The following is a 288,358-nucleotide window of genomic DNA, read 5'->3' on the forward strand; positions in this document are numbered from 1 at the left end:
GTTGATAAATACTATCCCATTTCTGTCTTTCTCTTTCCACTTAAAACATTGTATTATGCTTAAAATATATACCTGTAGTGTTCCCTTATTAAAATTCTAAAAGAAAAAGCAGATTTCTTTTTTATTTGTTTAAGGAAAATGGTGCAGTAGGCATTCACTAGCTGCTTCTGTAGCGTCGATCATCTCTCTTTCTCATTTCTATGGTGAAGTTCTCCTTCCCCTCTTTTCTTCTTGCCCTTTTACAGAGCATCCAGGTGGGATGAACCCACCATCAATTCTATGGGTGGGCTCTGATTGGCATAAGCCAAACAACATGTCCTATTACTTTGGCCACAATGATTGGTTGGGCTAAGGTTGGTGCTTCAGGCATGAACCAATCAGTGCCTGGCATTCAAATCACCACCATGACTGGTTCAGACTCAAATAGCAACTGGAGATGGTAAGAGGTGAGGCTCCCTCTCCTCCTGGTTGGGAAAGAGGAAGTACATAACCCCAATAGCTGCCCGCAGCTATCAGGAGGCGCGTGGAACGTGACAGCAGTATGGGTAAGTGGAGTCAGCGTTGTCACCAAACCACACCTAATTTCTGCCTCTCTTCTGGACTCTTCAGTTATGTGAGTCATAAATACTCTTTATTATATTTGTATAAGTCATTTTGAATTGGAGTTTGTTATACTTTCACTCCAAAGTGTGTTATCTGATTACAAATAATTTCTTGTATTTTAGGCATGTACATCCTAAATATTGAAGTAGGTTTAAAAAAACAAACTCACAAGAAACTTTAAAAAATCTAAATTATCCAGAGGGCTTCAAATATCCAGAGAACATTTGCAAACAAATTTGGATCTCTGACTTATGTGCAAAATAATAATATAATAAAATAATAAAGGAAAATAAAATACCCATAGCCCGGGTGATTTGTTTGCTTCACATCTGAAGACAATCAAGATTGTGAGTTGGTAGTTTGGAGCCAGATGTAACAGATGCTCAATTGGCCCACAGCGTGCTGGTTTCAGATTGTCGTGTACAGTTGTCTTGGATTTTGTTGCTAAAAACACTGCTGTTTTTGCCAAACAATACTGTTTTGGGAGTTTGCCACCACAAACAGAGAGTTTGCTGTGATGAAGATTTGTTCTTTTTGTGGGACCGCAGAATACCATTAGATTATAATAATGTGAGAGGGAAGACATCAGCCTGCCTGTGTTCAGTATATCACATGCTACTAACTAGATTTAAAAGCACAGTTTTATTCTCAATAGCTAGCAACCAAGAGTGAAGATAATAGTGATGTGATTGGGCTTTTAAAATGCATGGGAAGTTGTATTCTCTTGGAGTCTGTATGCGTCCAAGGACATTCCTTCCATAGCCAATTTAATGTTCTGTGGGATCTTAGCCTATGCCGGAGAGAAGGCCAAAGCTAATCGAGAATCGTTGGGATGTAGCACAACAAAGCTCAGCTTTTACCCAGCTGGGGAGACAGGGTCTGCCGAGGAGTTAGCTCTCTAAGGAAGACATCCCATTATGTTTTCAGCTTCTTTATTCGCTTTGTTGGCCCAAACCTGGCAGCTTTCCGCTCTGTTCCTAGAACAAAATATTAAGGAAATAGAAGTCACTTTGGGAGACCAAGGCGGGCAGATCACCTGAGGTCAGGAGCTCGAGACCAGCCTGACCAACATGGTGAAACTCCGTCTCTACTAAAAATACAAAATAATAATAATAATAATTAGCTGGGCATGGTGGCAGGCGTCTATAGTCTGAGCCGAGATTGTGCCACTGCACTCCAACCTGGGCAACACAGCGAGACTCCGTCAAAAAAAAAAAACTAAAAATAAGTTGGCCTGAGAGTGGTAAAAATAAATAAAAAACAGAAATGGATAGAAGTTTTTTTTTCCATTTTTATTTCTTTTAACATTAACTACTGTATCTGACATTTGGGACATGGATAGACATAAATCATACATTTATTCCGTTAGGAATAAAATACATCTGGAACTCTATTAAAACTAATGAGGATGAAACTCACATTGACTGTGAGTATAAAAGCATCATAGGCAAGCACAGCCCAGGCTCTAGAGAGACTGTGCTCCCGAAGTCAGCTTTTATGGGTTGTATGGAACTTGGAGCACATCTCCTGATGTGAACAAGCACGGATGGTCACAAAGTCAGCCTGCTTGTTCAGAATGGTTTCAGTAGCAAAACAGTAAAACCCAAAGCCCAAACAGTGCATCAAGGTTGCTTCTGGGGGGAAATGGTTTGGACTTCACACTTGCTTGCTGTTCGTCCCGGCTGCACTGAGCTTGGGAGTTCCTTGGCAGTTCCCCAGGAGCTTACTTAGAGCAGTGTTGGGGAGGCTGTTGATGAGTGGAAACAGACAAGGATTCAGGTGTGGAGGGAACTAGCACCAAGGGGGATGGGAGTGTGAGCCAGTCAGGGGATGAGAAAGTCTGTGGCTCCTAACAGCATACGTTGTAAGGTCTCCGCTTGTGACTCATCTCCCTTTTAAAGATTCTTACCTTCAAGGGCAACATCAAAGAGGCAGACCTTGCCTCAGGTCGCTTCGTTGGCAAAGGAAGTGATGGAGTATGTATTCAACTCAAAGAATTGCAAAGGATGTCCAATGAATGTGAGCTTGGACTCTTTTGACACAGTGAGCTTTAGAATTCTGATTCTGGGGACGACCACAGAGTTTTGTGTAGTGGAATAATCCCACTTCTTATCAAAATATGAGCAGAATGTTTTATTTTTTATACATCTTAAGTTCCTTTTTTTTTTTTTTTGAGACAGAGTCTCGCTCTGTCACTCAGGTTGGAGTGCAATGGCTCTATCTCAGCTCACTGCAACCATTGCTTCCCAGACTCAAGCGATTCTCCTCCCTCAGCCTCCTGAGTAGCTGGGATTACAGTCATGCACCCAGCTAATTTTTGTATTTTTAGAAGACACGGGGTTTCCCCATGTTGGCCAGGCTGGTCTTGAACTCCTGACCTCAGGTGATCTGCCCGCCTTGGCGTCCCAAAGTACTGGGATTACAGGCATCAGCCACCGCGCCCAGCCCCTAAATTCAATTTCTATTTTACGAAGTACACCTTAATTTTTTTTATGAAAATCATAAGTACACTTCTGTATAATTTGAGTATGTCAGCAAAACACATTTAGAATGAAATCAATTATATAAACATTTTTTTCTTGAGAGAGAGTACCTACCTTTTGATTAGCTCTTCAAAATGTTGATATCCCCAGAAAAGCCAAGATTCACTGTTCTACAAAGACTGAGAGTATAGGTGCATTTATAGTTAGAGAGTGATGGATGGTTTTTCAGAAGAGCCAGAGATTTTTCAGCAGCATCCATAATGATGATTTTGGGACATACTCATTTGAAAGTACTAATGTCTCAATTTGTTTTAAGATGACAAAAGCAAAATTTAAATATGATACTTGTGAGGTTTCAATTGCATGATCTTGCAGTTTATTAAGGGGAATGTGGTTATAAATACATAATCATATTATAGGTATTAAAAGGTATATGAACATGTAAGTTATCAGAGCTGATAATAATTCCTGATTATTATTATTATTATTATTATTATTATTATTATTATTATTTGAGACAGAGTCTTACTCTCTCACCCAGGCTGGAGTGCAGTGGCACGATCTTGGCTCACCACCACCTCTGCCTCCCAGGTTCGAGCCATTCTCCTACCTCAGCCTCCTGAGTAGCTGGGATAACAGGTGCGCACCACCACGCCCAGCTAATTTTTTGATTTTTAATAGAGACAGAGTTTTGTCATGTTGGCCAGGCTGGTCTTGAACTCCTGACCTCAAATGATCTACCTGCCTTGGCCTCCCAAAGTGCTGGGATTACAGGCATGAGCCACTATGCCCGGCCGTGATTATTAAATGATTGTTTCTTGCTATGAGACTATGTCCAAGTGTTGTTAATGAAAAAGTATGGTGTGTGAGCTCTTTGAGACTGGGAGCTCTACCTTCCTTGTTCTTTGAATTTCCCTAAAGACCTACTGTCTTGGCCTCCATTTTTTTTTATATCTGCCATAATCTATTCCATAGTCAGGTAGCATAAGTGCTTACTGTGGGTCTGGTTCTCTTGCTTGCTTTTTGTCTTCTTCCTGCCTCCACATAATCATTATCTTACTGACTCTCGTCAGGTGTTTTTCCCTTTGTCAATATCCTCTGCTACTCCTCTAAATTCTCCTCTGATTTTTTTTTTCTGATATTCTGTTGTAATCTTTGCTCAGTTAACCAGCTCTGCCTTGTCAAAGGCCTCCTTAAATTCCCCCACGCTCCAATGTCTTTGCTTGGCGAGAAAGACCAAGAGCATGAGCATTCAACAAGGATCCCCTGAACATGCTGTGGTTGGTGTCAGGCAATATGCTGGGTGCTGGGAATGAGACGCACAGTCTCTACCCTCCAGGAGTTAAAATCCAGGCAGGTTAAACAGTCTGGCAGGATCTCCCAGGACCTTCTGTCACTTAGCAAGGAAGGAAAAGGGCTGTTGAAAATGAATAGTTTGGGTGCCACTCATTCTGCTGTATTTATCCCGTGATGTCCCTGGCGTTTGCATGGGTGCTAAATAAGCTGTTTCTCAGTCTTGTGTTACAGAAGAAGAACAAAACTACACAGTTGGTGACCATTTTACAAATAAATTCATTTTTAAAAGTCAGTCATCCTGAGAATATTCCAATTTCCCCCACCACTCCAAAAAAGCCCCAATCCTTTCCAACCACTTGAGGATGCAGTAATCCTTTTTTTTTCATTTTTTTACTGTATTTTTAAAATTTTTAACTTTTATATTTAGTTCAGGGGTACAGGTGCATGTTCGTTACATAGGTAACCTTGTGTCATGGGGATTTGTCATACATATTATTTCACCACCGAGGCATTAAGCCTAGTACCTGTTAGTTTTTTTTTATCCTCTCCCTCCCATCCTCCAACAGGCCCCAGCATGTGTTCCCCTCTGTGTCCACGTGTTCTCATCATTTAGCTCCCACTTATTAGTGAGAACATGTATTTGTTTCTCTGTTCCTGCTTTAGTTTGCTAAGGATAACAGCTCTGCAAAAGACATGATCTCATTGCTTTTTATGGCTACATAGTATTCCATAATGTCTATCCGAAGTGCCACATTTTCTTTATCCAGTCTGTCATTGACGGGTATTTAGGTGGATTCCACGTCTTTGCTATTGTGAATAGCACTGCAATGAACATATGCATGCATGTGTTTTTATAATGGAATGATTTCTGTTCCTTTGGGTATATACCCAGTAATGGGTTATGCATCAATACTTTGAGGAAGATTGCTTTGGACTTTATTTAATCCATCAGTCAGTCAACAAATGCTTACTGAGCACAGGTTGTTAGGTGCCAGGCACTGAGGACACAGCAGAGCCCAGGACAGATCCCGTGCCCTGAAGAATTTCCGGGTGTACAGTACATCACTGTGCCGTGATGTACTGTGGAGACAGCAGATGGGGGATCTATTCCATCACTACCTGCCTCATTTCTTTTATGCCTGGTCTAATTTCCTTCAAGTCAGATAAGTACTATAAATAGCTGGTTTGGTTTGCTCAGCAGAACCAAACTTGAGCTCCTGATTTCAAAGCCCCTGGGATGTGGTGAGGTCCCTTCAAGTGGCTCCCTCAGTTGCCGGACAATGACCTGTCTGCGGTTGCTGCTGATTTCACTGACTGTGTGGGATCACTTTTCAATAGACAGCTGTAACCTTAACCACACCGCATTGAGTCACAACAATATCTTTTTTGCCAAATTCTTCAAGAGGGGCTGTCTCCCACTCATGTGTACTCCTGTGAAACTCATAAAGGTGGATATGATTCATCATATTGCTAAGGCTTTTTCCAGAAATATCTGCATTCAATTTCTGTGAAAACAAAGGAAGCAAGCTTTCTCCTTCAAAAACATGGGATACAGGATTCAAAGCACTTAAAGGCAAACATCCCATCAGAATGAGGTTTTAACCATGTGAGATTCCATACTTCCCTTCACCCTATACAATCTCTACTTTGCTCCAATGCTTTGAGATCTGACACATGTTCCTCTATTCTCATTCAGGCCCCTAGACTAACATACCCTGGAGATGACAAAGGCTTTCTACAAATGACACTATTGGTCTTTCCAGTTCTTACCAACACAAGGAATGAATACCATTCTGGCCAGAGTAGTGCTCCTATAGATTGGGGGCCCATCTGCACTCAGTTCTTTTAGCCATCCCTCTGGAGCCCAGATGAAGGATGACACACCTGTTGCTGAGTCCCAGTGCCTGTTGGTTACTCTCCAGTGCTTGGAGTGGTATTCTGGGCTGACGAGGGCACCCACTCAGTGCCAAGACTGATTGTTTGGTCAACAGATGTCTGGGCCACCAAGATACCCTCACAGGGAGTCCTTTGGTCCCAAAACTTTGTGATGTTGTAGCTCTGGATAGCAGATAGATTGCTTAGGTGTGGCGACCCTGCCTTGAAATAAGAAGGCAGTCATGGGAAGTGGAGAGTGCAGAGGAGAGGATGGGGAGTGTGTTAGGCAATTGTTACATTGTTATAAAGAAATACCTGAGGCTGGGTAATTGATAAGGGAGGTTTATTTGGGTCATGGTTCTTCAGGGTGTACAGGAGGCAAGGTGTTGGCATCTGCTTCTGGTGAGGGCCTCAGGAACCTTCCAATCATGGTGGAAGGTGACAGGGAGCAGGTACATCACATGGTGAGAACGGAAGCAAGAGAAAGAGAAGGAGAGAGCCTCAGACTCTTCTAAACAAACAGATCTCAGGTGAATTGGGCAAGAACTCACTTACCACTAAGAGGGGATGGTGCCAAGCCATTCATGAGGGATTCACCCCCATGGTCCAATCACCTCCCAGCAGGCCCCACCTCCAACAAGGGGAATAATATTTCACCATGTGATTTGGAGGGTACAAACATCTAAACCATGACAGGGAGAGAGAGTGGCCCTAGGTATCAACCAAGGAGGCCACAGCCCAGGTACTTGGCCTGCGTCATGGCACTGCACCCGCTGACCACTGGGCCTATTTAAAACATTAAATGTGATCCAAAGAGGCTTTTGGTGGCCTTGTATCTGTCATGACATTTCAGCATGCTGCCATCTAGTGGACGTGTCCGTGGACTGACTGACTAGTCAGAGGAATTTGGACCCCTGGATCATCTTCTTCTCTATCAAATTGAGCAGTCAACACTGGGAACTTTGAAGTGAAATGTGATCTCCTTACTGGAAATTGTAGTAAAAGAAGGAAGTGGAGACAACAATGGACTATCTACGATCCAGTCTTCCACCCAAGCTCCCTAGGAAGATACTTTCATGGGTGGGATGTAGGTGGCTGGCACGTGATGTTAACAATCCCCTTGTGCTTGGCTTGATTGCTGCTGGAATATCAGTTTTTCCTTGCTTTCCCTATAGGGAAATCTGCTAAAGAAGTTGAGTCTCTTCATCAACATGTTCCCTGCAGTGGGTACTATTTCAAAGGGCTCAGTTTTCTCATGGTGTCCACTTCGCCTCCTCCTGTCCCTCCACTCCCATTGCGATCAGAGCAGAACCTCACTTTCACTGGCATCTCTTCTTGTTCAGTTAGAAAGTCTTTATGAGCCAGTGGCCTGTTTATTAAAATCCAGTCAGAAGAGTAGTGATCCAAATCCTATTGATCCCACCTCATTTAACTTAGTGAATTAAATACTTAGGAATACAGGGTGTATCTGGCTAGGTCAAGGTGACCAGAACAAGGTTATCTATGATTGATTATATATTTTAAAATATTATCAATATCTAAGCTTAAACATATTCACTGTGACTCAATTCTCTTCCAACAGAAATATTAATAATCCAAATAATATTCTTTGTGAAATAACCTGAATACAGACTAACATTTTTCCTTCTCTCCTGTTGTACCTCCTAAAGTGAAATGATCTTGAACAGAAGTGGAAGTCATTGCCCACTAGTCCTATGGCGAGGGTACATTTATCTCCCATTAATCTCTGTTTCACAACTGCCACCATGTCTATGAAGTTGGCCTTCTGCCTCCACAGATGTCCTAAGCCTAAAACACTTCCACAGATGACTTGGCTTCAGCTTCATGGACCACATAATATCAGAAATCAGCCATCATTTTGCCTCTCAATTTTGGAAAGCATTGTTCTACAGTGAAGGCTTACTTACATCCTTGGCTGTGCCTCAGAATCACTTGAGTTTTAAAAATGTACATGTGCCATAATTTGACACCTGAATATTCTGATTCTGTAGACTTAGGATGAGATCAATTGTCTGTAGTCTTAACTCCAGTGATTCGTTGTCAGAACAAACAGCCGACTGTTCTAGACCTTCCAAGTCTTGTTCCACATGTTCACTGCCTGTTGTGTATAGACCATTAGCCATATGGAATGGATCAATTCATACTCAAATGGTAACTCCAGAATAGCACCTCTTACTAAAAAAAAGACAAATGCTCTATGTATTCCCAACAGAATTCAGTTGTGATGACACACCATAGTTCACTGGCCAGAACACTCCCTTTGGAATCCATTACTCTTCCACTTCTACTGGTCCTCCACCACCTCTGGCACCACTGTTACCCCAACAGCTGGTCAATATTAAGCTGTCGTCATATACATATAAGGAATTCAGTAACTAGTGCTGGGCCCTGGGAGACTGGGGGGAGATTTGTGAGTCTGGGCTTGATTCCAGATACAACACACATTTTGCCCAAGCCAGCTGCTGGAAGACCAAAACTTCTGACTCTCCAAGGAAACAACAGATGCTATATTCCAGGTCTTTACACCCCAAGCATTCTACTCATGCTCATCCAAGACTCCAGACTCCCTTCTCTACCTTGAACCCTTATGTACATGTTTGAAGAGGTTCTGGGAACATAGTGGCATTAAAATCAGCCACTGGGTCAAACAGCTAGGCGAAGAAACCCTTCTCCCACCTCAGAAATGTCCTGGGGCACATTAGGGCCTGCTCTGCATAAGCCTGGGGGAAGCAAAATCCCTCTCCTGTTGGTGGAAGGTGGTGTCTAAATTCAGTGAGCCCCTTGTATAATTCATCCTACTAAAACCCAAGGGTGCAATTATCTTTAATAAAAGCTACTCACTGCAGCCATATTCTTTGACTTGGAGAATGTTCCCAGTCTCTGTGCCCACCCCCTGGTTCAAATCTTTTCACTTAACCGTGGTTTCCTTGGCTTCCAGCTGGTGGCCTCCCTCGCATCTGTATTTTCTCTCTCTCCCCGCAATCCTAGCCTGGGATTGCATTCCTGATCGGCCGTCCTACTGGGTTCTGATTTAAAGATGCTGCTTCCTGGGTCTCCAGTGGTCAAGTGACTTTTTCCCTTAACATCCTTTCCAGCCTCCTGGAGTAGAACATCATGGCTCAGGCCTAGTACCCATACTCCAATTTTTTGAGTAGGTTGGGGGGCTAGCCCCAAGGACTCAGTAAGAAAAATTAATACCCCTTCCTGAATGTAGGGAAGGAAATGCAGAAGAACACTTAATCCCCGTGGGAGTCTTCCCTCCAATTCCCCAAGCTGTGACCACCAGTCCTGAGGTCTTTCTTAATTGCTGCATCATTTTAACTTACGATTTTTCATCTTCTTTCATCTGACCAGATTGTTAGCTCTCTGATGGCAACAATGTGCTACCTAAACTTTGTTTCTTCGTAGTATCTGGTGTAATCTTTTACTTCAAATAGGGGATCAAATAAATATCAATACATATAGATGCTATGAAATAGGCAAACACATATCACTAGTGCCTTCTCTACACAAAGATAGAGGTAAATGTGATGGGTTCAGGGGTTTCTGTGATTTTAGGTAAGATGTGCTGGTTGGGTATCAGAGGCTTCTAGAGGGAGTCAGTGACAGGGAGGGACTGCTCAGCCTCACAGGAGGGGGAGTGTATTAGTCTGTTTTCACACTGCTGATAAAGACATACCTGAGACTGGGTAATTTAGAGAAAAAGAGGTTTAATGGACTTACAGTTCCACATGGCTAGGAGGTCTCACAATCATGGCAGAAGGCAAAACACACATCTTACATGGCAGAAAGCAAGAGAGGGAATGAGAACCGAGTGAAAGGGGTTTCCCCTTATAAAACCATCAGATCTCATGAGACTTGTTTACTACCATGAGAACAATATGGGGAAAACTGCCCCTATGGTTCCATTATCTCCCAGCGGGTCCCTCCCGTGTGGGAATTATGGGAGCTACGATTCAAGATGAGACTTGAGTGGGGTCACAGCTAAAGGATATCAGAGAGAGCATCTGACAAATGCAGTGGAAGGATTTCTTGAGAATGACTGAGTTCATATCCCAAATGAGAACCATACGCAATTTCCTATAGATTTTTCCAGATCTCCCCCTCAAAGCAATAAGGGGCATCTGCTGGATGGCTGTAATCATGTTCAGTTCTTCCTCATTCGTTAACCTGTGAGGGCATTCACCAGAGTGGGCTCAGACTCTTGCGTGTAATCTTTTTCCAGGCCCTGGGGTTTGTTCTGCACCAGCTGTGCTGTGACATCTTTTATTTACCCCCATCAAAGTCCACAGGACTAAGCACAGAAAGGAACTGGTCTTTTCTGATGTAATTGCTTTTACCACAGCCTATAAGTCATGAATCTTTACCTGTTGATTTTTAGGAAAAGATTTTTTTCCCAATGTGTTATGCAAAATGCTGGCTATATTCTCTTCAAATGAACGTTATGCAAAATGCTGGCTATATTCTCTTCAAATGAACGTTATACAAAATGCTGGCTATATTCTCTTCAAATGAACGTTGCCTCTTTCTGTCTTTCTCTACCTGTATGAACTTCTGCTTGGGTTCTCTTTGCAAGCTTTATTCTCTGTGGCCAAGAAGGATCTCTTTGCCCAGTGAACATATTGTGTGCAGTTGTTTCACACAGCTCTGGTGGGTGCAGCTGCTGCTTGCTTGCAGTCTGAATTGAAAATGGATTTTCCTCTATGCTGCTGTGACACTCCCTGTGGCCGGGAATGAAACAGTTCGAAGTATTCTCATCATCCACTCACTTGGGCTATGTGGCAGGCCTGGAGGAGGCGTGGTTAACAGGAGGATGAAGAGAAGGAGAGTTGCTGCTGCTGTTTGTAATTAGAGACTAAGGTTGTTTGATGATGAGGGTAAAGAGTACATAAGAAATATCTCTACAACCCATAATCAATTCAATGTGATCAAAACAATAAATATACATACAATAAATATACATACAATAAATATAATGTAATCACTGCAGAGCCAGTAATCATTTCTGAAGACAGGGTAGCAGGTGTGAGAGGACGTAGGAGGAGGTAGAGGGCAGGAAAGTTGGTGAGGAACTCAATGGGGCAGCTGGGTCTTATGGCGACATAATGTAACAGAAAGGAAATACCTGAGAATGAAAGGAATGAGAGAGGAAAGGTTAAGTACCTGGAACCTCAAAAGGATCTTTTATTTTTTTGAGATAAGGTCTCACTCTGTCACCCAGGCTTGAGTGCAGTGGTATGTTCATGGCTCACTACAGCCTCAACCTCCTGGGCTCAAGCAATCCTCCCACCTTAGCCTCCGAGTAGCTGGGACTACAATGATGCAACACCATGCCCCGCTAATTTTTTTTTTTTTTTTTTAGTAGAGATGGGGTCCTGCTATATGGCCCAGGCTGGTCTCAAACTCATGGGCTCAAGTGATCCTCCTGATTTGACCTCCCAATAGTGCTAGACTTTCAGGCATGAGCCACCATGCCTGGCTAACCTTCAAAAGAACCTTGCCACCACTGCCAACACTCAGAAACTCTGAAAAGTTGGAAGCTGGCTCTGAGTTAATGAGCTGAGTTTGTAAGTCTTTTTGACAAGAGATCAACTGCTATGCTCGCGGACTCGTGCGTTGCTCCGTCTTGGTTTCTTGACTTTGGCCTGAGCCCCAGCCCGTCCCTGTGGGTACAGGTTTTATGGACTGATCGATCCATGTGACTGCTTATTTTCCTTCATACTTTCTACCACCATTTCATGGAGAACTCTGCTTGCTGCCAGCCTGTATGTATCTTCAGGGACTTGTGTGACTTACTTTCTCCTGCAGTGCTATTATCAGAAGATTGTATCTTCTTTAGGTGATTTTTCCATATCAGGCAGCTCTATAAAAATGATAACAGTGGGTGTAAAGTAAGTTTTGCATGAAATCTTAAAAAATATTCTACCTAGTGGCATTATTTTTCATTTGCATTTGGAGGGGACTGAAGGCTGAGTGAGTGAGTGAGAAAAAGGGACACCTTGGGAGATGCGTTTTTGGCAATAGAAGAGGAGGCTTTTCTGGTGTGTGGCTTGGCTTTTTTTTTTTTCCTTTTCTTTTTTTTGAGACAGAGTCTCATTCTGTCGCCCAGGCTGGAGTGCAGAGGTGCCATCCCAGCTCACCTCAACCTCCGCCTCCCGGGTTCAAGCAATTCACCTGCTTTAGCCTCCCGAGTAGCTGGGATTATAGGCGTGCACCACCATGCCCTGCTAACTTTTATATTTTTAGTAGAGACAAGGTTTCACCATGTTGGCCGGGCTGGTCTCAAACTCCTGACCTCAAGTGTTCTGCCTGCCTTGGCCTCCCAAAGTGCTGGGATTACAGGCGTGAGCCACTGTGCTCCCCCTTGTTTTGTTTTGTTTTGTTTTGTTTTGGAAAGCAATAAAGCCCAAAGCTCAATTTGTTTTTGGTTTGCTGCAGTTGCTGAAAAGAAACACTTTGTCTCCAGCAAAGACAGAAAGGAGGACTTTATATAGCAGTAATGTGATCACAGATATTTGATGTGGCCTCCATAATGAGGCCAACAGTGAGAAGCAAAGACAGTTCTCTAGAGGAGGTCAAGGCAATAACAGGTAAATGAACGCTGTGCTAGATTCAAAAGATGGGATTTTGGTCTGGTGAGGTGGCTCATGCCACTAATCCCAGTACTTTTGGAGGATGAGGCAGGTAAAGTGCTTGAGCCCAGGAGTTTGAGAGCAGCCTGAGCAACATGGCAAAATCCCATCTCTACAAAAAATACTAAAATTAGCAGAGCACGGTGGTGCCTGCCTGTGGCCCCAGCTACTCAGGAGGCTGAGGCAGGAGGATCACCTAAGCCCCATACTGCCGTGGGCTGTGATTGTGCTACTGTACTCCAGCCTGGGCAACAGAGTGAGACCGTATCTCAAAAGAAAAAAAAGTGGGATTTTGAATACATCTGGAATTATGGCTGAGTTGTCTCTTGTAATATAGGTGAGCCATTGAAATCAGAGGTCCTGGATTCTGAATAGGGCTGAGTTACATCTGTTCTCATGAAGTTCTGGACAGCAGCTGCTTGTGTGTGTGTGTGTGTAGCTTAGCTCTAAGACAGAGCTAGGTTATGAGAGCCTGTCTTATATTTTTTTCTTTTGGTGTTGAAAAATAAATAGTTTTGTGTGTGTGTGTTTTGTTTGTTGTTTGTTTTTGTTTTTTTTTTTTTTTGAGATGGAGTTTCGGTCTTGTTGTCCAGGCTGGAGTGCAGTGGCGCGATCTCGGCTCACTGCAAGCTCCACTTCCCGGGTTCAAGCGATTCTCCTGCCTTAGCCTCCAGAGTTGCTGGGATTACAGGTGGGCACCACCACGCCCAGCTAATTTTGTATTTTTAGTAGAGACAGGGTTTCGCCATGTTGGTCAGGCTGGTCTCGAACTCCTGACCTCAGGTGATCCGCCCGCCTCAGCCTCCCTAAGTGCTGGGATTACAGGCGTGAGCCACAGCGCCCAGGCCAATACATTATTTCTTTTCACAACTGAGACATTCTGGGGCTCATGTGGAAGCATTCAAAAATACAGTCACTGGAAAGACTTTAGTCAAGCCACTAACAGCTTGCTGGCAGAAAATAAGGAATTGAGAGATGATCTCAGTGGTACTGTGAACGTCTGTGTGAACTGAGAAGGTTTTCCTAGTCACAGGACAAGGCTGCCTGCCCTTCAGTTTGTCCTCCCCACCACTTCTATCCTGCACACAGCTGGCAGCTCTCATGAGCTGTGTCCTGAAAGAATAACCAAACATCCTTTGTTCCTCACCAAAGTTCTTCGGTAACTCCCCTTCTTCCCCGACTCCTCCCAATTCAATGTGTATATTTAAATCAAGAACGGTTCATATTGTAAGAAACTGAAATACATAAAAACTTTAAAACTCTCAATTTAAGTATAAATTGCATCTGTCGTTACGCTGCCACCTTGCTACCGTAATGACATAATCTTGGCAGCCAATGGACAAATTTGAAACACGTCAGTAAGTCTTTGAAGTTGTGACATCACACATGTAATTGTACTGAACGGAACAGGTTCATGGAGAGTCTCCCATTTTTACTGACAGCACCAAAAACATATGCTAATACAGTGGTGCGAGTCGCCATTCATTAAACCACTTATATTGTATTTCCAATGATAATTGTGAAGGCATGAAAGTGCAAAACATACGCCCAGGGAGAACTTCTGGAGTGCTGGCAAATTAAGACCCTGTCATGTCTTGAGGGGCAGAAGATTTTATCGTATTCGCTGTTTTGCTAATATAATAGCTAATTATGCTAATATAATATAATATATATAATATATAATAATAGTCAATATTTGGGAAGATTTTCTACATGTTAATAGTTGCAAAACTGTATTCCTTTTTTTTTTTTTCTGAGATAGTGTTTTGTTCTTGTTGCCCAGGCTGGAGTGCAATGGTGCGATCTCGGCTCACTGCAACCTCTGCCTCCTTGGTTCAAGTGATTCTTCTGCCTCAGCCTCCCCAGTAGCTGGGATTACAGGCGTGTGCCATTGTGCCTGGCTAATTTTGTATTTTTTGTAGAGACAGGGTTTCTCCATATTGGTCAGGCTGGTCTCGAACTCTCGACCTCAGGTGATCTGCCTGTCTCGGCCTCCCAAAGTGCTGGGATTACGGGTGTGAGCCACTGTGCCCAGCCTAGAACTATTGTTTTCAGGGGAAGGGGATGTGGGGGTATTAGTCCGTTCTCACACTGCTGTAAAGAAATACCCAATACTGGGTATTTGGAATACCCCTGGCCGTATTCCATTTTTTAAGGTGCAGTTGAGAGAAATATATTTTTATTATCAGAAAATCAACACAAATATTTATGGAAATATTAGAATATACAACTAAGCATAAAAAATAAGAGAAATTGGCCAGATGTGGTGGCTCACTCCTGTAATCCCAGCACTTTGGGAGGCTGAGGCGGGTGGATCATGAGGCCAGGAGACCGAAACACGGTGAAACCCTGTCTCTACTAAAAATACAAAAAATTCGCCAGGCGTGGTGGCACGCGCCTGTAGTCCCAGATACTGGGTAGGCTGAGGTAGGAGAATCGCTTGAATCCTGGAGGCGGAGGTTGTAGTGAGCTGAGGTTGCGCCACTGCACTCCAGCCTGGGTGACAGAGCGAGACTGTCTCCAAAAAAAAAAAAAAAAAAAAAAAAATCAATAACTCTTCTTTCCCGGAATTAAATACTATTAAAGCCTTGGTGCACATTTTGCCAGGTCCTTGGCTGGGTATGTGTGTTGTAGAGTGACCGACTGTGGCAGTGGCAGTTTGCATGGCACTGAGGAATGTCCTGGGTTACTGGGCTTTCAAATCTAAAACTGGACAATGTTGGGTAAACTGGGAGAACTGGGTCATATAGATAGACTCATGTGCACACACAGATTTACCTACACCATAGTAAGTGAAATTATTTTATTGAGGACCCAAGGGCAGGGCCAAACAACACTAAGCTTTTTCTATGTTTCTATGCATTATTAGTATTCTCAGTTTTCAGGAGGGAAACCAGCTGCACTCATACCTGTAATCCCAGGACTTTGGGAGGCCAAGTCTTCAATTGCTTGAGGCCAGGAGTCGGAGACTAGCTTGGGTAACGTAGTGAGACCCAGTATCTACAAAGAATGATCTGGGTGTGGTGGTACACACCTGTAGTCACAGTTACTCAGGAGGCTGAGGCAGGAGGATCACTTGAGCCCAGCAGTTTGTGGCTGCAGTGAGCCATGATTGCACCACTGCATTCCAGCCTGCGTGACAGAGCAAGACCTTGTCTCTTAAGGAAAAATAAAAAAGGAGGGAAGTCAAGGCTTAGAATGGTGTTTTTATTTTTTAAAAAAAATTATTTATTTATTTTGAGAGAGAGTCTCACTCTGTCACCCATGCTGGAGTACAGTGTCCTGATCTCGGCTCACTGCAACTTCTGCCTCCCAGGTTCAAGAGATTCTCCTGCCTCAGCCTCCCAAGTAGCTGGAATTACAGGTGCCCACTACCATCCCTGGCTAATTTTTGTATTTTTAGTAGAGATGGGTTTTCACCCTGTGTTGGCCAGGCTGGTCTTGAACTCCTGGCTTCAGGTGATCCACCCACATCGGCCTCCCAAAGTGTTGGGATTACAGGCATGAGCCACTGCACCTGGCCAGAATGGTGTTTTTAAATTAGTGAATGTCCTGTTAAAATGTTAGGTCTATTTTCCTGTTGGAGTAGAGTAGTGATGTAAACTCTTAGACACATACACGCATGTTTCTTCCTAGTTTGTCATTTAAAAAAAATGTTAGTTGGGGTTTTCTGTATACAGACATTATATCATTTATGTGTTAGTGGTATCATTTTCCTATTTTTTTTTTGAGACAGAGTCTCACTCTGTTGCCCCACGCTGGAGTGCAGTGGCGCAATCTCGGCTCACTGCAGCCTCCGACTCCTGGGTTCAAGTGATTTTCCTGCCTCAGCCTCCTGAGTAGCTGGGACTACAGGTGCATACCACCATGCCCAGCTAATTTGTCTTCCATATTTTTGGTAGAGACAGGGTTTCACCATGTTGGCAAGGATGGGTTCGATCTCCTGACCTCGTGGTCCGCCCACCTTGGCCTCCCAAAGTGCTGGGATTGCAGGCGTGATATCATTTTCCTATTTTATGCGATGCTTTAGAAAGTCTTTTTCCCTCCTAAGGCCATATAAAAAGTCACTTGTAACTTTTTACCAGAATTCTTAGGGTATCACATGCATTTGGGATATACTTTAGTATAAGATACAAGGTAGGAATGTAAGTTTTTTTCTCATATGGATACAGGTTGACAAATAATCCATCCTTTTGTCTTCGATTTAAAATTCACATATTTAACACACACAGACACAGACATGTGTATAGACATGTCCACATACATGAACACATTTCTATACCTTCTATTCTACTCCGTCAGTCTATTTCAGAACCTGTATCACACTATGCTAATTATTATAGCTCGAGGATAAGGACAGGATGGGAAGAAGTATTACTTGGCCAGGCGCAATGGCTCACACCTGTAATCCCAGTACTTTGGGAGGCTGAGGCGGGCAGATCACCTGAGGTCAGGAGTTCAAGACCAGCTTGGCCAACATGGCAAAACCCTTTCCCTACTAAAAATACAAAAATTAGCTGGGCATGCTGGCAGACATCTGCAATTCCAGCTACTCAGGAGGCTGAGGCAGGGAGAATTGCTTGAACCCAGAAGGTGGAGGTTGCACTAAGCCCATATCATGCCACTGCACTGCAGCCTGGGCAACAGAGTGAAACTGCATCTCAAATAAATAAATAAATAAAAATTTTAAAAGGTATTACTTAACCTTAACCCTAGGAAATATGAAAGTAAAGATGAACCTGTAGGTAACAATTTAGCCATGAAAGATTTCCTCCAACTCATCCCTACCTTATGTGTCTGGGGATGTTCCATGGGGGAAACAGTCTGTGTTTCAAAGTCACGTGTTGATGATTTGCAGTTCCCATAGAGACAGGCCTTGGAGACCTACAGTAAGATTTAACCTTGTAAAGCTCATAATTGCTGTAACAGACAAGTTTTAGCCTTTTGTCTGTTTTATTGCTACATAGCACCACACAGGGATGGAACAGTGTTCTTTCATGTCAAAGGTTTGGAACTCTTCTGTTTTTTCCCTTAGATTCCTTCTCTTTTCTGGCTACACAAGAACGTTTGAAGGGATAATGAGGACAGTGATACCAGAACTGCAGAAAGCAAGTTGCTGCAATTTTAAGAGTATCGCAAAATCTGAGATTCTGGTCCTATTCTCGAGTGGCTCAGTGGAGTATTCCGAGTATTCTTTTTTCATCTTTAGTTTTCCTTTTCATCCTTAACTATGGTATCAACAATTATTACAGATAGAAATGAAAATATCAGTGATGCTGCTTACTTGTAGCCATAGATGATTTCCTTGTTTAGTGGTGCTCATAAGAGCCTAAAGCTGTGTTCTTTCTATTTGCTCAGTAAATGTAATTGAAGCTATTTCATGTTTTTTTTTTTGAAGGCGCTGAGCAAGGAGACAAGTGATTTCTCATTTTGCTATAATTTCTTAGTGATAGCAAATTGATGTCTTATCAAAAACATGCCTTGCTTGTTTGCAGTTTGATTTGGCTATTGAAGTAATAATAGCAGTTTGAAAAGTTTATCAGGTTTTGATAAACATGACAGTTGTTTTGTGTTCAAGTCTTTGAGAGTGGGTAGAGTTTTTTGTTTTGTTTTTTTCGCTTAGATATAGTGATGTAGTCTACAAGCAAAGGCATCTGAAAATAGCCTAAAAGACAAACAGCTGCGATTCAGGCTTTGTTGGAGCTTATAATCCAACACCACGCATCCTAAAAAACTTAAATGAGTTCGTAAAGACTGCATTAAGCAAATGAGGTTTAAAAGTCAAATATCAGTGAAAGATATAAAATATATATCAGTTTGGGCAGTCAGTGCACAATAATAAAAAGAGGCAGGAACTTCCCTAATAAAATAGTGGAATGTGCCATTTATTCTAAAAGTGTGTGGCAAAACTGTGATAGGAGACGTTCCAGCAGCCTCTGTTGCTCACTTTTCCATTTCTTTTTCGTGTCCACCTTCAAACATTTGGAAATTTCTTCTATTTGCACAGTCAGTAATTCATTCAACAAAGAATGTTCAAGTTCCTGGAGTGTGCCAGATACTAGGTGCTGGGGACACAGCAGCGGGTAGATCATAGCCTCTGCCCTCATAAGAATTACATTCTAGGGAGGAGAGACAAACAATAAAATAATGAACCATTCAAGGCAGAAAATGCCAAATAGTAAAAAGTGCCGTGGAGGAAAATAATACAAGGTAAAGGGGATGGCACATGCCTGGCCAGTATTTGTGGGTGGCAGTGGGTCGGGGGGAAGGGGGGCATGCTGTTGCTATTTTATTGAAAGTAGACAAGAAGGCATTGTGTAAAGAGCTGGAGAAAACGAGGGTGTTACTCACATAGGTGTCCTGAGGAGGAACATTTCAGACAGAAAGACCAAGAAGCATAGAGGCCATGCCTGGTGAATTCCTGGAGGAGCAAGTTGGGGATGTGAGTGGGGTTCAGGCAGAGCTGGGAGGGTAGGGAAGGCTGGTAGGAACGATCTGAGATGGGACTGCACAGTTGTGGATGCTTTTTGGCCATGAAAGGATGTTGTTGGTTTTTCTCTGAATGAGAAGGGAAGTCTTTGGGGGATGTTGAGTGGGGACATGACCTTGGCTTAAACTTTAATGCGATCAATGGGCTCCATTATTGAGCATAGACCCTAGGTACTCAAAGGAGTGTGGGGTACAGGGGTCTCATTAAAAAGCTACTGCAATAGATGAGGAAGAGGAGAGGGCTGGATGGTGGAGATGGGGAGAAGTGATTAGCATCTCCATGCACTTTGAAGACACAGCCAAAAGTATTTGCTGATGGACTGGATGAGGGATGAGAGAGAAGGGGAATGAAGATGGTGCCATGGTTTGTGGCTAGGCAACTGGAAGAGTGGAGTTGAGCTAACAAATAATAGCAACCATCCTTATCTCACTGACAGCTCTAGCTTTGGTTCCGGGTGTCTTTCCTTTTGTCTTAGGCCCTACTTCTCTGCTCATCTCACTTTTTTAAAACATTATAGCAGTTTTAGGTTCATAGCAAAATTGAGCAGAAAGCACAAAGAGTTCCCATATACCCTTTGTCCCCACCCACATATAACCTCCCCTACTAATGGACATCCCCCAGCAGGGTGGCACATGTATTACAACTGATGAACCTTCCCTGATACATCATTGTCCCCCAAAGTCCAGAGTTGACATTAGGGTTCACTCTGTGCTGTGCATTCTATGGATTTGGACAAATGTATTATGACACATATATATTACTGTAGCATCATACAGAATAATTTTACTTCCCTAAAAATCATCTGTGTACCTAGTCATCCTTCCCCCCAAACCTATCTCCTGGCAACCACTGATCTTTTTCATTTATACATAGTTTTGTCTTTTCAAGAATGTAAATTTCCTCCACATATTTTCACGGCTTGATACTTAATTTATTTTTAGCAGTGAATAATCGTCTGTACGTACCAGAGTTCATTTATCCATTGTCTGTATATACCAGAGTTCATTTATCCATTTACTCACTGAAAGACATCTTGGTTGCTTCCAAGTTTTGCCAATTATAAATTAAGCATAAACAAACATCCTCGTGCGGGTTTTTGTGTAGACCTAAGTTTTCAAATCATTTGGGTAAATACTAAGAAGCACGATTGTTGGAGTGTATAATAAGAGTATGTTTAGTTCTGTAAAAAACTACCAAACTGTCTTCCAAAGGGGTTGTACCATTTTGCATACCCACCAGCTATGCATGAGAGTTCCTGTTTGCTCCACAGCCTTGTCAGCATTTGATGTCAATGTTTTGGACTTGGTCCATTCTACTAGGTATATATTGGTATCTTGTTGTTAATTGATTTCAGTTTCAAGACTTTCAGTTTGCCAAGGCTTCCTTTTAAAAATTAATTGGCGCTTTCCAAGCCCTTGTCCTTCTGGATCAGTAAGGTCTTTGAAATATCCTCAGTTATTTTAAAGTCTCAGATTAAACAAACCAACAAACAAGGCCCTGCAATGGGCGCTGCTAGTGGATGAAGTCATCTGAGACTCAGTGCCTGTATTACACAGCTTCAGTCCACCTTGGCCTCTCCCTGCTCTGGTCATTGGTCTCTGTGGATGGCCCTATGTCTCTCCTTCCTCCTGCTAATTTCTAAAGAAGAATACCCACCTTTCCATGACTTGTTGTTCCTGTTCTATGCTTAGCCTATTAGTGTGTATGAACATTTGAACCATCACATTTAGGCTGATAAGTTTCCAATTTACATCTGCAATTCTAACCTTTCATCTAACTTTTATCCCTGTATTTCTAGGTACCTGGAGAATCCCCCCATCTTGAAAATCTTGCTCTTCTTTCTCTTGCTGTCTCTCCAATCCTGCATGTTTTTTTTTCTGTCCCTCAGTGCCTCTCACTTTCTGTCTCTTTCTCTCTCTTTAGGCTCTGTAGGTACCAGCCTTGTAAGATTACCCTCTTTTCCTCACCTCCCACCTTAAGCCCATCAGCAAGTCCTGTTAGCTCTTCTATGAAAGTTTATCTACCAGTTGGACGGTGCTCAGCTCCTGTGCTGCCAGCACATAATCCAGGCCAACAGCTCTTACTGAAGTCCTGCAGTAGCATTCTAACTTACTTCTTGGGTCCACTTTTGGTGCTTTATATTACATCCCCCACAGAGCAGTCAGAGTGACCTTTTAAATCAGATCCTAACACTTTCGTGTTTCATGTTCTCCCGTGGCGCCCCTAACTATGAGAATGAAATCCAAACTTCTCACCGTGGCCTAAAACTCTGATATCAACAGACCTCTGCCTGCCATCCCCAAACTAGTCTCCTACCTTGTCTCCTTCATTTCCAACTTTCTTTTTTTTGAGTTGATAATTTGCCCTATTAATAAAACAGGGTCAAATTTAATAAACTATAATGTAAAGATGGGAACAAATGATAGTTTTCCTTATTGTTTTTACTTGAACGTGAATAACTCTTGAGCCTCCATTCTCATAGATGCTAGAAAGACAGTTACATTTGACAAGTAAAGATAATGGTCTTTTTCTCTTTAACATAGTTCCTTCCAGATACATTGATTCAATTAATAAACTTCAAATTCCCTATCAGGGTCTTTCCTCCCACTCATCCTTCCCACAGTGTCACCTGAATGAAAAGAGAAGTTCATGAATTTCTGGGGAGCTGAGAAGCTCTCTCCTTCCTGGTCACTTTGCACCCTGCACAGGGACCTGCTGAAGTGTGTCAGGTCTTGTGTGGCATCCTCCTGGTGCCTTCTGGGGGAATGCTGTCCTCCTGAACTCTGAGATGTCTTTGGGCTGACCCCAGACCTCCTCAGGCCATTGGTACCCTCAGCACTTTGATTTGAGAGTCTGTTGAGGGAAGCAGGGTAGTTAAACAAGCAGTGAGTACACAGCCTAAGAAATGCTATAATGCAGGAAGTACTCAGTGTCAAGAAGCACCATTTGTATGAAAATAAAAACTTTATTTCCAACTTTCAAACTTGCAAACCTAGTTCGCAGCCTAGAGCCTTTCTCCTTGCTGTTTTTTCTACCTGGAATGCCTCCCCGTGAGATGCTTCCTTAGTGAGTTCATTCATATCATCCCCGTCTTGGGCTTTCCCTGACCTCCCCAGGTCATGCAGTTACCACCTCCCCATCAGTCCCATTCACTGTCGTATTTCCAACTTTTATTTTCTTGATAGCATTTATATGTTATTATCAGAAATTATTTTGTTTACTTAGATGGTTGCAGTGTGCCTCTCTCCGGTGGAACATGAACTGCCTGAAGGCAGAAACCTTGTCTTGTTTGCCACTGGACCCTAGAGCTTAGAATTGTGTCTGGCACAGTGTTAGCTAAAAAAAATCTGTTGAATGAAGAACTATATTTGAAACTGAATCTGCCCCTCAAATAACTTATCCTCCTACTCCTTCTGATTCCAGATGATTTTTTTTCTCTAATTCCATTTTCAACCCCTGAAATAAAAAAGTTGAAATCATCTTTATGTCCTCCTTCTCTTTGTACCCCATATCTGATGAAACCCTCAAACCCCATCCTGTTGATTTTTCTTTACTGTGCTTTTCATCTTCCTTCTTCCCTTCCCTAGTCCGGGGCCTCATCATTAATTTATTTTTCCATCTTTGGTCTTTCTTTTCCTAACAATCTGATGAGTGATGCCAGACTGATGTTTCTAAACACTTGTGTTCAAAATTTTTTTTTTCTTTTTTTGAGATGGAGTTTCGCTCTTGTTGCCCAGGCTGGAGTGCAATGGCATGATCTCCGCTCACCACAACCTCTGCCTCCCAGGTTCAAGCAATTTTCCTGCCTCAGCCTCCCTAGTATCTGGGATTACAGGCATGTGCCACCACTCCCGGCTAATTTTGTATTTTTAGTAGAGGTGGGGTTTCTCCACGTTGGTCAGGCTGGTCTCCAACTCCTGACCTCAGGTGATCATCCACCCACCTTGGCCTCCCAGAGTGCTGGGATTACAGGCATCAGCCCCTGTGCCCGGTCTTGTTTTCAAATTTTATGCCCAAATAGCATCCAGTCCTTTTAGGAATTGGAAGCATGTGCAAAAATATCACTCGCTACAGCTGATGTAAAGATGCAGCATCAGGATTTGAATGTGATTAGCTATTAGGGTCACAAATCAACTGTGAGGCATTATGCACATATTTTGTGGTTGTAACAAGTATCCTTGAATTTCTTCCAGAAACCACCAATTTAAACTGGAACTAGTAGATGATGTGTCCCTGGTTACCTGGTGGTATTTAATTCTGATACAATGATTGCATGAGATCATATTAAATCTTTACAGAAGAAATTTTGAGGGTGAAACCTGGTTTCATTGTCTGTTGTACTGGAGACTCATTATATCGACTCTTTTTTTTTATACTTTAAGTTTTAGGGTACATGTGCACAACGTGCAGGTTAGTTACATATGTGTACATATGCCATGTTGGTGTGCTGCACCCAGTAACTCATCATTTAACATTAGGTATATCGCCAAATTCTATCCCTCCCCCTCCCCCCACCCCACAACAGGCCCCAGTGTGTGATGTTCTCCTTCCTGTGTCCATGTGTTCTCATTGTTCAGTTCCCACCTATGAGTGAGAACATGCGGTGTTTGGTTTTTTGTCCTTGCGATAGTTTGCTGAGAATGATGGTTTCCAGCTTCATCCATGTGCCTGCAAAGGACATGAACTCATCATTTTTTATGGCTGCATAGTATTCCATGGTGTATATCTGCCACATTTCCTTAATCCAGTCTATCATTGTTGGACACTTGGGTTGGTTCCAAGTCTTTGCTATTGTGAATAGTGCCGCTATAAACATACGTGTGCATGTGCCTTTATAGCAACATGATTTATAATCCTTTGGGTATATACCCAGTAATGGGATGGCTGGGTCAAATGCTATTTCTAGTTCTAGATCCCTGAGGAATCGCCACACTGACTTAAATTGCCAGTTTCAGTGAGTGAGACGGAAGTTTGATTTTCTAACTTAGGGAATGGTAAAAACGCCCAGCATCACTGGCTTGCTTTAAGTGTCCTTTTGACCACACAGTTTCCTTTTTGCTATGTATTTGCTCTCCAAACAACCTGTAATTTGGTCTTACTGCCCCTCACCCACTGTGAAGATCTGTCACGTGCACACAGATGCTACTGAGTTTTGATCTTGGCATATTTACTTTTACTTTCTTTCCTTTTCTTCTTCTTTTTCTTTTTTCTTTTCTTTTTCTTTTTTTTGAGACAGAGTCTCACTGTGTCGCCCAGGCTGGAGTGCAGTGGTGCGATCTCAGCTCACTGCAAGCTCCGCCTCCCGGGTTCACGCCATTCTCCTGCCTCAGCCTCCCAAGTAGCTGGGACTACAGGTGCCCGCCACTACACCCGGCTGATTTTTTGTATTTTTAGTAGAGATGGGGTTTCACCGTGGTCTCGATCTCCTGACCTCGTGATCCGCCAGCCTTGGCCTCCCAAAAGTGCTGGGATTACAGACGTGAGCCACGGCGCCCGGCCTTTTTCTTTCTTTTCTTACTTTTCTTTTCCTCCCTCCCTCCATCCCTCCATTCCTTTTTTCCCTCCCTCCCTCCCTCCATTTCCTCCCTCCCTCCCTTCTTTCTTCCTCTCTTTTCTTTCTCTTTCTCTCTTCTCTCTTCCTTCTCTTCTCCTTTTCCTTTCTTCTTTCTTCTTATTTCTTTTCTTTTCGTTCCCTTTCCCTTTCCCTTCCCTTTCCCTTTCTTTTCTTCAGAGTGTTGCTGTCGCCCAGACTGTGTCACGATCTTAGTTCACTGCAGCCTCCGCCTCCCAGGTTCAAGCGATTCTCCTACCTCAGCCTCCTGAGTAGCTGGGACTACAGGTGCACACCACCACACCTGGCTAATTTTTGTATTTTTGGTAGAGATGGCGTTTCACCATGTTGGCCAGGCTGGTCTCAAACTCCTGGCCTCAAGAGATCTGCCTGCCTTGGCCCCCCAAAGTGCTGGAATTACAGGTGTGAGACAACATGCCCAGCCCAGATTTTGGCATATTTTCTAAGAAAAATCAAGAAATTGATATTATCTTTTACAAATCTGGCTTTTGCAAAGTTGTCTCTGTGAAAGGATCTCCTGAATTAGTTCACAGTCAGGTAAAGAGATAAGTTTGAGATTTTGGATACTGAATCTGTCTTTGGTGCAGACGCTCCCCGAGACAGCCTGTGTGTGACTTTGGCGGCTCCTAATGACCTGTACTCCCTGGTGCTCATGTCCTGGCATCGTCACCTCCCTCACTGACTCTGAGCTTGGCCATGCGTCTAACCTTGGTCAACGGAACATCAGCCAACGTCTAACCTCGGCCAACGGAACATCAGCCATGCGTCCAACCTTGGCCAACGGAACAAGTGAAGGTACGCTTGGCTGTTATATTTTGGGACTTGTCCTCTTGGATCGCTCCCTTCTAGAATCCAGCTTCTGTGCTGTGGGGAAGTCCATGTGAAGAAGAATTGAGAACCCTGGATGCAACCCCAGCTGAACTCCCAGTCAGCAGCCAGGGCCAGCTGTCAGCTGTGCAAACAAGGCCATCTGGAACTTTCTACCATCAAAGGGACCCAGCCTTGACAAAGACTTCTCCATTCTCAAAATATCATTGATGTTTATACCATAATTTCAATTATAGTATAACCAATAATGATAACAGGCATAATAGCAAATCTGAATACAGCATTTGCTATACCTCAAGCACACAGATAACTTGTTGATTGTGTGATTGAAACTCTGGTGGTAAAAATATTAAGTTGAATTTTTTTTTCTTGATCACTGACTTAAACCATACTTTATCAAATTTCCTTTACCCATCTTTTGACCAGTTCTTCACAGGAGTAATTCATTCAACACGTTCTTATTGAATTCTCACTGTGTGTTAAACACGGTTTATACAGTAGTGAACAAAACAAGCAAATATCCTTGCTTTCACTAAGTCTACATCCTGGTGGAAAATACAGATAATAAAGAGTGGATGAGTTAGCTTGGAATTAGTTATATACTGGAAATATTCTTTGTGGTGTTTTTGTTGTTGTTGTTGTTTGTTTTTTGAGATGGAGTCTCCCTCTGTCACCCAGGCTGGAGTGCAGTGGTGCGATCTCTGCTCACTGCAAACCCTGCCTCCCAGGTTCAAGCGATTCTCCTGCCTCAGGCTCCCAAGCAGTTGGGATTACAGGCACCCGCCATCATGCCTGGCTAATTTATACATATATACACATACACATACATATATATATGTATGTGTATGTATATATATATACACACATACATATATATATACACATACATACATATATATATATATAAATTTTTTTTTCAGTAGAGTCAGGTTTCACTATGTTGGCCAGGCTGGTCTCGAACTCCTGACCTCAAGTATTCCACCCACCTTGGCATCCCAAAGTGCTGGGGTTACAGGCATGAGTCACTGCACCTGGCCGGAAATATTCTTTGACTTAGAGAATGGTGAAAATACCCAGCATTATAGCTTGCTGTAAATGTCCTTTTGACAATGCAGAGCTTCCTTTCTTCTGATGCTTTCCCCATCAAACAATCGGTAATTTAGTTTCTTATTGAGCCTAACCCACCATGAGGACCGGCCACATGCACATAGATGGTGCAACCTAAATAAAGCAACGAGTTTACACTACGTGGCCTTTGTAGGCTAGCTGCAGCTCTCATCGTATCACCTTCAAGGTCGCGAAGAAAGCCCTCCTTGGGATGTGCTGGTCTGATGGCAGAGGGAAAACAGAGGTGATAAAGCCATAGGATGGCTTTGTAGCTTCCGCTTAGAGGGCAGCATGCATCATTTCCTTTTGCATTTCATTGGCCAAAGCAGGTCATATGAACACTCCTGATTGGACTGGGAAACAGTTAAAAGCATGAATGTATATTCCACCACAGTTAGCAAAACATGCCAGATGTAGATAAGGGTTAAGTAGAGGAAAAAAAAGAAAAGAAAAGAAGAAGGAAATGGAGACCTGGAGAGAAGAAGTTCAAGTTTAAATCGCATGGCCAGGGTGGACTTCTTTGGAAGGAGACATTTAAGCAATCTAAAGGAGGTAAAGGGAGGAACCTTGGAATATCTGAATGGAGAGTTTCAATAGACGGGTGTGGTGGTGGGCGCTTGTAATCCCAGCTACTCGGGAGGCAGAGCCATGAGAATCACTTGAACCCAGGAGACAGAGTTTGCAGTAAGCCAATATCTCACCACTGCCCACTAGCCTGGGTGACAGAACAAGACTCTGTCTCAAAAAAAAAAAAAAAAAGAAAAAAACCTGAAAAGTCTCAAGAAGAGGGAATGTAAGTGCAAAGGCCCTGAGGCAGCATGTGTGGTGAATTGAAGAACAGCAGAGAGGCCAGTTGTAGCTGGAACATATGAATATCTTTGTGGGGTAGTTACTGGAAATGGAATCAGAGAAGAAATGAGGGTGGGTGAAGATCATGTATCAGACAAGCACAGGAGGGTTTTGAACAGGGGAGTGACACAATCTGACTTGCGTGTAATATGATAATTCTGTCTGCTGTGTTATAAATAGACATAGCAGGGCAAGGTGGGAAGCCAGAATGTAAGTGGGGGAGGCTTTGTATAGTCATTCGGGTGATAGCTAAGGTGGCTGTAGCAGAATGGAAGCAGTGTGATGGTGAGAAGCAGATGGATTGTGGATATCCTTTGAAGGTAGAACTGAGAGCCTCTTTTGGTGGTTTGTGGGATGGAGAGAGAGATTAAAGAGGATGCTAAGGTTTCCTAACTTTCCACTCATTTAACAGTTATTAAAATCAATTTAATCTAAAGCATCAGTTTCAAATTCAGTGTCAACCTCAGCTTCCCCCATATCCCATCCTGCCTGGGTTAGTACCGGCCTGAATGGGGAATTTGGTTGCTTGGATTGAGGGTGAGGGAAGTGCTTGGGGGCGGGTCCAGGAAACCACCTCTCACACTCATCGTTGATCTTCCAAGGTGCCGGGACAAGGAGGGAGGAGAGGGAAGGCGATGCACCCTTCTTTCTGGGACCAGAAAGTCTTGTAGTCCTCTCTTGTGGGGTGGCCTCTTCTTTTCTGGCTAACACTGAGCCACCATTGGTGTTGTTTGTTCAGTGGGTTCCCAACCAAAATGCTGCTCTCTCAAGTGGGTACTCGGGCAGGTTCTCTTTTTTTTTTTTTTTTTTTTTTTTTTGAGACGAAGTCTCGCTCTTTTGCCCAGGCCGAACTGCAGTGGCGCTATCCCGGCTCACTGCAAGCTCCGCCTCCCGAGTTCACGCCATTTTCCTGCCTCAGCCTCCCAAGTAGCTGGGACTACAGGCGCCCGACACCGCGCTCGGCTAATTTTTTGTATTTTTAGTAGAGATGAGGTTTCACCGTGTTAGCCAGGATGGTCTCGATCTTCTGACCTCGTGATCTGCCTGCCTCGGCCTCCCAAAGTGCTGGGATTACAGGCGTGAGCCACCGCGCCCGGCCCCGGGCAGGTTCTTTAGGACGTGCTGAGGGGCCTCCCTTCTGCACAGGTTTTCGGTAGGTGAAATCCTAGATTCCTGGTTGGCTGCTGTCCCAGCTGGACCACCTGGAGATGAGTCAAGCATGGCTCCCTTCCCTGGGGCCCTAGAAAGTAGAAATGCAGGCTGCCCTACTGCCCTGCCATGCCTTCTCCAGTTCTCTTCCTTCCTGTTCAGCAGGGCATACCCCCTTATCTGCCGTCTAAGAAGGTCTCTTATTCTTGCAAACACCCACTGTCTCAAAAAGTGTTTCTTCTGATACATCCCTCACTTAGTTTCAGGGAAGGGAGGCAACCCACTGGCTCCCAAACCCAGGATGCGGAAGGAGGGTGTGGTCTGTCACCACGAATATTACACTTGGACAAAGGTGACAACCCAAGAAAGGCCCTCTCTCCTCCCGCTCTTCCCTGTCCCATTTTCTTACACAAAGAAAGCGGGGTAGGACCCTGGGTCGTGAACTAAGTAGAGCTGAACCAGAAAAACCAATTAGGAATTTTTTTTTTTTTGAGACAATCTAGCTCTGTCACCCAGGCTGGAGTGCAGTGGCACGATCTTGGCTCACTGCAATCTCCACGTCCCAGGTTCAAGTGAATCGATCTTGGCTCACTGCAATCTCCACCTCCCAGGTTCAAGTGATTCTCCTGCCTCAGCCTCCTGAGTGGCTGGGATTACAGGCATGCACCACCATGCCCAGCTAATTTTTATAGTTTTAGTAGAGATGGGGTTTCACTATGTTGCCCAGGTTGGTCTCAAACTCCTGACCTCAAGCCATCTGCCCACCTTGGCCTCCAAAAGTGCTGGGATTCCAGGTGTAAGCCACTGCACCCTGTCCCAATTAGAATATTGCACATACAGGTGGCAGGGAACTCACTGCAGAAGGAAAAGTATAATCTCCTCTGTGCTTTGCCATGAAGACCATGGACTCTCTACTCATTGGTCTCTCCTTGCACTGCGCTCAATGACAAGTAGGTCCAGTGTGCTACTTACTAGTATGGAACCTGGGGCCTTTACTTCTGGGTTTCACTGTCTCATCTGTGTGGTGAGGATGCAGCATGAGCTCTACCAGGCACTCTCAGCCTCCCTTTCTAGACAGCCCCCTCCTCCCTGCTGTTTGGAAATTCCCCCATCTCCAATTCCACCTCTTTGGGGCTGTCTGGTTTTGGCTCCTAACTACACTTGATCTTGCCTGTCCTGGTTATGATACTGTTTCTTCTTAAAAATATTCAACTAGGTGTTTGCATTTGGCCTTCTCCCTCTTCCTTTCCTGCCAATCCTCACCTCCTTTCCCCCGTGTCCTCCCGAGACATCTGGGTACCAGCTGGGCTCATGCTCACCTCCAGTCCTCCATGGAAGTCATTCATGGGCCCCGCATCATCCTGCTCCACTGTGATCAAACCCCTCTGCAGCCAAACCAAAGTCTCAAGGTTTGGCTCGCTATTAGGAGAGAGACAGCACCCTTTCACCTAAAGCAGTCTTTCCTATCTCATTGCCAGAGGTTTTGACCCAATCTTGCGACCAACCCTGAGAATCTCATCAATGAAGATTCATTTCAGTCACCCAATATTGTCATTTTTGGATGTATGGGAGCTGGAGTCAGTTGCATCATAGTATGTTACTTTCATTCCATGACTTCTCCTATCTAGGGTTATTCCAGCTGTGACATTTACCCAGGACAGAAAAACTCATATCCCCAGAGTTCGATAGAAAAATCAGTTCCTGAAAATTTCCTTCTCCAGTGAATGAAGATTGTAATGGATAACAAATGGGTGTTAATATTACATAACCATTCAACACAACACTATTGAGTCCCAATTTTGTTTCATAAAGTGTTACTAGAACTACAGATGTAAAACGATCTGGTTGCTGCATCTGAAAGCCTCCAAACTTATTGCAGTGCTTGTTGACATTGTGAGACCACAGACCCATTTTTTAGAAATATGCTGGAAACTGTTGCCCTCTTTGCCCCATTCCCTAAAATGTTGGATTGTTGGAGAGCTTGAATATTTTGTTTTGGAACCGGTCCAAGGCTGCGTGGCTAGGACCTCTGTCTGTCAGGGATCCACTCTGACCTCAGAGTCGTCCACTATGCTAACTTCTTAGCCCTAGGCTCTTGCAAAGAAATGTTGTATATTTCAATTAGGATTTCAGGACTCTGCCAGCTAGGAAAAGATATTATCAACTTTCTTGAAATTGTAAAAATAAGTGGATTAAAAAGGCGTGACAGTAAGTAAATAAGACTATATAGGAAATGCAGTAAATAAAAATAAACACTATTACGTTGTTTTGTTTTTTCCAGAGCAGTGCGATTTTTAATGGGACATATTTCTCTTATTAAATGTTACCATGAGTATAGATGTATTTATAGACAAAATGTTTTAATTCCACAAGGCAGCTGGAAATCGCTCACATTTGCTTTTTGATTCAAAATATTGGTTTATAATTAGTCAGTTGATTTAATATGTAACATTAGTGTGAACAAGAAATGCAATTGACAGGGAGGAAAGAATTACTGTGTATATAAGTATATAACCAATGTGTTGATAGAATGAGTTGGTGTTCTTCAGTATAGATGTTGAGTATTAACTCTGGTTCACAACATAGTGAAAAAATATTTGTACTTTTGGTTTTATAATGAGATCAAAATTCCTTCATAGCAGATCTTTTTCATGCTTAGGAAATTAAGTTATATAACCAGACATAAGTACTATGTTACATGTCAGTCAGCCATGTATGCATTTTTCTTCTGTTAAATTGATTCTGATTTTCCATAGATTGAGCTGGTGTAAATTTTGTGTGCAGTTGGAAGTGTCTCCTAGGTACACGTGGTAACATCATGTCTTCCCCTTTCCATCTGCTTCATGGGGAAGATGCCGGCAGAGAGAACAAACGTTTGTTGACCAGCTAATATGAGCTAGAATGATTTATGCTTAATATCTTATTTAGTATGTACAGCCATGTTCAATTCTTGTGAATGAATGAAGATAAATATTATTTTCAACTCCATTCTATTTATGGAAGTGTTCAGTGAATCGCCCAAATTCATACTAGGAAGGAAGTGGTGAGATGTGAGTCTCACCTCTGGTCTGGTCTTCATCGCTTCGTGTCTTGCAAAGTTGCCTGATAGTTGAAGGTATAGGTGATGTTGACTGTCCTCATGGCTTGGCACCACACTATGGTTCACAGGAACTCAGGGGGCAGAGTACAGGGGCTGTCCAGGTGGCCTCGCGTCTTAGCACTGCCATGTTCTGATTGTGTGGTTATGGACATTAGTTCATTTTCTGCACTTCAGGTGCCCCACTTACAAAACAGGGACACTCTTGCTATAGGTTTGTGGAAAGGCCACGGAGCAAACCTAGTCACTGACTCAAAGGCACTGTAAGAAATGGTATCTATACTCATAACTTAAAGACTGAGAAAGTAATACTTGACAAACTGGGGGAGCTCATGCAGATGTTTATTACAATGTGACTTTTTTTTATTGCCTTTTTTGTTTTTATGTTTCGTGTTTTTCTGTTTCTTTGACTGTCTCATCCTCATCGATTTATGCTTCCTGCCCATCAGGCATCTCTTTATCACAGTCTGCTCTCAGTGATTGTGTAAGGGGACACTTTTAAGAGTTGTCTTCCTGAAACCACCTCTTGACCCCACAATTCTTTTAAATGTGCATATAATTTTTTTTTTTGAGACAGGGTCGTGCTCTGTTGCCCAGGCTGGAGTGCAGTGGTGTAATTGTGGCTCACTGCAGCCATGATTACCCTAAATCCATGCCCTCACTTTTCCTTGCTAAATGGCCACTGAGGTCCCCACTTCACTTGTTCACTAATCAGAAACAGGCACCTCAGTGGCAGTTCAGTGGAAACCCTGATAAAGAATAAATTCAGTGAATGATGTGCAACTTTCTACACTGAAAACTAGAAAGCATTGCTAAGGGACAAAGCAGTAAATAAATGGAGTAATATACCACACTCAGAGATTGGAAGACTCAATATCACAGAGTCAGTTCTGTCCAAATTGAGATTTAAATTCAATGAAATCCTAATTAGAATCTCATTAGAGTTTTTTTTTTTTTTGGTAGATTTGATGATATGATTCTTCAATTTATATAGACAGTGAAAGGGACTGAAAGTAGCCAAGATAATCTTGAAGTAGAAAAACAAATTTGGAGGAATTAATGTGTCAGATTTCAAGATTTTGTATAGCTGCAGTAATTAAATGTGGGGTGTGTACAAGGAGAGATAAACCAGTGGAACAAAATGGTTCAGGAACAGACTCGCAAACACACCTGAGTTTTAACAAGGGCTCCAGTATAATGAAATAGAAGGCTAGTCTTGTTGATAAATATTGTTGATCAGTATTTATTTGAAAATAATGAGCCTTAGACTTGGCTTATTTCATACACAGAAATTTAATTTAAAATGAATAAGAGAGCTAATGTGAAAAGTAAAAGCATAAGCTTCTAAAAATTAGGATAATTTGTGACTTTGCAGTAGTCAAAGATTTCTTTAAAAAGATACATAAAAATACTATTCATAAAAAGATACATAAAAATACTATTCATATGATAAATAGGACATTATTGAGAATTTGTTCATTAAAATATGACATTAAGAGAGTAAAAAGGCAATACAGAGACCAGAAAAATATATCTCCATTATATATATATGAAACAAAGGGCTTATATTCAGAATATATAAAGAACTCCTACTAATCAAAAAGAAAAAGGCCACCAAATGTAAAAATGGGCAAAAGACTCGAATTAGTATTTCACAAAAAAAAGAGATCCATAATGATCTGTAAGCATTGAAATGGCACTTAATTATCCAGCAAGGAAATGCAAATTAAAACTACAATGAGATTTTTTTTTTTTTTTTTTTTGAGAGAGTCTCACTCTGTTGCCCAGGCTGGAGGCTCACTGCAAGCTCCGCCTCCCGAGTTCATGCCATTCTCCTGCCTCAGCCTCCCAAGTAGTTGGGACTACAGGCAACAGGGTTTCATCATGTTAGCCAGGATGGTCTGGATCTCCTGACCTCGTGATCGGCCCACCTTGGCTTCCCACAGTGCTGGGATTACAGGCGTGAGCCACCACGCCTGGCCACTACAATGAGATATTACCACACCTTCAGCCAAATCGGCTAAAATTAAAAGGAGTAACAGTACAAAGTGTTGCTGACAATGTGGAAAAACAGGAACTCTCATATTGCTGATGGGAGCATAACTTGATGCAATCTTTTTCGCAAATTTATTTAGCCATATCAGCTGAAGTTGAATACATCTATAGCTCCCTTAGGACTCAACAATTTCACCCCTGAGTTTGTAATCAACAGAAATGAATGCTACATTCACCAAAAGTCATATATTACAAATGTTCAGGGCTATTTTCTTTATAATAATCCCAAACTGGAAATGATAAATATCCATCAACATATCCCAAATAGTACTACAAATTCATACAATGAATAACTACATATTAATAAGAAATAATGCATCTGATGCATGCAAAAGGTTGGAGAATTTCACAGATACAATTTTAAGCCAAAAAGAAAAAAGAAAAAAACCTCATACAAAAGACTATGTGTGTTATTCTAATTATATGGAAGTCAGGAACCGGCAACATTGACCTATGACGATGGCAATCAGAATAATGTTACTTTTTCAGGTGGTATTGACTAGGAGAGGGAAGGAAATATTCCCTATATATCGACAGTGGTTATGTAATATGTAATTGTCCATTGTATGAATTCATATTCCTAGGTATGGGGGTTTTTTGATGCTACTAAAAATGGTTAAATTTTTTTTCTCATTGCGTGTTTCATGTCTATAAAAATAGTTTTTGTATATTGACTTTATATCCAGCAACTGGCTGAATCTACTTATGAATTCAAAGCATTCGTGTATGTATATCTATGAATCATGTTTTCTATGAATGATGACACATTAACATCTTTCCAATCGTTTGATATTTTATTTCTTTTAATTGCCTTATTGCACTGGCCAGAACTTCCACAGGACAATGCTGTACAGAAGAGGTGAATGGACATAGTTGTCATAATCCTGAACCTGGGGGAGAAAGCACTTAATATTTCACCATTAAGAATGTGTTTTTTTCTAAACACTCCTTATCATATTAAAAAAGCTCCCTTCTAGTCTAAGTTTACTGAGATTTTAAAAAATCATAAGTTTTATTTATTTTTATTTTTAATTTTATTATTATACTCTGTTTTAGGGTACATGTGCACAATGTGCAGGTTAGTTACATATGTATACATGTGCCATGCTGGTGTGCTGCACCCATTAACTCGTCATTTAGCATTAGGTATATCTCCTCATGCTATCCCTTCCCCCTCCCCCCACCCCACAACAGTCCCCAGAGTGTGATGTTCCCCTTCCTGTATCCCTGTGTTCTCATTGTTCAATTCCCACCTATGAGTGAGAATATGCAGTGTTTGGTTTTTTGTTCTTGTGATAGTTTACTGAGAATGATGATTTCCAATTTCATCCATGTCCCTACAAAGGACATGAACTCATCATTTTTTATGGCTGCATAGTATTCCATGGTGTATATGTGCCACATTTTCTTAATCCAGTCTATCATTGTTGGACATTTGGGTTGGTTCTAAGTCTTTGCTATTGTGAATAGTGCCACAATAAACACACGTGTGCATGTGTCTTTATAGCAGCATGATTTATGGTCCTTTGGGTATTTTAGATCAACATCCTTGATGAACATTGATGCAAAAATCCTCAATAAAATACTGGCAAAACGAATCCAGCAGCACATCAAAAAGCTTATCCACCATGATCAAGTGGGCTTCATCCCTGGGATGCAAGGCTGGTTCAATATACGCAAATCAATAAATGTAATCCAGCATATAAACAGAACCAAAGACAAAAACCCACATGATTATCTCAATAGATGCAGAAAAGGCCTTTGACAAAATTCAACAACCCTTCATGCTAAAAACTCTCAATAAATTAGGTATTGATGGGACGTATCTCAAAATAATCAGAGCTATCTATGACAAACCCACAGCCAATATCATACTGAATGGGCAAAAACGGGAAGCATTCCCTTTGAAAACTGGCACAAGACAGGGATGCCCTCTCTCACCACTCCTATTCAACATAGTATTGGAAGTTCTGGCCAGGGCAATTAGGCAGGAGAAGGAAATAAAGGGTATTCAATTAGGAAAAGAGGAAGTCAAATTGTCCCTGTTTGCAGATGACATGATTGTATAGCTAGAAAACCCCATTGTCTCAGCCCCAAATCTCCTTAAGCTGATAAGCAACTTCAGCAAAGTCTCAGGATACAAAATCAGTGTACAAAAATCACAAGCATTATACACCAATAACAGACAAACAGAGAGCCAAATCATGAGTGAACTCCCATTCACAATTGCTTCAAAGAGAATAAAATACCTAGGAATCCAACTTACAAGGGATGTGAAGGACCTCTTCAAGGAGAACTACAAACCACTGCTCAATGAAATAAAAGAGGATACAAACAAATGGAAGAACATTCCATGCTCATGGGTAGGAAGAATCAATATGGTGAAAATGGCCATACTGCCCAAGGTAATTAATAGATTCAATGCCATCCCTATCAAGCTACAAATGATTTTCTTCACAGAATTGGAAAAAACTGCTTTAAAGTTCATATGGAACCAAAAAAGAGCCCGCATCGCCAAGTCAATCCTAAGCCAAAAGAATAAAGCTGGAGGCATCACGCTACCTGACTTCAAACTATACTACAAGGCTACAGTAACCAAAACAGCATGGTACTGGTACCAAAACAGAGATATAGATCAATGGAACAGAACAGAGCCCTCAGAAATAACGCCGCATATCTACAACTATCTGATCTTTGACAAACCTGAGAAAAATAAGCAATGGGGAAAGGATTCCCTATTTAATAAATGGTGCTGGGAAAAGTGGCTAGCCATATGTAGAAAGCTGAAACTGGATCCCTTCCTTACACCTTATACAAAAATTAATTTAAGATGGATTAAAGACTTAAACATTAGACCTAAAACCGTAAAAACCCTAGAAGAAAACCTAGGCATTACCATTCAGGACATAGGCATGGGCAAGGACTTCATGTCTAAAACACCAAAAGCAATGGCAACAAAAGCCAAAATGGACAAATGGGATCTAATTAAACTAAAGAGCTTCTGCACAGCAAAAGAAACTACCATCAGAGTGAACAGGCAACCTACAAAATGGGAGAAAATTTTTGCAACCTACTCATCTGATAAAGGGCTAATATCCAGAATCTACAATGAACTCAAACAAATTTATAAGAAAAAAACAACCCCATCAAAAAGTGGGTGAAGGACATGAGCCGACACTTCTCAAAAGAAGACATTTATGCAGCCAAAAAAACACATGAAAAAATGCTCTCCATCACTGGCCATCAGAGAAATGCAAATCAAAACCACAATGAGATACCATCTCACACGAGTTAGAATGGCAATCATTAAAAAGTCAGGAAACAACAGGTGCTGGAGAGGATGTGGAGAAATAGGAATACTTTTACACTGTTGGTGGGACTGTAAAGTAGTTCAACCATTGAAGTCAGTGTGGCGATTCCTCAGGGATCTAGAACTAGAAATACCATTTGACCCAGCCATCCCATTACTGGGTAAAAATCGTAAGTTTTAAATTATATATCAAATGCTTTTTCTGCCATGTTGAATCATGACTTTTCTCCTTCTGTTAATGTGAAAAATGCTTATTCTTAATATTAAACCAACTTATCGCTCTGCCAAAATCCCCACTTAGTCATGATGTGTTATATACACACACATACATGTATACATACTTTATTGATGTTTCTTATTTGTATAGGATTTTTGTTCCCATTATCATGGGAAATACTTGTCTATAATTTTTCTTTCTTTTAATGTCTTTAAAGTATGATATCAGGGTCACTGGATTCATAACAGGAATTCTGAAGTTATTCCTTCTATTTCCTGGAAGCATTTAAAATTGCTATTATTTTTTCTTTAAGTGTTTGAAAGCATTTGCTAGTGAAGCCATCCAGGCCAGGGAGTTTTCTTTAAGGAAAGTTTTTGAATTATTGATTAAATTTCTTTAAGACATACAGAATTTCTTGTGTCAGTTCTGCTTCTGCTGTTGTGTTTTTCAAATTGTCTGTTTGATCTAAATTTTTAAGTTTAATTTAGCATAAAATAGCTCACAATCTCCTCCAATTATTTTAATATCCAGATAATGTTTCCCGTTTTGTTCCTGATGCTAATGCTCTCATTTTTTCTTGATCAATCTTGTTAGATTTATCAATTTTATTGATTTTTTCCAGAGGCTTAAATTTTGGATTTGCTGAGTTTTTTCCATTATATATCTATTTTCTATTTCATTGGTTTCCCCGTTTATCTTTTATTCTCACAATTAAGTGGTTTTTTAATATATTCAGAGTTGTACAACCCTCACTGTAATCTAATTTTAGAACATTGCATCACCCCAAAAAGAAATTCCATTCACATTAGCAGTCACTCCTCAATCCTGTTAACCTACTCTGTCCCCCCTCCAGCTCCTGGTGCCTGAAATCCACTATGTTTGCCTATTCTGGACAGTCACATGAATGGAATCAGGCATACAGCCTTTGTGACTGGCTTCTTCCATGTAGCATAATGTTTTCAAGGGTCTTCTACATTGTAGTCTGTGTCAGTAATTCATCCTTTTAAAATGCCAAATAAGGTTCCATTGTATATATATATGGATGTTCTTTGACTTACTATGGGGTCATGTCCTGATAAATCCATCATTAGTCAAAAACATCGTAAGTCAAAAATGCATTTAATACCCTGATAAACCCATTGTAAGAGTTGAAAAATTGCTAAGTTGAATAATTGTTAAGTCGGAGACCATCTATACTATATTTGTTTATCCCTCTATTAGCTGATCAACAGGTTGTTTCCACTTTGTGGTTATTATGAAATAATACAGGTATGAACATTCACAAAAAGTTTCATGTGAATATGTTTTCATCATTTCTTTTGGTGATATACCTGGGAGTTGGGATTAGTGAGGCATGTGCCATCTCTGTATTTTTTTGAGCAGCTACAATACTCTTATCTGACGTGTCTTCACCATTTTACATCCTCACCAGCAATGTATGAGGGTTCCAATTTCTCCCCATCTTCACCAACACTTGCTTTTGCAGATCTTTTTTATTTTAGCCATCCTAATGACTATGATGTGATATCTTATGGTTTTCACTGGTATTTTTCTAAGGATCAATTGGTGTTTCTCTAAGGACCAATCTTCTTTGGGGGAAATGTCTCTTCAAATCATTTGTCCATTTAAAAGTTTTTGTTGTTGTTGTTATCAGTTTTTTATATATACTGTATTCAAATCCCTTAATATAATTTGCAAATATTTTCCCCACTCTATGGGTTGTCATGTCACTTTGAGGGTGTCCTTTGACACACACAAGTTTTTAATTTTAAGTCCAATTTATCTTTGTTGTCATTTGTGTTTTGTATCTTATCTAAGAAACCATTGCCTAACCCAAGATCATGATCAACTCCTTTGTTTTCTTCTAGGGATTTTATAGTTTCAGCTTTTATAATTAGATATATAATCAATCATTTTAAGTTACTTTTTGCAAATGGTGTGAGGTAGGGATCCAAATTCATTCTTTTGTATATGGATATTCTTTTAGGATTTACTTCCTCTTATTTTGGGTTTGTTATTGAGATAAAAGCTTAGGTTCCCAATTTTCAAATGTTTTACTTTTCTAATATATCATATTTAATGCTATATATTTCCTTTATTTTTGCTATGTCATATTTTCATTAACACTCAGTAGAAAGTATGTTCTAATTCCCATTGCAATTTCTCTTTGACCCTTTGGTAATTCATTAGTGTGTCACTTAATTTCCAATCTTTTGAGATTTTCTAGACTTACTTTATTGCCAGCATATAATCTAGTTTGGTAAGCAGCCCAAGTGCATGTGGAAAGGAAATGTTCCCATGGCTATTTAAATGTAGTGTTCTACAGCAATGATATCAAGCTAAGGTCCAGTCATGCTTGCCACGTGAGTAGAGACAGCTTCAGAAAATTCTAGCCCCTGGCTGCTGACTGAAGCAGACAAGCCATGCATCCCCACCTTGCCCCGTTTAGATTCCTGAGCAAAGAATTTGTACATTTAATCAAATGGTTGTTTTATGCCATGAAGTTTTGGGATGATTTGTTGTGTAACAATGGTAAGAGGACCATTCTATTTCATAGGCTTGATGTTTATGAGACAATCTACGATTTTGTGTAATCCTTTTGGAATTTGGGATTATTAAACCAGAGTTTTGAGAAACTAATTCTAGCATTATATATTTTATACAGATTTGGAAGTAGCCTAGACCAAAATATTGACATTTGAAAGCTGTAAGTTTAATAAGTAGTATCATACTCCTGAACAGAATGTCACCAAAAGTTATACACAAAATCTCATGCCTTTCCCTATGCTTAATTATATTGTAATTGTGTGTGTGTACGAAAGAAAACAAAACCCAAACAGAAATTCACACAGGAACTATACTATTGAAGGTAATGTTCAGTTCTGAAATGTGTAAGAGGATACTACATAATTATCTGCTTTACACGTGGCTTTACACGTGGAGGAAAAAAAGTATTAATGGCTATGTGATTTTAAATTGCTGGGCCACAAACCTATCAGAATACAGCAGATCTCTCTCTCAAGTAAACGGGCTTCTGCATCTTTGCTCACTGGTCTAGAAAGCTGCCATGTGGGTTCTCATGCTTCTGGCTGGCTGAGTTAGCAGAGCTCTTAGGTTAGCATAAGGCCTGGTCTCTTATTCGAGGTCCTGTATGACTTAGCCATTTGTAGTACTCTGTGCTCTCAGGGTTATTGGGTAGAAACATTTAGAAGTACGTATTTGTTTATTTTGAGCCACCAATGTAAAAAATGCAAGGGTACAGTTAAAGAAAAAGGTGTTTATTTAGGCCATCAACTAGGATCATAATAAATAACGTAATATACTAATGTAATAACAGATCTTCTCATGCATTTATCGTGTTTATAAATATAGAAGAAAGCTGGCTTACAGGGCTGTTGGGACAAATTTGGAAAAGTGTATTTGGCAATTACACAGTAAAAGTTAACAGTGTTGACTATCAGATTCTCTTTTCTGTCAGTTTTTAGAATACATCCCCTATACATCTGTGAATAAATGGTAATGGTCTCTTAGAGTTTCTACTTTTTGTGAACATGCCAGAGTTAAGTAAATTGTCAAAGGATCCAGGTTGACAATGTGTTATTTGTCAATATTTCTAATGAAAAACAGATCTTAGAAAAATGAACTCTTCTGCATTTCATTGTAGAGGCTGATATATTACAAGCCGGAATCATTCAAACAATAAAAAAAGTGCCTCAATGAAATAAAACCCAAAAGTAGTTTATCAATAGTAACTGTGATACTTAATATACAAATGCTGTAGTATTGCGTTTGTAATTTGGTAAGTAAATGACCAAGTATCTGAATGCAAAAGTGATGAACTTTGATGAAAGCTTAATTTTGCTAGTAAATTTCACACGAAGGGGTAAAATAGGATAATCTTTAACATAAAGCTTTAGGACAAATAATTTAAACATATCATAAACACTGAAAATGTGTTTTTAATTGTTATTTACAGTTAATCAGTGATACCAGTGTTTAGCTTAATCCAGCCAATTGCCAGTCTTGACTCCTTCTTTCAACATCTGTTATTAAGATCTTCCTTATAAATACTTAGACAAATTAATTTAGTGAAGGAGAGCGATCTGTGGTCCAGAGTAACTCAATGTATGGCCATTTGGTTTGCAGACAGCGTTTAATAGGAGTGTCATCTGTCTGTAGCATGGGATCTTCAAAACCCATCACAACTGCAGTCCCTTCTACGTACATGACCTGTTGAACAAAATAAAGCCACCAAGGTCAAGCAACAGTCTTAGCAAATTCTTATGTGGAATGAAAACAATTTTTAGAGGCTAGCAAATAAGGTATTACATAGTTTCAGATGAAACTTGACATGTAATTTTATTTTGCTAGAAATGAGAAGGAATATCTGCTTACTGATTAATGTGAAAGTAAATTTGTAAACGATATTTAATTGCTAGCTGGCCAGGTGATTTTTAAAAAATTCAAGATCATGTGAATCCTAAAACACATAGATTGTTTCTAAGAAAAAAAACATTCTTCAACGGATCTATACCATCGGAAAGAAATGCTTAATTATCATATTTACATATAATTTATACAGGTCCTACTGCTTTAATACTGAGGTTCTCAGATGCTCATGCTGCCTAATGAAACGGAGAGCTATAAAAGGAATATAGCTATTATGTTCTGAGGAACATGTGTCTCCTTCTAATTTAAGTATTGAATTTCTAGAGCTGAAACCAATTTGAATGTTTGTCAACAAAACTTGCTATTATGGTATTAAATATTCCTGAAATGCAATTCATGAGTGCATTCTGTACAGCATGAAAAATCATGGAGAAAAAAATTAAAAAGGATGTCAGGACAGAAAGAAAAGTAAAAGAGACGTTGAAAGATCAAACTAACCAGATACTGTATATGCAGTGGCAGTGATCACAGAAATATATACTGGCAGGTGAATAGCAAGAAAAATTTTATTCTGATTAATTTACAATGAAACATACTTAAAAAGTATTTTGGACATATCAACAAAAACCCTAACTCATTACCAAGGGCTCACTGTGGACATTAAGGCACTCCTTGGTGGTTAATTTCTTTTTTGTACCAAGAGAAATTCTGATGCTGTATAATTTAAAAGAAACAGATACAGACGACTGTCTTCTTCCAAAGTGTATAAAATTATTTTTACACATTCACTGGCTGATACACATGAGTGTAATTATGTTCTTCCAAAATAAAAGCCATAAGCTATTTAAGGAGCCAAAAGAAACAACTTTATTATCCTTAAATGGTAGTTGCCTCTAAAACACATTAAATATAGGAATAGAATATATTACTAGATCAGATAATCTTGTGTCATGAATCTACTCATTCCTAAGAAAGTGCTAAAGATACATTGTAACGTGAAATACATTTTTTGGCATCTTTATTTTAGTTAATATATTAGTTTCTAGTGTTGATGAAATAAATTGACATTGAAACTACAACTCGGGCTTTTCAGTCCCCAAAGCAAAACTGCCTTCTCTGAAAAGTTATACACAAAGAATATAATTCAAGTTATTAAGTTAAATACAATCGGCCCTATTTTTCACAAAGAACTTCATGTACTCATGTCATTAGAGCAGAAGTGCTTGGGCAAGGTGCCATGACCCACCTCCATGGCCTCAATCAGGCTCGGATGCCTGGCGGCTCAGACTCCATCTCACTTTGCCAGCATTCTCCTTTTGTCTGTTTCCTTTCTAACAGGACCTTGCTATGCAGCTTATAATTTTAGCTCCTGATTAACTTCAAAACATATTTCTGTGACTTAATGACATCCATACTTTGCTTTATAGCTGCTGTATATTACTGTCATTTTAACAGTTCATCCTATTTGTTTTCTAATCTTTTTGTTGGTGTGTCAGAAGCTTGTCACAAACATGATTTGAAAACTTATACTACATACAGGTAGAGTGGCCAAGCAGACCAAGGACAGGATTGGGAATCAGGAACTCAGTTCCAATCCCTGTTCTGCCAATGACTTGCTGTGTGACCCTGGGTGAGTCACTTGATCTCCCCGTCTCAGATGCCTCATCTGTAAAATATGGATAATATTTGACCTATCTTGCAGGGATTGTGTAGGTGAATAATTAGTGATTATAAAGTACCTCCTATTACAAAGCTGTGCAAACATCAAACTCTAGATGAAGCACTCATTCGCACATTAGAAAACAACATCCAAGTTTGCATATATATATACATGCAAAGAATATACATTGTCAAGAAAATTTGGATGCTGTATATATATATCTTTGGACCTGACAAAAACATCTAATTTATATTTTGTTATAAAGATAGCAGTAAATTTTAGTCTTTTAGATTTGGTCTAATTAAAATTATGTACTTAATTTACACTGTTTTCTGTAACCTTCCACAATTTAGATACATGAAGTCAGCATGGGCAGATCAAATTAAAAAGGAATGTTAGACCTTATTCCTTTAATATTAGCTATAACTAATACATATATATTATATATATATATATATACTATAACTAGTATGTACTGTAACTCATACTTGAATAAATGCAAAGATAATAGACACACAAAAAGGGGAAATCAATGCAGCCGAACTCTAGCTTTACGCCAGGTTGAGTACACCTGGCAGTGAATCACCTATGTGCTTTGTCAACGGTTAGCAAAGGAAAGCTGCAAAGCATCATGGGTAGGAGCATGGTCTCTGAGCTGGACTAAGTTTCACTCCCAGCTCTGTCATTTCCTGGCTGCTTGACCTGTAAAATGGAGATATACAGACAACACTTCCTTCATAAGGTGCTGTGAAACTTAAGCAAAGTACTTAATACAATTTCGGGTAAATGCTCAATATATGCTGACTATGAAGGTTATTTATTTAAAAATATTTTTTCCAGTAAAAAGTCTCACTGTTACCTCTTTCTTCCTTTAAATGGATAAGTAACAACTTTCACTGGACTAACTACGATGTTGATTTAGAAACACGCTACACTGCCAAGGGTAACGATCTGTATGGGGGTGTATTTAGTCATGGTGAAACTACTGCTCTGAAGTCCAATGTCAGTTTCCAATGCAGACTAACATATACTGGTCAAATCCAAAGATGGCTGATTCTAAAATGTGTCCTCATAGTAAAGAGACTCCTGGAATAATCTTAGGTAGCAATTGTACGGGAATCGAACATTGTTACATACTCACATAATTATTTCATCAACCCAGTTGAACACCGACGACTACGTGAATTATCATACCTTTTCATTATAATTTGACTGCTTCAATCCATTGTAGTGGTAGACAGTAAAAGATTCTGGACCACTGGAGCCCTATTATAAATAAAGGACTATTAACACTTTAAATTATATTTATATCAGGCAATTTCTAATCAACTGAAAGTAAAATGCATGTTTCTCAAATCCTTATCCTTTGACTGGGGACTCATTTGACAAAAGAAGGAACTTAGGTTTATGGAGTTGTAACTACCAGAAAGCCCTGAAGTTGAAAGTGTTGCCTCTGAAGAAGATGCTGGAAAGTAGGGAAGGTTGATTTCCATTATAAGCTCTTCAGAACTAACTTATTTTTTTTTTAATTATGTGCATGTATCACTATAACTTTTTTCAAAAGACAAGCTTCTAAAACATTTGCTAAAGTATATCTCCTTTTCTATGTAAATAATTTGTTCCTCTCAATGAATTGAGAAAAGCAGTAGCATCACTTTTACTCAGACTAAATACACTTCCAGTATGTACCAATACTTCCAATTTGGCCCACGATGTTTAATTAGTGGTTTCTTTTCCAAAAAATATCCAATATTTGAATATTGTCAACCATTAATTAGTGAAAAGAGCACTGTGAGAAATGAAAACATACTTATAATGCTTAAGGCGATTTCAGTAATATTCAATAAAGAAAGGATATCCTATATATCACTAACAGAGTAAGCTTGTAGAAAAATGGGTCATGTTATTCCCACTATCTTAACCTTGCTTTTCAATTAGCTAAAGATCACGTTCAACCCTCTTAACCTGGCGTTCAAGGCCATTACAGGCCTGGCTCCCAGTGATTTCCCTCAGGGCCCCTGGCTGAGTCTGCCTGGATAGATCCCCCTTGTCTTCCTGGCCATATCCGATGGATACAAACAGGCACATGGCCCTCCTTAGAATTTTTTCCAACTGGAATTAAGGGAAGACAGCTGCTGGCAACTGGAGCTTCAGCTCCTACAGAAAGATAGGCTGTGAGAATGTAGCCACTTTAGAGACAGGGGATGGGAGGTGGAGACCTCCCAGTGCTGTTCAAGGACTCCAGGAGCACTTTCCCGGTGCTTGCTTCTTCAATTCACCTGAGCTACTCCTTCCCCTTCATGTATTTTCCCCCTCACTTATGCCAATTTAGGCTGAGGTTCTGTGACCTGCAATCATGAGTCTTAAAATCATACAGGGCTTAATCTACCTTTTTAGTCTTATCTCCAACTACTCACCTTTCTGAATTCTGTTTTGGACAAGCATGACTCATTTCATCATGAAAAGATCTTTTGTTGGCCTTTTGCACATTCATGATTTTTTTTTACTCTTCTCTAAAATGCCCTCCTCTCCTTCCTTTTTCCAGACCTGGTTTAAATCTTACTTTTTCTGTAAAGTTTTTCCTGGACACACTAGTTAGTTTTTTACTACACTGGAACTTAACCTTTATCATAACAATTGTCTAAATAATTTGAGAAGGAATCATATAGTACTACTTTGTATCATCTCTTCTATTATTTTGAAAGACTGTTTAATTTTTCATGTCTTACATTCCCAACTAAAGCCTAAAATTGTTTTGTATCCCACTCAAAATGCCTTACAGAAAATAGAAAAATCAATTTGATCGTTTCCTTAATTACAGGAGTCATTGCAATTAGTTACATAATTTGACTCTTGGCTATCAGAGTTAAATTATTTGAACTTAAATAACCATTTTCCTGTAACTGAATATAATTTATATTCCCTATTTCCAGTAATTAACTGGCATAAAATACAGAAATACCAACAAAAAGTAGTGTAGCCCACTGGTAAAGTGCATAGACTCTGTGGTTAGACAGACTATATTGGATTTCTGAATCAGCTACTAAAATACCTAGTGTATGACCTTAAACAATTGTCTTAAGTTCTCTAATCTTCAATTTCCTCATTGTCAAAAAATTCCTGAATCAGCTACTAAGATACCTAGTGTATGACCTTCAACAATCGTCTTAAGTTCTCTAATCCTCAATTTCCTCATTGTCAAAATGGGGAAGATAATAGTATGGTGTTTGGAAGGCACACAGTGCCTGATGGAGAGTATGTGCTTGGGAAAGGGGAGCTGCTTCTGCTATTCTTATTTAAACGAATGGTCTTGAAAAGCTTATAAATATTACCACTTTTTTCTTCCTGCATCAGCCTCTACATCATAGCAAATAAGTGTTCTTCCACAGGACCTACTTGAAGCATTGTAAAGATTACCGAAGTTAAATATTTTCCTGGCTGTCCTTGTCACTCCAGTTTTGCAACTTCATTTATTTGTGGCTGATTAAATAAATGTTTACTGGGCCTCGTGAGGTGGCTCATACCTGTAATCCCAGCACTTTGGAAGGCCAGGACGGGTGGAACACCTGAGGTTAGGAGTTTGAGACCAGCCTGACCAACAAGGTGAAACCCCATCTCTACTAAGGATACAAAAATTAGCCAGGCCACCATATGTAGTCCCAGCTACACAGGAGGCTGAGGCAGGAGAATTGCTTGGACCAGGGAGGCGGAGGTTACAGTGAGCTGAGATCGTGCCACTGCACTCCAGCCTGGGTAAAGGAGCGAAACTCCATCTTAAATAAATAAATAGTTTACGGAATGATCACTATATTCATCTGTTAGGGACAAGGCAGTATGTGACTAATTGCCAAAAGGAGTGTTGAGTCACTATGCATTTTGTGGCTACAGGGGAAAGGGGACATCAGTGGTATGTAGGGCATGATCGGAAAAGATCTATGACACCGAGGGCGTCTGAGCTGCTATAGGATGGGAACAGATGGGAATAGGTGGGACTGTGACAGGTCTTCCTCTAAAGCAGCTGTTCTCTAACTTGGGCCTCCAGATCACTTGCAGGGCTTGTTAGACCACATTGCTGCACCCACCCTTAAAGTCTCTGCTTCAGGGAGAAACCTGAGAATTAGCATTTCTAACAAGCTCTTGGAGATCATACTGAGAACTCACTGCTCTAAAGGTAACCAAGAGCAGGATCACATGCTCGTGGGAGGCAAACAGCATGAACTATACAGACAATGAGACAAACCAGGCCCAGGTGGAGAGTGTCTTCAGAATAGCAGGCAACAAGTAAACAGTGAGAGAGGAACACAGAGGCAACAAACAGTACAACCAAATGGAAATGTCTGTTACAGGCGAAAGAGAAGGGACTAGAACCCTCTTTTTACCTAAAAAATTACTACAAGTAACTGTCTCACTTTACATTTCTCACTTTTCAAAATCTTCCCCAAATTAAATTAAAAACAGGAATATTCTTTTTATTATAACTAAGAATCAACATTTCTATCAAAAGTTCCGATAGCAGCCTTGAAATATAATTAAAATTAATACTGTCTCAAAGTTTAAGATGGTATAATGTATTATTAATCCAGATATCCAGTCAGAATGTGAACAAAGAGGATATCACACTGAAGGGTCTAATGTCGGACAATAAAATCTAATTTTTCATGAAGGCTTTAAGACCAAAGTTTTAAGAAGTCCAGTAGTCTACATTGTCTACATTGTGATATCCTCAGTTACTTTTTGAATCTTACCTCTTTCTTAACAATTTTATCTTGAGTTTAACAATCTTTTTTAACAATTACATTCTGAATTTTAGTAATTATATTTTGAAATTTTCCCTCTTGCTTTTAAATTTTTTCTATTTGTCAATATGTCTCTCTAATAATAGCGGTAAAATAGAAATTGGAATGTCTATTGCAACAATGAACTTCAGTGCAAACTATACTGATATCTGATAAAATGACCATGATATCTGTTATCTAGTTAAGTAATTTGATTTAGTGGTAAAATGCTTCACTTAGAGAACAAAGACAGAAAGATGGGTATTGGATATAGAACTGGCTTGCCAATGATGCAGATACAACTCAAAAACATTCAGGTTGGCCCAGATGCCTCTGCTATTCCAGGTAACTGAGCTCCTATCAAAGCCCAGTGGAAGACATGTCCCAATGGGAAACGGCCCAGACCCACTTAGGTTTTAATTCTCCAGGAGCTTAGCTTCACTAGCTAGGGGCTTCTACTACCCACAGCCACCTTGACCTCTTCTCACAGTATTTAACAGCTTCCTGAGAGAAGAAAAGTGGGGGTGGGAGTGGAGAAAGAGAATCTTTCTCTTTTTACTCCTCAAACTTCCGAACTGTTCTCTCCGTATCATTATGTGTATAGACTGGTGTCTGCGTCATCTTCTGCTGCCCTCCCCATCAAGGCACTGCGTTACCGTATTCGAACACACATTCCCTCTGTCTGGGAAGGTTTCCATGTAACGGTGTTTTCTCAGTCTCATATCTGCGCATTAGGACATTGTACAGAAAGAGAAAATGCTGCAAACAATCACAGGTAATCATCCCAACAGAATAACAATGAATATATTTCCTCAACTATGTTACCTGATCAGGAAAAAATTCTTGAAGAAATGGGCCCAATAATATGATTCCTAATCCTTCTGGATCTAATTTATTCTTCATGAGATTTATACTACGGGGAGAAAGAAGAAAAACAGTGGATACCAGAGGAAAAAAAAAAGCTGCTTTTCTTTCATGATTAAATTACTGGTACTACAACACATTCGGCTGCCAAAAACACTAAGAGCTGTTCTTTTTAGAACCTTAATGACAAATACACAGGAATGACATCTAATTTGCCAAACTTGGTTATTTTTAAACTAGAGTAATCTGTTACTATTTAAAATTTAAATTGTGATGACTTTGGAATATTGTTCCTTATTAGGTAAAGTAATTTAAAAACCAAGGTTTATAAACTCAAGCTTGTAACTTCCCAAAGGCAAATTCTCTTTGCTTCATAGGTATGCCTGAATTTAACAAATGAGGCATTTAACTAACAAAATGTTTTTCTTTTTCTCCTTGGGCTTAAAATACAGGGTCAAAAGGCAGTGGTACATCAGATAATAGAAAACATCTCTTAAAAAGCTTACTTTTAAAAACTAAATGAGATAGCAGCTTAAAATTCATAGACAATGTAATTTGAAGGTTAAAGAGCTACATTAATTCTCAAAGAGCTAATGCGTCATGAATGACAGTGACTGATATATACTGTATTGGTCCAGCAGCAGCCTAAAGTGCATACCAGCCCTTACAATGCAGGTGTACCAAGGCTGGTGACAGGTGGTGTTATGTGTGACTAGAAAGAAGGAAGAAGAAGGCAGAAGAAGGCAGACTGCAGTTTAATGGGTTTAAAAATGAAAATAGTCTTCAGAAAAGTTTTATTTTCCTTGCTATCTCAAACTATAAAGGCCAAGTTAAATCTACCTTACTACACAACATGCAAAGTGTTGTGTTTGGGGATTTCAGGTGGTTCTAGTCAACCACCTTCCTCAGGGGCAACTTCTCTCCTTTCAGTTTGCCTCTTCGGTCTGGGTCAGTTACCAGGTGTGCCTTTCACAAAAGGAGTTAAAGCTATTCTTGTGAGGGTAAGCTATGTTTTAAGGTTTATGAAAGCTGCATCTGCGCTGACATAGCCATCTCTCCCGGAAACACCTGGGTCAGGCTGCCTCACAGACCTCCTACCTGACGTCTAGTATTGGCCCTGTGAGATACTTTTGTGGGCCTGTGGCTATCATTCTTGTATAGTATACTGTACAAAGGATATGGCATTTTAATGAGTCTGAGTAAGGCCGGGAAGTTATGATGAAACAAATGAAGGCAGGGTCATTTGTGTTTAATTCATTTAATCCTTAGGATGGCCCAGTTATTTCATGGGCCATTCTGTATTACAGTTGTAAATAGGCCAAAGTAGAGTGAATACTTCAGTCCAATCTTTCAACTACTTCAAGAAAAACAACCTGATTGAATCAATTGTACTAACTTCATGATTCAAGGTACGTTTTCCATCTGATAAAACAAGGAAAATTAGGTAGATGATATATAGCTATGGAAGAATTTGGAAAAAAAAAAACTTTCTTCTTTCTCTTCCTTGTCTTAGGCTGGTCAGTAACAAAAATTACTTGAGTTAATTCTCTTTTGTAAATTAGAGCAGTGTAAACAACATGGTCTCTACTTGGAAATAAAGTTAGAAGAAGTATAGTAATTACTATCATACCATTTGTTGGACTAGTTCAACACTCTGAATTTCTCTTTAAATTGAAAACAATTATTCATTTATTAATATTTCTAACTATTGAGAATGGATGAAATCACAGCTCTGAGTAGTAAGCTTGAGACACATTAATTCAGATGTGGCTAGTTTATGTGTATTGCATACTTTCAAAGAAAGTATGACTGAACTCATCTAAAAACGGAACAAGACCAAATTCTAAAAACGGTGTCTACCAATGTTTCCTGTTGCTTTTGCTGAACTCTTTCATTATGTTTGATAAGCTCAAGTTTTTGCATTCTTAGAAAAACTTGCAGAAGGAAAAACTATGCTGAAAAAAGGAGTAAAGGTCCTATCTTAACTTTTATTCCCATATTTGATCAATACATGTATCCACTTAAGAAGAGTTATTTTTTCATGGATAATAACTAAAGATCTTAATCTACAGAGGAAGTTGTAGATGTAACAATGCATAAAACATAACAGTGAGAATGAAGACAATGACAGGATCCTAAGAAAATACTGAAAAACGATATGCCATAATATATTGCAGCCATCCCTAAAAGTTTCAGGTCAGTTAATTTAATCATTTAGAAATGTTAGATATCTTTGATCATCTTTATTTAAGAGGGAAAGTCAGAGGCCTGCTGGTTATTTAAGCAGGGCAACTAGCACCATCTACACAGAACCGTCATTACTTTACTGAAGATACTAATGTCACATAAAATTTTAAGACGTGGGGAAGTGTTTGCAGAGAAACTTTTTAAAGTTTATAGAAAGACACTTTTAGCATTTTTTAAAAAGCAGGACAGTAATTGCTGGGTGGGAAAGGAAACTCAATTTAAGTATGTCAAGTCTGCTATAATATTGGATTAGTTCGATTTCTTAATCTTTGCCTTACATAGATTGCTATGCTTCATATATGCAGATATAGATTTTTAAAAAGGCAAAAAATGTACAATATGTCTTAAACTTAATCGAATCTTTTTGAGTTGGCTAAATAACACTTCCTATTTAGCTTACTATTCAGGATCTGAAACAAGGTCCAATGCTTTCATCACATCTTCCAGAAGTGAATCGGGTATGAATCCATTATCTAGGGGGGAAAAAATCAGAAACAACTTGAAATAAGAATTTACTTCAAGAAATGCTATTAATGCTGATCAGGTTCCAGGAAAAAAAAATCGCATAAAAAATACAAAGAGTTAACATACTATTCCTTAAGTTTATTTTAGGCATAGTGCCTATTGCTATTAGAGACCCTCTTCTATTTGTTTTCTTGGAAACATCGGCAAATACTTAAAAATATTTTTTAACTTGAGAACTCCGACGAAAGCTTAAAGTCAAATTACTTGATCTTTAAACAGTGTTACAGCGTTAAGTGGGTAAAATATTTTTCTACTTAAAATCTTAGGTTTATCTTTCAATAAACAAAGTAAACCTTTACATTTGCATTTAACAATTCAATTAAAATAATTCTTTACCAACAAATTCCCTTTGTCACAATGTTATTTAGTTTCTTGAAGGAATGTCAGTGATCCACTGATACTTAGACAACTGACAGATTAACAGCAAAGGTATTCTAAAACAGACTTGGTGATTTAAATGAAAGCTGTAGGTTTAAAAAAAACAGCCCTGAAATGAAGAGTCAAACTAATGCTGATGATGACTACTTTATGGAAAATGGTCCAAACTCTGATGATGCAACAGACCATGACACACACAAAGTCCTTGTGGGGTAGTTTGAAATGAGAGTGGTTTTAAACAAAAGTTGTTTATTCCTTAAATGTACAGTGCCCAATTTTCCCTATCCATTTACTCATTCCTGAAGATTGTCTCAGCTTTAAATCAGCTTCCAATGTCCTTCAGGGATTAGATGATTAAAAAAAAAATCTTGCCATGGAGAACAAGATGTCCAAAAGCCCTGCTCCTATAATCAAACTACAGAATAAAGTGTGCAGTTGCTCTTTCAGGGTGTGGAATTGTACACTATCTCTATCAGAAAGGAATGAAGTTATGATTGTAGAAAGGTCTTTTCTATTCTTAAACCTCTTTTCTATTCTTAAACCTCATAAGGAGCTGTTTACCCATTTGAAGACAGATTGGCCTTGACTAAAAGGTTATGAGTCATCTAGAATAATTAAAAATGTGCAATTTTTTAAGTGAAGGGTTTAGAGTAATTCCAGTTTGTTAAGTTACCAATAATTTGAGGTACTGAGAATAAAGACGACCTTGGTTGAAGGCACTTGTGAAAACATTCAAGCTCTGGCTCTGTGGGCTTAGCTTTGATGAGTCTGATCACTGATTTTGCTTAAGTTAAGTCATAGCTAAAGGCTCAGCGTCTCCGAATGTGAAACAGGCTTTATGTGGCCACCAACAGACAGGAACAATTAGGTTTCTGTGTTTATAGGCTATATCCATTTGATATTACAGGTGGAGTCTCCCTCATCCAAAATGCCTGGGTCTAGAAATGTTTTAGATTTCAAATTTTTTCTGGTTTATGAATATTTGCAAATATATAATGGCTGAACATCCCTGATCTGGTCCAAAATCTGAAATGCTCCACGGTGTCATATTGGCACTCAAAATTTTGGAGGATCAACCTTTCGGGTGAGGGATGCTCAGTCTGTACACCGTTTTTCAGGAGCACTGACAGCATGTACTTTGTCATGGCTGGCAGCCTTTCCGCAGAAACCATAACCTGCAACTCAGTTCCCACCCCAACCAAGAGCTAATTGGCAAATGACAACAAAAACAACAATGTGACCTTCTTAACAACATGCTTATATATGATTAACCTCAAGCTTAAACATTTTTAAGGTAGCTATGAGATTTACAACTCATAAGCACAGATATTCTGAAGTGTAACCATAACTGTACCCGGTCAGTAACTCTACATTTTGTACATTTAGTATTTTAAAACTAAAGATGTAATAGAATTTTCTCAATAATTCAAAACTTTTAATATACTCAAGATTAGAAGAGATTTCAAAATTATTTTCCTTTGTAGAAGACTTACTTTGACATGTTAACCATACCTACAAAAAATTCCTTAGAAAAAGGCCAGAATCATTAAGTGTAAAAACAGATGAAACCTAGGTCATCTGACATTTCACCAACTGACTCCCTAGAGAATAAGGAAACAGAGGCACAAAGATGAAAAGACAACCTCAAAGTCAACAGCAAAGGAAATCTCAGAGAATACCATTTGATTAGTCAAGCAGATCTATGAAGAACTAAAAGAAAAAAATAGAACTTGCATACACTGGTAAATTAACTACATAGATATCAACACAAAAGAATGGGGACTATGAGGCAGGGCAAGCAAAAGAGGGCAGAGCAGCCAGGATGGGAAACGGCTAGCATGTACATACTGTAATGCTGTTGGATTGTGGCTGAAAGGAGGAAAAAAGCTGTTGGTTTAAAATTTTAAAAGATTTTTACCAGTTGAATATCCAGATTGCTAAAAGTGTCAAGTCCTTAGAGATTGTGGGGAGGAATAACTCAATGCAAAGGAGCGCTGATGAAGGACAGTGAAAGTGAGGCATGTAATTTCCTGGATAAGATAACTATTTCATAACTGGGAGGAAACCTGAGTTGGGCTTTCAAAGGAAATATAAAACAATCAGGATTTCTGTCCTGAAAGATTAAGAAATAAACAGGAGAGCCTAGCAGGTCTCAATTTTAACAGAGATACTAGCTAAACTGGACACTGCAGGAAGAGAAGCCAAATGTTGGATACTCAAAACTAACAGAGAAGCTGGAAAAAGGTTTCTCAGAGTTGTGCAACAAACAGCTTATAAGGAAACTGTGAAGCCCACTGTACTTGAGACTAACATTTTCCATACACTGTGGGAGAGGGAGACTACAGTTTCTTGGGAATTAAAAAAAAAATAGAATTTAATAAAGCCTTAGTATTTATTAAATTGTAGGTCTATATTCCTATTGAAAAAGCAAGTGACCTTTTCCCCAAGGCCAAGTCACACACCAGAGCTGAGCTTTTCCAGACCTCTTTGGCATTACTTCTGGCTCCCCAGTGGGCAATGAGTTCTGGAGGGCAGGGAGTCCAGATCCCCAGGGCCTAGCACAGTGGTTGACTCATAGCTGCTCGTTAACATTTGTTACTTTTAATGATACAAGCTCATAAATAAGTAGCTCATTTATAGCTTGTACTGCAAATTCACTTTTATTATGGGATGGAAAAGGTACAAAATATGGTGGCACTATACAGAAAACTGTTAGCTGGGGATGCCTGACAGAAACAGTGCTAACAGTGACGGGAGGCCACAGCAAGGGCACAGGGAGGAGCATTTATTTAAAAGGAACAGAAAAGACAAGGCAATTCTAGAGAATGCCTAGGGAGTGGTGTATATTAAGCTCTACCTACAATAGTCCAATTATTCTTAAAGATTAAAAAAATGCAGTACACTGAAATCAGACAAAATATGGCTGTCAACATATTTTAGCAACTTAACAAAACAAACAGCTTCAGATTTAAAAGAAATGGTGTTGCTTCCTGACATATAATTGTACAAGGGGGAGGGGATAAAGGAGAAAGAAGAAAACAAAATTCATTATGTATAATGTGAAAACCTGTGATTAGCAGTTCAGACACTACCTATGTAGACCTTGATGTCTTTGGAGGTTATGGAATAAGCTCTGTGCCACACATTTTTTAAAAAAACAACACCATGGTTAATGTATTGAGTGCTGACTAATCATATAAAGTTACTCTTAAGTCCATTTTACAGATGAAAAACTGAGGTAGGAACTCGTCCAACATCACACAGCTAGTGAGGCGTAACGGATGGAGCCATTTTCCTGGTATCCAGAGGCACTAGAGAATTGTTGTTGTCCAGTATCTTTGATCATATTAATATATCTTTATCAATCATTTTACAATAATTCCTATAAAACATGTACCTGAATACGAAGCACATATCCAAACATTTTCTTCCACAAAAAAGACACACAAAAATAAACACTGTGGACTTTCTCCAAAGCTCATGTGGAACACTTTGAATAGACCTGATAACTGCTTCTCTTTAAGCTGAGTAAGTGTGCTAGTCTCCCCTTTCTGAATCTGAGATTAAACTGAGCCAATTATCTAGAGGTGATACATCAAGGTCCCACAGAAAGTACAATTTTGTTACTATTCAAATGAGAAATTAACAGTTAAAAACTATATTTTTGACCTTGTTTTATAAGTATGCTTGATATCAAAATAAGTACTGGGCTCCTAAGATCCTCAAGATTCTGAAATGGGCAGAAATTGCTCAACTAGAAGCGAGAATATCAAATCCTTACTCCATTAAATTAACAGTTCAAAGTAAACTTAAATTTAGAAAGGTTAAAAAGTACCTTTTTATGACTTTAGCCTTTCAAGAAAGATACTGGTAGTAGAGAGAAGGGGAAAGATTGCTGAAACACTTAAAATCTAGTCTTGGTTCTCACATTTAGGTATGTGGCTCTGGAGAAGTGACTCAAACCATCAAAAGGTTGTTCTCCAAAGAACAAAAACAAGGATGATGATCCCTGCCTATCTCCTAGGTTTGTGGCAAGGTTTTAATGAGGTCATGGAGGTAAAGTGCTTCAGAAATCGTAACATTCCACGCAAATGCCACACATCATTCTTAGATAGATCCCCAATTTCATACCAGGTTTATGCTCCAAACGATCAGTACTAAATCACTTGTTTACACTATGGAAGATGTGGTCTCATAGAGGCAATGCTATAAATGGTGACTGGCCTGTACACGCCTATTTAATTAGGAATATACCCACAGCACAGTGTTAACAGCGTGACTGCAAATCCACCTACCTGTCAGAGAGCTGGGTTTATCAACCAGGGGTGGGAGCTAAAAGTGAGATAAAGATATAAAAATACTCCTGGGTACCTTCAGTGTCCTTCTAGGTCAGTTATTCTAAAAGCATTCTGAGGAGGGTGACACAGGATAACTGTCCCTATACCAGCCTCTGCTAAATGGAAACTGTATGTAAATGCTTGTAAGAACTTTCTGCATACTAAGTGTTCTGAGAACGCATGATTTGCTTACATCCTGAAACAAAAGCATATCATTTGGGGAAAGAAAATTAAATTAGCAGATTAGTTTGTAAGTGAAAAGAAAAAAAACTGAAAAATTAATCTACTTTTAATCCTTCTTAGAGCTGACTATACACATAGCTAAACCACGAACAGTGTGATATTTAGATGAAAAGTGGATTTTATCTTCTTCCTAAGTCATATATAGAGGCATACTTTCTAAGCTATCTGAATAAGTTTTGCTTGCTTTAATAATTCAGTTTATAGTCATGATAAGCTGTCACATGTAACTCTGTAGATTAAAAGCATTTAGTAATTTTCTTTGTCTAAAAGAAATACAACAAATTTTCATATGCATCTCTCACAACTCAATTCTGAAAAATTGCACTGATTATAAATTATGTTTTAGTATTGGTAATATGAGAAATTCTCATTTTCCTTGGTACACTGTAAAAGAAAATAAATAGTACAAGCCTGCTACCTCATTAGTGATTACTAAAAGCAAACAAAGCTACTACTTATGACAACTGTCTCCTACTTTAACAACCTTAATTTCAGTATCTTTGCAGCATTGATGAAATTTTTTCAGCCTTACAACATCAGCCTTCTAAAGTTTAGGGCTCCTATGTCTGCTCTGAAGGCATTTTTTCATGCCTTTATTCTTTAATAGTTATTATCTCCTAAGATTTTCTGATCCTTTCCTTTTATGTTTCTTTTCTCAAGAAAGTCATTCACTCCGTTTCAACTGTGGTTCCAAAATCTTCACTAGTAAAACAAAACACAACACAACACATAACGATTACATGAAAGCCATGTGTTTGGTTTTGGAATGTTCATAGTTATACTGGGTTAAGAATATGACTATTACCTTGGACAACTGCTTGTACCACTGGGCAAGGTGCTTTCCACATTATTCATTTAATATTCATAACGCCTCTAAGAACTAGTTACAGTTGTTCTAAGACTGATACCTAAGAAAACAGTAGACCTAAAAGTAACTAGCCTAAAGTTATCTGCTAGTAAGTGGTAAGAGAAGATATATTCTTAGAATTTGCATGACATGGATTTTCAGAGAGGAAAAGAGCAGATCACTAAGTGTACAAAGTTTCAAGACAGAAGAAAGTAAAGATAACTGAATCCATTCAGATATCTACAAGGACTTCACGGATACAGCAACTTCCATTTCTACACGGTACTTCGTAAGGGAACTCTGAAGTATGACAACTTAGTTTTGAAGTTATACTTGAAAGGTCAGTGAGTTAGCTATAATAAAGTCTTAACCGTTACCTAAATATGTAAACACAAAAGTGATCAAAACAACCTCAGTGACAATGACTCAGTAGACATTTTAATGATATATATGTGAACTTCTAAAAACTATACTTTGTTAGGTAGAATAGCTAAGCATAGGCTCCAAAGTGAATGATTCAGATGATCTTCCTCTGCTTCTTTATCCTGGGAGGTCAATTATACAGAAATATCCTGGAAGATCTGTTTATTTAATATTCGTTTGGATAAGTAAAGAAGAAAATGATTTACTTTTCAAACAGTTTGTTCAAAAGGTGGTATTTTTCCCTGTTTGGGGTCAAGATTAATCAGAGGGGTCAACTACACCTTCAGTACTCCAAGAAACACAGAAACCCAACTCAACAAGGACTTGTGTGCTATTTCATTTGTTCCCATTTTCACTACTTTCCTTTTAAAATGTTCAAGAAACACAACTTACATTTCATTAAATAATCCAATATATCTTTTGAATAAAATCAGGTCGCTATCAATGTATTTCAAACATATGAAGACATAAAACACAGAGATGATGTTAAAATCTTTTACCTTCTGGGTCGTAGGTTTGAAAAACTCTTCTGGCTTGTTCTGAAGGAGCTTCAGGGGCAACTAAAGCCATATCCTGAAAAGATAAGAAGCATGTTGTCAACCAGCTACAGTATTATGACATTAAAAAGAAAACAGATACTAGGGTAGGCAGACATAATGACATTGGAGTCAGAAGACTTTGAGTTACATTTGTATCATAGATGTGTAACGAGATAGGTCATAAACTCTCCAGGCCATTTATTTTACGTCTGAAAAGTGGCAATAAAAGCTTAACCACAGAAAAGTGTTGTGAATAATACATGTGGAGTTTTACATAAATACTTAAAACACTGGGGAAAAACGTCTAATACAGGTAGTTACTATAAAAATGTAGCATGAAAAAAAAAAACAAAAAACAAAACAAACACAAAAACAAAACCCAAACCATTTTTTCCACATTTTTTTGTTCAGGTAAGAAGAAATAAAATATACTCCAGTTTTCAAATATTCGAAAATAAAATCCAGAGATTTATTATAGCAAATAATGATACAATGAGATAGCAATGCATTAAAAATTTTAATTTAGTAACCTAGTCAAAGCTCAATCAACTTCTACATGTCCAGAATTTTAATTTTTCTGAACTCAAAGGAAACACCCTAGAGGACAGAAATTTCTTTCCCCCATAAAACAAATTCTCTACCATGACTAATTTATCACAGAAAACATTTATCAGGATTCTAAGCACAAAAATTGTGTTCTCTTTGATTCTTTACATTTACCCCACATATCTAAGCCATTATGAAATTCTACTTGACACACATGAATCTAAAATGTAGGCTCCTGTTGTTTACCTCTGGTTAGCTTTTACCTATAATTGTCTTTGCCTATAATGGTGTTTACTCAGACAAACGTCATCAGAGGGTAAGTTTCCAAGTATCCCTTCCTACTACCTTGAATCCTTTTTATGGGGTACAAATGTTAACATCTAAACTGCTGTTCCCCTGTGAACACAATTTTTGCAAGAAATGTACTTCTTAACTGTTGTTCTAATATCTCACCTTTACTCTGTTCACAGGTGAAGAAACTAAGAATCAGAGGAGTTCTAACTGAGCCATGAGGACTCGATTCCTGAAAACCTTATTTATAAAAAACAGGAATGGGAACTAAAACAAGGCAACCTGTGCAAGCCCTTACAAGTTTTTCATGTATTACAGTAAAAGGTAAAGCAACTTAAAAACCACTTGACATTTTTTAACATTTGTAAAATTTTGTAATGCACAGTTGTCTCTCATTTACCATCCCTTGCTAGAAACTTCTTAGGCTCACCCTTCACTGCATTTCCAACATTATTTTGCTGATAATGTATACGCCCAAGTGACATGTTTTCATTTGGCTTAACTTTCAATGCCTTTTTGATTTTATGATCTAGTCCTTTATTGCTGGACCCTTGAATTGTATCTAGTCTTCTGCTATTACAAAAAATGCTGAATCAAATAAACCTGAACATGTAACATCATAAACGTGCAGTTATATTTGCACAGCAGGTCACCAGAGTGGGATGGCTGGGTCAAAGAAAGGTTTATTTAACCTGAACAGTATTTCTTAAAACCCTCTTTCCTTTTTCTGATACATTACCAATACAGCCTTAGCTCTATAATTAACTCTTATGCCAAAGCTAGGACTGCAGTGTTGGCTCTCAGATTTAGGGAGCAATTGCTGACATGTGGGTTATTATTATTCCTCAGTTCCCTTTATCACTCCCAAACCTTAGTTGCAGATTTCTACATTTATTCTAGTATAAGCTTTAGCTCCCTTAACTATTTCTAACACATTTTTCTTTTTCAATTGTCTCCGTTAGACTGTTGAAATTTATAGATGAACACCATAACCTTTGAAATTCTGGCTGAGAAGGTACATGGTTACAGATTCAAATTTTATGCAGAGGGGAACTTACAGGGGCACAAAATCAGGATACAGTTATTCTTTCTATTCGCCATCTGTTACATTCTCAACCTTTTTTTGCGGTCACCAATGAATGAGGAAAAGTTCTGAAATGAGTTTTAAGATACTGCTGGTAATTTCTAAGTATTATTTAAAACTATGATCTAAACAGAAGAAAAGGGAGTATCAGGTTACTTTTTTCTGGGTTAAATCTTTTTGGGGGAAAGGTAGTAGAAATGTAACTGAAGCGTTACTTCAATATTGCTACAAAGTAAAGTTTGGGAAATTATCGCTGTTTACATAGTAGAGGGAAGCAAGTAGAATTCCAGATTTTAGCCATAGAAGGTTTAGATCAGATTCTCTGGCATTAAGGAGCTGACAGTTCAGGAGTGTAAAAAGAATTTAAAGTAAACTACCTGATGCCTTGTCTCTAAGTGCCAAGTGTTTTTTTTTTTTTTTTAAATACTCTGCTAGTGGTTGGGCACGGTGTGTCACGCCTGTAATCCCAGGACTTTGGGAGGCCAAGGTGGGCAGATAACGAGGTCAGGACTTAGTTAGAGACCAGACTGGCCAACATGGTGAAACCCCATCTCTACTACAAATACAAAAAATAGCTGGGTGTGGTGGCAGGCTCCTGTTAACCCAGCTACTTGGGAGGCTGAGGCAGGAAAATCATTTGAACCTGTGAGGCGGAGGTTGCAGTGAACCAAGATCATGCCATTGCACTCCAGCCTGGGCAACAGGGCAAGACTCTGTCTCAAAAACAAACAAACAAACAAAAAACCACTATGCCAACGTAGAAAGAAATTAAAGTAAACCTTAATGAAAAGTATACCACACATCTCTTTCTTGCCTGTGGTTCTGAACAGGCTATACAAGCTCACCTGCTATAGAAAGAGCATTTGGAACTTAGGCAAAAATCTCGGTGGACTCTAGTTAACATGTGTTCATTTAGAGCAGGGTTTGGCAAGCATTTTTCTGTAATGGGCCACAGAGTAAATTTTTATAGTAAATTTTTATGTTTTGCAGGGCATATGGTCTTAGCAGCAAAACACATGGCCATGGCTATGTTCCAATAAAACTTTACTGAAGCAGGTGGTGACTTTATTTGGCCTGAGGGCCATTTGCTGACCTATGATTTAGATAATATATTACATATTTTTTCCCCCAAATGCTCTAACATTTATTTATTTTTTTTAGATGGAATCTTGCTCTGTTGCCCAGGCTGGAGTGCAGTGGTGTGATCTTGCCTCACTGCAACCTCCACCTCCCAGGTTCAAGCAAATCTCTGCCCCAGCCTCCCTAGTAGCTGGGATTACAGGCATCCACCACCATGCCCGGCTAATTTTTGTATTTTTAGTAGAGACCGGGTTTCACTATCTTGGCCAGGCTGGTCTTGAACTCCTGACCTCATGATCCACCCACCTCAGGTTCCTAAAGTGCTGGGATTACAGGCTTGAGCCACTGCAACCAGCCTTTAACATTTATTAAACATGCCAACTTTTTGATATATGGGGGGAGTAAAGACATCTTAATCACTTTTACAGATTTTACAAAGAATATATTTTGGCTATTAGCAGAAATAGAAAAGAGGGCACAGAATTCTAGCTAGAAGGAACGGAATCAGGAAAGGCAGGGAGATGTGACTTCATAGCACACAGGGAAACTGAAAAAGGTGAACAGGACTGAGAACTGTGACAGAAAAGGAGGACTTAGGAAGGGAAATGAGCTTTGACAGAAGAATGAATTTGATTTTCGAACTTTTAGAGTTTGGAGGTAATGGTTAAACATCCAAGTAGAATACATGGAGTTATCTTAATACTTGGCACACTACGAACACTCACTGTTAGCTAACTGCGAGCTTCTCGTGAGCTATTAGAAATAGAATATTAGTGTTAGACTGAGGTTACGGCTGGGGAACTTGCAAGGGAAAATATTGAAAACTTATGGAAGCAGATTCCTTCAAAGAACTAAGAAGCGAGTACAGTTGATCCTCAAACAACATGGATATGAACTGCATGGGTCCACTTATATGTGAATTTTTTCTCAATAAATATATTGGAAATTTTTCTTGGAAGAAATTTTTCTTGGAAATTTGTGACAATTTGAAAAACTCGCAAACTGTGCAGCCTAGAGATATTTTCAAAAGTTAAGAAAAAATTAAGTATGCCATGCATGCATAAAATATATGTAGATACTAGTCTATTTTTTCTACTACCATGAAATGCCACAAATCTATTATAAAAAGTTAAAATGTATCAAAACAGGGGCATACGGACTGTACCTGGCACCACTCACAGTCAAGAGATGTAAACGAATGTAAAGATGCAGTATCAGATCACAACAGCATAAAATTAACTTTAGTGCATACTGTACTACTGGAATAATTTCATCACCATCTCCTGATGCTATTGTGGTGAGCTTGTGTTGTATCTGCTCAGAGCACAAGTATGGCGCTAATCATCTCCGCATGTGCAGCCCATCACTCCAGTGAGTTCCACATCACAGTAAAAAGTGATCTTAAGCAGTTCTCACATACTTTTCATCATGTTTAGTGCAATACTGTAACTCTTGAAAAAAAACCATGGAACCCATATGAAGTGCCACTAGTGATGCCGGAAGTTCTCCCAAGAAACCAAAGTCAGGACGTAAGAAAAAGTGGAATTGCTTGATATGCACCATGGATTGAGGTCTGCTGCTGTGGTTGCTCACTATGTCAAGATAAATGAATCCAGCATAAATATCGTAAAGAAAGAAAAGGAAATTCCTGAAGCCATTGCTGCAGCCATACAAACCTTCCGCTTTTTGCAAAATACCTCCTTGTACAAAAAATGCAACTTGTATGTAAGTGCAGGGTTGCTATAGGAAAGGCACACCTTTAGATTCTAATATGATTTAAGAAAAAGTGCAGTCATTATACAAGCTAAAGCAAAACAAAAGTAAAGGAGCTAAAGGTGGAGAACTTAATGCCAGCAAAGGATGGTTTGATAATTTTAGAAACTGGTTTGGCTTTAAAAATATCAAGGTAACAGGAGAAGCAGCTTCTGCTAACAAAGAGGCAGCAGTTAAGTTCTCAGAAACCATTAAGAAAATCTTTGAGAAGAAAGAATATCTGCCTGAACAGGTTTTTAATGTGGACAAAGGTGTCCTATTCCGGCATGGGGGGGAAATGCCATAAAGGACATTTATAAGTAAGGAAGAGAAGGAAGCACTAGGATTTAAGACAGAAAGGAAAAGGCTACTGTTTTATGCACATGCAGTCAGGGTGATGACCAGGACTGCCCTTATTTATAAAACTGCTAAACCCAAGCTTTGAAGGGAAAAGATAACACCAGCTGCCAATCTTTTGGCTGTATAAGAAAGAAGGCCTGGAAGAGAATGCTTTCTCTGGATCAGTTCTATCAATGCTGTGTACCTGAAGTTACCTAGTACCCTGCCAGTAAGAGACCACCTTTTAAAGTTCTTTTGATATTGGACAATGTCCCTGGCCACCCAGAATCCCATGAGCTCACCACCAAAGGCACCAAAGTAGTTAACTGCCCTCAAACACAACATCACTAATACAGCCTCTAGATTAGGAGGTCATAAGGACCCTTGAGGCTCATTACACACAGTAGTCTGCAGAAAAGATGATATGGTTATTGCTATTAAAGAGAACCGCAACAGCAAGAACAACATGGAAGTCTGGTAGGATTACAGTACTGAAGAGGCCATCACTGTTACAGAAAAAGCTAATCCATCTGGCCCAAAACATATTCCTGCTAGAGAACACTGTGTCCAGATATTGTGCATGAGTTCATAGGATTTACAGAGCCAATCAGAGTAAAGGGTTTCAAGATAAAGATCTTGGAGAAATTCAAGAGCTAACAGATACCACATCAGAAGAAATAACAGAAGATGGCTTGATAGAGATGAGTGCTTCTGAACCAGTGCTGGACAATGAGGAAGATGACGTAGAAGAAGCAGGGCCAGAATACAAACTGACATTCATTATAATTTTAACATATTCTTTTCTCCGGCTTACGAGATTACAGTATATAATACATATAAAATACAAAATATGTGTTAATCTACTGTTGGTTACGGTAAGGCTTCCAGCCAACAACTGGCTACTAGTAGTTAAATTTTTGAGGGAGTCAAAAGTTGTATGTGGATTTTTGACTATGCAGGGGGTTAGCACCCCAACTCCCATGTTACTCAAGGGTCAATTATGTTTTCAAAAACGAACTGCATTAGTCTGTTTTCACACTGCTATAAAGATACTACCTGAGGTGGGGTAATTTATAAATAAAAGGTTTAACTGACTCATAGATCTACATAGCTGGGGAGGCTTCAGGAAACTTATAATCATGCCAGACAGCGAAGGAGAAGCAAGCACCTTCTTCACAAGGCAGCAGGGGAGAGAGCATGCAGGGGAAGCACCAGACATATATCAAACAACCAGATCTCCTGAGAACTCACTATCAGAAGAACAGCATGGGGGAAACAGCCCCCATGACTCAATCGCCTCCCACCAGGTCCCTCCTTACTATGCGAGATGAGATCTGGGTAGGGACAAAGCCAAATCATATCAGGAATTAAGGCAACTTATTGGCTGAAGTTAAGTGTAAAACAAGTAACTCAAAACCCTGTATGTGGGGAAATGATAACAAACCCATTTGTTAGCTATTTAAACAGAAACTCTTTCTTTCCTCCCAACATACAACCCAGTGATACTGGTTAGGCTCCAAATAACAAAACCACCAACTGTAACTGTCATTACTAATACAACAAACTGTGTCTTGAACAATAAAAAAAAAAAAATCATGTTTTGCTCTTTTGGTCTCAGTCATATACTACTAACAGCTAATTTGGTCAACTCTTTAGGCAATAACTCTTAATCACACCACTTAAAAAAGATGTGTTTACACTAGAGGATGAAAAAAGAGAATAAAAAGAGAAAAAACCCAAGAGATTATTGTAAATTCAAATGGAAACATTCCAGAAGTTTTCTTCCACAAATCAAAACCAGTACATAGTCTTCTAAAGTGATTACTGGCTTGCTTATTTTGACTGTTTACAATGCTTTTTGGATCACTGTAGAAAATGATCTTTTATTTAAACCTTGTTTAAATTTATGTAATGTTTAAATGTTCAGAGATGTAATCAGAAAGTTATGAAACCACCTTCTATTCCCATTAAAGTGTTTCATGTTGCAGTTCTTTTAACTCTGTAATTTTAATTCAAATTATAAACACTAATTTTTGCCGATTTATTTAACTTAAACACTTGCAAACAGGGTTCCTAGTATAAAGATCTGTAGACTAATCCATGTAGCAAACTTAATATTAATATATCAATATACTGCATATTTGCATAGCAAGTTTGAAGAGCAAGTATAGAATTACATTCAATTGAGAGAGTTTTACAATCAAGACAAAACACTTCAGAGGTATAACTGCCGTATTTTTCTTATTGTACATAAAATGGTTTAGTTAGAAGGAATGTAATGACTTTATAAATGTGAAGAGGAGGATTCTACCCTCAGATTTTCCATTTCCAAAATTTAATATAGCAACAGCTTTTAGGTTCCATATGTAGTATATTTTCTCTATCTAACTATACATAAAACCATAATTTCTTAAACATTTGGCAGGCTTAATAGATGGTAGAGAAAAACCCAGTCTGTGCACTTAAGGTCGCAGTCTAATAGAACAGAGAAAAACATGCTACTCTATCTTTACTTCCAAGAATCTTATTAAATTTATCCTAAGAAAATTATCTTCCAAGATGAAGTTCTAACAAATGTACACTAATCCTACACTCCCCCACCACACACACAAAAAACCCCACGAATGATAATTAAGTAAAGGGATTCCAAGGTCAGCAAATACACTTGCATTTTCTTTTCTTCATCCCTAGTTGTAATACTTAGGAGAAAATTTCAACATGTACTGCATTTGGAACTCTTTTAGGTACCCTCAGTAGGAAGAGATCCTACACATGAGACTCAACGATTACATACTGTTTTAGTTAGCAATTTAAGCTCTGATTTACCATCAAAATTATTTTTATTGTAAAAGCAGTTCTTTACATTAGTCTGATATAATCACATGATTTTATCAGAGGAATTTATATTCAACCAATTTACTGGTCAACAGGGATTGCAAAACAATATAGCTTTTAAAATTATCTAGCCTCACTCAGCTTAAATGCAGAGGGTTGGCGGGGGGGCGGGGGATGGAAGTAGGTGGACCAAGCTGTTAATGGGACTATCTAATAGCCTACAATCATGAAACAGATATCTCCTTTTCACGTAGCTCTGTATTATCAGTGTAACTATTCACTATTCACCATAAACCTTTTAAAATGTTGTAACATTAGCCATCCTTCTAAACACCTACTGAAATATAAGGCCTGTGTACAGTGGGTTGGCTGGGGATAAGTAATTCATTACTGAAAAGGTCTTTAAAGTTTTTCTCATTAAGCCTTTCATCGTTATGAAGAGCAATCTGCTGTCACGATTCATCAAAGAACCTCCAAGAGCATCGTCATCTAACTTCAAGAATGACTGCACATATATAAATGACATTTTAGCTTGCAGACAACATATTATAGTGTTTAAAGTCCCTCCAATAAATAAATAAAAGGTAAATGCTGTATAATTTACCTTTAAGCAAAATTTTACTTTATAATGTTTCACCTTTAGTCTTTGCTTACTATCTGTATTTATGAACAAATAATTTGGGAAATAGATTTTAAGTCAATTACATCATCTCAAAACACAGAACGTCATTAGTGGCAGCAAGATTAACAGAATTCAGTTAATCCCAATACCTGAAAGCAGGAAGGATGGTGGTCTTTTCTCTTATTCTTCCATTATTTTCCAAATAACGTGTAAAGCCCAGGTCACCTCCACAGTAGCCCACTGCTGTGAGGCACCAATCTGTGTCGTATGGGCAGAGAAATCAGGGTAGGAAACACAGCAGACAGCCCTCTGACGTTCTTCCTCTAGAAACACAGACTCTAAATGCACAAGTGGAAATAACGCAGTGGGAGAAGAAGTTTCCAACAGATGTCATCTACTCTTGTGCCATAATTATTAAAATCATTAATGAGTGAGCTGCTGACTCTCCAAATTATCGTAATCGACCAACTAACTTTAACAAATCCGTCAAGCTTTTCTTGAAGTTAGACGACGTTCTTGGAGGTTCTTTGATTATTCATGACAGCAGATTGCTCTTCATAATGATGAAAGGCTTAAAGAATAAACTTTAAAGACCTTTTCAGTAATGAATTACTTATCCCCAGCCAACTCACTGTACACAGGCCTTATAATTCAGTAGGTGTTTAGAAGGATAGTTAATGTTACATTTTAAAAGGTTTCTGGTGAACAGAGAATAGTTATACTGGTAATACAGATAGAGGTACCTGAAAAAATAAAGTTCCTCTTTATTTCAAAGTTAGGACTCTTTGTATCACTGGAATTAAACTGTTCAATCACCTAGTGATACAAGGTAATCGATGGTGGTAGATAATATTATTGTTCCCAATTAGTTGCTGCTTCCTCCTTCTAAGAGGATTATTTGTCACTGTCTGTTGCTAAGTGACCTGAAGTACTTTTCTCTGAAATGGGCCTACTTCCTTGCCTCATTGACATCAGATTCAGCCAGAGAAATACAACTGGGAGTGACATTATGCTAGCTCCTAGCAGAAACTTTAAGTGCCACTATCTGGTTTGGCCAGAAGTCTTGTTCTTTTCCCTCTCTTATGAGAACTGCACATTCCAGGCAGAAGCTACTCCTTCAGCCCAGATCTTAAAATAAAAGAGACACGTGGAGCACACCTGCAGCCAACATGTAAGTTATGAGGGCGGTAAGCTTTGGGCTGGGTGTGTTGGGGAGAGAGGTATGGTGGCTGTGGTGTGCTCCAGTACAGCCAAAAAGAGGGTACATTGCTTTTAGAGACGTTAAAACATTCTCAAATTCCTTTTTGCCATCACCACGTGCAGACAAATCTGAACAATGTCAGTAGTCACACACTCCTCCTACCCACAGGATGGGCTGTTCTCATCGCCCCCTTCTTGAGTACCACTGTGTACAGGACTGAAATGTCAGGGTTGTTGGTTACTGCAGCAAGCTGGCAAAGGGGATTAAAACCTAATATTCTGGCTGGGGCTGTATGTTGCTTGTGCCACATGTACTCTATTTGATCTTCCTATTGAGAGCAGTCTATATTTTCCTCTTGTGTCTTCCCTCATGCTATCCAGTAACTCTGACCTTAACAATGTAAGCTGCACATGGAGGAATCTCCACATACGCAGACTTCATGTTTCCTATGAAAATTAATGCTTAAGAAGATTACTGAAACTGTGTCTACTCAATACCAATAATTTAATCTTGGGAGGCTTGGATTAGTATGAACAAAAAGTGAGGGCCCCCAACCAATCCTACCTCGTTTTCTACAATTTTAAACAAGGTTTGCATGATTACAAATTAGTCACAGTACTCACATTTATAATTTAAAATTTTATCACAGCTGTGCAGAGAAGCTTTGACTGTTGATTCAGAAGGCTGCTCTACTTCCATGAATTTGCTTTACATTCATGCCACGGATATTCCTGTTTAGCTTTCCATATCAAGACAGACTTTCATATAGTAAGGACAATTTGTAAATAAATGTGATTATTCAAGCTGGTCCTACAGCTGATCGTCAACCTTTGGTTTCATCTTAATATCCTAGCACAACTAGTATGGTTTAGCTATCATCTACCAATTACTATTCCCCAAACACAGTATTAACTTTCCCATTATAACACTACATCTATACAGCTTTCACTTCATATCAGTCTCAAAGTTACCATGTCCTTTCATTCAAGTATAATCTTTTCTACACCTACTTCTTCCCTCTTCCAGGGTCTACTCTACTCTAGCAGAATGAGTTGTTTTCTTAAGGGAGGGAAGTAGTTAAATGCATAGCTCAGAAGTCAGAAGACTGGAGTTTAAATCCTGCCTTGGTACTCACTAGTATCTAACTTTGGAGATGTCATTTTTCTCACTGGCCCCAGACTGTAACATGCAGATGAAAACGGCACGCAGCTCACAGGGTTGGTTTGAGGATTAAATGAGGAATGCTCCTGAGATGATTAATTAGCATACTGCCTAACATACAGACAACATTCAGTAAACACTCACAGTAAACTATTACCATGTATTATTAATCCTTACGTTCCAACAGTACTTACCACAATACTGAATGTGTGTGACAGTAGGTAGTGTGGGAAATCAGTTAGTGCCACAAGAAGGAAGGAAGTTGGAAGAAAGAACAGGAGCAACAAGAGAGTAGGAGAATCAGCGGACACAATACGAATGGTGGAAGGTTGGACCAGGAATGCTGAGCAAGACTTTGATAAGCGTATTCTGGGCAGAGGATAACATAAGCAAAGCATGTGCAAACACACACAATAATCCCCCAAATTAAACTTAGTAAGACTTAGTGGCGGTCATCTATTAACCATACAAGACCTTTTTTTGTACTCTGCTATCAACTCTACTGGCTATGATTTTTTTCTATCAATTCTGAACAGATAGCTAGGGGTGTGGGCTTAATGATACTGACTCTTAATTAAAACTCATAGGCTTCATTCCTAACAGAATACTTCTAGGCCCTTCCATCAGTATTTTATCTTTAGACAATTATTTGGATACTATTGTAAGAGAAAAAGAAAAATTCAGTGGAAAAGAGAGACTTCTTCCAGGAAGGCTGACATCACTGATGACTGAGAAGTAATAAGTAAAAGAAAAAGAAAATTCAGGGAAATCACAAAAACCAGAATATACAAATACAGCTGCATAAGGCAAAGAGTACATAAGGGTAACTGATGTTCACTTGGCTTAAGGAGGCAAGAACATTTATATTTTGAAAGATTTCTGGTCAAAATAATTAAAAATGAAAAGCTTTAGTATTATTGTGGTACAAGTCATTGGCATAATCCTAGATGGCTGATGGGGGACAGCCCCAAATTGTGCTAAGCAGGTAGGAAAGAGTTTGTGATTAAAAATTTACATACTTGTAATAATTCAAATCACTGAGAATAATTAAGCTGTCCAGATGTCTACCCAGACTTTCCAAGTAGTTCAGATAAGAGATTAACTTCAGGATCCTTTAAGTTGTTATTTTAAGGTCTTAAAAGTCACAGAAGTTATGATTAAACTACAAGAACAAATAATTAGCATTTTCCCTATTTCCTTTCTGTATTAGATGAGGCACGAAATCTCAATATATGCACAAACTCCAGAATTTACTTAAGATAAAAGGATGAGGTAACTAAACTGCAATAAAACACAAAATGCCAACTGTGAATTTTCTTGGAAGAGTAAACGTATAAAGCACCACTTTACAGCTTTTCCTTAACACCGTTTTATTACATGCAGAGAAATGTCGATGTAGAACTGTCCAGTTTTTAAACACCTAAGAGAGAAAGGCTCTAACAGTTCACCGCAGTGTTTTTCCTGTTACACCAAGGAGTAATAAAAGCAGCTTGTGCTGTAGAAATAATTCTCCCTACATTCCCAGTAACAGATCCCACTGGAAGAACAATGTCAGCTCACACAGCAACAGTTAAATAATTTTTTCCTCCTTAGCATTAAATTCAGTTTCTTTATATGAACAGTTCTGTCATGGATATTCACGTGTTCATGCCTGACAAGAAAACTGCTTTTATCAAAGGAAAGGTCAAAGGTGAGGTTCCGCACACACATAGAGCCCCTTTATAACCATAAAAGAGAACAAAAAAGTGATGTAAAACTCATCTCCCCAACTTCAATGAAGAGTTTAAATGGAGTACCAAGCAAATTAGCCACTGATCTTCTGAAGATGAAACTAGATGCTATAGGCAGGGTCCAACTATTTTTATACTGGATCAACAGCTGTCACTCCACATTGAGATTCAAATGCACAGTAAAAACAAAAAAGGCATTTATTATGTCTTCCATTTTATACATTCTAAATTCTAGTAATATTTAAAGTAGATTTTCAGATTTAAAGTGCCCATTTTGAATTTGCATTGAAAATTAATTTCCTAATTAGTTCCCAATTCGAGGGAAATTAAGAAAGTGACCCAAATAAATTATTCTTAAAACCCAAGTATAAAAATAAAAGATGAAGAATCAATGAGGAAAACGATGGTTAGGGAGAAAATAGAGGACAAATGCCCTAATGTTTGAACACTTAAATAATTATGGATTATTATGAAAGACCTGACTCCTAACATATTTGACATATTACAAAACAAATGTTACACAGCCTTCATCTAATAAGAGCTAGTTTTTTCTTCTGAAATTAAGGAAAAACAATTCAAAAAGTTTAAGTTCTGTATTCCTTAAGCGTCTACTTTTCAAAATACATTTCTTTTTACCTGTGCAGTAGGTTCGCATGTTTTCAAGTAACCTCAATGAAAGTGCCATGATACGATTTCTGAAGACCCATGCCTACAGGGCACATTCTGTCTCCATGTACAGACCTTTGTTCTGCCACAGCTCAGATGACCTGCTTGGAAAGTTCTCCATCGTACTTAATAGGAATTAAGTTTCCCTCTTTGAAGAGGTCCATTTACGTACTGCATTTCACCTCACCCGTATCCTCTTATTAGAAGTTCTGTGGGAACCCTGCTGCTTGATGACTCTGCAGTTCCTATAAGGTTCCTGAAGTTAGATTCTGTGATATTCTCCCTCAGTAGTAACTACAAAAATCTCATTTACATAGGGTGGCTTAGATGCATTTCTCACAACCAGACTCCTTAGGATACTATGTCAAGGAGTACAATAACAGTTTTGTTGTTTGACAGAGACAGAGGGTTAGTAGGAAAAGATGACTCTTTCTATATCAGACAGAAAATATGATTTATAAAACATGGTGGTTTAAATTTAAAAACTTAAAATTATATTTCTTCATGAAAGAAATGTTATAAATGATCAACCTGAACATTTTTACAACCTCTTCATAAAATTATTAAATTTATTTTTAATGATGATTCTCAAGTAAAACTGACTTGTGAAAAATCTCTTTTAATCCTACAAAATGTGTTGGATGATTATAGGTCAGGAAGAGGGCACCAGTACAATTAAAAAGGTAAATTCTGGGTCACTGGATATATCAAATATAAAGTGATAAGTTCATTAAGTAAATACTTTGGCACTGAAAATTAAAATCATGAACCTATACTAGTGCCCTTTAAAAAAATTATATTTAATTACTTTAAGTCCTAAAAGTAAATTGTTCATTTCAAAAACAAAAACAGATAGTTAAGAGGTTATTTCACTGGACAGAAGCAATTTTCTTAACCATCCTCAAATCATGAAAGTAAATTTTGAACATGTTACAGCATATAGGTAGTTTCACAAAGCTTATTTGTAAATACTCATGACAGCTGTTTCTATTCAATAATACGGGTGGTTTGAATTGGTCAGGTAGGATAGCAAAAGCTAGTTTTTCTATTTGCCCTCCATGTAAGATAGAGATCTATTGAATTCTGATGATCCAAGACTATTCAGCCATCTTAAGCACACCTCCCGACCCCCAACTTATCAAGTAATAACATGGTCATCTCACAATTTTTTTAAGATGGATCTACAGTGTGTTCTATAATGTATTTGGTCAACAAAAAGTCATTGAGCACCTACACTATGCCTGGCACTGCTCTAGGACCTGGCAAACAGTAGGTGACAAAACACAAAAATCCTGCCATCACAGAGCTTACTACAGAGAGAGACAGATAATATAGAAAACAAGTAAATATACAGGACGAATCTAGTACCCAGAATATATTAAAAAACTCTTATAACTCAATAACAAAAAGACAAACAACCCAATTAAAAAACAGGCGAAGGACCTGAACAGACGTTTATCCAAAGAACGTCTAGAAGTGGACAACAATCACATAAAAAGATGCTCATTAGTCATTAGGGAAATGCAAATCAAAATTACAATTACCACTTAACACCCACTAGGATGATTATAATAATAATTTTAATGATCCAGTATTGGCAAAGATGTGGAAAAATTCAGTTTTCAAACTCTGCCAATTATTTTGATAATGCAAATGAACACGGGCCACAAGCTTCGACTTCTAAAGGAAAGCAGGTTAGGAATAAGGGTAGAGAAGAAAAGAAAAAACAACTCAATAAGAAAATCAAGTCAAATTTAAATAAACATAATTCACAATAAAACCGAAGTTGAAATGTCAAAGATTTTTTTTCTGAGAAAGAAAAATGCTATAATTTTAAAACTTAGCCAATATACTATACTACTTTCATCATATTTAATCGCTGAGACCTTAGTTCATCCTGTATATAAATATACCAAAATATATTTTTTGAAAAATTTACTTACAAAATTTAGAAAAAGGAGCCAAAGCCATCAACCACTTGCCATCACAGTATTTTCAGTGCTAGTCATGAGACTATGTATAGATTAATATTTCTGAAAATTTTGGAAGTGATATTCACTTCTAACACAACACAAACACAAATTATTCCAAAACTGCAATGTATTTAAAGCAGTGGTATATGTATTTGAATGTCACTGATTAACAATACTTTTAAATCATGAAAAATGAATAGAACTCAAAACTGCTACTATTTAAGAAAATGTCAATTTGTGCTTCATCTTACCTATAATATAGTTAACATTACTCATAATTTTTGCCCAAAGCCACTAATTTGCTTCAGGAAAAAAAATAACATATGTGCACTTTCTCCTTATTACTAGGGTCTAATACATGAAGCTTTCATTCCTACAAAAATTTAATTACATGTGTACAGAACATATAAAACTAGTATTTATAACCTAAAACTTCAGAATAAAACTTTCTAATTAGATGCTTAATTCAGTTTTCCATGTACATTTGCAATAATGCTTAATTTTTCATTTTTTAAATTTTTTTATTATTTTTATTTTTTTTGAGATGGAGTCTTGCTCCTTCACCCAGGTTGGAGTGAAGTGGCACAATCTCAGCTCACTGCAACCTCCGTCCCCTGGGTTCAAGTGATTCTCCTGCCTCAGCCTCCTGAGTAGCTGGGATTACAGGTGCCCAGCACCACGCCTGGGTAATTTTTGTATTCTTAGTAGAGATGGGTTTTGCCATGTTGGCCAGGCTGGTCTCGAACTCCTGACCTCACGTGATTCACCTGCCTCGGCCTCCCAAAGTGTTAGGATTACAGGCATGAGCCCCTGCGCCCGGCCAATTCTTGATTTATTCTATAAATTTCAATGTTCTATAATTTCTGGGAAATAGTATAATTATCCCTTCTCAATTATTCATGTGTTAAATATTACTCACAACATCTTTTACTTTATTAATTCACTTAACACATTATCTTTTTACCCCATACAGAAGGTTAAATTCAATACAGCTTCTGATATTTTACTCTATCTTAGCTATCACATTTCTGCCTTCCTACCCATGCAATATTAGAAAAGTTTTTAATTCCTCTATGGACTGGTTCCTTTGGCATAAAGAATAGATGTGGGTCAAAGGATTCTGACAGCTCTCACTAGTGCTAAATTTAAATTTAAAAACTAAGCAGTTTCTACGTGGTGCATCAGTCTACATAACAGATTGTCTCCCATCACTGCTCTTTGGAGGGAAATACAAGAAGAAAGTCATGTCAGAGAAGCTACAGCATAGCTCTCCACATGCCTGTCTGAGAGGTACCTCTTATTTCCCCAATCCCACTTATTACGTGATGTGCATACAGTGAACAAATTGCTTTAATAACAAGCAGTTACATTCAACAACAGCAAAGCTGCTAAGTACACATTTTCTAAAGCTCTAAGATCTAATCATTAGCCACACCTATCTTATTAGACATTTCTACCCCTCCGCTGCCAATCCAATCCATCACCCAGTCCTGTCATTCTACCTCAGGAGTAAATCTCTGAAATCCATGCACTTTTTTCCTCTCTACCTCACTACTCTGGACCAAATTGTACTCTTTGCTTACCTGAAATAGAACTAGAGAAGTCTTTTTTACCTATTCCCTGGGTTATCCTTCAATATATCCATTCTCCACAATTAGCTAGAGTTATCTTTTACAAATGTGAATTTAATCCTGTTCCCTTCCTTCCCACCTCCCCCAAAACTACTCCCACTACCAATTTTTAACAAGTCTAGTTGTCCTAACTCTTAGTATCAAAGAGTAACATGGCCTGCTATTCTTCCAGCTTCATCTTACACCTTGTCCCCCTAATTCTCAGTGCTCCCTCCAGCCCTTGTCTTTCAGTTTGTTCTCACCCAAGTTCATCTGTCTGTCTGTCCTTCTTTCTTCAGGCATGAATTTGCTCTATTTGTCATGTAGAGAATGCTCTTTCCCCTCTCTTCCTCTGGTTTAATCTGATACCTCAGGTTCTCATTTTAGGCATCAATTTTTTAAGTAAACATCCCAATTTTCCAAAACTACAATAAATTCTTACAGCATTATGGACCTGTGCTTTGTCAGCACTCATCACACTTGTAAATTTATGTGATTATTTATATATCCTTGAGTAACTCAAGGAGAATGTCCGCCTCCATTAAGAACAGACCCATATCTATTTTTGCTCACCACTGTATTCACAACACCTGGCATAATGCCAGGCACATACTATAATCCAGTAAAAAGCTCATAAATGAGTATATGAATGAATGAAGAAACCTGCAACTATTACCACCTTCACCGCATAAGGCACACAAAGAATTCCACTGTTCTTCACAGGCATTTCACAACGCCAAATTACAGACTGCCTTAAAAATTATGCAAATAAAATATACTTTTTTACTTAATTGTAACCAGAACAAAGAAGTCAGCACATGAAATACACCAACAAACATATCAGTTTTATAAAAAAAGACATAAATATTTACAAGGAACTGCTGGGGAAAAATTAAAACAATGTTGTTTCAGGCCACTGAATGTATAATAAAGCAAACTCACCAAAACTCAAAAAAAAAAAAAAAAGAAAAAGAAAAAAGAAAAACCCACAGCCAAAACTGCTTGCTCAAATGCAGAAATGTTAAAGAAGGAATGGCCGAATAATGATTCTTGTTATAATTTTAAGAAGAGCGAAATTTCCAGTATTTTTTATGTGGTGAAGACTATATGAACATCAGTTTATATTTAACAAATCTAAAACAGGACTCAATAAATGTGATCAAGTATTATTGTTCTTATTTACCATTTAGGTGAACTTCCAGCTTTGTTTTACTTTTATTTCAAGGGGAAAAAACAACTCTTCACTGGGAACTCCTCTTAAAGGTAACATCTCAAACAATCCAAATTTGACTACTCTAAGAAAGTATCTATAGATACTACACAATGAAGCATCACAATGAGTCGTGTAAAATATTCTTAGGGGATATAAACGTCACTGGAACCCAAATGCGGGAAATTTGTACAAAAGTTTTATTCATTCAACTAATAATTCCCCCCACCCCTAGTGTGCCAGACTATATACTAGATCCTGAGACTACACAGGTAAGTCTCAAAACAGTAACAATTAGTATAAAATTCAAGAGTTCTACACCCACATGGCAGGAGTTTTTGTGTTTTTCTCTTAACTCCATGTCTCTAATTCAACACGTTATTGCACATGACAGGGATCTATGAATAAAAAGGTGGGCGAGAGACAGCCCCTGCCCTAGACAAAGTTCACTGGCTGCCATGGGACACGCAGAAAACAGTATGGGAATTAGAAACTGTGTGCTGTTTGACACATGCGACAGCACAATGGGCGAGTGCTATGGGAACCACAAAAGTATCAGGACAGGTAGGAAGAGTGTACTCATAAAAAGAAGGGCCTATTTCACTCTTGGGAACTCCCTCAACATCACTAACTTTTTCAGATAATGTCCTCAGACTCACAGCTCATTCGACACTGTTCCTTGTATTATACCTTCTGTGAAATCTCTCCTACTGTTCTGACAACAAAATCATTTCTTAAACATCAATTATAAAATTTAAGATTTAAAATATTGTCATCTTTTATATTCAACACTTTTAGTTTCATATAATTAGTTTTCCTTAAAGAATAAGGTTGCAGACAAACATGATTAAAAATTGGTTTGAAAATACATTTTTGTGTGTAAGTCAGAATTAATTTTCTTTTATGGTAATTTATAAAATGAAATCCTCACTCAGGAATTAGTAATTGTCAGTTTTTGTAGTTCACATTGTGCTTTTTAACTTCCTCTCTCTACTTCAGGAAGGAAATAAATAGCAAAAGCTTTCAAACTAAATGCAATGTATCAGTAACTCTGTACTTTTAGCATTTAATTTTAAAGCTTTCCGTGCTTGAGAAAAGGCAATTATGTATCTTGCTCTATAACCCCTATCTGGACTTTTGCCAACACAATAAAAGTAAATACAGTAAGACATAATTACATTCACGAAACTTAGCATTGTCAATTCAGACTAGAGTATAATTTATACCACTTGTACTTTCTACAGAAACAAATAATAAACTTTCATTGACTATACATGCTCAAAAAGCTCAAGGAGTAATCAGGAAAGCACATCACAATGAAGAAACCTCTAAAATACAATTCTGTATCTTCCTACGAACATTCAGCAACCTATCAAGTTACCTATGATCCCAGAGATGTTTAACGTATGTTTCTTGAATACTAAAAATGATGATGATGATGATGATGACGATGACCACAGCTAAAATTTACTCAGCATTTAATTTGTACTAGGCACTGCTAAATACTTTGTATTTAAGCCTGACAACAATTCTAAAAGCTAGGTACTATTATGAATCCCTATTTTAAAGACACAGGAAAGGGGGCTGAGAGATGTTAAGAAGTGGCAAGGCTGGGATTAAAACCAAAGTCGTCTGAGGCCAAAGCTCTTAACCACTCAATTGTGGAAAAACATGATATACAGATTATAGTTGAGATTTAAAAATAGCTTTGTTATAAGAATTTTGAAATAGAAATATTCAGATATGGCGGGGCACAGTGGCTCACGCCTGTGATCCCAACACTTTGGGAGGCAGAGGTGGGCAGATCACTTGAGGTTAGGAGTTTGAGACCAGCCTGGCCAACATGGCGAAACTGTCTCTACTAAAAACACAATTAGCTGGGTGTGGTGGCATGCACCTGTAGTCCCAGCTACTCGGGAGGCTGAAGTGGGAGAATCGCTTGAACCCAGGAGACGTAGGTTGCAGTGAGGCGAGACTGTGACATTACACTCTAGCCTGGGCAACACAGTGAGACTCCATCTCAAAAAAAAAAAAAAAAAAAATGAAAAAGAAAAAAAATAAAAAAGACAAGAAAAGAAATATTCAGATATATTTCAGCTATTTCAATATTGTAATCAGGTATATATTAAAATTGTGGGAAGTATTCCATCTTAAAAGAGCATTTGACTTTAATACCATTGAATTATTAATAGATTTTAAAATTTTTTCAAAGGAGATGCTGTAATTAAAACATTTTATATCATGTATCATCTAAGTTAAATAAATCTTTTATCCTACTTACAAAAAAAGCAATCTAAAACTTTAAAATTCAATTGTTTTCTCTATAACACAAGTGATTTCTGAAAAAAATCAAAAGCTAAAGCTCTAAAGAAAGAAGAAGAAATTATAACTAAATCATGATAGATTTTGATTAAAAGATTCCAGATTTAGAGCACGAAAACAGTATGTTCTTCAGTATTAGTTTTTGAGATTTTTGAACAATTCATTTGTTGTGGGAATAGACTGAAGTTTGCACAAAGATCCAAACCAAATATGAACTTATAATACTTGTTTGCCTGATGTCATAACTTAAAAAAAAATCCTGCTATAAGCATACCTTGGCAAAAAATACGGTGAGGTGAGTCTCACTGCCAACAATCCAAATAGGGAATTTTGGAGATTTCAAGTAAGAACCAACCTAGAACAAATGTAGCAAAATAAAACAAATAAACAAATTAAAAATTTATACTGCCTCTTATTTGCCCATAAATATCTGAAGCATAAAGTGTCCAATTTGTATTTAACTGAAATAATGTATTGTGCCCGAGCACTTCACCCATAGAGATCAAATGCTGAATGTAAAAATGAGTGTTAGAAGACTGTCAGTACTGAGCTTATATTGTGCTTTGACATTAAAACAACAACAATATAGATTTAACACAGCTGGAGATAACTATTTAGCCCTAAGAGTCATTCTCAGGTTTTGCTAAAGTTCCTAGATAAAATGACCACTTCTTAGAATTTCAGCATGAAACCTCAAACCCTAAAACTATAAACTTGACGATAATAACTTTATAAGGAAAATAATTATAGTTTATCAAATGAGTAGATTTATGAATAATCAAAGGGAAAGAACATCTTTGCTCCCAAATAATCAAGAAAAATTACAATTTAAACCATTTAAGTATGTAAGTGTCCTGTTATTTGACTCTTCATGATAGAAGGTAGGTTCAAAGTTTCACAGTATGAACAGTCTCTTTAAAATGTATAAAAAGCTGTATTTGTACTCTGCTCTCAAGGTTACATAATCTGTGAACATTACTATACCAAAAACTTGAGAACACGATTGTGTGTGTGTGACTGAGAAAAAAAAAGTTTAATACTAAACAAACAGAATAGACTTATGAAACCCAACACGTTCACACCACTCAATTCCACTCTCATATGAAGACAGAAACTTTAACTTAAAAATGACGAATCTTAGCAATACAATTTGCTGCATTTTCCTTTTTCTTACAGACTGCCTATAATTGGGGAATTCCAAGTGGCTGTTTGTGGCAGTCAGGCCAAAAATTCTTTCCTAATCAGCCAGCAGCCCCTGCTTCAACCACCACCCTGGCCCTGTGGAATTTATTCTTATCACTAGGAGGGAAGTGGAAAATAGGTACTCTTTTGTATCCATGGACAGAGAAACTAGTATTTTTGTCCTATGATGGGAGGGATGAGTTAGATGTGCTAATGTGGCAATGTTGAGCCAGTAAAGTAGGAAGGATGGTTTGGGAACAGCAGAGAAGAATAAAAGAAAAGGAACAAAGAAAGAGGGAAAGATAAAATCACAGTTCCAGAGTGGACGAGGATTTTAGAGGTGAGCTGTGCAAGTCCTTCAATTTATACATAAGGAACCAGAGAAATACACAGGATCTGTGCCTGGTCTCATCTCAGGCAACTAAATAGTACAGAGCTAGAATTAGGACTTAAGTTTTCTGACTTCTATCTACTCTGATGGATTTCCATCACATCACATGGTGCCTCGTGTGGTGAAGAGATTAGATATTAACCTTTCTTTCAGAAAAAGTGTGTATTTAAATTAAGGTAGAAGTAAAAAAAAAAAACAAACAAACAAAGGATAAGATCAAAGAATAAATGAATGCTAAACTCATGAAATGTTTTGTAATAGTAAAAATATATTGAATGCATAAATAAGTGTCATCACTTTGGACAACAGTTTGACACTTCCTCAGAAAGTTAAAAATAGAATTACTGTATGACCAGTAATTTCACTCCTGGGTATATACAAAGAGAAATAAAAACATGTACACAAAAAATTTGTACATCAATGTTTACAGCAGCCCTAGTCATAACAGCTAAAGTAGAAACAACCCAACTGATGAACAGATAAAATTGGTTTAACATACAAAAGAATATTATTTGCTCATAAAAAGGAATGAAATACTAACACATGTAAAAAACAGAGATGAACAATGAAAACACCATGCTAAGTGAAAGGAGCCAGAAACGAAAGGCTATATACTACATGATTCCATTGGTATGAAATGTACAAAAGAGGTAAATCCACAGAGGCAGAAACAAGAGTAGTGGTTTCCAGGGGCTGAGTGGGAGGAGCATGGGACTGCTAATGGGTTTAGAGCTCCTTTTGTGGGTAAGGAAAACATTTTGGAATTAGATTGGGGTAATGGTTGCATTGCATCGTGAATATATTAAAAAGCCCTGAATTGTATGCTTTAAAATGGTGAATCTCCTGGTATGTGAGTTATAAATCTATCTTTTTTAAAAAAGTAGAGTCAAAAGTAGCCATAGCCACCTTATTCTTTGTTGGGTTTGTACGTGTGTGTTGAGAGGGAGAGTGCAGGAGGGAGAAAGAGATTATTTCATCACCTTAATTGTATTAATGCATGTATAATCAAAATGATATTGCAAAATGTTAATTTCATCTTTAAAGGGAAATCTGCTACACTTATCAAAGCACGGGGAAATGTTCAGACTTACAAAATTAACACAAGCTCAATGACTTCCTTAATGCCATTCCTCCAAGCATCTCATAGAAAGTAAATGTAAAATATACACAGAATTTGAGAAGTTAGAGAGAGATGAACACTGTAGCGTAATATAGTTTTTCAAAAAATGCTGTCTTGACTCACTTTTGAGGCCCTGGCTAGAGGCCAGTCATTCCCTTGCAAAAGATAGCTAATTAAGTTCTTATTCCAGCCACTACCATTATAGGTCTCCCACACTCCAGGGATCACCCTAATCACCCTGGAGTCAGGTACCAGACAGACTACTAGGGATAACCCAAGAGCCCCCCAGAGTTATCCAAATTAGCCAATCCACAGGGGAGCTCAGGCAATCTAGCTGACCCCATCCTACTTCAGGTACATCAGCTGCTCCTAATGGCTCCAGCTTGCTGTACCCCAGTCCCCAGATGCAATCCTGCATGTGGCCCTGCCTGGCTTCCCTCCCTCATTTGCAGTTGGAAGGAACAGAGTTTTGCCTTTCACCTATCCAAGTGTTAGTGTGTTTTGTTGTGCCATTAGCAGAAGCCTTAAATCTCATTTAAAACCATAGTTAACTGCTAAAACACTACAGCAATATGTAAACAGAAGAATACACAGCAGCGATTGACTTCCCACTAAGATCTTGAGGGGAAAAACGTTCTTCTGTTCTACCTAAAAATTAAAGCAAAGTAAAGCCTACATCTAGAAAACCAAACAATTCTGGTGAATACGTCCATTCATTCATTCAACAAATATTTCTGAGCACCTGGCACTTAATATGTACCTAGCAATGTCCCAGTTTCCAGAGTCTATATTCCATTAGGGAAGACAATAGAAAAGCAAATTCAAGATTTAAAAAGAAAAGTAAACAAAAAGTGTCATTAATTATTCCTATTAAATATTGTGGAAAAGAATATCTGAGGGAGTGGTCAAGAAAAAAGTCTCTGAGGTACGATCTGCAGTCCAGCCTGAAGGGGACAGTGAGCCATCCATCTCAAGAGCTGGACAACTCCAGGCAGAGAGGACAGCAAGCACTGGAGAGGGCTCGGCGTGTCTGGGAAAGTGAGAGGACCAGTGTGGCTGGAGCACAGCAGTAGAGAAAGCAACGCAACTGCAAAGACCACCAGGGTCTTAAGGGATACACAGGAAATATTTCCAAATATAAAATCTCCACCCCCTAGCCTCATACAAGACGCAGGCATGCGTGCACATCCCACTTGCCCCACCCCCCGCCTCCATGCTTAACTTTCTTTAGGATCTACGAATGTGTGTGTATATGTGTTAGGGGGAAGGGGACACACTTTGATTCTCTAGTTGCCAGGCTGTTTCAGAATAGCTTTAGTTTACACAATTAAAGTCACCGAAGATAAAAGTCACTGAAAATACTGTTTAACCATATGATCACTACTAAAGGAGTAAGGGCAGGACAAATCCAATTTGATTATCATATGCATATCACCCAGTGTTCAAGTGAAACATGAAAAAGGAACGCTGTCTGACGAAAAAGAGGATCAACCATGATTATCGTTATTACATATAATTATCACCATCTGAACCCCTGCTATGGAACCCTGTTCTAAAATAGAAAAGGAAGGTCAGGTGCCTTAGGCTCATGCCTGTAATCCCAGCACTTAGGGATGGAAGCCAAGGTAGGAGAATAACTTGAGGTCAAGAGTTTGAGACCAGCCTGGGCAACATAGCAAGACCCTGTCTCTATTTAAAAAAATTTTTTTAATGAAAAAGAAAACTAGATCTACTTCTTTCTCCCAAATCATGACATCTTACGAAGTGCAAGTCAATAATGGTTTAAATTCCATTTAAAACTATTTACAATACCCATTTCAGGTTGTTTCAGATTGTGTAGGAGGAGAATGAAATAAACAGCAATAAATGAGAGTTCCATGGCAGTTCCTAACCCTAGTGCATGTGTCAAAGAGTTTAATGTTGTAAAATGCTTGAAATTTTTTTCAGTGTGAAATCATTTTTCAGATGGAATAGATAAAAGTCAGAATTTCAGGCATCTGGCAATTCTTTCTCTTTGCCTAATAAAGTATTACCAGTTGTTTTAGTGAAGCATATTCTTCGTTAGGTAATAAAGAAACAGTGCTTTCTTCATCCTCATTTTGCCAAAAATAAATTCATATTCAATAATAGATGTCTGTGGCTTTTTTGAATTATTTTGTACTGGGTTCTGCCCCTCCTCCGACAAAAATAACAACAGACCTAGCATAGGAAACTCAGCATAATCAGCTGGCTTAACCACACTTAATAACCCTGCTGGTTTAGGGTGGGGGATAGGAAGGAAGAAGAGAGCGGTACTGAACCATAGTGCTGTGCTCAAATGTGCTGTCAGAGGAACAAAACAGTATCCACAATAGTGGACATCTAAACAAAAAACATTCAAAGTACCTTAAAAATCAATTTACCTTACAGTATCTTAAAGCTTCCATTAGTGTTAAAAATCCTACTGCTGCTTGTTCATGTATACCAAGAAGTTCTGCAAAAAACAACAACAACAACAAAAAACGAAAACTTAGCATTGTAGTAGTGTGTATAAATTTGAAACGTACTTATATGTATATATATTTATACTACACCAAAACTTTTAACTTTTACCCAAAACTATACTTTAAAACTTAGCATGTAATCATTACAGTACTGCTCATTATAAAATACCATTAGATCAGGTTTGTGGTGGGTAAATGTGATGCTTTAGATGTATATTAAATGTATTTATAAAACTTGATATTCAATGTTAACTTTTTAAATGAGAGAATTTACTCCCTGAAATCCATGCCATTGTTGACAAAAATACAAGAAGAAAAAGAGACTCAATACCTATGTAAAAGGGCTAACTTGAATTGACTTTGATTTTGAAAAACAAATGGATATGCTAATCACTGGTAAAATTTATCATTAGGTAGCAGTGACTCCACTTGCCTAATACTTAAAACATGGACATTTAATGCCATCCCTCTTTCCTATAAACACAGGCTGTGTGCTTCAGACTGGGGAAATAAAGAAGAATAGAAAATGATCTCTGCCTTAGAAAGGCTATGACTTTACCAAAGACGACAGATGAAAAAAACATATGTGGTCTCTCTGTACACACACACACACGGAGTGGTATGAGAGTATCTGCCTACAGTGTTAGGGAAGGCTTATAAAAGTGATAACAGGGAGTTGAATCTTGAAGCGTATTACAGTTCTCCAGGCCAAAAAGAGGATGACAAGAAAATTCAAAGCAGAAGAAACAACAAACAGGTATGAAAAATCGATGCATTTAAGGAATGAAGAATTTGGCAAAGTTTCCTTAAATGTTTCTGGTCTGGGGGGACATGATAAATAGTGATTAACACAAAGAATTAAGAAGTAAGTTCTGGACTCGTGTGAAGAGGTAACATGAGTTTGGTTTTAGCTAAGCTGGGATTGAGGTACCTTTACGTGCTCTAGCTAGAGAGGGATAAATAGCCGGAAGTAAGGCTCAGGAATACAGGAGAGAAACGTCAGGGTTGGAGATAAAGATTTGGGAATCATCAGCATAGAGATGAGAGTTAAAGTTATGGAAGTGGGTAAGTCAGAACAGACACAACGCAGGGAATAAAAATGTGATAATAATAAAGTCTTTTCATAAACGATACCCTTCAGCTAACATACATTAATATAATAATATATTTGGGTCCATAATATATCTAAAAAGCATTTCTTTCTGGGTAAAAATTATGTTCACTGTAAACATAATGCATATATAATTTTGCATCCTTTTTACCATCTGGTCATGTTTTGTCCATTTTTCCATTAGGATATATTTTCTTATCAATGAATGTAGTAAGAATATTAACTCTGTTATTTTTGTGGCCAACATTTTACTGTGTAGCCTTAACTACAACATCTAGATGGTGTAAGGCAAGAGCTGACAGTTTAACTTTCTGGATTGGTAAATCCAAAATTAATAGAAGGTGCATATACATACAGTTTATACTTTGTCACTAGCTTCTTACAGGCACAGATCAGGTAGAGCAATGGTTCTTCAATTGTGGTTTAGGATTCCTCAGGGACCACAAGACCCTCTTAGAGACTACGTGAGATCAACATGATTTTCATAATATGATGTTAATTACCTTTTTACACTTACTCTCTCATAAGCACAGAGTTTTACAGAGGTTGATCTGTTATATTGTATCAGACTAAATTTATAAGCATATATGAAGATCCGGCTGTCTACTAATAAGCCAAGCATTAAAGGGATTTGCAAAAATTTAAAACAACGTCACTCTCCTTAATTTTTGTTAAGTTTATTAAAAATGTTATTTATGTTAATATTAATGAGTATATTTTGTTTTTTTCTAAATTATGTTTTATTTCTACAAATTTAGGAGGTAAAAGTGAAATTTCTTTAAACACATATACTACATAATGATCAAGCCAGGGTATGAAGAGTATCCACTGCTCAAGTACAATGCAATTTTCTTAAGCATAGTGATCTTACTCTGCTATCAAATATTGAATTTACTCCATGTTACAGTATGTTTGTACTCTAACCCACTCCCCTCATGCTTCTCCCACCGCCTGCCACTGACCCTTCCCAGTCTCTGTTATCTATCATTCCACTCTCTACCTCCATGTGATCAAATTTGTTTAGATCCCACATATAAGTAAGAGCGTGTGATTTTGTCTTTTTCTTCCTGGCTTATTTCACTTAAGATTATGACCTCCAGTTCCATTCACGTATACTGCAAATAACAGGATTTCATTCTTTGTTATTGTTTATAGAATTCCAGTTTCTTTATCCATTGACCTGTTGATGGACACTTAGGTTGATTCCCTAGCTTTGCTACTGTGAATGGTGCTGCAATTAGCATGCACGTGCAGGTATCCCTTTGATATACTGATTTCTTTGTCTTTGGGTAGATACTGAGTAGTGGGATTGCTGGATCTGGTAATCCTATTTTTAGTTTTTTGAGAAATCTCCATACTGTTTTCCATAGTGGCTGTACAAGTTTATATTCCCACCAACAGCATATAGGAGTTCTCTTTTCTCTATCTTCGCCACACTTTTGTTGTTTTTTAACAGCCATTCTGACTGGGGTAAGATGACATCTCATTGTGGTTTTGATTTGTAGTTCTCTCATGATCAGTGATGTTGAACATTTTTTCATATACCTGTTATTTTAAAGTGAATTAATACGTATTTAAAAATTTCTCAATCTTTAACATGAAAAACATTGATTATTTGCTTTGGGATCATCCGTAAGAGTGTAAAGGGCATGAGATTAAAAGGTTTTAGAATCTTCAGGTTAAAGCAAAACAAGGGAGAGGAGAAGAACAGCCCAAATAGGTATAAATGGATACTTCATATCTTCGCAAACTTTTCTCTCCCTTTCCTTCTTAAATGTAAGCAACACTAAATGTTTTCATGTAAAAAAGAATACATACATTGGGAAACAGTTTCACAATTTAATTTCTAAAATCAGTTACCACCACCTAGTGTTACAATTAGATACTACATCATCTATTTCCCTGGACTTTTAAACAAATGTCTAATAATAATATCATGTTACTAAATACAGCAAACTAGTTGTTCATAATTCTTGGGTAATGAACTATTTAGATTTGATCAGTAAACACATGCTTAGACATCTAGTCTGGATGGTAATTATTTTAAAAATGTATTATGCCTGTTTTCTTAAACAGAATATATACTTAACATTTTTACCTTCTTATGATAGTTTCAAGAGCATCACACTAGGAAAATTTACTTTTATGCCAAGTTGTAATACAGTGAGGATTTAATATTCTCACATGTTACGATTTATAGAATTTATTTGTAGGAGACTTTCTCAATAAGCCTTGAAAGTGTCTATTTTCAAGTATTCCTAATCTGAAAATCTGAAATCCGAAATGTTCCAAGATCTGAAGCATTCTGAGAGCCAACATGACTCTCAAAGGAAATGTTCATTACAGCATTTTGGATTTCAGATTTTCAGATTAGGGATGCTAAACTGGTGAGGAAAAATGCAAATATTTCCAAATCTGAAAAAAATCGAAATCTTAAATGCTTCTGGTCCCAAGCATGTACTCTACATTTGCAAAAAAATTCAAATTACTTTGTGATTATATTCTTGTTTTCTTTGCCAGAATTAATTTACTATCTTTTATTATCAGAGACGGTGTCTTGCCTTCTTGCCCAGGTTGGTTTCAAACTCCTGGCCTTAAGTGATCCTCCCGCTTTGGCCTCCCAAACTGCTGAGATTAAAAGGCACAAGCCAATACACCCAGCCTAACTGATTATCTTATATAAAAGAGAATGAAACAAACCATCAAAACTCATTCAGTTTCTGACTGCATTTTTAGGAGTTCCACATATTAAGTGGAATATAACCAGACAAGCACCAGAGAAACATGACTATTTTTTGGCCTAACTATAATATCCGTTTCTGTTTATTTTATAATTGACAAATTAAAGTTGTATATATTTACCGTGTACAACATGTTTTGAAATATGTATACACTGTAGAATGGCTAAACTGAGCTAATTAACATATGCATTATTCTGTGTATGAGTCCATCATCTTTCAATTAGCTATGCATTTGACTGGCTGTAATACTGATTTCTTTTTATAAAAACAAAACAAAAACCCACAAAAAACCAAGAAACTTCTGGGTTTCTGAATTACAAGAGTTGACTCTTCTATCCCTATCCCATAAAGAAAATTATAAAATAAAAATAATCATCAAATAAGCATACAAAAATAAATAAACAATATGGACAAAAATAATGTACAAATACTGAAGAATTCCTTTAAGATAAAAAAGAGACCATGACAAAATTAATCTACAGAAAATCAAAATCAAAGAAAACTTTAGCTCAACATACATGGAATAGTACGAAATGAAGATGGATGGCAGGTAGAGAGGAGAAAGACCACAAAAGGATCTGAGAACCTTAGAAGGAGTTTGGATTTTATTTTAAGTGCGTAGGGAAGCCAGCCATCGAATGGTTTTAAGGGAGAGAGAAACATGATCTCACTGAGTTTGAAAAATATCACACTAGCCCCTGTGAAAGAGTGGGCAAGAATGCATTTAATTTGATTAGTTCTACTGCAGCTTATTTCTGTTCTATTGGAGAAGCAAAAGATGGTTTCAAAAACTGGGGTAGAATCAAGTATATGGATTCAGGACCATATAATCTATATAAAACACTGAATATTTTTCACTAAAGAATGTACAAAACAATCTAGTTGGGAAGATAATATGTAAAGATATAATTTCCTCAAAATAACCTACAAATATAATGTAACCAATCCAAATCTTCAAAGATTTCTTAAAACTGGAACTTGAAGAGCTGGGAGGAAAGTTCAACTGGAATAGATAATGTAGAAAAGACTATGACAATTTTGTAAAAGTATAACATCAGGAAACATGCTAATGAATATCAAAGTATATTATAAAACTATGTAATTGTGAAGTTTTGCATAAGAAGTCACAAAAAGATCAGTGGAATAGAATAAAAACATGTAAATATGGAAAAATGTGTTCAACAAAAAACGTATTTCCTATCTGTGGAGAACTGACTGGAATTAGGACATTAGATAATTCTTTGAGAAAAAGTCAAAAGGCAGATCCCAAACTCATACCATTCATAAATACAAAATCCAGATAGACTAAAGAGCCAAACATTAAAAAACAAAAAGCCCACAAAAGCATTTTTGGAAAATACTAGAGAATATTATCTTGGGGTGGAGCCGGGCATGATGGTGCACGTCTGTAGTCTCAGCTACTTGAGAGACTGAGGCAAGAGGACCACTGGAGCCCATTTAGAGGCTGCAGTGAGCTATGACTGCACTACTGCACTATGGCCTGGGTGACAGAGCGAGACCCCGTCTCTAAAAAATGAAAATAAAAAATCTGGGGGTGGGAGACACATAAAATTGATATAACAGGAGTAAAAAAAAAAAAAAAAAAAAAAGCCCAAATAGAAGCCATCTAAAAAAAAGACCAAATGATTTAACCTCATAAATATGAAAGCCAGCCAGGCGCGGTAGCTCACGCCTGTAATCTCAGCACTTTGGAAGGCCGAGGTTGACGGATCACCTGAGGTTGGGAGTTCGAGACCAGCCTGGCTAACATGGTAAAATCCCGTCTCTACTAAAGATACAAAATTAGCTGGGCATGGTGGCATATACCTATAATCCCAGCTACTCGGGAGGCTGAGGCAGGAGAATTGCTTGAACCCGGGTTAGGCAGAGGTTGCAGTGAGCCAGGATCGTGCCACTGCACTCCAGCCTGGGTGACAGAGTGAGACTCCGTCTCAATAAATAAATAAATAAATAAATAAATAAATAAAAGCCTTGGATATAAAAAAATATATCATTAACAAAGTTAACAAGAAAGAGAAGGCTGGGTGACAATATTTGCAACACAGGTCAAACAGAGGAAGAACTAAGAGAATTTATAAAGAGCTCCTAGAAACTGAACAAAAGAAAATAACTCCTCCTCCCCAAAAGCCAAAAAGATGGGAAGAGGTAATTCACAGAAGAAGAATACTCAAAACTCACAAACACGTGAAGAGATGATCAAGCTCAGGCTCAATGAGCACCAGAGAAATGTGAATTAAAACAGCCTATCACTTGTCAACAAACTGACAAAATGTTAAAGATGGACAATTCTAAGTGTCAGGCAGGATGCAGAAAAATACGAACTCTCCTACACACTTCAAAGAATAAGTTTATACTTTTACCAGTTGATAAAGCAAATTTTAGAAGGACATTTGGCATTATCTATCAAAATTTAACAGATGTTCCTCAAGAAGTTAAACCTTATGAGTTACCGTATGACCCAGGATTTCAACTCCTTGGTCTATGGCAAAGAAACACTAAAATATACATCTCATAAAAACTTGTACATGAATGTACCTCACAGCATTACTCATAATGGCCAAGTGGAAACACTCCACATGTTGGCGAACAAATGAATGTGGTATATTTGTGCAATGGTATGTTATTCATCAATAAAGAGGAGTGAAGTACTGGTACATGCTAAAACATGGTCACCTTGAAAATATTATACTAAGTGAAATCAATCAGTCACCAAAGACCGGATAGCGTATGAGTCTATTTCTATGAAACATCTCAAACAGGTAAATCTATAGAGAGAAAGTAGATGAGCGGATGCTAGGGCTGGCGTGGAAGGAAGTATAAGGAGGACAGGCTTTCTTTTTAAGATGACAAAATTTTTTAAAATTGATTGTGGTGATGGCTAAACAACTCTGAGAAAATATTTAAAATACTGAATTGTCCATTTTAAATGGGTGACATGCATACGTGAGTATCTCAATAAAGCTATAAGTAAAAAAAAAAAAAATTAACAGATGCCTAAAATTTTAATACACTTTCTACTTTTAGAAATCTAACCTGTAGGTATACTTATATAAGGAAAGACGTATATACAAAACATGTTTACTACAGCAGTTTCTTATAGCTAAAAATGGAAACAATCTAACTGTTTACCATAAGGAAACTCAAGGCAAAAAACAGACTAGGAAAAAAATACGTTTACTAACATGAGACATACATTCATTCAGCATTTACTGGACTTGTTTCCTGCTCTGACAACATAGTAGGAGGCAGGCAATATAGAAAGAAAAATTACAATTAAATAGTTACTCGTTGAAAATCCTTAGGTAAGCTGCTTTACCTCTCTAGGCTTCAGTTTCCTTCTTCATAACATATGGAGTAATACTTGCCTTGAAGGGTTGTTGTAAAGATTAAGATCCTATTTCCAAAATGCCTACACTGGCCCACAGAAAAAATTCAGTTTCCCTCAAAAGCCTAGGCACCTCGTTTACAGAAGCAAGAACATGTACACAAAGAACTATGATGCGAGGTGTAATAGAATGAAGCCGACTGAGGTAAAGCACCATAGATGATCAGAGGGAGGAGAAAACTTTTCCTGCTGTCGGGGTTAAGTGGAGAGACATTAAATGGGAGTTAACATTTTAATGGGGCCAGATGGAATGAGCAGGATGACATTTTGGGGAAAGTACCATTGTTTTTAACGACCGGGAGGCAGAGCCGTCTGAATAGAACAGTGGTTCTTAACCCTGACTACACAATATCACTTGCTTAAAAATATATGAATGCCCAGATTCCAGCTGACAACAATTCCATTACAATCTCTAGGTGGTGTGGCCTTGGCATATGATTTTAAATTTCTCCTAGTTAATCGTGATGTGCAGCCAAGTTTGAGAACCAGTGGATTAAAGCACTGGATTTGTGAAGGAGACTAGTAAAAGATTATAAACATAGGGTTGAGTACGAACACAGAGGCTCTTGAATGCTAAGAAGCTGAAACTTTAGTTGGCAAGCATTAGCAAGAGAGTCATTGAAGGCACTGAGCAGAGAAATAACCTAACAGGACGTGTAAAATAAAATCATTAACTTGTCAGTTTGCAGAATATACTGGAGTGGAATGACAGACAGAAAGCTATAGCATGATAGTCTAGACAGGTGAGAGTAATGAGACCACAACAGACTTGGCAAAGGAAGAAAAAAGGGAGCAGCTAGCATTTCTGTGCTTGCGCTAGGCAGCATATATGAATATGTGTATTTTTAACCTCAATGCACAGGTAAGAAAACCGAGGCTCAGATAATTTAGCAGTTTGCCCACCGTCAAACAGCAGAGGCATAAACTAACTGGTGCCATCGCCACACCCGAGGCCTCTGCTTGTTCCACCATGGCACAGTGTCCTGCGGTACCACTTGGCCTCTGTGAGACAAATTTCGAGAATGGAGAATCTCGAAGACTCAGCAACTCATTAGATACATGACAGTAAGGTACAAATAACTAGCAGGTTTTCAAATAAAGCTTGTTGAATAAAGTAACATCAGAAAACATTATGGCAAGCTGCATAACCAATGTCTGCCCTCAAGTGTTTCAATTTTCTATAAAGGGCAGTTACAACTACTGATGATTTTAAATTTCTCCCAGTTAATTGTGATGTGCAGACAAGTTTGAGAACCAGTTGTTGATAAGAGTGCTCATTATGCAGCAGTGGCAAACATGTATTGAACAGTGCTCAAGGACTTGATGAATATCTCTTTTTTGCCATTTTCTCACCTCATTCTAACTATCCTGTGATAATCATTCCCGTTGGAGGATGAGAAAGAGGCACTGAGTGAAGCATCTTGTTTAATTCCACACAGTTTAATAAATGGCGCAACTGAGATTCCAACCACAGTAGTCTAATTCCACACAGCTAACATACTTAATGATACACTGCCTCTTACACTACATGTTAGTCTTGAGTGCTGTAATACATATGTGAGATGGCATGGGAGTTCATCTTCTTTAAATTCCACAGTACACCTGAGAGGCAGATATCTGCCCCATTCATAGAGAAGAAGCTGAGATTGAGATTTTAATCCAAAGATTTCTGTCCGTGGTACAGAGTTAGTAAATGAGCCATGCAGTGTGCCACCTTCAGGGAGAATGAGGGGTAGGAAAAAGGCTACGATTTTCGCAGGTAGTGAGGTCTTTGCTTTAGAAGAACAAATGACACAGATTTCAGATCATAGAGAGTAAATATTTTAGCGATGCGGGCAAGGAAATTCTGCTGGTGAAAGGATGGAGAGAAAGAGGTTTGTGGCCTGGTCGTTACACATCACGATTTTTGTTTTAGGCAGTAGAAGCCACCTAAATTTTGTGTAGACCAGGGAAGAGAATCACATTTAATAGCAGAGACCGTAAATGGAATCAACAGTAACTCTGGAAAGATATATAGTTCTTCTAAAACAGGAAAAAAGAATATGCTGAAAAAAGACAACTTGAGATTCTAAAGTCAGCTGAGAGTGAGTGGGCAGAGGTAAAGTTAGAGACAGATAAAGAGGAGAAGGGATTTGAATTCACTGCCTCAAGCAGTGGTAGATAAAGGAGTTATGAGGAGTAGAAAAAAGGGTTACAATGTGCAGTCAGCAGTAAGAGTTTAAATGAGTTTAAGTAGGATTAATTTAGAGTACGCCCAACCAATGAAACTTGTAATGAGGTTTCTTTTCTAGCAATAATCAGCCTGGCAGTGGGAGGGAAAATGTGTACTATGTGTTATCCAGGAAAAACCAAGAAGGTTCAGTGAAATATAAATGGGGTATTTTTCTCATTTTTAAGTTTGATGACTGAACATTCGCTTCAAACAAACATTCCAAAATGCAAGAAATATACCCAATTTTCTTTTCCAAGTTAGCTATTTCAAAGTTATTGCTTAGTTTTGGCTTTTAAACTATACAGAAAAAAGGTCCACAGCAAGATGACAGCCTTGAAAAGCACTATTTCAAGGAACAAAAACGACATATGTGTACATCTCAAGAACCGAAACTGATAATTGACTAATATATTCTGTACAGGAAGTAACGACTTCACGTCAAGAGCTGCCTAAGGAGCCTCCTTTTCTTTTTTTTTTTTTTTTTTTTGAGATGGAGTCTCGCTCTATTGCTCAGGCTGGAGTGCCGTGGCATGATCTCAGCTCACTGCAACCTCCGCCTCCCGGGTTCAAGCAATTCTCCTGCCTCAGCTTCCTGAGTAGCTGGGACTACAGGCATGCATCACCACATCTGGTTAATTTTTGTATTTCTAGTAGAGACGGGGTTTCACTGTGTTGGCCAGGCTGGTCTCGAACTCCTCACCTCAGGTGATCCATCCACCTCGGCCTCCCAAAGTGCTGGGACTACAGGCATGAGCCACCGTGCCCGGACATGGAGCCTCCTATTCTTGAAACCTCATTCTGACTGTTAGTCCTGCCAATGAAAGTTATCTCATCTCAGTCTACGAGAGGTTGGGTGAGGAAGAGCCTAGGGAGGCAGAAGAGTATTCTGGTTTGGGGACTAGGGTAAGCTATCGAGAATCCGGAGAACGCGTAGAAAGATGAACCACACTGATGAGTACCAAGTGTGAGAGAGAGTGATGCGCTAAAGACAGTGTGGGAAGGGTCAGGCCAGAGCACACAGTAAGAAGTATCAAGGACAGAGGGCCAAGTGGGATGAGGCACCTCAACCCAAGTTCAGCAAGAACCTATTGCTTCCCTAATCATATGAGATAAGATACCTGGGGGTCCAGAAACAACTGGAAGAAGAAGAAAGACGGGAGTGTACAGAAGCCATCACAGGTGACAGAGAAACAGAGAGACCAAAAAACCCTGTATATTACCCAAGAGACACTGAAATGAGATTTTTTTTTTCATTGACAGGATTAAATGCTTTCAGCTATGAATCAGATTAAGGGTTGAAGAATAGGATGATCTCAATTAAAGAGAGCTGAGCAAGATAATTTGTAGTTTTTTGTTCACGAATTTCACTGTTTAAACTCTGACCTTTACTAGAAATCACCAAAACTTGGCTCTCATTCTAACCTCACCACTAAGTAAATAATTTTGCATATGAATTAAATAAGAAGTGAACTTAGTTCTTAAATTTTTTAAACAGTAAAACGGGTTGTACTGTGGTGCTTTTTAATTCTGAAGTTTTAATTTTACTGATTTTTTCCTTAATATTATGCCCTTTCATGTTTCTGTTAATTAACTACACATTTCTGAATTTGAGAAAAATTCAAATGGAAGATCATGAATCACTTCAATGGGAGCAAAAAGTGGTAACTATTATTTTCTCAATTATATTTGCTCTGTTTGACTGTGAGCTCTGGGAACCCTGGAGCTTCGTGTCCTATGCTACGTACTTCAGAGAGGCACACTGTGGTTACTTAATGTAAGTTAAATGAATAAATAAATGAATTCAGACTGACCCAGTAATAAAGTGAAGGGAATTTTATTCAGTTATGTATCAGCTCTCCTTAACGGAATGGATTGGCCAAAATGGGATCCATTTCAATGTGCCTGACAACATACGAAGCCACAGGAAAGAAATAATTGAGACCAGAAATGGAAGTGGTAGTGGAAGAGTTGGTAATTTAAAAGTCTCAGTATTAAATTTGCTCGGTGTTTTAAAGTACGCACATTAAAAGTAATATAGGCAAAAACCCAAAGTAAGTATTTCACACCACCAGGCTTTGTAATGCTCCATTTTAAGCAAAGAGTGCAGTAATATCTCTGAATAAATATGCACTGTGTTTATACATATTAAGAGTCATAAATCCCAGTTTTATACCACAGAAAATGAAAGGCCTGAGAAGTAACTTCACTAAAGTCATACATTTGGGATTTGAACCCAAGATTGCCTGGCTCCAAGATTAATGGTCTTAACATTATGGTGCCTTGAAAACTGTAAAGGATTCTTCTATTAGAAAACACTTAACCTCTAGGTAATGTAGAGCCATTAAATAGACGAATAATAATCAGCTGTATTCCAATGAAATATTATTCATCAAAGAGAGCAACATAACAAGGAATATACTTACTCATTCCTGAGCACTCTCTATCACCATCCCATACATTAGAAACAGCATGTCCCGTCAGCAGGAGATTAATTAAACTTTGGCTATTAATAAATATTAAAAAGCAATTAAATATGAATATAGTTGCCAAATCAAATAATTCCTACAGCAAAGTATAAAGTAATGACTTTTCACATTAAATTATGTAAGAATTTACAAAGTTAGGGAAAACCTTACATTTTCAATTTTATATATTCGGCCTTGCTAAATGTATCACCAAATATATCAGCACAGTGGTATTTATTGTTCTACATATTCACATACATTTAACAACTTTATCTAAGATATATTTAAATGGATAAAAAATGACAGACTAATAAGTTACTTAATATTTACAATCTTTAAAAATGAATATATAATTATTAATATTTTGTCTTTGATGAAAGATACATGAACTTTCATCTTTCAGGCAGAAAGGTCTAAAAAGAAGGACTCACGTATTAGAGTAGGTTAACTATCACTGTTTCATTGAGTTTTGGTAAAAATAGCCATAAAAAGCTTGAGGAGGGTGGTCCGAGAGGAAAATGGGGAATGTTTTTCTCCCAAGCAGAGAAGCACTTACAAAGATATACTTATTTCTAAGTCAAAATGAATAAATTTTCTCATTTAAAAAAATTACAAATGGATTTGTTAAAATACCTCCCCACTGTTATCTTAAAACAAAATATTTGCCCCAATAAATGCATACATAAAATGAAATTAACATTTCATACATCAAGCAAACAATGCATAATACAAAGAAGTGCTCAAATCCATACATGTTGTACTGTCAACACTACTGACAAACAAAATTACTTGACTCAGTCATGTTTTATCTGAAGTCAAGTTTCTAAAAACTGGAGTTCACATGAGGAGACAAGAGATTTTAGTTAATTACCTGCCATGTCCATATACAGGATCTATCAAGGGTTCACTTGCATCTTCAATTTCGTTTTTTATGTTTTCAATGCCCTAAAGAAACAGAATTCATTGACTTATTTTAAAAAACTAAAATGAAAATTATGACTGTTTAAAAACTGACTAGTTTACACTATAAACTAATACAATTATTTAAGTAACTTTTCTACCACAAGTAACTCAGATTTGAAATGGGGGTGCATTTGAGATAACTTTAAAAAATAGTTCCTCAAATATCTTTTATTTTCTTTCATGGGCTCTATATAAACAACACTCATGGGTGAAATATGTACCGTTGGTTAAAAGGGCAAGGAGAGAGAATTAACTTTTAATAGGAGAAAGGAGAAATTATTTAATAGTTAAATGAATTATTTAAAAGTTAAATGAATATGAGCCTGTTAAGGCAACTGATTTTTTTAGATCATGTAAAAACTTATTGCAGTAAATACATACACACATGAATATCGATAGAGATATAACATTAAATAATTTGCGTTTTAATTATTTAACTGGTACATAAAATGGAAGGTTTACTTCTGATTGTACTTTCTCACAAATGTTGGTCATTCAAATGTATACTGACAAAATGCAAATTAGGAGGGCAGGAAGTGCCTTCTTTTCTTAAAAACCAATTTCCTGATACTTTTTAAACCTTCAGAAGGGCACTCAACTCCCAAAAGTTCTACATACTGGATAAGTACAAGAAGACCTACTTATTGTAACCTCATCAATTCCAGAAGGACAAAGATAAACTGCTATTCATTGTTCTATTCACTTAACTTTAGCCATTGTTTCTATCATATTAGAGGTCATTTCTAAGAATTAAATAGATGATTAATTAACAACCAAGATTTTTAAAGAATGACTAAATCCCGCAGGGGGAAACAAAGAAGCATGAGCTCTTGCATATGCCATCCTCCTAAACAATACAAATCAGGCTATGATAATGTCAAGATGAATACTATCAACAAGTGACACAATCACTACTGAGGAAGGGGATACCATTTTAAAGACCAGGTCAAGGAAGGACAACTTGCATGATAATTTATTGGCTGTAAAGAAGAAGAAACAGAGGAGGTATCAAACGTTTTGAGCATAAGAAAGTTGGAGAATACTGAACAGTCAAGAAGAGCTTATAAGAAACCAGTCATCTTAGATACCACCATCACAGCTACTCCGAACATCTACACAACTAAGCACTTTGGGTTCTCTTATTTATTTACATTTAATATTCCAAATAGGTATTTATTTACATTTCTAAATATACTCCTTTTGTTTTCCATTCCATGACCTGTCCTAGTTTAGGCTGCTCTTATTTCAATACCCAATTTTCTAGTTTTCCTGACTCTAGTCTTATATTACAAACACCAACTCCATCCATCACAACTCCTATCCCAATTTAAGATATCTTTTATCAACAAAAAGATCTTGTCACTCCCTTGTTCAAACTTTTTACTGTGTTCCAATTCTGAGCAGATGAAACCTACTCTTTGTACAGTGTACATAGAAAGGTCTTCATATTCTAAGTCTTTTCTTACATATGTGCCCAGTCTCATCTTCCACAGTTGCCTCTCTGGTGTCTTATGCTACAGTAAGGCTCAACTACTTAGAGCTCCCCAAACCTGCATTATACCCTCAATCCCTTACACTTTTATACTTGCAGTGCCCACTGCTGGAAAAAATGTCCTCCAGCTTTCCCATATAGAAAACTTGCCCTCATGCATCAAGGTCCTATCTCTGTCAGATGGTCCCTACTAGAAACAGTATGCCCTTGATTCCATCTAATAGGTTCAGACAGAAGACCAAACGCCAAAACACACTGCCATAATGGAATTATTAATGTGCCATTTTTTTACAATGCTAAATAGATACCATTAAAAATGCATCCCATATTATTAATACAGACATAGTCCCTAGCATAGAGTCAATCAACGCTCAAAAAACATTTGTCAAATAAAAGAAGTTTGATTTCAGACATGATAGATCTAATAGCATAGTCAACTGAGACTAACACGTTACTAGAGCTATGAGACTGGTATTTGGGGAAAAAGAGTAGGACTAGAAGGGGACATATTGGAACTATTAAATAGCTATATAAAGGTAACCTGAGCAAATGAAATATCCATAAAAGGCATACTGGATCCAGGGAAGAAAATTTCTGGACTATAAAAATTTAGAGGAGGAGAGAAAAGAGCAGGAGGTAACAGATAAAGAAGGAAACAAAGCTATCAAAGAAAACAAAACAAAATAAGAATCGTGAGACATTATAGAAAGAAAACTCACACAGTGATTTTTCAAAAAAAAAATCAAGAAATGGAATCAAGGTCAAAAACAGCTTCCAGAAGGGGTTAAGGGGTCAAGTGCTACACGGAAGGATCAAAGGAAACACAATTTGGAAGAAAGGACAGCATTTCACAACCAGAACATTATTGATAATCTCTGTAGTCCAAAAGAGCAGAGGTGAAACTGCTTAAGCAACGAGTGAGTGCTGAGGAAACAGAAATTAACTCATTTTCAACGTAAAAGATTTTTATTCTAAGAATTTAAAAACACCATCAGGAATAAAATTACTCATCACTGCAGGAAAAACAGCACTGAACAACATTAATCAAAGGCAGAAAAATCATCTTCTTGAACACACCTTTGTCAGTAATACAGAATACAGAAAAAGCAATACTCCAAATTTATTTCCCCACATTGAATACTGGTCCAAGACAGCATCTTTTAATTCTGGTAAACTTCTGAACGATCTTTTTCTGGGGGAAAAAAAGAATTAAGTATTGGTATCATGATGAGATTAACTACATTCATAAAAGGGAAAATTTTTAAATTTTCTTATACATTAAAACATATACATACAAACAGGAAAGTTTTGGGACGTTTCTAAATTTTTCATTACAAATTTAGCCACTAAAACCAAAAGCTATTTCTGACAACTATCACTATATATGATATTTATCATTAAGAAAGAACACCTACTTGGCAGGGAACCTCTTCATCTCTTAGGTGAACTGTCTGGCATCAGTAAATTCTTCAATAATATACAGTTATTTAAAGAATAGAGTGGCCTTCTTGTAAGAGGGGGTAAACACAAAGAAAACTTCACTTTTTAAATCCTAGAAATTACTTAACAAATATCTTAATGCCAAAGATAACTTACACATTTGCGGCTTCTTTTAAAAGAAATTAATGTTACATTTTAAACCAAATGCCACCCATAATTCTATCAACAGCCATCTTTACCTTTTACTTTGTAATAAAAAGTTTAAATGCTCTAACAAAAATATCGGTATTCTTAATAAAAGGTATAGAAAACAGATACTGGCAAATAAATAATTCTAATATTTATCCTACTAGAAATCTTCATATTTGTTTAGGTCACAGAAACATTAAGCTAAAATGATTTTTTTTCATTGTAATGATGAAAAAGCTTTTTAATGTTTTTGAAAAGCGTATCTGGGTAGTTAATTAAGGACTCAGCATAGTTTATACATTTACAAACTATTTTAATTTAAAGGCAAATTAATCCTGAAGCAATGGATTTAAAATTTATGTTTAAGTAGCGCATTTCTATGTAAAACTAAGAACCTTTCCACAGTATGAACAGACTTAAAGTGGCAATGTGTCCACAGAGTAAGTATTTTAAATGTTCCAATGTTACTTACTGAATTAATGCATGAAATCGCTCAAAGCCAAGCTCTTCGACAGCCAAGGCAGCTATACATAAAAGACACTTTTCAGCACTACACATGGCAAATAAATGACACAAGATACACACAGCAGGCTGTAAATACTTTCAAGCAATCAAAACTTTCCCTATTTCCTTACTCCCTTAAAATTCTCAGTTTATTTTCAACTTCATTATAACATGAATTTATATTTCAACATCTTTATTATGAATATAACTAAAATCGATATAATACTGAGAATATAGAAGGGTGATTAAATAACATTTCAGTTCAGCTATGCTACGGCAGTTATAAAGTATGAAAAATTACTGATAATCAGTGCCTCACATATCATAATGTGTCCTGCACTTTTAAATAATCTTTCAGATTATATAAATCCAAGTAATATCATCAGAGCTAACCTTCCTTTTTATAATATAAAATCTTTAGGTTTAAGGCTTAATTATTAAACAAACATGTATAAAAAGGCATAACACTTTCAAACTACACAGGTTCAATGACAGCTTTAAGTTTGTTTCCTCATTTATTTGTATAACTGTTAAAAAGTTTTCAGTAACTTATTTAGATTATGTTTATTAATCAAAGGAAATAGAAGAAAGCATTTTAATCAGAGGTAATGTTTATTGAGCACTTTACTAAGTGCCAGGCCCTTTTCTAAATGCCCTACATGTCTTACCTCATTTAATCCTCATATAAACCCTCTTAGCTCCATTTTACAGAAGAGGAACCTGAGGCACACAGAAAAATCCTCTCAAGAGTACATAGGATTAAACAGCAGAGATGAGACTTGAGCACAGATAGTCTTGGCTCCAGGGAGTTATTTATCACAATGAATAACTTCACATATATTTCATAAAGCAAATCTTACTACTATCAAATATAAATTCTCACTGGTGAGTTAAGAAAATTGATTCATTATGAAGTCAAAATTTTAGATTTTTATTTACAATTTAAAATGTCACATTATGCTAGCTTTCCAAAGCCTAGTTGTGAGTGTTTCATATTTCGTTTTAAAATCTTTAGCAGTCCAAATGTATTAAGTTATTTCTTGGTTTATGTGGGAAACAAACTGAAATTGAACCTGAGTATTCACTACTGCGAACAACTGTGCATTACCAACAAGCCAAAACTATACACACCACATAAGCCAATGAAATTAATGTTTGTAGAGAAAGTAATATTAACAAGAGGGGAAAACACTTTACATTAAAACTTTCAGAAAATGAAAATTCTACCTAATCTTTTCCAAATTATACTGCTTGTTCTGCAACATTAGATTATCTAAATAGTTTTACTGGGTATACTACAAGAGTAGACATAAAGATAATAATTTAGAGAAAAGAGGCAAGCAAAATAAAAAGCTTAGCAGGCAGGGATGGTGAAAAAATATAAAACACAAGAAAAAGAACAAAGCTGGGAATAAAGGAAAGAACAGGTAAAATAGATTGTTACACGGAATAAAAATTGTAATATAAATACAGTTCATTTGTCACTAAGGTAAATTCTCAAATTTTCAGTTAACAAAGTATTTCAAATGTATACATTATTTAAAAAATTTAAAATATGGTTTACTTCATGGCAACTTTTAAAATGAGATACAAAGTAAACTGGAAAAATTACTAAAATGTTTTCTGGAGGGTAATTCAATATAATATGCCCATCTAAATTAGTTACTGAAGTACCAAAGGGAATGCATTATAAGGCCCTTTAACCTATAGCAACGTGACGTATCACCACAGAACTGCATAGCATATTTCATAGTATGCACTCAGTATACTGTTAAGATACTAATGGAAAATGTTATATAAAAAGATCTTACTATTTTCTCACATCAATATACAGACTGGCTTTAAGCACAAAATCTTTAAAATACCTTTTCAAAAGATCAACAATTCCTCTTTCAAAATTTTAATATCCTAAATGAACCTATTAAGTGTGCTAACACCCACACAGTAAAACCTGGAGAATATGTTAAAACCAATCTTAGTGACACTTTGGACTAGCATCCTTGTGACTGTTTTCCACTTGTTGTCTTCAAATGTCATTATAAACTCTAAAATATGTTAAGTTCTTTTTGAAAGGCCATATTTCAAAGGCTTCAAAAGGAAGCATCATATAGCTGTTCAAATGTTCAAAATTATTCCTTGCAAATGTTACTACTATTAGAATTTGCCAGGCTTAAGGCATTTTAACTGCAGAGGTAGGAGAAAAAAGACACTGACAACACAGAGGCATTTTAGTCCAGGGAGGCAACAGCACCTTATAGATAATACTATATGGAAAGCAAAATGTGTATCCCATACAATTGAAGTGTACTTTCAGGTACGTAATCTCTTTACGAAAACTTTCCACAAAGATGATAGTTAATGTGATGCTCTGTGGGTAGAATAAGTCACTTATTTAACATAAGCACTTGGGACTACCAATTATAAAAAACCATCAACTAGCAAGATTATTCCTGAAAAGCAAATCAGAAAAGCAACTCTTAACTAGCTTCCGTACCACTAGCTGTCTCCATTTCACACTGGCAGCTTTCGGGTCAATTACATAACAATTTTCAAAAGTTAAAAACCACAGAATATATAATTTTTATGAATAATGAGAATAGCTATTATTTAACGTAAACAGCTATTATTTAACTTATCTTCAAGGTATGAAAAACTTAAGGCATAATTAAAATTGCCTTAAAATAATCTATATGTATAAAAATATCCAAATAATTCGGAAAGAAAAGAAACAGCTTGCAATGAGGAGAAATGTCCCCATCTTTGCTCTGGGAAGCAAGTAAAGATAACTTTATGAAATCTTCTGATGTCCAAAAAAATCCGTTTTTGCAATACCAAAGCAAAACATTAAGGCATCTGAAACTGAAGCATATCATTATTTCTAAATAAGAGTTCTAAAGCTCAAAAGAGATTATTATCAAGCAGAAGTTAACCAGAACATTTTTAAAAGTTTAAGAGATGCATTTTTTTTTGCAAAAATGTAGTATCTTCTAAGTAGTTAAAATAAATGATATGGAAATAAAAAATAGTGAGGCTCAGTAATTAAGCTTAAGCTGGAAAAGAATACATGTTATGAAAATTTTAAGTAATTTTTTCTTCAAAATATTCAATAGATTCATTAAAACAAAGGAACAAGAAAAAAACTTCAGGAAATAAAAATATATCTTACAAGAATGTTCCACTTGGCAACTAGACTCTGCAGGACTCCCAGAAATACTAGCAGTTTCCTCAGTTGTCTTTCCTCTTAACCATGAAACCAAGCAGTATGATCCAGAGTGGTCACAACAAGCACTTTCTAAAATATCACACAAGGTATGACAAAGGAGTTCCTTCTGCTCTTCCTCTAAAAATAACCAAAGCATAAGTTATAATGGTTTCCTCTGGAAAAAAAAAAATTCTGTCATGAATAACAATAGTAAGAATGGGTTAATGATGAAAATCAAGCATTTTAAAAATGGGGGAAAAATCTCTAAATAGATTTTAAATTATGTCTTAGAAAAACAATGTGTTTGTGGATTAAAATATCACCACTTTAAATAAAGCCATCCAAATAACACCACCAAGTAGAAAAAGAATACTGAAAAATGCAGAACTAAACATTATGAAAGATCATAATGTGACACTGATCATCACTTTCTTAAAACTTTAGCAACTGCAGCATTTAAGCCAAGAGGTTTCCTCTACTGAAGAACTGAGCACAATGTAAAGGCCTGTTGAAACCTCTATTTTTTTTCCCTCACATCTGAATTAATCTAACGTCTATGATCACCCCGTCCCAAAGGGATAAGAATAATGAGATGAGAGACCGTCAGCACATATGTTACCAAAGTCCATTACATCAGCAGAAGCCAGTGGTTAGAATACAGATTTGAGCATTAGAATTTTATAGAAAATGGCGCAAATGCTCAGACCATCTCTTTATGAACCTTAGCCACACTCTTTTCAAGCAGTATTACTCTCAAGAAGTAGTATTACTTTCTGAAACTTTCAAAAATTTTATGATACAAGGAGGTTTCTGTCTCTCCTAATGGATTAACAGTTCTTTAACTGCAGGAACTATGCTGTTCACTTTCTAATCACCACAGTATTTATGACACTTATGACAATGCTTTACAAATGTTTTATCAAAGTGAATATAGTGAATATAGTATAAGAAATAGTATAAATTTTATTAAAAGTTCATTTCAAAAATAGTATCTCAAATAGTTTCTTCTCTACTAAAATTTGTTTTGTATTTCACCTATTAATTTAAAACTTATGGAAGTGATCCCTTAACTCTTAAATTCAAAATCATTAGTAGATTCTATAGTCATGGTTTGGAATGTAAGCTGTTACATCCTTAGATACAAAACTGGGATTGTAATGTGTCCTAACTTCTTCCAGAATTTACTGTGAGGTTCACAGGAAATTGTGTAAGTGAAGGAAAGATCTTTGTAAACTGTCACGTGGAATGCAAATTCTTGTTATTATAAGGTGGCACCACACATCTCTCTGGGTACAGAAGCTCATGTTACAGAAGCTATGACAGCTTCATTTGCAATTTCATCCAAAATTATTTGCAGTATTTGCATTGTGTAAGGCATTATACTAAAACATGCAGGAATATAATGATAATTCTGAGGTCTTGCCCACAGCTAAATAAGACTACAAAAAAAAAAAAAAAAAAAAGACTGTTCTTTATGGCATGCTGCCACCTAACAGTTCTAGGAAATGCACCGTGTTTTACCAAGAGGCCAAACGTTTTTCCCTTAGTTATACCATCATGTCTTATAACCCCTGGTTAGAAAGCCAAATTTGGAAATATGGAGTCACTGTTCATGAAACTTTCTAAAACATTTTAAAAGGAAACCTCAGGAAAAAAAATTCCCACTGATACTTGACTTTCTCAGATAATTTTAGATCATCTCTATTAAAACAGAGGAGGAAGCAAAAGTTTTAAAAGACAGCTATCATACCTGAACAATCCCGCCAAGAAGACTTCTCCGAAGAAAACAGGAGCTTCTTCAAAAGAAATGCCTTTACACAATTAAAGCAATAATTAGTGAAATGCATTATAACCATACATCATATCATTCTTCAATTTTAAAGTGGGAAAAAATAATGTGTACTCCCTTTCTAATCTTTTGACTAGTTCTGTAAAGATGTCAAATGGGTTCCCCTCACATTTGACAGGAACTGTGCAGTTATTTATTCAGAGTATACTGCTATAAACTTGATTCTAGATTCATAAAATTCTTCTTCTTCCACAATACATATTTTCTGACAAGTAGAAGAACTAACTCACATAACAGAATAACTGAAAAGCACACAAACTTACTGCTCTATTCACAAAGTGAAAGCCCTGTAGAACACGAACAAGTCTACATTTCATTTAGATTCCTTCAGGTAAAAGAAATCTAAATATAAAAGTGGTTCTGTTCCCTTAGTCTTCATCTGTGACACAAGATTAACACTATTAGAGTCATCACTTTATTATCAGGAGCTCAAGTTTAACTCAAAAAGGTACAAGATTCAGAAGAAAAGACAAATGGATTTCTAAACTTCCCCTTAAGCGAGTCAACGATGTTACATTGGTTATTTGATAAAAAGCTGCACAGTGAAGTGTCTACTTCTCAAAGTGTAGTTCAACGGTAGCTATATCCCAGTCACCTGACTTGTTTAAATTGCAGTTTCTTGGGCTCCACCTATTCTCTCTGAATCTCTAGAGGGCAGGTCCAAGAAAAAACAGGTTACAATGACGACTTTTCCTCACCTGTGTTTGAAAGTATTAGTGTACAGATTAGGAAGACTGCTTTTTATCAGGCAAACTTAGGTTTGAATCCTGGCTCCACTATTACTAACTAAAAATAACTGTACAAACTTTAAAAGTTTGCAGCGAAGATTATATGAGAAAATCTATGTAATGCACTTAGCACAGTACCTGGCACCAATAAACAATTCAAGGTGTTACAACAAAAAACTAAGTCATATTCCATTTACATAGGCATAAAGTCTACAAATATGCTAATCAAGCGCTTCTGATTTTTCCGCAAAAGGGCAACAACCATCAAGTAGAAAAGTATAACTACATCACAACATTTGAGAAGTGAGATGGGGATATTCATTATTTCACAGCCAATATAACTACTGTTAGCATTTTGACATGCTTCCTTCCCATCTTTTTTAATATCTAGTTTTAATTTTATTACAAGTGAAAAATCATAATGGGTATATGAATGTATTTTCTGTTTTTCTACAGAATTCGTAAGCATAATTCTTAATCACTACTTGTCTATCAAGCTATTTATCAAAGTTTACTTATTATTTAAATTACATTATTGTGCATTAGGTTGCTTGCAATTTTTTTGCTACTTTAACATATAAGCTCCTTTTTAAATACAACTTTTTCCATATTAAATATTTCTTTAGAAAAGATTCACAGAAACACAACTATTACATCAGAATCTGCACTGTCATGGTTCCAATTATAATTTAAAATTCCTACCCACAAATTTGTACTATATAGCAGTATATGAGTGTGCCAGCATCTTCCCACCCTTACATGCACTGGCAATTGTAATTTTATTTTTAAAGATGACAAAAAGTAAGAAATAGAACCTAGTTACAGTTTTATTTTTACTTTCCTGGCTTCCTAGTGAGGGTGAGCATCCTGATTATTTGGCTGTAAAGCATCATTCCACCTGTTATGACTGCACATCTATGCCCATTTCACCCCTGAATCTTAGTGTTTTTCTAATTAACTTCTCCAAGTTATTTATATAAGAAAGACAATATCCCTTTATTGCTAATATTTACTGCAAATATTTCTTAGTTTGGAAGTCTCTGTTTCTCTTAGAGTGTTGATGATACATTAAGTTTCTTATTGTTAAATATTATTCCAAGGATACATTTGATATATGGTACAAAATTATCTAAACTTATCTTCCCTTCAAAGTGCTAACAAGTCATATTGATGGGATTTATGGAAGTTTATTTTATTTCACCACTGATCTTAGTTCCTTCTTTATTCCTGGTGTGACAAATTCCTGGTAAATTGTGACAGGTAATGAGGTCTATGATTGTATTATGTATTTGGTTCCATTATTTTGCCTATTCTTCTTACACAGTATCATGATCTAATTTTTATACTCTAAAAAAGTTTTAATATATGTACTTGCTCACTTCTGGTCTCCTTAATAACTTAGTTTTGACTCTTACACTGAAATATTAATACAAACAAAATTCTTTACAAAGTTTACGTGACTCTTTTTTTTCCTTTTTAGAAACAGGGTCTCCCTCTATTGCCCAGGTTGGAGGGCAGTGGCATGATCATAGCTCACTGCAGCCCTGAACTCCTGAGCTCAAAGACCCTCCCCTTCTAGCCTCCCGAGTAGCTAGGACTACAGGTGTGCACTACCATGTCCAGCTAATTTTTTCAATTTTTTTTTTTTTTTAGAGCAGGGGTCTCACTCTGTTGCCCAGCCTGGTTTTGAACTCCTGGCCTTAGGCAATCCTCTTCCCTCAGCCTCCCAAAGTGCTGGGCTTACAGGTGTGAGCCACCGTGCCTGGCCTATGTGATTTTTTTTTTTTTTTTTTTTTTTTTTTGAGACAGAGTTTCACTCTTTCACCCGAGCTAGAGTGCAGTGGCGTGATCTCGGCTCACTGCAACCTCCACCTTCTGGTTTCAAGTGATTCTCCTGCATCAGTTTCCCGAGTAGCTGGGATTACAGGCGCCTGCCACTACACCCAGCTAATTTTTGTATTTTTAGTAGAGACGAGGTTTCACCACATTGGCCAGGCTGGTCTCCAACACCTGACCTCAGGTGATCTACCTGCCTCGGCCTCCCAAAGTGCTGGGATTACAGGCATGAGCCACCACGCCTGGCCGTGATTCTTAAACTTAATTACTACCTCAAAGGTATAGAAAAGTAGGTTCAGGATTTTGAATATAACCATCATTGCATAACACCCACTTGCAAAAATAACTACCACTACTGAAATATACTGTACTTTATAAAACAGGAAACTCCTGTGGTATACCCTCCATTTAACTATATTCATGCACTTGCAACAAAAACCTTGCTATTACTGACCAAGAGGGGCAGTATTTATATAATCTAATTTACATATGGACATAACAAGGAATCTTCAAATTGAGGTAACATTCCTACTAGCAACCAAAAGTTGTTTCAGTTACTCAGTACAACAGCTATAATTACTAATTTGTAGTTAAATCTCATTCTTCACATTCCATAATTCCAAGGCAAGATTCAGACATTCAAATTTTTCCTCATTTTAAAAAAATTCTCCTAATGCAAAAAAAAGTCAACTTAAAAAAATAAATGATCTATAAAAGATATTTTGGAATCAACCATAATTTTTCTTCCTCTACAGAAATATATTTTTAATAATGTAAGTATTATTATGCTCTATATAGAGCATAAGTTCTGAGAAACAAATTTACTTTGTAGCCAACAGTTTAGGAATGCATTTTTTTTTTTTTTTTGAGACAAAGTCTCGCTCTGTCGCCCAGGCTGGAGTACAGTGGCGCAATCTCGGCTCACTGCAACATCCACCTCCCAGGTTCACGCCATTCTCCTGTCTCAGCCTCCCAAGTAGCTGGGACTACAGGTGCCCACCACCACGCCCGGCTAGTTTTTTGTATTTTTAGTAGAGACGGGGTTTCACCATGTTAGCCAGGATGGCCTCCATCTCCTGACCATGTGATCCACCCACCTTGGCCTCCCAAAGTGGTAGGATTACAGGTGCGAGCCACCGTGCCTGGCCAGAATGCATTCTTAATACCCAATGAATAATAAATGCCACATTAAATATATATATTTTCAAAACACGATGGTTAAAACATAAACAATAAATTAGCTGTAATTTTTATAACAGTTCTTTTATAACACTTCCAAAGTAACACTGTCATTCACAGACATCATCAGTATTACAGTAAACTGAGAATTCAATTCTTGGTTTTAACAATTTAACAGTTTATAGCGAATCAGCCTTTGAAATTCAAACAATGTAACATACCAAGATTCCAAATCAAATAAAGACATTCCGATAAATCCTATGTTTTGTGCAAAGAAAAAACATTTTTGGTTTTTGAAATTGTTTGAAATCAGTTGTTACGAATTTTATTCAGAAAAGCCAAAGCTATAGCATAAAATAGTATAAGCTGCCAACTTTTTTCAAATTTGAAAAAGTTATAAGCCAGAAAAATATGAAATCACCTTCAGCTTTAGGAAAGTAACTTTTACAGACTGAAATAATGAAAATAGTACAATTACAGTGATTGTACCTATCTAGTGTATAACATGTTATTACTTAATAGGATCTCTGTGTTAAAGAAGTCAAGAAACTTCCTAATTTTCTGAAAGTCAGGGAACGCCTATTATTTTTCCTTGAAAATAAAGATTGTCAAAAGGCTACTATTGCACAACTCATCGATATGGTGAATTCATTTTTATTTTGGATATTTATTGTAATTTACATGAGCAAAAGTTAAGAGTTAATTGATTATGTCTCATAATTACTATATGGAGTACAGACATTAGAAAACGACAAGTATGAAACGTTTCAAAATGTCCCTCTAAGGAGTTGGTAAAGGAGTCTATGTTACCTGAACAGGTGCAATAACAGCACAGGGGCCACCTTCAAACTGTTCTAATGCAGATCCCTCTGATTCACTAAACACAAACCCTAAAAATGAAAGCAAGTAGGAAAGATTAAAAATATAATTCAAGTAGCAGCTAAAAGAATCTTTCATGTACTTTGCTTTGAGAATGATCACTTATCACAACAGCAAAATATCTTCAAATCATGAGGTGTGGATCAAGGAACCTTTTGAAAAAAAAATCTATAGAACCTATCCACCCCCACTCCCAAATGCACGTAAGAGTACATATACTCACACAATTTTGCACCCAGGAACTCCTCTAGGAGGATAAAGTATGGACTTTAGTAAAATGACACTGAATCTGACTTTTCATCTAAGGAGGACTAGATAGTCTACTAAATTCAAACAATTTTTAGAACTCTTTAAATACCATATCATTCTATCATTTCAAACTTTCTGTCACATTCTATAAGCTAATCATTACATGGCATTGGCCGGGCACAGTGGCTCACGCCTGTAATCCCAGCACTTTGGGAGGCAGAGGCGGGCGGATCACGAGGTCAGGAGATCGAGACCATCCTGGCTAACATGATGAAACCCCGTCTCTACTAAAAATACAAAAAATTAGCCAGGTGTGGTGGTGGGCAACTGTAGTCCCAGCTACTCGGGAGGCTGAGGCCGAAGAATGGCGTGAACCTAGCAGGCGGAGCTTGCACTGAGCTGAGATTGTGCCACTGCACTCCAGCTTGGGCCACAGAGCTAGACTTCATCTCAAAAAAAAAAAAAAAAAAAAAAAAAAAAAGAAAGAAAAATTAAATGGCATTGTAGACAGTACATGTGTTTATATTGGCTTTACCTTAATTTAAATATTACCCAACCAGCATTGACTGATAGCAGCTAGCGGAAGTTCTTCAGATGGCCCTGGGTCAGAAGTTAGGAGAACCCAGTGACCATCTGGATAACCCTGTGAAGATCATTTCACCTGCTTGGGCCTCAGTGTTCTCATTAAAATAATCAATCCCAATTCCAAAATGCTAAGAACCTATAAATTCCATTAATTGTTACTATTCAGACATTCAGCCAAACCAGTTCAGGTTAATGAACATCTGATATTATGCCAATCATCTAGGATATATGCCTGGATGACACAGTCTCTGGTCTGGAGGAGCCACTAGTGCAGGTGAAGAGAGACATACAAACAGATAATTACTAAAATAAAGGAATAAACTAATGTTATAAGAGAAGAATGCAGAGTATTGTGGATACAGAAAGGCATGCTCTATACTATCATAACAGATAACTTCCAGGCTCATCTTGAACAGGAATTTGCCAGAGAGGCAAAGGTGAATGAATGGAATTCAGCTAAAGAAAATACCTTAATTAAAGCAAAAAGGTTTTCCAAGAGGACAGAATGTTTATAAATCAGAGAAAATTTAACACAGCTAAAGGGTAGTACGGGGGTAGGATGGAGGTGCCAGCAAATGGGCGGCAGGAAAGATGACAAGTGGTTAATATTGCAAAGGGCCAAAGAACCAGGACTTAACCAGCAGAGATCTTTCAGTAAAACAGTAATATCATCTTACTGGTTTTTTTTTTTTTTCTTTTTCCTTTTTTAAAGGAAGAGAAGCAGGAAGAAGTTGTTTCAACATCCCTATAGAGATGATGCTGACGTAATGAAAGCAACATTACCGTGGAGAAGAGAAACTACATTCAAATAATATTTCTGAGGTAAAAATAAGATTTATTTACTATGTGTTAAGTGGGGCAAAGGCTTGGTACAAAAGAAATTAGAGCTGTTTCTGAAGTTTCTAGTTTGAGACACCAGGTGAGAGCAATGGAGAGGGTGCCAGAGAGGGTGCCATTCCATCCCATCTCCTCTCTTTATCTTCAATCTCTTCCAGGAAGCATATAAACATTTATCTAACATATTAAAATAAAACAAAACAAAACCTTAAGATTCCACCAAAAACTCCAATCAGCACTCCATCACTCTTGTCCTCCCAAAGTCCAGCTAGTCATCTATATATGCCCTGTTTCAATTTTCTTACCACACAATTTACTTAACCCTCACTAATCTGGTTTTCAACCCATGAGTGAATGTTGCGGGAAGTTAGGGACCCTGAATGGAGGGACCTGCTGAAGCTGTGACAGAAGAATATAAATCGTGAAGATTTCATGGACATTTATCAGTTCCCCAAATTAATACTTTTATAATTTCTTACGCCTGTCTTTACTGCAATCTCTGAACATAAACTGTGAAGATTTCATGGACATTTATCACTTCCCCAATCAATACTCTTATAATTTCCTATGCCTGTCTTTAATCTCTTAATCCCGTCATCTTCGTAAGCTGAGCATGTATGTCGCCTCAGGATCCTGTGATGATTGTGTTATCTGCATAAATTGCTTGTAGAGCATGTGTGTTTGAACAATATGAAATTTGGGCACCCAAAAGCAACAGGATGGCTGCAGTGTTCAGGGAACAAGGGAGATGATCATTAGGTCTGACTGTCTGGGAGCTGGGCAGAACAGAGTCATATTTCTCTTCTTGCAAAAGCAAATAGAAGAAATATTGCTGAATTCTTTTTCTCAGCAAGGAACAGCCCTGAGAAAGAGAATGCATTCTCAGGGGGGAGGTCTCTAAAATGGCCGCTCGGGGAGTGTCTTATACAGTTGTAGATAAGGGACGAAATAAGCCCTGGTCTCCTGTAGCGCCCCCAGGCTTATTAGGATTAGGAAATTCCTGCCTAGTAAATTTTAGTCAGACCGGTTGTCTGCTCTCAAACCCTGTCTCCTGATAAGATGTTATCAATGACAATGCCGGCCCAGTACAACATGAAACTTCATCAGCAATTCTAATTTTGCCCTGGTCCTGTGATCTCACTCTGCCCCCATTTGCCTTGTGATATTTTATTGCCCTTAAAGCATGTGATCTCAGCTAATAAAAACTTGCTGGTTTTGCGGCTCAGGGGGCATCATGGAACCTGCTGACATGTGATGTCTCCCCCCGACACCCAGCTTTAAAACTTCTCTCTTTTGTACTCTGTCCCTTTATTTCTCAGACCAGCCAACACTTAGGGAAAATAGAAAAGAACCTACGTTGAAATATTGGGTGCTGGTTCCCCCGATAAGTGAACCAAACTCATTCTCACCCAAGTTCATCAGTCATCAGTACAGGCTAGTTCCCAAATCTTATCTTATTTAACCTTCCAAAGAATCAATCTGAAATGCTGACCACAAACCTGCGAAACTTTTGTCCCTTGGCTTTTTGTTCCAAGTTTTGCTTTTCTAGTTCTTCTGTCTCCATGATCACTGCTTTTAAGTGCTAATGTTCCCCAGGTCTTGGTTTTAGGATCTATGCTCCTTTCATTCTATATATTTTTCCTGAGTAATCTCATCTACTCCCAGACAGTCCATTCCTTGTTATAACCATGTAATTCCCAAATATAGCCCAGATTAGGACTCCAGACATAGACAGAGTCTAAGTCCCTTAACATGGTCCTGTATTATCTGGCTCCTGCCTGCATCTCCCTCTTCACCCTTTGCCATTCTCCCTTTTAGATTCTGGGCACATTTTCTTTCAGGTCCTGAGATATTTCATTTTCTCTATGTCTCTTACCCCTTGTAAATGTTTCTTCTGCTTGATACACCTGCTAACCATTTCTCTGGAAAACTCAAACTTACCTATAGGTTTCACCCTAAGATAAGGCCTGCCTGCTTCAAGGCTTCAAAACGTATCTTTAACGTGTCCATTTCCATCCCATCTCCAGTCCACCCTATAGTTCAAACCGCTATAATCTTTGACCTTAAATACTGTTGAGTTTCCAACCACGTCTCCCTATTCCTTCCTCCCTCCTGTCCAGTCCCCAACTATTCACCACACAGTTGCCAGAAAGTATTTTAGAAATGGAAATCAGATTTTGACACAGCCTGCTTAAAACATTTCAGTGGCTTCTCATTGCAATTAAAATAAAACCCAAACTCCTTTCTGTGGTCTAGAAGACACTGTATGATCTATCAATCCAGCTGACTCTGTTTACACTTACAATCATTATCTACTGTGACCTTAGGTCCTCAGAACATCCCAGAGACTTTACCTGTAGCCTCAATGCTCACTGTTCTCTCTACATAAAAATGCTCTTTCCGCTACTCTCCATATAGATAAATCCTTATTTTTCAGGTCTCAGTTTAGGTGTTAATTCCTCATAGGGATATTTCCTTACAAACCTATCTAAGTAGTCTCTCCTGTCATCCCCTAGCACAACCAGTACTTACCATAATCTGTAGTTATTGTTTGTTTACTTCTTAATCATCTGCCTTGCCTGACCGGTGTTGTATCTGTGTTACTGGTCATTGTTTTCCCACAGTATGTTTACAACATACTGTGGCTATTGCTCAATTAATGCTTGTTGATGTTTTGGCATGGAAGATAATGGCAGTGTTTGTTTCTAGGAATACCAAGTTCAGTCTCAAAAATGTGAGATAACCATTTGGCAACTTTTAGAAATCGGAGATGTAAGTGTGTAGTTCAGGGCAGGACTTAGGATTAGAGGCAGCAATTTCAATCATCTTAAACATGTCAGTTAAAGTGAATGAGAACTTGTAAAACAAAAATAATGAAGTTGGGAACTTTAAAAAGTGAGCAGAGGCTGAGTCAGCAAAGGAGACTGATAAACATTAGAAGGATAAGAGAAAAGCACATTAACTGAGCTCCTAGAAAGGAAAAATCAGAAGCAAAGAGTAGTCAACTATTACAAATGCTGCTGAATAAAGATATAAATTAAAATACTAGATTAATCATGTCATTGGGAATACTAAAAATATAAATTTACAGCACTAGGGAGAGTAGCCAAATTTTAAAAGGTTGAAGTGTAATTCGGATTAGAAAGAGAAATAGTAAAAGCAAACTACAGTTGGCCGTTCATATCCATAGGTTTGGCGACCACAGATTCAACCAAACACAAATGGAAAATATTTGAGGGTGGGAAAAAAACGATGGTTGGGTCTGTACTAAACATGTACAGACTTTCTTTTTCATATCATTCCCTAAACAATACAATGTAACAACTATTTGCATAGCATTTACAGTGTATTAGGTATTGTAAGTAATCTAGAGATTATTTAAAGTGTAGGGGAAGTCGTGTGTAGGTTATATGCAAATACTGCAGAGCGTCTATGGATTTTGGTATCTGCAGGGGGATCCTTGAACCCACTACCCCTCGAACACCAACAGACAACTATATTTAAGTTTGGCAGAAGGGAAAAAGGAATGATAGTTTGAAGGGTAGTTGGATCAAGAATTATTAATTTTGTAGACTGAAGGGTGTGAATTAGAAAAGGGAAAGAGTGATTATATGGAAAAGAGGAAGTTTAAGGTCTCCAAGTCCTGAAAAAGAGCTGAGAGAGACTTTTAAAGGTGGTCCACCGATAACCCTGGAAATCCTAGAGACCTTTCAGGGGGCCCACTGGAAGTTACAATTATTTACATGATAAAACTAAGATATGATTTGCCCCTTTCGCTGTGTTGACATTCACAGTGATGGTACAAAAGCTATGGTGTAATACATTGCTGGTTCCTTAGCATACATCGAGACAGTAACATCAAGCTGTCCTAGTGGTCACTGTCCTAAAAAACACCCCCATACCCTCACACAACTACAGAGCCAATTTAAGAACATACTTACTGCTGCAGTCAAAATTACTAATTTTATTGTATCTTGATCTTGAATACAATGTCTTTTTAAAAATATATTCTGCGGAACAAAATGGAAGCTACCCATAAAGCACTTATGCTACATACTGGGTATGATGGTCAAAAGTTATCTCAAGGAAAAGTATATGTGTAATTTTTTTAACTGCAAGCTGAACCAGCTACTTTTTTTTTTTTAATGGAGTGCTGCTTTTACCTAGTATAACTACCAATAAGCTACAGTTATTCAGACTTGAGTATCTGGCTGACATTTTCTCAAAAATAAGTGAGCTTGACATTTCAAGGAAAATAGCCAGTGATAAAATTTCGAGCATTCAAGCAGTAACTTGGAACACTTGTGTCCACTACTGTGACTCTGACAGCTTCTCAATGCTTACAGATTGTTCCGATGACATCACTGGTAACAGAAACAAACGTGACTTCTGGTATGGTATAATGACATACACTAACACTTGGAAGATTGTCATAAACCAGTAGACTGATAATCTCCAAATCACTGATGTATACTGTTATAAATTAATGCAGAGGTAAGAGATCTATTAAAACTGCAAGACAGACCAATGGATTTCAATTTAACAGAGGATGAAAAGTTACATGATTTGGTTTTAGATTTCGTATTGCAACTAATCTCTACAATACTCTGATGTGTCAAGTTTTGGTGTGGTATTAAAGAAGATTATGTGTAATTATCTGAAAAGGCTACTACCATACTTCTCATGCCTTTTCCAATTGCATATGTGAGGCCAGATTTTCTGCATCCACTTCAACCAAAATAATATATTGCCACAGACTGGAGAAGCCAGTGTAGGAATCCAGCTGTCTTCTAATATGATAAACATTAAAGAGATTAGCAAAAATGTAAAACAATGCCAAGAGTCTCACTAAGTTTTAAATTTTTTGAGTTGAAGTCCTCAATCATTTTTAACACTGTAATGGGGACCTGAGTTCCAAAAACTTGAGAGCCACTGGCCTAGGAGAAGAAGTAAATTTTAGAAGGCTTTTAAGTTAAACATATGAGGAAAAATGAAAAAGTGAACAGGTGTTATATTGAGAGTGAGAGGAATGAGAAGGGTACAGAATTGAGGAAAGTGTTAATTCCAAAAAACATAAGGAAAGAACTAAGAGAAGCACTGAGGGCTCAGCTAAGATTTAACTACATTTGTATTGGTGCTGGACACAATTTTCTCCAGCAATACACAGCAGCCTGGGAGATCAAAAATAGGACAAATGGAGAACTGGAATAGAGAAGATACATGTAACAAATTTAATAAGAAAGTGACAACTAAGGTTTCTGGTTATGTTAAAACAACCAAATTTAAGGTCCAACCTAGGAACAAGAGATGAAATCTTCACTGTTTGGCCAGCTCTTCTACTGAGAATAAGGAAAGGGACCCTAGTGTTGTACCCAAGTGCAGAGGCAAAATTAAGATCTGCTAAACTTTTCGTGTATGAAATTAAAGTGTGAATTAGTAATGGATCTTGCCTTCCTTAAAAATTTAAATCATGTAACTCAATTATCCACAGGTGGGGCTTTCAGTTGGAAATGCGTTACAGTGAGTTGCTTTTGTACTTTTAATATTAAAAGCCCATGGAGTGAATTCTAAGCAGTTATGCTTCATGCCAAATTCTGTTTAATTCCAGTATACATGTTTGAGTGTGTTAACTGATAACGGACAAAGGCTAGTAGAGCCAAAATGAAATAAAGTCAGCTAAATGAAAATTAAGTATTCTATCCTAAAACAGGACTATGCTGAGTAGACTTCTCTTTTCATAATAAGGTTTTACTTAAGTTTGAATTTCTCAGGACACAGCATTACTTTTCTTCTCAAGAGTTCTCATACTCAAATTATTTCCTAGTTTTAAAAGGACTTAACTTACCATAAATGGCCGTTTTTCCTGATTACGTCTGAAATTACCCATCTTAAAACACCTAATCCTACGTAGACAATTTTGTATCACATTACACAGTACTACAGATCACAGAAAAATCTTTCTCATTTTCACATTTTATAGCTCAGAACCAGGGTAAACCTGAGCCATGAACCTCATCGCAATTTTTCAATCTCTTGTTTTCATATTACTTACTATACATATACACATTTTGCACACCATTTTGACAACTATACCTTCTACAATTCTAGCCTTCCATGTAAACAAGGCTATAGAAAGACTTAGTTTGACATCCTGGCTGAGTCAAATATCTCAATTGGACTTCACATCTAAAAAAATGAGGATAACTACATTTGTTCTTTCCTATCTTTCAGGGTTGTTGCAAAGATTAGGTAAGATTTTCATAAGCTGTAAAATATAGTACAAATATAAGATATTATCACAGATACTTTCAAGTATTTGAATAATAAAACAAATTATATATTCAAAGTACCAAGGAATTAATTTTGTCATATATGCTTACCAATTACGAATTAAGAAATATTGGTTGTTAGGCAAATTATAATTTAGGTATGTTGAAGAAAGGAAAAATATATATAAGAGAATGTTAAAAACTTCCAAAAACAACAAAAAAACTTTTAAACGATGTGATCCACAGTATTAGCTTCACTTTGGAAGAAAAATTAATGATGTTGGTGTGTCATTTTATTACTTTGATAAAATAGTAAATCACATTAAAATAAATACCCAAACACGCCTTTAAACCTTAAATTAACCCAACTGTATTAACTCCTAATATATTTTATATTTATATTTTAATGGATCCCTCAATTTTCCTAAGTTATTTGTTAAATATCTTTTTTTCATATTACGTAACAAAAATTGTGCTACACTGAAAGCCCAAAGCTCTAATTTCAATCAACTACACCTACACGCCCCTCTTCCCCTGGGGAAAAAGAAAAAAAAAACCCACCCACTGTACTGCTACAAATAGCAAAAATAAATCTCTCTCTGACTAGTCTTTAGGAGAAACAATAAAATAACTGGAAGAAGGAAAATAATTGGAAGAAGGAAAAATGGCTATAAGAGTTTACACTCTCCCTCAGGCGTCAGCAAACTACAACCCTCATCTGCTTTCATGTTTTAGAATGCAGCCACACCCATACTAACCATGGCTGCTTTTGCTGCAATACCATTAATGAGCTGAGAGGCAATAAAAAGGCCACTCACCCTTTAAAGAAGTTTGCCAAACACTGAGCTAAGCAATCAATATTGAAAAGAAAATAAATTCCAAATAAGTCAAAATGTTTTTATTTATACAAGAAATACTACTTCTGTTAGGTCTAGCTGATTCTTATTTTGGTTCTGTTTGGTTGTGGTCACTCTGTCCGCTTCTTACCATCTCCACTACCACTACTCTGGTCCAAGATAGCATCTTTTCTCCCCTGGACTGCTGCCATTGTCTCTTATCTGATCTTGCTGTCCCAATCCACTACAGTCTATCCTCAAACACAGCAGGCAGATCAGTCCTTTAAAAACTTGTCAAGTAGTATCTCTCCTTTGCTTCAAACCTTCGAAGGACCCCTATTTCATGTATAAGATGAGTGAAAGTCCTTCTAATGGCCTAGAAAGCTTTATATGATTTGGGCCATTTCATTTCTTATATCATCTTTTATTACTCTCCTTTTCCTTTATTCCCCCTCCTGCCACACTAACTTCCTTCTTGTTCCTTAAACAGACCAAGTGTATTTTCTGTGAAGTTTTTTATAACTACCATTTGTTCTGCCTGGAGCACTCTTTCTTCCGACTTCTGCATGACTAGCTGAGTGACTCCAAGTGTTTGCTCAAATCTCATCTTAAAATGAGGCCTGACCAGGACACCCCACCCAGAACTCTGTATTTCCTCATCTTCAAACTATTTATTGTACATGTGTAATTTATGCTACGTTATATTTACTGTTTGTCTTCCCTCCCACCCTACTGACTCTCAACTGTAAGAGCTTGGAATACTGGTGTAGTTTGTGGGAAGGGGGGAGGATAAATAGTGTTAATGAGCTAAGGAAGTGAAAATTATATGCTATTCTTTAAAAAGTACTATAGGCAATTGAGCAGGAGGAAAGCAGAGAGAAGAATAAATTTTCACGTTAAAATAAAACCCTGCCAACTTTAAGCCCTTAAATTACATGGCTTATTGCCTTTAAAATTAAAACTGCCCAAAAAAAGAAGAAGAAAAAAAACACCCCGCATTTTTTAAAACGAACAGGGATTTGTAGAAGAGAATTATCTAAAAATGTCAAGCCAATTAAAAACAACTATGTGCCACTCCTGCAGCTTATTGTTTTAACAACCATATCAAAAGAATTTAACTTGATCAATCAATATAATTTTATAGATGAAATATCTCTAGACATAATTGTATAAATATTCATGCCAAACATCTTACATCTGTATCTTGCTTCCAGAAAACTAATGAGACTGCAGTTGTCAACTGAAGACACGATCACAGACTATGAAATAAAGCCAGAGTTGATGTCACATTAGTAATGCAGCAAAGCAGTGTCTTGTGCCTGTTCCCACAATCCCAAAGGACTGCCACAGCAATATTTAGCAATGGCCTCAAAGAACAAACAAATGAATACAACAGTTAACATATCAAAACCAGTAACAGGACCCCTCTGATTCAGAGGCGATAACTTCAAAAATATATGTTTGGTTGCCTTAAAATCTTAATCAGTGTAAGGCCTTGAAGAGCTACATATCCAAAATATAACTAACTGCACCCTGTAAACGAAAAAAAGAAAGAAATCCTTTATTTTGAAATGGTACTGATGGAACTAATCCTGTTAAAGAATTTCTGCATGATTAAAGGTGGCAGAGCGTTCTAATAAGTCATTATAAAGTTCTATTTAGAATAATGATTAGCCATCAAATAAACAACTTATTGTAATTGTCAGGAAAAAGCCAAAGAGTGAATTTGGCATAGTCTACAATTAAACACTTTTTAAAATAATATAAAAACAGCTACCATATACTGAGTGTTCACTATACGTCAGATAGTGTGCTAAGCACCTAAATTATTTACATGGCCTCTAATCCTCACAATAACTCTGTAAGGTCTATTATCTGTACTTTACAGAGAAGGAAACTGAGGCTTAAATAAGCTAAATCACATGAACCTGAACCAAGTACATCTATTCCAGACTGTGCTCTTAACCATTACTAGAACTGCCACCCTGAATCTTCCTTGTATTTGCATTACAGTATAAATATAAACAGGGCTGAATATTATCTTATTCTACTTTGTAAAATGTTTAATAAATGTTAACTGATTACAATGGAAGTAAATTTTTTCTTAGTCTTTCACAGTATTTTAGAGCTGCTTACTATTAGAATAAGTAAGTCAAAGTGGGAAGTGTTAAAATAAAATCTCCCTCTAAGAAGCCCAAGATTAGGTAACTGACATAATTGAATGTGAAAAAAAAGAGCCCAAGTCATTACATGTAGGGTTTGGGAACTCAAAGGAAGATAATGAAAACAGAGGTATATTAGGAATCGAGAGACCTGGAATCCACTCCCAGTTCTATCGATTTGTGCAACTTTGGCCCAGTCATTTACCTTTACAACTAATTTTTTTCGCCTGCAAAGCAACAGTGAGGGACTAAATATCCCAACTTAACAATACATCGTAATTGTAATTTTACCAGCTCTTAAAACAAACATGTGGGAGGGAGGGAGAGATTACGTAAATCCTGAATTTTTGTTACAAAATACACGTTTTGAAATAGGGGTTTATATTTACTATGCCAAAATTCCGCCCAATCTATTTCGGGAACAGGTGTTCCCTAAATAGATGTTTTAATAATAATAGTGTTTTACATACATAAATTATTGATCCTTCTGACTCAAGGTTATGTTTTAACCTCATCATCATCTTTCCTAAGTCACCTTTAGGAATGTGTCAGTTGTTTGCCTATCCAAACTTAAGAATTAGGGATAGTTACTAGTATAAAGCGCCCAGCCTGTTACAGTGCAAGAATTCAATAAATGCTTATTTTATTTCATTATTATTTGTACTAAGACTCTTCATGTAAGTAAAAGTCCTGTCTGGGTTACAAGCATACCGGCCGAGGAAGTACTATGATCCATATTCCTTTTTTAACCGTGACAGATAATAAACCATATAAAAAACGGGGATACTTTGGGCCAAGAGTACACTTTTTAGCAAATAACAGTGTTTATACACAGACTACCACGCCTAACCACATAATGACAATACAAACAAAAAACTGCTTTTTGGAATTAGCCACTTGGACTTTCCCTTGGACGTCCCTCCTTCTCACCAAAAATAGACCAACCACCACCAATAGACAGCTCTGTTAGGGGGTAAAGATGCGGAAGGCCACAGCACCCCTTGAGAAAGTGACACCGGGGCACGGGGCGCATCTTCCGTGTCACGCCCTGCAACCCAGCAAGGGGCCACCCTCTCCTCCTCCCCAGCCGAAGGGCAGCCCGGAGGATGGAAAGAGCGCTGCGGGTATTTAGTGGCAGCTGTAACCATTCTCCTACTCAAACTCTCCCCACCAAGGCAAGGCAGGGCGTGTCTAGAAAGTCCAGCTTCAGCGCTGAGCACGGCGACTGGGGCAGAGAGCGGGGCACGCGAGGGGCTGGAGCGAGAGGCGTCACAGGCGGACTCTCGCAGGGCAAAAGAAGCAGCGGCTGCAAGTGTGAGAGCCCCGCCAGGGTACCTTGCGTCCAGCGGCAGAAAATGGTGTCCGAGAGACCGGGGCTGCTCTTGGTGCCCCACACCAGCTCCATCAGCTCTTTAGTCAGTTCGGACATGATGAGGAACCGGCGGGCGGATCTTCGCTTTGCGGACTCCTGCCCCGGAACATGGGGAAGGGGCAACTCCGGAAACAGCAGCTGCGGGACGGCGGCGGCAAACGAATTGGAAGGTGAGGCAGGAAAGAAGAAGGGGCTGAGAGCCACTTGCAGAGACCAAGCCTGTCAAGCCAGGTTGGGGCAGCAGCGAGTTTTCCGTACCGGAAGTGCTGGTGCCACTTCCGACTCCTCTTTAACTCCCGCCCCTTAAGGCTGAGGGCCCGGAAGTCCCCTCCCCGGAAGTGAAATTGGAGGCGGAAACAGGCACGGAAAGCGGTGGAAGTAGCTTCTGACCTTTCTGAACTGTCTGGGACCCTTTGGTGGGGTGGTAGTTTTTGTATTGGGAAGGGGCGTCGGCGTGTTTCTAAACTCCAGGAATACCTTCTTCCTCTACGCACTGCTCTGGGCTAAGCTGGAGGCTCTGAGGCCCAGGCACTAGGAATTAGAACATATGCCCATTGCTTGTATTTTTCAATATTAATTTTGCAAAACTAGAACTATAAGGCAATAGTTGAGTCACAGTGCGGTAACATCCGTGCCTTTGTAGGGCGCTTCTCATAAGCTGGAGGCTGTCCGCCTCTGTACTTCAATAAATCAAAGTCAGACCAACTATTACCTAAAAACATGGCAAAGAATGTGGCATAATGTGCATTAGAAATGCTTCCACCAGCTGCAACGCAGAATTACAAGGTATTTGTAGGGAAACAAATTCAGAGCAACCTGTTTGTAAATGTTACAGCATTTTCATCTCCAGTTTTTGACACTGCAGAGTGTGTGGGCAACACCTGGACTAAAGTTTAGGTTTTACTCATTAACTAGCAGTTAAATTGAGTTCATGTGAAAACTTATGTTTGTGCTGCTTAAAAAAAGAGGGCTTGTATTGCCCGAGCTTTGAATTTAAAACGAAAGGGCAAAATCTGATTTAAAAAAAAATACATGCTTTTATTTTGGTTCTGTAAGGTTTCTGTACTCCTTGGAAACCATATTACTTTGGGATGCAGTAATGCAATAGTTAAGAGGCCAAGCTGTGGGTCATACTGGCCCATATTCCTACCTTTTGCACTTACTAGCAAGTTACCTACTATCTACCTAGGCTTTTTTCTTTCTAAAAGGGAGATTGCATACATTTCATATATTGTAAGGAATAAATGGAAAAAGTAACACATACAAAGGATTTGGTGTACTTCCTAGCACATGGAAGGCATTTATGCAACAGTGGGTATTTTTTTTACCTCAAGAAGCCATTTTGTGGGAATTTGATGCAACAGTAGTTCTGACTTTTTTACCCATAAATTCTAGCCAGTTGTATTTTAGTATAATACGTTATGTTCTCTAATTTCAAAAACATGCAGTTTCATTGTAGAATACCCTTGCATTTGGCTAATTAAAATTAACCCTTAATTTAAAATCTTTTAGATTGCAAATAAGGTTTTGTTAATTTATGCTTTATTACTAGCTATTTTTTCCTATTTATACGTTATTTCTAATTTTATTTTAATTAATTTAATTTTATTTCTTCAGTACCCTTTACTGTAATTACAGGGACTTGCCCAAAGTGCCTGTAGTAGAGCCATAGCATTCCTTTTGATCTTTATTCCCTTTAGAATATCCCTTGCCTTGTTTTTGCAAATCAAATCTTACCTATCCTTCATGTCAGAGTGTGCATGCCAAACTTTCTCCAGTCATTACAATTGAAAGTAATAATTATAATTTCTGAGGCTTCATAGTACCTTATGTGTAACTTGCTTATGACAATTCCTATCATCATTGTATTTGCAAAGAGTTATTTGCTTTTCTCTTGGGATATAAATTTATGGAAGCAAAGAGCTGCCTATTCATAATTCTAGCATGGGGCCTTGAACATCACTGGATCTCAATAATTACGATTCCAAGGAACAAAACTTGCCTTTACTGGAAATAAAGAATTCATTATCTCTCAGCAAGTGAGAGATCGGGGAAGTAGTACTGACTGCTCCAGTTAAATATCTAATATTCGCATGCTGATTACAATTTACGTAATTCTTCCACTTCCTGAAAGACACAGAAGGGTCTATGTACATAGAGCTCATAACTGGCAGACTTCTAAGTTCAGAAGTGTTTCCACATTTGACTTTCTCCATTAATGTATGTAAATATTAATGGTGTAGTGTATATAACACTACATTTGTTTCCTTTACATTAATATAGATAGTAGTTATAAGTTTGATTACTTTGTTATGAAAAAACAAAAAATTGTACTTTCAAACTGTATTTTTTTAAACGAGAAATTTTTTGATCTATGATTTTTCTTAGTTTCCAGCTACAGTGATGCTGGCAAAATCCTGGATAGACATTTATATGAATGTCCTTTCCACTTCCACATTATATTTTTTTTTTTTTTTGAGATGGAGTTTCGCTCTTTTGCCCAGGCTGGAGTGCAGTGTCACCATCTTGGCTCACTGCAACCTCCACCTTCCAGTTTCAAGTGATTCTCCTGCCTCAGCCTCCTGAGTAGCTGGGATTACAGGCACCCGCCACCATGCCCGGCTAATTTTTGTATTTTTAGTGAGATGGGGTTTCACCATGTTGGCCAAGCTGGTCTTCGACTCCTGACCTCAGGTGATCCACCCACCTCAGCCTCCCAAAGTGCTGGGATTACAGGCGTGAGCCACCACATCTGGCCCACATTATAATTTTTATGTGTAATCTTTTAAATTTTTTAATTAGCAGGACATATCTTTAACAAGGAATATTTTACTTTTAAATTATTGGCTTAATTATTCATTAGGTATAACATTTAAATAGAAATTAATATTCATCAAAATTGTTCTTATTCAGTAATTATCTATAAATAAATATTTAAGTGAATCACGTTTTGCATCTATACCTGGTGCTGGATGAAAATGCCTTTCTCTTGTTATAATGACTTGGAAAATTATGTAAATGTTCTTTCATGTATTTATAACACTTCATATTTTAGCATATTGTTTTTCTCAGGACTGTCTATGGTTTCGATTAAACTTGTATCACTGAGGTGTATATAGGTTGCATTAATAATCTTTCACTTCCTATTTATATGTAAGTTTTATTAATAATACTTCTGTTTCTTTCAAATTCAAGTCAGGGTGCTTCCATAAAACTGGGCTGAGATTTCCATTATAATGAATTCTTTTTATCCATCTTTACTACTTCAGGCAACAAAATTAATTACTCAGCATTAAACTCTAACTCTGTTTAATTATTTTCCTGTCTTTCCTCAAACTTTTTTGCCAGATAAAAGCACAACAACTTTATTGCCTAGTTCCTAGCAACTAACATGAAAAGTACAATTCTCCAGTTGGAAACCCTGGACTCCTAATTTAGTGTATTTACATTACTCCTTACCTAGAAGAAATCAAATATTTCAAAAACTCACCCTGTCATAAGATTAATAACATTTAGGTGGGTCATTAAAACAATCCCATACTCATTTATTACTAAAACTTTTTCATTTGTATGTCCTCTGCCTTCCAATAGCAGCATAAATCTACCAAAGCAAATGAAACTACTTCCTTCTGCATCATCCTAACCTTATCTCAGCAGGATAATACTTGTCCAGCTGAGCAAACAAGTCCCTTTCAGACTCACCAACATCATATTCAAGGGTGGCATAGTGTAGCACTCCCCATTGCATCTCCTACTGACATTAATACATGGTGGTAAAGGGGAAGTGTCATTAAATGCTGGGTTAAATAAATTTAAACAGGTCATTCACTGCAACTCTCCAGGAGTGGGGATTGTGTTTAATGTTAACAGACACATTTGAATCATTTCATTCACTGAACTTCTTATATAATTTATGTTCTGCAAAATACTGTTAGGGAATCAGGGGTCTAATGAAATCGTCTCTTGAAATGGAATTAGAAAATCTGAATGTTAGTCCCCATATGGGCAGTAAGTGTGATGTTGGGTGAATCATTTAACTAGCCGTACCTTGCTTTCTTCATCTGTAAAATAAGAGAACTAAATATAGGTTACTTCTTAAGGTCATATTCACTGCAGGTCCTGTACACTTCTATGATTCTAAAAAGTGGCTGTCTTTAACTTGAAATGTATGGGGATAATGGGGAGAAAAAGAATATCGGAAACGTGTATGGAATAGAGAAATAATTATGGCATTATTCTTTAAGACATAGAATAAAAGAGGTCATTTGCCATTTTAGCACTTGTGCTAACATTATGAAATGAGAAGATAAAATTCCAACTTGTACATTAACACAAGACTAGCTATATAAAGTAACCATATAATATTTACACACTTGGATGTGTCATAGGCACCTCAAACTTAATATGTGCCAAATTAAACATGACTCTTCCCACAAACCCTGCTTTACTCTCAATGTTTCATATATCAGTGAATGGTGCCATGATCTACAAAAAGCTCATTCCTTAATGTTCTTGATTGTGATAGAATGAATAAATACTCTCTTTCAGGCTCAGTTACCACATTCATAAAATGATCTTATTAATAATTGTATCATACAGCGATTGTGATATTTAATAGGGAACATTAGGCACGAAAGAATTACAAGCATTGAAAAATACTATTCTTATGTTAGTTTTATTAATGATTTAGGCAAAACATTATAAAGGAGCAAAGATGGTGTATGAATTATTTCTGCATTGAACTGGGGAAAACCAGAGAAGTTTGACCTGGATAAAATCTTGACTAGAGAAAAAAGGGAGGATGTGCATTTTATGCTTAAAATACTCTCGTGGCAGAATCTTAGCATTTGTGTTAGTAAAGAGAGATGAGTCAGGAATATCGGGTTATGGAGGGTGTAATGGACAGAATTCTGTCCCTCCAAAATCCATATATTGAAGCCCTAACCCCTGATTAAACTGGGTTTGGAGATAGAGCCTTTAAGAAGGTAGTTAAGATGAAATGAAGTCCTAAGAGTGGATTCTAATCCAATAGGACTGATTTCCTTCAAAGAGAGGAGAAAGAGACACCAGTGCATGATGTCTCCCTCTATACCAAAAAGGCCATGTAATGACACAGTGAGAAGGTTGCCGTCTACAAGCCCGGAAGGGAGGCCTCGCAAGAAACCAAACCTCTCAACACCTTGATTTTGGACCTCTAGACTCTGGAACTGCGAGAAAATAAATTTACGCTGTTTAAGCCATCCAGTCTGTGCTATTTTGTTATGGCAGCGCAAGCAAACTAATACAGTCTCTTAAAAATGTTAAATGTTAAATACAGGCATGCCTCAGAGATATTGCCGATTGAGTTTCAGATCATCACAATAAAGTGAATATTGCAATAAAGCCAGTCACACAAATGTTGTGGTTTCCTAGTGCATATAAAAGTTATATTTACACTACACCATAGTCTATTAAATGTGCAATAGCATTATGTCTAATAAAGACAATGGACATATATACTGTAATTTAAAAAATACTCAACTGCTAAAAAATGCTGATGACCATTTGAGCCTTCAGCAAGTTGCAGTCTTTTTACTTGTGGAGGGTCTTGCCTCCATGTTGGTGGCTGCTGATTGATCAGGTTGGTGGATGCTGAAGATTGGGGTCGTTGTGAAAATTTCTTAAAATAAGACAGTTTGTTGTATTGATTGACTTTTCCTTTTACAAAAGATTTCTCTGTGGCATGAGATAATATTTTATCCACAGTAGAACTTCTTACAAAATTGGAGTCAATCCTCTCCAACCCAGCTGCTGCTTTATCAACTAAGTTTATGGAATATTCTAAATCCTTTATTGTCATTTTCAACAGTGTTCATAGCATCTTCACCAGGAGTAGATTCCATCTTAAGAAACCACTTTCTTTGCTCATCCATAAGAAGCAACTCCTTATCCATTAAAATTTGATTGTGACATTATAGCAATTCAGTCATACCTTCAGCCTCCACTTCTAATTCCCATTTTCTTGCTATTGCCACCACATCTGCAGTTACTTTCTCCACTGAAGTCTTGATCCCTTCAAAGTCATCTATGAAAGTTAGAATCAATTTCTTCCAAACTCCTGTTCCTGTTGATACGTTGATATCCTTCCATGAATCACAAATGTTCTTAATGCTAGCCTTCAAGGTGGCAACTAGTGACCATGCCTCTTGATGGGCATGTCCTTGGGTAGTTCCTTTCCACATTGAAAAGACCCCAACTGCCTGACCAACTGGATATTGTGAAAGTAATGGGATGTGATTTTCAAAGGCATTGCAATTTCTGCCTGGTTTCGTGGCTCTGTTTCTTTGGGGGAAGCCAGCTGCCATGTTGTGAGGGTACTCAAGTTGTCTATGGACAGGCACACATAAAGAGAAATTCAGGCTAGATGTTCCCATCCCCAGTCTCTAAGATCCCACTTGGTTATTATTAGGACCTTCACCAAGACAAAGAAAATTCAGCTTTTTCTGAAATTCTCCTACTCTCAAAAAATAAATTCTGCCTTGGCCTTCAGCTTTGTTTGTTTCTGCCACTGCAGGAAGTAAGTTTTGTTTGGTTTTGCGTGTTTGTTTTAAATGCTGCCAGGGACCATTTTTGACTCTCATATTTCATCTTAGGTTGCTGATTAATAAATACAAGCCTGTCATTTTCTTTCCTTATCATTTCAATGGCACTTAAAAAGCAGACAGTCTTTGCAATTCAATATCAGTCAGTGATTAGCCATGGATTGTCCCTGTGGCTCTAGTTTGGTCAAGGATAATTACTCCTTGTAGAAAGAGACAGTTAAAAACTTTGAACTGCCAAGAATTTACAGTAGCTGGGGGATGGATATACCGACTGGTTCAATGAAAGGAATCTAGGTGGAATCTATGCATACCAAAAATCAAAAAGTCTGTAGCAACAACATACTTAATGAAGAAAAATTTCCGTTTTAGAATGGCAACAATATAAGACATCCTACAACCATCACTTCTATTCAATATAATAAAGGAAGGCAAAAAGAATACATAAAAAGACTAATAGAAATAAAGCTTCATGATTCATAGCCTGTCTCAGGTTCAATTCTGTACTTAGCATTTTTCTGGACTTCTATAGCACACCCTGCCCTTAATCCTTAAGACCTTTCTCTAGTACTGTTACTTTTGTGCATGTTTGTGACTCCCTCACAGCACTGATCAAATCCCCTCTGGATGAATTGAGACTCCAATAAAAACATATCAAATCCAGCAGCTTAACTTTTGCCAATATGGCAAAAATTCATGAGGGATACGTTCCAAAACCCCCAGTGGATGCCTGAAACTGCAGACAATACTTCATCCTAAAAATACTATGATTTTTCATATACATACATACGTATGATAAACCTTAACTTATAAATCAGGTATAGTAAGAGAAGAACAAAAATAACTAATAATAAAATAGAACAATTATAACGATCTACTGTAGTAAAAGTTATATAAATGTGGTCTCTTTCTTTCTCTCTCCCAAAATATCTTATTGTATTATATGCAACCTTCTTGACCATGGGTAACAAATTGGAAAGAGAGACTGTGGCTAAGGCAGGGGATTATGGTACAATATTGAACTCTTCTTCCATAGTCTGGAAGAAGAATGACAATTTCTTTTGGGGAAAGCTCAGAAACTGAATGGATTTGGATGCCCAGAAAAGAACGTCTGGCAGTTTTGAACTAAGTCAGTGATAGTAAAACAAAATTGATTCTATGAGTTGAAACTGCTTTTAATTTTATCCCAGTCTCTCTCCCAATTTTCTTGGTTCTCTTAGAAGCTGTCCAGATTTGCTTGGCTAAAAACTGATATTGGAATGTTGCATAGAAAACCCGGGTAGGAAAAGGCATATGATCATTAACAAACTCCCTGGTTCAATTCATGTCATGATCAGCAGCATGGCGTCTGTCCAGGCAGAAGGTCATGCTTGTTGAAGAATGAATGACGTCTGCCCCTGGGCATTGTGTTGAACATTCTGCGGCTTTGGGAAGCAGCCTTAGGCGGGATTGGAGCCTAGATGGACAGACAGAGGTCTTTTGCACCTTCAAAAGCAAACAACAGTAGAGCCCCCAAGGCTGCTTCTACATTCTTTGGTTTTTATTTTTGAAATGTGTTATTAAAAATGTCAAACATATGAAAAAATGGAGAGAAAGGTATAATAAACACCTGTCACACCTAGATTTAATAATTAAATCATTTGTTTCATCTATTTTTGGTAAATTTTAAAATAACTGATTACAGATGTGATAACAATTTTTCCCTAGTTATTCCAGAATGCGTCTCTGAAAATTAAAACATTCCCACACAACCACATTATCACATCCAAGAAAATTAATAATTTCCTAAAGTAATTTATTATCACTCTTTATCTGCATGTCTCCATTAAGTTTTACAACGCCTTTTAGAGCTAGTTTTGACAGGTCACGATTTGATCAATGACAACATATGGCATTTCTCTAAAGAATATTTTAACGTAGAACATTCCTCTTCCCCTGTTTTTTCATGACATTAATTTGTTGAAGAGATGGTATCAATTTTCCTTTAGAACGTTTGATTCTGATTGTTTCCTTGTCTGATTGTTTCCTTGTAGGAATGTTTGATTTGTACCTTGCTTAGGTTTTGGAATTTCGCGTAAATCGGAAGTTTAGATGGAAAGATTTGATTCGATTTAATTTGAGTACATTAATTAGATGGCAAAACACTTCTTTGCAAGAATATCTTAAGAATAATGTTATGTTTTTTCTTACTGCATCACACCAAAAGCTGGTCATCTAATTACTAGTGTTGCTAACATTGATTATTCATGTAAGGTGTCGCCCTGCAAGTAACCTGTGGGCTCTACCTTAGCTCTGTGTCATTTCAATTCTCTGTTAGCCTTTTATTTAATGGTTTAGCAGCCACTAAAAATTCTTGCTTGAATCAATTATTCCATTGAGAGTTGCAAAATAATCACCTTCTGTTTTTTGGTGGTTGTTTTTCTCACTCCTTGAGTTGGATGATTGGTTCATTATTTTTCAACCTTCCTACTGCATTCTAATATAACATTTAGTGCTATAAAATTACAATCTAAGTCTCATACAAATTTTGATATATACTACTTTTATAATTACCATTCATTTCAAATGTTTTATGATTCCCATTTTTTTCCTTAACCCATTTGTTATTTACAAGTAGATTTTAAACCTTCAGACGTCTCTTAGAGTTATCTGTTTATTATTGTTTTAATTTAATTATGTTTTGTTCAGAGGACAATTGTTTTTATAATCCTGATACTTTGGTATTTGGTGAAAGTTACTTTTAGGCTTAGTTTATGGTCAACTTTTTTAAAAATTTCATGCATAATTGAGAAGAATTATCAGCTCTCTGATTTTTTGGTAGAGGATTTTATGTATTACTAACAGTTTAAGAAATTAGTTAATTGTTTTATCCATCCACAGCCTTAAAAAATGTTTAAATCTAGTTAATCACTTAGGAGATTGTTAAATCTCCCACTGTTGAGGTGGATTTGTCAATACTTTTCTTGCTGTTGTATCGAGCACTGCTTTAGATATTGCTATATTATATATCTGATATTCACACATTTAGAGTTGTTATATCTATCTAACAAATAATTCATTTAATCTGTAAGATCATATTAGAAGAAAGGCAGTGTCCAATATTTACTTCACCTTTGTGTAATCTCTATAATTAGTCTTCATATGTGTTATGTTTTTATAGTCAAGGTTTGTTCAGGTTTACTGTCCTAGTTGTCACTTTCTTTGCTTACCTTTCTTTCTTTTTGGATTTTTTTTCCCATTTCATAAAGCATATAGTTTTTGAATTCTTGTAATGATAAATTTTATTGTCATTAAACATTGATTTGATTTGTAAAGAAGGTGCTTATTTTTGTCATTTTTGTCATTCTTTTTTTTTTTTTTTTTTTTTGGAGACAGTGACTCACTCTGTAGCCCAGGCTGGAGTGCAGTGGCACCACCTTGGCTAACAGGAGCCTTGTACTCCCAGGCTCAAATGATCCTCCCACCTCAACCTCCAGTGTAGCTGGAACTACAGGCACATACCACCATGCCTGGCTAATTTTTTGGAGGTCTGGGATTACAGGCGTGTACCCCCACCCCTGACCTGTTCTGTCATTATTCTTATGTGATAATTTAGGTGGGATAAAATTCCAAGGTCTAAATTCTTACTAGACATGTGACTTTGAGAATGTTGCTTTACCTAACTCTTCCTCAGTTTTTTCACCAGTGAAATGAAAATTAAGGGTATGCTCACCACCGGGCTTGCGCCTGTGGTCCTAGCTACTCAGGAGGCAAAGGTGGAGGGTGGATTTTATGTATTTTATTTTTATTTAACAGACATTTGCATGGCATTTACTATGAGCCAGCCCTGTTTAAGAGTTACAAATGTTAACTCATTTAACTAACATAAGGTAGGTACAGTTTTCTTTATTTTTAGGGATGAGACTTTGTCTCTATTATGATTATTAAATTGAAAATAAAATAAACTGTTTTTGGAAATATGCTGGTCTAGATAAATAACCAGTAAACACATTTAAAATTACTTGTATAACATGGCAAACATACTCTCAAAAACTTATACTTGCAAGAAAGTAACAGATATCCCCATAAGCAAAATCTGAAGAAGAACCCAGAAAATCAGAGAAATAAACCAAAGAACTCACTATTTCTCAGCTGTCCTGGAAGAAAGTGTATATGTTTCGTGGGGTGGGAGTTGGTTTCAAAGTTGTTTGGTTTTAAGGGCTAAAGCCAGAAGATAGTGAGTTGAACTTGTGTGATTTCACTAATTGAAACTGAGCCAGTCAAATTGCTGTACCATTAGTGAAAGTGTGGAATAGGAAAAAATAATCCTCATCTCTAATAAATTAAAAATAAAATACATGAAATAAATGAATATATTGTGAGTTGCTTTCTCGCATGCCTTAAAGATAGCTTTCTACAGTTGTCTGCCATGTATTGTTACTTTTGAAAGGTCGGTGGTTTATCTAATTGTCATTCCTTTTTAGGAAACCTGTCTTGTTTCTCTGTTTGCATTTGGGATTGCTTCCTCATCTTTAAGTTTCTGCTGTTCCACTGGATTATCTAGGTATTTCACTTCTATTTATCCTGCTTGGGAGTGTTATACATTGTTATTTGGGGAATTTGTGTCTTTCATCAGTTTGCAGAACATTTCAACCATTTCATTTTTAATATTTTCTCTCCATCATTTCATTTCTTGTTCATCTATGGAAATCTGAATAGACATACATTGGGCTTAGTTCTTCCATCTTCCATGGCTCAATTTCTCTTTCCCATTTTCCATTTCTTTCTCTCTGGAGCATTATATATCTGCAATAAAGTCTTCCATGTATTAATTCTCTGCTTAGCTCTGTCTTATCTGTTTTGTCCAACCTATTGGGTTTTTAATTTCAATAACATATTTTTATTTATACAAGTTCCATTTCATTGTTTCCCAGATTTGTCTGAACTTTTATGATAGTATTTACTAATTCACTTATAATAAAATATTTTCATTTTAGTTTTCTGATTTATGAGTTATGAACCCATGTTCAATGGAGGTTTTTTTTGTTTTTGTTTTTGTTTTTTGTTTTTTGTTTTTTTTTGCAAGAATCCTATCTGGTTATATGGTCTAAAGAGAGTACGTGTCCCCTAAAGGGTTTTGAATGTGGTTCATCCAGGTAATTCCAGTGATATTATGCATGATGCAACCACAGGCCAATTTTATGTTGCTTTCTCAGCTGAAACATTCCTGGACCACATAGAAAATGGACTGAAGAACTTGAGCCCATGCCAGGAACTCCATTATCAAAAATTCTCAGAACTGACATTTTACTTATCCATCTAGATCCCAGGTCAAGATTACAAGCATCCATGTTTTTTTCCTGGGCTGGCAGATATTTCTTTTTTCTATTCCACACTTGCACTAATGGTACAGCCATTTGAATGGCTCAGTTTCAACTGGTGACATCACTAGTCAAGTTCAAGTTATTATATTTTGTCTTGAGCCCTTCAAACCAAACAACTTTGAAACCAGTTGCCGCCACTCAAAATACATATTCTTTCCTCCAGGACAGCTGAAAAATATTAAGTTCGTTGGTTTGTTGCTCTTATTTTCTGGGTTCTTCCTCTGGTTTTTCCTATGGGGTATCCCTTACTTTCTTGCAAGTATAAGGTGGGTTTTTTTTGTTTTTGCATGAGTGTTTTTTATTTTATTTTTCATAATTTTTATTATATTTTAAGTTCTAGGGTACATGGGCACAACATGCAGGTTTGTTACATAGGTATACATACATGTGCCATGTTGGTTTGCTGCACCTATCAACTCGTCATTTACATCAGGTATTTCTCCTAATGCTATCCCTACCCCAGCACCCCACCCCCCGACAGGCCCGACAGGCCTGACAGGCCCTGGTGTGTGATGTTCCCTGCCCTGTGTCCATGTGTTCTCATTCATTGTTCAACTCCCAATTATGAGTGAGAACACGCAGTGTTTGGTTTTCTGTCCTTGTGATAGTTTGCTGAGAATGATGGTTTCCAGCTTCATCAATATCCCTGAAAAGGACATGAACTTTTGCATCCTTTTTTATGGCTGCATAGTATTCCATGGTGTATATGTGCCAAATTTACTTAATCCAGTCTATCATTGGTGGACATTTGGGTTGGTTCCAAGTCTTTGTTATTGTTAATAGTGCCGCAATAGACATATGTGTGCAAGTGTCTTTATGGTAGCATGATATATAATGCTTTGGGTATATGCCCAGTAATGGGATCGCTGGGTCAAATGGTATTTCTAGTTCTAGATCCTTAAGGAATTGCCACACTGTCTTCCATGATGGTTGAACTAATTTACACTCCCACCAACAGTGTAAAAGCGTTCCTATTTCTCCACATCCTCTCCAGCATCTCTTGTTTCCTGACTTTTTCATGATCGTCATTCTAACTGGCATGAGATAGTATCTCATTATGATTTTGATTTGCATTTCTCCGATGATCATTGATGATGAACATTTTTTCATAAGTCTGTTGGCTGCGTAAATGTCTTCTTTTGAGAAGTTTCTGTTCATATCCTTTGCCCACTTTTTAATGGGGTTGTTTGTTTTTTTTCTTGTAAATTTGTTTAAGTTCTCTGTAGATTCTGGATATTAGCCCTTTGTCAGTGGGGTAGATTGCAAAAATTTTCTCCCATTCTGTAGGTTTCCTGTTCACTCTGATGATAGTTTCTTTTGCTGGGCAGAAGCTCTAGTTTAATTAGATCCCATTTGTCTATTTTGGCTTTTGTTGCCATTGCTTTTGGTGTTTCAGTCATGAAGTCTTTGCCCATGCCTGTGTCCTGAATGGTATTGCCTAGGTTTTCTTCTAGGATTTTTATGGTTTTAGGTCTTAAATTTAAGTCTTTAATCCATCTAGAGTAATTTCTGTGTAAGGTGTAAGGAAGGGATCCAGTTTTAGCTTTCTACATATGGCTAGCCAGTTTTTCCAGCACTATTTATTAAATAGGGAATCCTTTCCCCGTTGCTTGTTTTTGTCAGGTTTGTCAAAAATCAGATGGTGGTAGATGTGTGATGTTACTTCTGAGGTCTCTGTTCTGTTCCATTGGTCTATATCTCTGTTTTCGTACCAGTACCATGCTGTTTTGTTTACTGTAGCCTTGTAGCATAGTTTGAAGTGAGGTAGCACGATTCCTCCAGCTTTGTTCTTTTTGCTTAGGATTGTCTTGGCTATGCGGGCTCTTTTTTGGTTCCATATGAACTTTAAAGTAGTTTTTTCAATTCTGTGAAGAAAGTCAGTGGTAGCTTGATGGGGATGGCATTGAATCTATAAATTACCTTGGGCAGTATGGCCATTTTCATGATATTGATTCTTCCTATCCATGAGCATGGAATGTTCTTCCATTTGTTTGTGTCCTCTTTTATTTCGATGAGCAGTGGTTTGTAGTTCTCCTTGAAGAGGTCCTTCACATCCCTTGTAAATTGGATTCCTAGGTATTTTATTCTCTTTGTAGTAATTGTGAATGGGAGTTCACTCATGATTTGGCTCTCTGTCTGTTATTGGTGTATAGGAATGCTTGTGATTTTTGCACATTGATTTTTGTATCCTGAGGCTTTCCTGAAGTTGCTTATCAGCTTAAGGAGATTGTGGGCTAAGACGATGGGGTTTTCTAATTATACAATCATGTTATCTGCAAACAGAGACAATTTAACTTCCTCTTTTCCTAATTGAAAATCCTTTATTTCTTTCTCTTGGCTGACTACCCTGGCCAGAACTTCCAACACTATGTTGAATAGGAGTGGTGAGAGAGGGCATCCCTGTCTTGTGCCAGTTTTCAAAGGGAATGCTTCCTGTTTTTGCCCATTCAGTATGATATTGGCTGCCGGTTTGTCATAATTAGCTCTTATTATTTTGAGATACATTCCATCAATATGTAGTTTATTGAGAGTTTTTAGCATGAAGAGCTGTTGAATTGTGTCAAAGGCCTTTTCTGCATCTATCGAGATAATCATGTGGTTTTTGTGATTGGTTCTGTTTATGTGATGGATTACATTTATTGATTTGCATATGTTGAACCAGCCTTGCATCCCAGGGATGAAGCCCACTTGATCATGGTGGATAAGGTTTTTGATGTGCTGCTGGATTCGGTTTGCCAGTATTTTATTGAGGATTTTTGCATCAATGTTCATCAGAGATATTGCCCTAAAATTCTCTCTTTTTTTGTTGTGTCGCTGCCAGGCTTTGGTATCGGGATGATGCTGGCCTCATAAAATGAGTTAGGGAGGATTCCCTCTTTTTCTATTGATTGGAATAGTTGCAGAAGGAATGGTACCAGCTCCTCTTTGTACCTTTGGTAGATTTCGGCTGTGAATCCATCTGGTCCTGGACTTTTTTAGGTTGGTAGGCTATTATTGCCTCCATTTCAGAATCTGTTACTGGTCTATTCATAGATTCAAATTCTTCCTGGTTTAGTCTTGGCAGGGTGTATGTGTCCAGGAGCTTATCTATTTCTTCTAGATTTTCTAGTTTATTTGTGTAGAGGTGTTTATACTATTCTCTGAAGGTAGTTTGTATTTCTGTGGGATCAGTGGTGATATCCCTTTTATCATTTTTTATTGCATCTATTTGATTCTTCTCTCATTTCTTCTTTATTAGTCTTGCTACCAATCTGTCTATTTTGTAGATCTTTTCAAAAAACCAGCTGCTGGATTCAATGATTTTTTGAAGGGTTTTTTGTGTCTCTATCTCCTTCAGTTCTGCTCTGATCTTAGTTATTTCTTGCCTTCTGCTAGCTTTTGAATTTGTTTGCTCTTGCTTCTCTAGTTCTTTTCATTGTGATGTTAGAGTGTCAATTTTAGATCTTTCCTGCTTTCTCTTGTGGGCATTTAGTGCTATAAATTTCCCTCTACACACTGCTTTAAATGTATCGCAGAGATTCTGGTACATTGTGTCTTTGTTCTCATTGGTTTCAAAGACCATCTTTATTTCTGCCTTCATTTCGTTATGTACCCAGTAGTCATTCAGGAGCAGGTTATTCAGTTTCCACGTAGCTGTACGGTTTTGAGTGACTTTCTTAATCCTGACTTCTAATTTGATTGCACTGTGGTCTGAGAGATAGTTTGTTGTGATTTCTGTTCTTTTGCATTTGCTGGGGAGTGTTTTACTTCCAATTATGTGGTTAATTTTAGAATAAGTGTGATGTGGTGCTGAGCAGAATGTATATTCTGTTGATTTGGGGTGGAGAGTTCTGTAGATGTCTATTAGGTCTGCTTGGTCCAGAGCTGAGTTCAAGTCCTGGATATCCTTGTTAACCTTCTGTCTTGTTAATCTGTCTAATATTGACAGTGGAGTGTTAAAGTCTCCCATTATTATTGTGTGGGAGTCTAAGTCTCTTTGTAGGTCTCTAAGGTCTCTTTTTATGAATCTGGGTGCTCCTATATTGGGTGCATATAGATTTAGGATAGTCAGCTCTTCTTGTTGAATTGATCCCTTTACTATCACATAATGGCCTTCTTTGTCTCTTTTGATCCTTGTTGGTTTAAAGTCTGTTTTATCAGAGACTAGGATTACAACCCCTGCTTTTTTCACTTTCCATTTTCTTGATAGATCTTCCTCCATCCCTTTATTTGGAGCCTACATGTGTATTTGCACACGAGATGGGTCTCCTGAATACAGCACACTGATGGTTCTTGACTCTTTATCCGATTTGCCAGTCTGTGTCTTTTAATTGGGGCATTTAGCCCATTTACATTTAAGATTAATATTGTTATGTGTGAATTTGATCCTGTCATTATGATCTTAGAAGGTTATTTTGCCCATTAATTGATGCAGTTTCTTCATAGTGTCGATGGTCTTTACAATTTGGCATGTTTTTGCAGTGGCTGATACTGGTTGTTCCTTTTCACGTTTAGTGCTTCCTTCAGGAGCTCTTGTAAGGCAGGCCTGGTGGTGACAAAATCTCTCCTCATTTGCTAGTCTGTAAAGGATTTTATTTCTCCTTCACTTATGAAGCTTAATTTGGCTGGATATGAAATTCTGTGTTGAAAATTCTTTTCTTTAAGAATGTTGAATATTGACCCCCACTCTCTTCTGCCTTGTAGGGTTTCTGCTGAGAGATCTGCTGTTAGTCTGATGGGCTTCCCTTTGTGGGTAACCTGACCTTTCTCTCTGGCTGCCCTTAACATTTTTTCCTTCATTTCAACCTTGGTGAATCTGACAATTGTGTCTTGGGGTGGCTCTTCTCAAGGAGTATCTTTGTGGGGTTCTCTGTGTTTCCTGAATTTGTATATTGGCCTGCTTTGCTAATTTGGGGAAGTTTTCCTGGGTAATATCCTTTAGAGTGTTTTCTAACTTGGATCCATTCTCCCCGTCACTTGCAGGAACACCAGTCAAATGTAGATTTGGTCTTTTCACATAGTCCCATGTTTCTTGGAGGCTTTGTTTGTTTCTTTTCACTCTTTTTTCTCTAATCTTGTCTTCTCACTTTATTTCATTAATTTGATCTTCCTTCAGTGATATCCTTTCTTCCACTTGATCAAATCAGCTACTGAAGCTTTTGCATATGTCACGAAGTTCTCATGCCGTGTTTTTCAGCTCCATCAGGTCATTTAAGGTCTTCTCTACACTGTTTATTCTAGTTAGCCATTCATCTAACCTTTTTTCAAGGTTTTTAGCTTCTTTGCAATGGCTTAGAACATGCTTCTTTAGCTCAGAGAAGTTTGTTATTACCAACCTTCTGAAGCCTACTTCTGTCAACTCGTTAAACTCATTCTCTGTCCAGTTTTGTTCCTTTGATGGTGAGGAGCTGCAATCCTTTGGAGGAGGCACTCTGGTTTTTGGAATTTTCAGCTTTTCTGCTCCGCTTTCTCCCCATCTTGGTGGTTTTATCTACCTTTGGTCTTTGATGTTGGTGACCTACAGATGGGGTTTTGGTGTGGATGTGGTTTTTATGGATGATGATACTATTCCTTTCTGTTTGTTAGTTTTCCTTCTAACAGTCAGGCCCCTCAGCTGCAGGTCTGTTGGAGTTTGCTGGAGGTCCACTCCAGACCCCGTTTGCCTGGGTATCACCAGCGGAGGCTGCAGAACAGCAAATATTGCTGCCTGATGTTTCCTCTAGAAGCTTCATCCCAGAGGGGCACCCTCCTGTAGGAGGTGTCTGTCAGCCCCTACTGGGAGGTGTCTCCCAGTCAGGCTACATGGGGGGTCAGGGACCCACTTGAGGAGCCAGTCTGTCCGTTCTCAGAGCTCAAACACGGTGCTGGGAGAACCACTGCTGTCTTCAGAGCTGTCAGACAGGACATTTAGGTCTGCCAAAGCTGTCTGCTGCCTTTTGTTCTGATATGCCCTGCCCACAGAGGTGGAATCTACAGCAAGGTAGTAGGCCTTGCAGAGCTGCGGTGGGCTCCATCCAGTTCGAGCTTCCTGGCCTCCTTGTTTACACTGTGAGCACAAAACCGCCTACTCAAGCCTCAGCAATGGCGGATGCCCCTCCCCCCACCAAGCTGCAGCGTTGCAGGTCGATCTCAGACTGCTGCGCTAGCAGTGAACCAGACTCTGTGGCCCTGGGACCTGCTGAGCCACGCACGGGAGGGAATTTCCTGGTCTGCCAGTTGCAAAGACTGTGGGAAAAGCATAGTATTTGGGCAGGAGTGTACCATTCCTCCAGGTACAGACCGTTACAGCTTCCCTTGTCTAGGAAAGGGAAATCCCCTGACCCCTTGAACTCCCTGGGTGAGGTAACACCCCGCCCTGCTTCAGCTCCCCCTCCATGGGCTGCACCCACTGTCCAACCTGTCCCTGTGAGATGAACCAAGTACCTCAGTTGGAAATGCAGAAATCACCTATCTTCTGCGTCGATCTTGCTGGGAACTGCAGACCGGAGCTGTTCCTATTCAGCCGTCTTGGAAGCCTCTGACACAGTTTTTTTTCTTTTTTTTTTTTTTTGAGAGTATGTTTGCTATGTTATAAGAGTAACTTTTAAATGTGTTTACTGGTTATTTATCCAGTCCAGCGTGTTTCCAAAAAGTGAGTTTAGTTTTCCCAAAATGTGTTCTGCAGAACACTCATATTCAATCCAGTGTAACTATGTGTTGGAAGAAAAAACTTAATGTTAGAAAAACTTTTTCTCTAAAACTTACATTTAAATATATGTAAGAAAACTAATCTTAATTATACATTTTCTTATGTTCATGCAATGATTAGCACTTAAGGAAATGCTGTGCCATTCTACAGAATGCCAGAATGTCAAAGTAGCAATTGATATAACCACATCAAATGTGAGTTAGCCATCTCACTGATATATTATCTGTTCAATGGTCAATGACCTATGTTCTATCCCTTGATTTAAAATTCCAGTAAACATTTGATATTGTGTTGCAGTCTTAGGATTCAATTCTGCCATTCCATCAACAGGTGGTGCCATTGTATTATAATTTGAATGTTGTGAAAGAAAAATATTTTGTCGTTACTTGCACTGATAAGCATCTCAGCTTTTTTAGAGCTGCTTTTGCACCCTGAGAAACTTTGACTTTAGGGTTTTAAAAAATGTTATATGGTTAAAGTTATATTGCAGAGCAAAACTGCCTGAATTCTTCTCATGTATATTAAGTCTAGAAATTGCACACTATATGTCTGCTATTTTGTCTACAAAGTCATGAAAAACCGAAAATAATATTCATAATAGGTAGTTATAGATTCTGATATATAGAGAATATCTGCTTTAATATTTTTGTTCCTGAAAATTCTCATCTTATTTTCATTTTATAAATTTAAAAAACTACTGGGTATTAGTAAAAAAAAAATTCACGTTTTTTGCAATACCAAGGAAAGCAAGTCAAGATTTGTGTTTTTTTCTTTACATATACCATTAAATATAACATGGGACATGGGTCACAGCTCTGCCAAAAGATCTCTTTGTAGCTATGTGTTGCCAGAAACAACACTGTGGAGATCCCTTTCGAGTTGTGGCAAGTCATGTGGACAGCTTGAGATGGGTAACCTCATATGCCCTGTCATAAAGAGAAGAAAGAAAGGATGACATCAGACTCTACCCCATTCTTTGTTCTGCCTGCAATTCACTGTTGTAAACTGGCAAAGCTTTTTCCTCAAGGGTAGTTGTCAAAGTCACAGCATGATCACAGGAGGTGGTAATAGGAAGTTGGCATGAGCCACTGACAGAGAAATTAGTTTGAGACTTCTTGTGATTCTCCTCAGGGATTTCAGCAACAGCCAGCTCTTCTAAGCTAATTAGTCCTACATTGTTGTAATGGATGATCAGAAAAAACAGTAATTGAAAATGATACAGTTCTTTAGTAATGCTAAAACTGTAAACAACAGAAATATCAAGAAATGAAACAAACATTTAGAACCATTTGGATAAATTGGATGAATAGGTTAGCAGATGAAAAATTCAGTTTCAAAGTAGACAAAATAAGATTTATTTGGGAGCAGACATCCAAGTTAGGGGCTATATATTAAATGATGCAATTATCAATACACTGAACATATTCTTTCTTTTATTAATAGACTGGGAAATATTCTTAAAATCATTTTCCTTTGGTTTAAGTTTGAATGTGTAGTTTTCATTTACACAGCATATATCTGTGGTTCACAGACACATTCTGAAATTTATTCTTGAGTTTATTCTCATTCATTCTTATTATGCAACTCTGTCACAATCCCCATTTCACAATTAAGATACATTTTCAAAAGTTACTCTGAAAGTAAGAGTTGGAGCCCAGACTTAAAAGCTGGATCTCTCTAAATTATGTTCTCTTTTTTATTCCACAATGGAGACTGAACAGATGAAATTTTAACTCTAACTATAGTTGCTCTGTTGTAGAGTAAGTGAATAAGTTTAGAGGACAAATACAGTGTATAGAATAGTACAAATGTTACTTTTATTTGTTTATTCCTTTTAGACATGGGAGTCTTACTAGGTTGCCCACGCTGAAGTGCAGTGGCTATCCACAGGCGTGATCATGCCGCACTACAGCCTTGAATTGCTGGGCTCGTGATCCTCATGCTTCAGCCTCCTGAGAAGCTGGGACTATAGGCACATGCCACTGCATCTGGCTACAAATATATGTATTTGTATTTGTACATATATATTTGTAAAATATATATATTTATATTTGTACAAATATATGTTTGCATATATATTTTAATATATATAATAAAAATATATATATATTTTGAGACAGAGTCTCGCTCTGTCACCAGGCTGCAGTGCAGTGGCACGATCTCAGCTCACTGCAACCTCTACCTCCCAGATTCAAGTGATTCTCCTGCCTCAGCCTCCCGAGTAGCTAGGACTACAGGCATGCACCACCATGCCCAGCTAATTTTTGTATTTTTAGTAGAGACGGGGTTTCACCATGTTGGCCAGGATGGTCTTGATCTCTTGACCTCGTTATCCGCCTACCTCAGGCTCCCAAAGTGCTGGGATTACAGGCGTGAGCCACCGCCCCCCGCCAAGTGTTGTTTTTATTAAATTGTGATAATAGATATTTTCCCCCTATCCTTTCCATGAATTGTGTTGCCATATGGTTCTATCTTCAATAAGGTTTAAATTGTGCATGCAGGACCTCTTTGACTTTCAGATCTGGCATTTTTTTTTTTCTAATTGGGGTAGTAAGTGAAGAGCGGAAAATATACTTTTGCCTGGCACAAAAGAGAATGAGGGCAGATCCAAGACTTATTTTGTTATTATTCAATTCCCATCTGCCATTACACTCTCTTAAAGTTTGTTTGCAGTTTCTTATCCATTCTGTGAGAGATAACAGAGTACACTTTTGCCCTTTTTCCTTTATGTCAGGGAAGTGAACAGTGATTTTTTTAATGAGGATGAACTTTTAATTTTGAGACTTTATATTTCTTGATAGCAGTAAGCATGCTTTTTATTCGTTAAAAATTATAGCTCTTAATTGTTTTTACAGAAATTTTATGCAAAGTGGTCATATATTATATTGCATCATATTCTTTAACTTAGAACTGATAAAAATGAGAGTTTGATTTATCCTTGTTGAAGTTCCTAGAAAACAGACTTGGAGCTGCAAGAACACAACACACTTCCCCTGGAAAATACTCAAAGAAGTAAATCTCTGGACATTGTTTACAGCCCTAGTAGGATACAAGAAGAAATGTTCCTTATTTAGAAAAAGAATCATAAAGCTAGGAAATATTAGCTAAAATGTCAATAAGTAGGGAAGAAAAGAGAGAGGGATGGTAGAAAAATGCAGATCTCCATAAATGTGGCTGTGATAGCTTGGGCTGCCATGGAAAATACCACTGAAGGAGTGGCTTAAACAACAGACCTTCATTTTCTCACAGTTATAGAAGCTGGAAGTCCAAGGTTAAGGTGTAATCAGGGTTCGTTTTTGTGAGGCCTCTCTTCTTAGCTAATAGGCGGCTGCCTTCTCTCTGTGTGGTCACACAGCCTTTCCTCTGTGCAAGCTTGGAGAGCACACTCGCTCTCCCTTCTTCTTCTTGGAATGTCACCAGTTCTATGGGAGGTCCCATTCTTATGACTACTTAACCTTCATTACCCCCTTAAAGGCACTATCTGTAAATATAGTCACACTGGGGAGTTAGAGCCTCATCATATGCATTTGGGGGGTGACACAGCTCTGCCCACGACAATGACCTTAACACTAGGATAGTTGTTTTGCAGAATGTCACTCGATCTGAGTTTGTTTCATGTTTCCTCATGAGGAGATCTAGGTTATGGATTCTGGGTGGGAGTCTCTCACAGGGGATATTGTGCTCTCACTGCATTCTCTCATGTGATTTTAATTTGTCCAATGGTGTTTACTTTGATCACCTGAGTGACAAAAGTGGTGACTCTCAAGACTTCTCTATTATAAAGTTTCTTGATGTGTTGCTAAATAACAGTTAGTAAGCATGGTTTTAGCTTGGAAAAACTGATACACCTCTTAACAGAAGTAGAGATGCCAGAAAATCCATGAGAGATTGTGGAGAAAGGGGTGTTCAAGGACTTGAAAATGCTATAATGAGTCTACTGTACCTAACCAGAAAACCCACCAGCTGACTGTCCTCAGGAGGGTCTAGAAAATACTACATTTGCCCAATTGATAAGAAATGCCCTGGTGAGGTGAAGGGGCACCAGCATTTTGAGAACCTCAGGAAAGTCTGTCTTCTGTAGGTTGGGGCTGAAGGTAGCTGATGGTGTTGCAGAACCGAGCATTTTAGTAGCAACGAGGGTACTAGATCCCAGGAAAGCAGAGGCCAGGAGGCAGCCTTTAAGAATCAGAAGAAAGATGAACATAATTACTATAACAGGTAGCAAGACTGGAATTTCATTCAGGGGAAACTGATCTGCAGGGAACTTGGGAGATGACATGGTTCTCCTAAGGGCAAGAGTGCTGAGCCGTTGTCACAGGTTGGGTTTTCTAGAAAGAGGCTGGTGTTTAGGAAGCAGGTTGTTCACTCAGGTATGTCCTTGGGATTGAAACTCATGAAACTGAGGGAAAGAAAGTGGCATTAAGCCGAGGGAAATGAACTTCATACAAGCCTGGCTGACCCGCAGGGTAAGCTGTGAAACTCACATAGTTTTTTAGCAGTGTTCCAAGTTGGGTTGGGATGGCCAGGCCTTATTGTCCCACACTGATCAATGAATAGATGTTGGCCACCTTGGGAAGGGGCAGGTATTAGTCAGGATTCTGCAGAGGAACAGAACTAATGGGACAGACATCTGAATCTCCATCTCGCTCCAGAGATTTATTATAAGGTATAGGCTCATATGACTGTAGAGGCTTATGGAGGCTGATTCTGGAGGCGGATGTGATTCTACCACCTGCAAGCTGGAGATCCAGGAAAGCTGGTTCTCTAGATTCCACTCCAAGACTGAAGGCCTGAGAAGCAGGAGTGCTGAGTGCAGGGGAAGATCAATGTCCAGGCTCCAGCAATCAGATAAGGAGGGAATTCAAACTTTCTTCCCTTTTTTTGTTTTATTCAGGTCCTCGATGGATTGGATGATGCCCATTCACATTGGGGAGGGCATCTTTTTTACTCAGTCTACTTTGTCAAATGCTAATCCCTTTTAGAAACATCCTCCTAGACATACCTAGAAAGGATGTGTCACCAGATATCTGGGCATCTCCTGGCCCAGGCAGGTTGAACCATAAAATGAACCATCATGGGGTATAATGTTGGGTAAGGCAGCTCTCTGCCACTGACAGATCCCAAAAGGTTCGTCAACTGAAGCATATCTGACAATAACATCCCTAAAAACTGGAGCCATGAGCCCTTAATTTACTGGGGACCTGGGTGATGTATTAGAGTGTTCACTACAGTCTACCTCTTGTGTCTACTTTGTCACATGCTTTCTAGGAACTGCTCTTCCAGCTGGTGTGTCTGTGGGATACCAGGAAGAGGAAGGTTAGTGGGACCAACTGCAGAGCTCACTGTTGAATATATATTTCTAGTGTGCACAGGCTAAGTCTTGCAGATCCTTTTGAAGTATAGTTTCCTTTCTTTCCTTATCAGGCCCAGCACATTCTTGACTGGCTTAAGTTAGGACTTCACCTGGCTTATAGGCCTAGAGAGGCCAGGAAAGGACTTAAAAGCAGATCTCAGGTGGGGCACATTTCAACTTGCAAGGGAAAGATTTCTAGCATTGTCTTCAGGCAAGGTGGAGCATGCTAGCTTTTAACACAAAGAATGGGCATTTGTGCAGGCTCCAAGGAGTCAAAGACATCTAGGAATTCAAGATTTGGGGAGAGCATCAAACCAGATACCCCCTTCCTGTGTGTCAGGACTCTCTCCCACTCTCTCTCCCTGTCTCTCTCTCCTTTTTTCTTTCCCTTCCCTTCCTTTTCTTTTTTCTTTTCTTTTTCTTTCTTTCTTTCCCTCTCTCTCTCCCTTTCTGACTTTCTTCCTTTCCTCCCCTCCCTCCCTTCTTCTCGTCCTCCCTCCCTCCCTTCCTCCCTTCCTTCCTCCCTTCCTCCATTCCTCCCTTCCTCCCTTCCTCCCTTCCTTTTTTTTTTTTTTTTTTTTGAGATGGAGTCTTGCTCTTGTCACTGAGGCTGTAGTGCAGTGGCACGATCCCGGCTCACTGCAACCTCCACTTCCCGGGTTCAAGCGATTCTCCTGCTTCAGCCACCTGAGTAGCTGGGATTACAGGCATGGGCCATCATATACAGCTAATTTTTGTATTTTTGGTAGGAAAACGGTTTCCCCATATTGGCCTGGCTGGTCTCAAACTCCTGGGCTCAAGTGATCTGCCTGCCTCAGCCTCCCAAAGCGCTGGGATTACAGGCATGAGCCACAGTGCCTGGCCAGGATCTATTCTTTCTAAACCAAACCCTGACCTCAGAATAGTGGATCTGTCTTTGATTTTAGTTTAACTCTCCCTGGAGCTCAGTCACCTCCACAATTCATACCTGGACATGGCCCTCAGTTCTCACTGCCCTCCCAATGAGAGGTATATGACAAAGAACACCATCTGGCTTTCAGACATAGTTTTCCATTAATAAGTCTCAGATTTTTGTTACTTATTTCCAGAGTTTAACACAGTTGAACCCTACTCATCCAATTTTCTTGACCTTGTAGCTGTGATTCCCTCCATCTTTCTCAAATCTCTGATATACCAGCTAGTGCACCCCTGTACTACTGATCTGCCATCCCGGTTTACCACCAGCGAAAGTTTCTGGGAGCACCTGTGTTCTGCCTAACCCTACGGATGTGGTCCTTACTGCAGCCAGTGGCAGGTGCTATCTTCAAAACCCCATCTTATCTCCTGCTTTCACAGAATACTTCTGGGATCAACTGTCGCAGGCTCTAGGGCAGAATTTAGGGTGCACTTGGAGTCAATACCTGTGGAAGGCAGGTTATGGAAGCAGGATTGGGCGGAGGGAAATCCAGCTCTGTGGCAGACCCAACACCAGTCTTGGCTGACTGCAGGGGAGCCCTGGAGCTGAAATGGCCCTTTAGTATTATCTTGAGTTGAGTGGGGATGCTAGCCCGTTATATTCCTGCACCAAGCAGTCACTGGATGTGGGCCATTCTGGGAAGGAGCATGACCTTAGCTGACAGTGTCTCCACAGCTGGATGATACGTAAGGATGCTGGCAGTTCAAAGGTGTCTTCAGAGAGCATCCCAGCATCTGGGACCTCAAGCCTTTCATAGAAGGGACATCTGAGTGGTGCATCACAGTGTCCAAAGAAGCTGTCAATAAAGGCCTTGCTTGCTGTATGCAGTCAAAAGACATAAAGAGTGGATGAACGGGCCGGGTGTGGTGGCTCACGCCTGTAATCCCAGCACTTTGAGAGGCTGAGGTGGGTGGATCATTAGGTCAAGAGATCGAGACCATCCTGGCCAACATGGTGAAACCCCATCTGTACTAAAAATACAAAAATTAGCTGGGCATGGTGGCACGCACCTGGAATCCCAGCTACTTGGGAGGCTGAGGCAGGAGAATCACTGGAACTCAGAAAGTGGAGGTTGCAGTGAGCTGAGATCATGCCACTGCACTCCAGCAGGGGCGACAGAGTGAGACTCCATCTCAAAAAAAAAAAAAAAGCATGGATGAGCAGAGGCTGAGGTGGGTGCTTCAACAGAAAATGATGAGATCCTCTGGTAGTTTGTAAGTGTGATGATTGAGTATTCACATGCATGCATGTGTGAGATGTGTCACTCCCAAACCTTATTGCAACATGGGCACATTACCCATCTCACATGGAAAAAGCAAACAGGTCAGGTACAGTGGCTCATGTGTGTAAACCCAGCACTTTGGGAAACCAAGGCACGAGGATTGCTTGAGGCCAGGAGTTCGAGCCCACCCTAGGAAACACAGTGATACCCTGTCTCTACTAAAAACAAAAAAAATTAGCCAGGCACGGTGGTAAATGTCTGTAGCCCCAGCTACTCGGGAGGCTGAGGCAGGAGGATTGCTTGAGTCCAGGAGTTCAAGGCTGCAGTGAGCTATGATGGCACCACTGCACTCCAGCCTGGGTGACAGAGAAAGATCCTGTATCAAAAAAAAAAAAAAAAAAAATTAGCCCTTGTCCAGTACCCAGGCTTGAGCTTTCTCACTCTGAACTCATCGACTGAAGAAGAGAGCTAGAGTCTTCACAGAAAAGAACTCTGCAACTCCACAGCACGTGTATGAAATAGTGATTGTCTTAATCCTTCAGCAAAGACACCTAGAGCCATTTATTTGGATAAATGTACACTGGAGAAAGGACAAGACCCAGCTATCTTGCAAGCTGTTGGATACAGATCCAAGATGGAACTGATATCCAAAGACCCTAAGTAGTATCATTCCCCCACAGAGCCCCCATCCCACGCCCCAGACACGTGTATACAGGGGAAAGGAAATCGATGAAGTCCTGGCCCAGGTCTGTTTCACTCTGAGTCCACTGGGTTCACTTAAATTACAGTCAATGTATTTATCAAGTTACTGTGCTTTAAATCTTTAACTCTTGCTATTTGTTTCCTGTTAGTCCTATATTTGTTTTTTCCCTCCCTCTTTTTCCTGCCTTCTTTTGGAACAAATGAGTATTTTTCAGAATTCCATTTTATCTCCTTTGTTGGCTTTATCTTTTAGTGGCTGTTCTAGGTTTGCTATGTATCTATTTTATTTTATTTTATTTTAGATGGAATCTTACTCTGTCGCCCAGGCTGGAGTGCAGTGGCCCAATCTTGGCTCACTGCAACCTCTGCCTCCCAGGTTCAAGAGATTGTCCTGCCTCAGGCTCCTGAGTAACTGGGATTACAGGCACCCGCCACCACGCCCAGCTAAATTTTATATTTTTAGTAGAGATGGGGTTTCGTCATGTTGGCCAGGCTGGTTTCGAACTCCTGACCTCAGGTGATCCACCCACCTCAGCCTCCCAAAGTGCTGGGATTACAGGCATGAGCCACTACGCCTGGCCGGTTTACTATATGTCTTTAATAAATTACCATCTACTTTCACCACTTCATACAGAGTATACAAATCTCACAATGTTGTACCTATATTTCATCTTTGCTGTTCTTTGGGCTATTATTGCCAGTCCTTTTACTTTTACGTATGTGATAAACCCTGCAACCTTTAATAAGCGTGGGTGGTGGGCACCTCAGTCCCAGTTCCCTTAAGTAGGTGCAAGGCCTTGTTTCCTGCTCCCTAGAAGTTTCACAAAACACATGATCCATAAATTTCAGCTTCAACTACCACTCAGGTTTCAGCTTTCTAAACACCTTATTTTTTTTCCTAAGAATTTTTCTTATACTTGGATGCTTGGCTCTTCATTTAAAGAGGCTTGTTTTATCTATCTATCTACCTTTCTTTCTTTCTTTCTCTCTCTGTCTCTCTCTTTCTTTTTTTTTTTTTTTTTTTTTTTTTTGATGGAGTTTCGCTCTTGTTGCCCAGCCTGGATTGCAATGGCGCAATCTCGGCTTACAGCAATCTCTGCCTCCCAGGTTCAAGGGATTCTCCTGCCTCAGCCTCCTGAGCAGCTGGGATTACAGGCATATGCCACCACACCTGGCCAATTATTATTATTATTATTTTTATTTTTAGTAGAGATGGGGTTTCTGCATGTTGGTCAGGCTGGTCTGAAACTCCCGACCTCAGGTGATCCACCCACCTAGGCTTCCCAAAGTGCTGGGATTACAGGTGTATTTCATTCCTGGGTAGTTTGGGAGAATTTTTCAGGATATATGGTCCTCTGTATTTCTGGAAATACACTGTGACTAATATAACAACAAAAAATGTTGATTTTACAGTTACATACATACATGTTGCTATGGTTTGGATGTTTCATCCTTCTAAACCTCATGTTGAAATTTACCCCGAATGTTGGAGGTGGGGGTGATGGGAGGAGTTTGGGTCATGAGGGAGGATCCCTGGTGAATAGATTAGTGGCCTTCCTTTGCAGTTAGTGAGTGCTCACTTTATTAGCTCCCGAGAGAGCTGGTTGTTAAAAAGCTCCTGGCACTTCCCCACTTTCCCTTTTGCTTCTTCTGTTGCCGTGTGATCTCTGCACATACCAGCTCCCATCACCTTCTGCCATGAGTAGAGTCAGCCTGAGGCCCTCACCACATGCAGAAGTCCAATCCTGGACTTTCCAACCATCAGAACCATGAGCCAAATAAACCTTTTTTTCCTTGTAAATTACCCAGTCTCAAATATTCTGTTATAGCAACATGAAGCAGATTAGGACACATGTATAAATATTATAAACTTTGCATTTTATATTGAGGATGTACATTCTCTTAAGCGGTGCCTTCGAACATTTCTCATAATCAATGGTGTATTCGGCCACAAATATATTTCTCAGTAAATGTGTAAAGTGTGCAGAACACATTCTTTAATCACAAAGGCATCATATTGAAATTAATAACAAAAGATCAATAATAAAAATTAACTACTTAGAAACATGTATTTTCCTGTATAACTTCTGGACCAAAGTAAAACTATTAACTTTATAAAATATGAGAAATTCATGACCTCATTGTTTATTATTTAGCAACAAGTCATAGATATAAGTTAACTAAAGTACCGTTCAATAAAACCTAATAAAGGAACATTAAAATATACCAAAGAGCTATAGGAGAAAGGTATAGGAGAAATAGAGAAAAAAGGAGAAAATAATAAACCAAAAGCAGTGAAGAGAAAAGTTTATTTTTGAAACAACACATAAAGCATATGAGAGGAACTCTGATTAATAATCATAGAAGAAATGCGAAGATTACGTTAGAGGAGTGGTCTCTCAAACATATTAAACTCAGGAATGTATGAGCAAGGCCTGTGAAATGTTCTAGACACACAAACTGTGCTATCTTCCTTAGTTAAGTTGTTTTGCTTGAAGTAAAAAACCAACCAAAAACTTCTAAGCTTAAAGAACTAAGGCACTTCATTGGTTCATTTCACTGCATCCTTTAAAGATACATCATGAAGGGCCGGGCGCGGTGGCTCACGCCTGTAATCCCAGCACTTTGGGAGGCCGAGGCGGGTGGATCATGAGGTCAGGAGATCGAGACCATCCTGGCTAACAAGGTGAAACCCCGTCTCTACTAAAAATACAAAAAATTAGCCGGGCGCGGTGGCAGGCGCCTGTAGTCCCAGCTACTCGGGAGGCTGAGGCAGGAGAATGGCGTGAACCCGGGAAGCGGAGCTTGCAGTGAGCCGAGATTGCGCCACTGCAGTCCGCAGTCCGACCTGGGCGACAGAGCGAGACTCCGTCTCAAAAAAAGAAAAAAAAAAAAAAAAAAAAAAAGATACATCATGAAGAATTTACTGTGAAATCACACGATGCCAAGCATTAAATTTTTAAAACATGAGGGGGAATAAATGAAAAAATTGGGGAGGGACCTCCTCTTTTGGCTTTGGAGCCCTCTCTGACCCCCTGTCTCTGTACAGGGAAGCTTCTTCCTTCTGCCTTCTCTTGTCTTTCTTGCCTATTAAACTCTCTGCTCCTTAAAATCACACACACACAAAAATTGTGAAGAATATGGTCATTTTTGAAGCTGGGACCAAATGATGGATTCATTGTATTTCAGTTTACTGTATTCCCCTATTTTTGTATTCAGTTTACTTGTATTCCCCTACTTTTCCATATGTTTGAAAATTTCCATAATAAAAAAAGTTTTAAAAACCCCCACAAAACCACATGGTTAAGAACAGAGAGAGGGGTAGTTACTATCACCAGAGAAAGGGTGAATAATAGAACAGACCTCCTCTGCACAGTTAACTGTTATTAGACAGTAATAGGAAATTACATTTTGAATTCTTTTTCTATAGCTAGTGTATTCATACTATAAGTACTTGAAAAAGATGTAGAAAAATAAAAATGATAAATAAGTAATACTTAAGAATTTAAATCTTAAGGTTTTCAAAGAGGAATTAAAACATATAATGCCATCATAACAAAATTAAATTTTTTCTAGGATTTTAAGGATGGTGCAATATCAGAAAATCTATTAATATAATTTATCTCATCAATAGGTCAAAGGAGAAAAAATTAGCTCTAGAGATGCTGAAGCGGCATTTGCAAAGTCAGCTTCCAATCTGCACAGAACCTCCCAGGAAGCTGTGAACAGCAAGTTACTTTGGTAGCATAAACAGTGTGCTTCAGAATCCAATTGCCGAACATCGACTTAACAGAAAAACACTACAAGTTTTTCCAATGAAATTTGGAATAAGACATAGGATGCCTACTATCTATGTTGCTTTTTTCTTTTTTGGAAATTCTAGTCAATGTAATGAGACAAAGAAAAAGGAGGAAGGAAGAAGAAAGGAAAAACAGTTTTAAATAATAGAACAGAGATGATCATATGATTCCCTTCCTGGAAAAACTAAGAGAACCAATTGACTGGTTATGTAATCTTGGAATGCAAGAGGAATTTCTAAGTGTATTCTCAGAGGCAGAAATGTAGAAGGTTAAGATTGCCATATGATAAATTAAGAAAAATTTAAAACAAAATGGTCGTAAATCCACCAGACAGAAAAATGAAAGTTAAATAACAAACTAGGGAAATATATGTGTAGCACATATGCTAAAAAAGGACTAAGATTTATATTTAAAATGTCTTTTAATATATTTAAAATATTAAAAAGTTGTCAGTATTCTTCATCTTTCATCTCCTCTCTAATTCCATGATCCCGGTCTATCTCAGAACTCCTTACTTTTAATATATTTAAAAGATCTCTTACAAATCAAGGACACAAAACCATATACCTTTATAAAAATGAGTTAAGATTGGGAGGCCGAGGCGGGCTGATTACAAGGTCAGGAGTTTGAGACCAGCCTGGCCAACATGGTGAAACCCCATCTGTACGAAAGATACAAAAAATTAGCTGGGTGTGGTGGCGTGCACGTGTAATTCCAGCTACTTGGGAGGCTGAGTCAGGAGAATCTCTTAAACTCGGAAGGTGGAGGTTGCAGTGACCCGAGATTGCACCACTGCACTCCAGCCTGGGTGACAGGGTGAGACTCCATCTAAAAAAAAAAAAAAAGAAAAAAAAGAATTAAGAATAGAATGTAAAAGTATAATTAACAAAGAAAGAAAATGACCTACATGTGAATAAATATTGTACTGCTCTAGTGATCAAAGGGGTGTACCTTAAAACAGGATGTGTGTCTCACCTCCTATTGAACTAGTAAATACTTACAGCTATTTTTGATGAATTGTTACATATTTTTAAGATAATTTGTCAACATGTCTCAAAAGTCTTAAAAGAAATATTCACTCTTTGATCCAGTACGTATGCTACTATAAATTTGTCCTAAGGAAATTATCAATTAAGTATGCAGATGTATGTGTAAAGATTGTTAATTAAAGCAAAACATGCACAAAACAGGGATTAGTTAAATAAGTTATGGGGCATTTTTCAATGCAAAATTATGCAGTAATTGATGTAGAAGAGGTAAATCTATATTTATTAATATGAAAAAGGTTCTTATGATATTACTGAATGAGAAAAGACAGGTTACCAAACATCTGTGTGTGTGTTTGTGTGTGTGTGTGTGTGTGTGTGTGTGGTTGCAAAAAAAAAAAAAACATGCTAACCTGAATAGTCAAAACAAAGAAAAAAAGGAATTTATTTTAACAAAACAAAGAGATCTCAAGGATCCCAAGGCTACTTCTTATGAGAAATGTCCCAAGAAAAGTCTCACCCACGTATTAAAAAGTTGTCAGTATTCTTCATCTTTCATTTCTCTCTCTGTTTAATTCCATGATCCATGTGGTGGGTTATGTCTATCCCAGAACTCCCAACTTTATGTATTACAGTCCAGCTATATCTAGACACTGCTTGGCATTCTGTAAATTCCAGCTTCAAATTCCTAGAGAGACTTGGACCAAGAATATACACATATATGATGTCTATCCTTAGTGTATGAAATATGGCCAAGGAAATAGATTATGTCATTTCAAGTGTTGCTGCCAGGAATAGGTTTGGGGATTTGATGCTGTTACTGGAAAAAAAGGGAATGCGTAGAGCTGGGCACAAATCCAACAGGTGTCATGAAAATATGGAAATATATTCATTTCAGTTGAATCACCTATGGGTCTTCATTCAATAATTAGAAGTATGACATCTTCCCAAAATTTGAAAAGCAATTTAAATGTAAATGGCATACATTTCTTAAACTTTCTTCTGTTCTCTCATTCTCTGTCTGCCTCTCTCTCTGTCACCTCTACTCAAAGCATTACTGGGTCTTTCCAGATCACCTAAAGTGTCACACCACAGTCTTTACTGGACTGGTCTTTTCTCTTTTCCTTCCACATTCCAGATCTATTTTGTTATGCTATGTTCTTTTCTCTGTAGCTTATTCAAGCCAACCTTGCTTCCTCTTGTATCTCCCCATCCCCTACAACCTCATTCTGGACAGTAAACAACCAAGGCACTCTGCTGTCAGCCATGGGATTCCCAGCCAGCACAGAACTGACGATGCTGTTTTTTTTTCCTTATCACATATAATTCACTTACATGTATGGAAAAAAGGCTGAAAGATATAAAGTCTTAATATCATTTATTACCAGAAGGTGAAATTATGGATGATTTTTAAAGGTATTATATTTTCTCATTTTTTATTAGTTGTAAATAAAGAAGTAAAGATGCATGATATGGAAAATAAACATATAGTTACTTTTCTTGTGCCAAAGATTCTCATTGATATTGCTAACCTATTTTTATCTTAGCACTTTTATCCCAAGCATATTAAAGCCTCCAAGTCAAATACTTCATTTTCTATAATGCCCTAGCAAAACACTTTACGTATAGTACTAATACCTTTTTCAAATGAACAACTAAATACACAAAGTAAAATTAATTTTGTAGTTTTAACAACAATCAAAACAGAAAAATCTATAAAATCATGTAACCAAGGCTAATATTTTTTCAAATCACAAAAAGACCTAGTGTAGCCATTATACCAAATTGCCTCCTACCAAGAAGTAACTGCATCATTTTGCAACATGTTGACAAAAATTAATATCCTTTGCTCAGCAGGAGTTGAATAAATATTTAACAAAATTCATTAAGTTATTATATAATGATCTATTCTATACTTTGCACTACATATGTACACTATGTATATATGCACACTATAATAGTATACACTGATATACTATATGTAGTGTATTTGTATATATAGTTAGTATATGTATATAGTATATGTGTATACTCTTTATAGTATATATGTATATACTGTAGTACTGTACATACTATAGTACATGTATATTATATATACACATATGTGTATACTACAGAGATAGTATATACGATACATATATACTATATATATGTGTATGTATACTACATATAGTGTATATAGATAGTATACATATATGTGTATATTCTATATTATATATGGCATATGTATATATATGTATGCTATAGTATATAGTGCTATATGTGTATATGTGTACAGTACACTATGTATGTGTACTATATATAATACATATACATATACGGTACACATACACATATAGTACATATACATACATAGTATATATGTACTATAGTATGTACAGTACTATAGTGATGTAATGTCCTGAGCTAGAAGGTATCTACTTACAGTGGAGTTTTGTTGTTACTTATTGCTAAGAGCCAACTTTCTTATTTTGTTTTAGCCTTTACTTTCAATCAACTTAATCTTGTGAGAAACCCTGCAGGACTTGAGACTTGAGAATTTCCCACTGTGGGAACATATACACCATGGAATACCATGCAGCCAGAAAAACAATAAAATCATGTCCTTTGCAGCACCATGGATGCAGCATTATCCTAAGTGAATTAATGCAGGAGTGGAAAACCTAGTAACACATATTTTCACTTATAAGTGGGAGCCAGACATTGAGTACATATGAACATAAAAATGGGAATAATAGACACTGGGGACTATAAGAGTGGGGAGAGGGAGAAGCAAGGTTTGAAAAACTACCTGGCTGGGGGCAGTGGCTCATGCCTGTATTCCCAGTACTTCGGGAGGCCGAGGTGGGCGGATCACTTGAGGTCAGGAGTTCGAGACCAACCTGGCCAACATAGTGAAATCCCTTCTCCACTAAAAATACAAAAATTAGTTGGGCATGGTGGCGGGTGCCTGTATTCCTAGCTACTCCGGAGGCTAAGGCAGGAGAATTGCTTGAACTCAGGAGGCGGAGGTTGTAGTGAGCTGAGACCGCATCACTGCACCCAAGCCTGGGCAACAGAGTGAGACTCTGTCTCAAAAAAAAAAAAAAAAAAAGGAAAGAAAGGAAACCTATCTATTAGGTATTCAGTACTATGCTTACTTCCTGGGTGATGGGATAATTCATACCTCAAACCTCAGCATCACACAATATATGCCCATGTAACAAATTTGCACATGTACCCCCTGAATCTAAACTAAAAGTTGAAAAAAAAAAAGAATTACCCACTGTGGTATTTGCATGTCATTGTCCCTGGCAGCTGTCCTTCCCCACCTTGCCTTCACTTGAATTTATCCAATGACTATTTCTCTTCACTTCTCTTGATGAAACCAAGCTGCCCAAGTAATGACTGCTAAGATGCAAGAATAATTTGTGCTTGCTGACTTTGGTGATGCTCTTTTGCCAGAATCTTATGAAACATTCCACTCTCCTCTCCAAGAAGGAGCACTTCTTGGGAAACTTCTCCTACCAGACATTGATGAATAGAGGATTAGGTTGATAGTGCTGTGGTAGATTTTTCTTCCAAAATATGAATAATGATTAATAATATTAGGGGAATAAAGTTAAAACAGAACATTGTTACAAAGTTTGTCAATGCAGCAAGGATGCTGATTTCAGGGGGTGAGTGTTAGAATAGTAGAGTATGGTTCAGTGTGGCAATTATATTGTTATTTTCAATATGTCTATACCTCATGCAAAATGTAAGGCTACATACTTACCAGCAAAAAATCACTCACAACCTATCTCCCACAGCTGTTGGTAGCAACCATGGCACCTATCTACCAATCAGCAGAACTCCGGTCAAAAGACAGGTGTTCTAGTCTGCCCCGAACGTTCATGCATTTGGACCCTGTTAATAGACTAAATGAATTGAATATTATTTTCAAAGCCTATTATTTAATTTTCCAAAGGTACAGAAAGCATCTATTTGTTAATTATCCAAAATATCCATATCTTAAGTGATATTGAAATGAAGACTTAAGTATCCTTATATATATTGAGAAAAATGATCTAATTACTGTGTTTTTGTAAGATAAGGAGAGGCTGACTTTTCCACCTGTGAAATTTCACAAGGCTCTTTTCCTATAGAATTTTGCCTGCCCTGCTTTATAGATGCCAACCGACTGGGAATTATTCTTGAAATTGTACAAGACATCCCTTAAATTATAGAAAATTTATTGTCTACTATTATATCAGAGAATAACATATTCTTAGTACTATTCAATGGAATTTAGGTTTTTAGGAAATTTTGCTAACCCTGAGAATGGCAAAATAATAGATTCTTCTGTAACTCTACAAGGCCACAGGAATAGGTGCTGTGACTATGAACTCACATCATACAACTGGACTCTTCATTGAGTCAGAGTTATAGAAAATGAAAGGTAATTAACTGAAATATTTCAATTTGTCTAATATTTTCTTAACGTTTCTGCTTTGAGGGCTACAGAAGAAATGGAAAGTCTTTGTCTCGGAGGATTTGTAGTTCATAAAGGGATGTGTTGGGGGAGTTAGAATATGGTGAACTGTGTTGTTTTGATAATGGTGATTAAAAGGACAATTGAATAAATAACTTGAATATGAAGAAGAATGGGCTAAAGGCTCTAAATACGGTTGATTCCTTACAGGAAGAAGTTATAACATCCGGTTGTGTTGCAGGACAGGTGAGCCCCCAAAATGGGGCTTAGCTCAAGTTTTTGGCCTTGCTCAGGAAGGAATTCAAGAGTGAGCCGGTGGTAGAAGAAAACAGCTTTATTGAGGCATCAGCGGTGTTCCAGTTCCGTGACTGCCCCTGTGGAGCAGGGCTGCCCCATAGGCAACGTGCAGAGAGTAGCAGCTTAGGGGCAGTTTGGCAGTCATGTTAATACCCACTTCATGCTAATGAAAAGGTGTGTTGTTCAGGAAATAGCTAGAAAATAGGCAGTAACTTTTGGGTGTTGCCATGGTGATGGTAAACTGTCATGGCGCTGGTAGGTGTGTCTTATGGAAAGGTGTTTTTTGTGCCTCTTCCAGGTTTTGGCCAGTCTTCAATCTGTTCCAGAGTCAAGCCCCACCTACCTTCTACCTCAGCTGGGAAGATCAGTAAAGCTTCCATGGTTGCAATGCATGGGTGGGGGGTTGATATTTGAAGGTTTCCCAGGATATAAACTCCCCACACCCTATGGTTAAAATAGAATTTGACAAGGCGCTTCATTCGACATTGTATTTCCCATGCAGAGTATCCTGCCTGAACATGGTAGGTGTTAAGAAGCATTTTTTTTAATTGAATAAAAATTCTTTTTGAGGAATTTAGATATTTCAGAAGTTAATTTATAGAAGCCCTAAAACTTCCCATTACCTTATCGTGGTATGGATTTTTAAAATATTTAGGGGAGATGACATTATGTTCCTTTAAATATTACTATTTTGATTTTTGAGCCTTCCTGTTTAAAAATGTTGACCTGTCTTCTTGGTAGTCAGGAATCTTGAAAGCTCAGGCTTCTCCATTTCATTACCTCATAGATTTTGCCAGAAAATGCTACTCTACGAGGAAAGTAGCAGAGCTGAAACTTCAAATAGAATCTCATGAGTCATACACATGTCTGCTAACAGGAGGGAGAACAGGATGGACTCATGAGTAGGGACAGTCATGCAAAGGGAGTTACTTGATTTTTTTTCTTCTCCTCTTAATCAGGAAATAGTCGTTCCTGCTCCGCATTTATTATTTTTTTAAACAATATATTCCTCTGACAAGAAGTTAATGATGAGTCACTTCTAGGAGGCAGAAATTTGATTTTCTAAATACTTAGTTCTTTGTAGTTAGCAGAGATCCAACAGTGACATTTAAAAATTATTCTGTTTCTGTAACTTGGACACTCTTTAAACTAAGAGGACTATGTATGTGGAATGGTGTACACCTACGTGATAATTCATGTCAACCATGCACTTACTACAAAATCTCAAATGCTTCCCTACATAAATCAGTTCTGAGACCCAAGAAGCCAACTCATTAAAATTTACTTGAGATTCCTGTAACCTTTTCTCAGGAAGCAACAGCAGGTAAAAAATGTGCAGCTTTTTAAAAAACAAATGTGTGCAAAACTTCAATTCTAGTCTATAAAAAAATCTTTTTTTTTGTGGGTAGTTGAAAAGCCTGGCAGAGGGTGGGTGGGAAAGTCATGAAAGTTTGGAAGGATGACATAGTAGATTATGGTGAATTAGAAATTTGTCACAGAATATCGATGGAAGAGATGCCGGGTTGAGTCAGATTTTCTCAGTGCCGAGATGATGGTTGAGTTAACAAATTAGGTTCCTTTGAAAATTGCACTAATATTTTTGGCCACTAGGTCGTTAGAATTTGCTTCTCCCCAAACAGTAAGGATAATAGTGAGTCAGTCTGCATATGCTGAAGCTGGTATTATACTATTTATTGCTAGTGACATTGTCAATGTCTGGATGGCTGCTGTTTGCAGGAATCTCATGCCATTCCCTTGCTTGATAACTACCAAGGGCTCTGTATCAACTACAGAATACAACCAAATCCCTTAGCATGATGTGCAAGGCCCTCTACCATCTGATATGCTGCTTAGATTTTAGTATCTCGTGCTAGTACCCATCTGGGTCCCATGTCAAGTTTCAGACACATCTCTTATATCTTCAAGAGTTCTCCATTCTTGCACTCACCACAGTAAAGACATATTTATAAGTCAATCTCCTTGGGGGCAGGGACTATGGTTTATTAATCTTTGTAGTAATCGCATCTGGTACATGGAGTGCTATAGATGTTTGTTAAATTAATAAGTATATGTTCTATCTTCTTCTCTCTTTTTTTTTTTTTTTTTGAGACGAAGTTTCACTCTTGTTGCCCAGGCTGGAGTGCAATGGTATGATCCCGGCTCACCACAACTTCTGCCTCCCAGGTTCAAGCAATTCTTCTGCCTCAACCTCCCAAGTAGCTGGGATTACAGGCATGTGCCACCATGCCCGGCTAATTTATGTATTTTTGGTAGAGACGTGGTTTCTCCATGTTGGTCAGGCTGGTCTCGAACTCCTGATCTCAGGTGATCCGCCCGCCTCAGCCTCCGAAAGTGCTGGGATTACAGGTGTGAGCCACTGCACCTGGCCATGTTCTATCTTCTTTTAATATATAGCATAACTACCAACTAAGTAACACACTTGGCATGCAGTAGGCAGAATTCTAGAGAAGACCCCAATAGTCCTTACCTTTGTGTAATTCTATTCCATTTGAGTGCCGTGGAAAATATGCATATGATGAGATACCACTCCCATGATTATAAATTCTATTATATTATACGGCAAAAAGGGAGAAAATCTAATTACATGAACCCCTTTAAAAGCCAAGTTTTAATGGACTGGTGAAACGAATCAGGGATCCAAAGCTTGGAAAGGGATTTGATGCATCTTTGCTGGTTTCAAAGATGGATGGGACCACTCCCAGCTCCTAGAGGCCAAGGAATGCAGGTGGCCTCTAGGAGCTGAGAGTGGCTTCCAGCTGATAGCCAGCAAGGAAACGGGGACCTCCACTTCTGCCAACAATCTGGATGAGTTTAGACGTGGATTCTTCCATATACTCCAAATAATAGACCAACCGGCTGATACCGTGGTTTCGGTACTGGGAGACCCTATGAAAAGAATCCAGCCATGAATGAGTCAGGTCATCCTAGAGTTCTTACTTACCTACCTGGCTGTGATATAACAAATTAATATTGCTTAAAGCCACAACGTTTGTAGCAATTTGCTTTGTAGCAATGAACAACTGGTATACCTAGTGTGCAACTTCATCAGATAAATTGTGTGTGTGTGATGTGTGTGTGTGTATATATATATTCTGCTGTTTTTGTTTCATTAATAGATAATAGGTGCTCTCAAATCAAATTGATGCTTGCTAATTAAATCAGAGTACTTAGTCTAAGGTGGTTTGTTCATTTCAAACAATGTAGCGAACTGTTATTGGGTATCTGCCATGTCTCATGTACTATGCTGTGTCCTGGCTGAAATTCAATCCTGAATATAATATACACAAAATAGCTTGATGTTCTGGATCACAATGGCTGAGACATAATTGCAGACACAAACCTTATGTCAAAGAAGTGAATATAATAGTCTTAGAGTTTGAATATTTAGGGGTTTTCTGCTATAACAAGTAAATTTACTTTCTAATAAATATTCCAATTTTATGTTTGGTTCTTTGTCAAATATACCTGACATTTTTGGATAATATCCTTTTTCTCTTATGTATTTTTAGGTACTTTGCCCCAGAAGAATGTTTGCTAACTTGTATTTAGCTTTTCTAGTGCTTTAGTGTTGGTGTCGTCAGGTTAATTTGTCAGTCATATGGCTAGAAATTAAATTCTTTAGGTTGTTTGGAATTGCTAAAGTAACTATATGGTATGTAAGGCATTCTTCTATTGAAGTAATACATATACCTTAAAGAATTGTACTTTTGCAGCCTGAAAACATAAACAAATTCAAAATGCTGATGTAAAACCTCCTTAATGCCCTTAAACCAGAGATGGTAGACAGCAGTATAATGATGATTGTCCATGATTATGGTCAATTTTTCAAGTATTTATCCAGAGTTTTACATATGAAACAAAAGCTCAACATCTCTGATCATTAGAGAAATGCAAATCAAACCACAGTGAAATACCATCTCATGCCAGTCAGAATTCCTATTATTAAAAAGTCAAAACTAACAGATGCGGGTGAGGTTGTAGAGAAAAAGGAACACTTTTACACTGTTGGTGGGAGTGCAAATTAGTTCAACCATTATGGAAGACAGTGTGACAATTCCTCAAAGACCTGGAGGTAGAAATATCATTTGACCCAGGAATCCCATTACTGGGTATATAATACCCTAAGCAATATAAATCATTCTATTATGAAGATACATGCCCATGCATGTTCACTGCGGCACTATTCACAATAGCAAAGACATGGAATCAACCTAAATACCCATCAATGATAGACTGGATAAAGAAAATATGGTACATATACATCATGGAATACTATGCAGCCATAAAAAGGAATGAGATCATGTCCTTTGCAGGGACATGGATGGAGCTAGAAGCCATTATCCTCAGCAAACTAATGTAGGGATAGAAAAACAAACACCACATATTCTCACTGATAAGTGGGAGTTGAACCATGAGAACACATGGACATATGGCAGGGAACAACACACACTGGGGCCTGCTGCAGTGTGGAGGGGGGAAGAGCATTAGGAAGAATAGCTAATGGATGCTGGACTTAATACCTAGGTGATGGGATAATCTATGCAGCAAACCACCATGGCACATGTTTACCTTTGTAACAAACCTGCACATCATGCACATGTAACCCCAAACTCAAAAGGTGAAGAAAAAAAGAAGAAAAACAGTTTTAGTGTATGCTGAATTATGACAGATCCCATTGCACATACAGAAGACTAAAATAAAGTATCTGAACATGGTAGCTGAGGAGCCAAGCACTACTTTAATATATACAGAGCTGGCCACAGAGTAGGCTAGCCAGGCAACTGCTGTGTCTCAGTCTGGAGGGCATGCCAAATATCAGTAGAAAAATAACAAGACCGAGAAGATCCTATAAACAAATCATTTCTGAGAGTATGCACTATGTGTGTCTGGAATGAATGTTTTCAAGTAGCTTCTTGAGGGTGAGGAAGAGGGTGGTGAGACCCTTAGAGATACGCCATACTGTAGGGCTTGTGTTTTAGGGAGTGAAGTAGGAAGGTCTTCGAAACAGTAGGGTAGTGACTGTGCTCTGTGGTCCCTGCCCTATGTGCTTCCTCATACCCCATGAATCTCTTCTGGATTAACATGTAACTAACATGAATTAGAAAGGTACCAAATTATTAACCTTCCAGGGGGTCCTACACATGTATTGGCTCAGAAATTGACAAGAAAACAGTAAATACAACATGACATAGAGGAGCAAGTCTAAAACATAATGAATATGAAGGATTTAGAGAGTTAAGACATGGTAGGTGGTAGCTGCACAGTACAGTAGATGTGGAGACTTGAGGTAGACCCTGAAAAGAGAGGAGAAGTTACATTTTCCTGTAGGGGTGATTTTTTTTTTTCAGGGAGACCCATGGCAGAGCGGGGAACAATGAGGAGGAACCCTCGCTGGAATCCAGGCTTTGGACAGGAATGTGAGCAGGTGAGTCAAGACCAGCTGGCGGAGAGATTAAATTCCTGCCAGAGAGAGATTTCAGAGTTGATCTAACAGACAATAGGGAGTGATTTGCTTTTGTTAAACAGGTGGTGCTGATTAATTGAGGGTACCCAGGAGTCAATCAGCAAGTTAGCAGCTGAAGAAGTTTAGTGTACTGAAGAGTATTTCCTTTGGAGAAATGCTCCCAAAGTGGTCCAATAAGAACCACTCGGGGCCAATTGTTTCAACTGAAGATTGCTAAGCCGCTCTTGCAGTGCTCATTTCCATGGGTTTGGGATGAAAGCAGTATTTCTACAGGCTCACAGAGTAAGTCTTATTTACACATAGTTCTTTTATAGGTAGTTAGAAAATGTATTTTATAACAGACTTAGTGTTTGCCATCTGGGGACTTTTGGTCAGATTAGACAGAAAAGAACCCTAATCTTGGTGAGGAAAGCAAGAACTTGAGTGAGCTTCATTTGAACAATCTAACATTTTCCATTTAATGGCTTTAAAGGAATCCCCCAACTTTTGGAGTGTTTTGTATTATTAATTCGTTTCTGAATTGCAGTATTTATAAAAAGACTTGTGCAGCTTAAAATAAGACATTCCACAAAACTGCCAATATTACTAAATGGTTTCTAATGAAATATCCAGTCTGTCCAACCACTGTATTTTGGTATCAACGGAGGATTTTTCTCCTTTTGACCAGTAGAGGGGGCTATAACTCTTGATATAAATAGCTGTTTTTCCTAGACAGAAATTACATCACCGAGCCGTACTGTTGAACTATTGTACCCTTGAATTTACAATTAATATACTAGAACTATAATGTGGTGCATATTTTTTTTTTTTTTTTTGAGACGGAGTCTCGCTCTGTCGCCCAGGCCGGACTGCGGACTGCAGTGGCGCAATCTCGGCTCACTGCAAGCTCCGCTTCCCGGGTTCACGCCATTCTCCTGCCTCAGCCTCCCGAGTAGCTGGGACTACAGGCGCCCGGCATATTTTTCATACTTTATCACTTTAGACTTACCTACATTATTTATGGTACCGCTTGTTTTATATCTCCCAGTATAAACTTCTTTGCCAGCCCAAATGGACCACAATTATGAGGATAAATGTGGCTCTTTTCTTGAGTCCAACATTACTTCTGCCTTCCCCCTTTTCTGGAACTCCAGTGGTTACCATTTGTCTGAATATAACTTGCTTGCTTGAAACCCAGTTCAGAAACAACTCTTTAATAAATCCTTCTCTTATCTTCCACTTCTCAATTTGCATAGCATGATTAAACTACTATTTTATTGATGATGATTGATTGATTGATTGAAAGGGAGTCTCACTCTGTCACCCAGGATGGAGTGCAGTAGCGCAATCTCGGCTCACTGCAACCTCCGCCTCCCGGGTTCAAGCAATTCTCCTGCCTCAGCCTCCAGAGTAGTTGGGATTACAGGCATGAGCCACCACGCTCAGCTAATTTTTGTATTTTTAGTAGAGATAGCGTTTCACCACGTTGGCCAGGCTGGTCTCGAACTCCTGACTTCAAGTAATCTGCTCACCTGGGCCTCCCAAAGTGCTGGGATTACAGGTGTGAGCCACCACGCCTAGCTTAAGCTCCTATTTTCTAGTGCTTAATACAACTGTTTATTTTATCTTTATTAAATACATCATGATTTTTATTATTCTTCTATTAGATCATAACTAAATTTCCAGAAAAAATATGAAATGCCCTGTTAAGTTTGAATTTCAGATGAACTAAATTTTTTTTGCTGTTGTTGTTTGTTTGTTTGAGACAGTCTTGCTCTGTTGCCCAGACTGGAGTGCAGTGGCACAATCTTGGCTCCTTGCAAGCTCCACCTCCCGGGTTCATGCCACTAAATGTTTTTTAGTATAACTAAATCCCATAAAATATTTGAAACATGCTGACACTAAAAAGAATTTATCTAGAATTCACATTAACCAAAAATTTAATATTTTTATTTGCTAAACCTGGCAACCTTAATTATAAACACTTTGATTGTTGAGTCTTTGTCTTGTTCACATTCATGACGACAGAGCATAGTGTCAATTTATAGTAGTTGCTCAATAAATGAAAGGGTCAAGATGTAATATGTGGCCAAGTGATTGTAGACTGAGAATGAGCATTATTACTTTGAATAACTGCTTTTAAATGATCTGCACTAGTATTACATTAATGTGTTCACAGTGAATTATTATTCATTCTAAAAAAGAAATAGTTGTAAGGAAAAACTTTGTGCTAAGTAGAAATTTAAGGATTTAAAAATAAAAATTGGAGGGAACATTTGAAAGATATTTAAGTGTCTTAAAATATCTCTTTGAGTTGTTAAGAAACATGATGTGATTAAGAAAAGTCTCCTGCCAAATGAATCCCTTACGAGAAAAAAATGTATGATTTTAAAAGATGCATTATGTGTTGAATCAAGACATAAATTATAAAGAGATGGTACCAGTACTATTCATTGTTTAGAATAATGAGCTTGTTCCCATACTTGGACTTGAAATGGAAAGAAAAAGTGCTGTACAGGTGCTATACAATCAGGGGTAGTACCCTGATTGAATAAATGTATTTTGTATACTTAATCTAAAATATTTATAAGTCTAGCTACCTTAAACCAAATCTTGGGCATCTCTCCACAAGTCGCTGAGGCATTGGGAAAGATTTAGAAAAGAACAAACATTTATAATTAACCTCTATCAACAGGTAAATTCTGCACAGTCTGTAAAACCTTCCTCTGACAGTTAGAAGTCTTATGTTGGGTGATCTTATGACCAAGTTCCATTATAGTCAGCATGACAAGACATTGGTATGTAGAGAGATGAAATTATACTGACATAGCCAATTTAAAAGAATAGCAGTCTAAAGCAGAGGATACACACACATTTGCACACACATACACATCTGTGTGCACATGCACACACACCAGGATAATCACAGGCGACTGAAAGTTGAAAGCAATTTGAATCTCATTAGCAACAAGGAAATACAATTTATAACAGCGAGATACAATTCTTCACCTATTTGCTAAAATAAAAAAAAAGCTACTACTCAATACTGGCAGCACATCACACACTGTTGGTGGGAGTAAAAATTGGTATACTCCTTCTAGAAAGTATCTTGGTTTTTTATATATATATATATATATGTATTACAGACGTTAAAAACTTCATATACTTTACCTAGTAAGAGGCTTTTTATAAATTCTCAGGAAGGAAACATACAGAAACTCATATAAAGGAATATGTGCAGATAATCTCATTACATTTGGAGGAAGGAGGGGATATTCATCGTTCTTGGTGGCAAGCTAGAGCAGCTCCCTTTGCTGGTCCGCTTCTTGGGGGACAGGCACTATTGGCCCAAGATTTGCTTTATCACATAGGACCAACCTTTTATTTCTGGCCCTGCTATTGTCTCTTGTTGAGACCTCTCTCCCCCCGCCACCACCCTAATCCCCAGCTCTCTGCACAGAAGGCCTTATGACGTCCTAGTGTTTTGCAAAAGAGTAGAGTTGGAGGCCTTGCTCTGCTGTTATTCCTGAGGCCTGGAAAGACAGGCCTGTTTACATCCACCCCTTTTCCAGGTACATTTCTGGAATTTGTCATTTTCATGTAAATATTTAAATGTTTAATGAAAACAAGTGGCTGTATAGTTGGCTATTAATATTTATTAAATAATATTTCCTTAATGATTTGAAGTGCTACCTTTAACTTATAATGAGATCACCATTTGGGGAACATTTTCTACTCTCAATTTGTTCCACTGATGCTTCTGTATATTCCCTCCATGGGCTTTTAAATTTTGTAAATATGTAAGGGTAACTTTTCATATCATTCTACTTCTTGTGTTGGGTTTGTATCTAACTCTAGAATGAGTCAATGGGTTCAAGGTCAAATGATCCCATTGTTCACATGGCCTTATCTGCTGTGAAGAAAAGGAGTCACAAAAAGTCTGGGATTAAGTTCCTTTTCTCTGTGTTCCATAGCAGCCTCACTGCTTTGCTTTATTGAATCTTCCTATTATCTCTACACTAGATTGTGTCTTAAGGCCAGGACATACCCATCCCTGATTCCTCTGTGCCTGGCTTAGAACTGGTACCTTGTCCAAGCTTCTGATTGTACAGATGTCTTACTCAGTCTAGGCTGCTATAACAGAATGCAATCGAGATAGATGTGAGCTTTCAAGATTAAGAACTACATCTCCATCTATTTTGTTTGTTTTGTTTGTTTTTGAGTCTGGGTCTCTCTCTGTCACCCAGGCTGGAGTGCAATGGTGCAATCTTCGGCTCACTGCAACCTCTGCCCCCTGGGTTCAAGCAATTCTCCTGCCTCAGCCTCCCAAGTAGCTGGGATTACAGGCTCCTGCCACCATGCCCAGCTAGTTTCTGTATTTTTAGTAGAGATGGGGTTTCACCATATTGGCCAGGCTGGTCTCTTGGTCAGGCTGGTCCTGAACTCTTGACCTCGTGATCCGCCCACCTTGGCCTCCCAAAGTGCTGGGATTACACGCGTGAGCCACCGCACCCAGCCCATTTCCATCTATTAATATATTCATCTCTGCAGTGAATCTGGAGAAGCACAAAGGGCTGTGGAAAAAGTAGACATTGGGACAGATTTTCCCAGTGATCAGGACTGCTTGCCGATGCTTCTGATTATCCTTCCTCTGTTAGTGTGTTGGTCTAAGGAAGGCTGTAATTAAAGCTGTAGGCTTTCAAGTTAGAATTAGTTTTTCTATAATTATATTTTGTTCTCTGGGAACGAGGTCCACTCCGTCCCTTGCCAGCCATATCATGTATGTGTTATCTAACTTACAGACATTCAAATTTGAAATGCATTTTCAAGAACAATTGTTACAGTGACCGATCTTCCAATTGAAACAAAATTTGGGACAATGAATCCTATATTCAATTGACTTTTAGGATTCAATATCTTTTCCCTGTGGCCTCCTGTTTTCTAAAAGTAAATCTTCAAAACAGTATTCTGCAATTTCATAGACCTTTTGGTATTGCAACCACTTTCAGTATGCTTCCAATATATTTAATTAATTCTTTCTACTTTATTACAATAGAATAATATATTTCTGCATTATTCCTTATGGTCATTAAAAATTTAAAATATCAGGTATCTGGTTCTTATCTGTTCAAAATGAATCCAGATGTTCACGTACTGCCCGGGTGCCAGATTTTTTTTTCCATCATAGGCTTAACTTTGGAGAATAAATTTGGAACAATTCTGTGGGGACTGTTGGTCACAGATGGCTGAGTAATCATAAATCCTTGGGTGGAGATAGAGTCCTTCTGGATTGCAGCGCTGAAACTGATTTTCATAATTTAAAATACTCAACCCTGCATCATCCACGTAAACAAAAGGTGTCTCTTGTTTAAGTGTTTCTTTTTTAAAAAAGTGACATGTAATTAGCTTCTAACACCTTAATTTCATGTTTACTCTTAACTTTATTTTTTGGCTTCTCTTCCAGAAATTTGTTCCTACCCTCCAGGTATAAAAGGGTTCAGTTTCTTTCAGTTAAAAAGAAAAAATCCCTCTTCTTGCTGGAAACTTTTGCTTGTATCTTGAGCTGAGTTATAACACACTTTCTCTTCTCATCACCCTTGTCACACAGCATTATAATAATCGGTGCATATATGTGAGCTCCTTCAAGGCAGAGATTGTCTCTTATCAATAGCTGCAACTCCATCGCTTAGCAGAGCGTCTGGTATGTAACAGGTGCTAAGTGAAAAATGAAGGATGGTCTCTTAAGTCAGAGGTTATATTGCAACATGTTGATTGTCCAGTAAAGGATAAAGTAAGGCTTTAGTAAGTTCTTTAGTCATTTTACTTAAAAATGTTTTAACTATTTATTTTACAAGCAGAAGGAAAGTTATACATTCTTGATTTGCAGAAGAATTTAACATGATTTCTAAGCGCTATTTATTACGTTTAAGAGTTTAAAACATTTTTTTCCTGAGGCTGTTAACTTCATCAATCAAGCCCAAGTAGAATCTGGTGGCACGCTCAAGTTAGGATAATTCGTGAGGGGGCAGAGGTGTTTTGTAAGGGGACTACGTAAAAGGGGTAGCACGGGAGCCGAGAGAAATTCCGAGATAGTACAGTGCCTTGGGGCTAATATACCAGGTGTGGCCAACCTTAGGACCAAAAGGAAGAGTTGAGATAATGGTATTGGAAATTGAAAGGAGAAAATGGTGTGTTTTGAGAACTGTGCCCTTCTGTGGAGGGACATGACCAGCCTGAGGCAACCAACTATGCTTTCCTCTCTCCCTTTGATGATCTGCTGGGACTCTCTGTTTGCTAACCCAAAAGCAAGCCTGAGGAAAGGAGCACCTATTGCTATGGGCCTTAGGGGTTGACCTCCCAAGCAAGAAACAAGATGGCAGAGGATGGAGAGTCTATGTGAAGGGGAATGGCAGATCTGGGGCACAGTTATGACAGTTTATTATACTGAAAGTATTTTTTCTGTGGAATAGCCATCCTGCTGAAAGAAAGGCACAAAACCAGAAAACAAATGCTCAATGTAGTAGGGTCTGCCTGATTTTTTTTTTTTTTTTTTTTTTTTTTGAGTGCATTTAAAGCAATCCTGGCCTTCAGGAACTGCACTGGGTGGCAAGATATGATAAGCCCAAGAAAGCCTTCGATTATATAATATTAGCCCAAATGTGAGTGAATTGTGTACCATCGATGGCACTGCCTGTGGCCTCAGGTTCACCCTCATATAGAGTTCAAGACCACATTTGCACTAATGAGATAGTTCATCCCATAAGAGAATGCATTTCTCAATGCCCTAAAATGCTTTCCTTTTGCATCAGTCTTTTTTTTTTAATAATGTAGAGAGATTTCTCCAGCTGGATTCACTCTGTGTTGCCTGCAAAATGCAATTTGTTTTCTAAATGCTATATTATCTTCGTCCACCACCTTCAATTTACATTTTAGTAAATGGTACTTTAGTTCTCTGAAAATTCTCTTTATGCTCTATATTGGACTTAAGTAGATGCCAATTTTCACATATCTGGCTAAAAAGAATATTGATGTCTACATAAATTTGAGAATAGAAGACTTTATACGTATTGATTTTACCACACCACAGATATGAAGCATATATTTGATACTTACCTGAAACAGGCATGCTGATATAGCAAAGAAATGCCTTTAAAAATATGTATGCATGGAACAGAAAACTTTTCTTTTCTGACAAACAGGCCAAAGACCTTCAAACAGGAAAGCCAGCCCATTTAGGCAGTAGACTGTTCGCTGAAACCATAGTTTGAAAATCACTAGGCCATGTATAAAAATAGTAGAGTCAAATTGCTACATTATCACAAACATGATGTCTCATAATTGGACAATAAACATCTAAATCTGAAAAATCTAAAGCCCTTTGGAAAGGATTAATTTAGTATAGCCAGCAAGTTAATTGACTTTTTTTTTTTTTCTTTTTCTTTAGAGTTGGGGTCTTGCTTTGTCACTCAGGCTGAGAGCAGTGGCATGATCATAGCTCACTGCAGCCTGGAATTCCTGGGCTCAAATGATCCTCCTGCCTCAACCTCCCAAGGAACTGGGACTACAGATGCACACTACCAGGCCTAATTTTTTTTTTTTTTTTTTTGAGAAATGGGCCCTCACAATGTTACCCAGGCTAATCTTGAACTCCTGACCTCAAGGGATCCTCCTACCTCTGCCTCAAAAAGAGGTAGGATTATAGGCCTTAGCCAACACACCCAGCCTTAATGAACATGTTTTAAGTAAAACTTCCTGCAGTGAGAAGGCACTGTCCCAAAAGCTACTGAGTAGCTTTTGACAGTGTTGGGCTACATTTTATTACAGATAGGACTGACTAGTTTTCATTAAAAATCAACTCATTTAGGTAACAGCACACTTTGACTCAATACATCAATATTTCTGCATGTTTTTTTAAAATAAACAGAATGCCTAACTTAACTAGTTATGAAAACATAAAAATATCTAAGATGAAACTTTTGCAAGGAGAACAAGGTTCAGAATCAACACAGTCCTGACTGAACTGACTGCATTTAGAGAAAAGACAGCATGGTACAATAAGACTCATTTAGAAAGAGGAAATCTGAGATTGAACTTGCTATATTTTTCCATTGAATTGGAGGTGATAGTTCACAGCTTAGGCTGGGGAACCTGACCACCTGCATCTGAATCCCAGCTCAACTCTTTCAGGAGTCACAGGAACTGGAGAAAATTATTTAGCTTTCTTTTTTTTTTTTTTGAGATGGAGTCTTGCTCTGTCCCCAGGCTGGAGTACAGTGGCATGATCTCGGCTCACTGCAACCTGTGCCTCCTGGGTTCAAGCAATTCTCCTGCCTCAGCCTCCCGAGTAGCTGGGACTACAGGTGCGTGCCACCATGCCCGGCTAATTTTTGTATTTTTAGTAGAGATGGGGTTTCACCATGTTGGCCAGACTGGTCTCAAACTCCTGATCTCAAGTGATCTGCCCACCTCAGCATCCCAAAGTGCTGGGATTACAGGAGTGAGCCACCGCACCCAGCCTATTTAGCCCTTCTGTGCTTCAGTTGTCTTATTTGTAAAATAGAGATTCTCATTTAACTACCAAATAGGATTGCAGTGGGCCTTAAAATTACTGTATGTAAAATTCTTTTAATAGTGCTTGGAGTATAGTACTGTTAAGTATTAGTTATCATTAATTATTAAATTGAGTACCACTTTATTGACTGACTTAAGTGACTTTGTGTAGGTTACCTAGTTTCAGTATATTTCAATTTAATTGACATCAAAATACGCTAATGGGTGCCTCACCTAATTCTGAACGTTTTTTGTGACTATATATTTACTCAGCAAACATTTACTGAGCCTCTACTCCATGCCAGGCAATGTGATAAATATTGGGAAAAACATATTGAGTAAGAAAGACAGACTCCCCATTATCATGAAGCTACAGTCAAACAGGCAATGTTGACTCTCTGGTGTGTAGAGCTCATGGTGATATAATTGGGTCTGAGAGTTGAATGACACCCAATCTCCTATCTTATGAATGATTCCAGCTACAAAACCATCTTTGTAAATCTTGTATCTCTCCAAATTGTCAAGGATGTCCTGTCTTATTCTTCAAGTTCTAGTGAGCCCCTCAAAGTTTAAAACTCTTGGTCAATAATCCTGAATTGTATCCAGAGAATAAGAGACACCATAGACACAGCACCTAGAGAAGAGGGTGGGCAACGTGATATTCCACATGTCAATCCTGCCTTCTGCATCCCTGTCTGTGGCCATCGGTGATGACATGAAGCTTACAGTCAAGCAGCTTCGCTGTACCACCATCACCATGACTGTGCCCTACCAAGGCCTTGTTGGGGTCCTCCCTTCAGTGCTCAGAAACGGGACTTGAAGACAGAAGCTCTCCAGGTCCTTGCCTCACTTCTCATTTTTCTTAGGATCCTTCCTAAGTCAATTAATTAAAGGCTATTTTTAATAAATGGAAATGCATTTTGCTTGATTGATTCATTCATTCTTATTTTGGAATCTGTGTCTGTTAACATCACTGGAGCTCCTCTGGGTTTCAATATGTTGTGTAACATTTCTGCTCATGTTCCTTCATGTTTTCATGCCTCCTTTGGTGCTTAGCTATTGTTTAGTTTGTGCCAGTTGTTGCAATTGCAGAATTGTTTATAGAAATAATTCCAGGCCTAGGATGATATCTTCCCTCCTGAGAGGGCTTTACATGTGCCTTTTCCAGGCCTCTGAGAGCTGTAGCAGCCTGGGATCATCTCAAACCAATTTCAGAGACTGCAGTGCTCTGAAGCTGGACTGCGTGCCCTAGGAGGGCCTGTCGGCTTCTGGGTCACGGTTACTTTGGGGATGCCAAACTTTGGGTTTCCATCCTAAAGCAAGCCCCTCCTCCCCAATGTGGGGGAGGGTCCCTACTTAATCCCCATTAACTTTATCCTATTTGCCTGTTACAGTTCTTCTATCCCTCCACTTCTCAGCCATTCTCTCTGCAATCAGTGTCACTTCTACTGGAGAAGTGGCCTCAAAACAAAGGAGGAGGAGGAGGAAGGGGGAAGAAAAGAAGAAATGGAAAAGAAAAGGTATATGAAACAAATTTTGATTATTGAGGGAGTACAGGCTATTTAAAAAATAATAGTGCCAGGGAACCTGGATCAGAAAAAACTGCAAAAAGATTTGTGAATAAAAGTGACAGTTTGGGGTCTGTCTTGAAGCTCATTAAAAAATACTAAAAATCCTTCTCCTCTGTAACAAACTCATTGACCAAACTGTACAGAAAACATGTCTCCAATTTGCAGATGACTGTACTATGAGTTAACTAGGAATTCCTTTGTAAACATTATAATGATGATAAAATGAACTGAGGAGAGGGGATGGGAAGGAAACAAGGGAATAGGGTGGGATGGAAGACTGGGGAATTTTTGGTGACATTGAGACTTTGCTATGGTCTGAATAAGTCCCTTCAACATTCATTTATTCCTAATTACCCTTATGGTGATATTAAGAAGTGGAGCCTTTGGGAGCTGGTAAAATCATGAAGCCTCTACCCTAATGAGTGGGATTAGTGCCTTCATTAAAGGGGTTGAAAAAGATGACTTTGCCCCCTTTCCGCATGTGATAACACAGTGTTTGTCCCTTCCACTGTGGGAGGATGTGGTAAGAAGTGCCATCTTTGAAGCAGACAGACCAACCCTCCCCAGAGACTCAATCTGTTGGACCCTTGATCTTGGACTTTGCAGCCTCTAAACTGTGAGATATAAACTTCTATTATTTGTAAATTACCTCATTTGTAGAAGTTTTTTTAAAAAAATAGCATCAAAGACAATTGCAAACCCAGGTTTTCAGACCCAGAACCTGTGAAGCAACCAGTGTTCTGATTTCTATCACTAAAGATTAACTGTAACTGTTCTAGAACTTATCATAAATGAAATCATAAACTATCTATTCTTTTGTGTCCTCCCCTTTTGCTCATAATGTTTTTGATATTCATCCATGTTGTTGCATATTTCAGTTCATTTTTTTCATTGCTGAATAATATTCAATGATACTAATATACCATAGTTTGTTTCCCCATTCGCCTTTGATAGGTTGTTTCTAGATTTTGGTTATTATGAATAAGGCTGCTCTGATTATTATTATTTTTGTGGTTAAATTTCTAGGAGTAAAATTGCTGGAATATGGGTGGCCAAATGTTTAACTTTATATAAAATTACCAAAGTGATTGTTCCATTTTACACTACCACTGACAATGCATGATCATTCCAATTGTTTTTATCTTCACGTAGAGTGTTGCCAGTCTTTTACATTTTAGCCATTCTGCTGAGTGTGTAGCAGTATCTCGTTGTTTTTTAATTTGTGTTTCCCCAGTTAATCATGATTTTGAGAGCCTTCCGTTTGCTTATTGGCTTTTGGTATAACACTTTTTTGTGTGAAGTGTCTGTTCAAGTCTTGTGCCCGTTTAAAAAATTTGGGTTGTTCGTTTCTTTATTTTTGATTTGAAGGAGTTCTTTAGATGTTCTGGGTATGCGTTCTTTTCCAGATACGTGCATTGAGAGTCAAGTCAAGCACTTCCAGTCAAGGACTTCTCCATTAATTTGTTTTCTTTTCTTTTCCTTTCTCTTTTTCTTTCTTTTTTTTTTCTTTGAAACAGAGTCTCGCTCTGTCTCCCAGGCTGGAGTGCAGTGGTGCGATCTCAGCTCACTGTAGCCTCTGTCTCTTGGATTCATGCCATTCTCCTGCCTCAGCCTCCCGAGTAGCTGGGACTACAGGTGCCTGCCACCACGCCTGGCTAATTTTTTTTTTTGTATTTTTAGTAGAGATGGGGCTTCACCGTGTTACTCAGGATGGCCTTGATCTCCTGACCTCGTGATCCGCCCGCCTCAGCCTCCCAAAGTGCTGGGTGAGCCACCGTGCCTGGCCTCCATTTAATTTCTTAATGGCGTCTTGACAAACAGACATTTTTATTTTTAATGAGGTCTAAATTATCTTTTTGATGGTTAATACTTGTTATTTTCTAAATCTTTGCCCATCCTTGATTGTGAATACATTTTCTTCTGGTAGATTTTTATATTTTTAGATTTATGCCTATAATTCCACTCAAATTAATTTTTGTATATGGAGTGATGGTTATTCTATTCATAGCATGATTTTTTGAAAAGACTTTATTTCCCCCATTGAAATGACATGTGCTCTTGTAGAAAATCAAATGATCCCAAATGCATGGAGATATCTGGTGTATCTATTCTGATTCATCAACCTATTTATCTATTCTTAAGGCAATGTGCAGTCTAGATTAATACCAGTAACTAATTAATACCAGTAACTCTTCTGAAATAAAATAGTTGTTTTTGTCAGGTTTCTCCAAAAAAATCAGAACACAGATATATATTTATTATGAGAATTGGCTCACTAAGTTATAGAGGCTGAGAAGTCCCATTATCCACCATCTGCAAGTTGGAGAGCAAGGAAAGCTCGTGGTATAATTCAGCCTGAGTCCAAGGGCTCAAGAACAAGGAATACCAATGTCAGACATCAGGAGGAGACGGATGTCCCAGCTCAAACAGAGGAAGTTAATTCACCCTTTCTCTGATTTTTTGCTTCTTTAGGTCCTCAACAGATTGAATGATGCTCCCCTGAATTGGTGAGGGTGATCTTCTATACTCAGTGTACTGATTCAAATGCTAATCTCTTTCAGAGACACCTTTGTGTACACACTCAGAAATAATGTTTTACTTATTATCTGGGCACCCCTTAGCCCACTCAAGTTGACAGGTAAAATTAATCATCACAGTAGGGTAATTCCTCCACCTTTGTTTTACTACATTCAGAATATCTTGACTATTCTAGGTGAGATGGTTGGCTGTGTTCCCACCCAAATGTCACCTTGAATTGTAGCTCTCACAATTCCCTCGTGTTGTGGGAGGGATGTGAGGTAATTGAATCATGGGAGTGGGTCCTTCCCGTGCTAGTCTCATGATAGTGAGTAAGTCTCATGAGATTTGATGGTTTTATAAAGGGGAGTTTCCCTGCGGAAGTTCTCCTCTTGTTTGCCACTCTGTGAGATGTGTCTTTCACCTTCTGCCATGATTGTTAGGCCTCCCCAGCCATGTGGAACTGTGGGTCCATTAAACCTCTTTCTTTTGCAAATTGCCCAGTCTTGGGTATGTCTTTCTCAGCAGTGTGAAAACGGACTAATATACTTGGTTCTTTGCACTTCAATATAAATTGTAAAATCAGCTTGTTAATTTCTTCAAAAAATCATGCGGGAATTTTTATTGGAATTACACTGAATCCAAAGATCAACTAGGGCAGAATAGGTGTCTAAATAGCATACACATACAATAAACTTGGCCTATCTTTCTATTATTTAGATCTTTCATTTCTATCACAAATAGAAAAATGTATATTCACATACAAAAGAATGAAGTTGAACCCTTCAGCAATAGTTTTCTAACAACATTGTTTGTAGAAATCTGTCACAGAGATCTGGCATATCTTTTGTTAGATTAATTACTAGGTATTTACTTTTTTAAATGCTATTGTAAATGGTATTCTATTTTTATGTTTCATTTTCCATTTATTTATTGTTCTTATATAGAGATGCAATTGATTCCATATATTGATTTGGCATCCTGAATCCTTGCTGAATTCTCTTTTTTTTTTTTTTTTTTTTTAATTGTACTTTAAGTTTTAGGGTACATGTGCACATTGTGCAGGTTATTTACATATGTATACATGTGCCATGCTGGTGCACTGCACCCACTAACGTGTCATCTAGCATTAGGTATATCTCCCAATGCTATCCCTCCCCCCTCCCCCGACCCCACCACAGTCCCCAGAGTGTGATATTCCCCTTCTTGTGTCCATGTGATCTCATTGTTCAATTCCCACCTATGAGTGAGAATATGCAGTGTTTGGTTTTTTGTTCTTGCGATAGTTTACTGAGAATGATGGTTTCCAATTTCATCCATGTCCCTACAAAGGACATGAACTCATCATTTTTTATGGCTGCATAGTATTCCATGGTGTATATGTGCCACATTTTCTTAATCCAGTCTATCATTGTTGGACATTTGGGTTGGTTCCAAGTCTTTGCTATTGTGAATAATGCCGCAATAAACATACGTGTGCATGTGTCTTTATAGCAGCATGATTTATAGTCATTTGGGTATATACCCAGTAATGGGATGGCTGGGTCAAATGGTATTTCTAGTTCTAGATCCCTGAGGAATCGCCACACTGACTTCCACAATGGTTGAACTAGTTTACAGTCCCACCAACAGTGTAAAAGTGTTCCTATTTCTCCACATCCTCTCCAGCACCTGTTGTTTCCTGACTTTTTAATGATTGCCATTCTAACTGGTGTGAGATGATATCTCATAGTGGTTTTGATTTGCATTTCTCTGATGGCCAGTGATGATGAGCATTTTTTCATGTGTTTTTTGGCTGCATAAATGTCTTCTTTTGAGAAGTGTCTGTTCATGTCCTTCGCCCACTTTTTGATGGGGTTGTTTGTTTTTTTCTTGTAAATGTGTTTGAGTTCATTGTAGATTCTGGATATTAGCCCTTTGTCAGATGAGTAGGTTGCGAAAATTTTCTCCCATGTTGTAGGTTGCCTGTTCACTCTGATGGTAGTTTCTTTTGCTGTGCAGAAGCTCTTTAGTTTAATTAGATCCCATTTGTCAATTTTGGCTTTTGTTGCCATTGCTTTTGGTGTTTTGGACATGAAGTCCTTGCCCACGCCTATGTCCTGAATGGTAATGCCTAGGTTTTCTTCTAGGGTTTTTATGGTTTTAGGTCTAACATGTAAGTCTTTAATCCATCTTGAATTGATTTTTGTATAAGGTGTAAGGAAGGGATCCAGTTTCAGCTTTCTACATATGGCTAGCCAGTTTTCCCAGCACCATTTATTAAATAGGGAATCCTTTCCCCATTGCTTGTTTTTGTCAGGTTTGTCAAAGATCAGATAGTTGTAGATATGCGGCATTATTTCTGAGGGCTCCGTTATGTTCCATTGATCTATATCTCTGTTTTGGTACCAGTACCATGCTGTTTTGGTTACTGTAGCCTTGTAGTATAGTTTGAAGTCAGGTAGTGTGATGCCTCCAGCTTTGTTCTTTTGGCTTAGGATTGACTTGGCGATGCGGGCTCTTTTTTGGTTCCATATGAACTTTAAAGTAGTTTTTTCCAATTCTGTGAAGAAAGTCATTGGTAGCTTGATGGGGATGGCATTGAATCTGTAAATTACCTTGGGCAGTATGGCCATTTTCACGATATTGATTCTTCCTACCCATGAGCATGGAATGTTCTTCCATTTGTTTGTGTCCTCTTTTATTTCCTTGAGCAGTGGTTTGTAGTTCTCCTTGAAGAGGTCCTTCACATCCCTTGTAAGTTGGATTCCTAGGTATTTTATTCTCTTTGAAGCAATTGTGAATGGGAGTTCACTCATGATTTGGCTCTCTGTTTGTCTGTTGTTGGTGTATAAGAATGCTTGTGATTTTTGTACATTGATTTTGTATCCTGAGACTTTGCTGAAGTTGCTTATCAGCTTAAGGAGATTTTGGGCTGAGACGATGGGGTTTTCTAGATAAACAATCATGTCGTCTGCAAACAGGGACAATTTGACTTCCTCTTTTCCTAATTGAATACCCTTTATTTCCTTCTCCTGCCTGATTGCCCTGGCCAGAACTTCCAACACTATGTTGAATAGGAGCGGTGAGAGAGGGCATCCCTGTCTTGTGCCAGTTTTCAAAGGGAATGCTTCCAGTTTTTGCCCATTCAGTATGATATTGGCTGTGGGTTTGTCATAGATAGCTCTGATTATTTTGAGATACGTCCCATCAATACCTAATTTATTGAGAGTTTTTAGCATGAAGGGTTGTTGAATTTTGTCAAAGGCTTTTTCTGCATCTATTGAGATAATCATGTGGTTTTTGTCTTTGGCTCTGTTTATATGCTGGATTACATTTATTGATTTGCGTATATTGAACCAGCCTTGCATCCCAGGGATGAAGCCCACTTGATCATGGTGGATAAGCTTTTTGATGTGCTGCTGGATTCGGTTTGCCAGTATTTTATTGAGGATTTTTGCATCAATGTTCATCAAGGATATTGGTCTAAAATTCTCTTTTTTGGTTGTGTCTCTGCCCGGCTTTGGTATCAGAATGATGCTGGCCTCATAAAATGAGTTAGGGAGGATTCCCTCTTTTTCTATTGATTGGAATAGTTTCAGAAGGAATGGTACCAGTTCCTCCTTGTACCTCTGGTAGAATTCGGCTGTGAATCCATCTGGTCCTGGACTCTTTTTGGTTGGTAAACTATTGATTATTGCCACAATTTCAGAGCCTGTTATTGGTCTATTCAGAGATTCAACTTCTTCCTGGTTTAGTCTTGGGAGAGTGTATGTGTCGAGGAATGTATCCATTTCTTCTAGATTTTCTAGTTTATTTGCATAGAGGTGTTTGTAGTATTCTCTGATGGTAGTTTGTATTTCTGTGGGATCGGTGGTGATATCCCCTTTATCATTTTTTATTGTGTCTATTTGATTCTTCTCTCTTTTTTTCTTTATTAGTCTTGCTAGCGGTCTATCAATTTTGTTGATCCTTTCAAAAAACCAGCTCCTGGATTCATTGATTTTTTGAAGGGTTTTTTGTGTCTCTATTTCCTTCAGTTCTGCTCTGATTTTAGTTATTTGTTGCCTTCTGCTAGCTTTTGAATGTGTTTGCTCTTGCTTTTCTAGTTCTTTTAATTGTGATGTTAGGGTGTCAATTTTGGATCTTTCCTGCTTTCTCTTGTAGGCATTTAGTGCTATAAATTTCCCTCTACACACTGCTTTGAATGCGTCCCAGAGATTCTGGTATGTGGTGTCTTTGTTCTCGTTGGTTTCAAAGAACATCTTTATTTCTGCCTTCATTTCGTTATGTACCCAGTAGTCATTCAGGAGCAGGTTGTTCAGTTTCCATGTAGTTGAGCGGCTTTGAGTGAGATTCTTAATCCTGAGTTCTAGTTTGATTGCACTGTGGTCTGAGAGATAGTTTGTTATAATTTCTGTTCTTTTACATTTGCTGAGGAGAGCTTTACTTCCAAGTATGTGGTCAATTTTGGAATAGGTGTGGTGTGGTGCTGAAAAAAATGTATATTCTGTTGATTTGGGGTGGAGAGTTCTGTAGATGTCTATTAGGTCCGCTTGGTGCAGAGCTGAGTTCAATTCCTGGGTATCCTTGTTGACTTTCTGTCTCGTTGATCTGTCTAATGTTGACAGTGGGGTGTTAAAGTCTCCCATTATTAATGTGTGGGAGTCTAAGTCTCTTTGTAGGTCACTCAGGACTTGCTTTATGAATCTGAGTGCTCTTGTATTGGGTGCATAAATATTTAGGATAGTTAGCTCCTCTTGTTGAATTGATCCCTTTACCATTATGTAATGGCCTTCTTTGTCTCTTTTGATCTTTGTTGGTTTAAACTCTGTTTTATCAGAGACTAGGATTGCAACCCCTGCCTTTTTTTGTTTTCCATTGGCTTGGTAGATCTTCCTCCATCCTTTTATTTTGAGCCTATGTGTGTCTCTGCACGTGAGATGGGTTTCCTGAATACAGCACACTGATGGGTCTTGATTCTTTATCCAACTTGCCAGTCTGTGTCTTTTAATTGCAGAATTTAGTCCATTTATATTTAAAGTTAATATTGTTATGTGTGAATTTGATCCTGTCATTATGATGTTAGCTGGTGATTTTGCTCGTTAGTTGATGCAGTTTCTTCCTAGTCTCGATGGTCTTTACATTTTGGCATGATTTTGCAGTGGCTGGTACCGGTTGTTCCTTTCCATGTTTAGCGCTTCCTTCAGGAGCTCTTTTAGGGCAGGCCTGGTGGTGACAAAATCTCTCAGCATTTGCTTGTCTGTAAAGTATTTTATTTCTCCTTCACTTATGAAGCTTAGTTTGGCTGGATATGAAATTCTGGGTTGAAAATTTTTTTCTTTAAGAATGTTGAATATTGGCCCCCACTCTCCTGGCTTGTAGGGTTTCTGCTGAGAGATCCGCTGTTAGTCTGATGGGCTTTCCTTTGAGGGTAACCCGACCTTTCTCTCTGGCTGCCCTTAACATTTTTTCCTTCATTTCAACTTTGGTGAATCTGACAATTATGTGTCTTGGAGTTGCTCTTCTTGAGGAGTATCTTTGTGGCGTTCTCTGTATTTCCTGAATCTGAACGTTGGCCTGCTTTGCTAGATTGGGGAAGTTCTCCTGGATAATATCCTGCAGAGTGTTTTCCAACTTGGTTCCATTCTCCACATCACTTTCAGGTACACCAATCAGACGTAGATTTGGTCTTTTCACATAGTCCCATATTTCTTGGAGGCTTTGCTCATTTCTTTTTATTCTTTTTTCTCTAAACTTCCCTTCTCGCTTCATTTCATTCATTTCATCTTCCATTGCTGATACCCTTTCTTCCAGTTGATCGCATTGGCTCCTGAGGCTTCTGCATTCTTCACGTAGTTCTCGAGCCTTGGTTTTCAGCTCCATCAGCTCCTTTAAGCACTTCTCTGTATTGGTTATTCTAGTTATACATTCTTCTAAATTTTTTTCAAAGTTTTCAACTTCTTTGCCTTTGGTTTGAATGTCCTCCCGTAGCTCAGAGTAATTTGATCGTCTGAAGCCTTCTTCTCTCAGCTCGTCAAAATCATTCTCCATCCAGCTTTGTTCCGTTGCTGGTGAGGAACTGCGTTCCTTTGGAGGAGGAGAGGCGCTCTGCGTTTTAGAGTTTCCAGTTTTTCTGTTCTGTTTTTTCCCCATCTTTGTGGTTTTATCTACTTTTGGTCTTTGATGATGGTGATGTACAGATGGGTTTTCGGTGTAGATGTCCTTTCTGGTTGTTAGTTTTCCTTCTAACAGACAGGACTCTCAGCTGCAGGTCTGTTGGAATACCCTGCCGTGTGAGGTGTCAGTGTGCCCCTGCTGGGGGGTGCCTCCCAGTTAGGCTGCTCGGGGGTCAGGGGTCAGGGACCCACTTGAGGAGGCAGTCTGCCCCTTCTCAGATCTCCAGCTGCGTGCTGGGAGAACCACTGCTCTCTTCAAAGCTGTCAGACAGGGACACTTAAGTCTGCAGAGGTTACTGCTGTCTTTTTGTTTGTCTGTGCCCTGCCCCCAGAGGTGGAGCCTACAGAGGCAGGCAGGCCTCCTTGAGCTATGGTGGGCTCCACCCAGTTCGAGCTTCCCAGCTGCTTTGTTTACCTAAGCAAGCCTGGGCAATGGCGGGCGCCCCTCCCCCAGCCTCGTTGCCGCCTTGCAGTTTGATCTCAGACTGCTGTGCTAGCAATCAGCGAGATTCCGTGGGCGTAGGACCCTCTGAGCCAGGTGTGGGATATAGTCTTGTGGTGCGCCGTTTTTTAAGCCGGTCTGAAAAGCGCAATATTCGGGTGGGAGTGACCCGATTTTCTAGGTGCGTCCGTCACCCCTTTCTTTGACTCGGAAAGGGAACTCCCTGACCCCTTGCGCTTCCCAGGTGAGGCAATGCCTCGCCCTGTTTCGGCTTGCGCACGGTGCGCGCACACACTGCCTGCGCCCACTGTCTGGCGCTCCCTAGTGAGATGAACCCAGTACCTCAGATGGAAATGCAGAAATCACCCGTCTTCTGCGTCGCTCACGCTGGGAGCTGTAGACCGGAGCTGTTCCTATTCGGCCATCTTGGCTCGGGAAGTGTCGCTGAATTCTCTTATGTACATAATCATGTTTTCTGCTAATAGTGACAATTTCATTCTTTACTTTCCAATAATTATGAAATTTAAAAATATTTATTTTGTTGTTCTTACTGCTTTGGCTAGAACGTTTACTACATTGTTGTACAACATGGTGAAAATTGATAGTCTCGCTTTTTTCCTGATTGTAAGGGGCAGGGCTTGATATTGAACTATTGGTATAATTGCAGCAGCAGAAATTTTTTTAATCAATGAGGAGTGCTGACTTTTGTCAAATACTTTACTACATCTTTTGAGGTAATTACATAATTTTTCTCATTCATTTTGTTAATATGTTGAATTACATTGATTGATATTTGAATGTTAAGCCAGCCTTACACTTTGGGGATCAGGGGAGGAAAACTCCACCTAGTAATGATGTATTTATTATTCTTTTGATATATTCCTGGGTTTAAATTGCAGTATCTTATTGATTTTTGTGTCTATGATCATGTGGGTTATTTGTCTGTAATAATATTTTTGAAATGTTTAATTAGTTTTTTAAAAAAACCATGTGGCTTCATGAAATCAGTAGAGAAGATTTTTTTGCCTCCTCTATTTCTTGAGACAATTTGTATATAATTTTTATTATTTCATATTACTTATTTGCCCAATTTTAAATTGGGATTTTTTGTTGTCGTTTTTGAGTTTTAGAAGTTTTCTATATAGCCTGGATTTTAATCCCTTATCAGAATCAGATATGTAATTTGGAAATCTTTTCTCCCAATCTGTGTGTTGTCTACTTACTATGTTGATAGTGTCTTTTGATGTATGTTAAAAAATTCACGAAGTCCAATTTTTCTATTTTTTTTCTTTTGTTGCCTATACTATGATGTCACATTCAAATCATTGCCAAACTCAATCTCATAAAGCTTTCCCTGTGGTTTTTTCTAAGAGTTACATAGTTTTAGGCCTCACATTTAGGTACTTGATTTATTTTGAGTTAATTTTTTAATATAATGTTAGGTAAGGGTTCAACTTTGTTCTTTTGCATGTGGATATACATTTTTTTTCCAGGGCCATTTGTTGAAAAGACTGATTATATATTAGGGATTGTTTCTGGGCTCTCTAATCTATTCCATTGCTCTATATGTCTGTCTTTATGCCAGTAATACACTATTTTGTTACTGCAGTTTTATAGCAAATTTTGAAATCCGGAAGTGTGAGTCCTCTAGCTTTGTTCTTTTCTCAAGATTGCTTTGGCTATTCTGCAGCCCTTGAGATTCTATATGAATTTTAGGATAAGGTTTTCTTTTTCTGCAAAAAGTAGGAATTTTGATTGGATTGTGTTGAATCTGTAAATCACTTTGGATAGAATTAACATATTAAAAATATTAATTATTTCAATCCATGAACATGGGATACGTTTTCCATTTACTTATCTTTTAAAATTTCTTTCCGCAGGATTTTGTGGTTTTCACTGTATATGTCTTTTACTTCCTTTGTTAGTCCCTAAGTATTTTGATCTTTTTGATGCTATTGTAAATAAAATTTTTTTTTATAATTTTTTTCATATTGTTAAAATGTTAGTACCTAGAAATACAGCTGATTTTTTGTGCATTAATTTCTGCTACTTTGCTGAATTCATTTATTAGTTCTGTCAGGTTTTTTCGTAGAATCTTCAGAGTTTTCTACATACAAACTTATATTGAGAGATAATTTTATATCTTCTTTTCAAATTTAGATGCATTTATTTATTTTTCTTGCTTCGTTGCTCTGGGTAGAACTTCCAGTACAATATTGAATAGAGGTGGTTAAAGCTGGCATTCTTACCTTCTTTCTGATCTTAAGGAAAAGCTTTTGGTGTTTCACCGTGAAGTAAAATGTTCATTGTGGTTTTTTCTTATATGGCTTTTATTATGTTGAGGTAGTTTTCTTCTATTACTAGTTTGTTAAGTGTTTTCATTATGAAAGAGTGTTGAATATTGTCAAGTACTTTTTCTACATCAATTGACATGATCGTTTTTTTCTTCATTCTTGAATGTGGTGCATTGCATTGATTGATTTTCTTATATTTAACTCTTCTTGTATCCCAGGAATAAATGATATTTGGTCATGGTGTAAAATTATTTTAACATGCTGCCTAATTCAGTTTGCCAGTATTTTGTTAAGGATTTTTGCATCGATGTTTACAAAGGATATTGGCCTGTAATTCTCTTTGTCTGGCTTTAGTATCAGAGTAATGTTGGCCTCACATAAAGAGTTAGAAAATGTTCTCGCCTTTTCAACTTTTTGGAAAAGTTTGAGAAAAATTTGTGTTCTTTAAATGTTCAGAAGGATTCACCAGCAAATCCACTGTGTCCAGGGCATCTCTTTGTCAGGAGATTTTTTATTACTGATCTAATCTCCTTACTAGTTATAGGTCTATTCAGATTTTTTATTTATTCCTAATTTTGTCTTGGTAGGTTTTGTGTTTCTAGGAGTTTGTCCATTTCATCTAGGATATACAATTTGTTGGCATACAATTATTTAGAGTGTTCTCTTATAATCCTTATTCTTTCTTAGAATTGGTGATATCTCCAATTTCATTTCTTATTTAATAATTTGAGTCTTCTCTATTTTTTTTGATTAGTCTAACTAAAAGTTTGTCAATTTTGTTGATCCTTTTAAAGAAACAACTTTTGGATTTGTTGATTTTCTCCAGTGCTTTTTAATTTTCTATTTTATTTACCTCTGCTCTAATTTTCATTATTTCTCTCCTGCTAGCCTTGGGTTTAGTTTGCTCTTCCTTTCCTAGTTTCTCAAGTTATAAATTTAGGTTGTTGATTTGAGGCCTTTCTTGTTTTTTAATAAAAGTGTTTATAAATTTAACCATTGACACTCCTTCTACTGTGTTCCATAAGTTGTGCTATACAATATCTAAGGATTTTCTAATTTCCCTTTGAATTAGTTTCTTTTGTTGATCCATTGGTTAAGAGCATACTGTTTAATTTTGAGAAATCTGTAAATTTTCCAGTTTCACTTGTTGATTTCTAACTTCATTCCATTGTGGTCAAAGAGAGTATTTTGTGTTATATGTATTTAAAAAAATATACTGAGAGTTAATTCTTAGCCTGACACATGCTCTATTTTGGAAAATGTCTCATGCACTTGGGAAGAATATATAGAGAGTTCTCTATATATCTGTTAGATCTAGGTTTTGTTGTTGTTGCTGTTAAGTCCTCTATTATTTTACTTATTTTTTTTCTGGTTGTTCTATTAATTATTGAGGGTAGGGTATTGGAATCTTCACCTACTATTATAGAACTGCCTACTCTTCTCCTCAATTTTGTCAGTTCTTGGTTCACATATTTAGATAGTCTGTCATTAGCTGCATATATGTTTTTGATTGTTATATCTTCTTGCTGTCTTGACCCTTTTATTGATATATAGCGTCCTTTTTGGCTTTTGTAGTCTGTTTTGATGTAAGGTCTATTTTGTCTGATTTTCCTATGGCCACCCCTGTTCTCTCTTGGTCATTATTTGCATGAAATAGCTTCTTTCATCCTTTGATTTGCAATCTTTTTATGTTTTTTGATCTGAAATAAGTTTCTTATAGACAACATAGAGTTGGATCTTGTGTTAAAATCGATTCTGCCAATACCTGTTAGTTGGGGAATTTAATCCATTTATATTTAAAGTAATTATTGATAAGAAGATACTTTTTATTTTGCTATTTGTCTACATGCCTTATAGCAATTTTGTCCCTCATTTTCTGCATTACTCTCTTTTATGTTCAGCTGATTTTTTATAGTGAAATGTTTAAATTCCTTTCTTATTTTCTTTGTATGTGTTCTATAGCTTTCCTTTGCTGGTACCATGGAAATTACATTTAATATCCTAAAGTTATAGCATGCTAATATGAATTTATATCTGTTTAACTTCAATAATAGACAAAATGCTGCTCCTTTAACAGCTCCATCCTCACCTGTTTCAGTTATTGAGGTAAAAAATTACATATTTATTTATTGTGTGCTAAAAAACATAAATAATTCTTTTTAGTGCATTAGCCTCTTAAATTATTTAGAAAACCAGATATAGAATTAAAAACCAAAGTTACAATAATTCTAGCTTTTAGAATAATAATTACTTTCTAATGTAATAGACTCATATCATGTAGGAAAAAAGTGCAATTACATAGCATTGTTATAACACTTCTAGCTTTTATAATTGCTCATGTATTTACCTTTATGGAGAGATTGTTTTCTTCATTTGGCTTTGAGTTACTGTCCAATGTATCTTTTCCTGCAGGACATCCTTTAGCATTTCTTGTAGGTCAGTTCTAGTGGTAGTGAACTTCTTCATGTTTTGTCTATCTGAAAACCTCTTAATTTTTCTCTCACTTTCTAATAATGCTTTTGCTAGATGTTTGATTCTTGTTTGACAGGCTTTTTATTTAGCACTTTGAATATATTGGATCACTGCCTTGTGGTTCTCCATAATTTCTTTTTAAAATTTTTAAAAAAAAATTATTTTGAGACAGAGTCTTGCTCTGTCACCCAGGCTGGAGTGCAGTGGTGTGATCTTGGCTCACTACAACCTCCACCTCCTGGGTTCAAGCGATTCTCATGCCTCGGCCACCCAAGTAGCTGGGATTACAGGTGTGGGCCACAATGTCCAGCTAATTTTTGTATTTTTAGTAGAGAGGGGGTTTTGCCATGTTGGCCAGGCTGGTCTCAAACTCCTGGCCTCAAGCGATCTGCCTGTTTCGGCCTCCCGAAGTGCTGTGATTACAGGTGTGAGCCACCACCCCCGGTCCTGGTCTCCATAATTTCTGATGAAAAATTTGCTGATAATTTCATTGAGGATCCCTTGTATGTGACAAATTGCATTTTCTCTTGGTGTTTTCATGATTTTCCCTTTGGCTTTCAAAATTTTGATTCTAATGTGTTTTGAGGTGGGTCTCCTTGAGTTCATCTTACTTGGAGTTTGTGGAGCTTCTTGCAGGTTTATGTCTTTCATCAGATGTGACAGGTTTTCAACCATTATTTCTTTAAATGCTCTGCCTTTTTCCTTCTCTTTTCTACTTGTGGGACCCCCGCAGTCTGTATGTTGGTCCTCTTGATAGTGTCCCGTAGGCACACGTCTTTTAAGCTGTGCTTACTTTTCTTCAATCTTTTTTTCCCCATCCCTTACATTTGATAATTCCCATTGCTCTATTGTCAAGTACATTGATTCTTTATTCTGGCTACTCACATCTGTTTTTGAATGCTTCCAGTGCATTTTTCATTTTAGTTATTGTACTTTTCAGCTCAATAATTTCCTTTTGTTTTTTCTTAGTTTTTAAATCTCTTTATTGATATTTTTATTTTGTTCATACATTGTTTTCTTGACTTTCTCCACATGCTCTTTTAGTTTTTTGAGCATATTTAAGAGTTATTTTAAAGTCTTTGTCTAGTAGATCTGCTACCAGGTCTTTTAAGGACAGTTTCTGTTAATTTACTTTTTTTCCTTTGAATGGGTCATACTTTCCTGTTTCTTGGTATGCTTTGTGTTTTTTTGTTGTTGCTGTTGAAAACTGTGCGTTTGAATGTAATAATCTGGTAACTCTGGCAATCAGATACTCCACCTTCCCTAGGGTTTGCTATTTTTTTTAATTATTGTAGGCTGTCTCTGTGCCATGGATAAATAAGCCTGAGGCATAAACTTAAGGGTCTTCTCAAGTCTTTCTGAGCCTGCACCTTTCCATGGGCATGTGTGTTCACTTTTTAATTTTCCCCATATATGACATTGTGTTTGAATGTTCTGATTTTTTATGTCTGGCTCTCCAAAGGGAAAAACAAAAATAATAAAGGTAGGGAGGATGGGTACTATCCCTTTAAGTCACCCAGCAGTCACTTCATCCAGAGGGGAAGGAGCCTGCAACAATATATGAAGGAGCAAACCCAATGGCCACCGCCTCTTTGTATCTCTGTGATTAGAAACACCAATTAGTAAGGAAACTACAGATCCCCAATACTCAGAGGACAAGGTCCCTTTTTGCACACTCTGGCTCCCACAGGCTGTGTACAAAGACTATTATTCATGTATCAAGCACTATTTTAAATGCTTTGTATGTACTAACTTATTTAATCTTCACAGAGAACGCAGAAGACAGATGCTGCTTGTTATACAGGAGACAGAGGGAAAACTGTTAGAATTTGCTATTTGTTTTGGATACTCTTTATCAAGGCAAGAAAATTTCTTTCTGTTATAAATGGGTGATGATTCTTTCAGAAATTTTGTGGCATCCATATAGATGGTTATACTAATATGGTAAGTTACATGGAGGTCTCCTTGCATTTCTGAAGCAAACCCTATTTAATATTGGTATGTTAGTTGCTTATTTTTACCTTTATTCATTTGCATATTTTAGATACTTGTATAGTTTTTTAAGGTGTACACTTTTGAACAAAATTACACTAACATCAATGAGTAAGTAGGGTGATGACTCTAATACTTTTATTATCTTTGCATAATATGTCTTAAATTTTGATAAATTTTTTTACTTTGGCTTATCAAGCTCCAGATGATACATAAATTAATGTATTAATAGGTTACTTAACAGATTACCCTGTACCTCTTATGAAAAGCACCACTATTAAAAAATTAATTAATTAAAGCACTTTGCATAGTGCCTTAAATTTTGATTTTTTTTTTAACTTTGTCTTATCAAGCTCCGGATGATACACACATTAACATATTATTAGGTTACTTAACAGATTACCTTGTACCTCTTATGAAAAACACCACTATTAAAACTTTGACCTTCTGCTGTAATTCAACATAACTTTAGGATATATTTTACCCCTTCCATCAAGCTTCTTGGACTTACAATGGGAACAGGACACTTTCTACTACAATATTTGCCCTTTGAAGACAAATACCATGTTCCTTTCATTCTTTGTATTCTCCAGCTCCTGGTATAGTATTTGATGAATAGTCAAAGCTTATTAAACATTTTTTGAATAGATGTAGTTACTGTGACTTGGGCGAGAAGACAGATTTGAGTTCTCATTATTGACTATATCTTACACTGAGTGTTTCTATACTCCTTTTTATCTTCCCTTTTGATGACAACTAAACCCAGAAGGGAGGCAGAATTCTTACTGTAAAAAATTAGACTCGTGAAAACATGGTTATGAAACCACTGCCTTCCTGTTGCAATGTTGGTACCAGTGATGCTTACTCCTAATTCTCTATCTTTGGACTAGAGTAAGAAATAAAGGGTAATTCATTGGAGATGCTGCCATCGGACACATCACCCAGCGGACTTCTTTGGGTGGCCTTTATTAAGGCAGATTTTTTCAATGTCAAGTCATAAAAAATAAGCATGTGGTCTTACTATTAGTTTCCTCTGAGATCCAGTCTCTTTATTTATGACAAAAATATGTTACTAGTATTTTTTGATCCAGAGTTTCTGTAGTCTATAAATTTAAATCTGATCTTGAATATAATATATGCCTCCTGTAGACAGAAAAATATTCCTATTCACACTGGTACAGTTACTTCAGATTATGATTTTCAGTGTCGTATTTTTTTAAATAAAATGTTTTAATTTTCTTTCATCTGAGCACTGCAAGCTTTATTTTTAGGACTGAAGATTTAATTCCAACAGGATATGTTTAGAATTCTCTTGTACTGGCTTTCTGAAAACATTGTGTTTCATCTTATTATGAAAAGTGTAAACAGGTTATAGCTCAGAAACAGGTGCTGAAAGGCTCAGCTCTTGAACTTCATAGAGATGTCTTCCAGCTGAGCACAGCAGACTGTTCACATGTGATTTCAAATAACATTAAATTAGGATCCCACATCTTTCCATCATTTTTCTCTCTTTGTTTGTTAACTGGCAGTACACAGTGTAAGCTTCATTCATATGTTAAATAAAAAATCATCCCTTCCCAATTCTGTCAACACATTTCCACAGGAAACCACATATCTAATAAGCAAAGGAAGTCTTCTAAATGAAATTTTCACAAATACAGTGTCAACCGAGATTTAGTACGAGTGCACCTTTAAAAAAATCTAACAACGTTTACTGAGCATCTACTATCTGTCGTGTATTTCTTCAAGAATACAACTGTAAATATGACAGGTGAGATCCTACCTGTCATAGGGATTACATTCTGGAGGAGGAAGATGGAAAACCAACCAACCAGCCAGCCAGCCAACCAACCAAGCAACCAACCAACCAAAGTCTTTCCAGTTAATGATAATTGTCATGGAGAAAATACAATGTGAGCTATACAGTGGGATAGGGATTTGAGCATGGGAACACATGGCAAAGTTGGACGGAGGACATTTTGATTTTTCTTGAACCCTTGTTAAAAGGTTAAAAAGGGCTCTAAAGCATTTAAAGAAACTACTGATGTTACAACATCTCACCAATAAGAAGTTAATATGCATTCCTAAAAACATATTACCACATAGACAAAATAACTATCATATTTAAAAAATCTATAATTCCTTTGTGTAATCTAATAGCTGATCCATATTTAAATCTCTTCCAATTATTCTCCAAATGTCCTTCACAGTTCATTTGTGCAAACACTGTTGAATCCAGGGTCCTATACTGCAAGTGATTGTCACGTCCCTTATGCCTCTTTTGGTCAAAAGCAATTCATAACACAGGGACTTGACCAATTGTCTTGTTGAATAGTCTACCTTTTGGACCTTGTCTCATTTCTTCCTCATGATGTCATTTAACTTACAACTCAATACCTTGCGTTTTCTGTAACTTGAAACTTAGTTTCAAAGTCTTGATTAGATTCTAGTTAAACATTTTTAGATAGAATACATCATAAGTGATGCGTATTTCATACTGTATTATATCTATAAATACATATTAGTCATACTGCCATCATTGAAACTCAAAATTGACCATCATATTAGAGTGATGATAACCTTGTCCCTTCATTGTACATTAGAATTTCCCTTTACAACCAGAAAATAGCCTGTGTGGTACACTTTGGCATCATATATGCATCCAGTTCCCAAATATTGACATAATGATCTTAAAATCAATTTGTAATCATTGTCTGAATATAAAATTTCACTAGACATTGCAAAATAATTATATTTTTCCTAATTTTTCCTTCCTTTTATGGGTTATTTTAGCTGGCAGACTTCTATAGTTTTCCCTCGTGAACTGGCGTTATTTGGTTACTTGGAAAAACAATTCCTATTGGAAAGACAAAGATACAAGCATTTAGTTTTATCCTTTGATTTCTAACTTTCAAAGAAAGAAATTAGTAGCCAGCAAAAAGGGCGAAATGCATTTTTTTCTGATTGTTTTCCTTTTTTGATTATTAGGGATTCATAGATTTTTATTAATTCAATATTGAATGTTCAACAATCCTATCATTAACCTATTTTTTTAATAATCAAACTGTAAAAATTTTGACCAGTGGAAGACTCTTCAACCTGGCCCTTGGTAATTTTGATGTGTGTTCCTTGAGGCATCGATTAGGAAAAGTTTTCCTGAAAAGGACACAAAATCACATCTCTAAAATTAAAAAGTTGGTAAAATTGACTCTACTAAGTCAAACAAACTCTTGCCTTTCCAAAGACACTGTTAACATAATGAAAAAAGCACTTATAAAATAGTCCTAGGGTCAGTAAACTACTTTGGCAGTCACAATTCCATCCCACTGGATGTTTTTATAAATAAATACAGCTTTACTGGAACACAGATAAATCCATTCATGTAGGATCGTCTACAGTTGCTTTTGTGCTGCAACAGGAGACTTGAACGCTCTTGAGAAAAGCCTTGTGTCCTGTAAGGCCTGAAATATTTACTGTCTGGCTTTTTGCCAAAAAAGTTTGCTGACTTGGGGTTGGGACCATAACATTTAAAAGTTTATGAAATGTGATTTTTTTTTTTGATGTTGTTTCATGGGTTTATCTTGTTTTTTCCAACAAAACTATTAGCTTCTGTTAAGAGAAGGAATATCAATATCTTTCACAATGCCTTGCGTAGTACAGATTTTTAAAAAAAATCTCACTTTGCGAGGCCGAGGTGAGCGGATCACGAGGTCAGGAGATCGAGACCATCCTGGCTAACACAGTGAAACCCCGTCTCTACTAAAAATACAAAAAAATTAGCAGGGCATGGTGGCGGGCGCCTGTAGTCCCAGCTACTCGGGAGGCTGAGGCAGGAGAATGGCGTGAATCTGGGAGGCAGAGCTTGCAGTGAGCCGAGATTGCACCACTGCACTCCAGCCTGGGTGACAGAACAAGACTCCATCTCAAAACAAAAATCTGTTAAGTTCAGGAGTACACGGGCAGGGTAGGTAAACTTGTGTTATAGTTTGTTGTACAGATTATTTCGTCACACAGGTATTAAGCATAGTGCCCATTAGTTCTTTTTCCTGATCCTCTCCCTCTTCCCACCCTCCAGTCTCCAAAAGGCCCCAGCATGTGTTGTTTCCCTCTATGTGTCCATGTGTTCTCATAATTTAGCTCCCACTTATAAATTAGAACATGCAGTATTTGATTTTCTCTTCCTGTGTTAGTTTGCTAAAGATAATGGCCTCCAACTTCATCCATCTGACTGCAAAGGACATGATCTCATTCTTTGTTATGGCTGCATAGTATTCCATGGTATACGTGTGTAATGCCACATTTTCTTTATCTAGTCTACCATTGATAGGCATTTAGGTTGATTCCATGTCTTTGCCGTTGTGAATAGTACTACAATAAACATACGTATGCATGTGTCTTTATGACAGAAAGATGTATATTCCTTTAGGTTATAGTGATGGGATTGCTGGGTCGAATGATATTTCTGTTTTTAGGTCTTTGAGGAGTTGCCACACGATCTTCTACAATGGTTGGACTAATTTACACTCCCATCAACAGTGTATAAGTATTTATTTTTCTCTGCAACATCGCCAGCATCTGTTATTTTTTGACTTTTTGATAATAGCTATTCTGACTAGTGTGAGATGGTACATCATTGTGGTTTCGATTTGCATTTCTTTAATGATCAATGATGTTGAGCTTTTTAAAAATATAATCGTTGGCTACATGTATGTCTCCTTTCGAAAGTTGTTTAAAACAGATACTTGATTGATTTATCTATGGATATCTATAGGTATCCATAGAAAAATCAATCAAGTATCTGTTTTAGACACTTTTATCTGTGGATGCCTTCTGTGAAGTATACCTTCATAGAAGTTTTTTTTAAATAAAGACTACTAACTCAAAATAATGAAGTATTGGATACAGGTGTATATTTAGTGCATTTGAATGATATATAAATGTACAAGCAATATGTATTGTGAGCGTAGACATTCTGTATCCTTCATGTTACATTACAGAGACAACCTTACATTTCTACCTAACCATTAATGTGCCTTATAGAAGAGAATAATTTCTTTCACCAATTCACTGAAATAATGCAGTGTTACTTGTAACACAACTACATAATGAGTTGACTTTGATCTTTGGAATAAACTTTCTGTACTGGAAAGTCTCTAATTTTTCAGGGATAATATAAAGGTCAACATCTGTGTTTCTCAAGTTTTTCTCTGACTGACAGAGAGAGATCCACTTTAAGCAACCCATTTTACTTTCCCTATGTGCTGCACTCCCACTGGGTTTATATGTACTACTAATTTCACTAGAATTCAGTGCAAGGAAGAGCTGTCCTTCTTTGTCATGGGTTGACTGGGAGAGCTTGGTTTTATCTCTATGGGCTTTTCTGTGTCTAGTGGCTTTTGATTCTTGTCAGCTTCCTTGGCAGAAATGAGAGCCAATCATGTGTCAAAGGACATTATTTTCACATCTTAGCTATTGTGAACACAACTGCAATAAACTTGGGAGTGCTAATATTCTTTCATGATCCTGATTTCATTTTCTTGGGTAAATATTTAGAGGTGAGATTGCTGGATCATAAAATATTTCTATTTTTAATTTCTTAAGGGCCTTCCATACTGTTTTCCATAGCTACTGTACCATTGTGCATTCCCACCAACAGTGAACAAGGGTTCCAGTTTTTTCCACATCCTTGCCAATACTTGTATCTTTTGGGATTTTTCTGATAATACCATCTTGTACACTTAAAAATTTAAGAGGGTACCTCTCATGTCAAATGTTTTTACCTCAATAAAATGAGTATTTTTTTAAGTGACAGCAAAGATGGCTATCTATCACTGTGGTTAGTATTTATTTTGCACGTGCATTATAATTAATATCTGGCTCTGTGCAAATTAAAACTCAGCTTCAGATTCTGGAACAGTGAAACCTATATGGGAGTAAAATCTTAAATAAATACAATTTCTGTGCAATGAGCAAATTATTTCTTGTACTATTGTTCATAAATAATGGAACACTGTGAAATGAATACTCAAAGAAATATAGATCTATTAAAATAATGCACCATTTGCCTAAGTTTATGCTGTTAGCAAGATTTACTGTAACTGTAAATTATTTCAAAATTGACTGCAGTGTTTCATAAATTTACAGTGTGGATAATTTGGCAAGCAGCCCACTAACAAAGCAAAGTAGAAGAACTAGTTTCATCTACTTTTCCTAAGTTAGAATTATAGACCAGTTAGTTTTGCTATGTTAAAGACTTTTGTAGACATTCTGTTTTACACATATTAAAATTTCCTTAAAATTATAGCTCAGTGCTATTCACATCTGTGTGCACTTGTATGTGCAAGTGTAAAAGTGCTTAGATTACAATAAAGTTCTTAGATTACAAAGAGGTTTTATTTTCCTTTTTATTTCTAAACTGTTGGTTTATAAGTCTTAAACCTTGGAAACTCAAAGTAGATCATGGTTTTTCTGCCCTGGGACTATGGCTACTGGGTTAGTTTCATTTTGATGAAATCTGTCATTGATAAAAGAGAGTTCAAGCTTCTCTAAACCAATTAAAATGTTTTTGCCTCAGGAGGTAAATAAAAGCACATGATAGAACTAAAACAGAGTGGAGAGTGGTAATCAGTATAGTAGTTCAGTATTGAACAATATTGAACACCGTAACAATAACACCTAATAAATCATTCTGAAAGGTACACTGGATATATATATTTTTTCAAGGACAAATAAAGTATACCCATGAGGATCAAAAGGATGCCCGTGTTATTTTTATGGTCTATTTTGAAAAGTATTGATTATTTCTTCTAAGGTAAACTTTAAATTCCCTTAAGATATAAAACAGTCCTCAAAATATTAAAACTTGTCATATTATATTTAGGTATATTATGAATTAAGATGTATATTGATTTAGAGATGTATGTAAGTCTCTTTGGAATCCTACTTAAATAATTTTAGAGCGTTTAATGTTTAAAAATTTTTTTGCACTGCTTTTATCACAAGACTTTTTAGTGTTTAACGCAAAGCCTTGCTAATGTTAATTTTACTTTTAGATTATATTTTTCATTTAGTTTCAGACAACAGAACTGTTAAAAAAATTTTTTTTAATAAAATTAACAAATGTTCTGCTTCTGCCTTTTTTTAACTGTTTTTTTTTTTTTTTTTTTTTTTTTTTGGTGAGAATTTTCCAGTCATCAATGGTCTAATGATCATGTCACAATTAGAAGCTGATGAATTTGAGTGAGGATATGATCACAGTGATTTTAAAGAAACACGTTTGGTGCATTGGCTCATTTATTCATCCATCCGCCCATTAATCCATCCATCCATTAATCCACCTGCTCATTAATCCATCCACCCGCTCGCTCATCCATCCACCCACCCATTCATCCATCAGCCATCCAATATTTTTGAGATCTGCTGTGTCAGACATGTTTATTTTCCTGGCGAATGACTTTGAGAACAGAAAACCCTGAAGCCCACCATAATTTTGGAAGTACGAAAACACATAGTACAGGTGTTAATTTATTTTGTATTTGAGGGGCAGCATACCTAGAGAACAAATATCTTCTGTAACCAGAGACAGCGCTGTTAGTTAAAGGAAACTTCTTAAAACCTCGGTAGTGGCTTTAATAGATTTTAATACATGTTTAAACAGTGTTAAGCATTTGATACAGAACACAGCTCTGTAACTTGATTTAGTCATACAACTGCACTGAAACTAGAAATAATGTCTTTTTCAGATATATTAGGTCTAATAATGATTGTGAAAGTCTTGAACGTTAAGTTGATATCATAAGCGTATGAGAATGATGATTTCCTTGGTGGGTATTATGCTTCTTACTATTATTCTTAGAGATGGGGGTCTTACTATGTTGCCCAGGCTGGAGTGCAGTGGCTATTCACAGGCATGATCACAGCACACTGCAGCCTTGAGCTCCTGTGTTCAAGATATCCTTTCACTTCAGCCTCCAGAGTAGCTGGGACTACAGGTGCACATCACTATGCCTGGCTTATTATCACTCTTTTTATCCTTGCTAATATAAGTGGAAAAATTTTTACTGCACTCCCTATTAAATTCTTTTAAATTTATGACGTTAATCTTTACAGTATACTTAGTTGTCACTTGTCTTTCTACTTCAGTAAGTAGTGTATTTGCGTTCTAATATTTGTCCACTTTTGTATTTGGATGTGTCTTTTTTAAAAAACTGATTCATAAGAGCTCATTGTATATTAAAGAAACTCTTTGTCATTTATATGGTAAATATGTTCAATCTGTTCATTGTAATTTCACATATACATTAGAATAATTTCTTATATGGTCAAACTTATGGCTATTTTATATATTCATCTTTTAATTGCTGTTTTTGGTGTTGTTTTTGGAAAATGTTTTTCCATATTTTACAAATATCCATGCATATTTTATCCTTGTAAATTTCAATCTTTACATTTAATTTGTGAATTTCCTGGAAACAATGCCAGTGTGTTTGCAAGATGAAAGCACACTTTAAAAAAATCATTTGGTCATCTAGCTTGTCTCAAACTGTGGGGACATTTTATTCAAGAAAAACCTTTTAATTTTAGAATAGTTTTAGGTTTATAGAAAACTTGCAACAATAATACAGAGAGTTCCCACGTACCTCATATCCAGTTTCTCCTGGTACTGACATGTATGGTGTATTTCTTACAATTAATGAAATGGTATTGATACATTATTAACTAAAATCCATAGTTCGTTAGACATCCTGAGTTTTTTTTTTTAACCTAATATATCCCCTTTCTGTTCCAGGATCTCATCAGAATACCATATTATATTTAGTTGTGTCTTCTTAGACTCTTGCTGGACGTGACAGTCCCGCAGACTTTCCTTGTTTTTGATGACTTTGACAGTTTTGAGGAGGACTGGTCAGTTGTTTTGTAGAACATCACTCAACTGGGATTGTTTGCTGTTTTGCTTGTGATTGGACAGGGTTATGAGTTTTGGTGGGGGGGAAGACTACAGAAGTAAAGAGACGTTTCTATCCCATTATGTCAAGAACACATGCTATCAACACACCTTGTCACTCTCATTGCTGATATTTACCTCTGTCACCTGGCTGATGTCATGTTTGTCAGGCTTTTTCACTGTAAGGTTATTCTTTCCCCCACCCTCACTCCCTTTTTTTTTTTCTTACTTTGAGACAGACTCTCACTCTGTCATGTAGGCTGGAGTGTAGTGGCATGATCTTGGCTCACTGCAACCTCTGCCTCTTGGGTTCAAGCAATTCTCCTGCCTCAGTTTCCCAAGTAGCTGGGATTACAGATGCAGGCCATCACACTGGGCTAATTTTTGTGTTTTTTAGTAGAGACAGGGTTTCGCCATGTTGGCCAGGTTGGTCTCAAACTCCTGAACCCAGGTGATCCGCAAGACTTGGCCTCCCACAGTGCTGTGATTGCAGGCATGAGCCACAGCACCCGGCCCTTTTTTTCCCTCTTTCCATATGGTGCTCTTGGAAGGAAGTCACTATGTTTAGCCCTTACTTAAGGAGCAGGGGAACTGTATTCTCCCTGCTTGAAGGCAGAATGTCTACATAAATTATTTGGAATTCTTCTGCACAGATTTTTCTACAACAAGCACTTCTGGTCCTTGCTCTTCACAGAAGATGAATTCCAGATAGCCAGTACCACTGTTGGTCCCCAAAACCAGTTGACCCTCAATCTTAGCCCCCAGTTACTACTTGGTGCTATTGGTTTTGGTCCAGATGTGTTTTTGAGGGTAACTACGTTAATTTTAATTTTAAAATACATACTTTACCTACCATTGCTACAAATTTTGAGGGAAGCAAGATTTCCATGTGAATTCTCTTCACCATCTTTAATAAAAGGCCTTCAGGCAGATATTATGTATCTTTTAAAGAAATTATTGTATTAATTCCAGTTTACTTAAAGTGTTTATTTTAAAAAGTAGAAATAAATCTTGACTTTTTATCCATTGCTTTTTGGCATCTATCGGATTACTTTTATTATTTTCCTTCACTCACACGTTTAATTATAGTAATAGATTTCCTATTACTATACCTTCTTTGAATGATGAGAATAGTTCTGTGTGACCATGCTGTGTGTATGTATTATATATATATGATTTGTATACATTATATGTATTAAAATGTGTTATATTCTTACATAAATTTTGTATATATTTACATATGAATTTTTATATATACACATAACTTTATACAATCATGGATCACTTAATGACACGGGTGTATCTGAGCAACATGGCTAGGAGATTTCGTCAGTGTGCGAATATCACAGAGTATACTTACAGAAACCTAGATGCTACAGCCTACTGCACACTTAGGCTAGATGGTATAGCCTATTGCTCCTAGACTACAAACCTGTACAGCAGGTTACTTTACTGAATACTGTAGGCAATTGTGAACACAACAGTAATTATTTGTGTATCTAAATATATCTAAGCATAAAAAAGGTACAGTAAAAATATAGTATTATAATCTTTTGGGATCGCCATCATGTAAGTGGTCTATTATTGACCAAAACATCACTATGCCACACCTGAGTGTATATACATTTATGAAAAACACATGTTTTCATTTAACTTCTAATATTTTACTTAAGATTTTGCATGTATATCCACAGGTGACATTTATTCATTTATTGTTTCTACCTTTGCCTGATTTTTTTTAAAGCAAGGTTATTCTTGCTTTGTATGAGAAATTGTGATGCCATCCATCTTTTTCTCTGTTACAATGAGGTCCTCACTCAGCTATTCAGGAGGTCCCAATCCTCCGAAATCCAACATTAATATTTTCACCTCAGAACGTCACAAATGTTTCATAGTACATGTAGAACCCAGCTGCCTTAAAATAAATATTTTTCTGCTTACCCACATCTAGAAATATCTAATTCTGCCTCATTAGGACTCGTAATATGAGGCAAACTGTATTGCCAAGTTTGCAATGCCAGACAGTCCCTGTGAATTTCAAGTCTCCACTCTAAGGCTACCTGAGGTCTGGTTGATGCCATCCTGGCTGGCCTTGGTATTCTGACCTGTGTGTTAGGGTTTGCTTTTTAGATACCTGATGGCCAGCATCTGTGAAGCCTCATTGTGTCCAGCACCTCTGCTGTGACCCACATTGCTTCTAGAGCCTACACGTCAGGTAAGGGCTTTGGTACTACATAAGGCAGGTCATGGCCACGAGTTGTATATTTATGGTCTGGCAAATGCAACCCTGCCTCAGTAAAGTAGCCACTGTCTGGATAAAGCTGCCTTGAGATTCAGTGATCATCAAATGCACAACTTCATAGTACCGTGCTAAACACAGAATAAAATCTAAAATTTTGACTCTATTAGTCTTTGCTCATACTGCTAATAAAGACGTACCCGAGACTGGGTAATATATAAAGCAAAAGAGGTTTAAGAGACTCACAGTTCCACGTGGCTGGGGAGGCCTCACAATCATGGCAGAAAGCAAAGGAAGAGCAAAGGCTCGTCTTACTTACATGGTGGCAGGCAAGAGCGTGTGTGCAGGGGAACTGTGCTTTATAAAACCATCAGATTCGGTGAGACTTATTCACTATCACAAGAACAGCACGGGAAAAACCCACCTCCATGATTCAATTACCTCCCACTGGGTCCCTCCCATGACACATAGGGATTATGGGAGCTACAATTCAAGATGAGATTTGAGTGGGAACACAGCCAAACCACATCAATGAGTGTAAAAACTCAGACCCATGGCTCAGTGAGGTCTCTACAGACTGCTAAGACTGTTTAAAGTCCAAAAACGAAGTTGTGTTCCCTGGCTCCGTTTGGCCCCTCCATCTTGCTACTTTAGTTCTTGCATTCAGATCCTTACCTATTTCTCAGAGTTCCCTGCCCAAGGCGTTAAATGATAATAGCACTCTGAAATGAATTTACTATCCCTTTCATCTGGGAAGGAGGAGGGACCCCAGAGGCCGGGGTGCTCTGTGAGTAGAGCTCTCCCTTGCAGGGGACATCAGCAAGGGGAAGGAGCCCTCTCACCTCTGCCTTCTATTCGTTGGGTTGCCTGTGTCTGTCATTAAAATATATTGCATTTCCACCACCCCCACCATGATACTCACTTTTTTTTTTCCTTTTGCATTTGGGATAACTATTCTCTATATCACTGTTTTGATTGTTTGCAACCTGAATTTTGCTTTTTACTTTTATTTAATTTTGATTATCCTTGTATTCATTTCTTTTTATTTCTGCTCTTTAAAAAATCTGATTATTTTTTATTCCTAGACAGTTATGACATTCGATTCTAGTTTATTAATGAATATATCATCCCATATTCTATGGGGCTACCGAACAGTTTTTCACTTGTTCTTCTTTGTTTAATCCACAGGTTTTCCCTTGTCTCCCATGTTACTTTACCGCCTACTCATGCTCAAATGAAGCAATCTTTTCTGACTCAATATTTGTAAATCAATCTAAGGGCAAATGACTTTTCATCTTTCTCTTTGCTGGACTGTTGGGTGCTTTATTTCTTCCTTTGATTTACAACAGTAACGCAGGCTGAAACTTACAGGTCCTGGTTGATTCTCTAGTTTCCAGCCATATTTTTCTTCTGATCAATGGAAGCAGCATTGTCCAGCTCTCTGGTTTGTAAAAACTCTGACAGGGTACACAGATCTCTAATTTCTACACAGTTATACTAGGATTCTTTTTTAGCTGCCTTCAGAATTCCACTTTGGCTGTACACTTTGAATATGAATTTCACTACCAAGACATTGGCTCCTTGCTAAATCATGTCATTTTTCTGCAAGGAAGTGAAGAGTGGGTGGATGAAAAGGCTAAGAGAGTGAGCAAGAATGGAGAAAATAATACGGAATCCACCATGCAGCATGGCACCTACAGGTAGGAATATACGCTTGCTAGATCTCATGGTGGAAGAGTCTCTAAGTATCTGAGTTTTGAGACAAAGTTGGAAAATATATGAAATATTATCCAGGTGGTTTCTGTTGCAGTATTCAAAGCTGGGCTGTTCTCCAAACTGGCTGTAGTATTATTCTTTCCAGACTCTAAAATAGCTGGTCAGTTTTAGTTTTTGTTGTTTGAATTCTTATCTTCATTTTTCTCTTCTTTCTCTTCTTCTCCTTCCTATTTCATATATATACATAGTCATATATATACATATATATGAAAGAGGAAGGATATATATGTGTATATATATGTCTAGACATATATAGGGGTGTATATATGTCTAGACATATATAGGTGTGTACATACATGTCTATACATATATGTGTGTATATATGTCTACATATATGGGTGTGTATATATGTCTATACATATATGGGTGTGTATATATATGTCTATACATATATGGGTGTGTATATATATGTCTATACATATATGGGCGTATATACATATATATGTATTTGATAATTTAGTGAGAAAATAGTTGTAGATTTACACCATTTGGGACCTAAAGCTTATTCAGGGCTCTTTCTACACTCTAGTCTTGACTGTACATTGTGTGTACAGTGTGTGTCTACACTCTAGTCTTGACTGTACATGTCCTGTGGGACACCGTTCTGCAGAAAATTGTTCTGAGGCATGTTAATAAATATGCCTTTGAAAGTGTTCTAGGCTGCACATGGTGGCTCATGCCTGTAAACCTAGCACTTTGGGAGGCCAAAGTGGGAAGACTGCTTGATCCCAGGAGTTTGAGGCCAGCCTGGGCAGCATAGCCAGATCTTGTCTCTACAAACAATCATAAAAAATTTAGCAAATGTGGTGGCACATGCCTGTAGTCCCAGCTACTTGGGAGGCTGAGGCAAGAGGATCACTTGAGCCCAGGAGGATGAGGCTGCAGTGAGCCGTGGTTGTGCCACTGCACTTCAGCCTGGGTGACAAAGCAAGACCCTGTCTTAAACAAAAAAAGTGTTCTAGAAATCTTTCAAGTATATTTCTACATTTGAAAATACCGTGTTAAACAAAGCTACAGAGGTCTGCTATCCAGGACTTCTCAGCATCTTTACAATGCCAATGTGTATGTACTATGATCCATCAGAGGATATCTTTACTTGTATGACCACGGAATCCACTATTCCAAAACAGTGTTCCACAGATCGCTTCTTTGGGAAACAGCATCTTCCCTGTATACTTTGTACTTAACTGTTTCAGAGGATTTACTTACTACTTTCTGGGTCTGAGAAAGCATCTTTGAGAAAAAAAAACTTATTCAGGCTCCCTGGTAAACATTTGCTGTACTGATGCAGAAAGACGTTTAGCTCTTGAGCTAGTGTTAAATGTATTAACTATATCCTTTGTTTTAAAATTATTGTTCATTTCAATGACACACAGTTTGATTCAGATTCAAGGTCTCTCCATAAATATACACAAAGCATGAAGTTCAAGTTTCTTTCATTCACTTCCATTATCCTATCTAGTCTTCTGTTGCCTTGTCCACCCTAAATAATATTTAAGACTAGAAATTATCCCACGTAATTGGAAACATGCTTATATATTTATGCCACAGTGTTATACCCTATAGGAACTTGATACCTACTAATTAATTTATTATGCTGTCACCTTAAAATATTAGAATTCAGTCTTTGGCTTTGGTTATTCTACTGCGAACTCCAGAGTTGCGTATACAACAAACTGGTGAATGTATATTGTCTTCTTATATACATTAATTAGCAAGTCTAGACTTAATACTGATTTTGAAGGATTGTAGAGAACCAAATCAAATATTTGCAGAAATAAAGTGTCGTTTCTTAATAAATTCCTTTTTAAAAACAGTAAGGGAGGGAGGATAAAGAGAAGTTGCTTAATGGGCACAAAAATATAGTTAGAAGACAACCAGTTCTAGCATTTAATAGTAGAGAGATAATAGTTAATAATAATGTATTATACATTTCAAAGTAGCTGGAAGATAAAGAACTGGAATGTTCCAATACAGAGAAAAGATAAATGTTTGACCTGATTTTATTCCCTAATTATCCTGATTTTATCATTATATATTGTATACATGTATCAATATATCATAGGCACCCCATAAATGTGTATAACTATTATATATCAATAAAATTAATAAAGCAAAAGAGTAAGCTAAAAAGTTGTTGGGATTTGAAGTACTTCAACAAGAATGTAGGAGAATTTAACTAAAACTAAAGTAAATTGTTCTAATTTTCAGTTTGCATTGCATTGAAGAGGAGCGTTGAAGAGGACATTCAGGTGGTAAAATTATTTTATGGCTTTGAACTTTAAAAGTTAAATAAAATAAATAAAACTGAAAATAAGAATTCCTCTGTAGCTCTTCCCCTTTGACCTCCTCAAAACGAGCAGCTCTGAAATATAAGCCATGTAGCAAGAGTCAACATTCTTTTGATAATATTTTTTGGGCAGTGAGAACTTTTTAAGAGGTTGCTTTCTATGTCATTTAAATGAGGGAAGAGCCAGCAAGCACAACTGAAGATTTTAAGCTGCCAAAATTACTCCCTGATTTGTTTCCCATATTCCACATTTATTTTATTAAGTCAATGTAGCCTGTGATTTTTTCCTAACACTATGTAGTTGAATGTACAAGCCCAGCCTTTATTATGTACAGGTGGGAAATTATTTTCTTGGCCTGAGATGGAGCCCTAATTTCATCTCTGCAGAGTAACTGAAGAAATGTGTTGAGTGTTGTTAGATGCCCTAGCTGTAGCAAAACTCCTTGCCAATACCAACACACTTGGCAGACGAACTGACTCTGGAGACCTTGGATGCTTTGACCCAAGCTGAGGCTTCAGCGACAAATCGGGAAGTCGAGGGAACACAGAAGGTATCTAAGGAGCTTCAATCAGTATTTCCAAGAGAAAATACCCTGTTAGTTTTTACTGTTGCATAGCGCATCGTCACAAATTCAGCAGCTTAAAACAACACACATCTATGATCTCAGAGTTTCTGTGGGGCAGGTGTTTGGACACAGTGGAGGTGGGCTCTCTGCTCAGGGTCTCATAAGGTTGCCATCCAGACAGCACTGAAAGGGCTGCATGGCTGGGCAACGCAGAAGACTTGAAAACACTTCCCAGCATGGTGTCGGTGCAGTGAAATGATATTTCTGTGCTGGAGCTGGCTTGGCACAGCACAGCAGCTCCTGGAGTTTTCTGCCTCCAGTCTGACTTGGGAAAGACATGTTGATTCCTGAGGGCACTAAACTGTTACAGGAAGCCAGATCCAGAGGGTTTTGTTAGCGAGATGCAGGAACAACACAGAAGTAACTTGCGTGGATGGAGAGATTTTGTTGGTATCATTTTTTTCCCCCAAGAAAGCCTCATTCATACTTATAGTCCCTGAGATCTTGAATAATTGAAATTGTTTATTTTTAACAGCTTTATTGAGATACAATTCATATACCATACAATTCACACATTTAACATAGATGGTTAATTGGATTTAAGTAATTCAGAATTCTGTAACCATCTCCACAATCAGTTTTAGAGCATTTTCATCACCCCCAAAAGATACAGAACACTCCAAGCTGTCACCCCCTCAATCCCTCCAGCACCCCAGCCCTAGGAAATCACTTATCTACATTTTGTTTCTATAGATTTGCCTATCCCTGATATTTTGTATATATGGAAGCATATAATCTGTGGCTCCTTTCAGCATTACTTAGCATAATGCTTTCAACATTCATACATGCTGTAGCATGAATCAGCATCTTGTTTATATTTATTGTCTAATTATATTCCATTGTCTGGATAGACATTTCATTCATCCATTCATCATTTGATGCGCATTTGAACTGTTGCAATATTTTGATTATAATAATGCTGCCTTGAACATTCATGTACATGTTTCTGTGTGGACATACGTTTTACTTTCCTTGAGTATATTCCTAGGAGTGGCATTGCTGAGTCATATGGAAACTCTATGTAGACAGAGAATCTCTTGAAATACCAGGCTGTTTTCCAAAGAGATTGCACCATCTTTGCATTCCTATCAAGTGTATGAAGGTTCTGACTTTAACGTACTCTGCCCAACAATCATTCTCTCTCTCTCTTTTAATTATAATCATCCTAGTAGATGTGAGGTGGGATCTCACTGTGGGTTTGATTTAAATGTCTCTGACGGCTAATGATGTTGAGCATATTTTCATGAGCTTAGTGGCCATTCGTATATCTTTTTTTTTGGAGAAATGTCTACTCAGATCCTTTGCATGCTTTTTTGTGTTTACCATTTAAATTAGTTTTATTTATTAATACTTCCAATTATTATTCAGTTAAAAACAAGGCACATGAAATACATCCTCTTATTGCTCTATGAATGCATGCAGTTCATTGTGTAGATCATAAAGAATAAATTATGCAAACACCACCTTCTCTTCACTCTGTTGATTGTTTCTTTTGCTGTGTAGAATCCTTTTAGTTTAATTAAGTGCTATTTGTTTATTTCTGGTTTTGTTGCCCATGCTTTTGAGGTCTTGGGCATAAATATCTTTGCCTAGATCAGTGTCTCAAAGAGTCTTCTCTATGTTTTCTTTTAGTAGTTTTATAGTTTCAGGTCTTACAGTTAAGTCTTTAATCCATCTCAAGTTGATTTTTGTATACGGTGGGCAGTAGGGGTCATTCTTCTGCATATGGTTATCCAATTTCCCCAGCACAATTTATTGAATAGTGTGTCCTTCCTCAGTGTATGTTCTTGACAGCTTTGTTGAAGATCAATTGGCTATAAATATGTAGATTTCTTTTTCTATTGTTTTTAAATGTGCATGGCATCTTGGCTTGGTATTAAATTTGTGCATCATGCCTTATTTAAGGATTTTGTACATGTTTCTTTCATATGAAACACGTGTGAAATTTTTCTCTCAATCTTACCTTTTCTGGTATTTTGCAATGTTGAACACAGTTCATTCTTATTTCCCAATGTCTTTCTGGAGGAAAAAGAATTTCTCTTCAGGGCAATACCATTTCTAATAAAAGACTTTTCCAAGCAAGATACATGTGATATTGAAAGTTTATGACTATACAACATTTTCCTCACTTAAAATTATACCGTCTGATAGCTACTCTTCAGAGTTGTGGGTTAGTGTTGTGGCTATTTCCTATTTCTATTGAAGTTAGAATTTTATTTGCTGTTCTTATTATTGTTTGCACGTTGGATTCACAGAGAAGAATGATGTAGAAATGCTTTTAATGCACCATCTTATATTTTGACTAAAAATTATTGAGAAGAAGCTGACAGAGCTTCAACATAACTGTTAAAGTTGAAGAACTGAGTGAATATGTATTGCATATAAACCATATGACAGGTATTGTCCTATAGTTGTCTTAGTTAACCTATCAGAGACTGGTATTAATATCCACATTTTTGGCCAGGCGCGGTGGCTCATGCCTGTAATCCCAGCACTTTGGGAGGCCGAGGTGGGTGGATCACCTGAGGTCAGGAGTTTGAGACCAGTCTGACCAACATGATGAAACCCCGTCTCTTCTAAAACTACAAAAATTAGCCAGCTGTGGTGGCAGGCACCTGTAATCCCAGCTACTCACGAGGCTGAGGCAGGAGAATTGCTTGAACATGGGAGGTGGAGGTTGCAATGAGCTGAGATCTCAACATTGTACACCAGCCTGAGTGACAGAGTGAGACTCCATCTCAAAAAAAAAAAAAAAAAATCCACATTTTTACAGATGAGTAAACTGTGGTGCTGACTGAGAGGAAAAGTGTAGAAAAGAACAGAGAGACTCCTCCTACAAGACCAAAAATTATCTGCATATAGAAATGGGATGGATATTTCTGGAACTGATAGGAGACGGATGATCTGAAAGGAAAGAAAAGATTGGAGGAGCTTAGGCAGAGATCCTGGCGTGGAGAAGCCAGAACTCTATAAAGATGCCTAGGAGAGGAGAGAGTTGGTGCAGACATTTGAGGAGAGGAAGATATGCTCAAAGAGCATTTGGGGAAGAAATTGTACCATGTGTTGTATAGTGTAATTCATGTTTCATTGTCTTCAGTGTTCAGTGAAACATACATTGCTTTTCATGACTTTTTGAATGCATCTGTGTTTCAGATTTGACACTGAGATAAATCTGTCATTGAGTGATCCAATTTTTTTTCTTTTAATTTTTATTTTAGGGTCTAGGTACATGTGATGGTTTGTTTTATGGGTAAACTTGTGTCACAGGGATTTGATGTACAGATTAATTGGTCATCCAGGTACTAAGCATAGTACCGAATGGTTATTTTTTCTAATGCTCTTCTCCCTCTTCTTACCTTCCACCCTCAAGTAGACCCCAGTGTGTGTTTTTCCCGTTTCTGTGTCCAAGTGTTCTCATCATTTAGCTCCCACTTGTAAGTGAGAAGATGTGGTATTTGGTTTTCTGTCCCTGTGTTAGTTTGCTAAGGATAATGGCCTCCAGCTCCATCTATGTCCCTGCAAAGGACATGCTCTCATTCTTTTTTAAGGCTGCATAGTATTCTGTGGTGTATATGTACTACATTTTCTTAATCCAGTCTACTGATGGACATTTAGATTCATGTCTTTGCTATAGTGAATAGTGCTACAATGCACACATAAGCATGCATGTGTCTTTATGACAGAAAAATTTATATACCTTTGGGCATATACCCAATAATGGGATTGCTGGGTTGAATAGTTATTCTGTTTTGAGCTCTGTGAGGAATTGCCACACTGCTTTCCACGCTGGCTGAACTAATGCATGCTCCCACCAGCAGTGTATACATGTTCCCTTTCCTCCGCAGCCTTGCCAACATGTGTTATTTTTTGATTTTTTAAAAATGGCCATTCTGACTGGTGTGAGATGGTATCTTACTGTGGTTTTGACTTGTATTTCTCTAATGACTAATAATGTTGAGTATTATTTCATATGCTTGCTGGCCACATATATGTCTCCTTTTGAAAAGGTCATGTGAGTGGGCCAAATTTTTAAAATCTGGGTTATGGTATCAATGTCTACCTTAAAAAATAATGATTGTTTTTGTATTTCCCAGAGGTTCCGTGATTTCTTTAAGACAGGAGAAAGGCTTTAATATACCTCCCACAATACTTAACTTTTCCTATAGGCACTCTTTGAAATGTAAGCGTTAATATTTACAATAACGTTAAGAAGGGCCAAAAATTGGCCAGGCGCGGTGGCTCACGCCTGTAATCCCAGCACTTTGGGAGGCCGAGGCGGGCGGATCACGAGGTCAGGAGATCGAGACCATCCCGGCTAAAACGGTGAAACCCTGTCTCTACTAAAAATACAAAAAATTAGCCGGGTGTAGTGGCGGGCGCCTGTAGTCCCAGCTACTTGGGAGGCTGAGGCAGGAGAATGGCGTGAACCCGGGAGGCGGAGCTTGCAGTGAGCCGAGATCCCGCCACTGCACTCCAGCCTGGGCGACAGAGCGAGACTCCGTCTCAAAAAAAAAAAAAAAAAAAAAAAAGAAGGGCCAAAAATTTAGTTAGCACAGATTTAAGCTTGCTAATAAATTCAAGAGAAACCCATAATTTAATCTAGTATTGAGTTGTAAAAATAAAAGTTTTAAATTCTCCACATTAAAAAATCATCTTCTAATTAATATTTTAGTGTGCCTTTTAAGTGACTGTTTTTCTGACAAAGTAATACGTTTATTGCAGAAAATCTGGGTAACACAAAAATGTGTAAAAAAGAAAATTAAAATCACCCATAATCTTGTCATCCAGTAAGTATGTTGTGGCCTATTGTTTCACACATGTGTGTGTGTATATGTATATATATATATGTGTATATATATATCTATTTTTCTGTATGTGTGTACATTGTTTTAAAAATCTCTTTTTAATCTCCACATTTCAAGTATACTTCTAGAGCATGATTTTAAATGTTTTCATAGCTATAGTTACTTTTAGATAATTTCAGATAATTCTTTATAATTTCTCGTTCATTTAATCAATTTCTTATTTTATAAATAATAATGAAATGAATATCCTTGAATGTATACATTTCCCTCTAGCTCAATTTATTTCATTAGGATAACTTCTTAGAAGAGTAATCTTTGGGAAAAATGTTAACAATTTTTCAATAACCAAATTTTTATGTGAAGGGTGATAGGTACACATTTTTTAAAAAACCAAAGAGTGCAAAAAATAGAGAAAACCTAAGTTTTTTTCTTTATATCTTCCAAACTCCTGGCCACCTTTCCTAATCCCAAAATCAAACTCCATTACTCCATTTGTGCATGCATAAAATTTGCACCTCCCTCTCTCTTACAAGTCCTTTTACAGAGGTAGATTACGCATGTACTCCGTTCTACAGTTTAATACTTTCCAATGTATCCTGGAGTATACTCATTATCAGCACGTGCAAACATACTGCCTTTAAAGAATAGATCACGGTGTTCTATTATATATACTACAATTCCTTTGACCTGTTTACTTCTATATGAATTCCTTACCATCCTCCCAGTCTTTTGCTATTCTGAAGATACTACAAGGAATGGTCTTCACCGTAGTTTTTGTGAATAGGACCAACTATATATGAATGTTCTTTAGTATAATTTTGGATACAGACACATGCATCTATCCATATCTGCATCCTCACCTCCTCTCTTTGCTTTCATGCTTAGAAACTGTAATAAACATTTGTCATTTCTTAGCTTCTGTGTCCATTTCCACTTCACACAGCATCCCAGCTTTCTTCCGGAAAAGTTTTTCGCCAGGTGCTGTGCAGCCTTAATGTGATAATACATTCAAGTGTCAGCACTCACATAACAGGATCCAAACATGTCCTTGGAGATTCTTCTGTTAGATTCTTCCTCTAACGGACTGAGTTCTGCCATGAGAAAGCATATATATGATCTCCACTTGACTAGTCAGATTCCTGGGACTTTTAAATCTTGAGCTGTGGACACTAGAAACAAAACTCAATGTTTAGAGTTCTTTCAGACTTCTCAAGTGGAGTCTGGGTAGGACTGCCAAACAGTGTCTTCTTGGGAGACCTTTTGTCATGACCTGATCTTGTCTGCCTCTACCTGGTCCTTCGGCCCTTCCTTCCAACCAGAGAAACTCCCAGAGACTCTTCTTCTGAAAACTTCTCTTCTTCCCTTTCCTTGAGTTAGCCAGATTCGGCTTCTGTTGCAACCAAATAAATCTAGTGAATACAAAGAGTATCCTTCCATTTGCTCGTAGTTGACTTATCCTTTCTCTTATTTATGTGTCTTTACTATTTGCTTTGTTTTAAAACATAGAGAATTCTCTAAAAATTCTAAGCAAGGATAAATTAATAACCATTTAATTATTTTCAAAAAAAAATTAGCTCAATGTTACTTTTATCTCACTATGCAAGTATCTCATGGCAGCACTGTTTCCTCTCTGATGGGTATAATTCTGTGTAAGTCCCGGGGCTCTGCTTACAGACACAGGGACCTCCAGGCTATCAAAGGAATTTCCATTGGTGTGATCCTCACAGGGACTGCCACCATCACAGTCAGATGAAACTCCTCCAAATCAAAGGATGTTACTTACATTCCTCCAGAATGTCCTGGAAGAAGCTCATTTCCTTAAAGTACTGCTCTGATTTCTCTTGTTGAGCAGAGGACTGTATTCGAGCCCTGGGTAAGGTCTCACATTAATCTGGCCCAAATGGCTTTAAATCTGTCAGTTATTCCTCAACCTTTCTCTGAGGCAGATAGTCCTCTTCTCTTGCTTCCATTGTAAATGTAGGGATTCCCCCTCATCTTATAGAACTTTATCATTTCAACAGATACCTGGTAGTTTAATATTCTTAAAGGGATAAGAAGTGGATTTTATCATCCACATATTATAGAGAAGGAAATGGTATTGAAAAATTATCACTGGGATTAGTTCCATTTTAATTAGTGACAAAGCCAGGAATAGAAGTTAGGTGTTGTATGGTTCCTTTTCATGTGTCATTAACTCTATCTTGTTTCTCATATAAACCCATCTAGAGGCAAAAATTGGTTGCTGAGATTTTTCAATCTTGTTTTTTTTAAAATGCTCATGACTAATTTCTCACTATATGTAAAAAATCATATATAATAACTTCCAAGGGAAAAGTGATTCTATATTATGACAAGAGCTCTGAGAGTCAACTACTCTGTAGAAAACAAATAAATGAATGAATACCAGTGCTCTGGATCTCCTTTTGGAGGAGAAAGTTTTAACCCACGTATTATTCTTACTTCAACTTCTGTCTCCCAACCCTTCTCAGCTTCTGGATTTGTAAGAAAATAATAATAAATGACATCTTACATGTCTTTAGAGTTTTGTTGTTGTTGTTGTTTTTGAGATGGACTCTCACTCTGTTGCCCAGGCTGGAGTACAATGGTGTGATCTCAGCTCACTGCAACCTCCACCTCCCGGGTTCAAGTGATTCTCCTGCCTCAGCCTTCTGAGTAGCCGGGATTACAGACACCCACCACCACACCTGACTAGTTTTTGTATTTTTTTTTTTAGTCAAAACAAGGTTTCACCATGTTGGCCAGGCTGGTCTCGAACTCTTGACCTCAAGTGACCCACCTGCCCCGGGCCTCCCAAAGTGCTGGGATTACAGGCATGAGCCACTGTGCTTGGCTATGTGTTTAGATTTAGTGCAGCACTTTCCTATACCTCTCTTACTGAATTCTTACAATACCAGATGGCAGGTATTTATCCCACTTTAATAGATAAGGAAACAGAACCTATGAAAAGATAATACCCAAGATCACACATCAACAAATGGATGTGCTGGACTTAATGGTTTCCTGGTGCCATGCTACATTAGTTATTTTATTTTGTTTCATTTTGGTTGTCCGGTGTTTGGAGGTAGTATTTATTTGTATACTTGGGGTTGTTTGATGAAAATGGAAAGGTCGTTAATAGCTTGACAGATATAAGAAAGCATATTACCATCTCCCATATGTATGTAGTTTTGGAAGAGTTGTACCTACTTTTTAAAATATTTCTCTAAAATTTAATATGACCTCAAATTCTTTTGGGGGAGGTATGTTTTCTCAGGGAAGGATCAGAGTTTTTGCCCCGATGATGTCCTTGTTCCCTGAAGTATTTCTAGGCTTCTTCTTTCCACTCTAACCATTCCATCGACCAGCATAAACAACCACGATGCTTTGCTTTGGTTTTTGCCCCTTGTTTGGTTTCTTAGATAAGAGGCTGTTGCCTGGCTCCCCATCTTTCTAAGTCTTATGAGCTGAAATCAGGCCTTAGTATAGTCTCTTGCACACATTAGGTGCTCTAAAAATGTTCCTGGTCTTTTACAAGCTACTTAGTAAATACTTGTTGAATGGATAAAAGTTTAATTTTACTTTAAACTATGAGGATACAGGGCCTATTTATGTTAGAAGCACGAAAGTCACTTGATTGGCTTTCCTTTGGTTCTTATTGCTGTGTGTGTGTGTGTGTGTGTGTGTGTGTGTGTGTGTGTGTTGCCCCTAAGTCTGAGAAACAGGTTCTAAAAAAGTTGCCCTTCCCTTCCATTTTCTTAGCATGTAGCAATTTTTAAAATTCATGTATTTATTTGAAGCACACTTCAATTTCATGTAGATGTAGATTTGTAACAGAAAAAAAGATTGGTGAAATTATAGAAATAATTTAAAACTATGCAGAACAGCATAGGGGTTTAACATGCTTCACTATGATACAAAATTAACTATATCCACTGAGAGATGGTTGGCTGATAAATTATTAGTATTTGTTTACAACACTCATTCTTGAATTTCAAAGCTTTCAAAACTAAAACTAATTCTATGTGCAAAAACCTCCAGAAGAAGATGCAAAAGTAAAGAATTAAAGAATTTTACTCTAATATCAAAATTACACTTATATTATGCTAGTATGATAAAAAAAATTAGGCACTATAACATTTTGGGATGTAAAAGGATGGATATTCTTTAAAAGGTTTGGGTTTTAATATTAGCTATATTGTTTTCCAATTAATAGTGGAAACACATTGATATATTTTCCATTAGCATAAAGTTACAAGTATTTCCTCACTAATAATAATAAATGGTAGCATTTAGCATATAAATGGTGCAAACTCTTAAATTACCTTTACTTTTGCTATATGAGTGCAGCTGAGGAGAATTTAATGCATTTTTTACATGGTATAATTTTATTTTGCTCATACAATGTGAGGTGAGTAATAATGATATTCGAATATTAAGTGCAAAATATACATATTGATGAATAATAGCCATGTTTTTCAGACCTCCTTGCCAAGTCATATTAAAATGACAAATAATTGCAATTGCTTAACAGAGAAATGGTGCAGAATCTGTAGTCAAAAGCACATTAGGGACCAAGAGTATCCATTTGTTATCCTTTGTCAGGAAAACATGGCTCCTAATGAAAGTGAATGTAGAAATACTGATTGAGGACCGCGACACTAAACCTTTTTCTTGACAAGAGTCATGATGTGGGTATTAATAAGAGGATTGAAAGGTGAAGTCAAAGCTTTGATTCTTAAAATGTGTATAACCTGGATTTGTTTTTTGTTTGATTTCTTTAAAATTAAGACCTGTTAATTTTGAGGGATGGGGGGGATCATGGCTGTGGGGGAAGAAAGTACAGAATAAAACGTGGTAGAGACATCCCAGTGATATTCCACAATCGGTGTGTTCAAGCAGGATTGCTCAGGTAACTTGGGCAAATGTTATTTAAAATCTGGACAGTTCTCAAATCAGAATCTGAATACCTCTTAAAAAAGAAAAAAAAATCTCTGCTATTTCTCCTCTCCTCCTGTTGAACATTCTCTTCCCTCTTAGATGGTCTATCTTTTTGAAAGTTATGGTCTCTCTATGCAAAATATTGCTGTAAGAAGAATTTTTTGACCAGGAAAATGAGTAACCTGTTACAAGGAAACAAGAAAACATAATTCCAGTTCAGGGATGCCTCTGTACAATTTTCAGAAATTATGATGACTTTGTTATAAGCCCAGGCATATACAGTTTCATAGCATTTTGTACCCACTGATTCCTGTTCCAACAAGATTTAAGATTAGTGGTTCCTTCTGAAATGGTGTAAACCTGCATGTATATTTCTATGAACATATAGAAAAATTATGTTCTAGTTTCTAGCAATTTATTGAAGATTTAGGTATATAATATCATGGAGCAAGAACTGTGGTAGGCATTAGGAATACCATTGTTCACAATTCAGGGGGGAGAAAAAAAAGGAAACCATACTGTCACTAATTGAACACATTGAATACCAGGAACCTTGCCGAGTTTCACATAGATTATCTCATTTAATACTCACAACAGCCATCTGCTATAGACACATTATTTTACAGATAGGAACATAAGACACAGGGAGATTTAGTGCATTGCCCAAGATCGTACAGTTAGTAAATGCTGACGTCAGGTTTTGAATCCAGATTCCAGACTGTGCTCTTAATTGTGATATTTTACTACACAATATAATACAGCTAGAATATAAGCACACGGGAGCTACAAGGGCATGAAGGAAGTTGTGTCTAATTGCCAGGGATATGAGGTAGGAGCTGAGAAGCAGGCTATAGAATAGAGAGAGGTACTCAGCAAAGGAAAACTTGTAAGGGGTTCTAAGTATCAAGTGGCTCACCATGTTAAATACCATCAGTAACTGTAATAGAGCATGACATTTTAGTTTTTCCCTTCATATTTGTTTTTATTTTAGTTGCTCTCTGCTTCTTTCTATATGCTCACTAAGTGGGCGAAATAAAAATTGGTGTTGGGGGAAGTAGGATGGAAGATAAGATTAGACAATACAAATTCACAGTTTTTATTCCAAACTAAGTGAGAAAATATTCTTTATATTCCCCAAGTTAATAAAGGTACTTCATAAAGTAGAATATATTGCAGCTTATTGATAGAAAAATATAATCTAGGATCAGCAAAAAATTGAATAAATCGAACCATTCTTGAACTATTCAACTTAAAAGTGTGTGTATGTATGTGTGTGTGCGTATGTGTATATGTGTGTGTACATATATATGTACACGTTATATATACACGCACATTAAAGCCTCACTTATCCTGCTGTCTTAGTCCATTTGTGTTGCTAAAACAAATTTTTAAAAGAACAGAAATTCTGGAGGCTAAGAAGAACAAGATTAAGGTACTGGCAACTGGTGAGTGCCTTCTTGTTGTGTCCTTACATAGCAAAAGCTTGAAGGGCAAAGAAGACAATATCCCTCCATCAAGCTCTTTTATTAGAGCATTAATCCATTCATGAGTAGAGCCCTCCTGACCTAACCTTTCAAAACATTCCATCTATCAACACTCTTGCATTAGGGATTAAGTTTCCAACACATGAAATTTGGGGAACACATATAGACCATACCACCTAAGTACTTTAAAGCCTCACTTATCTTCAGTTACCTGACAACCTCAATTATCTTTGATAGAGCCAAGAATCAGAAAGTGAGTAAATAAGACTTTGAGTACAATACCCTAAATAATTTAATTCCTTCAATAAAATATGTGAGCCCCTTTGTGCTCATACACGATTGTGATCAAGACTGACTTAGCCTGACCCAGAGCTTTTGTACTAAAGTTAGGATACTTTCCTTATGGAGGAAGTCCTTGGGTTTTTCACTTAGGACAAACTGTCTCTTATATATAACAGTATTTTGTTTTAAAATTTTGCATCTGCTTTCCCAAGGGATATCGGTTTGTGATGTCTTTGTAATGTCTTTGGTTTCAGTGTCAGGGTAATAACCGCTTTATAATATTAGTTAGGAAACGTTCTCTATTCTACTTTTTGGAAGAGTTTGTGAAGAGTTGCTATGAATTGTTTCATGTTTGGTAGCATTCAGCAGTAAGCCATCTGGCCATGAGATTTTCTTAGTGGGAAGTTTCACATTCATAATTCAATCTCTTTACTTGTTATAGATCTATTCAGATTTTCTATTTCTTCTAGAGTCAGTTTCAGTAGTTTATGTCTTTCTAGGATTTTTTCATTCATCTACATTATAAAATTTAATGACAAAGTTGTTTATGGCATTTTAAATAATCATTTATATTTCTGTAAGTTTAACTAAGGGTTTGTAATTTTTACTGATCTTTATAAAGAACCAACTTTTGGTTTTGTTAATTTTCTTTATTGCTTTTTGATTTATTATTTCATTTATTTCTGCTGTATTCATTAGCTTATTTTAAAATAATTTTTGGTATACAATTAAGATATGCAATGTGATGTTATAATATAGATAGTAAAATCATTACAATTGTGTAGCAAATTAACATATCCATCATCTCACATAGTTACCTGTTTTGTTTTTACAGCAAAAGCAGCAAAAATCTACTCATTTTGCATGAACCCCATATGCAGTAAAATTTATTACTTATGGTCCTCATTAGACCTCTAGATTTGATCATCCTACATATCTGCTATTTTGTATTCTTTTACCTTCATCTCCCCATTGCCTCTTACCTACCTCCTTCCCTCCCATTCCTGGTAACACCTGTTTTCTATCTCCCTGTATTAAATTGTTTTCTTTTAGATTCCACATGTAAGTGAGATCATGCAATATTTTTCTTTCTGTAGCTGGCTTATTTCACTTAGCATAATGTCAACTCATCTCATTCATGTTCCGGCAAATGCAAGACTTAGTTCTTTTTTAGAGTTGAATGATTTATTGTCTTATTTCTTTTGTTTGTTTTGGGTTTAGTTTAATTTTTAAGTTGGAAGGCTAGATTATTATTTGAGATGTTTCTCATTTTTTATTACATGCAGTGACAGCATAAATTTCTCTCTAGTTACTGCTTTAGCTATGGATGCATAGGTTTTGGTTTGTTGCATCTTCATTTCATTTATCTGAAGGTGTTTTCTAATTTTCATTGTGATTTATTCTTTGATCCATTGGTTATTAAAGAGCATTGTTTAAGTCCCACATATTTGTGAATTCCCCAAATTTCCTGCTGTTATTGATTTCTAATTTCATTTCTTTATTGTTGTGGAATATATATGATTTCAATCCTTATATATTTAATGAGGCTTATTTTGTGGACTAACTTAGAGTTAATCCTAGAGAAAGTTCCATGGACACTTTAGGAAAATGTGCATTCTTTTGTTGTTAGGTGGTGACATCTGTTACATCGAGTTGGTATATAGTTTTGTAAAATCCTAGAAAGTTTGTTCATACATGCAACAGCTGATGTTGGGTTTTATTGTATTTTCTACCAACTGGTAACTTTTATAAATTACATATTTTTAAAATGATTTATTTTATAATTGACACAGATTATCTTCTCAGGTATGCTATTTCTCGAAGTCTTAAGACTATTTTTTTTTTTCTTTGAGACAGATTTTCACTCTATCACCCAGGCTGTAGTGCAGTGGTGTGATCTCGGCTCACTGCAACCACCACCTCTCAGGTTCAAGCAATTCTCCTGCCTCAGCCTCCCTAGTAGCTGGGATTACAGGTGCCCACCACCATGCCTGGCTCATTTTTGTATTTTTAGTAGAGATGGAGTTTCACCATGTTGGCCAGTCTGGTCTCAAACTCCTGATCTCAAGTGATCCACCCATCTTGGCCTCCCAAAGTGCTGGGATTACAGGTGTGAGCCACTGCACCTGGCCAAGACTAATATATTAAATCAAGCCAAAAATCAATTAAAACTACATTTGTCTTTTAATAAACTGAAACATATACATACTAGCAAGTTCTACATTAGAATATTTACACCAGGGAGAAGTAAATCTTTTCTTCCTCCAGCCTGAAGGGGTTTCTACACGTCATTTTTTGTGCCAGGAATAACATTCGTTTCCTTCCAGGGACATACTCACCTTCTAGAGTATGTCCATATTGTGGTTCCAGAAAGACAAATCTTTCATTGATATATTGTGATCTGGGCTTTTCATCCTCATTTTTGGAGTGGGTTATGCACGGTGGGAGGGATAAGAAAACCACAATGTAAAGTAGCGTATGTTACATAACGCAGGGACGCTTTTATAGTTTTTGCCTAAACTATGATGCATAGTTTGGTTATAGATGAACTCAGAACCACTTTTCTTGTAAAATATGAAGGACTCATATACTAAGCAGAGAAAGCTTGGGATTCTAGTTCTGGCTATACAGTGATTTATTTGTGTGATCTTTGTTTTTATTTTATTTTTGGAGACGGGGTCTCGCTCAGCTGCAGTGCAGTGGTAAAATCATAGCTCACTGCAGCCTTGACCTCCAGGGATCGCACCATCTTCCTGCCTCAGCCCCCTAAGTAGCCAGAACTGCAGGTGCTCACCACCACACCAGGCCATTTTTTAATTTTTTTGTAGAGACAGGGTCTCCATTTGTTGCCCAGGCTGGTCTCAAACTTCTGGACTCAAGTGAGTCTACTGCTTTGGCCTCCCAAAGTGCTGGGATTATACGTGTGAGCCACCATGCCCAGCCTTATTTGTGTGATCTTTGAAAAAATCATCTTATTTTTGTCTGCCTTATTTCATTTTACTATCAAAAGGAAGAGGGTAGACAAGAGTACTTAGAGGCTTCCTTTCAATTTTTACATTTTTGTACTACATTTAAATGTGGAAGAATCACTCCCAACAAAAATGGGTAATTAAAACCTCAGAGTTAGAGTGAGTATGAGGAATTGTTTTGCAAATGAAGGAAATAATGGAGAATTTAGATTTTTTTCCCAGTATATAAAGACATCTAAATCCTGTTGTATGAAGGATAAACTCATAGAATCGGATGTAGCACTACACTTTTGTTTCTGGGACCACCTAAAACTAACCCATTCTAACCAGGTGGCTGCCTAATCTCCATCTGTATCCTTAGAGATCTCATGATTTCTTTAGATGATGTGTTAAAAAACATGCTAGGCTTTTGGCTTCACCATTATGACCTGTTCCTTATATAAGCAAGAATTATTAAACGTGTGGTTAGCAAATGCTTCACAAAATCAAGTTGCTTGCTTCTTTGTATCATGCTTTTCTAGAAAAGTGAAACTTTGAAGGAAATACCCAAGAAACAAGAATATTGCCTCAATATTGTTTTTAAAAAGTCAGAAAGCGTACCGTCGATAGGAATAATACTAGGCTTTGATTAAATAGTCAACTCCTTAAGGATGTTCTAAGTCTACTCACATTAAATCCAGTCATTTATACTTTTTTCCCTCTACATCTATACAATTTGACAGTGATATTTGATGTACCTAATAAGCTTCTGCAAGACCTTAAATCACCATATGGAACTCTACTAGCCAATGGTTAGTATGGGCCTGCTAACCAATACACTGACCACACTAAAACAAAAGCCGTCTTATGTTGGAAACATTTTGAAAGGTAAAGACTGAAATAAAAAGGTCTTTCTTGTAATTGTTCTAAAAATGCAACTAACAGGAAATACATTATTTGCTGAGAATTCTACTGAATAATAATTCTGCATATTATTAACTGAGAATAATGCTACTATTTCTCCCTAGCGTCTTCCAATGCATTGGAGTTAAAGTCGTCAGGCCATCAATACTCTCCTATTCCTTCTCCCCTGTGTACTACAATCTTTTTTTACTTCCCTGTCATTTGCTATCCCCTGTGTGTCTCTAAACCAACTGCTTGAGTACCCTTGCCAATTTCTTAAGTACACACACTTATGCAAGTTGTAAAATGAGTATCATCAAGCCCTCATTTGGGATCATCTGATATATACGTCCCCTTGTGGCGCTAAGCAGCAAAAAGATCCCTCCGAGAAAATCTCCAAAGAAAAAGAAAACCTCCCAAGGCATAAACTTAACCAATCACACAAACAAGTACAAAAGAACAGAGAGAGCAATTAATTTTTGACCCATGACAACCTACTTATTTCTTCACACATAGAAGTTATTACCCTTTTCTAAGCAACATTCCTACTCAAGTAATTATTGGCCATAAAATTATCCATAAAAGCTGTTGAGGAATCTGAATAATTAAAACTGCCTTTGATCATAGCTGGATTAAATACTCAAAGGTGATATGTTAATATTTTTCTAACTTTGTGTTTGTCTTCAACTTGAAAAACTAGCCTAAAATGAACTTTTTGAAAGTGATATAATTAAATGACATTTATATTCTTAGTGGAATTGTTTTATTTTTAAATAATGGGTGTTTAAACATAATTAGGTGCTTTCATATAATGCATACATTAATTTTTATATTACAGTAAAACATGTCCTTAAATGTTTCTTTCTTTTGTCCCATTCTAATCTTGTCTTTTCTCCACTTTAATAGAAAAATCATGCAAGGAGGCCATGCAGACAAATGTACAGCAGTCCTGTTAGCATTTAATCTCTGCTTAAATAAATGCAAATATTGCTGCTGATGGTATTGAAGCCTTGTCCAGTAATCATCTGGGGAGCTCGCCCATTCATTTTTCAAGCTGTGTCCATTACAATCAGTCACTGAAGATTGTGATCTAGGATATTCGTTCTTCACGAAAACAATGAAATTAAACTACAGGGCACTGGAAAATTGCTTTCATATTCAAGCTGGGCTACACATATACAGACACCTTGTTGATGATTTTACTGCCTCGAAGAAAATGTATTGCTACTGCCACAAGCCTGTCTTTTGGCACTTTATCACTTACAAGTGATGATAAAATTGCGACAATGAGACTTCTTTTTAATCTCATAGGTCACTGCTGGTAGTCTGGACTCTCCACCCTTTTGTCCTCTCATTTAGGGTAGATAAGGTGGAAAATTCCCTTTAGCTGTCTCTAAATTTCATTTAAACAATAGCAAAAACTGACTTTGTCTTCTGATTTTCAAGTCCCTAGATCTTTTAATGTATCAGTTTTATTTCCTCATATTTTAAAATTAATTTTTAGAAAGAGTTCTGAGTCTATTTGAAATTGTTTTTATAAAACTAAATTACTAGATGTATTCTGAAGGGTTCAAATACTTTTATGAATCATAAATATGAGAATGCTGACTATAAAGCGATTTTTGTTGCTGAGTTTCTTTTCATTATTATAACCATCAGTTTTTACTAACTACTCAGATAAGGATATTTAGACAGATATTCAATCTGGCAACATACAACTGCCAAAAAATCGTATTTCTGAAAAAGTTTCTCGAATCCTTGAGCCCTTATATAACAAACAGTGAAGCGAATAATAAAATACATATTTAAAGCTCCTATTTTTGAGGGTTTTTTTTTTCTCTTTGATTTGTGAACTTTTTCACAGGTTTTCTTCGGGGAATCCTTCTCTAAAGCCTCGGATGCATAGTGCCATGCTCTATTTCTCTGACACGGATTTTGTGTGTTATTTTAACAATCTGTCAGCAATAAAGGAAGCCTTTGTTGCTTTCATAATACACTACGTCTTACAGAAGAATGTTTTATATTATATAAATGAGGAGTAATGGACTCTCAAGGTAGCATTTTATTTCCACTAAAGTATCAAGGGTGCAATTCAGAATGTCTTCTCTCAAAAGGTTCCAAATAAACAGTTTACAAATGTATTTTTATTTCTGATTTAAATATGCACTCCACCTAGCTAGCTTCATTTTACAGGTATATAAACCATCAAAAAAGGAAAGTTAGCATGTTTTTACGTGTTTATTTAGTCAGGATACATTTTTTAGATAGCAAAAACAGGCTGGGGATGAAGTCTCACTCAAATGTTATTAGTGGCCATTTTCTTCTCTTTTTCTTTTTTTTTTTTTGAGACGGAGTCTCGCTCTGTCACCCAGGCTGGAGTGCAGTGGCACGATCTGGGCTCACTGCAAGCTCTGCCTCCCGGGTTCACACCATTCTCCTGCCTCAGCCTCCCGAGTAGCTGGGACTACCGGCGCCCACCACCACGCCCAGCTAATTTTTTGTATTTTTAGTAGAGACGGGGTTTCACCGTGTTAGCCAGGATGGTCTCGATCTCCCGACCTCGTGATCTGCCCGCCTCGGCCTAGTGGCCATTTTTATTTATGGTGAACCTACTGTCTGTCAGGGACTGTGCTGGGTGCTGTATAATATCTCTAGTACTGCCGTTATGTCTTATTATACCCATTTAAAAAATGAGAAAAGTGATGCATGGGAAGTTTGTTCCCAGGTAGTGAAAGACTGAGCCAGGATTCAAGTAGTGCTTTATTCACCACTAAAAATGATTTGGCTGGGCGCAGGGTGTCACACCTGTAATCTCAGCACTTTAGGGGGCTGAGGTGGGCAGATCACAAGGTCAAGAGATTGAGACTAACCTGGCCAACATGGTGAAATCCCGTCTCTACTAAAAATACAAAAAATTTAGCGGGGCATGGTGGCGCACACCTGTAGTCCCAGATACACAGGAGGCTGAGGCAGGAGAATTACTTGAACCCAGGAGATGGAGGTTGCAGTGAGCCGAGATTGCAGCACTGCACTCCAGCCTGGCGATAGAGGGAGACTCTGTCTTCAAAAAAAAAAAAAAAAAAAAAAATCCGAGCAAACCATATTTTACTTTCTATACTTTCTATAGTAATCAAACAACAGTTTGACAAATGAGCAAAACTAACAAAAACTCAAAGGGACACTGATGTTGGGTTTTCATCCTTTTGCAACCCTGTGTAGGACTGCCATGGGCTGTCAGTCTCTAGATCTACAACTCAGCACCGTGTCCACAGGACCCATTTAGATTATTACGCATGAGATTATTTTCTAAGCATGTGTCCTGATGAGTGAACTTTTTGCGGGGAGGAGGGTTTGTTGGAAGAGGCAGTTAAACCTACTTGATTTTCTTTCTCATTAGCTTTTATTTCAGCTTGAGTGCAGGGCTTACAGCTTATGTAGTTGTCTATGCAGGCGTGTTTTCTCACACTGTGATTCTATATACTTGCATTCAGAGAATGATACCCACTCTTTGCTTCTTATCATTTATGGCTCTGTGCAATCCTTTGTGGACTGACTTGCAGACTCAAATATAAAAGCAGCAAGGAGTTTACTCATCAAGTTACTCCCGTTTTCTTTCTCGCTAACGTCACCATGAAGTCTTGTATGATCAGTTGGAAAAAAGAAAATCACTTCCTACTGGGGTGACTCTATATAAAAATACAGCTCTCTGGAAGCCATTGTTCTAAGTGAATTAACACAGGAACAGAAAACCCAATACTGCATGTTCTCATTTATAAGTGAGAGCTAAACATTGAGTACACATGGACACAAAGAAGGAAACAGTAGACACTGGGGGTGGAGGGAGGGATGTGGGTTAGGACTGAAAAACTATAATACCTATCAGATACTATGCTCATTACCTGGGTGACAAAATTATCTGTACACCAAACTTCCATGACACGCAATTTATACTCATGTAACAAACCTGTGCATGTATGCCGTATGAGTCTGTTCCCATGCTGCTCATAAAGGCATACCTGAGACTGGGTAATTTACAAAGGAAGAGGTTTAATGGACTCACATTTCCACTTGGCTGGGGAGGCCTCACAATCACGGCAGAAGGTGAAAGGCACGTCTTACATGGTGGCAGGCAAGAGACAGAGCTTTTGCAGGGAAACTCCTCCTGATAAAACCATCAGGTCTCATGAGGCTCATTCACTATCATGAGAAGAGCATGAGAAAGATCTGCCCTTATGATTCAATTACCTCCCACTGGGTCCCTTCCATGACACGTGTGAATGGTGGGAGCTACAATTCAAGATGAGATTTGAGTGGGGACACAGCCAAACCATATCATACCCCATTGAACCTGAAATAAAAGTATAAAAGTTAGAAAGAAAAAAAAATGCAGCTCCCGTAAGCACAGAGATAAATAAGACAAGCAGGTGCCCTCTTGGCCTCTCTGTAGGCTTGTTTTTGTTAAACGTGATTGTATTTGTAAATTATTTCTTCAGTGATGAGGAATGACCATGATGATTTGATATCACTTCGCCTAGTGCCTAGAACTGCACCCTGAATGAGAAATCATGAAAATGCATTTACTAATATTTATGAAGGGAGAAGATGACCAGAACCTCAACCTCAGTTGATGTCTGTTTACACATACAGGTTGCAGGTCCAGTTTTATTCTGGAAAGAACAACTTCAATACTGCCTCAGAATTTTACCTCCCCCACATTGCCTGAAAATCCATAAAAGTCCATGTAAATCCTAAATAATTTTATTTCTGCTTCAAACTAAAAGTCTTATTTTTGCTTCTAAAAGCTTTTTTTGGAGTTTTCTCCATAATTATAAAAAATGTCTGTATGTGTGACCAGAAATTCTTTAATGGTGAATGCTTAAAGATTCTAAAAGAGGAGTAATTGGGTCATTTGTAAAAATATCACAGCCTATGCCTTACTACAGAATGTTTTTCCCTTATGCAAATGGAGAAAGACTCTTAGGATTTTCTTAAGAAAACGATTAGTTTCTTGAAGAAATATAGCAAAAGCTTTTAAATCAGAATCTTCTTGCTGAAGCTTTGCTTGAAGAGAAATTATCGTTATAGTGGGGGTTACAGGAGAAGGCTGTACTCAGAAGCACAGGTGGTGGCACAGCTTAGTAATTTCACTAGAAAGTAAGGTTTGTTTCTTTAACCTTGCAGGTCTGGAATCTGGATTTCTTTAGTAAAATCAAAGAAGATTTGATGGATAATGAACTTATATGAGACTGATACATAAGTCAGAAAGTCAATTTATTAATTTTAATGTGGGAATTTAAAATTCTAGTGCCTGGGATGCATCTATTTCCTATTGAGGTCATCTTTTATCCCCTATCAAGATTCCTGGGAAGCCAGGCAGAAGTCTCCTTAGTGAGCACGGATTTGTGCAAACCTTCAGGCATGTTTCATGGTGAAAGTTTATGGTAATACACATTCTCTACAGAAGAGATAAGTTCTCTTATATAGGAATACTTGCACATGTCAGATTCAGCCTCTTTCTCACCTATACTATGCTAGACAAAAAGTTAACATTTTTATTTTCCAGATACACTTTTTCCATGTAAGCCAGCCTCATTAGTTGGACATTGGTTATTTACATATGTGTTTAGAATAGACAAAGTTGAAAGTCCCATTCAATTTCTAATGGAACTGGAAACTAGAACTTCAATGAAAAAGAGTTTTATTTAGGTATAACTGACTTACAATAAACTGTACTTATTTAAAATATACAATCTGGTAAGTTTTGACATATGATACACTCATGAAACCTCTACCATGATCAAGACAGTAAACACACCCCTCATCCTCCAAGTGAGGCCTCTTTTTTCCCTGCCACCCTTCCCTGCCACGCCTCACTTCACAGGAGACCGCTAGTGTGCTTTCTATCACTGTAGGTGAGTTTGCATTTTCTAGAGTTTTATATAAATGAAATCATATGGTATGCATTTTTTTGTCTGGCTTTTTTTCACTTGGCATAATTATTGTGAGGTTCATCCATCTTGTTGCAAGTATCAAAAGTTCATTCTTTATATCACTGAGTAGTATTCCATTATATGGGTGTACCACAATTTGCTATTCTTCACTTATGGATATATGTTGGGCTGTTCCCAATTTTTGGCTATTACAAATACAGCTGCTATGAACATTGGGTACAAGTCATTTCTGAGGACATGTGCTTTCTTTCCTCTTGGGTAAAAATACCTAGGAGTAGAATGTCTAGATCATTAAACATTGTAAGAAACTGTCAACCTGTTTTCCAAGGTGGTGGTACCATTATACAGTTTGATTAACAGTATGTGAGAGTTCTAGTTCCTCCACACTTGTCAACACTTGCTATGGTCAATCTTTTTAATTTTAGCTGTTCTAGTGGGGGTGTCATTGTGGATTTAATGTACATATCCTTAGTGATACTGAGTATTTTTTCATCGCTAATTTTCCATTCATTTATCTCCTTTGGTGCAGTGTCTGTTCAAATTGTTTGCTCATATTTATATATATATATTTTTTATTAAGTTTTAAGCATTCTTACATACATTCTAGATATTAGGTCTTTGTCAGATATATGCTTTGCAAAGATTTTTCTCCCAGTCTGTGACTTGGTTTTTCGTATGCTTCATAAAAGTCTTCTGAAGAGCAGAAGTTTTTAGTTTTTATGAAGTTTCACTTATCACTTTGCTTTTATGGATTGTGCTTTAGGTGTTGCATTTAAGAAATCTTTGCCTAATCCAAGCCTGTAAAGGTTTTCTCCTGATTTTTTTCAACATGTTTAAGAGTTGTAGGTCTTATATTTAGGTCAGTGACCCATTTTGAGTTAATTTTTATATATGGTGCAAGAAAAGGATCCAAGTTAATTTCGTTTTTGCATGTTACTACCCAGTGTTACAGCACCATCTGTTAAAAAGGCTATCCTTTCTCTACCACATTGCCTTTGCTCTGCTGTTAAAATCAGTTGTCATATAAGCACGAGTTTATTTATGGATCCTCTATGCTGTTCCATTGATCTATTTGGCTGTCTTTATTCCAATGCCATACTATTTAGCTTATGTATCTTTATAATAATAATTGAATCCATGCAGTGTTAGCTCTCTAACTTTTCTTTATCTTTCACAGTTGTTTCGGCTATTCAAAGCCCCTTGCATTTCCATATTATTTTTAGAAATAGTTTTAGCCAGGCGTGGTGGGTCACGCCTGCAGTCCCAGCGCTTTGGGAGGCCAAGACGGGTGGATCACCAGAGGTCAGGAGTTCGAGACCAGCCTGGCTAACATGGTGAAACCCTGTCTCTACTAAAAAATATAAAAATTTGCCAGGCATGGTGGCAGATACTTGTAATCCCAACTACTCGGGAAGCTGAGTCAGGAAACAGAGTCGCTTGAACCCGGGAGGTGGAGGTTGCAGTGAGCTGAGATCATGCCATTGCACTTCAGCCTGGGCAACAAGAGCGAGACTCTGACTCAAAAAAAAAAAAAGTAAGTTTCTACAAAAAACAACCTATTAGAGTTTTGATTTGGCAATGATACTGCAGATCAATTTGGGAAGCATTGACATCTCAGCTGTCTTCCAACCTATGAACATAGCTTACCCTGCATTTACTTATGTCCTCTTTAATTTGTCTCAGCAATAACTTTGTAGCTTTCAAGGTACAGATCTCTCATGTCTTTTGTCAGATTTACCTCTAGGGAGTTCCTCTATTGTGACACCATTTTAAATGACGCTTTAAAAATTTTCAATTTCTGATGGCTTTACAGAATAAAGCCCAAACTTTATATTGATGTGCATGGCCCTTTGTTCTCTGCCTCCAGCTTTCTTTAGAGGTAATTCACTTTCCTCTACATTTGCTGCACTGCGGCTTCACGGAGTTTCTTGTCATTCCCTGATGAGAAGTCCGTTCAGTCTCCTGGTCTAGATTCATCGTATGTCCTCCACGTGAAATGGACTGGGCTGGTTCTAGGCCGGAAGACACCATTTCAGACCTGAGCACACATATTCCTTCTTTTTTGACAACTTACTTTTTCCCCTAAGCAGATGAACATGACCCTCCTTTATGCTTTAATACTTTTTCTTCTATAAGACATATCACATTTATAAATTATTCTTATTTGTTTACCTGACTGGCTGATTTCCCTATTAGAGTGTATGTTCTTTGAGGGCAGAGATGAAGTCTTGTTCACTTTGGTGTCGTTAGTATCTGGCAAAGTTTCTGCACTATACAGGAGCCCAGTAAATTGTTAAGAAAATAAATCAAAACAAAAAGTCAACCAGTAACAAATTTATGGGAAGCTTCATTTTAGTATATGAATGCTATAATTATAAGTCTTAATCTTTAAAAATCATTTTTCCTATTATAGAACTTATCTATGTTTATCATAAAAAATTGAACAGAACAGAAAGGTATATGATGAGATTATTTATCTAATTTTTGTGCATATATGCTTTATTTTGACATAACATCACATATGGAAAATTTTATATCCTACTATTATCTTGTTATAAGCATTTTCCAATGCATGTTATCAAAATTATTCATTACTGTTTGTTATGGTAAATGATTAAACTGAATAGAGTTAAAATAATTTATTAAAGTATTCTCCTACTATAATGTTTTTTTTTTTTACAACTTTTTGTTATTAAAAAGAATGCCACAATATTCTTTTTGGTTTATATACATTATACAAGTATTGGACCTAATCTTTTTAAAATTATGCTTTAAAAAGTTTGCATTACAGATTATTTCCTTGGGATAAATCATACAGCAAAATAACTGAGCTAAGAATTGGTAGATATTTTAACAAACTGTTTTCTAGAAAAGATGTAGATTCACACTTCCATCAGCAAAATGAGTGTCAGTTTCACTGCTTGCTTGCCATCACTGAATATTATAGGTTTTTAAATGTTGGGGATAAATATTTTTCACATATTTATTAGTCATTTGTTTCTCTTCTATTTTCTCTGTGGGATAGTAGTGCTATTCTTTTCAATTATATGAATTATTTTTATGTTAAATATATTAACCATTTATCAGAAATATTTATGAAAACTATTTTTCCTGCTTGTGGTTTATATTTAGTCTTATTTGTAGTGTCGCTTAGTTAAAAAACACAGGTTGTATGTGTCCTACTACTTACCAGCTATTTGAAATTCAGCAAATAACCTCTGGAAAAGTCCTCTTCCTAGCTCTATTTCACAAGGTTGATTTGAAGATTACATGAAGATTGTAAACATTAAATGAAGTAATGTACATAAAGGGCTTAAAATAATATTCACTGTCCATCGGTGCAAAGCAGTAATAGTTTCTCTGCTCTTTACTCAGCTTCTTCTCTGTCTGTTTTTATGGAATTAAATCAATGCTTATTTTATTTTTAAGTTACTTATTTATATTTAGCTTAGAATAAAAAGCATTTTCTTTAAAAACTAGGTAAATATTCCCTCTTTACCTTGCTGAGCTAATAGGGAGTAAGCTGGGTCTCTCTATAGTCGTGAGGCTGGAGATAAATGCTCTTCTAAAGGGAAGACATTTCCCAGCCAGCCCTTTCTGCCTCCCTCAATTCAGCATCCACCACTCTGTATCTAGGAGAAATTCTGCAAAGATTCTTACCAATACACAGCATTCTTCTTTAGCACTTAGAGTTTGCAATCTTTGATCATGTCCCTGGGACCTGGAGGGTAAGAGGTGTCTTTGCTTGCACCAGCATCTTTAACTTAATGTTAACTTTTAACTATTATGGACACCAATTGCACTTGTCAGTGATAGAGTGATTCTCTGAAACTATTTTGCAATACACAGGGCTATCTGTGGCGTACTAAATGGCTCCAAGTTATTATTACTGAGTTCTTAAATCTATGCTTTAAGATTTGTCTCATCTCTGATACACAAGTTTCATGTTATCAGTGTTTCCCGTTGTCAATTTGCTGCCTTCAATATCTCCAACTTCTAACTTACTGCTTCTAACTTGCTATAGACAGGGAAAGCACATAAACAAAGCAGGTAAAACTGTGTCTAAAGTAAAATACTGGCCAGGTGTGGTGGGTCAGGTTTGTCATCCCAGCACTCTGGGAGGCTGAGGCAAGAGGATTGCTTGAGCTCAGGAGGTCGACCCTGCGGTAGGCTATAATTGCACCACTGCACTCCAGCCTGGGCAACAGAGAAAGACCCTGTCTCAAGAAAAAGTACCCAAGGTAAAACCTAAAGATGTTTTTAATGAGCATAGGGCTCATAAGATTTGGTCCGCATGTCAACTGTTTCTATTATTTCCTGAGATTCACTATATTCCAGAAAGATGAAGTTTCTAGATTAATGATTTATGTGTATGTGGAGCATGTGTATGTATTGCTGTCATACATGGTGAGTTCTGACCCTAGTGGCCTCAGTAGAATCTACATGGTAAATGGGTTTCTATTAAAACAAAGAGTACATTACATTTTCTTTAGGGGTGGCACACCAAAAAGAAATGATTTCTTAAGACACCTTAACCGAATACTACTTTAACTTAGTTCAGAACTGAAGCCTACAGCCATTTATGCTTTAAGTTATAGCTTTCACCTAAGAAAAATATACTACCCATTTTGAAATATCTCAAAATATTGCAAAATAACCATCAATCAGGGTCTTAAAATACTTATGATTTGTATCCTTTGGAAACCTTTGCCATAATTTTGTGTTACTATTTAAAATAGAGCAGTTTAAGCAGTCAACTTGCTGTTGGTTTTTTTTTCCACCACCAAGATAGCAGCTAAAATTTTATACATCCTCATAAAACTTTATCATATAATCAGCATAAGGTCAGGAGAAGTTGAATCAAGTAATGAAACAGTTCTCAGGATATGAATTATTTTAAAGGAAACACTCCCAATACTATTTTTTTTTGTAGATCTTTCTTATTCATGGCATGATTCAGAAAGTTTTCTATTCAGTAACATTCAAGACTTCTATGGGGTATTTGTTTTCTTACATTAAGAGATTTTTTTTTTTTTTTTTGAGACAGAATCTTAGTTTGTCATTCGGGTTGGAGTGCAGTGGTGCTATCATAGCTCACTGCAGCCTTGAATTCCTGAGTCCAAGCAATCCTCCTGCCTCAGCTCTCTAAGTAGCTAGGACTATAGTCATACACTACTGTGTTTGGCTTATTTTCTACTTTTTTTGAAGAGTCAAGGTCTTGCTATGTTGCCCAGGCTGGTCTCAATCCCCTGGCCTCAAGCAATCCTCCTGCCTCAGCCTCCCCAAAAGCTAGGATTATAGCATGAGCCATCATGCTTGGCCAAGATATTTGTTAAAATGAGGACATAATTTCTAATAAATTCCCATGGTGATGATATCTATACAGTACATTCTGATATCAGTGATTTACAAATATATTTTTATTTTATTCCTCAAAGTTAACTGAAAAAATTTATTCTCCATCTTTTAAGTCAAATTTACTTATAACTTTTTTTCTTTTTTTTTTTTTTTTTGAAATGGAGTCTCGCTCTGTCGCCCAGGCTGGAGTGCAGTGGCGCAGATCTCAGCTCACTGCAAACTCTGCCTCCCGGGTTCATGCCATTCTCCTGCCTCAGCCTCCAGGGTAGCTGGGACTACAGGCACCTGCCACCACGCCCGGCTAATTTTTTGTATTTTTAGTAGAAACAGGGTTTCACTCTGTTAGCCAGGATGGTCTCAATCTCCTGACCTCGTGATCCGCCTGTCTCGGCCTCCCGACGTGCTGGGATTACAGGCGTGAGCCACCGCGCCCTTCCTTACTTTTAACTTATATTCTATAATGTAATTCTTGAATAGAGACTCTGGAATAATTCAATGTGTGGTTTTCTAGAGGAGAAAAGTGAACACAGTAATGCCAAGTAACGCATTTCAAAGAAATCATGTGAATGACGGTGAAATCAAGATTTCATTTAACTTTGAAACCCTTTAACTATATTATTTTTAGTGTAACACAGAAACATCTTCCCCACTTTGCTCTAAAACACCATAGACTTTAAAGCTATGTGTATTTATCTATAGACATTCCTTAGCATTGTATAAAATGGTTAAAAACATTAAACTTTCGATTTTTTACAATAATTCCTAAGTTCATTTACAAATCTTAACCACATACTAATTTTTCTTATAAAAATAATTGCAAACACATCCAAAATTCAAGTGGCATACAAGTTCATGAAGTAAAAACACCTAAGGTTCCCTGCCTCCTTAAATCCCACAATGTCTCAGTGTTTGATGGATATGCTGAAAGTGAAAGAAGTCTCAGTCTAAAACATTTTGCCTAAGCAGAGGATAACGAATTTGCTTTTCCACCAAAGAGCAAAATGCTAGACTTGTACCTGGATGTCATCAAACTCGAGCAAGTATAAGCATTTGAAGTTTGTGCCTTGGAGCTGAAAAACAAGTACGCTTGAATGCTACAGGCTAAGGAATGAGGAAAAAAAAATTAGAGAAATGACCTAGAGAAATATAAGATGATTTGTATCTTAGTGCATCTGCCGTTGTTTAGGGATATCTATTTTCCCTATCTGTCTTTCTAATCTAGTGTTCTCTTTTTCCTTTAATAATATGAAATCTTATTTTTCTTTTCTCATGTGTTTCATTTATTATTCTTTACTGTTTATAGAGATACATATCAGAGTATGCAAGGAGTCACTTTAAAAAATGCTAGAAGATAAGGACGGCTGTGGAATGTTAGGACCCCAAAGTTCATAATCAGATTTCATTTGCTCTGATGAGCGAAATGCTGCACAAGGCTGGAAATGGGGTATTGATCTACTCATATGTGGTTGTTCCAACAAAGTTCTTGAAAATTTCTCTGTTCAAAACTGCCGTAACTACACTTAAAAGGCAAAGAGAAAAGCCATGAAAACAATGCACAACATTTATGGTAGAAAAAACCTCTTAGTAACTGTAAATGTCCACATATCGAAACCAATAAGAAAATAACAGCCCGGGCACAATGGCTCATGCCTGTAATCCCAGTACTTTGGAAGGCTGAGGTGCGTGGATCATTGGAGGTCAGGAGTTTGAGACCAGCCTGGCCAACATGGCGAAACCCCGTCTCTACTAAAAATACAAAAATTAGCTGGGTATGGTGGCAGACACCTGTAATTCCAGCTACTTGAGAGGCTGAGGCAGGAGAATTGCTTGAACCTGGGAGGCAGAAGTTGCAGTGAGCCGAGATAACGCCACTGTACTCTAGCCTGGGTGACAGAGTGAGACTGAAAAGAAAAAAAACAGGAGCTGCCCCCAGTAGAAGATATATATAACCGCTCTGTGTTAAAAGAGTGAAAGATTAGCACCAGCATTCACATGATAGGGGCTGACTGATAAGGGATTGTTTAACGAATAACGGAATAGTGATAGTATGGAATATTATGCAACTTTTTTTTTTTTTTTTGAGACAGAGTCTTGCTCTTTCACCAGGCTGGAGTGCAGTGGCATGATCTTGGCTCACTGCAACCTCCAACTCCCTGGTTCTAGAGATTCTCCTGCTTCAGCCTCTCAAGCAGCTGGGATTACAAGCACGTGCCACCACGCCCAGCTAATTTTTTTGTATTTTTAGTAGAGACAGAGTTTCCCCATGTTGGCCAGAATGGTCTCAACCTGACCTGATCCGCCCACCTTGGCCTCCCAAAGGGCTGGGATTACAGGTGTGAGCCACCACGCCTGGCTGCAACCTTTTAAATAAGGATATAGAAGCAGATTCACTATTGTAGAAACATATTATGGTCATCAGGATCTAACCACAGAAATCTTATAGTTCCTAGATAAATGGAACACATCTTCTAACAACAACAACGACAAAAAGTCAGTCAAACTAGCAATCTCTTCTTTCCCCCTACTCTGACGTCTGGCAATATTTCAGAGGGTGACTGTTGCTTCAGCCTGGGTTTCAGAATAAAGACAGCAGAGTGCAGGCCCATAGCTGATCCAGCATGGATACATTGGATACATGAAAAATCTTTATGACGTCAGGTCACTGAGATTTGGGGACTGCATGTTACTGGTACATAATCTAGCTTATCCCTACTGATTACACCCTCTTTCTGAAGTAAAAAGCTTAGTGTCCACCGGGATACACCCATCTAAGTCATTATCTTGGCTATACCACTAAAAAGCTCTGTGATTTTAAGTAAATGATCCAAATGTAATTATAAACCTCAGCCTTCTTACCTGCATACAATAAGGTTAATAATTCTATTTCATAGGGTTATTACAATGATCAGTAACTAGAACATAGTTAATAACATGGTCCTAGTTAATAGCATAGTACTTGGTACATGGAATATATTCATTGGACATCAGCTATGATATTATTATTACTACCCCAACTGGAGTTGGTGGAAGCTCAGGCAATTCATGCACTCACTTTCCTTTACTTTTTGCCCAATATACCAGGAAATATGTTTATTTCATTTTTTTTTTACATCAGTGTACTGCCAGAGTCCCCACATCATTTATCCCTGTGGGTAGCCTGGGGGATGGCTGTAAAAGTATCTTGTCTCTAAGCCCAGCTTGCTTAAAGACATCTCAAACAGCGCCAAAACATTAGCAGGCATTCTCTGCAACCTGCTGTTGAGCCTCGTCTCCTGTTTCCATGGAATAAGTGTCTGTGTTCTTACCGAAAGCCAACACCTCCACTTGTATTCTAATCCTATCTCCTGTTGCCTACCCAAGGACACCACCACCACAAGCTCTTTTTTCTCCTTTTAAAAAAGAGACCCTTCCCATACTTCTATATGCCTCACTGCAAATACCATTTCTCTATTCCTCTTTGCAACAGAAAAGAGGTGGAAGTATGTGGGTGGGGAAAATTCTATGAGAGACCTGAAGCCCAATCCTAAGACAATGTATTTGAAAGTTGAGACCAGACTTCATCCTGTCACTTTCTCTTTAGAACAAGTAACTAAAGTCATTATTCAAAAGGACAAAAAACATTGTATCCATCTCCAAGCATGCCCAACTCAAAGAAGATCTTGAAAATATTTTAGTTTGGCAGCGTGGCAGGAGATCAGGAAGCACGAGCAATTTGTGCTCACTTTCCTTCACTTTTCTTTTTTCCCAATATACCAGGAAATAGAATAATTTCATCTTGTTTTTAATCAGTGTGATACCACGGGTGTCCACATCGTTTATTCCCTGTGGATACCCTAGGGGGATGACTATAGAAGGTACCTTGTTTATAAGTCTACAAGTCTAGCTTGCCTAGAGAAGATATCTCCATCAGCACCAAAACATCATCAGGGATTCTCTCCAATATACTGTTGAGCCTCATTCTTTGCAGAGTTCCTATTTGTGAAATTGCCTACTCACTAAAATTTAGTTGTAGCCCCCAAATCATCAGTTGTGGTGCTTTCACAGTCATTCACGGACATTACATGGTAGCAGAAAATGTGAGTTGTCAGATGCACACGTTACCAGCTGAGATTAACAAGGCGACGCTCCGCCTTCCTGTTTTAGCTCTGTGAACAAGTTACCTTTTGCAGTCTATTAGTGCCGTGCTTCTTGTTGGTGATTTTACTGCTTAGAATGGCCACCAAGCAGAGCGCTGAAGCACTGTCTAGCATTCCTAAGTGCAAGTAAGGCTGCGAAGTGCTTTACTGAAAAAATATGTGTTAGATAAGCTTCCTTCAGGCATTAGTTATAGTGCTGGTGGCTGTGAGTTCAGTGATAACTAATCAACAACATAGACTAAATGAAATGTCTTTAAACAGAGATACACATAAACCAATGTTATGTACCAATCAGTTTATAAAAAGGTCATGATGAATATGTCAAGACCAGAGGCTCACGGGAACCTATCCTGTATTTCCCTTAGGAAAATGGCTCGGTATTCACTGATTCAGTATTCTTGGTGACTTTATAGAACATAACTAGTGTGACTAATGAGAACTGACTGTAGCTTCTTTCAAGTTTCTGTTAAATCATCTGAGAAGGCATATAAAATGAAAAAAAAAAAACAGCAACAGAATATGGAATTAAGGCTAACATTTAACTCTTTTCTAGGGACTGGTAGGAATTTCCATCAACTACAGGGTAGATAGAGCCAGATTTTACAGACTTCACTGAACAGAAATCAAATCTTTTCATACTCTATCAGTATTCTTACTGTCAATGGCCACAGAGAGCCCAAAACATTGGTTTGAAAATATGTGCTGATATATGTATTGATTTGAATATATGTACATAAATCCAAATATATTTTATATGAAGATTTATTATGAAGAATTGGTGATTATGGAGGCTGAGAAGTCCTATGATCTGCTGTCTGCAAGCTGGAAACCTAGGAAAACTAGTGGTATAATTCAGTCCAAGTCCAAAGGCCTGTGAATGAGGGCAGCCGATGGTATAAAGCCCAGTCCAGAGATGAGATGAGATGAAATGTCCCAGCTCAAGCAGTGAAGCAGGAATAAAAGAATCAAATTCCTTCTCTGCCTTTTGTTCTATTCAGGCTTTCAGCAAGATTGGTTGGTGCCCATCCACATTGGCGAGGGTGATTTACTTCATTGACTCTACCAATTCAAATGCTAAGCTTATCTGGAAACAGCTGCTCGAACACACCCAGAATAATGTTTAATCTGGGCACTCCATGGCCAGTTAAGTAGACACATAAAATTAACTATCACAAGTAGCAAGTTATAAGTAATATATATTTGCATTTCGGAGTCCCCAAGGATCTGATCCCATAAATACCACTTACTCTTAACACTAAGCATGCCCGACTTAACGCTCAGCAGATGGAGAAGTTCCCACTGCATGAAGCACAGCTCAGTTTACACAGACACCAGGTATCTCTTGAGCAGTAATTCCGTTTCTAACAGAGCCTAGTCATGAGCAAGAACTGTTTCTCCAAAGGATGGTAGCGATGCATTGAAGAAGTCTTAATGTTTTCCTTTCAAGTCCAGTGGCACCACTGTAATCATTTTATTAGGGTTTACCATAGCACACATACTATACCTGGTCTGCTTCAAAGAGATCACACACTCTAAGGTTTCTTGAGTAGTGGGGAGTGGGTAGCAGCCTGAGTCACCTAGAGAGCTTCCTGCTCCTCCTGGCCTCCTGGACATAAGGAGTCACATGAGTCATAGAGCCCTTCATGGTATCAGAGAGGCCACTTCTGCTCTTCTAGCTCTGAAGTCCTCGCCAGAGAACATGTGCATAACCACTGCCATCATGCACCTCAGCCACTTACTCCAGTCACAAAAGGGATTCAAGGTTCCCACATCTTTCCTTGTTATTTGGACCTTTATCCCCAGTATGGTTCTGTACACCCTCTGGTATGGTTTGGCTCTGTCCCTACCGAAATCTCATCTTGAATTGTAGTTCCCATAATCCACACATGTCATAGGAGGGACCCAGTAGGTGGTAACTGAATCATGGGAGTGGTTTCCCCCATCCTATTCTCGTGATAGTGAGTTAGTTCTCATGAGATCTGATGGTTTTACAAGAGCCTATTCCCCTACTTTGCTCTGCACTTCTCTCTCCTGCTGCCATGTGAAGAAGGATGTGTTTGCTTCCCCTTCTGCCAGGATTATAAGTTTCCTGAGGCCTCCCCAGCCATGCAGAACTGTGAGTCAATCAAACTTCTTTCCGTCAAAAATTATGCAGTCTCTGGTATGTCTTTATTAGCAGCATGAGAATGGACTAATATACCCTCTAATCTGACCACATGTCTATACATTTCCTAATATTCAAAGCTCTTCCACTGCATACTCTGGAATCACAGTCACCACCCACAAAATCCCATATGACTTCAGTTGTGTTTCTGAATGTTCCCTTTACCTTCTCACCTTCAGTGAAATCTGGCTATTGCCCCAGACACTGTTTCTCTGGTCCCTCAGAAGACGGCTGTTTTCTCTCTCACATTCTTTGTACGCCTGGGCCTCCTTGACTTTTCTCAAGCCTTTCTCTCTCCATCCTCCCTAATGCTTCATACCCACCATTTTCATTTTTCTTTTTTCATACCCACCATTTTCAAACGCATGCCATAACCTGAGTTCATTTCCTAAATTCAACCCTCCTTTGTGTAGCGAGTTACAGACTTCCTTTTCTATCCTCTTCTTTCTCGTGGATTTTAGCTTCTGGATCTCTGCTGTTTTCTCTATCACTACCCCTTTAATAATTCATAGTGACTTCAGTATATACACAGATGATCTTTCTGATACCCTGATGTCTCTGAGCCCTCATCTTCTTTCTGTGAATGACCTTATCATTCCCCCCACCCACCACAGTCCTATCCTAAACTTTGTCATTAGCAATAAATGTATAGCTTCTATAATTGTAGTTTCAAGGATTTCACTGTTTTACCACAATCTTAAAAATTTTGCAGTCCACATTCTTCAGGACCCTATATTTATTAATCCTTCAACCCTCTGGGTCCCACAATTCATTGACCCTACTAACCCCTTAATGTCCCTCAACCCTTTATGGTATTCACCTTCCTCCTTAGTGGGTCTGGATCCCGTGATACATTATTAACACTCTGCTGTTTACACCTTCGGCTGTCATGGCCTCCTTCTCTCCTCTGATCCCATGGTCCTTGCTAGTAAAACCTCAGGACCTGTTTAAACTTATACTTGGACTATTCAAGGGTTGTACTTGTGCTGCTGGAACTAGCTGGAGAAACATACCCAGCCATGCTAACTGGACCAACCTCAAATATTGCCTGGAAATGCCATATTTCCTGATCTATGACTTTCCTTTGCATCTCTCTTGTCTTCCTCTATGCTGATTTTACATTTAATCATCTCTTGTAAAACTTTCAACACCCCCTTAGCAATTCCCACTTTTCAAATAATCTCGCTTCTTCTCTCATTGCCAAAATAGCAATAATCTGAAGAGAGCTTCCACAAGCTCCCACCCAGCCTCACCTCTTGTTCCCATGGAAGAATTGTCTATGCTCTTGCCTAAAACCAAAACTTCCACTTGTATTCTGGATCTTATCTCCTCTGCCTACCCAAGGACATCAACACTGCCACAATCTCTCTTTCCTCCTTTTAAGAAAGAGACCCATCCCATACTTCTATATGCCTCATTGCAAATGCCCATTTCTCTATTCCTCTTTGCAGCAAACCCTTTGCAACTCCTTGCTGCATTCGCTTCCTCTCTTCCTCTGTCTTTTGGTATTGCTTGAAAAACCCTCCAAGGCTAAAATTCAGTTACAGCAAAAGGGAAAGTGGATGAGAAAAGAAAAGACATACACAAAGTATCTTTGAATCACACTTTCACTGAGTCCCTATTCTTTAAATTCCATCCTAATAACTGACTAGATGCCTGTTTCACCCCTATCCACAGCTTCCCCTCCCCTTTTCCTACCATTGAGAGAAACCTTATGTCAGTGCCTGAGTCAGAGTTTTAAGGCGGCAAACCTAAACCTTTCTCCTAGGACAAAACCAGAAGTACACTCTTTAAGCAAATGATAAATCCCACGTAACATATTTCTCCAAACTTCTTTGTGTGTGTGTGTGTGTGTGTGTGTGTGTGTGTGTGTGTGTTCATAAAGAAAATTATGCAGTCATACAAATTCAGTTTGAGGCAAATAACAATTATTTACCCTACAAAATTAAGCAAGTATAGAATAGAACTAAAAGTACAAACTGTTCTCTGCTTTGTTTTTGAGATTTTAGGATTGCGCTGCTTCTTAACTACAAAGGGCTATGAGAAATTAAATGGGTAGGTGAGCGGGTGTGTTTGAAAATTAAAGACTAAAAAATATTTTGCCAAAGTTGTCTTTGTGTGCTTAAATACTTTCACAGTTTAAGGTGAATGGACCATATAGGTAGTTGTATTCTTTAAACAGCACACATTTTAATGTGTATTTTGGCCACAGCTAGAAATCAAAGTAAACACACACTTCTTCAAACTAGAAACACTTCACTAATTTCTAAGATTCTAAGGTTTAACAATGTAATTTGCAAATTACCTTGTCTAATGAATCATGTATACTCTCTGTGAAACCTGTGAGTAACAAACAGATCCTGTTTTCAAGGTCCTTTAAGATGACCCTGAAGCCACCCTTGAATATTGACTTTTGGTCTCTCTAATCTTGAATGGTGAAATACTCGAAAATATCTGATCATAACATACAGAAAACTTTCTGAGATGAATTTGCCAAGTCATGTAGTTTGCTTTCTGTGGCCCCCAAAATTTTAACTCATGTGTCCTGGCTTTTCTTTGGGAGAGAAGGGGAACCAATCAGTCACATGCTAATCAGAATTCTTGGTTTGAATGTGTAATGAATCATTTTTTGATCAATCATTAATTTTTATCAAAGAGCCAACTCTGACACAAATTGGGATGGATCATTTCAGATGGAATAGCATGAAACAGTCTCTACCAGAAATGAAAGAAGATCTGTATGTTTTCCAGACGCTGCCTGTTTGAGGGGCCCTTATCTTATTAATTCTTGTCCTTCCATGTCTAAATTTGTGGGCCCACATCCCAGAGTTTCTCCCATCACGGAAGAGAGAGTGATTACCATTAAATATTTCAAAATGTCTTTGGATTTTTGAGGCTCACTCTTTGCTCAGGGCGAGGAAACTTAACAGAGAAATTAGTTTAACACCAGGTCACACTAGGCCTATTAATCCTTCTTTTAATAGGTAATTACCTGCTATCCTTCTAACGAATAAGTAATTAGATATCATCAGGCCACACCAGGCCTACTGCCACTGTGAAGTAAAAGTGCTCCATTATGTTATTCATTCACTAAGTTGTTCATTTCTCTCTTTACTTAACAAACATTTGTTGAGAATGTCAGACTGTACCAAGCACTAATAACACACTTGTGGTTAATACATAGAAGATGCCCTCAAAGAGCTCACATTAGTGGAGGAAATAAATAAAATGATACATTTTGATAAGAGGCTATTGTGACTCTGTATCTGGATGTCTTGTCACAGTCCTGGCCTGAATCCTTTCGGAGTGAGTACTTACCATTCCTTTTTAAAACCCAGTATCTGAAATCCGTCTCTTACAAGTCTCAGGAGGAGGGAGAGCCCTTCTCCTACTATAGATGTCAAACATGTGGACCTTTCCTTTTCCAGCCTCCCTTGTAGCTAAGTTGTAAGTACATGACTTAGGCTCCTCTAATTGAAGGCCTCTGTCATTTATTTTGAGATAGGAGCCTTGTAAGGGATAGCAGATGGTAGAGGTGGTAGTGGAAGCATAGAGTGTTTAGCACTAGGGGCATTGAGAGTGCAGCAGCCATGTCCTCACCAAATATGTTTGGTAGTGTTCCTGGCTGCATAGCCAGAAGCTTGGATCTTCAGTCTTCTTAGCTATTCTGTGGACTACCTACTATTCTTCTAAATGATTTCTTTTCTGCTTATATCATGTGAATATCTGAAAATTAAATGTGTTGGCAAGTAAAAAATTTTAGGGGGTGGGAAGGAGATTGCTTGTTTTGTTCTGGAAGGAAATTATTTAGGTGCCAAGTCAATAGGAGGGGATTACATGGTAACACTATTTAGAACTTGGTTTAATCGGATTTTGTCCAGAGACTCACTTGGATCTTTTACCCCAAAGTGCTAGCTCTTGTAACCCTGAAATTTTAAGTCATAATCATCTGAAATGTCATAGGCTTCAAAACTAGTACTTCTGTTGCTCAAAAGAATTTCATTGTCTCAAAAATACTCATTGTATTTACTATTGTTTTCAGATATTTTTTGGAATGTTCAGTTTGATACTCTTTATTATAAACCTGGTTTATTATTTTGTCCTTTTTCGTTCTCTCTTTTGAGTATTTCAAAATGTATTTGATTTTAGCTCATTTTATTTTTACTTTTTAGAGACAATGTCTTGCTCAGTTGCCCAGGTTGGAGTGCAGTGGCACTATCATGGCTGACTGCAGCCTCGACTTCCCAGGCTTAGGTGATTCTCCCATCTCAGCCTCCTGAGTAGCTGGGACTGCAGACACATGCCACCATGGTTGGCTAATTTTAGAATTTTTTGTAGCCATGTTGCCCAGGCTGGTCTCAAACTCTTGGCCTCAAGCAATCCTTCTGTCTTGGCCTCCCCAAGTGCTAGGATTACAGGCCATTGTTTTTTAAAAAGTACACTTTTCTATATATATATATATATAATATATATATACACACACACACACACACATATACATATACATATACATATATTTATTATACTTTAAGTTCTAGGATACATGTGCACAATGTGCAGGTTTGTTACATATGTCTACATGTGCCGTGTTGGTGTGCTGCACCCACTAACCCCTCATTTACATTAGGTATATCTCCTAGTGCTATCCCTCCCCCATTCCCCCACCCCACAACAGGCCCCGGTGTGTGATGTTCCCCTTACTGTGTCCGTGTGTTCTCATTGTTCAATTCCCACCTATGAGTGGGAACATGCGTCGTTTGGTTTTTTGTCCTTGCAATAGTTTGCAATAGTTTCCAGCTTCAACCATGTCCCTACAAAGGACATAAGCTCATCATTATTTATGGCTGCATAGTATTCCATGCTGTATATGTGCCACATTTTCTTAATCCAGTCTATCATTGTTGGACATTTGGGTTAGTTCCAAGTCTTTGCTATTGTGAGTAGTGCCACAATAAACATACGTGTGCATGTGTCTTTATAGCAGCATGATTTATAATCCTTTGGGTATATACCCTGTAATGGGATGGCTGGGTCAAGTGGTATTTCTAGTTCTAGATCCCTGAGGAATCGCCACACTGTCTTCCACAATGGTTGAACTAGTTTACAGTCCCACCGACAGTGTAAAAGTGTTTCTATTTCTCCACATCCTCTCCAGCACCTGTTGTTTCCTGACTTTTTAATGATCGCCATTCTAACTGGTGTGAGATTATATCTCATTGTGGTTTATACAAAAATTAATTCAAGATGGATTAAAGACTTAAATGTTAGACCTAAAACCATAAAAGCCCTAGAAGAAAACCTAGGCAATACCATTCAGGACATAGGCATGGGCAAGGACTTCATGTCTAAAACACTAAAAGCAATGGCAACAAAAGCCAAAATGGACAAATGGGATCTAATTAAACTAAAGAGCTTCTGCACAGCAAAAGAAACCACCATCAGAGTGAACAGGCAACCTACAGAATGGGAGAAAATTTTTGCAATCTACTCATCTGACAAAGGGCTAATATCCAGAATCTACAAAGAACTCAAACAAATTTACAAGAAAAAAATAAACAACCCCATCAAAAAGTGGGCAAAGCATATGAACAGACACTTCTCAAAAGAAGACATTTATGCAGCCAACAGACACATGAAAAAATGCTCATCATCACTGGCCATCAGAGAAATGCAAATCAAAAAGTATATTTTCAATGACTGTTTTTTATCACTTCACATAATGTTTTAAGATAATCGTGGTGGAGCATCATTATTGCACAGAATGTAGCACAGATGATAAAGGCCCACTTAAAAATCATTTTAAATAGCTTATGATGATTCTTAAAAAATTCCCCAAAATACTGAAAATGACTTTTTCCATAAATTATATCTAAAACTCCAAATAACCATCTAATTTGGGCAAGTATGAGTTGAATGATGGCACCATGCTTTTTTACTTAACAATACATTTTGGGGATCTCTTCATAATAATGTAGAGAATCATCTCCCCTCCTCTTTACAGCTACATAGTATTCTAATTTGTGAATGTCTCGTAGTTTATTTTAAAAGTCCTCTTTTTTTTTAATGTTAGGTTTGTATTCTAGTCTTCTGCTATTATAGTAAGACCACAGTGAATGTCCTCATACATATGCCATTTTATATTTTTACCTGTGTATCTTTGGGATAGATTCCTAAATACAGGATTGCTGGGTCAAATAATAAACATGTATAATCATTCTGTAACTTTTTATTTTATTTTATTTTTTATTTTTATTTTTTTTTTTTGAGACGGAGTCTCGCTCTGTCGCCCAGGCTGGAGTGCAGTGGCGGGATCTCGGCTCACTGCAAGCTCCGCCTCCCGGGTTCACGCCATTCTCCTGCCTCAGCCTCCCAAGTAGCTGGGACTACAGGCGCCCGCCACTACGCCCGGCTAATTTTTTGTATTTTTAGTAGAGACGGGGTTTCACCGTTTTAGCCAGGATGGTCTCGATCTCCTGACCTCGTGATCCGCCCGCCTCGGCCTCCCAAAGTGCTGGGATTACAGGCGTGAGCCACCGCGCCCGGCCAACTTTTTATTTATTTTTTAATATCACCTTCTAGTCCTTGCCTATATGTGTCTATATTTTACAGAATTTCACTCAAATTTATGAGGCTTTCTAAATTTTATATTTACTTTTTTTTGAGATGAGATCTTATCCTGTTGCTCAGGCTGAAGTGCTGTGGTACAATCATAGCTCACTGAAGCCTCAAATTCTGGGGCTCAAGTGATCCTCCTGCTTCAGCCTCCTGAGTAGCTGGGGACTACAGGCACACATAACTGTGCCTAGCTAATTTTAAAATTTTTTGTAGAGACAGGATTTTGCTTTGTTGCCCCGGCTGGTCTCAAAATCCTGGCTTCAAACAATCTTCCCACCTTGGCCTCCCAAAGTGCTAGGATTACAGGTATAAACCACCACACTTATCCTGTATTTATTTTAATATAATGTTTATGTTTTCATACAGCTTCATAATTATTTTTCATTATTCTATAATAGTTCATCATTGAAGAATGTCTCAAAATCATTTTTATCTTTTGTTTCTTTCCTTCCTGAGTTACTATTTAATGTTAAACTGAAGAAAATCTATAATACTTTTTGTTTTTGCCAGGTGTAAGGCACACTAGGAATTGTATTTGTGAGTGGGTGTGTGTGTGTGTGTGTTCATATGCATAAACATTTCTGTCTTTCTCAGAACATCTAATGCCTATACATTTTCAATTTTTTAATTTGTACATGCAAAATTTTGAAAAAAAAATGGATTTTAGATTAGACCATTGTGTCTTGTATTAAATCCATTAGGTGATGGAGAGGCAGACTTGATCCAAGTCAGGCATTTCTACACACTTGGAGCAAAAAGACTGAGTATGACCAGCATCCACAAATTGTATTAGTTTTAAATATTTAAAACGTGCTGCAGTCTCAGCACTTTGGGAGGCCGAGGCGGGGAGATCACCTGAGGTCAGGAGTTCGAGACCAGCCTGGACAACATGGCGAAACCACGTCTCTACCAAAAATACAAAAATTAGCTGGGTGTGCTGGCACAGGCCTGGAATCCCAGCTACTAGGGTGGCTGTGGCATTCCTCTCTCCTCGCCTACATTCCACTATTTCCTTTTCCCCTTGCTGAGGGGATGTGCTGTGGGTCAAGAGGAAGAATTCCCTCCCGAACCCAGGCTTAGGAGTTCAGTACCTTCTTGTGAGTCCTCCTAAACTGGATTTGTACCTAGACGCTCCCTTCTGCTTTCACAGCTTATTACAGAGACTATTTAAAATTACAAAGCAAATTACTGAAAAGTGTGTATTTAGACAGTCTAGTTGGTTTGGCATCGGAATCCCCCTGGAACTTAGGAGGTGAATTTTGCTCAGTTTTCTACTTTATATAGTGGGAATCCTTAAATTTAAATAATTTAAAAGAGTTTTGAGAATTAAACATAACCTAATATAAAAATATTTTAGCTATTAAACTATAGTTTCTTTTAAAAATTATATTCTAAATAAAATTATGGTCGCTTTGGGATATTTAATTTTATATTTCCATTTTTTTTTCTTTTTTTGAGACGGAGTCTCGCTCTGTCACGCAGGCTGGAGTGCAGTGGGGCGATCTCAGCTCACTGCAACTTCCACCTCCTGGGTTCAAGTGATTCTTCTGCCTCAGCCTCCCAAGTAGCTGGGACTACAGGCGCCCGCCACCACGCCTGGCTAATTTTTTGTATTTGTAGCAGAGACGGGGTTTCACTGTGTTAGCCAGGATGGTCTTCATCCCCTGACCTCGTGATCCAGCCATCTTGGCCTCCCAAAGCGCTAGGATTACAGGTGTGAGCCACCACACCCGGCCTGATTTTATATTTCTTAATCCAGCTCAGAACCTCTGTGACTTCTCATGGAAAAAATAGAAACTTAACATGGTTAAGCCTAATATAATCATTCAGCTATCTACAAACAGATGATTTATGTGGTACAGAAAGTCAGATAATCATATTTCTTAACGGTTTTCATATCAGAAATTTATTGTCATAAAAATCTAGTTTTTCTCTTAAAATAGAGAAGTAAAAATATTTTAATTGCTAAAGTCACACTTTAATGGTAAAATGCAAAATTATTAACACGTGTAACAAAAGCCAAATGTGTTTGTTAAATGAAAACTCCATGAAAAATCATGTGAAAGTGGACATAAGAATCACTTAAGATTATTTACAGAACAATTACCTAGGAGGTTTGAACAGAAAAAGAAACAAAAAGAACATAAATGGATGAAAAAAATAAATGATGAAAGAACACATGATTTTTGTTCTTAAAGAGAAGCCAGAAAGAAAGGGAATTGGGAGCATTTAAAATGTGATATAACTGTGTCTTCCAGGACCAAGAGCCACACTGTTATCCGGTGAAAAATGAATATGAGACATTTATTGCTGCCAGGGGATTCCCTGGACTGCCCATGATAGGCTTGAACTGAGGCTTTGCTTGAAGGTTATGTGAAGACTTTGTCATTCAAAGTCGGCACCACTGACAAGAACTATCCTCGGTAGGGTTACACCGAGCTCCAGTGGATAAACAAAGGGGCAAGATATATTAGAAAGCATGTGGATGCCCTCTGTCTCTGCACCATTACTCATTCAGATTTATGGTGTGTGATTTTTGGCTCACTCTGGCCAGCGTCACTGGTCATGCTATAAGACGGTCTATCATCAATAAATACACATTGATCACATGTGCCAAAATATGCACAAGCCAGTGTAGACATCCCAAAAGAAAACCAGCTATTAAATTATGGTCATACTCAATTTAGAACTAAACAATAATTCCCTGGTTTGATCAACCACCATTTTCAATGGACCCAGTACTAAATAATTTTTCGGCTGTTTCTAAAAATCAAATTCACCCTCATGGACCAGAGATTTACTGCTCCAGAGGATATTAAGAAAAAATGTTCTACAGGTTTTGATAGCAGTCTCTAAAAAAGGAGTCCCAAAGCTATTCTGAAATGCCACCATCATTGGAATAAATGAAAGAATTCCCAAGATGATTACTTTGAACTAGACAACCCTAATTTGGGTTGTATATGCTTGTATTAGTAAGTTCTGAAATTTTCATCAAATATTAGATGTTTTACCTTATACAGCCTCAACTCTTGATTTCGCACTCACTCCCTACAAATCTTTGCAGGGCTGTTTGCTTACACAAATTTTTCTAAAAAGATAGGACTAGAGCAAATTGCCATTAGTACCTAGATGTTTGGCCATGGAAGAGATTACTGGAGAAATGTATCCCAACATTTCATGACAGCATGGTTTGTAATAGTAAAGCAAAGCAAAACAAAACCCACAAGGCTCAATAACAGGAGTCTGGGTAAATAGACCGTGGAATATCCAAACCAAGAAATACTACGCAAAAGTGAAATAAACTACAGATATCCTCATCATTCATGGATCTTATGTTAAGAAAAGGAGAAATTCACAGAAGTTTAAACATTTTTTAGAGTTTAGAAATGGGTAAAACTAGTAAATACTTTGATTACAGGTGTATACATAGGAAAAAAATTATAACGAGAACTATTAGTACTCTTAGTGTTTAATTTGAGGATAAAGAAAGGGAATATGATTATGGAAGGTCACATAAGATATTCTAAAGGTATTAGCAACACTTTTTTTGAGCTAGGTAATAGGTATTCCCTTTGTTAATACTCTTCAAACTGTATATGTAAGTTATATATAGTATTTTGCATGTGTGATATATTTCACAATAAAAACAACAAAAATAGTTAAAAGTCTAGCTTATAAGTCAGGGGAGAGGGAAAACGGAACAAAAATTTACCACATGGAAGAATCCCAGATCCATATTTACTATAGACAAGCATTTCAAGTTGAAATTTCTGTGATGATTGAAATGATCTAAAATGCTATCATGTTCTATAATTGTGCACAGCAGCCGCAAAGCTACTGAGCACTTAGAATGTAGCTAGCACAACTGAGAAACTAATGGTTTTAATTTTAAATAATTTAAATTTAACTAGCACACATGTCTAGTGGCTACTATTTTTAACAAAGCAGATGTAGACCACTGGATTAAAAAATATCATTTTAGGTTAAAATAAGCGACAACCTGTTCATCTTTGAATTATCAAAGACTGATTCTGTGTATTTTTCCTTCTCTTTTTTGTCATCAATCAGCTTACTGTTTGTTTTTCCTTTACATAGTTCTAAGACAGAGACAAGAAAGAAAAAAATATATATATATGAAATATATATATGTATAATTGTAATAACAATAAATAATGCCAAAAGAGGTAGGATGATGAGAAACACCATAGGTATGAGTTTTGAATTCTTTTAAAACTACTTGGTTTTAAAAGAACGAATATGAAATTTTCACCTAAGATAACTAATCATTGTAGTGGTGTGAAAAGGCAGTTGAGAGGGAAAGACAAAGCTAGCTACAGGTAGTCATGCAAATCTTACCACAAAAGTTTACTAAGTTCCTCTGAAAATGACAATAACAATGAGAAAAGAATAATAACTTTTAGCAATCACTGAGTATTTTTTAGTCTTTAGCATCATTTCATGTGCTTTATTAATATGCATTTAAACTTCATGGCAACTTTTGTTTTATCGATAAAAAACTGAAGGGTAAAGTAACTTTTAAGGTCACATGGCCTCTGACCTCCGACAGTTGATAACTTAGAAGGAAAAATGGTCATTGAACAAGATCACAAATATCATTCATTTTATAATAGGGAAGAATCAGGGCTGTAGGACTGTACAATGGAAAGATATTTCAAGAAGTATATTATGTTTTCTCTTGTATGTATTAGTCCATTTTCACACTGCTGATAAATACATACCTGAGACTGGGAGGAAAAAGAGGTTTAACAGACTCACAGTTCCACATGGCTGGGGAGGCCTCACAATCATGGTGGAAGGCGAAATGTACTTCTTACATGGTGGTGGCAAGAGAGAATGAGAACCAATTGAAAAGGGAAACCTTACAAAACCATCAGATCTCATGAGACTTATTCACTACCATAAGAACAGTGTGAGGGAAACCACTCCCAAAGATTCAATCATCTCCCAATGGGTCCCTCCCACAACACATGGGAATTATGGGAGTTACAATTCAAGATGAGATTTGGGTGGGGACACAGCCAAACTATATCATTGTATAACAAATTATCCCTAAACTTAGTGACATAAAACAAGAAACGGTTATTATCTCATCGTTTCTGTGGTCCAGGAATTCAGGAGCAGCTTAGTTGCATGGCCTTGTTTGAGTTCTCTCATGAGACTGTAATCAAGATGCTAGCAGGGCCACATCATGCAAAGGCTTGACTGGGAATAAAGGATCCACTTCCCGTTGTATGTGTGTGGCTGTTGACAAGAGGCCTTACTTCCTCACTGGATCTTCACTGTGGCCTCAGTTCCTTACGACATGAGCCTCTGCATAGGGCTGCCAGCATAACCTCAAGACATGTCAACTGATTGCAGAGAGAGAGAGAGAGAGAGAGAGACTAAGTGCAAGATGGAAGTTATGATGTCTTCCATGACCTGGCCTTGGAAGTAACATACTATCACTTCTGCCACGTTCCATTGGTCACGTCAACCAACCTGATAAGATATGGGAGTAGGAAGTTCTCACACCAGGGTAAACACCAGGAGGCAGGGATTGCTGGGGGCGAGCTTGCAGATTGGCTACCCCAAGACGTTACACCAATACTTTAAGCCAAAAATGATCAGCCCCTAATAAAAAGAAATCACAATGGGGGGAACAAAGTAGATGACTTGATAAATACATAGGAAATGAAATTAATAGTGATTGGTAAGGTGTGGGAAGAGAGAAGAGGGAGAACAGAGACAACCCCGGATTTCCAGCTTGCATACTTGAGTAGAGGCCAATACCTCAAAATCAGGAGAAAGAGCAGCTTGCAGTGAAAACAAGTTTTCTCTTATTTTTTATCATATTTATCAGTGACTTTTCTGAGCGCTTCTTGCTGTCTTCAACCTTCATTATATCCTAAGGTCAACCCGTTCTCAGCTGACAACATAGTTTCCTTACAGAGAACATCAAGGCAATCTGATACTGAATTTCATCAACTTTTAATCTTATCATGGCAGAATACTGTGCTTCTTTGGTTCTAAGACACTTTTTTTCATGGTTTAATATATTTTAAGTTGGAATATGTGTTGCAATCAATTAGGCTTTAGATTCAATGAAATAGGGCTTATTAGTAACTTGATTCCTTTTTTTCCCTACACACTGTTTCCTCAGAGGCAGATGGAGTTGTTTTGTTTGTTTGTTTAAAAAGAAAAAAAAAATGCTTGATTATCCAATGGAGTTTGTGTGTCTTGGAAGAGTCAAATTTTAACCCCTTTATTTCAGCCTGCTTTCTGAATAGTCTAAACTTTGCTTTGTCCCTAGATTCATCATGGATCTTGATGGTTGAGATTAAAAGAAGAGAGGCAAATATGAGTGAACACAAATTATGGTGGGTTTGTTTTTTTTCAAACTACTCCTAAGTCCCCAGCAAATCCTGTGATGTTGATACTCCATGCTTCAGCCAGCATATATGGCTGTTGGAAGGCTTCTTTAACATTATGGTCGTTGGGTCTCCATCAAAACACTGTGGTCTTTTCAAGGGTTGAGTGCTTGCTTGGTCCAAAGACAGGACTTTTAATCCCTGACAGCTAGACCAGATAGTCCAAACCTCCAGCTGGGCTCTCAGCTAACTGTCTTATTCTACTTGGCATGACGCCTCTTTTGTATCCTGTTAGAAAGAGAAAACCCAGCAAGAACACCTTGCTGTCCAATTAAATGTAATAGAACAGGAACCATGATCTAACCCTTAAGAGCCATTTTTGGATGGGAGGCAGCATTAATGATTTGCATCAACTTAAAAAAAAAAAACTCATCTATAGAATTTTTTTCTTTCCTCAGAACATTAAATACTCCCAGCTGAAGATACTTTCTTTTTGAAGTGGGAGACAGGCCCTATAAAGATATTTTGGCTTCTATCTAACACCAAGCTCTGAGGTCAAACAAATCTTGTTTGTCATGGGTTTCTCATCAAATTCTTTATTTACATCATGACTTTCTGAAAAAATACTTTATACTTGTTGAATTTACCCTAAATGAGTATGGGTCATCGTGATAGGGATAGTTTAGCTCAGGAACCAACGTTTCGGTGTCTTGATTGCCCAATGACCCCATCCTTTCCTCACTCTGTCCGGTGTTTCTTTCACCTCCCTTGCATTTCTAATCTCTTTGAGTTCCTCCCATTCTTGTGATAAAATTTTCATGTCTCTCAACTCTGAACAAAGAAAAACCCTTTCCTAGATCCTGCTACTTCTTTTACAACAATTTAATCCATCTTCCCCACCCCACCAACAGCTTTGTTTTTCTAACTTCTTAAAAAATGTGACACCAACTATCTTCCTTTCTCTTGTTAAATTCTTTGCTTCTTTAAATTCAGGCTTCTTTCTCAGTGGTTACATTGAAACTGCTCTCTCAAAAATCCTGAGTGCTGGCCGGGCATAGTGGCTCAGGCCTGTAATCCCAGCACTTTGGGAAGCTGAGGCGCGCAGATCACTTGAGGCTAGGATTTCGAGACCAGCCTGGCCAACATGATGAACCAGCGTCTCTACTAAAAATACAAAAATTAGCCAAGATAGCGCCATTGCATTCCAGCCTGGGTGACAGAACGAGATCTTGTGGGAAAAAAAAAAAATCCTGAGTACTTAATTGCTAAATTATTTGGGATTCCATGCTTTTCTCAATATCATTGACTTTCCAACTTTCTACTCTTCTTCCTTGTCTTTTTAAAAAATTCTAACCACTCATCCACTTTGGGATCTTTCTAAAGTGCAACTAGGTCATGTCATTTCTCTGCTCTCTCCTCTGGCCTCAGTATCCAGTAGAGACTCTTGAGGTGGTTTACAGGATCTGCCACGATCTGACTCCTGTTCCGTCATCTCCAACCTTATTCCTTTCCACCTTCTACCTTAACGCTCCATGCCTCAGCCAAGCTGAGCTACCTGTAGTTTCTCAAACATACCGGGCTTATTCTGTTTCACCTCTGACCTTTGCACATGCTTCTCTCACTTGCTGGGACATTCTTCCATATTTAGCTTTATTATTCATACTTATGTTGAGTAAGTTATTACATATTTGTGTAGACTGTAAGCTTTTAGAAGCAAAGACTACCTATCATTTTACTGTTGTATGTTCATCACTTATTATAGTGCCTCTCACTTAGCAGTTGCTCAATGAGTATTTGCTGACTGACTGTATGCATTATTCATGAATGAATGCAGCTTTGGTCCACGAGGCTACTCACACTGTCAACATTCCTTTTCTTTCTTTTCCTGTTGGCCTTAATCTTGTTGAGTCTCCTTTTATCTCTTAGTGCTCGGTTATCGTCTCTCGTTTAATCTCTGTTCCAGGGTCCTTTCCTTCCATTGTATCCCACACTCCTGCAGAATGTTGTTCATCTGGCCCAGCTCTGATCATGTCACTCCTTTGCTATTGCTAAGTAATTTTCAATGATTCCTCACCGCTCATATTATAAAGGTCAAAGTCCTTAGTACACTCCTAAGAGAATTTCTGCAGGCAGCGATTATATAGTTTCCTGGTTTTATCTCTCATTAGTCTTGTTCTACTAATCTTCACTCCAGTAACCAGACTACCTTGCCCATGATTTTCTGTTTATGCTGTTCTCCTCCTTCGAAATATACTTCTTCTACCTCTAATAAAAATTTAGCTATGCTTCAAGGCTCAGTTCAATTGCCACTCTTCCATAAATACTGCCCTGGCTCCCTGGGGGAACAAAATAGTTTCCTTCCCCTGTGTTCCCAAAGCACTTTGTTTGTGCCTTCTTAGACACTTGTTATATCTTACCTTCTGTTAAGGATATTTTTGCCTTTGCAATTCAGTGATAAGGTGAGAATAGATCTTATTCATTTTTGTATTCTCAGGAATGCCTTGCCCATATGTGTTCGATAAATGTTTGTTGAATTGAATGTTAATTAATCAAAGATATAAAGACTTAGTGTTAAGCATTAAATCACGGTGAGTTATATATTTTACTCTTTATCCAAAAATATGTGGATGGTGAACACACCCAGAAAGCTAGTGGCCATTTTGCTGATGCTTTTCATCTTCAGTAATAGGCACTTCTTTAACTTACAGAAAAGGAAGATTAGCTTAATTGAACAGGGCATGAAATTTATGCAGTCCTTAAAATATTATAATAAATAAGAATCATGAATATTAAACATGCTTCCTATGTTCAAAATTGATTTTAAAATGTAGTGGCTAAAGCATTTAGAAAACAAATGAGGGTCGTTTAGTATTTCAGAAATTTGTCCTCAGTTTCAAACTCTCCATATACCATAAGGTTTTTAAAGGAAAGAACCATTCCATCATGTTCATAATAATGACCATTTCTGTTGGATTCTGCGCTCGAGAAAATATTTGTTGCTTAAATAAACAAGCACCTGTGTCACAGTGTAACAATCAAGGGTCTGTATATTTTTTCCATTTATTCATTTTGTATGTGACCTAGGAAAAGTCATCTCACCTCTTGAGAAGGCAGTAACCTCATTGGTAATATGGAGGTATCAGTATCTTATCTGAATGAGGGCAAAGAGTCACTTGAGACGGCCTAAGACACTCTTATTTTTCACCCCTTCTGAAGCTCTCTTTTACTCACGTGTACCCTGATCTTTCTTAATGAACCCTTCCCACATTATCAATCACATCATGATCCCAAATGCTTCCACGAAGATCAATGGTGTAGCTCTACATTGCAAGGAGCTTTTTGGTAGACTTCAGTCTTTGCCTAATAGAAGCACTCTCTGGATAAGACAGAGAAACCAGATGACTCTGCAGGAGAGGCTGCAGGCAAGGCAAAGCTATCTATGCCCTTGCCATGTCTAAGAATGGTCAAATATCACAAGTGATTAGTCTCTCAGATAAGGGATTTGCTTTTATGAAAAACCCCCAAGGAGGGACGGAGGCCAATCTGGCATCTGCTGCAGCGTACACGCATCCTGGCAAACTACTTCAGGTCAGCAGTCAGGAACCATTTCTTCTGCTAGGATGAGCTTCATGTGGAGGTATTCTCTGAAATATGAGCCCAAAGCCACACTGAGTATCATCTGCAAGTGATAAAAACTGTATTTGTTCATTAGCAGGGTTAATAGGCATATTCCGGCAGGTCTTATTCCAAACTGTGTTTTCCGAGGCATGAATGAAGTGGCTTTTGAAATTTAATCAAGCATAAAAAAAATTACACCCATTATTCATATGATAACTGTGTTCACCTGATAGAAACATTATAGGCAAACTATGTCTTAGTGACCTCAACATCTTTTCACAGACATCTGTGGGAACCCACAAATGGAATTCGGCAACCAAACTGGCGTTTCATGAGTGGCCTTCCTGGCTGACCCCAAACAGTTCATAGAAGCCATGTATTATGATTTGCTTCCTCTCAGGGGGCACTAAATTATTTGATGAGACCACATTGAGACACAGCAATACTCTTCTTTACAATGGGACTGACAGTTACTCTCTCCTGAGTAGATGGAGACTTTGACAAGTACAGAGTTGAAGCAAAATCTGCCTGGGACATCCAGGTAGAGTTTTCTGGCTGATGCTTGGGTGGATGGTTATGGTATTTATGTCAAATCATAGATTAGTAAAGGATTTTTTTCTTATTCAGTCATGGGTTAGTAGAATATGAAAACAGGGCTGGATACACTTCTTTTTTTCCCGTTTTAAAAAACTGTGATAATAGGCCGGGCGCGGGGGCTCAAGCCTGTAATCCCAGCACTTTGGGAGGCCGAGGCGGGTGGATCACGAGGTTAAGAGATCGAGACCATCCTGGCTAATACGGTGAAACCCCGTCTCTACTAAAAATACCAAAAATTAGCCGGGCATGGTGGTGGGCGCCTGTAGTCCCAGCTACTCGGGAGCTGAGGCAGGAGAATGGTGTGAACCCGGGAGGCGGAGCTTGCAGTGAGCAGAGATCGTGCCACTGCACTCCAGCCTGGGCGACACAGCGAGACCCCGTCTCAAAGAAAAAAAAAAAACTGTGATAAGAACACTTAACATGAGATTTACCCTCTTAACAAACTTTTAAGTGCACCACACAATATGTTAACTATAATCATTACATTGTATGGCAGATCTGCAGAACTCATTCATCTTGCATAACTGAAATTGTGTGCCCATTGGAAGCCACACTCCATTTTCCCATTTTCTCAGCTCCTGGAACCCACCATTCTACTGTCTGTTTCTACGAGTATGACTATTATAGATACTTCATATAAGTGGAATCATGCAGTATTTGTCCTTCCATGACTGGCTTATTTCACTAAGCCTAACGTCTTCCAGGTTTCTCCATGTTGTTGCATATGGCAGAATTTCCTTCTTTTTGAAGGCCAAGTAGTATTCTATTGTATGTGTACACCACATTTTCCTTGTCTATTCATCCGTGGGTAGACATTTAGGTTGTTTCTACATCTTGGCTACTGTGAATAATGCTGCAATAAATATGGTATGCAGTTATCCCTTTGATATCCTTTCAGTTCTTTTGGATGTATACCCAGAAATGGAATTGCTGGATCATATGGTAGTTCTATTTTTAATTTTTTGAGGAACTTCAATACTGTTTTCTATGGTGGCTGCACCGTTTTGCATTTCCACCAACAGTGTTCCACACCAGTCCAATTTCTCCTCTTCCAATCCTCAACAACGCTTACTATTGTTTGTGTTTTGAGTAACAGTCATCCTAATAGGTGTGCACTGATATCTCATTATGGTTTTGATTTGCATTTCCCTAATGATTAGTGATGTTGAGCATGTTTATATATGCCTGTTGGCCATTTGTTTATATTCTTTGGAGAAATGTCTAAATCCTTTGCCCACCTTTTAATCTAGTAAAATTTTTTTGCTATTATGTTGTAGAAGTTTCCTATACATTTTAGATACTAACACCTTATCAGATACATGGCTTGCAAATATTTTTTCCCGTTCAGTAGGCTGCCTTTTCACTCAGATAAGTGTTTCCTCTGCTATAAGACTTAATACCTGGGTGATTAAATAACCTGTACAACAAACTCTTTTGACACAAATTTACCTCTGTAACAAACCTGCACATGTACCCCTGAACTTAAAATTTACAAAATAAAATAAAATAAACATAGCTACCTATTTAAATAAAAAAGAAGCTTTTTAGTTTTATATAGTCCCACTTGTCTTTTTTATTCTTTTTTTTTTTTTTTTTTTGTGATGGATTTTTGCTCTTGTTGGCCAGGCTGGAGTGCAGGAGCATGATCTTGGCTCACTACAACCTCCACCTCCTGGGTTCAAGCGATTCTCCTGCTTCAGCCTCACAAGTAGCTGGGGTTACAGGTGCAAGCTACCATGCCCAGCTAATTTTTGTATTTTTAGTAGAGATGGGGTTTCACCATGTTGGCCAGGCTGGTTTCGAACTCCTAACCTCAGGTGATCCACCTGCCTCGGCCTCCCAAAGTGCTGGGATTACAGGCATGAGCCACTGCAGGACAGTCCCACTTGTCTTTTATTTGCTATCGTTGCTAGTGTTTTTGATGTCATATCCAAGCAGTCAGTGTTGAGATCAAAGTTATAAAGCTTTTCCCTTGTGTTTCTTCTACAAGTTTTACTGTTTCAGTTCTTATGTTTAAGACTTTTATTCATTTTGAGTTGATTTTGCATATGGTGTAGGATAAGGTTCCAATTTCATTCTTTTACATATGGATACCCACTGTTTTCAGTGCCATTTTTTTGTGAAGAGACCATTCTTCCCTCATTGTGTATTCTGGCACTTTGTTGAAGATCAGTTGACTGTGCATGTGTCAGTTTATTTCTGGGCTCTGCATTCTGTTCCATTTGTCTATGTATCTGTTTTTATGCCAGTACCATAGTGTTTTAATTACTGTAGCTTTGTAATATATTTTAAAATCAGGAAGTGTGATGCCTCCAGCTTTGTTGTTCCTTGTCAGGATCTCTTTGGCTTTTCAGGGTCTTTTGTGGTTCCATATGAATTTTAGGAACGCTTTCCTATTTCTGTAAAATATGCCATTGGGATTTTGATAAAGATTGCATTGAATCTGTACATTGCTTTGGGCCATGTGGATATCTTAACAAGATTAAGTCTTCCAATCCCAGAACACAGGATGTCTATTTATTTGTGTTTTTAAAAATTTCTTTCAGCAGTGTTTCATAATTTTCAGTGTACAAGTCTTTCACCTCCTTGGTAAAATTGATTCCTAAGTATTTTGGTTTTTGCTGCTATTGTAAATATTATTATTTTCTTAGTAGGTACATCTGTGTTTCATTGCTTCATCTGAGCAATCTCTATCAATAGAACTCACCTTGACCCATAAGAAAATATGTTAAATGATTAGTGGCCTAAACAAAGTGCCTATTGTCTTTAACTCTCTTAAGAGGAATTACCATTTATTGTCTACTGAACGCCAGGCATAGCCTTAGACTCAACATACATTATTCCATTTGATCCTAGTGTCTCTATGAAATAGATATCATTAAACCCCCTTTCCATAAGGAAATTCATATTTAGAGAGGTTAAGGTGCTCGTTCAAATTCACATGGTTAAGAAGTAGGAAGGCCATGTCTATTTGATTCCAAAGTCAGAGCTCTTTTCACAAATATGCAGTGTCCTAAAATTAAAACATAGGCCTTGCTTAGTTAGTTCTAGTATGTTGTGCATCAGAAACAGCTCCTAACCTATGCTAAAAATGATCACATAAGGGGTAATTGAAATTATTTTCAGTGGTTTCTGCAGATATCTGCAGAGTTAAGATTTTCTGTAATGAAGTTCTGTATTTTGGCAGTCTTTGTAAGCTTCTTGGAAAGTAGAAAAGCATTCTTCCTTTGGTTGGAGGGTCAATTCTTATCCAAAGGATTCTCTGAGTTTCCCTTCTCCTTAGATTGTGGAGTTGGACATGATGTTGAAGGTCACAAGAACCAACCACTCATTTTATGCATAAGCAACCCACAGAAAGGTTTGGAAAGGTCAACCAGGTTGATTAAGATCACTCAGCACTTACTGGCAGAGTTAGGAACGACATCTAAGCTTCCTAACTCTAAATCCCGTGCCTTATTATTAGCGAAATTATTAGTTTCTGAACTAGGACTCATGCTTTTGTTGTATAAAGTAAATCTGGCCACTTTTCTTTTATGAATTGACTACTTCCAGTATGATTGCGACTTACTCTATTTTTCTCACACATATAGTACATATCTTTTATACATAGTCTAGCCAAAATTCTGACATGACTTAGCAGCAACATGGATGCAGAGGCCATTATCCTAAGCAAATCAATGCAGGAACAGAAAACCAAATACCACGTGTTCTTACTTATAAACAAGAGCTAAACATTGGGTACTCGTGGACATAAAGATGGGAAAAATAAACACTGGGGACTACTACAAGGGGGAAGGCAGGAGGGAGGGAGGCAAGGGTTGAAAAACTAACTGTTGGATACTGTGTTTAGTACATGGATGACAGGATCATTTGTATTTCAAACCTCAGTTTCATGCACTATACCCAGGTAATAAACCGGCACATGTACCTCAAACCTAAAATTTAACAAAAAATGAAATTTAAAAAATTCAGGCATGAATTGTATATTTGAGCTATCCAAACTCATATTCCCTCCCTGAACATCTGCTTGGCCTCTTTACACCAGAAACTAAATTTCTTGAGAAAGTCCATCTTAATTACCTTGTATTTATAGATGCTCAAATGGTCCTAATATTTACAGATGCTTATTAAATATGATTGGATTATGCCATTTGCTTGATATTCTTTATTAATGCTAATGTGCATTAGAAGCAAATTTTTAAACTTTTAAGTTCAGGTGTACAAGTGCAGGTTTATCACATAGGTAAACTTGCGTCATGGAAAAGCAATTTTTAACAAGCAACCCATTATTAGGTCAATGTGTCCAATACTCACGGCCTTATTGGTATCCTTGGGACATAGAAAAAAAACAGAGACACTAGTTTGTACAGCTATTAAGATATTACCGATGCCTTTGCTAATAGAACGTAAGGTTTTTCTATTTAAAGCAAAAAAAAAAAAAAAATCTTTGGTTAATGGGTACTAAAAAATAGAAAGAATAAGACCTACTATTTGATAGAATAAGAGGGTGATTATAGTCAATGAGAACCTAATCATACATTTAAAAATAACTAAAAGGGTTTAACTGAATTATTTGTAATGCAAAGGATAAATGCTCAAAGGGATGGATACCCAATTCTCCATGATCTGCTTGTTTTATTATATTTGCATATTGCCTGCCAGCAACAAAACATCTCATGTACCCATGGACATATATAACTACTATGTACCCAGAAAAATTACAAATAAAAAATTAAAAAAAAATTTTTATAATCCCTTAAAATTATCTTAATAAGGCTTAGTTGAAGGGGAAACACACACACACACACACACACACACACACACACACACACACACACACAAAATGGTAGCCAGAATGATGAGTCGACTAAGTAGTGGAGTTGTATCACGATGTATGATCTTTGATTCAAACTTCAGAGAATCTGTTAAGAAAGAAAATATAGATGTAGGATTCCAGAAGGCATGAACAATCTTGAACTGTTCTTTTGAAAAATGAACTGAGCAGAGCTGAGCTATAGAGCGAAAGCCAGTTGATTTATGTCAAAATAAATTACTGGGTGCCATTTCTGTAGACCCAAAGGATTCTGCAGGTTGAATATTTGCAGGTTTGTATCTAATTTTAGGGATCAGGACATTTCTGTTATCTTCACCATTTTTCTTGCCATACAAAAGGCGATCAAAATAAGTGCCATTTACTGAGAACTAACTGATGGCTTCCCTAGGTTGCAGTGTTTTAATTAGAGAGATCATAGGGCCAGATTCTGCTATTCAGTGAAGGGAGGCTTTTATAAAAAGGCTTATAACAGCATGAGACAGATTTCTATTTGATAATGAGAAACAAAATGTGTAAAAATGAAATTGTAAAAAGGACTAAGCAATGGCATGGTACTAGATGAAGTTTCTTTTTTTCTAAATAACTTTAGAGAAAATTGGCACATTTGGTAACTACATTGACTTTTTCTATATGGAAAAGCATAGAAATTTCTTGGAAGTGACTAGACTGAGAAACAGGGGTACAGAAACTGGCCCCTCTACAGTTTGTAACGTAGGCTTCTCATGCGTTTCTTTTCCAGTTTTCTCCTCACTGTTTTCGCACAAGAAAGGACTGCATAAAAAGATGTCGAGCCATGTAGTTCACAAGGAGGAACACATCGCTTCTACAGCTGGATTTTTAAAAGACACTAACTTAATGGTTTTAGTTGTATTATTTTAATTACGGCAACAAAAGGAATTGGAAGCTGTAAACAGCCATTTTCTTAAGCCAATTGTGTGGACATTAGGTTTATAAACAAAATCCATTGAAACTTTATAAAAATAAGAAATTTTCATTTATATTAAATTCCAACTCAGTTTTAATAATGTACTTGCTTAATTTTTTAACCACAGATCTGATTTCCTATAAAAAAGGAAAAAATTATCTCATGACATGCCTAAAGAAAGGTCAGGAAATTTTACATTTTCTCAGATACTCACTGAAATTAAAGCAAACTAAAAAGAAAAATTGGCCTTTGCTTCTTCTAGCCTCCCTTGCAAATATAAAACATCATGTCAATATTATTTCAATAAGTAGCATTTTAAAAAGCAAACCAAGTAAACAAAACATGTATTGTACTTATTCAGCTGATGTCCTTAGACCATAGTCCTAGACTGAGATCTGAATGTTTTGGAACAAGAAGCCCAGTCTGCTTTGCCTTTCTATCTCATTTTACAGAAAACTAGGACAATGGCAACATGTCATCACTGAGGGCATGCTATGAAAGATTTATCTTCCTGTGTTCAAACAAATCATTAGATTTATCGTTTTTGGTATCATAGGTCTTCATTGAGTCAAATAAACCATATTTTGTTTACTACACTGGAAAGATATAAATGCTAAATACTGTTTAACTTTATTTTATTAGAGTGAATATTATATTCTTTTTTCCAGTGACCTTTTATTGCTTCGTGAATAAGGAAATAATTTGCTGGACAGAAATAGCAGCAAGAGACTGATGGAATTTATGAGCAGACAAACTCTCCTAAAACTGAAAGATAACCATGATAGTTTCAGATAAAAATAGAGAATTTTTCTGTACTCCAGTCTCAAAAGTTTCACAAACTTTATATCATACAGGAAATAATATATAAGATTTAAATGGTAGACAACTAATCAATCTTTTGTAACAGAAAAATAAAGTCAAAACCAGTGATAGATATGATACTTTGCCAAACTCTTAAGCATTTGCTCCTTTAAAAAATATCATACAAAAGGAACAGAGAAAAATGAGTTTACCTTTCACAAGAGAAAAACTAACCTGATAGCACCAGAAGGAAACAGTAAAACATCGCGGTCAAGACTAGGACCTGTGGAACCTGATAGAACACTTAATGGTTCTGTGACTTCGGGCAGGTCTCCTACTTTCTGAACCTCAGTTTCCTCTTGTAGAAGGCAGAGATCATATCACTTGCTATCCTCTAGTGATGGTAAGAAAGCTAAATGGGATGATACACGTAAGACACCTAGCTTTGTGCCTATCACATTTTAAGCACTTGATACACGTTAGACATTATTATCACTTTTAGTTAACAGCTGAATTTTCTTGTCAGATCTCTGTAAACCATGGTGGCATATGAGAATTACAGCCACTCAACAAAAAGTTGTAAAAATACAGTCCATCAATCCATTCTTCCATCTCTCTTGAAGTGCTCTGGACAATCTTTTCTCGACATTTTTTGTACTTGATGTTGTATCAGAATATTGTAGTTTGAAAGAAACTTAAAAACCAAGTATTCAGGGATTTTGCTTAAGGTGTAGAAAGCTAAAAAGAATATGTTCAGCACTCTTACAATAAAAAGATGGAATGTATATGAAATTTTAAACTTTCCTGAATGCATTAGAGAGCTTAAGTCACAGGGAAAGTCTAAAGCTGAGAGTGGTAAAATAACAGAAAAAAATAAACAAAAAAAATTCCAGCAGTGCCGCCACAACCCTAAGCACAAAGTGTCACTGGAGGAATTTGAATTCTAGGGTGCACTCAAGGCAACCACAGAAAAACAAAACCAAAATCCAGGTCAAGTCATGGCTACACTGACTCAATCCCCATACTGATTATCTACCAAATTAAGATGTTGTGCCAATTTGCAGGCGCAAATGCTATTTATATCAGGACTGTTGTTTTATGCAAGATGTCTGATATTCAAGAAAGAATTATGAGAAACATTGAGAGGCAAGAAAATACACACTGTCAATAAAATCAAAACCACACTCTAATATGCTCCAGATGTAGGAAGTCACATAGGGAATTTAAAATAGCTATGATTCATGTGTTAATATGATTAATAGTGAAAAAGATGCACCACATATGTGACTAAATAGGGAGTTTCAGCAGACGAAATAAAACTATAAGAAAATGATAACAGAAATAATGTCTTTGATGGGCTCAGTAGGAAAGACTCTGACACAGGTGAGAGCTGACTGAGATCATTAAAGTGTTGAAATTTAAAAAGAAATTGTCAATCCCAATGTATATATGCAATGAAAATATCTTTCAATAACAGGAGGAAAATAAAGACATCTTCAAATAAAAACTGAGAAGCCTTCAAACAAAAAACACTCACGAAATTTATAACAAGAATATCTGTGTTTCAAGAAATGTTAAAGAAATTTCTTCAATCAGAAAAAATACTAGACAGAAACTATGATCTATGAAGAGTGCTAGAAATGGCAAGAATAAAGGAATATATAAAATTTATTTTCTCATTTAAATTGCTCTAATAGCAAATTATTTCTTTAAAACAAATAAGTAGCAATTCATTGTGTTTTAGCATTCTGTATATTGTGTGCAGTGAACTTCTTTAAAAAAGCCTTATGTAGTATGGTTGCCAGAGCAACCATAGTACAGAAGATGGACATGAGCAATTAAGAGTACATGGTTATGAAGTCATTACATGATATGTGAAATTATATAATATTATTTGAAGACAGGCTGTGATTAATCACAAATGTATATTATGACCTCTAAGGAAATGACTAATGTCTTTTTTTTACAGAGCTATAAATAATAAGTTAATAGTGAACATAAAAGTGGAATCATAAAGTACTCAATATATTAGGAGGCAGAAAAAGAGGAAGAAAAAACCAAAGAATAGATGAGACAAGTAGAAAACTAGAAAAATGGTATATTTTTATTAAGATCAACAACTGCATTAAATATAAATGGTATAATACATTATTAAAAGACAGAGATTGTCATATTGGATTAAAAATTAAATGACCCAACTTTATATTATTCACAAGCAACCCACTATAAAGACACAGATAGACAAAAAGAGAAAATATGTTATAAAACAAATCATTCAAATAAAAATATAAGTAAAGTGACTATATGTTTATCAGACAGAGTTTATTTCATAACAAGGAATATGAGAGATAAAGAATAATATTATCTAATAATAAAGGGTCAAGGTACCAAGAAGATACAATGATCCAAAATATGTATTCAACTAACAATGCTTCAAAATATACAAAGCAAAAACTTACAGAATTATAAGAGAAATAGACAAGATTGCAATCATAACAAAATTTATGCTTCTCTTTCAGTAATAAAACGAGCAGTCAGAAAGTCAGCAAAGATATAGAAGATGTGAATAACACTATAAACCAACTTTATCTAATTGACACTTACACAATACTTCATTTAGTAATAGCAGACTAACCATTCTTCTCAAGCACATATCCAAGATATTCTGAGCCATAAAAGAAAAATCACATTTAAAAGAATTGCAATCATGTGAAGTAATTTTCAAAAACATAACAAATTAAATTAAAAATTGATAGCAGAAAAACATCATAAAATACCAAATACTTGATTTCAAGACTAACTATAAGGATACAAATATAGAGATAGCCTGGGATTGATGAGAGGATAGATATATAGTTCAGTGGAATACGAAGTCCAGATATAGAATCACACATGTACAGTCAGTGGATTTTCAACAAAGGGGAAAGGGCAATTCAATGGAGGAAAGATATTTAGTGTAATAAATGGTGCTGAAATAATGGGCTATTCATATGGGAAAAAAGTAAATCCTGGTTCTTATCCTGTACCATATGCAAAAATTAGCTATAAAATAGATCATAAACATACATGTAAAATGTAAATTTAAAACTTATAGAAGAACAGGTAGAAATTTTGTGACCTTGGGTTGACCATGATTCCTTAGGTATAACACAACACAATAAATAAAGAAAAAAATTATAAGTGACTTTCATCAAATTAAGAGTTCTGTTCTTTAAATGTCACTTTTAGAGAATGAAAAGATAAGGCAGAAATGGGAAGAAAATATTGCAAAACACACATGTGATAAATATCTCCCTTCCAGCATAAAAAGGAATTCCCAAAACTCAGTAATAAGAAAACAATCAACTCAATTTTAAAAAAGGCAAAGGCTTTTGGGGGAAAAACCCCACTTCACCAAAAAAATATATAAGGGATAAAATCAGTAAACTAAAAGACAAGTCAGTAAAAATATACCTACTGAGGTCCAAAAAGAAAAAGGCAAGGAAAGTAAGATATGTGAAGCATGGTAAACATTCTTTAAAATTGGATAAAGTCCTCAAAAGAGAGAAAAGAGAGAATAAGGATGAAATAATATTTAAAGATACAGCCAGGTATTTTTCAGAGCTGATAAAAAACATCAACCCATAGAATCAAGAAGCTCCTGAAGCCTCAGTCAGAACAAATATAAGGAAAACCACACCAAAGAACATCAGTTAAACTGCTGAAAATGAAAGATTAAAAGAAATCTTAAATGGCTGTGCAGAAAAGGGGCATATTAACTTTAGAAAATAAGTACAAGACTGGCTGAGTTTACCACACACTATAGAAGCTGGAGGAAAATATGATATTTTTATAAATTTTTATACATTTAAGGAGTACAAGTGCATTTTTGTTACATGGATGTAGTGTGTGATGATGAAGTCTGGGCCTTTAGGGTAACCATCACCCAAATAGTGTACCTTGTATCTATTAAGTAATTTCTTATCCTTCACCCACTTCCCAATGTCTATTATAGAACCATATCATTCTTTCAATAATGATCATATTTTTAAACAAACGTGAGAACTTTCACTAGCTGACCTACACTAAAGTAAACTGTAGGAGGAGTTCAGTGGAAGGAAAATTAATCTCAGAGAGAAATGTAACAATATATGAAGACCCATGGAAAGGAAAAGATGCTTGTAAATTTAAATGATTACTGACTGTACAAAACAATAGATAATGTTGGGTGTTCAAAATCTGTGTGGGATTTAATTGTGTGATAATAATAATACAAAGTTGTGAGAGAGTAAATAAAGTTGGTTTGCTCTAAAACTCTAGCATTGGCTGAGTGGGGTTGCTGACACTTATAATCCCAGAACTTTGGGAAGCTGAGGCAGGAGGATCACTTGAAGCCCAGAGTTCAAGACCAGCCCGGGCAGCATAGCCAAACCCTGACTCTACTAAATTAATTAATAACTCTAGCATTAACTGGGAAGTGGTCAGGTAATTTGCATAATATTTTTTAAGTAAAATACCATGTTATAAGTTATAAAGTAGCCATTAATGGAAATAGGAAAAGAACGTAGAACTTGCTAGCTAATAAAAGGAAAAAGTGAATAATAAAGACCTTTATTAGTCAAGAAGACAGAAGAGAAAAAAAAAAGGAAGAATATAAAATGGGAAGGGGTGAAAATAGAGAACATTTTAGACTGTAGTTTTAAACACAAACAAAATTGTAATTACATGAAGTGCACACAGGCTACATAATCCAATTTGAAGACTGAAATTAACAGATTGGTTACAAAAACCAGATTCAATGATAAGCTGCTTACAAGAAACACTTCTTAAATAAAAGAACACAGAAATGTTGTAAAGAAAAAAATGGAAAAAGATGAACTACAGAAACACTAACTAAAGGATGGCTTGTGTAGCCTTACTAATAATTGTCACAGATGATTAAGGCTTAATTGGAAATAAATATGAATATTTCATAACTATGATTTTAATCCATAGTGAATATAATACAATTCTACATCTATAAATACCCAATAACATAGTTTTAAAAATAAATTACATAACTAAAAGGACAAGTATTAAATTCATAATTATAATGTAAGACTTTTATTGTCTCTATAGTTCTTAGAAGAAACAGACAAAAAAATCAAATATATCTATTTGAGAGACCTAGTACAGTTACTGTCTGTGGCTGAGGTTTCCACTACAGATGCAAGAAAAAGGGTCCTGTGCTTTCTGTCTATCTGATTGACTACTGAAGTTGTCAAATGGTTTTTCTTCATCCATCAGGCTGATCATATGATTTTTCTTCTTTTGTCAGTTAAGGTAATCAACTAAATTAATTTTCAACTAAATGAAATAATTATCAATGAACCACTTCGCACTGCTGAAATGAGACTCATGTGGTAATATTGTATTATCCTTATCTGCCTGTATTTAATATTCCAGTGTTGTGTTTCAGATGTTTTACATTTAATGCCATGACAGGGATTAGCCTCTACTTTAAAATTCTTGGTAAACAAAGAATAAAAGGAAAATCTCTCATTAAATAAAGAGTAACTACAAATAAAACATGTAAAGAAGTTCATATTTAAGTATGGGTTACTGAAAGCTTTTCTCCTGAAATAAAAAAATCAAAAATATAGTCTATTAGTTTATTTAAATATTATACTGGAGATCTTAGCCAGTACAGTAAGACAAGAAAAATATCGTAAGTATTAGAAAAGAAGAGGAAAAAAAAAGGTCATTTGCAGAGGACATTTTGGTGTTTACAGAAGAACTGTTGGAATTAATAAGCCAATCTACAGAAGTCATTCAATATGAGGTTAAAATACAATAACTGGTTGTATTTGTATCAATGACAAAATTTACAAAAGTGGTATTATTCACAGTAGAATCTAAAATATCAAATAGGAATTAATGTAACAAGTGGTATCAAAAACATTACTGTACTTTACTACACTAAAAACTACAAAATATTATTGTGAGAAATTAAAGAAGGCCTAATAAATGGAGAAATATTCATGCTCATAGATATGAAGACTGATATTGATTATCCCTGAAATACTGCATAAATTTAATGGAATACCAGTAAGAATTTCAACCAGTTTGCTTGTGGAAATTTACAAAATAATTTTAAGGTTTACATTTTATAATCAGAGAAAGCTGAGTTAACCAAAAGGTCCAAGGATATGCAGGGAAACCTTGAAGAATAAAATATAACTGAAGGATGCCCATCACGAGGTATCAACCCCTATCATACCCATATATATCATGTGACAAAGGTGGCATTATAAAGTGGTGTTGAAAGAATGGGAAAACATTAAAAATTGTTTACAAAGTAAACATGTTTTACAAAGTAAAAATGTTTAGATAGAGAAATATTCTTAAACGAGAATAAAAAACTCTAAAAATGAAGTTTGTAAATCTGACCTCATTAAAAAATATTTTCCATGCAACAAAAGAGATTGTATGCCATTTAAAACATGAGATCAACTGTAGGACTGTATTTGTATACAACCAAAAGAATATTATATTGAACATTCGAAATACAACCAAAAGAATATTATATTGAACATTCGAAATGTTCAAGAAATCCTACAAATTCATGAGTATAACTCAAGACAACTAAATAGAAAAAAATAATCAAGTAATATTTATAGGCGATTTGTTAAAAAACTCTAAATATTCAATCAATATATGAAAGGCTGTTTAATCTTATCAGGATCCATATAAATGCAATTTGAAGCAGCAATCAGATATAGTTTTGCATTCATTAAATCAGTAGAAATTTAAAATCCTGATTATTAAGTGTTGACGAGCCTATGGGAGAATAGGCTTTCTTATACATTGGTGGTGGCACTCTTTAGAGAGAAGTTGGGTAATATAGACGGCCCCCAACATATAACGGTTTGACTTAAAATTTTTTGGCATTATAATGGTGCAAAAGTGATGTGCCTTCAGTAGAAATGATGTGTCAAGTACCCATATAACCATTCTGTTTTTCACTTGTAGGTCAGTAATCAATGAATTACACGAGCTAGTCAACACTTTATTTTAAAATAGGCTTTCTATTAGATGATTTTGCCAACTATAGGCTAATGTGAGTGTTTTGAACATTTTTAAGATAGACTAGGTGTATTCAATGAATTTTTGACATGTTATTTTCAACTTAAAATGGGTTTATCAGGTGATAACCCAAATGTAAGTTGAGGAACATTTGTAATTTCCAGTAAAGCTGAGGAAACATATGCCCAGCAATTCCACTTCTGGGTATACAACTTCAAAAAAAATTAACAAGTATACAAATAATTGCATTGTTCAATGTGACCTTGTATTAATGTAAAACTGGGAACAATAGCAATATCATCCATAGAGGATTAAATTGTGGTATAAACATTCAATGAAACTGATACATCAATTAAAATGAATGAATCATTATGGATTAATCTCAAAAGCATAATTTAAGTGATTAAGAAAACAAGTTAAAGGTTATGGGCAGTATATAATTCATAAAATTGGTAAAAATCCACACAATCATCTTCTATGTTATTAACATATCCATATTTGTTAATGGTATAAAATTAGCAGGGAAGGAAATTTTCTAATTTAAGAATGGTGGTTACTTCTGGGGAAGAGGAAAGAGATGTATAGTAGAGATAATAGAAGAGATGGGATAATCTTGAACACTTTATGTCTCTTTAAAAAAGGAATCTCTGGTGACATTGTAAAACATTAATATTTATAATATCTGGGCATTTCACAGATATTTCTTACATTTATATGTATATTTTTCTTTAAGTTTGAAATATTTCATAATAAAAGCATTAGAAAGTTAGTGACCCTGATAGGGGATGGTAGCAATGGAAACAGCGATAGGAAACAATTAAGGAATCTGAACTGATAAAATTGTCGTCTTGGCACCTCATTAGCCAATGCGGTTGGGGAGAGGGAGGGAGGGCAGGGAACTGAGGCAGATAACAGAGAGATCAAAGATGAAACAAAAGTGTTAATCTTAGGTGGGCAGATGTTGGAGTGGGTGGGGGGAGGCTGGATTTGAGGAATATGGGGAGAACATGGGGTAGGAGGCTTGGGAAGGAGAGGATGAGTTTAATTTTTAAAAATAGTGAGTTGGAGATGTTAAGACATGCAGTTATAGATGTCAGCAGAGAGTTGAAACTGGCCAGTCAGGAGAGAAATTAGGGATGAAGCTCTAGTGTTTGAAAGCAATCGAACTGATAACTAGAACTGTGAGTTCAATAAGTTCCCAGGAAGTGAAGGTCAAGAGAGAAAAGGAGAAGAACCACAGCAAAGTTTTTTGTACAACATCTACATTGTGGTATGAGTCTGCGATGAGGAGCCACAAAAGAAAATGTAAGAGGCTCCAGAGAACAAAAGCCAGCCTGGCCTAGAAGCCAAGTGGAAAAGAGGACCTCACGAAGCAGTTGCGGTCTTGATGGTCAGTGTTGTGAAGAAGGGAGGGAAGGTGAGAATGGAGGTAAAACTGCTGTGTTTGCTATTGATGGGAGTGTAAATTAGTTCAACTCTTGTGAAAACCGTATGGTGATTCCTCTAAGAGCTAAAAGCAGAACCACCATTCAACCCAGAAATCCCATTACTGGATATATACCCATAGGGAATAGAAATCTTTCTACCAGAAAGACACATGCACGTGAATGTGCACCGCAGCACTACTCACAATAGCAAAGACATGGAATCAACCTAAATGCCTATCAATGACAGACTGAATAAAGAAAATGTGGTACAGATGCACCATGAAATACTACGCAGCCATAAAAAAGAATGAGATTACGTCTTTTGCAGGGACATGGATGGAGCTGGAGGCCACCATCCACAGCAGACTAATGCAGGAACAGAAAACCAAATACCATATATTCTCGCTTACAAGTGGGACCTAAATGATGAGAACTCATGAACACAAAGAAGGGAACAATAGACACTGGGGTCTACTTGAGGGTGGGGAGGGTGGGAGGACGGAGAGGAGCAGAAAAGGTAACTACAGAGCACTGGGCTTAATACCTGGTGATGGAATAATCTGTAAAGCAAACCCCCATGACACGAGTTTGCCTATATAATAAACCTTCACCTTTACTCCCGAAACTAACATACGAGTTAAACACACACACACACACACACACACATAACTGTTGTGTTTGGCAACTAGGAGGCCTCTGATGACCTTAGGAAGAAGGAGAGAGGATGGTGGCTACCAGGATGCTTGTATGGCTAATAAATGTGTGCAGAAAGAATTGGGAGCAAAAATGAATCACTGCATCCTGGACTCTCCGTGTGAGCTGCTGTCACTGTTTCCGCCCATTCTAGTGGCTCCCCTGAGCCTGGCATTGCTCCAGACTCGGTGGGTGCCCACCCAGCTGCTGCCATCCCCTCACCTTCCTCCTGTGGCTGTAAGCTGAAGAGTGTTGGGGAAGTGACTCAAAAATAAAACTGTTTATCCCGGCCCTGCGTAAATAAATGTCACTTCACTCTTCCCTGCCTCTGAATCACTGATATCCTGTATTTCGCTGATCTTGTTTATCCTTGAAGTTGTCCTCAAACATTTCCCAGTCTCCTGAATTGCATACAAAAATAACGAATATTTTTAAAAGTGTAATTGCTGTTGTTTGTTATTTTGTCCTGCCACTGTGCTTCCTTATGCCATCTGGACTGGAGGTGGACTTGTTAAAAAAACACCCAGAAAGGACACTCTCACTAATTTGAGCCTTAAAGAGAGAAGGAAGTCCTTAGTCTCTCTCCCCAGCAAACAGATCTTTATAGAGTTTCCTGGCCGCACAGGCAGCCAAGATGTTGCTAAATCTGGGAAGCTTATCGAGAGCAGTCTGAGACTTCTCTCCACAACTGTGTTCAGTTACACATGGTCTGTTTGTTGCTTTAAATGAACATCACAAGCATAATCATAACATACACCTGTATGGAACTGTGCACTTTTCAAATTAGTTCCACACACAAGGCAGAATTTCATCATCCCCAAAACTCTGAAGTCCTGAGACTCAGAGAGTCTATATGATCAAGGAGAAAAGCATGTCAAGTCGAATGGTGCCAGGACTTCCAATTCCCCATCCAGTGCTCTGCACCAGTGTGGATCATCTTCAGCAGGCTTCACCACTGAGACGTGAGATATGACTTTGCCTACAACAGCAATTAGGAGGGGGGAAATGAAAAGGTCAATTTCCACCCCACATTGATAGATACATGATTGAGTCATTATTTCTCTGTGCCAAAGCTGGAACAAACTGTATCCAGCAGAGTTCCTTTTAAGGAGAGCATTGTGTGTGTGTGGACAATGTTACTATGTTTGCCAGGCTGGTCTTGAACTCCTGACCTCAAGTGATCTGCCCACCCCAGCCTCCCAAAGTGCTGGAATTATAGGTGTGAGCCACCGTGCTTGGCTATGTTCTGTATTATAAAGATCTCCCTGATCCAGCAAATCTGCAGGCAAATAATGAAGCACATGGAAAGGCTGGGTCAGGTGCATGTCTTTTGGACAATGTGTGGATCCCCCAAATCTGCAGGTAAAGAATGAAGCACATGGAAGAGCTGGAGTGGGTGCATGTCTTTTGGACAACAGGTGGATACTTTGTGTCGCTATTTAAAAGGGTAGAAACACCTGGGGGCTGAGAGATGACTAAAAATTCAATTAGGCCAGGTGCAGTGGTTCATGACTGTAATCCCAGTATTTTGGGAGGCTAAGAAAGGTGGATGGCTTCAGCCCAGGAGTTTGGGACCAGCCTGGGCAACATAGCAATACCCTGTCTCTAAAAAAAAAAAAAAATACAAAAATTAGCTAGGTATGGTGGCATGCACCTGTAGTCCCAGCCACTTGGGAGGCTGAGGTGGGAACGTCACTTGATCTCAGGAGGTTGAGGCTGCAGTGAGCTGTGATCATGTCATTGCACCCTAGCCTGGGTGACAGAGCAAGACCCTGTTTTTTTGTTTGTTTGTTTGCTTTTGCTTTTTCTAAAAAAAAAAAAAATAGAGAATTCAATCAAGGATGCCAGAAAAGTTGTGCAAGTTCTCTGAACTGTCACAGGTTGTGGGTTTGGGATTTAAGCCAAGTTCAACCACATTTATGAAGGGCAGGAGGTATCAGCAGGCATCTGGGTTACTTTAGAAATCAGAGTGCATTTTCAAAGTACTTATTTGTATGTCTTTGATCCAGTGTCTAATTAAATACACAAAAGAAAACCATGTGTATATACATATACAAATATACACACACACAATTTCCTTAGAATAATTGAGAAAAATGTGTCATTGTGATATAGAATTTTAGTTTAAGTGGGGAAGAACATTACAGTTTCACTTGCACTCTCTTGAAAAGGGAACTTTAGCTAATAATGAGTCCATGCTCACTGGAGACATTTAAGAAGACACTGATGAGATCTGTGGAGGATATTATAGAGGCAGCTCCTTCACTGGCTAGAACACTGATTCCCATCAACTCTAAAATCTGTCCTTTATTTTTTTAATTACAAGAGAAAAACAAAGGGCATGAAGCCTTCAGAAATTCCACCTAAGGTAATTTCTAAATCTTAATAACACAAAAGACAAGCATAGCAAAGAATTTAAGTGTAATTTGGCCTTAACTTTCAATTTCTGACAGGGTTAGATATTTTCTCCACTGAGTCGTCTGATAGTTTGATGCTGAAGCTCTTTACCCTTTGACTCAGATGACTGGATTCTGAATGAAAGGGCTGGGGCAGGTTTTATACACTCATAGTAGCATTTTCAGATCTTTTATTTCACAACAAAGACGCACCTTTCCTCTTCCTTATTATTGCTGATGATGCGAAGAGAGGCAGGGAAGTGCTGAATGAAAAGAGATGCATGTCTAATTTTCATTGCAAGAGAGACACTGTACAAAGTGTTTTACAAAGTGGAAAACTCAAGGATTAAAAAAAACACCCAAACAACAACAAAACCCCTCCTTCAATTTTGTCTAACACCAAACCATGAGATTGAGCCCAGCCAATAGATTGTGATTCCAGGTGAAGACCGCAGGCAGGCACAACTAGTACCATGCAGCATGTGGAAACTGTGAAATGTAGGGTAAAACTGCAGAATTTAAAGTCACACATTGATAAGATCACAAGGTGGAACTCTTTGAGACAGGAAGAAAGCAAGCTTAGGTAGAACTGACCTCTGAAATGAAGGAAGAGAAGAAGGGACAAGAAACTCTGGGAACGTGAAGGGGGCATCACAGGCAGTCAAGAAATAGGATAAGTGTATTTGCTTCCTTTTGCTGCTGTGACAAGTAACCACAAACTTAGTGGTTTAGAGCAATACAAGTTTATGATCCTACAGTTCTGAAGGTCAAAAGTCCAAAATCACTCTCAGGGGGCTAAGTTCACACTATTGTCTGGCCTGTGTTCCTTCTGGAGGCTCCAATGGAGAAAACATTCCTTGCCTTTTCCAGCTTGTAGAGGCTGCTGATATTCCTCAGCTCATGGGGTGCTATGGTTTGGCTGTGTCCCCACCCCAATCTAATCTTGAATTGTAGCTCCCCTAATTCCCACATGTTGTGGGAGGGACCAGGTGGGAGGTAATTCCCATCAAGGTAGATAATTCCCATCAAGGAGGTAATTGAAGTGGGGCGGGGGGTGGGGGGGGCAGTTTCCCCCATACTGTTCTTGTGGTAGTGAATAAGATTCACCAAGCCCCTTTCGTTTGGTTCTCATTCTCTCTTGTCTGCTGCCATGTAAGACGTGACTTTTGTCTCCTGCCATGATTGTGAGGCCTCCCCAGCCATGTGGAACTGTGAGTCCATTAAATCTTTTTTCTTTATAAATTACCCAAGTCTCAGGTATGTATTTATTAGCAGCATGAAAACGGACTAATACTTGGGGGCATCACTCTAACTTTTGCTTCCACAGTCACATTGTCTTCTTTCATCTTTATCCTCCCATATCCCTCTTAAAAGGATCCTTGGGATCACATGGACTGCACTTGGATCATCCAGGAAAACCTCTCCATTTCAGCATCTTTAATTTAATCACATCCATGAAGTCCCTTTTACTATCTAAGGTATCTATTAGGTCGGTGGAAATGTTATTGTGGTTTTTGCCATTGGCAAAAACTTTGGATTACTAAAAATTTTACTAAATTTTAGTTTCATATCCAACTCAAAGCTCTTCTTCTCCCTATCCTATAGGATAGGAGAAGGGGATAATTTACTAAAATTACTAAAAATTACTTTGGATTACATCCAAAGCAATGGCAAAAACCACAATAATGTTTGCACCAACCTGATATTAACAAGTTTCTTGCATTAGAAGGTGGACATCTTTTGGGTGTGTGGGGGAGGTAAAATGCAGCCCACCACAGAAGGTGGCCACAAAAATATCATCAGGAATATTTGTGATCATAGTAAAGTATATGAATGAACATTTTAGTAAACATGGAACAACCAGCCCAATCATCCGGGAAATCTCCCTGTGGGGTGAAGAGTTGATGTCAATATACATTGATATGGTGCCACCTGCATGCCAGGATTTGGAGGGTGAGAGATTTTTGATCCTAGCTATGGAAAAAAATATCTTGTGTTCTCCCTCATCTCCTTGGTACTTTGTCATTCCTGTCCCTCTCCTGGAAAATTATTTAGCTTTTGGTTCTCTACTTAGACATTCGAGGAAATTTTATATGAGACACTACATCCTCTCAAGACAGGGAACTCCCTGACCTCACCTCTTTCAGGATGGAAGAAGGATTTTCTCCATGAAACCAAGGGAGGCTGATTCCAAGACAATCACTTGTAAAGTCGATGAGCCTCTGAACTGGATTTCCACTCAGATGGGTCCAGGGCTATCTGTTCTGAAACTTTAATGTGTCTAATTCTGTGGGGCTCTCTTGGAGTGGAGGAAAGAGAAAGATGCCAATGACGATTGCAGGAGCAGTATTAAAGTAGCTTGTCTTCCCACTACTTAGCATGATAAAGCTGTGGAATTCCCATGGCTCAAGTGGACACTGAGGGCTGTGACTTGGGTCAACTCGCTGGAATTCCATTGAAGAGCAAGAAGATACAAGCAGCTGCAAGCTGTGGGACAATCCACCTGTGTTGTGAGTATGCAAAGGAGGGAGGATGATGGAATTGGTCAAGTCAGAACTCATCTCCTATGTCTAGAAACTGAGTAGTGGTGAGGTTCCCACAGGTCCCGCCTCAAGAACTTGCAGGGGTGCTACACGTGAGCACCCATTTATACAACCTGAACACACAGCCCCTAACCACAGCCCCCACACATCGGTCATCAACAATGTGCCAGTCACACAGAGCACACCCACAATCAGGCAGCCTTAGGTGGAGCAGTGGCATCCACAACCCCTGAGAAGCAAACACTTATTTAACCTTTTCTGTCTCTTCCCTCTCACTAATTCCCCACAGAGAAGGAGCAAAAGACCTCAAGAGGAAGGGAGAAAAGTGTTTGAGAGCCACATCATCCCCCTATACCCTTCTCTAGGGAGAAGAGAGAAGAAAAGCTTTGAGTTGGATGTGAAACTAAACAATTTTAAATAAATCAGACTGAATCTTAAATACTGGAATGAGAAGTTTCAAATAACTACCATGTGTCTGCTGAAGTATAGAATCTGGCCAATAGTATAGATATTAAAGGAGACTGTTATTGGAATAAACCATTTCATTTTTATACCCCAGGAAGTTGAGTCCAGTACATAAAGTAGTTACAGAAACATTTAGGTCCAGGATTATATTTAATTTTTTACTTTCACTGTAAGCTCCTTGAGGGTGGGGGACTACCATGTCATAGAAAATATTAATTGCTAGGAACTTAAACCTACTCAAATTACGTCACAAAGAATGTGTTTATTAGAAGCATAGTGGGCTCACTGAAACAGAAGAGGAGCTGATAAAGCAAGCCTTGGAACAAGGTAACTGAGTACCTCGGCAACTGTGAGTTCAAGTTCATGGACCTTCAAATGAATGCTTCCCCAGTAATGAGAGTCAGCCAACATTTGGCTCAGTCTCTCTATATTTTACTTCAAAATGAGGAGAAAGAAAGGACTTAGTAAACGGAGAGAGGGAGGAAGAGACAGAGGAAGGGAGGAATGACAGTAAGGACTGGGAGAAGGGGAGAAGGTTGAGGCAGGGGTGGAGGTGGGGTGGCTGGGAGGGAAGGAGAAGGGAGAGAGAGGGAGGATGGGAAAGAGGGTAGAGAGAGAGAGAGACTTAGCCAAGTCCGTGGACCTGTTCAGTTGAGGTTAGATGAGGGATTGGTGTGGTTACAAACAGCATGTTCAGGTTGCATAAACATTATTGGATCATTTAATAAATGGAATGTGTTTGCCTTGAAAACTTTAGATTGTATCATGTCAATTCATGATCATCACAGTGCCTCAATATCTAGGGTGTCCGTGTCTCCCAGTTAGCTCAAAGGGCTGTATATTAAATAGGGTTATATACATAAAATCCTATATCCCACTTGTTGTCTCATTGAAAGTTTTGAGATGTTTATCTTGAGCAGCCTCTTCCTCTCCTCTTTTCATGACATTTAAATATCTGGTGAAAATCAGTTTGTTGTTTTGGCATATAATATAAAACATCGAGAGAATAAGAAAACAACCCAAACTTGGTTAGCCATAGAGTCAGGGGTAAGAATGGTAAGGGAAGAGTCCGTCCCATCACATCAGAAAAATGTCAATTTTTCAAACTACCAATCTCCTTGACTCCAGAAATTCTGATGTACACCCAGTGTGATATAATTCCACCTCCCATCTGCCCCCAGTCTCTCCAGAGCACTTCAGAGAGGTACAACAAAATTGAGAACATCTGAGCTGAGTCAGTTATTACCTGTGAACAATTAAGGGAATGCAAGATGATAGAGAACCGTAATTATATCATGAAAGGGACAAATAGACAGGAGATATTAACCAGAGTGGCTTTGAGTCTAGACCTTCTCAACTAAGGAAAATTCCAGACTAGCTTTTACAAGATTGTCCTTACCTGATTATGCTAAAGTTAATGGCTTTGTCTTTAAATGTTCTTTATGGACAATTTCAAGTTCACATTAGTTATTCGTGTTTTTAAATTCATAAAGATTTCTACATAAACCTTGACAGAGATGAGAGGAGAGGAAGCATATGGATGTGTCACAAGGAAGGTTCTGCTATAGAGAAGGCAGATATAAACTTCAGATGTCAGAAGATGACGGAAAAATACTGCACAGTGAACACTTCCTCGTCTGGCACAGGGCCAACTTGTGACTCGTTTAGATTGATAAACAAGCTCTGATTTTTGAGCCTCTCAAAAGTTTCTTACTTTTTCTTTCCCATGCATCAGATTCAAAATTGCATTGTCTTCAGTTTTTCTGTCAAGGGAGCTATGAGAGATTATGAAGGAAAAAATAAAAGAGGTAGAAATAGGTAAAATTAGAAAGTACCATCAAAAAGTCATCATAATGCAGGGCTTACAGTGGAGGAAAGACTCCATAGCTTTCCAGTAAGATCAGGGAGAATTTCGTTAGGATGGAGAAAACACTGTAATGTTAAAAGACAGGAAACTAAATGTTCATCAAAAGCACTATTTATGGGTGGGATTAAATCAGTGCAGATTGAAAATACAAGTGAAAAAGTTGATTAGCATTACATCAGTGCTTTCCTAGAGCATAACCATAGCTGTGTTCCAATAAAACTTTATTTGAAAAAAACAGCTGATAGGCCAGATATAGCCCGTGGGTGTAATGTACCAACCTTTGCGGTAGAGAATTCAGAGGGATATAAGATAAAATGCAGAAGAAGAAGGATGAGAAAAGAGAGCTTGTATTCCTTCCTAGGTACTCTTTTACTGTGTGCAAAAGGCTTTTCCCATGCTTCTCAAACCACCCTATAAAACTTTCATGAATAAGTATATACTCAGAAAAAAAAAAGTCATTGTAATGACGTAAGTGGGCAGCCAAGCCCAGAATTGGGGTTTAGCCCAGGAGGGTTCTTGGCTTTGCCTAAGGAAGAATTCAAGAGTGAGCCAGTGGTGTTAGACAGCAACTTTATTTTTATTTTTTTTATTTATTTTTTATTATACTTTAAGTTCTAGGGTACATGTGCACAACATGCAGGTTTGTTACATATGTATACATGTGCCATGTTGGTGTGCTGCACCCATTAACTCGTCATTTACACTAGGTATATCTCCTAATGCTATCCCTCCCCGCTTCCCCCACCCCACGACAGGCCCCAGTGTGTGATGTTCCCCTTCCTGTGTCCATGTGTTCTCATTGTTCAATTCCCACCTATGAGTGAGAACATGCAGTGTTTGGTTTTCTGTCCTTGCGATAGTTTGCTGAGCATGATGGTTTCCAGCTTCATCCATGTCCCTACAAAGGACATGAACTCATCCTTTTTTATGGCTGCATAGTAGTCCATGGTGTATATCTGCCACATTTTCTTAATCCAGTCTATCATTGATGGACATTTGGGTTGGTTCCAAGTCCTTGCTACTGTGAATAGTGTCGCAATAAACATACGTGTGCGTGTGTCTTTATAGCAGCATGATTTATAATCCTTTAGGTATATGCCCAGTAATGGGATTGCTGGGTCAAATGGTATTTCTAGTTCTAGATCCTTGAGGAATTGGCACACTGTCTTCCACAATGGTTGAACTAGTTTACACTCCCACCAACAGTGTAAAAGTGTTCCTGTTTCTCCACATCCTCTCCAGCACCTGTTGTTTCCTGACTTTTTAATGATCGCCATTCTAACTGGTGTGAGATGGTATCTCATTGTGGTTTTGATTTGCATTTCTCTGATGGCCAGTGATGATGAGCATTTTTTCATGTGTCTGTTGGCTGCCTAAATGTCTTCTTTTGAGAATGTCTGTTCATATCCTTTGCCCACTTTTTGATGGGGTTGTTTTTTCTTGTAAATTTGTTTGAGTTCTCTGTAGATTCTGGATATTAGCCCCTTAGACAGCAGCTTTCATTAAACCAGAGCTGCTCTTTGCAGAGCAGGTCGACTTCATAGCCAGTGCACCGAAAAGTCAGCACTTGTATGCTATTGTCTAGCTGTATTTATATCTACCTTTAATTACATGCAAATTAAGGGACTGGTTATTCAAAAATCTCTAGAAAGGTGGCAGTAACTTCCAGGTTGTTGCCATGGCATTTGTAAACTGTCATGGTGCTACTGGGAATATCTTATGCTTATGAGCAGTGAAGCCAACTGGAGGATGCTTTTGGCATCATTTGCTGGTTATGGCCAACTTCTTCACTTCATCCTCTCTGGACAGGAAAATAAGTCCTGCCAGTCTCCTACCTCAATAAGGCAAATATGGATACATAATACACACACACATATTTATATATAAATCACAGCTGATTGATAACAAAAATAGCTCCTCTAGTTCCTGAAGATGGAGTAAGGCAAGGAAGTGCACCTGCTTCACAGGACACTGCAGTCACTCTGTACTATATGTGTATCCATACATGTATTGTCCTCATGCATGCTGTCACCCCAAAAGCCCGACACCCATCCCCTCCTTCTCTCATGTAACTCAAGCTTGAACACTCAGATTTAGGGAAGTCAAAGGCACTCATTGATGAATTATAAACCAAACTCTCTCTCACCTTTGTTTGACCATTGCACAAATAAAAACATTAGGTAACTCATAAGGAAATGTGATTTTCCTGGAATTAGCACAAAGATGATATAGATATGGGTTTCTCTTATTCTGGAGGTAAGCAGTCTTTTTAGTATTTATTTATTTTTTGGCTAAAGAACTGCTGTGGTGGATAAACTCTCACAGGGAAACCTAATCATGTATAACATGGATCAATAGGGAGCAGACCCTCTGTGTCCCCCCAGAATGCCAAGGCAATTCCTTGGAAACCTTCAGGTCTACTGAGCATATCTAAAATCAAGTTCCCCAAGGAAGTTGAAGCATTTGAAGAAAAAGTCTCTGCCATTGTTCATCTAAAAATACCTGTGTCAGTTCATGTGGAAAATGGTCTAATAGAGCTGTGGAATATCATGATCTAGCCGATGAGGCCTCTCTATGATATTGTCACCACAGTGCATAGTAGAATTAGTGGTATTACATTTTCCTCATCTGTGAAATGGGAATAATAATACATACCTGTGACTTCATAGAGATGACTGAATATCATTCACTAAAATGAATATAAAAGCACATTGCAAACAATGAAATGTTAAATCATCTTTGTTCTTTCTCCTTTCTGCTTTTGACAACAGGAGTCAAAAAGTGGGGCCTACTGATTTAGATGAAATGTAACTTTTATAGAATTAGTAGAAAGTAACCACAGACACATTTTTCTCTTCTTTTCAAATGATTAGGGACACAGTAAAAAAAAAAAGTTCATAAGATGTCTGCAAAAGTCAGTTCAATGTTTTTTCTCTTCTCCTGGAAGTCACCAAAAACCTAATGTAAGATGAAAGCAAAGAAGGTAAAATCTATCTTCAGTAATCTTTGGAAACACATCCAATCAACAGTTGGCAAAATACAGGTGAAAGCCACCTAAACCAGCTGAGATCAGGCGAAAGCTGTGAAGGAGAAAGTGATAATAACCATGAAACTGGCAAGAGGGCTCAACATCAGCACCTTAAGTAAAGCACCGGCAAAAGCACATGTCTTAAAATTAAGGAGCGATGTTAAAGTACAGAAACCGTATTTCTTGCTTGCAAAAACGGGTGTGAGAACTTGGATGAGAAGAGCTGGTCTTAGAAACCATTTGGCATCTGGCTTGATTCAGAAAATGTAGGCAGAGCTACACAAAGAATCATCCAGAGAAACCATGTAAGGAGTTAGCAGTCACAGAGATGTAAAGAGTCTCTGGAATGGGAAACTTCTTTAGTCCAGAGACTGTTCTGGGTCCTCTCCTTTGCCTACCCTCTCATCCCCACCCTACACATGTGTAAATATCTGCTCCAGAGAAATTCATCTCATTCTATAACAAGTAAGAAAAAAAAAAAAGTAGCCCAGAATCAACTCAAAGATATCATAAGAAAAAAAAACCTAGGGGAAGGAGGAGGGAAGCAATATTTATTAACAGAAAAAGAAAATGCATAAAAAGTAACCATGGTACAGAAGAAAATGGTAACAAAATGTTTTTTTCCATAAATTTAAACCAATTGAAGACAGTTTCTAGGAAGGAAGAACAAAAGCAGCAATATGAGAACTCAGATGATGAGACAATAAAAATCAGCAGAGTACAGGAAAGAAATAGGAAAAAAATGTCACTTCAGAAGGGAAGACAAAGCTGAAAGGAATACAAGAGACAACAGGTGCAATCAAACAGTAACAAAATAAGACGTCATTAAAATGAAAATAAAGAAGCTTTAAAAAGTATTAGGAAAGAGTGATAAATAAAAGAGACAAGCAAAGAAGGCTCAACATACACATAATTGCAGCCACTGATGAGAACCAAAATATTGACCAAAACAATAGACTAGGAAAAAAACATTTAAAGGTACAATCTTAAAAAACTGCATGAAATAAAGATGACTTGGGCCTACAGTTTAGATGGCCACATTGTACTGTAAAATTGTCTCAGAACTTTCCATGTTAATACATACCATAAGGCCAGGCACAATGGCTCAGGCCTGTAATCTCAGAACTTTAGGAGGCTGAGGTGGGCAGACTGCTTGAGCTTAGGAGTTCAAGACCAGCTTGAGAAACATGGCGAAACCCCATCTCTACAAAAAACATAAAAATTAGCCAGGTGTGGTAGCTCATGCCTGGAGTCCCAGCTACTCGGGAGGCTGAGGTGGGAGGACTGCTTGAGGCCAGGAGGTCAAGGCTGCAGTGAGCCATGATCATGCCACTGAACTCCTGCCTGGGTAATAGAGCAAGACTCTGTCTCAAAACAAAACAAAACAAAAATGAAACAAAACAAAACAAAAAACAAAAAACTCAAAACAAAAAACCCATAGAATTATTCAACTCTAAGCGCATGCAAAGCGTCACATCACTATAAGGTAGGATGGCTACTTAGTTTAGCATCCAGACTAGGACCCTTTTGAGAGTAAAAGGGACAAGGAAAATGCTAAATACAGTGAGATGCTGAGACAGGCATATGACAAGACTGTCTAGGAAAAACCAGGGCCACTAACCACACTATTTTAAGAGAGAAACACTGGGCTCACATCAGGTTTCTCAACACAAAGATAGTAGAGCAACATTCTAGATTTTCAAACTAAAAAGTCAGAAATGTGATGCCTAGAAAGTTCTTCAAGTATATAAGACAAAGAACATGAAACATACCAGAACTGAAAGGATACTCACTTGAATAAAATATTAGAGGATGTCTTCGCAAAGCAAGGGACGATGACAGAAATTATGGTGAAAGTACTGTTGGTACAAACGGAAAATACTTAACTGATGAGCAGATCAACAGATGTGGAGATTGGGGTGAGAGGAAGGAAAGGAAATGTTGTTTGCTCTGCTAATGCAGAGGTACCACAAATGCTAAAAATTGGGAAAGGAGAAAAAAGTGAAGGTAGAGTTACTGATTCTATCATCTACGATCGCAAGGAGTTAAAGGATATCATTTAAAGACAAGAAGTGTGGTAATAAAAGTTCTTTTTCTTTAAATAAAAGTATTTAAGAGTACAAAACTGAACACTAAAAAGTACTTCTGACAAAAACAGAATGGTGGAAGAGAGAAGGGAGGGAGAGTAACATGAAATTTAGTGATCCAATCAATGGTTTAGGAGACTAAAGGTATTATATAATAATATAAAAAAGGAAGTTTTAATACCAATTAAAATCCTTGTACATAAAAGGAATTCAACTTCAACAAAGCAAAGCAAAACATAATGAAACTCTTTTAAAACACTATTAAAGAACTCTTCAAAATGGGTAAGAAAAAACTAGCAACCCCATAGAATGAACACAGGTCGTGAATGGAGTTCACAGAAAAATAAATTCCTTCCTTTATAGTAAGAGAAACACAAATGACAACTATCCCAAGATACTATTTTCACCTACCATGAGGACAGAAATCTAAAAGTTTCATAATCTATTCTGTGGGTGAGGTTTCGGGGAGAGGCTATTTAAAATAGACTTTATTTTTTAAGAGCAGTTTTAGGTTCACAGCAAAACTAAACAGCAAGTATACAGATTTGCCATCTAACTCTGTCCCCACACATGCATGGCCTCCCCCATGACCAACATCCCACATCAGGGTGGTCCATTTGTTACAATCCATGAGCTGACATTGACACATTATTATCACACAATGGTGAGAGTTTACATTAGGATAAACTCCTGGTGTGTACATTCTATGGATTTGGACACATGTATAATGACATGTATCTACCATTAAAGTATTATACACAGCAGCTTCATAGCCCTAAAATCCTCTGTGCTGTGCCTATTCCTACCTCCCTAACCCCTGGCAACTGCTGATCTTTTTCCTATCTCCACAGTTCTGCCTTTTCCAGAATGTCACATAGTTAGAATCATACAGCAGATAGCCTTTTCAGACTGACTTCTTTCACTGAGCAATATGTATTAAGTTTGTTCCATGGTTTTTAATAGCTTGATAGCTCAGTTCTTTTGGGGAGACACTTTTTTAATGGAGTATGGCCGCAACACTTATAAAGCATAATTTTGGACACCTACCGCATTTACAAATGCATCAACCATTTGATCTAGCTTTAGTGGTGAGCTTACACTGGGGAGGGCAATGTGTAGGTTATGTCCTCTAAGTACTGGGGAGATATGGAGAGTTATCAGTATGCAAGTGATATAATTAAATTAGCATTTTGGAAGAGCCAAGTGGTAACAACATGTAGGCTGTTTTGGATCAAGGAGAAATAAAGTCAGAGTAACTTGATTAGAAGACTGTCTTAGGCATAAGATGATGAAGGTAAGAACTAAAAGGGTGATGATGGGCGCTAAAAAGAGATGGTTAATAATTTTGAAAATTCCCAAGAGGCCTGGCATAGTGGCTCACACCTGTAATCCCAGCACTTTGGAAAGCTGAGGCAAGAGGATCGCTTGAGCCCAGAAGTTCAAGACCAGCCTGGGTAACATGGCAAAACCCTGTCTCTACAAAAAATACAAAACAATTAGCTGGGTGTGCTGGTACATGCCTGTAATTCTAGCTACTCAGGAGGCTGAGGTAGGAGGATTGCTTGAGCCTAGGAGGTCGAGGCTACAGTGAGCCATGATCCCGCCACTGCACTACAGCCTGGGTGACAGAGTGAGAACATGTTTCAAAACAAACAAAATAATCTAAAAACATTTGTGCATCTCTTAATAAGGATTTATTTATTCATTCACTCATTTAACTAAAATTTATTTAACTCTAACATGTGCCAGCCTTTAAAATTGATATTTACACATTGGGTTTGGCATAAAGCAAAAAAAAGCAAGGGTAACTATGTTACAACATGTTGGAGATAAGAGTCTAAAGCTCAGATGAGGGCTTGTGCTTAAGATAGGCTAATGTTCGAAAATCACCCTCAAGGAGATAATGGTTAGAGCAAGGAAGCAGGAGTGGTTCACTCTTTTGTACACTTAAGGAGAAGATCAGAGGCAGAGAGTATCTAAGAACTGGATGTGTTTAAAATTATGGGGTAGCAGAAGTAATAGAACTCAACAAAACAGATACAAACGGTAAGAGACTCAGTCATGTGCATAGCCAGGGAAATGTAGAGAACATCCAAGAATGAGAAGATGATCAACAATATCCAAGTTCATAGAGAAGTCTCCAAGAAGAGGTCACTGAATTTGACATGAAATGTTTCCTTAGTGATTTTAGAGTACAGAAGCAGAATTTCAAAGACCTAGCAAGTAACAGATGTTGAGAAAACGTAGGTAGTGGATAGGAATTATGAATTTGAGAGCTAAAAGTAAGGCAAACCATAAGGAGGTTACCAGAGGAGGAAGGAACTTCAAAATATTTTTAAGGTAAGTGGGAAACTGCATGTATAAAGACACTGTGAAAGGTATCAGTGAAAAAGCATATATTTAAGAATCAAGAGAGGGCAAGATATAATCATGGCACTAAGCTCTGGGAGACCAAGTGCGTTTTGATCAAAAATTATGAGAAAAATTATATACCATCCTCCTAGGGATGGAACTAGCCCTGGAAATAATAAGATAGAAGAAAAATATCAATTCTAAATCATTGGATCAAGGCCTACTTATTTGAGAGATTCAGATGAAATCAGAAACAAAGTTGTAAAACAGAATACTGTTACTATAAGTTTTGTCCTCTGTGTCCCTAAAGATTCTGGAACATAAAGATATTTAAACTCAAAGGGTACAAAGTCATGTAGCTCTACTTAAAATCATGGAGAAGCATCCTACCAAACCAATACCTCCTCTAATGTAGATGCAATTGAACCAGGTAATGTTGTGGATTTCAGTGATAAGAAAGTGGCAAATATATCCAATATTCACTATACAGTGATAAAATGTTAAGAGCTATGCCTACATAGAATGACAGAGCAATTCCATCATGCAGTGAAGCATAAATACTGTGCTATCTAATTCTCTTGGTTGGAAAATCAGCATTCTCTATTTGTTTCTCTTTCCTTGTATACTATGGGTGAAGCACATTAAGAAGCATCTATGGATATGGTAGACAAATTATGCATATGTCTACTAGATATTCAACAACTTTTATTTCCAAAGCAGCAGTATATCCAGTGTCATCATGACTCTCCTTATTAATAATACGTCACGAAGTGCCATCAATCCATTAGCGATGAGAACCTGGGCATCTAGAAAATTTCAGTGTGATGTTTATATTTTACATTCCAAAGTCGACAAGGAAAAATAATCGAAAACTTCATCTCTACTATTTCTTATTCTTCTACCCTTGTGCTGGGAAAAATGACCCCAAGCCTGAATTACTATCATAACAAAGGGATTAGCTTGGCCAGTGAAGACTTCATGTGAACAGAAGGCCCTTCTGGCAGGGTGGTAGTGGACTGCCACCTACATAAATTTGCCACATATGTCCAATAATGTCACATAACGTCAGATGCCATTAGTTTCTTTTACAAGAGTCACAAATG

The 288,358-nt window shown here is 37.7% G+C and overlaps 1 protein-coding gene, 1 long non-coding RNA gene and 1 other non-coding gene across 17 annotated transcripts, besides 4 other annotated features; 2 read left to right on the forward strand and 1 right to left on the reverse strand.

Annotated features, from left to right (window-relative positions):
* Nucleotides 1-429: 429 nt before the first annotated feature.
* On the forward strand, nucleotides 430-121,473 carry LOC124902383 (uncharacterized). Of its 3 annotated transcripts, XR_007062071.1 has the most exons (4): nucleotides 430-545; nucleotides 59,828-59,972; nucleotides 112,152-112,261; nucleotides 120,596-121,473. It is a non-coding gene; the product is annotated as an uncharacterized LOC124902383 (long non-coding RNA). The 3 variants fall into 3 exon arrangements; XR_007062070.1 differs by lacking the exon at nucleotides 120,596-121,473 and having other exon boundaries at nucleotides 112,152-120,364; XR_007062069.1 differs by lacking the exons at nucleotides 112,152-112,261; nucleotides 120,596-121,473 and having other exon boundaries at nucleotides 59,828-60,268.
* MINDY3 (MINDY lysine 48 deubiquitinase 3) lies at nucleotides 40,847-123,180 on the reverse strand. Of its 13 annotated transcripts, XM_011519694.2 has the most exons (16): nucleotides 122,879-123,180; nucleotides 120,577-120,640; nucleotides 110,537-110,616; nucleotides 105,885-105,945; nucleotides 104,099-104,272; nucleotides 100,901-100,952; nucleotides 99,877-99,991; nucleotides 97,216-97,289; nucleotides 96,303-96,382; nucleotides 84,329-84,399; nucleotides 79,508-79,588; nucleotides 58,773-58,845; nucleotides 51,920-51,992; nucleotides 49,234-49,321; nucleotides 44,828-44,899; nucleotides 40,847-41,814 (listed from the first exon to the last, which is right to left on the reverse strand). In XM_011519694.2, the coding sequence occupies exons 7-16, from the start codon at nucleotides 99,931-99,933 to the stop codon at nucleotides 41,665-41,667; spliced, it is 819 nt and encodes a 272-aa protein (XP_011517996.1). In that variant the 5' UTR covers nucleotides 99,934-99,991; nucleotides 100,901-100,952; nucleotides 104,099-104,272; nucleotides 105,885-105,945; nucleotides 110,537-110,616; nucleotides 120,577-120,640; nucleotides 122,879-123,180; the 3' UTR covers nucleotides 40,847-41,664. The 13 variants fall into 13 exon arrangements, with proteins under 13 accessions (XP_011517996.1, NP_079224.1, XP_005252657.1 ...); NM_024948.4 differs by lacking the exon at nucleotides 120,577-120,640; XM_011519690.3 differs by lacking the exons at nucleotides 40,847-41,814; nucleotides 120,577-120,640 and adding an exon at nucleotides 42,522-43,639.
* Nucleotides 46,709-46,909: a silencer, noted in NCBI's record as "peak878 fragment used in MPRA reporter construct". NCBI's record gives its function as "represses an SCP1 promoter by STARR-seq MPRAs in K562 erythroleukemia cells {active_cell/tissue: K562}" and the evidence as "EXISTENCE:reporter gene assay evidence [ECO:0000049][PMID:32103011]".
* Nucleotides 77,431-77,580: an enhancer, noted in NCBI's record as "active region_3095". NCBI's record gives its function as "activates an Ori minimal core promoter by ATAC-STARR-seq in GM12878 lymphoblastoid cells {active_cell/tissue: GM12878}" and the evidence as "EXISTENCE:reporter gene assay evidence [ECO:0000049][PMID:35858748]".
* Nucleotides 122,922-122,971: an enhancer, noted in NCBI's record as "active region_3096". NCBI's record gives its function as "activates an Ori minimal core promoter by ATAC-STARR-seq in GM12878 lymphoblastoid cells {active_cell/tissue: GM12878}" and the evidence as "EXISTENCE:reporter gene assay evidence [ECO:0000049][PMID:35858748]".
* Nucleotides 140,803-141,097: an enhancer, noted in NCBI's record as "tiled region #8556; HepG2 Activating non-DNase unmatched - State 4:PromP". NCBI's record gives its function as "activates a minimal TATA promoter and a strong SV40 promoter by Sharpr-MPRA in HepG2 cells {active_cell/tissue: HepG2}" and the evidence as "EXISTENCE:reporter gene assay evidence [ECO:0000049][PMID:27701403]".
* On the forward strand, nucleotides 149,031-149,138 carry LOC124902582 (small nucleolar RNA U13). The gene has a single exon (XR_007062415.1). It is a non-coding gene; the product is annotated as a small nucleolar RNA U13 (small nucleolar RNA).
* The last annotated feature ends 139,220 nt before the right edge of the window (nucleotides 149,139-288,358 follow it).

This window comes from Homo sapiens, chromosome 10, assembly GCF_000001405.40.
Source record: "Homo sapiens chromosome 10, GRCh38.p14 Primary Assembly".
Classification (NCBI taxonomy): Eukaryota; Metazoa; Chordata; class Mammalia; order Primates; family Hominidae; genus Homo; species Homo sapiens.

Bases quoted from the DNA above. Each gene is read 5' to 3' on its own strand.
- MINDY3 (NM_024948.4), bottom strand. From the start codon at position 122,972: ATGTCCGAACTGACTAAAGAGCTGATGGAGCTGGTGTGGGGCACCAAG. The intron at 104,273-105,884 runs GTATGATAGCTG...GGTTATTTTTAG, and splicing joins TTCTTGGCGGGATTGTTCAG to AGGAAGAGCAGAAGGAACTC. The intron at 44,900-49,233 runs GTAACATAGTTG...TATTTATAATAG, and splicing joins AAGAATTTTTTCCTGATCAG to GGCTCCAGTGGTCCAGAATC.